This window comes from Struthio camelus, chromosome 23 (genome assembly GCF_040807025.1).
Source record: "Struthio camelus isolate bStrCam1 chromosome 23, bStrCam1.hap1, whole genome shotgun sequence".
Taxonomy (NCBI): domain Eukaryota; kingdom Metazoa; phylum Chordata; class Aves; order Struthioniformes; family Struthionidae; genus Struthio; species Struthio camelus.
In genome coordinates this window covers 2,677,318-2,960,451 of record NC_090964.1, presented here as the reverse complement: position 1 = coordinate 2,960,451, position 283,134 = coordinate 2,677,318, and the positions used below count along the sequence as shown (strand labels likewise).

The 283,134-nt window shown below is 44.4% G+C and overlaps 12 protein-coding genes and 1 non-coding gene across 30 annotated transcripts; 9 read left to right on the top strand and 4 right to left on the bottom strand.

Moving 5' to 3' along the window:
• The first annotated feature begins 20,398 nt into the window (after positions 1–20,398).
• CITED4 (Cbp/p300 interacting transactivator with Glu/Asp rich carboxy-terminal domain 4) lies at positions 20,399–22,667 on the top strand. The gene is made up of 2 exons (XM_068917525.1): positions 20,399–20,486; positions 20,784–22,667. The coding sequence occupies exon 2, from the start codon at positions 20,796–20,798 to the stop codon at positions 21,408–21,410; it is 615 nt and encodes a 204-aa protein (XP_068773626.1). The 5' UTR covers positions 20,399–20,486; positions 20,784–20,795; the 3' UTR covers positions 21,411–22,667.
• A 23,571-nt stretch (positions 22,668–46,238) lies between these two features.
• STX12 (syntaxin 12) lies at positions 46,239–60,721 on the top strand. Its single transcript, XM_068917811.1, has 9 exons — positions 46,239–46,503; positions 50,011–50,080; positions 51,956–52,055; positions 54,019–54,156; positions 55,053–55,096; positions 56,799–56,904; positions 57,371–57,443; positions 57,604–57,686; positions 59,166–60,721. The coding sequence occupies exons 1-9, from the start codon at positions 46,386–46,388 to the stop codon at positions 59,256–59,258; spliced, it is 825 nt and encodes a 274-aa protein (XP_068773912.1). The 5' UTR covers positions 46,239–46,385; the 3' UTR covers positions 59,259–60,721.
• A 1,712-nt stretch (positions 60,722–62,433) lies between these two features.
• Positions 62,434–89,221, top strand: PPP1R8 (protein phosphatase 1 regulatory subunit 8). The gene is made up of 7 exons (XM_068917810.1): positions 62,434–62,693; positions 76,540–76,600; positions 82,340–82,493; positions 83,237–83,457; positions 83,976–84,120; positions 85,249–85,313; positions 86,335–89,221. Exons 1-7 carry the CDS (start codon positions 62,632–62,634, stop codon positions 86,686–86,688), a joined length of 1,062 nt encoding a protein of 353 aa, XP_068773911.1. The 5' UTR covers positions 62,434–62,631; the 3' UTR covers positions 86,689–89,221.
• On the top strand, positions 78,747–78,911 carry LOC138062073 (small Cajal body-specific RNA 1). The gene has a single exon (XR_011136072.1). It is a non-coding gene; the product is annotated as a small Cajal body-specific RNA 1 (non-coding RNA).
• An 11,036-nt stretch (positions 89,222–100,257) lies between the features above and the next one.
• Positions 100,258–107,748, top strand: THEMIS2 (thymocyte selection associated family member 2). 2 transcript variants are annotated; one of them, XM_009687724.2, is made up of 6 exons: positions 100,259–100,451; positions 104,698–104,838; positions 105,156–105,557; positions 106,030–107,048; positions 107,188–107,404; positions 107,505–107,748. In XM_009687724.2, exons 1-6 carry the CDS (start codon positions 100,358–100,360, stop codon positions 107,597–107,599), a joined length of 1,968 nt encoding a protein of 655 aa, XP_009686019.2. In that variant the 5' UTR covers positions 100,259–100,357; the 3' UTR covers positions 107,600–107,748. The 2 variants fall into 2 exon arrangements, with proteins under 2 accessions (XP_009686020.2, XP_009686019.2); XM_009687725.2 differs by lacking the exon at positions 107,188–107,404 and having other exon boundaries at positions 100,258–100,451; positions 107,505–107,689.
• A 5,927-nt stretch (positions 107,749–113,675) lies between these two features.
• Positions 113,676–119,562, bottom strand: RPA2 (replication protein A2). The gene is made up of 9 exons (XM_068917597.1): positions 119,278–119,562; positions 118,956–119,068; positions 118,728–118,829; positions 118,496–118,609; positions 116,961–117,035; positions 116,025–116,138; positions 115,597–115,707; positions 115,068–115,162; positions 113,676–114,305 (listed from the first exon to the last, which is right to left on the bottom strand). Exons 1-9 carry the CDS (start codon positions 119,291–119,293, stop codon positions 114,221–114,223), a joined length of 825 nt encoding a protein of 274 aa, XP_068773698.1. The 5' UTR covers positions 119,294–119,562; the 3' UTR covers positions 113,676–114,220.
• Positions 119,563–119,623: 61 nt separating this feature from the next.
• SMPDL3B (sphingomyelin phosphodiesterase acid like 3B) lies at positions 119,624–129,855 on the top strand. Of its 2 annotated transcripts, XR_011136020.1 has the most exons (9): positions 119,624–119,743; positions 119,858–120,071; positions 121,856–121,953; positions 122,512–122,655; positions 123,256–123,428; positions 123,613–123,793; positions 124,396–124,529; positions 125,713–127,599; positions 127,690–129,855. XR_011136020.1 is itself a non-coding variant. In XM_068917592.1 (8 exons), exons 1-8 carry the CDS (start codon positions 119,692–119,694, stop codon positions 126,082–126,084), a joined length of 1,368 nt encoding a protein of 455 aa, XP_068773693.1. In that variant the 5' UTR covers positions 119,624–119,691; the 3' UTR covers positions 126,085–129,855. The 2 variants fall into 2 exon arrangements, 1 of the variants encoding a protein (XP_068773693.1); XM_068917592.1 differs by having other exon boundaries at positions 125,713–129,855.
• Positions 129,856–131,329: 1,474 nt separating this feature from the next.
• XKR8 (XK related 8) lies at positions 131,330–136,967 on the top strand. Of its 2 annotated transcripts, XM_068917594.1 has the most exons (4): positions 131,343–131,511; positions 131,611–131,694; positions 133,921–134,117; positions 135,057–136,171. In XM_068917594.1, exons 1-4 carry the CDS (start codon positions 131,399–131,401, stop codon positions 135,794–135,796), a joined length of 1,134 nt encoding a protein of 377 aa, XP_068773695.1. In that variant the 5' UTR covers positions 131,343–131,398; the 3' UTR covers positions 135,797–136,171. The 2 variants fall into 2 exon arrangements, with proteins under 2 accessions (XP_068773694.1, XP_068773695.1); XM_068917593.1 differs by having other exon boundaries at positions 131,330–131,694; positions 135,057–136,967.
• Positions 136,968–137,721: 754 nt separating this feature from the next.
• Positions 137,722–207,266, bottom strand: EYA3 (EYA transcriptional coactivator and phosphatase 3). Of its 12 annotated transcripts, XM_068917581.1 has the most exons (19): positions 206,702–206,798; positions 204,775–204,904; positions 183,818–183,913; positions 177,772–177,815; positions 174,971–175,050; positions 171,664–171,730; positions 170,682–170,824; positions 164,614–164,751; positions 160,110–160,192; positions 158,310–158,493; positions 153,710–153,849; positions 152,242–152,325; positions 151,254–151,343; positions 150,024–150,082; positions 147,218–147,378; positions 145,503–145,617; positions 142,594–142,715; positions 142,214–142,314; positions 137,722–141,397 (listed from the first exon to the last, which is right to left on the bottom strand). In XM_068917581.1, exons 2-19 carry the CDS (start codon positions 204,805–204,807, stop codon positions 141,317–141,319), a joined length of 1,821 nt encoding a protein of 606 aa, XP_068773682.1. In that variant the 5' UTR covers positions 204,808–204,904; positions 206,702–206,798; the 3' UTR covers positions 137,722–141,316. The 12 variants fall into 12 exon arrangements, with proteins under 12 accessions (XP_068773682.1, XP_068773687.1, XP_068773684.1 ...); XM_068917586.1 differs by lacking the exons at positions 204,775–204,904; positions 206,702–206,798 and adding an exon at positions 207,248–207,266; XM_068917583.1 differs by lacking the exon at positions 204,775–204,904 and having other exon boundaries at positions 206,702–206,833.
• Positions 207,267–207,561: 295 nt separating this feature from the next.
• Positions 207,562–227,641, bottom strand: PTAFR (platelet activating factor receptor). The gene is made up of 4 exons (XM_009687717.2): positions 227,625–227,641; positions 221,274–221,385; positions 215,657–215,848; positions 207,562–211,302 (listed from the first exon to the last, which is right to left on the bottom strand). The coding sequence occupies exon 4, from the start codon at positions 211,242–211,244 to the stop codon at positions 210,198–210,200; it is 1,047 nt and encodes a 348-aa protein (XP_009686012.1). The 5' UTR covers positions 211,245–211,302; positions 215,657–215,848; positions 221,274–221,385; positions 227,625–227,641; the 3' UTR covers positions 207,562–210,197.
• Positions 227,642–228,523: 882 nt separating this feature from the next.
• On the bottom strand, positions 228,524–241,085 carry DNAJC8 (DnaJ heat shock protein family (Hsp40) member C8). The gene is made up of 9 exons (XM_068917596.1): positions 240,916–241,085; positions 239,515–239,616; positions 237,976–238,032; positions 236,147–236,213; positions 235,432–235,526; positions 234,548–234,619; positions 233,276–233,367; positions 232,198–232,273; positions 228,524–229,317 (listed from the first exon to the last, which is right to left on the bottom strand). Exons 1-9 carry the CDS (start codon positions 240,982–240,984, stop codon positions 229,195–229,197), a joined length of 753 nt encoding a protein of 250 aa, XP_068773697.1. The 5' UTR covers positions 240,985–241,085; the 3' UTR covers positions 228,524–229,194.
• Positions 241,086–241,543: 458 nt separating this feature from the next.
• On the top strand, positions 241,544–242,706 carry ATP5IF1 (ATP synthase inhibitory factor subunit 1). Its single transcript, XM_068917598.1, has 3 exons — positions 241,544–241,853; positions 241,944–242,056; positions 242,410–242,706. Exons 1-3 carry the CDS (start codon positions 241,758–241,760, stop codon positions 242,549–242,551), a joined length of 351 nt encoding a protein of 116 aa, XP_068773699.1. The 5' UTR covers positions 241,544–241,757; the 3' UTR covers positions 242,552–242,706.
• An 8,329-nt stretch (positions 242,707–251,035) lies between these two features.
• On the top strand, positions 251,036–278,402 carry HNRNPR (heterogeneous nuclear ribonucleoprotein R). Of its 4 annotated transcripts, none has more exons than XM_068917578.1 (11): positions 251,038–251,429; positions 258,038–258,203; positions 260,474–260,592; positions 261,019–261,126; positions 261,849–261,962; positions 269,723–269,899; positions 272,532–272,667; positions 273,778–273,983; positions 274,552–274,701; positions 276,791–276,912; positions 277,095–278,402. In XM_068917578.1, exons 1-11 carry the CDS (start codon positions 251,355–251,357, stop codon positions 277,705–277,707), a joined length of 1,986 nt encoding a protein of 661 aa, XP_068773679.1. In that variant the 5' UTR covers positions 251,038–251,354; the 3' UTR covers positions 277,708–278,402. The 4 variants fall into 4 exon arrangements, with proteins under 4 accessions (XP_068773680.1, XP_068773679.1, XP_068773678.1 ...); XM_068917577.1 differs by having other exon boundaries at positions 251,071–251,429; positions 258,035–258,203; XM_068917576.1 differs by having other exon boundaries at positions 251,321–251,429; positions 258,017–258,203.
• Positions 278,403–283,134: the final 4,732 nt, after the last annotated feature.

Below are 283,134 nucleotides of genomic sequence, written 5' to 3'. Positions count from 1 at the left end.
AGCAGAGCAGATAAAGAAAGGAAATTCTGTCTTTCTCTCCTAGGGCAGAAATGATTCCCAGGAAATCAGTAGAACTGACTGACACCTGGGAGTAAGCAACAGTCTGCAGGCAGCTATCTTGACTGTGCTGTTTTAAGACCATTTGCTCACTTATCCCAACTCTCATGACTCCACTGACACCGCTTGCTCCCTCCCTTTCATATAACCAAGCTTGGTGCGGCCAAGAGTGCTGCCTTGACCCAGCCCCCATGGCTTCCAGAGCAGAGCAGAGAGTGACTGTTTTGAGAAATAGCCAGAGATGTGGTCCAGAACTATGCCTGCACATATGCACCCTGTAGAGACCATCCAAGCTTTGCTTCAAGGGATAAACATTCATTCCACGTTTCTCCGTCAGCACTTCCAGGCACTCACAGTTGGGCAGTTTGGTCACAGCAGGCAGAGATCGAGAACAGCCTATCTGCATGAAAGAAGCATGGCCACAGCAGGGTTAGGTGCAGTGCTCACCATCTTCCCACAGACATTTCGGAAGGAGCACAGAGCTGATTTTGGATGTCCAACTCAGGACATTACAGGGCTGCTTCTGAGGCTGTCAGTCCTGTAGAGGTGCTGTTTGTTTGACAGAGAATCCCAAGAGCTCACCCATGCCCACATGTAATCAGATCACACTGAAAGCCCAGCAGGCCATAAGAGCAGGTCCAAGGAGTTTCATTTCTGGAAGGCTACAATCTCCAACCTTGTTTACATGCAGTTTTTGATTGCATTTGAACCCAGAGCTGGTTATAGGCCACATGGCTGGAAAGGAAACACATTCATAAGATCATCAGAGATGAGAGAGAAAAAAAACTCAGTTGTTTTCTTAAGCAGGAAAGGAATCAGGAACAAAAAGCCAATGCAACCTGAGTGTCAGTCAAGTGAATGTGACTATAACGGCCTGATTCTTTCATAACATTCTTCCCCCGGAGGGCAACAGGGAAGTGTGACACAATAACAGCGCTCAGCCCTGCGCTGCAAGGGCACTGCATGCAGCACGATGCACGGAGACCTGCACCCTCCTCTGTGCCAGCAGCAGCTGGATCTTCGCACAACCAACAATACTTCTATCCCTGCCGTACCCCTACAACTCAAGACTGTGTCTCTATAGCCATGTTTCAAAATGCTAGATCCCTGGGAGGATCTAAGTAAACGCTGAGCACTGGGACATCTTGTGTTAAAATACACAGCTTAACAGCTCCTGACACTGGTACCTTAGTGCATAGGGCCACTTAACCATGACAAGGAGTCACGTGCTCAATGATTACATGACTTCAGCAGCCCAGAAATATGGCAGAGGTGGAAAAACCTCTGCAAGGACCAGACACACTTTTATGTGAACCACCCTCAGCTATCTGCACTGGCTGAGGACTTCCTCCTCAGTCATTGTGAATGGTCATTCACAAAGAGTTGCCATTCATCTCACAGCGAGCATCAAGGGCTGCATGTACATCTCTGAAAGCATGACTGCAGGAAGCTGTCATGAGCTGAGAGTTCCAACATTCCAGCAGGGAACACAGAAAAGGTTATTAGTGTGACACTAAGTTCAAAATTGTCATGGATTTTGCTACTTTATCAATGTCATTTCTCAAAGCTGACTTCACAGGGGCTACCAGTAAATACACCATACACCCTCCTTTCAACCTGCTGCTCCTCTCTCCATGCATATATGATATCTGAAAATCCCTGCTTTGGTTTGAGAGCCACAGAAGAGGAAACCCTGGAGCACAAGAAGCAGGTTTCCATGGCCCTAGCTCCTGCTGGCAGTGTGCTGAGATGATCTGCCTTTGCCTGTATCCATTATCTCCCCATCCTCTCTGGGAAAGACCTAAAACTAATGTTGCATCTTGAAGATAACTGCTAATATGGGAATATTCTCTCAGGTCTGTCTCCTGGAGCCCAGCCAAGCTGCCTGTGGTTTGTGGCCTACAATAACAAACGTTACAGCAGAAGATAATATTTGTTTAACTGCTTGTTCTGTCAATACTGTAGCTTGCAAAAGCCTAAAGATTGCACAGTCAGAGTTGATAACATTTTGAAAATCATCTATTCCAAAAGAAGAGACTGTTCTGCTACAAGGTGGGATTCTGCTAGGTTTCACTCCTCTCTAGAGCTGGTCAGGGAGATTTGCTTTCCAGGTGAGATGGTCCTTCTCCCCTATTACACTCCTGTCTCCTGGCCTGCCTGGATGTGAATCTGTGCTTTCTACAAAAGACTCTGTGCCCCAGATCTTTCTGTATAAAAACCCAAAGGTCTAGCTGTGGCCAAACACCTCCTACGAAGGGGCAGCAGCATGAAGTCCTGACAGCAGGAACCATCAAGGTATATGGCTTTGTGAGCATTCAAATACTGATAAGTTTCAGGCTGCATACCTATGATTTATTCTACCCTGGAGGAACATCCTATGGGATGCCTAGTGCTCCATATGACAGCAGGCAGCATGGTGTTTGGTCCTCTCTTGCCCTGAACAGTAGAATTTTCACCCAGTGAGTAGCAAATGGCAGATACTCCACTTTGAAAATTCAGCCCTGTGGTCCTCCCACTGTTGACAGACCCTATGGACTTCTTGGACCACAGAAGCTCCTAGACTCGGCTTGGCATCATCTTGGGAATAGAAGGGACCTCAGGAGAGGATAGGTCTACCCTCCAACCTAAGGCCGTTCAACCACCCTGACGTTCCTCCTGACAGCCTTGTCCTATTTTTAAGCTCTTGCAAGATGAGGAGTCAGCTCCGGGTAGGGAGATCTTCCTTAAGTGTAATGTGAATCCTCCTTCCTTCACCTGAAGCCTCTTGGTCATTTGCTGTGCATGGCAGAGATCTGCCTTCACCTTCACAGCAGTCTTCTGAGTACCTGAAGACTGTTCTGCTTGCCTTGGCTGTCTCTTTTCCAGGATAAACCCTCCAGTGTTTCTAGCTCTTCCAGGGCTCTGCTGGTGCTTGCTCATCTCCCCTGAACACTCTCCAGTTGCTCCACAACTTTCCTGAAGTGCTTCAGGGGCACTTTTTCAGAAAACCATCTCCTAGAACTTCACCGTTCATAGCCACTCCTTAGACCTGCTCCACTGCGCCAAGATCACATTTAGCCAAACTTCACTACTGACATTTATGGGATTTCAGCGCTGCAGCTCTGGCTCAGCTACCCATGTTAGACACAGGTTCATACCCAATCTCCGAGGAGTTGCAATGGGAGTTGCAAGAAGTACCAGTAAGGTGCAGGCCATGCAGCCAGAGGCATGGTGAGGTCTATGAAAACGCTTAGCAGACATCCTTGCGTTTAGTTCAGCTCCTGCTGTCATGCTGATAGTTTCCTCTGGAACGTGATGACCACAGCATGGTGCCAGATGGAATATTAACCCTCAGGATTAGTGTATAGCCTAGGTCCCTGAAAGATCCCAGGTTGCACAAGTAGAGTAAATAAAAAGCAGTGTATTTTTTGGAGCAGCAGGTCTAGCAGGTAGCTGAGATTACGGGCTCTCAAGAAGCAGGTAGGTTCTCTGGTGAGAGAACAGGTAGGTTCTCTCTTGTGAGGAAGAGATAAGCAAACTCAAAGCTCAGCAGAGATGGAGTTGCAGAAATCAAGAAGAGAAGCAGCTCCTGGTATTCAGGATCCTGTCTCTCTGCAGGGTCACTAGCTTCCTCTGCCTCATTCACAGACCAGTCCCACTTTCCTTTCCTCTTCATGGAAACATGGGTTTCTTTCTGAGGTGGCTTGAGTTCGGTGTGAACCAGAAGTGTTGAAGTGTTGAGCTGGGAAAGCTGCTGGTTTCACTGCTTCTCAGAATAGTAGCTTTTTTTTAAGCCTTACTTACAAACTGCTGCTGTTGGGGGTTTTTATGACAAAGATAATGAGTTCAGGAAATCAACAGTGGTTTCTGTTATCTGGAACACAACCACGCAAGAGAGGGAAGACATTGACACACTCCAGGAGCCTATTCATGGAAACTAATATCTCATATTGCTCTGCCCCTTGAGAGTCAGATATTTATAATCCCTCACAGCTCCCCTTCCTGCTCCTTTTGTGTCAACAGCTCCAAAACCTGCTCATATTTTTAACCCTGCAAAAGTAGCTGGTGGGGGTGGGGCACACTTCTTCCCTTCTCCCATTTCCATTTGTAAATCTTTACTCATACATTACACAGATCAAATGCCACAGTTGCAGCAGTCCAGGCTGCCTCCAGTGGACCTTCCCACCCTGTGGGATGCTGTGCCCTGGCCTTGGAGGTATCCATCATCCCGGCAACACCTCATAGTCTCCTTCTCAGTCACAGTCCAGCTCCACACCAAACATCCGCATGCCCAGCATCTCCTGGGCAGCATAGATCCTAACCAGAGCAGATGGAAGGCAATAGGAAGGGCAGAGGTATGGACAGCCTGCAGGGCACCTATCTGCCTCAGTGCTGGCAGACCCTGGGTATCGTGTGTTCAGAACATAAGAGATTGGGCATCTGTGACAGGTCCAGCCAGATAAAGCAGATTGCAAATCTGACAAGGGAGACATCAGCATCAGAATACACCAAGACGTTCCCCACAAGAAGACATACTTTTGCCTAGGGTGCCACACACATGCAACAGTAGTTTCTAAGTATTAAAGAAGGCCAACATTTTCCACAAGAGTTTGAGACCCCCAGAGCTTCTGGCACCCAGCCTGGAGACATGGCATGAGACAACCTGACCTGTAGGCCAGTGTGGCAGACTCACATGAGACTCGTATGCTATTTTTGAAGATGTCAGTTACAGTGCTTTGCAGAGGCACCCCACTACTGTCCCCAAAGCTTCACCTCTGGAGTCGATTGACAGAGCCAGCTCCACACAAGGCAGTCCTGTTCATGCCACTACCTGAATGAAAGCCCACAGCTGCCTCTCAGCCAACAGGTCTTCAGAGATGTTCACACCTTGCAGCGCAGAGCCAATGAAGACAAAGGATCCAAAGATGCCTGGGGCCTTCCGGCCCAGAAGGAGGATGCCACAAAGGGGCTATGATGCCACAAGTTTTGTCCAGGCTGAGCGACTGCACCCAGAATGACTTTACAGGCCTTTAAAAGGCTGCCACTGTGGACAACACCTGCAAAGGTCTAGGCTAACAGTCCTGCTGGGACAGACAACCCATATAAGCTAGACAGCAGTGTAGACACACAGACATCATCACCAGCTGATGGCTCACATCTTTCCCTGTTTTTCAGGAAGTTATGAGTGCATACAGTTGCCTCTTGGACTCCTCCATGAGCTATGCCTGACAGATGGTGCTGACTTAGGGACACCCCTGGATGAGTGAGCTGGTGTTTACATGTCCTCCACTCTCTTGTAGTGCCTTGTCAGTCGATCAGGCCTTGATCCGAAGACTGTGGAACAACTTGGGTCTAATACAGTGCTCTGGCCAAAGTCCCTCAAGGCATGCTCAGAGTTCAGCCACAGACATTACTACTTCCTAGGCAGAGCATCTTGAGGCAACCGCCCTAGGGAAAGGAGCTGAGTGTATGTTTATTGCCAGCTCAGTCCAGCTGCAAGAGCAGCAAGCACATTCACCTACCATAAAGGATACTCATGCAGGTATCCTTATGAGGATCCCCTCACTTGTGCTGCCTTCACTTTCCCCCAGCATTGTATGGCCCAGCTGTCTCATCATTGCCCCCTACACACCCCAATCTCAGGGACCAAGTGCTACACAGACTAGTCCAAAACACAGGCAATACCTACCACATTCCTGAGCAGTGACACCAGGTCACCCTGTCAAAGACTTTAAAACATTCCAAAATGGTCAAAAAATGGAGACAATGAAATGCAAACCAAGATCTAGATAAAGTCATGAAACACAGATCTCTCATGCTATCTGCCATGAAAGGTAATCATTCCAGGAACGATTTCAGAGCTTGTGCTCTGTGTCGCCTATTCCATATACCTTGAGAAAACTGCATTGTTTGTATAACTTTGAGAAAAGAGATTTTAAATGGGAATTTTGCAGAAATCTGTACAACGGATCAGCTTTTCACGTGGGAAGATGAACAACAGATCGATACCCCTGTGAGCTACTGTGGAGACCTCACACTTGTCCTGAACCCTGCCAGACCTCTCAAGTCCAAGCCTACCTGACAATCTCCAGTTGAAAATGCCCAAGGCTCTTCTTCCCTGGGGAGGCTGCATTGCACTGGCTGTAGTTTGGCTCCTGCTTGTTTGTTCTCTTCCTGGTCCTAGCAACCCGGTGCTCCTGTTTGCTCAGCGCTCAGGGAGCTCAGTCCCCAGGGTCCCAGTGCTGGGCCTTTTGAAGCTTTGCCTTGGGACTCTTGTGGCCAAAGTAAAGCTGGCAGTCGACTGTGGTGCAACCAGGATAGGGGCCTGATAGTGGTCCAAATTGTCCTCCAAGGTGTAGGGTGCATTTCATAAGATACAATGGTCCAAATTAATGGCACACTTCCACAGCAAGGAGGAGATCCTGCTTCCCATCTCAACTTCCTTCCTCCCTGCTTAGCGAGTGCCAGCTCCAGCACTCAGCACACACTTGTGAGCTACTTTAACTCCATAAAGCAGCAGATATCTAACCCAGTGAGAAGATAATTCAGCTACCTGTGAAAACACAGTTGTGGAACACAACCCCATGGCTTGTTTTCTCAGGACAGCACTAGCACAACCAGCTAACCTTAAGTGATGAGAATGCCTCCAGAGTGCTGCTGGAAAGCACAGCACCGTTACATCACAGTGTCCTGTGCTGGGACACAGGTAGAGTTGCGGTGGCCCAGATCTCACCTAAGGCCTCCATCTCTGTCCAAGGAGAGAAGGGCCTGTAAGTTCATGCAGAGCTGGTACCCAGCCTCACACAGGCATCTTCCTTTCAGACCTTGTCAAGGCCAAAACTGGCTGCCCTTGGATGTTGATATCAGGAAAATATATCTTTAAAGGTTGTCAGAGTGTGACGGATCCCATATTGTGTCTCCATTGAGTAGCATCAGAGACACCATGGTGACAGGAGAACCTCAGGCCACAGCTACTTCTTTATAAAGGTACACCAGGATCTTCCCTTGAGACAATCCCACACACTCCATACACAACTTCTGTATGTAGGCCTCAGCAGAAGGGAGAGACAGAGCAACTGGAGAAGGGAGGGGAAGGAGGGATTCTTTCTATCTTCCAGACCCCTTTGCAAGCTCACCCCTGCCCCAGCCAGATGCTGCCTCGGGTGCTGCTGCAACTCCTGAGTGAAAAGACACATGTGACTCTTGGGGTTCTCCCAACTTCCAGTGGGATACCATCTTGTTGCCAAATAGGTCTTCCAAATAGGAGAGTTACCTTAAAGTCTGGGTCTTATTTTCCTTTTCTTAATGCTATTTCATGATTCCTAGTTCTGCATCCTGCATCAAGCCAGGGACCTCTTTACCCTTCTTTGGATTAACTACCAACTCTTCCCACACTTCCTGAATCCTACCCCTTACCCACAAGTACTAACTATCCCAACAGCACATCCCCTTGGGCCTGGGACTGAAAGAACACAAAGCAGAGGGAAGAACTGAAAGCTCTTTTCAAAAGCACACAGCACGGCTAGTGGCAAACAGGAGGTAACTTTCTCTCTCTGCCTGGTGCTCTGCTACTTTCACCAGCTTGTCCCTTACACAACAGATGCCTTTAGCAAGCAGTGTCCCTAAAAAAGGGCAATCACATTTTAATCCCAACAATGGCAGCAGCAACATGAGCTGTTTTCCTAACACCACATGTGCCAATAGCTCCCATGAATTTCAGCAGGTACTAGTCAGAAACTTCCATTTTAGGGTGATGCATCTTTTCAGGAAGTTCCCAGTAAATAGATAACTCACTTAAGCATCCACTCTATTTGCTTCGTGTTAAAAGAAAATTCATGTTCACATGAAAACTGGACTTCCTCTGGCCACAAGCCCCCTCTCTTTTGCTGACCTCTGGTCATCTGGCACATATCCACTATAACAGGCCAGCAGTGCTGCTTGGGTCTACTGACATTGCCACCCTGATGATGTGAAAAGATTGCTAAAATCCAGGCAGGTAACAGCAGAATGGCTGCTCAGTGAGATATGCACAGCTATGCATCTTTCACCCCAAATACCAACAGATGTTTTCTTCTTTATTTTTGAGATCAGAAAGAGCTATCTCTACTTCTAAGTTTTTACCATGTTAAAAAGAACAGGTGTTGCAATGTTTCTTTATTTCTTCAAAAACAAAACCCAAACCATTCGTTTCATTCTCAATTAAACAAAAAAATACTTATCAATGAAAAGGAAAACCCCGCTTTAGCTAGGAGATTTTTTCCTGCTGAAGCTTGGCCTAGATAGAAATGTCTTGCCCAGCTCCAGGAAGGAGCTGTTGCAGGTTAAGGAAATAGCAAGGGCCACCCTGACATCTTCCCCCCTAGAAGTGGTTATTCGGGCTTTACTGAGGGCCCTCACAGCAGCCTGTTGTCATATATTCCCCTTCTTGATATCACCAGCCGTTTTAGCAGTTTCTCAGCCCTGATACAGCAGTGACTCTTCTGCAGAGTGCTGTCCCGTCCTATCCCAATCCAGTGCCAGTTCAGAGAGTGCCATTAGCCCACAGGCCAAGGTAGGGTTCAGCAGAGCCTCCTGGTTCATTCCCTGACGTATGAGGGGGCTCAGCTTGAGGACAAAACCTCAGAGGCTTTTCCACAGAACCCAGAGGAGACCCTAGTCTTACACAGGTTCAGTCCACAGCTGCTGTTCACTTACAGCCCCACAGGTGAGAGAAGCCTCCCTCCATGCGCAAAGCTGCAGCCTCATGCTATGCAGCCCAGAAGACTTACCTGCCCATAATGGCTGTAAGCTCTACCATGGCTTTGGATGAAGTTGGTCAGAAACAGGTCCCCACGCAGTACCAGGGGCTGTTTCCCAATGGCAAGGCCTCAGAGGAGAAGGACCTGCTGGAGGCAGCCACAGGATCAGTGTAATTGCTTATGCTATTAGGCATGGCAGAACAAAAATCCAGATACGTAAATGTGGGGTGCATTCAGCACAAGACACCTTCCACACTCTGTCACTGTGCCCATTAGTTGACAGCAACACAATTTGTTTTCAGGAATACTGAACTGATGGATAACAAAAATAGGAACCTGACAAACAGGTCCCAGTGACCTCAATTCCAAGTGGCTCTCAGAAGATACAACTTTCAGTTACCCTGAGTCACTCACCCTGTTCTTCTCCCAGCCATGCAAACAGGAGCAGTCAGGCACCCAGCCCAGCCACGAGCTCACATCTTTCCAGGGCTTCTCCCTGCTCTCACTGTGGTTCATTAGAGATCTCATCATTTCCCATTCTCAATGCTCAGATCAGCTAGAAAGCAAAAAAAACTTCCACATCTTATCCTACTTAGGGACATGAGAGGGGCAGAAATAAGATGGGAGTGGTACTGTCATGGCCACGAGGGTCTGGAAATACCAGGAAGAGCATCATAACTACATCAATACAAGGGGTAACAACTACTGCCATTTGAAAAGGAGGTTGCATAACATGAAGGAAAGAGAAGACAGATAAACAGCTACTTCTGAAGATAATGAAAGAAACACCCCTCCAAGGACTCACCAACATGGCCCTGACTAAGCCACACCTCTAAACACAAGACAGTTCCATGAGAGAACTTCAGTAGACTAGAGAAACCACCTCGAGCTAATCTGCCCTAAGAGGGCAGCAATGCAGGCTCCAAGAGAAAAGAATAAATAATCTAAAACTCTCCAGCTCCATGCTCCAGAGAACAGTCACCAGCCATACCTTCCAGAAGTGAGGGGCAATCTGTCATTCAGGTGGGAAACCCCCACTGCTGTCCAACCCCACTACTTCTGCTGCCAGTTCCTGGTGGGATAGTCCTGGAAGTAACTGATAGAGGGAGAGGACATCACACCAGGACCCAAGAAGAGGCAGCCTTGAAAGATGGGGCCTGACTTAGTAGGCTCATTGCCACAGAAACCACAGCACTGCTTTGCACATCTCCAGTTCTGCTTCAAATCCAGCCTGAGGGAAAACACAGTGACCACGACATACAGAGAGACCACACAGGCGGAAAGATATGCACAGACAGAAACTAGGGCAAAGCAGCTTCTTAAGCTGGAAAAGGCCGAGGGGTTCCTGGCATGAGAAAAAATTGTTCTTTTGGCCTATCTTGTGCAGGGAAAGGGACATGCTATTTCCAAGCTAGAGTACCTAGCATCCTGAGAAAGTGCTTGTGTCTTCACCTCACAGCTCCCTGAGTTTTCCCAGGTGAATGCTATCTGCAAGGGAGTGGGGGTAGGGAGCGGGGATGGGATGCACTCTGTGCAGGATGGGAGTGGGGCTGTGCCAGCCTCTGACCTTCCAGCATAGCAGCCCACTGGCAAAGCAAAACTAAAGCACAGAGCCCATCTAACACCAAGGCACTCTTTGTCTTCTCTCTCCAAAGCAAAGAGCAGCGCTGAGCATTCATAAGAAATTTAAAAGAATGGGTTTACTAAGGCTGCTCCCCTTGAAGCCGGTTTCTCCCCACAGAGTGGGAGACCTGGACTCAGCTCCTGTCCTGTTAGGCAGGCTGGATTTGAGCTAGAGTCTCTTACCCCATAGATGCCTTGTCAGGAGTATGGAAGAGGGACAGAAGGTAGTAGCTGCCTCTGTGACTCTTGTAGTAGCTGCTCCGTGCAGCCTGAATGTCAAAACATTTATTCTCTAGAAGGAAAGAGGGTGGCTGGTGCTGGTCCTCACCTGGGAGAGGGCACCTGGCTTCCAGTGCAGCCTGAGCTCCCTAGAGATCTGAAGTGAGGAAGCAGAGGGATGGTAGTAGCTGTGCCCTCAACGGTGTGGGGCTGTGCTCCACCCTTATGGGTGGAGCATGAGGTCAGATCAAATTCTTACCAGTTGAGAACAAGACAACAGAACAGCTCATTCTCAAGCTGTTGAACAAGGGAGGACCCTCCCTAGGATGCATACATGTGAGCCTGGCCATTGCTGATGAGCACATTCACTGGGGACTGCAGATCCTTTGGGATATCCTTGGGCATCCTTCTATCTCAGCATTCTCATCACATCTTGCACTGAGCTGGACTTTGCTGGCATTTAAGTTTATGTTGTGCTGCAAGAAGGTGCCCACAGCGTGGCGGCAGCTGCTTCATGCTCCCCCAGGAGTGAACACAAGTCCATAGCAGCATGTAGAGGGATGGTGTGTTTTCACCAGGGAATACTGCCAGCCTTTCCAGCAGGGGACCCCCTCTGCCTTCAGGATCTATGCCCCCTCTCCCCAAGCATGGGAACCACTGCTCAGTCTGCCCTGAACAGGTCTGGTGTGGGCAGTGCCTGGAGGACTGTCAGTTACAGGATGGTTGGCCATTTGTGGACCACAGACACCAGCCAGTAAGGAAAAACTGAGAAATTCGAGGTTGGAAAGGAAAGATAGAAATGGGAGGTGACAGCAAAGCACTAAAGAGGTCTCTGCAAGGTTTGTGGATCAACCCATGACCAGCAGAAAGACAGGGTCTGTGAAACAAGGCTACTTTCTGCAGGCAAAGTCTCAGCCCAGGGCCACCCTTGGCTTCATTGTTCGCAGTGAGTGGAGGAGGCTGTGCTGGAGAGGGGTTACAGCACAGGCAGGAGATGAGTGGGGTTCCCTGCAGCTGAGGCACTGAGCTATCGGCACGTGCCATCTCCACGCTACGTCAGAGGCTGTGCTGACAAACTGGTCCGGCAGGCTGCCTGCTCCTGCCAGGCTTGCAAGTGGCACTGAGAGCTCTTCAGGCTGGGTCCAGGCTGCGTGTCTGCGGCTGGGCAGTGCTCAGGCTGCCAGCCTTTTCCAAGCCAGCATTGATTTTCCAAGCTCGTGCTGATTTTCTACTCGTGAGGCAGATCCCAGAGGGCTCAAAGGGTGGTAGGCAGGATGCACAAGCAGAGTGGGGGCAGGCACCAGGGTGGGCTGGGGTGCAGGTATGACACCAGAAGCTGTTCTCAGGGTGGCTCTGCCTTAGGACTGGCTGGGCTCAGTCATCAGCAGCCTTTAGGCCATTCAAGAGTAATGTGGGGCCAACACCTGCTGTAGAATGGGTCTAAATCCAAACTGAGACACAAGTGCAGGGGAGAGCAGCCGCTGGGCCAAGCTGTTTCCCAGGAGCGCCCATTAGAGCACGGGGCGCTGAGCAAGGCCAGGCCTGGGGGCATCAGTGAGAAGAGGCCAGATCCTGCTGCCCCCCACCTGCTCCTGTGTGGCTCTCCCTGCCAACAGCCCATCACCATCTCCACAGCCAGCAGTTTTCAGGGAAGAGGAAACACACTGGCCAGGGCCGCACAGCATTGGCTATCCCTGCTACAAAGGGCAGAAATTCCCAAAGAGCAGCACAGGAGCTGTCAGCGACAGCTGCAAAGCAGTAGGCCACAGCAACATCCACGGAGTACATTCCTGCGAGAGGCTTGCCTCACTGCCACTTTCCCTGAGACTGAAAACAAGCTGCTGGCACAGAGCAGGGAGCAGAGCAGGAAGTGGCCAGTGCAAGGGGTGCACTGCAGGCCCAGAAGAAAGCAAACAAGAGAAAGCAATTGAGGAAGGTTATGTCTCATTCGTGTGTGTCTCAGCCAAAGTCCAAAGCAGGAGGTGCTTGCAAAGGACACTGGAAAAATTCCAGTGATGTTATCTGCCCCCACAGAGCAAGATTAGCCAAGAGGAAAAAAATAAGAAGTTGTTTACAAGCTAGGCAAGCCAACACAGTGGTTAGAGCACTCTGGTGCTGGGGTCAGCTGCTGGCCTGGTCTACACCCGCCACTTCAGAAGAGGCACTAAATTCCACCATGCCCTGCTCTCGTCTCAGTCACCCTTGCATCGTTCAGCAGCACTCACTGGCAAGACACCCTGTCGAAGGGTGCACAGTCCTGCACTGCTCTCAGTGCAGGCAGGAAAAAGTGTGTCCTGGACTATGTGTGCAGCGAGCGCACACATGACCCACCTGCATGCTCAGCAGCACAGAGAAACCAGCTGTTTTCAGCAGAGCTGACTGAAGGCACAGCCTTCCCCACCCTTGGCATCTTTGCTCCCAAATCCCACCAGGATTAAAGGCGAACCCCATTTTCCCCAGAGTTGGACACCTGTTGCAGACCAGTCACATTTACTCGCAGCTAAGCAGTCCCCACATCCAGCTAGGCTATCAGAGAGCAACCTGCTCTTTTCCCCACTTCCCTGGGACATTTGCACTGCTAGTCTCTGGCTTACACCTCCTGCATTTTATGAAGTGTTCCAACTAAATGCAGATGAGGAGTCACAGGATAACCCAGCACCTGGATTCAACTCTCTTGGAGGACTCTTGTACCATGGAGAAACTGGGGAGAGCAGATTCTGGTGTGACCTGGTTTCTGTTCAATGTACCATGTTCCTGCTGTGTGTTTGCTTAGCCACCAGACAGGGAGGCACTATTAATGCAACATGTTCTGGAGAGGAGCCACACAGTGCTCTCTCTTGGGCTCTCCACTTTTCTTCCATCTTTTTTGGCTGTTTTTCCTTTTATCTTAAGGAAACATCTTTTCTTCTGGACGCTTATGGCTGCTCTTTATGAAACATTCATATCATGGCTTTCCTTTACCTCTGGCTGGGAAGTGCTTCCTCAGAGGAGCTCCGTGCTCGTACTAGCCTTTTTATGGCTCACAAGTGCAAATACACCTATACCACAGAGGGAAGGAACAAAGCAGTGACTCTGCCTGCCAGGCTGAGTCCTCCCCTGCAAACTGCATGCGGGATGGAAGCACCATTCACCCAACCCCGGGCAGGTAGCATCTGGGGCACCTTCCTTGGAGAAGCTGATGTCTCCTGCTGCAAAGCCCTAGGGGACTGGGATCAGCCATGCTCCGCTGCTGTGGCAGGTCCCAGAGCAGGGTATGCCCAGCGCATTCTTGGACCCTTGGCCCTGCTGACAGCACAGATGCAGGTGGGAGAGAGGGAGCAATGTCCCTCTTTTGTTTTTATTAAAGCTAATTTGTCCTGATTTTGTTTTAATTGAAATGAAAGTGCTTTTAAGAGACTGTCAAGCACTTTCAGGGTGGACACAGCCATGCTTTGGGGTGCAGAGTTTGCCTAGCCGCGTGTGGTCTCAGATTCCTGATGTCCTTCCCAGGGAAGGGTGCTCATCTCCTCTCTGATCAACATCAAACCCATCTGGACAAGAAATAGGTTCGGTAACAACCATCTAAGATAAGCTGCTGTTGGCTCGTATTCCCTCCCACGCTTTGTCACAGACTCGTGTGAGACACAGAGTTGCACTATGTGTCAAGGAGCTTAATATTTAATTTAACTTCTAAAGCTTGGCTTGTTGACATAGTTATTTAAAGCCAAATTGGAGACGCTCCATCAGAATTTGCTCCTGGTTCAGTTTCATAGCGTCATTGTCTCTGCTGGACTTTGCAGCCTTCGGGTAGGGTTTTTCAAACCACTGTGATTGTCCTTAAACAAAAAAATTACAGCACATTGCATCACTTTCTCACCTTCTGATTGCTAATAAATTAATCTGCTTGAAAGCATTACATGTGCAGAAGAGATTCACTAGGATCCTTTCAAGATATATTATAGAGAATTCTAACAACTAACAGTAAATATTTGATTAAATTTGATATCCCAGCATAGTCAAGCATTAGGTAGAAAAGCTTTTAACAGCTCAGCAGTACAGGGAGAAGTGCAGCACATGTTCCCCCAGACAGGTCTTCTGCCTGATATAGAAACACGAGGAAGGAATCAGACCATGGGCAATCCTTCCATCAGCAATGGAAAAATGGTTACCTAAGACCTGACACCGCAGGAATGGGCAACATGGGCTGCAGACTGCTTCAAGTCCAGCAGATTTGTTCAGCCATCGTTAATGTCCACTTTTTTCCTTCAAAAAGACACCAGTGAAGAGCTGACTATGGGTTGGTGAGTTGTTCTAGCAGCTGCAAACCACCCCCATTGCCTTCTTTCTCAGGGACCTCTTCTTGCTCTCTGTTTTTCAAGCATCCAAAATTTAAGTGCCATCTTTGTATTGTGGGGTGCGTAGAGTCAGAGCACGCACAGAAGGTTCATGGAGAAAAGGCACATGGGAGCAGGCTGCTGCCATCTAAATATTTATTCCCCACTTCTAGCCCGCTCCTGAGAGTCATTCAGCAGGACCAAGCTCTGGGAAGGGTCCCAGAGGGGCTCCCAGCACAGGGAGTGGGACTGGGCACATACCACATGGCCAGAAGCAGCTCCACTGCTCCCCAGAGGCACTGGAGATCCTGTACAGCTGTTAACTGCACGGGAGTGGCCACAAACACCCAGAGGTGCTGGGGGGAGCAGGCTGAGTCACCCTCCAGAGACGCTGCAGTTTGATTAAGTTAGAGGGCAGAGCACTAGGATGCAACTAGCATGCACTAGCACACCATGTTTGCAGTGTAGTTCACAGCTGCGCTACAGGAGCATGGCACATGTTACAATTGGCTTAACAGTTGATCCTTCTGCACACTCAGGCGCCCTTGACATTTTCTGCACCTTGTGAGACTCGATATATGCTTTAATGATTCAAATTTGGTCTTGTCCAACTCAGGATCTTCCCAAATGCCGCAGTCAAATAGGCATGCTTCACGCTGCCGTGCACCTGGGAGCTGCTGCAAGCTGACAGCATGCAAGGGGAGAGCAGCTCGCCAGGTGCCTGGCATCTATCATCCTTTAGGGAAAATGATACTTCAGGAATTATTTGTGATTCAGATGAGAGCACTAGGTGTTTAAGCTGATGCGGTGATTTAAACACACCGCTGCCATGCATCAGGCCACAGTCACAGACCCAGTTACGGCAACATGATACAGTTGTACCTCAATCTAAATTTAGGTCACACCTCTGCAGACTTCCAGCTTTCCACTACGCATTCCTGCTCTCTGCTTTTGTCCTTTAGTGAGTTGGGGAGTGCAAAGGGGCTTCTTTTGGACATTTGTTCCTCAAAGGAAAGCTTCTCCTTTAAGGGCTGATATTTCACATGGCTTTAACTTCTGTCTGCACACCCCAGTTGCTTTGAATCTTGCAGCAGCTCTACTGGGCTAAGCATGAAGTTAGATGGGCATCTAGGAGTCTTTGAATCGAAGGGTTTCTCAGATCTCCCCCTACACCCAAATACATAGCTCGCATGGCTGCTGAAATTGTTCTGCAGTCCCCATGCAAAGGTACATCACAGCCCACAACAGTGGGTGCATTGTAAACTGAAATGTATAGTAGGAACCACTTGGTCAGAGGAAATTCCCCAAAATATCCTCCACCAGTCTCCATCCATCACTATCTCCTATGGTCTACCAAGCTCTTTATAAATATGGTCAGTTCTTTTCCAAAATTAAGGCTTTTAAACTGTTGCAAAAAAGACTTCTTGGACTGTAGATCAACTACTGATGTTAGCAAGAATCAGTTCTGACATATGCAAAATGTTGCAAGATAAAAGTATTCTCATCTCTGCTTACAAAAAGCTCCCATCTATGCCACCTCTTGTCCCTGAGAGGCCTTGGGAACATGCAGAATTACCACAGTAATGCCACTGGTGCTGTGCAGTCAACGGATGATGATCAGGGATAAAATGCAGGAAGGGAACATCTTACATAACACAAACATAGGTAACACAGGTTAGCTGTAAATCAGGCTGCAAGCATCCGCCTAACAGGGAAAAGAAAGGTTTGTTGTGTGCTGGCAACCAGATCCCTAAGCTGATGCCCACCCACAAGGGTGTGTTGATCTGTGACGGAGACACACAGGTGGTGCTACCATATCCCCACTCATGTGAAGCCAAACTGGTGTCTCTGGAGCAACAATCTGATTAATTCCCAGCCTGTATAATCCACCCTTGATAACACAGTGCTGGTGATACCAATACAGCCAGACTAGGGAAGTCCCGTGTCAGGAAGCTATGGATAACACACACTCCTGGAGGTGGCTTATGTGGTGACTTAAGTCAGGGATGACCAGCTGACAACCCCAGGGCTGGATCTGATACACAGGCAGTTTATCCGTTCCCCAGAAAGGCCAGTCTATCCGTGGGGTGATTAGGGATGGCAGTGGACAGGGAGATAGAGGAAAGGCTTTGCAAACTTGGGGTTAGATCAAGCCATACAAAGTGCCTTGTGAATACAACTGCAGTGGTCTGGTTCCTTAATACTTGAGGTCTCAGCATGACAAGGAATCACTGCTTGGTCTGGGCCCGAGAGGCTGGCAAGAGAGATGCTACCAGGACTAGTCAACCCGTTCACAGCCCTGCTCCCCAGCTTCTGCATGAGCATTATGAAATGCAGAAAACAAGTCTTTGTTGGTCCCTGATAAATAAAATGTTACTAGTCAAGAATGGGAAGTCCTCCAGACACAGCTAAGATCATGGTAGAGAGCATAGCAAACACTGAGGATGTGCTTCTGTAGACACATATCACCGCTGCAATGCCTCCCATTCCCCCCACACCCTTCCTTTTCTGCAGGTAGTCCGTTCCTCTCAACGTCCCACGTTACGGTGGTAAAACACCTGGGGGACAACATAACAAGCCGGATCAGAGAACTGATCATGGTGAACAGAACTTCCTTTCTGGTCAAATTATTTTCAAATGGAATGAGTTCCTGATCTGGCTCATCCTTCCCAAAAGAGAAGGGAGATAAGCAGGAATAGAGACGGAGAGGACATTCACACTTTAGAGCCAGAGGTTCAGCAAGTGTGCTTTTTCACCTACCAATATGTTTCTGAAATGAATGGGCCATTTCCCACCCTTGGGGTCTCCTGTAATACAAGTGGATGTGGAGAGCCCCCCTCCCACCTCTGTTGCATTGTGCAGGAATTCCTGTCACTAACCAGGCCTGGCGCTCCACACAGCACCTCTCATCTGAGAGAGAGATTTTTACACCTGGATGCATCCGTAAAGATGAGGGCAGTCACTCCCCTCGTATTGGTTCCTCACTTGGGTGTGCATCTGCATGTAAACTCTCAGACAGGCAGGCATATGTATGTGAGCATGTGTTTATTAGCAGTAAAAAATGCATTTGTCAAAATCTCCAGAGTTAAAAAACAATCATTACGTAATTACTTTAAACAATTAACCAACTGATTCATCAGTTAGAGGCTCACCAACACCTGAAACCCATCCCAGCCACTTAACAAGGCAGAAGGTGGCACAAACAAAAGCAGCTCCCAACATGTCCTGGAAGTTAATATTGCTGTGCTCTGTCCCAGTTCAGAGAAGACACTTTCCATTCCCAGCTGCTTGCGTCTAGGAGCTGGTGGCTTCTAGATGTTATCTGCTCTGAGCTTCTGGTTTACGGTGTTTTGACAGAGAGATACTCCATATAAATAACCCTGCAGGACAGTGCTGTGTAGTGGTTATGCATTCACACAGGATGCTTGTGCTGCCTAACTGCAATCCCTTCGTGATAGTGTTTACTTACACCTCATTTCTCAGGTAATACAGTTAGCAACAAACAACTTCTCTGGCAACCTTTAAAACACTTTGTTGGAATTCCTTCTTCAGCTCAGCAGGGTCGGTGAGCATAATTAATATGCAGAACACATAAATGCTACCTAGCTCCGTGCAGCAGCCTGTTCCAAGACTCCAGAAAAGATCTGTCTGTTATTATCAAGGCTGTGATCTGTAACACTGTAGTTAAAGGCTGCATAGGAAAGCACACAAACAAAGGTGGAGTGAAGTTGAGGAAGCGAGTTTAACTTTGCCATCACCTATCTTCCAAGTGGGTAACCATGCAACACTAATATCTTTAAAAAAGAAATCCCTACGCTTCTTCAAAACAAAAAACAAAGGGGGAAAATTACCATTGTGCTCTTGAATGCTATTGGAAAGTACCCTGTCCTATAGTGAGTACCAGCATTTGTTATAGTCTAGGCCTACAGTAAAATAGTTCTGCTAGCATGGCTCAGTGGGTGAGCATTTGGGTTGCACTGTGACCCACTGAGCCAAAACTGCCCTCACAGGAGAGTGATATTGCTGCAAACAGAATTATACCAGCAGACTTTTGGCTATAACACTCACCTTGCTGCCAGCTGTTTCAGACCATGTCAGTGCATCCCTGCTAGGAGGACACCACTGGTAGAATAACCAGCACATCTAGCTGATGCCAGTAAGTAACTAACCTCAGTTGCTTCAGCTGGTAAGGTTTTACTGTGTGGTAGGTAGCATCCTATTGCTGACCACGCAGGCAGAATTGCCATCAGGCAGTGGCCCTTCTCATGATGGTAGACGCCAAGGTACATGCTCACAGGGGCCAGCAGGCAGCAGCCCTGGCAGCAATCAGCAAACATCCACGTGTACATCCTTCAATGTGAATAGGAAATTCTACACAGTTGCTCCCTGCGCCCCAGCAAGCCCTTCTTGAGGACCCGCAGCCCAGCAGTGTGGCCAGGTAGAAAGGCTTTGCCAGAGTGACACTGCGGAGAGGAACACACTGGAGGCGTGACTCTCTACAGAATGCTGTTGTCATGCCGTTTACATTTACATCCTGAGCAGGGTCCCTGCTCAGGAGGCAGAGGAGGGCCATGTTAAATGTAAATGAGCCTTCCGCCACTAGACCTACAACAACTCAAAATTAATGCAAGTGAAGGCAGTGCCATTCCCAGCATGCACAGGCTGAGAGCAAAAATGACTTGTCTGAGGTCCCCCAGTCACCTCAGAAGCAATCCTTACCACAAGGCCCATGAGCAGCGTATTGAACAGGGACTGCCCAAGCTTTCTATACCTGAATGTCCCTGGAGGAAATGAGTACTACACTGAGGGGTCTGTGGCCTCTAATCCCCAGCCCAGCACACCACCAGCTTTGCCTTACTCCCAAACGTCTTCTCAGCCCCTCTGTGCCCCCAACAACAATGCTCTGCAAAAGCAGGATTACGCGTGCATGGATTCAGTGGAGGGTGATGCCAGGCAGCATGGCTGGACCTTGGCATCCTGTCCAGGAGCAGGGCTTGCTCTGGGGGGCTCCTGGAAGGGGTATTTGCAAGCAACTGGGGGCTGCTGTGCTTGGGGCTCTGGAGCCCACCCATCTCTTTTCTCCCCAGCCTGCTAGAGGGGTTAGCATCCTCGATCCAAGGGGAGACCACCCAATCCCAATGCCCGGTCAATAATCCTTAGCCCACTGTAGTGCCCTAAGTGCTGGCGGCAACTGCCCCCCTCACACCCCGAAATCGCGCCATGTGGTGACAACGAGGGATGTCGCGATTAAGAGCCCCAACAGCAGCCGTGCCGTGCCGTGCCGTGCCGTGCCGTGCCGTGCCGGCAGCGGGCCCGCCGACCGGGGAAGCGGGGCAGTCCATTGTGCCGCCCGCCCGCCCCGTCGGGGGCCGGGCCACGCCAGTGGGGCCGGGCCGTGCTCCAATGGGGGCCGGGGGGCCGGGCTGGGCGGCCCGCCCCTGCCTGCGCTGCTATAAGGCTCGGGAGCGCGACACGCTGCACACGGCGAGCGGAGTGGGAAGTAGCCAGCGCGGCGCTGCAGGTGCGCGGACCCGCTGCCCGCCGGAGCCCCGAAGCGGTGCGTACCCACGCGGGCAGAGCCCGGCTCCCCGCCGCGGCCCGGGCGGGGCGCGCTGGGGTGCCGCGGGCCGCGCCGCGCCGAGCTTTGTCCGCAAGGGGCGGGCGGGCGGGCGGCAGCTGGCCGAGAGACGCGGCTGCTCGCCTGCCCGGGGAGGGTGCAGTGCGGTGCCTTTCCCCCGGGGCGAGCTGCGGGGGGGCTCCGGGATCCCCAGAAGAAGCTGGCTCGGGACGGAGCGGGAAAGCAGTGCTGCCTCCGGGAGCCTTGCCTTGCCCTGAGCCGTGTGTCGCCTTGCAGGGGCCTGGAGCCATGGCCGAGCACATGATGATGTCCATGAGCCACAGTGGCACCGGGCTGCAGAGCTACCGCATGGGGGTGAGTGCGCTGCAGGGACCCCCGCAGCATGGGCAGCATGTGCTGAGGACACTGCCTACCGCCAGCCAGATGATGCCCTATGGAGGGGCTGGTATGGATGGTGCAATGAGGCCAAGACCCAACCTCAGCGGACAGATGGGCCACCACCAGATGCAGAATGCGATGATGTTCAATGGCCCAAGTCAGCAGCAGCAGTACATGGGGCCGGTGGGCACGCAGCAGCTCATGGCTAGCATGCACCTACAAAAACTCAATACCCAGTACCAGGGCCACCCGCTGGGTATGAGCAATGGGCCCATGGGAGCTGGTGCCCAGCAATACAGAGTGGGGCCGAGCCAGCACCCAGGGATGCAGCATATGCCCTCACCAGCGCTGACCTTGAATGTTATGGACACTGATCTCATAGATGAGGAAGTCTTGACATCCCTTGTTCTGGAACTGGGGTTGGACCGGATTCAGGAGCTGCCTGAGCTCTTCTTGGGACAGAATGAGTTTGACTTCATTTCAGACTTTGTTAGCAAACAGCAGCCCAGTGCCATCAGTTGTTGAGGTGCTTTGGGCTCCTCCTTGTGTCTCAGTGGTTTTGAGTTTGTTTTAACTTCCTTCTCCATCTGCCATCCTCCTCCCTTCCCCTGCCTTGTCCTGTCCTGGATTCCTGACCTCCTCAAAGACAATCATCGGACACTGGCTTGCACTGGATTGCTTTTCTCTTCTGGGTGTTTTTTTTATTGGGGGTTTCCTGGGGAGGGGGTGTGTACCCCAAACAGTGCAGATCAAGAGCTCTCCCTGTAGAGCTGCCTTTAAATGACATTAACAGGACTTCTGGCTTAAGTAGAAAAAGATGGACTTATGACTTTCCATGACCAGGGTTTGGGTACAGGAGGTGATGATGGGCAGTCATCAGCCCTGCCAGTAGCTGGATTTGCTCAAGGCTTCTGTGTTGCCAGCAAAGTTAAAAGATTCCCTGAGAGAGGATTGTCTCCCCGGTGCATGGTTTGAACCAGTTTTCCCCCTTGCAAACATGGGTGGGGTTAGATATTTGTTGGGACTCTTTACTGTAACAGTAAATAGGTCTTCAGTCTTGTCTGTTCAGCTTGGAAAGGGGGTACTTCCCCTCCAGCTGGCTATTTTCTAACTCGCTGAGCAAAATGAAGTATGCCTTGGGGAAGGGTGTACATAGGTGCCTAAATGTTCGTCTCTGTAGAATTTTGAATTTCCAGCCTGCACGGCTAATCAACTGTAAAATTTACTAAGTATGTGAGACTGATTCAGGCACAAGGCTTAAAGCTGCAGTCTAGCTCCACTTTTTTCCACCTCTGAAACCAAATAAAGACCGTGTAACTGTATATTTGAGATCTAATCTTATTTATTTTTTTCCTATGATTATTTATTTGCAAGGGCTCCTTTTGTTATTTGGCTTTGGGACTGCTGGGAATGATGCATGGAGAGTACTGCAGCTTTAAGATACTGGCTTTAAAAAAGAAAGCCTCGGATAGTTTTCAAGCTGCTCTGCAGATGGTCACTTCAACCCGAGATCTTTATGCTGAATACGTAAGAGTGTAAATCCAACACCCTTCTGAATGTGATAAAGATGACTCGATTCCTAATTCCTCTACTCAGAAAAGGTTAAACGTAAAAGCTAGTGGGGTTTTGTTTCCTCTGCTGTCTCTTGTTTCCAGGCACTGTGGAAAGCTCCTGTTAACTTCTAGTTGCTGCTGCCCCCTGCTGCTGACAGCTCCTGGCAGCTGTCACTCAACAACCAAGTAAGAATGTACAGATAAATTTTCGAATAAAAGCTGAAACATACCCTGTGTGCATGTGTTTAGTGCTCATATCCGGCACAGATGCAGTGCGGTGGTAAGCACTGGGAAGAAGTGGATTCATTCCTGTCAGTGGGCTGTGGATCCAGTCACTAGTGTTCTCCTTCTCTCATTAGATTGTAAAGGCTGTGCTTGTAGTTTAATGCTTGGACTAAATCAATCCTCAGAGTAGGACTGGAAGGATGAGATACTCCCCTGTACCGAGGGCAAGTTCCTAACTCTGACAGCGCTGCCCTATTGTGGAGCGGCTGGCTGCTCTTGCTTGCAAGCTGCACAGCCCTGTTGCTAGCTGGCTTGAGACTCTCAAATGAGTCGATGGTGACTTCTTACACTTCTTCCAGGCCAAGTGCAGCTCTCCTAGTTGAGTTGCAGCTCTGCTAGGAGTGCTCCATTGCAGTCTTCTATACCTCAAATGTGCCAGAAATTGAGTCAGCCTCTGTTTGGGATCTCCTACTCTTTTGGAGCTTAGATTCCCCCCTCCCCATCGAAGGGTTCCCAACACTGAAATCCTGTACAGTTCGGGAATACTCTAATGTGTCCCATCTCCAGCTCTGCAACAGTCGGACGGTGGATGCTGCTGCTGAACTGTTTGAATGACTTTGACTGTGCTTTGGATTGCCTGTTGGTGTCCCCTGGCCTTGTTCCATGCACAGCTTGATAGCAAGTACTAAAGGCCTGCCCCATCCTTGCAGAAAGCTTTCTAATGGTTATGCTTGTGCCCTCTGGAGAGATGATCAAAAAATAAATGGCTTCCTCTTGCAGGACTTGTGTTGCCTGTTAGTGGGAGAGTCCTGCTGAGGCTGTTGGCTGTTTAGTGATGGGTTGTTTGAGAAGTGGAAGAGCATTGCTTGCTCTCTGCCTTTGAGCAGAATAGTAGAGAGCTTGGTAAGAATCTAGGAGTCGGCAGCTGGATTTATTCGTCAGAGTAAAACTAGCTGAACACCAAAATAATGGTGCATCCTGGGCTATCAGTTATGCTTGTGGGGAAAGCGGAGTGTATGATGCACAACCATGGCCTACAGTGTCCCTGCTACCAGTGGGGAATCCTGTGTCCGGCCCAACTTTAGCAGTTTGAAGTAGTTTCCCTGAAGCAGGAACACATTTCTCGGTAAGAAGCACTTTGCATTTGCTGCAAACTGGGCAGAAGAATGTGTCTACACATCCTCTTAGATGTGTCCATACAACCTCTTGGCGGGCTGTGAGGTGTGCTAGGAAAAGTACTTTTGGTTTAAGTCGGAGTAGGGTGGCTGAATCTACCAGAGTTAGACTGACAGGAGGGTCCCAGTCAGGGCTGTTTTGAGAATGTGTCTTAACAGTCTCAATTAAGATTATTACAATGTCAACTTTCCCACAAGTTTAAACTTAAGAGCAGAAATGAACTCCTAAGGTATATTACCTCTGCATTTTCCAGAATATACTGTAAACTGTGGTCAGCCTGTGTGACTTCCTAGATAAGCCACGCCAGAAGCTCTTATCAATTGTGCTAGGGCCCTGTTGCTTCTGGCTAGGTTAGACTGGCTGAGTCCTGGTCTTCATCACCATTCTAACAGCTTCTTGGCTTAGACTCTGTTTGGGCTACCCATCTTTGTGCCTCCTCCTTTGTATGCCTTGCGTTAGACACACAGAACCTGTCCCTGCAGCACAAGCTATGGTATGGGTAGTTTGGACTGCTCTAGTTCTCCCTCTCCCCTCTGCTTTGCAGTGAAATCTGCTCGTCCAGGTTCCCTGGCAAGGTAGCTGGCACTGCTTGGTCAGCAGAAGTGTAAGGTGGCACAACAGGGAGGCTCAGGTGCCAAAATCTGCAAATTAGTTTCTTGAAATCATCCAAGACCACCAAAACCACAACGTTGCTGAACTCTGCTTTTTGCATCTAATTGACACTGACTTCTTCATCCAGCAGCAGGCAGGAGGCTAACAGCATGGTGCTCCAAAGTAGCTGGTGTCTGTATGGGGCTGGCATCATAGTACCACAAATGATTGCAGAATGACGGTGCCAATCAGTTTGGTGGCTTTGAGGACAAAAGCATTCTCCATGCAAGGGTGTGTTCTTCAAGCCTAGTGTGAACTCATCACGTGGAGAGTTTGTTTACAGACAACTGCTTTTATTGTGGGGCTGCTAGAAAGCATCTCTCCTCTGACATAACAGGAGTCTGTTTCCTTTGTTGGGAAAGATGGAAGATTCATCCACTCTGCTGCCTAGTCCAGATGGGATGGTTGGGACGCAACCGTCCTGTCCCCTAACACAGGCTGGACCTTCCCTTATAATCCAAATAGATTTGTAATTTTAATTGTGAAAAATGGGTCTTGAGGCAGCCTCTGAAAGCATGTGACTGAGGAAAGTAGGGAAAGGCAGGGTGTTCTCCACGTCCCTGTCTCTGATCATACGTGTTCTCAAGGCGATGAAGTTTGTTGATAATGTTTGGTGTTTCAGAGTAGCAAAGATGAAAAGCAAGTGCAAAAAGCTGGTGAAGGACCTGCTAATAGTAAGTCACTGGTCAATAAGATGATCAGTGACTGGTAGATGTGAAATGAAACATGCAGGTTTAGTCTTTCTTGATTTCATACACACTATGGTGGGCTCTAAATTAGCAGCTACCGCTCAGGAAAGATCTTAGAGTAATAATGGATGTTCTTAAGAAAATATCTCCGCTTGCTATTCAGCAGGAGCCAGAAAACCAAAAGGTAGGTTAGAAATTATTAGGAGAGGAATAGAAAACAGAATCAAACTCTGAGAACCCCACAGTATGAATCCACAGTTCAGTTTCATCCTCTGTACCTCCAATAGTAGTGAACTATCAAAAATTCTGGTCTATTCTTTTGAAACAGGATAATGAAAAACTAGAGAACCTATAGAGAATAATTGAGGCAGATAAACATTTCTCAAAAGAAGCCACAAAACAGACTAGGACTCTTCAGTCAGGAAGAGGGAATATTGAGTAGCAAAGGTTTATAAAAAAGTGAGAGGGGAAGATGAATAGGGAGCAGTTTTCCCCAGGGCCAATGGAAGAATTCCATCAATCTCTGTAAGCGTAGGTAGCAGGGACCAGTCTCGAACCTATGCGAATGGAGGTAATTCTTCATACAATATGTAGCTCAAATAGTGAAACTCTTGATAATGATTCCTCTTGGGGCTCATATAAACTCTTCTGTATGCTCAAAAAGTCAATTTACTGTTACAAATTGTTAAGAGTGGAGAACATAGCAGAGACCATTGTAATATGCTAGTGTATGAGTGCATGGTTCACCTGCAACTTGGACACTGTGTGCTGTTCTTGTCCTGCATTCTCCTTGACTCAGAATGGACAGGGTGGAACTGGAAAAGGTTCAAAGAAGAATAAAAAGGATGATCAAAGGTCCGGGGCAGCCTATGTATGAGACACAACTAACTAGAGCTCTTCAGTCAGAAAGAAGCTGAGAAGGGATACGATTGTTCACAGTTTTTCACATACAAGAAATAAGGCATCGAAGGAAACCATCAAGTTGCAGGTTCAAAGCATATTAAAGGAGGTGGGTTTTCCTGCACTGGATAGTTGAGCTGTGGGACTCCCCTCTGCAGGATATTATGGATGATCAAGGTTACTGTGGGTTCAAAGCAAGGGCAGATGACTCCTGGAAGAGAAATCCGTGAAGGTCTTATGTCTGCTTTGGAGGTCCCAGAACAACAGATGGTTAAGGTCTGGAAAACTGGCCAAGGAAATAGCGTGCATGCTTGCCTTGTGACTGTATTCTTCCACAGGCATCCACTGGGGGCAGTGTCAGAGTTAGGATGTGAAACGAGATGGTCTTTTGGCCTGACCCAGTACAGCTCTCTGCTGTGTTCTCATGAAGCAGGACGTGACAGGTGCTAGAAATATATGGCTTCAAATAGCAGATAAAGTCATGGAGGAAAAAATCCATCAAAATATAAAGACCCTACTTCTGGCTCAGGAAGTTTTTGAGCCACAGATCACTCAATGTTGGAGGGTGAACCTGGGAAGTATCACTGTGTATCTGCCAGTCTCTCTTCTGCAGTAGGCACTGCTGTCAGCCACAAGCTGAGGAGGCACTGTGCACCCCAAGAACCTGTGGTCTGATTCAGCCCATCTGTGTGTTCACCATTCTCACTGGCCATAACTGGAACTTTCAACATGGGCCAAAATAACAGTGCCAAGAAGAGACAAAGTCCCATTGGCAGCCAAAGGGATTTGGGAACATCAAGTGAAAACAACAGGGGAAGATCAAGCCAAAAGTCCATCTGCTCTCCAGAAGTGGGCAGTTAGGGAGGAAATTAGGGAGAAATCAAGTGATAGTACTTGGTCCTTCTCATGATGTCCCTTCCCAGCTTCCAGAAAGCCATTGTCTGAGGAGTTGCTGAGCCACAGGTTATATCTTTACAGTGTCAAATACCCAGCTATTGACTACTCACCCTAAATCTACAATCACTTTTTTATTCATTGGTATGTTTTAGTTCAGTAATATCTAGAGCTAATGCAATTCACAGCATAGTTATGAAGATGTGAGCAAGCATTTGAAGATTATGAAGATGTGAGCAAGCTCTTTGTTTTAAACCTGCCACTCACTCACTTGGTTGGGTGTCCCCTAATTCCCAATCATTCCTTCATCGTTTTCTCCACATCAGCAATGGTTTTATAGCTTCTGCCATGTTTTTCCTGAGTCTCTCCTCATAAGAGAATCACTCTGATGTAGATTGTAATTATCATTTTGTTTCTGTCTTGTCTCTAGTTTTATGGGATGGGGGAGGGATCAGCACTCACGGATTTCTCCAATGCTATAATTAGCTCTGGTTGTTATATTTTTCATTCATTCATCACAGAAGCACAGAAAGATTTAGACTGGAAGGGACCTTCAGAGGTCGCTTAGTACAGTCTCCTGGGCAGAGTGCTCAGGGCCTTGTCCAGTCAAGTTTCAAAAAATCTACAGTGATGTGATTCCTCTAAACCCCTGCACAGCTGTCATTTCTTTCCTAATTTCTCACATTCCAGTTGCTTGCAGGCTGGCACAGGCACTGACCTGATGTTTTCAGAGATCTGTAGGCAGGGACTCCAGATACCTCTTGCAAGAGATAATACCTCATTCGTGACCATCTTTGCATGTGCTGGTAGTGTTCTCTCTCCCATGTGCACTATTAGCCTGGGAGCCAGTGGGTGGCCATCTCTGTGTCTAAAAGGCAAGTGCAACCATTGCCCAAATAACTATATTCCTAAAAACTGGTGCACCCCAGCACCATCCCTTGATTGTCCCACCAGCTCAGACACTTTCCAGAGGCATCTTGATACAGAGTGATTTTCCTTTACACTACAACTGACAACTTCTACAGACTGACACCATACTGTCATGAGATGTCCCTCCCTCGCCACTGCTCATGAAGCTGTACAATACCGTGTCCTCCCTGAGCCTCCCACCAATGATCCTTCTTTCCTGAGCCCCTCCACCTGGGCCAGGTTGGCTTCAGGGGACAGTCCTCTCCATGTGAGGTCCCAGACTGCTTCCATCATATCGTATGTACTCTTGGGGCAAGCAATCATACATGTGACATTCAAGGTGACACCCTCCTGAGCTCTGGGCTGGATTTCATTTTAGTTTTAGGGCTCTGCTTCTTCCTATTTTTGAAGCCCTTTCTCTTTGGGTTTGCATTTGCCTCGGAAGTTTAAAGTGAAAAGTCCCATCTGCTTCTCTTCTCCATTTTGCCAGGGCTTCTTACCTGGGGGAGCTCACAGTTTCTGCATCCCACTCCTCTCAAGCCTTTAGAAAAACGTGGTTGAGTTTCCTTGATCATTAAATAGCAAGAGTAGTTTGCTTTCTGCTTCTCAGCTGCACATTTCTGTGGGCAGTTTGTTCCCACTGAAGACAGCCAGGATGAGAATACAGTTTGCTCTTGAGACATCTTGACCTTGTCCGTGAGTCCTCTGGACTACCAAAAGGGTGAGGACGAAGAAAGAGGATTCTGCAATTTACTTTATCTTCAAATTCTAAAACACTTTTACTAAGAAATACCCAGTGAAATAACTTTTATATTACTGACTGTAGGAGAGAACTGTCTCAGATGTGTTTTTCTCCTCCCGCCATACTCTAAATGCTCCTAATCAAACACTCATGTCTCATAAAAATAAAACTACGGCTGTACCTGATATTATTCTGTGCAGCTCCTAAAAAAAAACCACAGCACTTGCCTCAAAAGCCAAGCTGGGTGCTAAGGTAACCCCTCACACAAACAATGGCACCACACCTAGAGTAGCATTTAATACATTGCTCTGCACACTGACTCCTATCTTGTCTCATAGGTAAGTCCCTCCTCATGTCTCAGCTCTCCTCCTAGGGTGCAGTCTGATGGACAGAGGCAGAGAGAGGCGTCACCTGTGGGGCTGGTGCTTCCCAAGGAATCCTGTGCTATCCTTTCCCCTTGCAGCAAGCCTCAGAGACCCAGCGTGCCCAACCACCGCTGTAATTGAAGTTACCTATGCTAGATTATAAAGGATTGATTTGGTGTACTAACAGCCTTCGATGCTGTGGCCACTGAGACACGGCTCTGCACACCTAAACGCTCCACTGGCTTTTACATGTTGAACAAATCACGTCTCAGCAGTGAAGCAGCATCAGTCTTTGAAGGGTGGGTTTCCTGGGACTCATAGACAGAAAACATCTATTCCACTGTAAACTAGTGGTTGGCTTTGAAAATGCCCCATTGCAAAGCAGGCTGTGCCAGCCAGGGGCTGGATCCTATGACACCCACTGTGGTGGCAGCCCCATCACCTCCAACTTCATCATTTACTGTTTGGACAGTACTGCGGTGCTTGGTTAGCGTCCATTAGCGTGGGCTCCCTGAAAATAGCATCACTTAACTGCACTAATCAAGGAAAAAGACCGAGTAGGATGAAAGCAGCCAATGGCAATCAGATGAGTCAGAGCCTCAGGACTGCTGCAATAGGGCAGAATTGCTTTGGTTTAGCGTAGGATTGCAGCCTATCCCTGAGGAAACTAGTGGGGCATCTGATGTACAAGGGTAAATCTGTTGCTCTTCTGCCCAAAGCAGAAACCAGGGTTAAGCCTGTTTATGTGAATGCTGGAAGCATCTGTGTTGTTCCCGCCTCTGGATCTTCAGGTCACAAATAGCTGCTCAGTGAGGACATCTCTGGAAAGCAGGGTGTTACCTGCCTGATAGAAGAGTCAATGTGTTCCTCCAAGACATGGATCAAAAACAGTTCCCAAGTCTCTTAGCAGCTCCAGAAGTCCTCTTTGGGCATGTCCTACATTAGCCATGTAGTCCATGCACCTCTGAACATTAGGTATTTCCTGCTTGATGCTGAGGTTAGAATGGAGGATAACAAGGCTCTGCTTCCAAATCCCCCACATGCTCCATCTCTGATGCAGAAGCTCCCAGTGAGGAGCCATGAGGAGATCTCTGTCCTACTCCCAGTGCTGCTAAATTAGTGTGAGAGGAGATTAGTCACAGGCACTTTGGACCACTTGTCAGAAACCCATGGCAGTTTAAACATACTGAATCTGTCCTGATTTTCCCCTTGCAAATTAATCAGGATCAGCTCAGAAGTCCCACAGCCTTGTCTGTAACCAAACTTGCTGAGCAGCAGTTTTGTAACAGGGTGAGGTTCCAGTCCAGCTCACACTGAGCCCCAGAAAGAGGAACGAAGAAAGCTCTTTAAAGATGGCCCAACTCAGCGGCCTGCAGCACATTCCCATCTCCAGCCATGGACATTGCTACTAACAAATCATTTGCTGCAGTAACTCCTTTTCCATCTTACATTGCAATATCCAGTTTCTTTCCAGGGCACACCTGGACCAGGTAGGATATTTCAACTGTGGATAGAGCTTGCTTTCTGACCCCGATTAATATTTTCCAATATGTGCAATAAGTCTGTGTACGAGGCTTATACAGCAAACCCAGTGCAGCATCAAATTTCCAAACATTAGGAATTTCAAACAGTATTTTCCATCCTAAATTTTCCAGTTCATTTTCTTACTCGCTCAATAAGAGAATAGAGATGAAACCACATGGCTAACATACCAACATAAACAAGTGACTAAAGTACCTATGAATGAGTAGATCCAGATCCAGAGTCCTCTGCTAAGGACTGGAAACTGGAAAATTTCCTACAATCAAACCATGAAATATTACATTTTTTCTGTGGAGAGTAAGAAACTAACTAGTTTCCACATGTGCATTTGAGAATGATCTAGATTCCTCCACTAGCATGTGAGACAGTTACCTGCTTAGACTAAGGGAGTTTTGTAGATACCACACAGCTGGGGCACTGGAAATCCCAAAGAAACCCTTTGGCTGTAGGGTGCTAGAGTGTGGCAATCGCACACTCTGCTGGTTTGCATAGTGGATAAAACACCCCAGATAAGAGGGATATGGTAATGCAGATGCTTTAATTCAGGTACAGGAGGGATGGAGCCCTGGCCAGCCAAGGCCAGGCTTCTTGACAAAGGAGCCTCCTGCATTTGTATGAGAGACTTTTCCACATATCAAGGGACAAACCAGGTCCTGCTGTGAACTTCACCAAAATGAAGCAAAATATGATACAACTCTGAGAGAAAGGGTAATCCTAGGTCTAAGTCTGAAACTGCTGGCAGGCAACTTCAGAAGATGCCTAGAGAAGCAAGAGTTCTTCACCTAGGCATGGGCTACTGCAACCCTGGAGGAAAGCTCTGTGAACAGCTGCCAGCACGCAGTGCTGCCAGTGCATGTGAAAAACACCATAGAGCTGCTGGCCGTGGAATGACTGCTTTGGTCAAATGACTCTTTTTTTACAAACTTAGGGAGATTTCTCAGAGTACTATTTTCGTTTCCCTCTTTGTTGATAGCTGTGGGAAGGAGACCTGCAGTCTCAGCCCTATCCCACATTTGCTGAAGCACAGTAGTCCTCCAGTGCTGCTTGTACACACCACTGTTATCAGAACGAAACAGACCAGATCTTCAGATGGGAGTAATCAGGGCTTTCCCATTACTAAATGCTAAGGAGTTGTAGAGGAAATGTTTGGAGCAGCCTGGAACGTTGGGTACCAATCTCGAGTTTCTTAGGAACTGAGGCACTTGTGCTCCCGGGATGTATATTTAGACAAATCATTTTGCACATCTCAGAGAAGGGAAGATAGCAGCACCCTGGCTTCTAACAGCCGGCTTCACCAGCTGTGGCCAAAACTCCCTGGTGTGTATTTAGAGGCTAGAGAAGACAGGAGGGGAAGGACAGTTCATTCACAGCTGGTTTCATGGAAAATGCCAGGAGTTAAGGGATGTTTTTCAGCTTTGCAAACACTCCCAAGAGCTCCATCTGGGAAAGGACTTAAACTAGGTCTCTCTAGCCATTGGCAGAGCAATGGAATGGGAGAGCTGTAGCTGGAGTGAAGGGTGCTACAGGCTTCTTCCACAACAGCAAAATCTTCTGAAGGGAAATGACACAGTCAGGCAGGATGTTTTTGCACACCTTTTTGCTTATTTGGAATGAAAAATCATATCCGCTTCCTGCACTAGATGGCAATGGCCAGTGTTACCACCCAGCACTGCCATGGCACTGTACAGTGGTGGGAAAGCCAGAGTTGGGCACAAGTCCCAGAGCTTTGATCGGGCAGCTAGCACACATAGGAGTATCCTCCTTCAGCCTCAGCTACACTCATCCGGTGGCCGCCTGGGGCTGATGATGTTCTTCTCTTCCTTTTCCGTACCTCATCCATCAATGGAACTGTCATGGGTTGAGAGGATTCCCTCTACTCAAAGATGTCTCAGCACTTAGATATACCACAGTCAAAAGCAGCCTCCTCCCTTCCTTTCCTCCTCCTGGCTGCCTCTGCAAGTGGCCATGCCTGGATTTAAACTGCAACATCCAGCAACAGGGCAAAGAGCCAGGCAACAGTATTGTCCTGGGAAAATAGCGTGAGAAATAGGTTACCATTTACCTCTTCATGATTAACGATGCACTAAATTAAATTTGGAGTAGCAACAGGGAAGATTGGGCCCTTTGCAGAACACGGGCCCTCCAGGTAGGAACTGATACTCTCTAAATGGCAGTATCCCTGGGTGACATAGGGAAGAGCTGACCTATCTCTCTGATGCAACATAGAAAGTATACCCATGCCACGCAGTACCTGGGGCAAAGTGGAGTGCCCTCTATCTGCCCCATCTCCATCAGTGTTCGTGCAGAGAAGAAATGCTGTAGATGGGTAGAAAGCTCACTTACAGTCTGCCAGAGCTCACCTGTATGTCCCTTTGGATCCACAGAAGCCAGCCCAGGGCTGAGTGTCAGGCACGCAGATGAGGCTCTGAAAGCACCAGTCTATTCTCAGGTCTCTGGACCACAGGGAAGGACACCGCACTCAGAAGAGCAACACAAGGTGGCTGTGCATCACTTTCCAAAGCTGAGTAAGCAGGCTGGGGCCTCTCAGGGGTGCCACTCTGCAATACTCATGGGAAATAGTCCTAACCTTACTGAACTCAAGTCCCTAATGAAGCAGGTATTCCCAGGAGCTTCCACATATGCCTGAATGAATGGGGATTAGGGAAAGTGGTTTTTTGCCACATCCCTGTAATATTCCAGAGGCAAAGGACTAAGCCCATGATAAAAGCTTTGCAAGTGACTGCTTTTGCAAGTATCTGACTCCAGCCTGTATCCTGGTTCGGCCTTTGCCCTGAAGGAGGGGGAAAGAAGCGGGAGAGGGGATCGGCTCCTCAAGTCTTTAATAACGTGGGGATTAGAAAACGCATTAGGCTACTCAGTGGTCTTCCTCTCAGCGTTTTTCCTATGCTGAGGGTCTCTTCTGCGTCACGTAGCTGTAAATGGTACATTACAACACTGAAGATGTGTCTCATGATTTTCAGATGCTGGTTACATACAGTCTGCCGTTGGGTTGCTTCATAATTGCTACACCAAGGTATGGACCAAGTCCTGCTTTTCCTGTTTCAACTGTAAATGCAAAAGACGGTTGCAGGGTGTTAAAGCGAGTTGAGAAAAGTCTTGACAAGTCAGCCAAATCATGTTGTCAGTTGTGTGCATGCAGTTCAGAAGCACTGGGACCTTTCAGTGTGCAAAAGGCAGTGTTGCACACTGCAGCCTCCAAATGGAAGATTATTTCTCTTTCAGATTTGCCAGAAATATCTCTGAGTTCACATTTCCAGGGAATTTTGCAAGTTGAGCCTGGTACACAAGCCCATGGCCAGCTTGTGACCAGAGAAATACTGAGGTGGTGAAGAGACCTCAACAGTTTCCTGATCTGCTTTCTTTTTTCTGATCTCCTTCAGTTTTCTGATCTTCTTTGTGTTTTTTCTAAGGTCTCCTGTTTAATCCTAGCAATGTGTGCCTGTCCTCACCACTCCAGCTGTATTTGGTGTGTCTGTCTCTCTGATGTCTGTCTCTTAGCTTGGTTGGAGAGCTATGTACACTCTGCCCCATCCTTCCCCGACTGCCCTGCAAACCTTTTCTTTTCTCTGGCAGGACCAAGAGAAGCATTAAAAGGGGTCAGAGGGTTTTATTTCATACTTTTATTCCGGGCTAAACCCCTGTGTATTGTTTCACTTGGCATACTGTTCCTCCAGGTCTGGTTACTAAGAGGTATACCATAAGCCACAAACACCATCACTACCAATGGGAAAATCTGGCTAATGCTGTGATGCTGTACTGTGAGCAGTGCCAAGAGCAAACCTCCTCAGGGGGCACAACTAAGATAGGAAGGGTTTTAAGAATTGACCCTATCTCAGCTTCTCTGGAGGTTCTGATGGGATTCCAAAGAGGTTCCTAGTGTCCCCAGAGGAAGAGGAGCCAAAGAGATGTCCCAAAGAGCTGGGGAAGAGCCACTGGTCCTGCTGTAGCAGGACAGCAGGGGATAGGCAGCGTGCTGCCCAGCATACCTACATGCTGAACTTAGGTAAAATCCTAAGAAAGGCAGTTCGTGTAGAGCATATTTGAAGGTGCCTATTTCTCTCCTTTGATGGGAAAGGAAAACCAGTTAAGGAGGGCTAGCTTGGAGGCTATGTTTTAGACATCTCAGAGCAAATAAATCCCACCTCAGATGTGTCCATGCGAAAAATGCTGCACACTGTTCAGCAGCTTGGAGAGACGCTGCTAAAACTGCTGCTGACTTGTGTCTGTACACCCCAAGAATTGCGCCCTTCCAACAAGCATAACTGTGCTTCATGCACTAAAGGCATGACTGCCACAAATGACTCATCTCTCCTAAAAAAGCCTTTGCAACAATCTAGTGCTGGGAACAGTACCTACTGCAAAACAGACATGTATAGGGCTGAATTAGACATTCACTGGAGTCTAGTAACTCCAAAGAGTTATTAAAAGCTGTCGGTACTGTAGCATGCCCCCAGCAGATGGTCAGCAGGATCCGCTTTATTCTCTTCTGGCCAAAGGATCTGTGGGTGAATTCAAGGCAACGAAAGGAAAGCTGTAAGCATCCCTGCCCCCTCACAAGACAAGACTCGGCAGCAGCAGGCTGTTTATAAATAGCCAGTTTCAGGAAAAGGCACTTTCCGTTCTAGTGTCAGTACATTGTAAAGAATAAACAGCTTTCGATGCTGAAAAAAGCCCTCCTTTTCTTTTCAGTATGCAAAACCCTGCATCTGCCTCAGCGTGCTCAGTATGATCATGCATTCAGAGCCTAGCAGCTGGCAGGAGTCCCCTCCAGCTTCACAGGGAGCCAGGCAGGGGACCCTGCTTCATGTCCCGCACAAAAGCATTTGCTGCAGTTTTTACAAGGCCACCAAGCAGAAAGGAGACTTGTTAAAACAGGATGTTCAACCAGTTCCTTCATTTTTGCTCCGCTGACTTAAGTTACATGAGATCTTTGAAGAGCAATGAGGGGATCTGAGTACACCGAGTGAACTGGAATAGTGTTCATGGAGCAAATATATGGCCTTTCATTAACGGACCTCACAGCACTTTTATAGATGGGAGTCTCAAGTTGGCCCACAGGCTGAAATACATACTGTGCCACTTGAAAAGCAGACAGATGAAGTCTCTTTCGTAATGATGTTCAACCAGCAACAACAGAGCTAGGAGCAAAGGGAGGGATCCTGCAGTTATTGCTCTAAGCCCATGCAGCTCAGACCCAGGAGCACCACAAGGGAACTTCTTTAAGTACCCACTTTAAGTCAAAGTAGCTTACAGAGTTCTTTATTAACGCTGCAGTTTCTGAACTCTTGGCACCTTCTGCCGAGCACCCCTCTGCTTTCGCTTTTCTCTTCAGCCCTGAGCACAGGGGGCTACTTCAATGCCTGATGGAGTGGGGCTGGGAGTTGGGCAGGAGGGTTTTTCCATCCACACAGCCAGGTGGCCTGGCTCTAGCTCACATCTCACAGCACTGCCATCACAGAAAGGAAGCAAAGCTCCATAGACTGCCGGGTCTGCTTCCATACCAAAGCCTTGAACTCCACTCTTTGTGGTAGCCTGCATAAAGGAGAGGAGAATGGGGACACGCTGCAATAAGCCTTTTCTCCCCTTTGCAGCATCCCTGGGCCTGAATGAGGAGGGATACTTGGGGAATGTGGCTGGTGCTGGGTGCTGACACTGTGCAGGTGTGGAGGAGGCAGGAGATACCACCGTGAAAGCATCACGGGCACAGGTACCTCTAACCAGCCCGTGATACTCTGCCCTGGCCAGACAGCCCCAGCAAAGGCAGAAAGGGCCCCCAGGGCCCAGATCCCTGGGTGCCCAGTGCCACCCAGAAACTTCCATAGGGTGCTGCTGCCCTCCCGTGGCTCTGGATGAGTATCACAGCCCAGTCCAGCTGCAGCACTGGAGGAACAAGGTGTTGGGTGCAGGTTCTGGGTTTGAAGCCTTTCGAGTCATTTCTGGGAAGCTGGTGTCAATCCATTCCACCTTGGGGCCACATTGTTTGCTCCGAAGACAGAGGCATACAAGGACTTGGTGTAACGGTGGTGACATCTTTACTGTTTCCACCCACTGAAACTGGAGTGGGGAGTAATCCTCCAGAGACATTAGACTCTGGAAATCCTCGTTGTCCCTGGACCAGGACATACTGTAAACACCACTGATGTTATGGAGATCCCTTCAAAGCTATTTCAGTTAACAACTTCTGCAAAATTCCATTTCTGCTATGCCCCATGAGATCCCCATATCCCATCTGCATCCCTCCATTGAAGCAGAGCTGATGCTGCTCCTCCTATCAGCTCTGCTTCCGCACCAGCACTTCATATGTTGAGGACTCCCACCTCAAACTGCTCAGCAGACCAAGAGGCTGTAAGTGCCTTCACATTAATTTTGTGCCCTGAGATCCTGGAAAGCTGGACTTGCTAGAAGGTGTCAGGATAGCACAGCCACTACAGCCGTGAAGGACTGGACTCGTGCCCTTATTACCAGAGAATGACAGCCTGTTATTAAGCCTCAATCTGAAACTTAGGGGACACATATCTCCTTTCTGGTTCCTGCCACAGATTTCCTGTGCAAGCTTGGGCAAGTCATTTAGTCTCTCCCCTATTCCAGTTTTCTGCCTGCTTAATGATGCTGAGCCTATGTTTCGCAAAAGCCTTGCAGAAATTGTCCTTGTGAGCTGATAATGCAGGTATGAAGTATACAATAACCCAGGCTGCTGCACTGAGGAGCACTCTTAACAGAAAAATCTCTTCCATGGCCAAAGGCTGGAAGAAGCTCTTGCACATAGCTCTCTAGCCCCCTGAAATTCTGCATCACCTGGCAACACCATTTCCTACCTACTACATCCCCAGGATAGATGCATAGAAACTGTCAGATTGCAGCAAGTCTAAGGTCCACTGAATTCACTGTGCTGTTTCTTTGAGCAACCACAACCAGCTGGTCCAGCTGCAAGCAGAAAAGATTTGCCATGAGAGACATCTTCAGAGAATCTGAGCTCTAACATGTGAAGCATAGTGGCCCTCTGAAAGTTACTGAAAGCTTCTCTGAATTTGCTTGTCACTCTTATTGTCATCCTATCCCTCTTTTGCTAAGTATTGCTCTCAGTAATTTCCTGTAGCAGTGAGTTCCACAGGCAAATTATGCAAAAACACTGTTTCCTTTTAGCAGTTTTGAATTTCCATCAGATGTTACCTTGGTCTTGGTATGAAACAAAGTATTGCTGCTGCTGTACAACCCATGGCTGACTAAGTTTTCTCAGGCTATTGAATCCCGGGTAGTCTCCCTGTGAAGCCCACTGTCCCACGTGCTCACCAACCCTAGGAATGATGTTGTGCAGATACAGCTGCACTGCTTTGGGACTGCATGTTTTCCTGCCCCCTTGAGCATTCCTCACTTTCTTGTCTGAAGGGAGTGATATAAGGTTTTCCAATAGCAGGAACTTTACTGACTTTGCCAGTAAATTCTGATTTGTCAGAAAAGATTTTGTCCTGTGCTGGCTCGAAACTTTCACATCATTATCTTACATACGCTCTTAGTATGCCAGCTATAGCTACCTAGGTATTGTCCCTGGTTTATCATTACCAGATAAAATCTACAGTCATATTTTTAACATATTTAGGACATTCACCCTTCAGCGCACTGGAACACAGCCTGTTTCTGATGATATTGCTTGGCCGTTGGGAAATAAAATATTAAATGTATTATCACAGTACAGTTATGGTTGGAAGGGACCTCTGGAGATCATCAACCCCCCCTGTTCAAGCAGGGTCACTTAGAGCACATTGCCCAGGATTGTGTCCAGATAGCTTTTGAATATTTCCAAGGATGGAGACTCAGCAACCTCTCTGGGCAACCTGTCCCAGAGCTCAGTCACCCCCACAGTAAAAAAGTTTTCCCTTATGGTCAGATGGAACTTCCTGTGTTTCAGTTTCTGCCCGTTGCTTCTTGTCCTGTCGCTGGGCACCACAGAGAAGAGTTGGGCCCCATCCTCTTGACACCCTCCCTTCAGATACTTGTACACGTTGATGAGATCGCCTCTCAGTCTTCTCTTCTGCAGGCTGAACAGGCCCAGCTCCCTCAGCCTTTTCTCGCATGAGAGATGCTCCAGTCCCTTAACCATCTTAGTAGCCCTTTGCTGAACTTCCTCCAGGAGCTCCTTGTCTCTTGTCCTGGGGAGCCCAGAACTGGACACAGGACTCCAGGTGGGGCCTGGAGAGGGCAAGAATCACTTCCCTTGACCTGCTGGCAATGCTCTTCCTAATGCAGGCCAGGATACCATTGGCCTTCTTGGCCACAAGGGCACATTGGTGGTTTATGTTCAATCTGTTGTCCACCAGGACTCCCAGGTCCTTCTCCACAGAGCTGCTTTCCAGGGGGTTGGCCCCCGGCCTGTCCTGATGCCTGGGGTTACTCCTCCCCAGGTGCAGGACCCTGCACTTGCCTTTGTTGAACTCCATGAGGTTCCTCTCCGCCCATTTCACCAGCCTGTCCAGGTCCCTCCGAATGGAGCACAGCCCTTCAGTGTATCAGCCATTCCTCCCAGGTTTGTATCATCAGCAAACTTGCCAAGGGGGTACCCTGGGACCCATCTTCCAGGTCATGGATGAATAAGTTGAACAGGATTGGACCCAGTCTTAACCCCTGGGGAACACCGCTAGCTACAAGCCTCCAGCTAGACTTTGGGCCACTGATCACAACCCTCTGAGCGCTGCCCTTCAGCCACTTGTCAGTCCACCTCACTGTCTGCTCCTCTAGCCCCTGCTTCCTCAGCTTGCCTATAAGGATGTGATGGGAGGCAGTGTCGAAAGCCTTACTGGAGTCAAAAGTAGACAGCATCCATTGCTCTCCCCTCATCTACTCAGCCACTCATTCTATCACTGAAGGCTCTCAGGTTGGTTAAGCGTGACTTCCCCTTGGTGAGTCCATGCTGACTACTCCTGATCACCTTCTTATCCTTGATATGCTTGGAAATGGCATCCAGGGTGAGCTGCTCCATCACCTTTCCAGGGATCGAGGTAAGACCGACAGGCCTGTAGTTCCCTGGATCCTCCTTATTGCCCTCTCTGAAGACTGGAGTGACGTTAGCTTTCTTCCCGTCCTCAGGCACCTCTCCTGATCGCCGTGACCTTTCCAAGATGATGGAGAGTGGCCTTGCAATGACATCAGCCAGCTCCGTCAGCACTCATGGGTCCATCCCATCAGGGCCCATGGACTTGTGTATGTCGTTTGCTTAAGTGATCCCTAACCGAATCCTCCTCCACCAAGGGAAAATTCTTCCTTTCTCCAGACTTTCTCCCTGGTCTCCAGGGCCTGGGATTCCTGAGGGCTGATCTTACCAGTAAAGACTGAGACTTCACATCTCCAGCCTTTCCTTGTTTGTTGTAAGTACAAGGTCCAGCAGAGCATCTCTCCTCATTGGCTCCTCTATCACCTGTATCAAGAAGTTGTCAACAATGCTCTCCATGTGCCTTGCTGTGTTTTCCCTCTAGCAGATACTGGGGTGCTTAAAGTCTCCCATGAGGTAGACCGGGGTGCTTAAAGTCTTGCAAATTACCAGCAAGCAAGAGGTTTCTCCTGGTAAGTGGGAGCATGTTGAAGGATTTTCATGCACCCTCATCACCCTCTCAGATTGCTCAGCTTTGAAGAATCTTCTCAGACTCTGATGCTCCTTTCCTCAGAGCAGCTAACACTGCACTTTGGCCGTGCACAGCTGCTCTCACATCTTTTGGAAAGGCTCATTAGAGCCTTCACCTTCCATATTAACACTACCATGGCCCTTCCTGAAATAAATCAGAGCTAACCATCTTCATGTTCATTTCTGTCTGATGTGGAGATTGGTTATTGTTATAACGACAGGAGGAAAGAGTGGAAATACACTGGTCTCACGAAGCCCTATCGTGAGGCTGGTGGAGAGGAAGTGAGGCCTGACTGAGTTTATGGGATGCTGTCTGGTACAAATATAGCAGGATAGCTATGCTGACAACTCCATCTACTTTTCATTTTGTTCACACAGCCTACAGTTCAGCTCCTTCCCAGAATTCAGTCCAGAGAGCTTTAATTAGTTCACTTAGTGAGAAAAAATGTGATATGAAATATGATAATTTGCTTCAGTGACCTATGGACAGTGGGAACCCTCTGGCCACAGGAGTACTTGAACACCATCCCACCAGACCTTAAACTCCTATACACCCTACTATATCCTCACGCTGCATTTTGATACACCCACAACACAGTTTTATTGTATACTATAAAAATATTTTGTGAGACAGGTCTCCACTTAGCCACACCTCCACCACTTTTGGAAGATAATGGAGAAGGTGAAAGAGGGGATGCCTGGGGTTAGAGCATTTTTAGAGACTTTCTAAGGATTTTGAAGCAGCTTTGAAAATGAACACAGTCTGTCAGGTCTCTGTTATAGCTTGGCATATGCACCCCTCTATGCACCAGACAGTGGTCAGCCATGCTATCACTAGTGTCCTGTCCTCTGCATCCCACCAGTGACCACCACTGGAGTGTGGGATCCTTGGGACTATCCAGCATCACTCCTCTCCCCATTACAGCTACCTCCAGCACTGTCAGGAGGATCTTCCAACACAGAGCATTTCGGCTTTGATGTTTTGTCTGAGACACAGCAAAAACATAGGTTATGCTTAGGTGCCATAGCCAAGCGGGAGTGCATGCATAAGGGCATGCACAAGTGCATGATGCTTAAAGAGGTTTCCAAGGCTTCCCAAACCCACCCACTTTTTCTTGCCCCTCAGGTTCCACACACAAAGGGAAGAGCAGGCTCTTCAAACAGCAGGCCACCATGAGCTGTTCATTGCCATCCTGATACCAGCCAGAGAGCACTTCTACCTGGCAACGAACTGCTTCCCACTACTTCCCACTACCGGCCAAGAGCAGTAAGTAGCAATTATTTTTAAGTACTTCCAGAGCAGAACTGATCCTGACAGGCAACTGTACATAGCTTGAATACAGAAATGGTCCCCATCACCTCCTTACCAGAAAAACATTGCTGTATTCACTAGGAACGCCACTTTGCAGTTATGCTGTAGACGCAGAAACAAAAGCAGCAGGCTGGACTGCAGTTTGTTGGGCTTCCAGGAATCACCTTGATTGTGATGACCCCCTATACCCTCTTCATAATTTCCCTTCTCTGTATCTTCTCTGTGTGCAATATTCCCTTTCGCTAACAGGCCTGTAGGGCATCCAAACAGATAGACATAATATATATCCACATTGTGTTTCCCTCTTCAAGGATCATTCCAAATTTAATTATGTGTTGTCAAGTTGGTTGAAAGATCTTTGAAGGGGATAAGAATCAGTCATGAACAGGTGTTACAGTTATTTTATTCCACAGTTGGATTTACCCAATGAAGAGGAAAGATCCTAGATTCATGGCAGCAGCATGCAAGCTGATGTCTTTTGTTATGGTAACAGAGTATAGATTGCTAGGTCTGAATCCAGTATCTCTTTCCTTGCATATGTATGCTCTTTCTGCCATCCATCCTACTGTTTCCCACAGCAGTTTGTTGGGAGAGGATTGGTTCTTCAGCCTCCGGGGGAAGGTACCAATGAAAAGGGACTAATCTTCCTTGGAGAGCTGGACATTTATTTAGAGACATCTAGAAACTAGGATGGGTTCACGCTGGTGGGTCTGTAGGTAAAATGGCAATGCAGGTGAATTCCTTGAAAAGCAGCAATGAGCAGGGTTGGAAGACAGGTGCATTGTTCTCTTTTTGTCTTTTCCACAAACTTTCTTAGACCCAAGAGATTACCTTTGTAGTCTGTGAGCCATTCCTCTTCTTTCTATTGATTCTGTCTTCTGTGCACTTTGCTTCTCTATAGATAGCCCTATTTCATTAAAGTAGTGTGCAGAAAAAGATGTTTGCAATTCTTCAAACACTAAAGAATTGCCCAGTCTAAGCCTGCTTAAAACTGCTGTTGTATCACCATTTTTTTTATAATCAAGTCTTACTTTTGCCACAGGGAAGGACAGAATTTGGGCTAGAAGGTCCTGGTACGCAACAAGAGTAGCTAGCTCTTGCAATTTAGTTACACCAGCTGGTGATGAAAGATCACTGTATATGGAGTGGGAAATAGTTGGTAGGTTGAAGGTTGAGCTGTGCTCCCTTTCTCTCCTATGGGACGGTCAATGGTGTGCAGTGAAATCTCACAACCCAGAGATTCCCTTCCTTTGGTATTAACATTTTTATCAATTTTTCCCCCAAAAAACAACTCCCAGGGCACAAAAACACCTACAGAAGATGCTGATGCTTTTCAGCCAGACAATGTGAAGCGTAAATCATTAGGCTAGATATTTACACAATAAAGCATGTCTGTCTTCAAGTGACTGGCTGTTTGTCTGCCACCTCTTCAGATCTGACACTGACAAAACAGAATAGAGAAAGAAAAAGGTCTCTTGTCCTGCCAGATGAAAAGTGTCATTATTCCTCAAAGGAAGGAAGGGAGTGTGGGACTTTATCAGCAACATACGCACCACACTTAAATGGAAGCCCTTTCAGAAGGACAGCCCATCCAAGAGAACATACTGTACATCTCAACTGCAGTCAAACAATTCCAGTGTCATTACATATCTTTGGGAACTATGACTCCGATATAACCAAGACAAAGATCTGGATTTTCATGGTAACCTCCTGTCAAGAGATAAAGACAATTCTTTTAAAGTGCTTCTTCTTCTCTTTAAAGTGTATTTTCATCTCCTGTCAACGATCTGCTAATTTAGTGTATATAAAAAGATCTCTTTCGATCTGAATTACTTGCTGCTGCAATCCAGCAGCTCTAAATGTTTGTCTTCCTATTTTACAATTTCTTTAGAGTATACATTTTTAGGGATGACAGTTTCTCTCCTAAAATATTTCTGAAGCTGAAAAACAATTTCCAGTTTGTTTGTTTGTTCCTTTACAAAGGAGGTAAAAGAGGTGCTTCACTAAAATTCATAGGAGCTGGAATTCATTACATACTATCTTAAATTAGCTTCTGTCACAGTATTGATCAGCCTGGGAAATTTCTGTGCTATACTCAGTGCCCTTTCCAATGCCTGCCTTCTTTTACCTATTTTCATTCCTTCTTTTATTTGTCTTCACTGAAAATATGACATGACTCGTTGAATGTGAGCATGTGTTTTAACAACTGAGGACCTGCAAGTATTTGCCTACATGTTCCACTTTAAGCAAATGAGCTGTCCAAACTGCTCGTGTGCTTAAAGTTAAATAAATACCTATTGCGTACACAGTTTTTCATCCAAAGTCCTGCTCTATATTTAATATCATTTTTATCTGTTAGGAACATCCTTCTGTAATTAGGAATACGTTATCATATTCTCATCAAGCATTTCTCAAAAGAAATACACCATTACTTTGAATGATTTTCAATGTTTCATACCCTAACCTCTTTGTTTTACAGGGCATGACCTCAGATTTTCTGAGCAAACAAGTTTATTCAAAAATGGTGCGTACTTTAAAATTACATAGCTTCTGCAGTATGTGGTAGAAACACATGCAGACTATACTCTTGATTTGAAAGCTAGCATTGCCTTACTATCTGAACAAAAACAGGTAAGTTGAAAAATTTTGTTAAAATATGAATTTTTAATAATTTGAAAATAAATATTTTTTCAAAATTAAAACAGGTTTTCTATTTTTACACATCTAATTGTTTTCTTACTACTTTATATTCAGGAATTGCTGAAGTGATTTTTTAAATCTCTGAATACACATTCAAAATACTATTGCTTTCTATATTACAATATTTCATATTTATAGCACTCATAGAACAGAAATGAACACACCAACAGCCTCACTAACGAATGCACACTGAAACCCCAAATCAATAAGGTAACGGTAACCAAAATCATTTTGCAATACTGAACTTGACCAAATCAAAAAATTGAAATGCTTCGGCAAGGTCATATGTCCATCTCTCCCATTTGCATTTGCAATATGAAATCAGTGAGATTCACTCTTCAGTCACTGATGTGATTTTACCTAAGATGGGAGCCTTAAGTATGGACTAGCCTGTGTGCGAAAGGTTCAAAGTAACTTTGTTAATTTATGGGAAGGCATTATTAGCACTGCAGTAATTTTATTCTGAAGAGACTATATTTTCAGGTAACAGGATTACATATACATGCATTGTTAAAACCACTTTAGTGTCTTTAGGACAACAAATGTTTTAGCTTGTTGGCTGTAATAGTTTTGTAAAGTTCAGATAGGATTTCCTCCAGGGGTGGCATTAAAAGGCACCTATAAATTAGTTAATTATACGTTCTAATCTAAAATTAAAACAGAAAAAGATCAAATTCAGCTTGATTAAAATTTATGATCTGAAACAAACAAATGATATAACTGATGATTTAATTTAAATTGCCCGGCTGTCTTGAAAAAGGAATTTCCCCAGGAGTCAGCATAAAAATGAATATGTCATGTTTTCAGGCACAATTTAAAATTATATACAAGGAAAGAGTGAGTATTCATAATTGCCCTTGGCAGTACTACAGTAATGCAAAGATAAAAGTCAAAGTTTAATCCTAAACTGTTATGTATGCTCTACTTTTAAACTATTATAATTCTCACACTGATTTATGGGCTAAATATAAATTCTGTCCAGGCCTTTTACAAAGTGTAAAGCATTCATTGCCTTTCAGAGATGGTAGAGCCATATTCATCTTATCTAGCTATAATGAGACCCTAAAAAGGTAGCTAGCTACCTGTGGTTTTGCATTACATTCATCTAAACATAGATTATGACCAATGCAGGGAGTTTTGGCCTTCCCTGTGCCCATGGTCCATCTTTCCCTTGTGTACGTACCAGCCTTAGTTTGGATGATACTGGTTGATATAACAAAAAATGGCTGACCTAAAACTGGCTGATCTAACAAAAATGACGAGTTCTTGATTCAGCTCATCCAAAATACTACCATGGGCCCAGACAGGGACGCAATCTCGTGAGGAGGGCATAACCTTCCCTCAAATCTAGCCCATGCTTTCTGATACTGCTTGGTAGTAAAACCCATGCACTTAGATCCATAGCTTCATTTCAATGTCCTCCCATGTAACCAGGGGCCACAGTGCCAAAAACAGCTGTGACATTCTCCTCAGCGTCCTCCTGTGCAGCTGCAGTACCACCAGACCCTCTGCTGTGCTCCTCAGCACGCTCCTGCGCAGCTCCGGTGCCACCAGGCCCCACGCCGGGCTCCTCCTCAGTGTCCTCCCGTGCAGCTCTGGTGCCACCAGGCCCCACGCCGGGCTCCTCCTCACTCCCATGACACTACTCCATTCCTCCATTCCCGTGACACTACTGCTGCCCTGGGTGATCAGTTCAGCTCTCTGAGCCCGCAGAAACCTGCCTGCCCGCAGGCACTGGGCACCAGACAGAGTCGCGGCCCGCCCGGGAAGAGCCAGCGCCCCATCCCAGGCAGCTGGGGTGAGCTCCCGGCCGCAGGGCGCTGGCAGGGCCGTGCCCAGCGACGGTCCCCCCACCCTCTCCTGCCGGGGAGCGGGGCCCAGGCCCGAGGCAGCCGGGAGCCCAGTCCACGGAGGCCGCGAGCGCCAGCCGTGACCGCGGGACGAAGGTCCCCAGCGGCCGCTGTCTCCGGCGCAGGCTGACGGGGCCCTGAAGGCCGCCGGGCCGCGCCGGGCCGGCGGGCGCCGCGTTACCATGGCACCCGGCGAGCTCGCGCCCCCCGCGAGCGCGCGCGCGCACGCGCCGGCAGCCGCGCGGCGCCCATATGCGGCCGGGCCTGTCAGCTGTGCCCGGCGGTTGCGCATGCGCAGAGGCCGGAGCGGTGTTCGCAGCTGAATTGGCCGTGCCGCCGCGCTCCCTTCAGCCTGGCCATGTCGTACGGCCCGCTGGACCTCTACCGGCCCGCGGCGCCGCCGGGCCCGCTGCCGCGGGACTTCGGCAGCATCATCCAGACATGCAGCGCCAACGTGCAGCGCATCGCGCAGTACAGTGAGTGCGGCCGGGCCCGGGTGGGGCGGGGAGGCCCGGCCCGGCCCGGCCCGGCCGCGCCCCTGTGACGGGACTCCGAGGGCCCCGGGAGCAGAGAGGGCGCCCGGGGCCCGGGGCGGGCGGCTGCTCGGTGGTGGTGACCGGGCGGGAGGCAGCCCCTGCGCCGGCGGGGCCCGCCCCTGGCTAGGCCGGTGCTGGGAGGGCGCTCTGGCAGGGCCGTGCCCCGGTGGGACAGAGGAAAGCGCTGTCTGTCCCAAATCTTGCGCTTCTGAAAGCGAACGCCCTTCCCGAGTATGGCAGCGAAGCAGACTGCCTGATCCCCGAGTTAGGCGGGAAGCGTTATCCCCCAGGGAGCAGCCTGCGCCTAGGATGCAGGCGCACACAACAGCTAGCAGCAGAACGACCTCATCCGTGAATTTTAATTAGTAGCTTGCTTATATTGTTTGTTACCACCGCACGTGCAAATGCATGCCAGCATCGCATTTGGTGCAGTGTCTGTGAAATTCCTATCGAGTTGTGTTACTCTCCAGCGGAACTTGCATCCCATGTTGCTTGCCAGAACGAGGCTTCTGATTCACTTTTATCTGCCTTTGCATGTGGTTTTGCTAAGTGAAAACAGGGAGCCAAAGACAACCGCTTCGTTGTTCAGAGAATCTGTAAGAGGTTTCTTGTTGCAGGAATTTCTGAAGGCTGATAATTTAACAATTCTTCTTAAACTCGTTGGCAGAGTTCTGCAGAGAAGCAACAGTTGTTAGACAGAATGTTGTTAAGTAAATGACACTGCAGTTCTTTTGGTCATCTGACAGTCATTAAAAAAAAAGTTATGAATGATCATAAGCTAATCATTGAAATCCTAGGACTGATCACTGAAATAGTACTTACTGAATGAGTTGTTTCCAAAGGAGTCTTTGATCTAATGCCAGTCTTAGAAAAGGCGTTCTATAACCTAATCTAGATGCAAGTTTTTTAGGGGCAAGGCCAGTTAAACATATTGGTTCCCCTGAAACTTGGTAACTTCTCTAACGTGATTATACTAGGCTATTAGTATTCCTGAAACTGCCCTGCATTAGCTCAAAGTTGTTTTCACTTCCTTTGGTATAGCTGTGGCCACCAGTTAAATCGCTCTTAAATTCTCCAAATGATATTTTGTTTATTTTCTTTTTTCTTTCTCTCAGATCTCCCTTTGAGAGCCTTCCTCTCACATTAGCTCAGTTCCTCTTTCTCATAGGACAAGCCTCCACTGTATCATGACCAGTAGCCATCCTATCTCAGTGTGCTGCCTCTCTCAAGGATTAACAGGCTTTATCAAGATGAGCAGAAGCACACAGAACGTCTAACTTAATGTTAGAGTAATCAATTTTATTCCATGTTTTATAAAACCACTCCACTGAAGCCCAGGAGGAAAAGAGAAACTGATGCCTTAAACTTTTCCTCAGCTGTCATTTCATTCGTTGGGGGGGGGGGGGGGGAAACAAGCAAACAGTGGATATGGCAGACTTTCGTTCTCTCCTCTTGGGAAACTCCATAGAGTTACCATGTTGTGCGAACTGTATTTAAAAACAAAAACAAAAAAAAACCAGAAAAACAGCTAGTGGCCTGAGCTACCAAAACTATTGCTTGCAAGACTATTATGGTAGCTCAGCATCTAGGTCAGAGATTTAAATGTTATAAGTAATCTGTAAGTGTACAGCAGTCTCTGTAGAAGTATTTACAGTGCAAAATGAAAGGGTTGGGAAACTGAAAGCTACTGACTGACAGGGCTATTTTTCTGACTCTCCAGCTGATGTGAATGGCCCCTATCCAGAGAATCATAAAGGAAAAAATTCCCAGTCTCTTTCTTTAGCCTCCTGGTCTCTTGCTGTCCTTTTGTGTAGATTCTGTGCATTGTCGTTGGCTGAAATAAGTAAGCGCAGCAAACTACTAAACCTGTCTTGTACCAGGACTAGAATAGAGATTCTTGCACTAATTCCATTTCCACTCCAGAAGATGCTCAAAACAAAACAAAACAATCCCTCCACCATCACCCCGCTACACACACCTGCAAAAAGCAAGGCACGGAATGTCTAGACACTGCAGAGTACAGTCAGTGTGCTAATTTAACTTGACTGTGGACTTTTCTGGTCTTCCAGTAGATGATAATTTGTGATATAAGTGTAGTCTTGCTCACTAGAATACACACATTCAGCTCGGTGTATAGGAAGCTGTTACACAACTCACTGTGTGAGCTGATAGGATTCTAGAAAACCAGTATGTTCTCTGCATGCAGAAGTCAGAATCCTTGCCTGTTTATTAATTAAATCGTATTGCAGCTTTAGCTGAGCTTTCACTGTTGTAAGTTATTGGGCATGACTTTAAAAGAAGTGGCCAGTCTAGAAGTCTGATGTTTCCTTTGTAACATGTTTCATCAACTGAAATGGCCTGCTCCAGGCTGAAAGCAGAAATTACACCAGCAGGATGTAATTGAATTGGAAGTAGCTCTTGGTAACGTCCGGTATTGGGTATTTCAACTTAATGTGGTTCTACAGGCAGCTGAATCGAGTTTATCCTTTTTGGCCTTGCCTGTCTCACCACTTGGAAGCCTAGGATATGATTTCATAATCAGTTTAAACAGTCAGACATTCTACTGCTGTCAGAAGTGGTGCCCCCAGTATCTCTTTAGCAATACTAACAATTGTGCAGCTGTAGAATAAAACAGATCAGCTGACCAAAAATAATATTGGGGGGTGTGAGGAAAGATAAAAAGAGGTAGATACTTTTCAGGTGGATTAACAGTTTGATGCAACTGCGCGATCATAGTGCCTACACAAGGGAAACTGTGGAAATACACAGGGGATGTAGGAGGAGGAGGGCTAGAATCTCTCTTCTGGCTACAGCGTGATTTCAACTTGATGCAAGCTAACTATGAAGCATCACCATTAGTATCTGCTGTTCTCAAAAGATTAAATTTGTCCCAGTATTCCAATAAGTCTTGGCTATTGTGAGTAGCTAAACTCAAATTATTTTTTAGACTGACAGCAACCCTCAACTTTTTCTTAATTTTTTTTTTCTTTTTAAGAAAGCAGTAATTTAAGTAACTCTAGAATATGTGACAGTAACAACACAGCTTAGTAATAGTAAGGTTATTCTGCAGCACTGGTAGTCCAAATTACACAAATTGCAAGGTTTATTGAAATAAGCCACTATGTTTGTTGGTGTAATAAGATTGAGGAAGAGGAATACAAAAGCTTTAGCCACGCAGACTTGTTTTCAGGATATGTATGCCTCAAACCTTCTGTCTTTTTCTCATTTGAAACACTTACTCTAGTAAGCTATATCAAGTCTAAATGGGGATGTTTAAAATGCATACTTTGCTCTAAATGCAAAGTCTAAGTGTTGTCATGTAAGCCTGAGTTAAGCAAAACGTTGAGAGAAATCCTTCTTTGTGGGGAGCTAGAAGAATGTCTTCAGGAAGGAAGAACATACTGGAACTTGTCCTACTCTCTTACTTTGTGATCTCTTTATCTTCAGCTGCTCAGATAAAGAATTTGATGAGCCAGCTGGGAACCAAGCAGGATTCCAGCAAGCTGCAGGAAAACTTGTAAGTATTAACTCAGCTAACACTTGTGTAGGTTCTTTATTTCTCCGTCTAAATTGGATTACTTGCTTTGGGGACATGCTTTACTGGATAAGTTTAGTTTAGTCCTACAAAACAAAATGACTAGATGGGTAAAGTAGTTTACTAGAGGTGCTGAGGTGTTTTTGCAGAACTGTGGAAAAGCCAGTCAAAGCTGCTTGATAGGAATGATTAGAAATGGTGTAGATTATCTTTTTAAAAAAAAAAAAGGGGGGGGGGGGTTAATGCATGCCTGGTGTACTATTCTTATCTGTACTCTGAAAACCAGTCTTATTTTAGTAGCTTCACTTGTGATTTGGAAGGAATGAGTGCCATACTATGTACTTGGCCTTGACACAGGAGGAAAAAGGGAAAACAGCAGGGAGGACCTATATCTCATGAAAAAGTAGCTTGTAGTACAGAAGGATTTGGGTATTAGAAAGACTAGCAATTTTGTATGGCAGCCAAATTGCCAAGTGTAACCTCAGGCAAGAATATGCTCTTGGGACACAATGTAGAAGAAATTTGAACTGCACAGTCCAAGCTGACCCTTAGACTAGACAGGGAGTCTGTATGTCTGTGCCTCTTGTATATACTTGAAAAGCATAAATAGCAAAGAATGAGAGAAATAATTTCTGGAAAACTAAAAGGAAACTTGTCAGTCAGTCATGCAACATCCCCATGTTTTTTTTTTTTATAATAGTGATTTTTTTTTTTGGATGAGCTCATAACTTACATCTATAGGATGTGATCAGAACCCATTGGGAGAGAAAGGAATTAGCTTGCCAGAGCTGTTTGATTGACTTGACCTGGATTTAATTGGTAGATTAAAGAAAAAGTCACTGGCAGCCAAATGAATGTGTTTCCAGTTAATTTCATTACAGAGACATGGCCCCTTCTTTAAGGGGAGAGTGGTTGCACTCAATAAATTGTCAGATGCTATAGAAATTAATACGAAAATGCGTGGGTGGCTTATTCAGCTCTCATATTACGGGTGAACTTATACAGCAAGGTAACCTGAATACTTAGATTTGCGTATCTATTGGGCTGAATGGATGGCTTTCATTCAAGCATCTTGCACCCCATTAAACACCAAAAATCTTGATTCTTGCTTTAGTATTTTGTTGCAGGAAGATTTTGTGTCTTCCTGGTTTACACTGTTAGTTTTTCTGTTATGTTATTAGGGTTTTTTAAAGTTCTTTGCGATCTCTGAGATCTCCATATTTTTATCAAGCGTAAATTTGACCAATGCAGTTAGAGGTTGTCAAGTGAGCGATCAGATACCAACTGGTAACATAAACAATTTGCCCTAGAAAGTGATTATGTTCACTGAATGAAGTTATCATTGCCTCCTTTTAATTTCTCTCTTATGCTATAGAAGAGAAATATCTTTTAACTACTACATTATACCGGTTAGCAGGGAGTATAGAAATACTTTGGATTCCTTTTTAAGGTAGGATAGTGTCAAATTGATGGTAAAAGTACATCTCCGTTCCGTTTTTCCCTATTCATCTTTAGTACGGAGAGGTGATCCCTGCTGTGTAATAGCGTTTCAGGTGTTTGTTCAGGAAGGGTCCTTAGATTTTTATCAACTGAAGAATTTGACTTCAACAATGTCTAGGAATTTCTTAAACTCCTACATAGTGCCTTAAGGCATGGATGACATTTCTGGCATAAAACTGACTCTTATGTGCGTCTAGGGTTTTTTCTTTTTTCTTTTTTTCCCAACATTGGAGAATGAAAAACCTGGAAGGTGTGTGATTTCAGAACCCCTAATTGGTCATTATTGTGAGAACTGAATTGCTCAGAGACTGCTTTGGGAGAGAACCTTGTGTAACTCTTTCTGAACCCTTATTTTAGACAACAGCTACAGCATTCTGCCAACCGACTTGCTAAAGAGACCAATGAATATCTAAAGGAACTGGGGTCTCTGCCACTTCCTCTATCCGCTTCTGAACAGGTATGTGCACAGAATTCATCTGGAGGTTTTTTTAAAGTCACTCGTTTTATGGATGTAGCTTAGAGCACAGCCTCATAAAGCTTGAATATTGGCACAGCTGAAGGGACAGTAGCCTTTCACGATGGAGTAAAAGCTATTAGAGAAGTGGGAAGACTCATTAAACTGATGACATCCTGACCTCTTCTGTGACACTGGGAAAACGGCTTAACCTTTGCCAGCTGCAAAATGGGTATAAAACTTAACTTGCATATGAATCAGAAGCCCTATATGTTTGAGGAGAGCTAAGTATGCAATTCTGTATTTCCGAGTACGTTTCTGAAAAAATCTTGTTTATGAAGTGTCTAATCATGTAAGGCAATGTTTTAGGATAAGAACATAGAGCAAACTACATGTCAATGTGAAGTGTGATCCTGCCAAATAGCTTCCACTTGCCTGTCATTTATTAGCTGGAGGAAAAAAGCTGACTCGCCTTGCTCATGTTTGAATAAGTGTAGCTGGCGATGATTATGGCTTTACCTCCTGCTGAATAGTCTTTCAGATTCCCCCTTCCTATGGGAAAAGGAAGGGACAGTCCTCTGCTGTTGGAGTTTTCTTGCCTCTGCTTTAAGTCACTGCTGTGTGTTTTTGTGATATTATGTAAATCAATGTTGTTATGGGATGATCTTTGGATATGGGTCAGCAGTTGTTGCTTTAGTCTAATCCTATATTTAAAGGTTTAAATGCTGGCTGTAAGCATGGCCATGTTTTGGCTGTTTGTTCAGCAAGTATTTCTCAGTTAATCTCCCTCTGGTGAGCAAAATGCTGTCATGTGCATATCACTGAATGTGGCAGTGACTTATGAAGCCTGTTGCACAGTCTGTCCAAAATCTGCAGAACTTGCATGAGCATGTTGAAGATCTCATCTGGCAGAGAGGCAGTTGCTTCCACACAACTCTGATTAAAAACTGCAGTATATTATAAGACTGCTATGGCAAGCAGTCTTATAAAATGTGTTTTCGAATAGGTTTTTTTCCCATATATTTCCTTGGAAAGGCTGCTCAATTGATATGAACTTGCTGAAGGATAAAAATGCCGGGTTCCCTCTGTTGTGAGAGGGCTGTTGGGAATCTCTCTAGAGGAAAGCATAGGAATTGGCACTAGAATTAAATGTCTTTGAGGCAAGCTTTTTCAGAACTTGCTGTTTCCATTAACTGGGATGTCAGAATGCTAAAAGGAGACGTTCTAGGCAAGCTAAATCAGTTGATACTGTAAAACGAGGACAACCAGGGACATTACACTGATGCATGTGGAGAACAGGCAAATTGAAATGGATGTCAAGAGTACGAGAGGATGTTCTCCAAACAACTAGTAGCAGGCTTGTGGTGTGGTATGGCTGAGAGAGAGCCCCCAAAGCCAGGGGTAATGGATGTTAGCCCTGGAATTTTGGGACTCTTTACTCTTAAAAGTTGCTGAGTTGCTGTACTGTAGGTTTCCTACGTTCATAAGAAAGTTAAGGGGACTGTCGGAGGAAGGAGAATGGAGTGGAGAGAACAGGTGAAGGATTAATAGGTTGGCTAAACGGGGGAATGGAGGGGAAGGCACCATAGGTATCCAAAAGGTACGTAAGTAAATGTGATAAATTACTTTTATTCAGATGCCATTCCAGTAATAGTTTAGAAGGCCCCCCTACTCCAAACTTAAAACCAAACTGCATCTAGAGAACTTTGTTGCTCAAAGCTATTCTTCAGTGCACAAGGCGTAGAGCATTTGGTATAACTAATGAAAATTTGGTGGGGGTTTTTTTCCCTCCAGTCCCCTAGAATGCTGGAACCAAGAGATCTTCTGAATGTCAGCTGGGTTTTTTGGGGTTTGTTTTGGTTTTTGTTTCTTTGTTTGCTTGCTTTTGAGAGAGAGGGAGTGTCTGGACAATTACATTAACATGAACAGGAATATCTGAACACTTGTTTTTGTTTTAATTCTTTAGCGCCAACAGAGGCTTCAGAAAGAACGTTTAATGAATGACTTCTCTGCAGCCTTAAATAACTTCCAAGCAATACAGAGGCGAGTCTCAGAGAAGGAGAAAGAGACTGTAGCAAGGGCGAGAGCTGGCTCCCGCATCTCTGTAAGTATTTATGGGAATTTTGTAGCGATGTAGTGAATTACAAGTCTTCTCTGAGATCTTTTACTTGCCTACCAACTTTGTAGCTATCTGCTGACCCGTTACTGGGTACAGATGGGGTCGTGGTGCATTAATTTTACTAATCCAGATGCTGTAAGCACTGGACACGTTTCAATGTGCTGCTTGTCAGTGTTAGTAGAGGAGGGAATCCTGGCAGTTGCAAATCTTATGGATGACAGAAGAGAGGTAGTCAAAGTAATAGCTAACAGCAAAGTATTGCAAGCTGTTCTTTGACAGATGTCAGCCCTAGGCTTTACAACTTAGGAGGTCAGTTGGAAGTTTACCGTACCTGAGGCAACATCTGAAGTCTCACACTATCTTTTTTTTATTTATTTTCTTACAGCTCCTGTCCTGTTAGTAATCCTAATGTACATTCAAACATTCTTCCTGTTCTGTTTTGGCCAACCCCTGTGGCTACTAAGAATTCATAATAAAAAGGCTAGTGAAAGCATTTCTCTCCCCTTGCCTTGGGGCTTTGTGTTAAGTACACATTCTTAATTTCCACAAAGGAACACAGTTATTGCTCAGATTACACTCCTAGGAATTATGTCTAGTTAAAGAATCATAAGAACTAAGTGTGCGGTTTGTGGGTTTTCTTGTTTGTTTTTTACACATAGAGAAAGGAAGCACCAAACAATGACAAGTGATCTGAGTAAAGAGACTAGCTCTTCTAGCTCTCACCTGCTTCTGATTTGCAGAGATATGTAAATTAAAGTGACAGTGGCATTCTCAAAGAATTCTCTGCACAGTATGCTCCTATGTCTTCACGATGCTGCTATTGATTTTGCTAGTTGTGCTAGTAGTCTGCAAGACTAATAACACTTTTTTTCTTTTTCTAGGCTGATGAGCGATTCAGAGAAGAACAGCTGGTCTCATTTGATAGGTAACAAGTACTTGCACTCCTGATGTGCACATAATCACACTTACCTACCTATATCTTGCCACAATAATTTTAGTTATATTAATGTAACTCAGGGCAAGGCTTCTTTAGCTGAATGCAAAGCAAAAGATTGGAAATGCAATTATTACAGTACTTGTAATAATATACAATGTAAAAAATGAACTGCACACAGCACTATTTTCCTGGGCATTTCTAACGTTCCCTGACAGACTAACCACAGAACACGCCCAACAAGCCAGCATTACTTTAACGTGTCAGCCAGTGGTGGGGCTTATGCAGTAATTGTGCTGCTGCACAGAAGTTAGGTTGAAAAATAGTACATCAACTATATGATGCGCATAAAGCGAACTCAAGGCACCCCAAAAGTATCTCTGACTACTGTGTCTGCTTCTCCTGTACATACGTCTGAGAAATCTTGGGTGTGAAACATGTCGCCCTATGTGTATATACCCTTTAATTTTCTAAATCAAGAGTCCGAGCCTCCATGTCTCATCCATTCACCCTTTTCCTCCAAATTGAGCTTTATCTGCTCAGCTTCTTGTGGTGCACCCCCCCCACCCCCCTGGAGCCCCATGCCTCCATATACTGAATCAGAAGTGAAAACAGCATGCTGCTGGGTTGTACAGATGCTGTGATGAGTTTGAAGGCCTTGCTTCCCAAAGCAAGGGGAGCCCAGTAGGTACTTACTGATGCAGAGGCTCTTAGCCTCTTTGAAAGGTAGAGGGGCACACAGCAGTTGCTCCTCGTTTGACATTGCTCTTGCGTGCTCCATGTCAGAAACTTTTGCCTCAAATATTTGAAAACTCTACTGTCATCTCAGAGCTGAGTTTCTGGATGTGTCAGCTGTTTCTGACATCTAGCTTATCTTCATTTCTTCTGGCACTTGGAGCCTTTGAAACTTGCTATTTGGTGGTATATACTCAACAGACATATTGTAACCTTATAGTGCTTTCCAGTACACTTCCCTTTGTTAAGAAGAGGATGACATTATCCTTGAAGAATTTCTTAATGCTAAACATGTAGGTAACCTTGTGTTATAGGTACTTTGCTGTCATCTGTGTGTAACTTGTGCAGTGATTTTGAAATTGCTGAGCTCCAAATGCCAGAGAGCAAGAGAGAATCTTTGCATCTGTATTCCTATCTGCTGTTATTTCAGTCTGATAGCTGATAGAAAGCAGCCTGCGAGCACAACACTATCAAGACTTTCACCCGTGATTCCCCCTTTCTTAGGGGAACAGTGAGAGGGAAGAAAGATGTTGGCATGTTTAAAAATTTAAAAAAAAAAAAAAAAAAAGGAGGAAAAAATCCCACAGGAATAGTGAGGTTTCTTTTATAATGCTATACATAATACTCATATCTTAGAGTATCCTGTGCATGGGCTGCTTTCCAGTTTCTTCACTGAGCTGTTAGAATAACCTTGTGCAAGACCTGCTTTTCCTAATCTGTCCTTATTTTTCATTTGTTCTGATTGTAACTGTTGCCACTAATTAGTCTCATCCCTGTACACAGTTGCAATACCAGGAACCCCCAGGAACCTGAGGGGTTGTTGGGGGGGGGGGGGGGGGGGAGTTCCTCCGGTAGGAAATTTTTCAAGTTTAGCTTATTGGCACTTAAGTATAAAAAGGATTTGGAAATATCTACCCTCAGAGAAACAGGCTCTTACTTTCTTCTTTTTTCTTTCTAGTGGTGAAGACTGGAATCAAATGCAGTCTCAGGAAGAAGATGTGGCAATAACTGAACAAGACCTTGAACTTATTAAAGAGAGAGAAACAGCAATCAGGCAATTAGAGGTGAACAGGAGATCCTGCACAGTAAACAGTGCTAGGAGCTAAACTAAAGACATCACAGAGTGCTAGCTAATGGGATGGGCTAAAGAAATCTGAGAGGAAAAAAGTTGCTTGTAGAGAGGCTTGATGCTGAATTCTTTCTCCCCACTCCTTTTGAAGGCTAGGTACATTTTCATTCAGAGTTGATTCATGATCCCTTGGAGATGTAGGAGCAATTCATGTGAAAGTGTTCATCTCAATTCCATGCTGTGCTAATGGCTAGTGTGCTGAAACAAACACTTGAGTAGCAGGAATATTGTAGGCTCCTGTGTTTATGCTACTATCTATGGAGCTGAGGATTGTAACCTCAGTCAGTGAATGATGGTATCTGCTCAATTATTTTGAGCAATGGCTGTAAGAGATGCTAAGGATTAGATTTAGCAAAATTGTAATCGGTGGTTGTTACAACTTGTCAAACTCTTGCCTTCAGGCAGACATTTTGGATGTCAATCAAATATTTAAGGATTTAGCCATGATGATTCATGACCAAGGAGATATGATTGGTAAGTACATATGGATAACAGAAAGTTTGTTTAGCTCAATTACATATTCTGTCTGATTCAATTCTCAAATATTTTGTATAAAAGTGATCATATCACATATCTAATTTATAACACAGAAGCTCTGAATTCTCTTACAATGAGTTCTCTTATTTTTCTGTAGACAGCATAGAGGCAAATGTGGAAAGTGCAGAAGTCCATGTGGAAAGAGCCAGTGAGCAGTTACAGAGAGCTGCCTATTATCAGGTAAATTCTGTATGCTTTGTATTAATGTCAACATACACTTGTGCAACATGGTACAGGCATAACAAGACATATAATGAGGACTGCAGCATGCCAAACAAGTTCTTAAAAACAGCTTATGCAAGCTGGCACTTCCACAAAGCTGTACTCTAAGGAATAAATAAAGCGCTTGAGTGAGAAACACAGCATTGAAATTAGCCCTCTAACGCAGAGGATATGCCGTCATTTTGTTCCTTCACGTAGATGTGCTCAATGAGTTTAAGTGCCTAGCTTTGCCGTTCTCGGAAGGTAGCGAAACAGTTAAACGAGAATAAATTCTCATGATGTACCCATCTTGTAAATATGCTGGTCAAGACAATACTCTACAGAACTTTGTGTAAACACGGATGTGAAAAAAATCCATATACAAACTTGGGCAGTTTCTGCTCACCAGGATTTGCAGGACCTTTCTGACTGCTCAGTTCCCGTTCCTTGGTCTGTCCTAAGTCCCATCAACTCTGTAAGGAGCAGTGACAGCCACTGCAAACTTCTTTGTTTATTATATTTAGCGCTTTCTTGTAGGCTCCTTTCCTGATTGTCCTTGGGGGGTTTAGATTCTATGAAAGAATGGGGGTGCTCTGTCAGTCAGTCAGTTCAGTATAGAGTTTTACTGCTGGTACCTCAGGACAATATACCAGATAGGAAACTGGACTTCCTCAAGCTGTTAAGTGAGGAGATATTGGAAGGCAATAAAACTCCTGTGCTGTTTAGCTGCAGGGAGGGAAAGTAGCCTTTGCCAGCTGCCAGGATATAGTATCATTTTCTCTTTCCACGGGTTCCATTATAAAGTGAATCTTCAAGGTATGATAAAGCCAAGTCTGGCAGATTTTGGACATGTATTGGACATATTCTTCTGGGCAGAGGAGGTTTTATATAACTAACCTCAAATCCTTAGATAAAAGTATTCTGTATATATGGACAGGTTGTAGCTTTCTGTGATGATTAAAAGTGATCAAAACTGTAAAATCCAAGTACCATAACTGTTTATCAAAGCTTTTAAACTGTAGAAATGCAATACAATCTCCATGCCAACTCCAGGTGACCAAGGAGAGATTATATCAGGGAACTAGTTAGCAGTTATTACTTGTCTTAGCTGGAAAATCCAAATAGCTAGAGGTAGTTAGTTTTCCTCTAGCTCTGGTGGCCTACCTTAGGTATGAAAAGCATATGCTAGATGCTGTCAGGTTCTCTTTTTATAGGCAATTTGAGTGAAACTTGTATTTTCCTTGAGAGAAGCGAGACTTGACACATTTTTGACTTAACTGCACCTCTTAGACTATGCTGAAACTGAAAACAGCTAGCTATAAAATCATGCTGTTTAAAGAATGCTTAAGCCGTGTAGTCTGTACACTCCTCTTGAATAAGGATGGGTACAGAGTGCTCTAATCTATCCTCTTGTCCTCTGTTCTTGGTGTCAATGGCTTTTTTTTCTTCTTCCATTAGAAGAAATCCCGTAAGAAGATCTGTATCCTGATTCTTGGTCTTGCTGTGGCTTCTCTAATCCTAGGACTTGTTATCTGGCAGGCAACAAAATGAAATTTTCATGTGGAACCTAATCTCATTGCAGAGAGCAATTCTCATTCCCCCAGAGCGAACAGGCTGACTAGTCTCAGAAATGAATTGACCACCTTGAGAGAGCAGAAGCCGGAACTTCTTCTAGTAATAGATATTAGCAACTAATGTGCAGATAACTAGTATATGGAATTAGTGAACCATGGAGACAGTATTTATCAGTTTATATACAAATTACATTGTTTTATGTAACTAAGATCTTGTGGTTTTTTTCCTTCTGTAATGTATTATTCCCTGTCCCAAATGTATACTGAAGTGTGATCAATAATTGGAGATGTCTTGTTTTTTGGCAAGTGGCACAATTTTAACATTTTGTATGTATAGGTAACTTTGGACTGGAATAAGAATGACATTCAAAGAGGGCACAATACAGATTTGCATTACCTTAATCCAGCAGTTTCTAAAGTCTCCAGTGTCTTCCCCATGGTTTAATTAGTCTCCAGGTGGCCATGGTTCTAAACTCTCTTATAGAGAAAGATGCTACTACAGATTTGGAAGGTAGGAAGTAGGCATGGATGACCACAGTTGGAACCACTAGTGTGCTTAGTAACTGGTCAGTTTAGCCATGAGACTTGTAACTGTTCTATTAATGTTTGAGCACAGTTGGTGGTTTGTGGAGTTTAGGGGGGGGGGAAGGGGCATTGTTTGTTTTCTTCAAATGCAGCATTTGTGAGGACAGAACACCTTTGACTTAGGATAATCTAACGATGCAATTTCCTTAGATAAACTGGCTGGTGGTTTATTATTGGACAAATAAAACTCTTCCAATGCTGACTCTCAAACACTAGAAATACTAAGGTGCACGAAATCCATATTAAGTAGTGGGGGAAAAAGTTTAGCTGTTCACTCCTAATTGCTTTTTAGAAGCTTTTAGGGAGAAAATCATGCAAAGATGAGAAAGTGGGCACCTAAATTTACAAGCTAGCAAGATAGGTGAGTATTACCTGAAATGCTGCTTCTAAAGAAGTACTCTCGAAGCTCGCTTGTAGTGTACCAGTGAATATTACATATTGCTTGTGAACACTTGGTATTTTCCACTGTTTATGAAATAGAAAGTGCAGCACTTGGCTGAGTGAAGTGTTAGGTTTTTAAGACTGTTTGAGGATGTGTGTACAAATGAAAAAGATCTCTAGTTGAATTAATGTCTCGCTAGTAGAGCTAGAGAGAACATAGCAGCCACTCCCCACTCTGATGTAGCTCTGAACTGACATGCACTGAGGGAACAGTAATCTGTCCAAAGCCCATCACAGTGTGGCAAATGCAGCATACTGACCCATTTTTGTATTTAATCCTTATTCCATGTCTCCTGTATAATAAAGTAAATGTGAAAGCTGGGAAGGGAGTGTGTGCTCCCAATTGCACAGTGTTTTGCACTATTGCGCCATCATTCCATCTAATAACTGTCAATAAACACTTTTAAAAGCCTCTGTCATAGTCTTTATTTTCCAATTTGTTTGCAACTGCCTCTCTTTGCAATCAGTGTAGAAGACTTTATATCTGCTTTAGTGGTGTTTCCTCCATTTTAAGTTCAACAGTCCCTGATTTTTCTTAAGCTAACCTAGGTAAAAACATGGAATGACTTCCCTGTGGACATATACAAAACTCCTGTGCAGCAGTCCTGTCCAGTAACTGATCATAGAAAGATGAATCTGGCTTCCTTGAATGTTGATTGGTAAACTTGGACTGTTTGCCTACTGCTGGGACTCAGTCTTTACTGAGTTAAGCTGACTCAAAAGCAAGGGAAATGAGTATGTGTTGTTCTACTCCTCCTGAATGGTGGATCTTGTTGCTTTATGCACTGCCTGCTGCATGGGGAGTTTCTTTTTGATATTACACTTTCATATGAAAATAAAAGCCCTTTTTTCACCATTTTTAAAGAGAGCCTGGGTGCATTATTTTTAGGTTCTGTCCTAACCTAAATCAGTTGCAGCTGCCTGAAACTGAAGTAGACAACACAAGTGCTTCCTTGAGTCAGGACTGCTAGAATTACTTGCTTCCTTTCTCTTCCTTTGCTTTGTTGAACTGAGTCTCTGCAGGAGCCCCACTGCTCTTTTTAACAGTGGTCTTAACGAAGATGCGTGAATGTGAAGGATTGCAAGCAGAAACTCTCATCTCCCTTGCTGCAGCACCATGGCACTATGAGAGAACTTTCCTGCCTCAGGGATTGTTTGCTACCACTGTACTAACTACTGAAAATTTATTGCAGGAAGTTTACCTCTCACAATGAGATCCAGGGATGGAATAAGCTTACTTGCCCCTTTTGTAGTGATAGCTATTCCTGCAGTGCTCAGGGGTGTTTGATCGATTTAGTGACAGCTCTTGGGGGAGCTGGGGATTATTGGTGAAAACTAGTTTTTCCCCTTACGGGCTCAATTATCTATACCAGTAAGAAAGTATATCATCAATATTAGCTACCATCTGATTTGTTTTCTACCTAAAATTTATTCAAAAAGCTGAGAAGGATCCTGAAAAAACCTGTCATCTAGCTAGAATGCTTGTAAAAGGAGTCTTAAAAAACTTGTTGCAGAAGCATTGCATTTAGCTTATTTCTCTGCAATTTTGTATACTTGCTAACATTTTCATTGTTTTTATCCACCTCTTCCTTCTCCAAAAGCAGTTAGAAGGAAGGCCCCATGGTAGAAGTAAAAATGTGTTTTAATAGCTAAGGTTATGTAGCGTTTCTCGGTTTCTTTTTGAGGAATTTAATGACATGGATGTAACTTACAGGGCCTTCTTGGTGCCCTGGGGTGCGGGGAGATGAGGCCCGGAAGGAAGAGGGGCAGGAACACTAAGATCGGCAAGCGTCTGCGCTGTCCAAGGCCTAAGGCGCAGCGCAGCGTGTCTCTGTCAGCTGGGCGGGCAGAGGCCGAGGACCGGGCAGTGCGTCCCGGTCGGCTGCGGTCTAACCCGGCAGAGCCGCCCCGGACCGGCCGCCCCTCGCGTCTTCCTAAGAAACCGCCCTGAGCCACGTTCGGGCGGGTACGAGGCTGCCTCGGGCCGAGGCGCTTCCTCCAGCCTTCCCCGGGGCGTAGGGGCGGCACTGGGCCCCCGCCGGGGCCTGACGCGGCCGCCGAGCCGCCCCGGTGACCGCGGAGAGCGCGGCCCCGCCGGGCGCGCGCGCACCCCCCGGAGCGGGGGAGGGGCGCGAGGCGGGCGGCGAGCTGGAGCCAACCCCCCCCCCCCCCGCCCCGCCGCCGCCGCCGCCGCCCCTGCCCCTGCCCCGCCCCGCCCCGCCTCGCTCTGGCGGAGCCGCGCGGGGCACTCTGGGACTGCTTCTCGCTCGGGTCCGCCTGTTTCCCATCCTGCCCTCGGCCCGCCTGAATGGGGCAGATGCAAGATGGCGGCGAATGCGAACTCGGCCGGAGGCGGCGGCCTCTCGCTCTTCGAGTGCCCTAGCTGGTGAGCGGGCGGGCCGGCGCCGTCGCCCTCCGCCGGGGCCCTCGCCTTTGGGTTCGCCGCGGGCCTTGAGCGGGCTGGCGGTTGCTGCGGCGGAGCGCTGGTGCCCGCCGGGCTGGGCAGGGCCGAGCCGGGCCGGGGGAGTGGCACCGGGCCTGGTGGCGGCCGCTCATGTGAGGGGAGTCTGGGACCGGGCAGGGCCGCGGGGCTACGACGTCTCCCGGGCGCGGGGACAAGGCTGCCTGCCCGGGCCTGGGCTCCCTCAGCCGGGAGCGGCAGTAGCTATCTGCCCCCCCCCCCCGGGGTGCTGGGCCCTGTCAGGGGGCTCTGAGAAGTGCAGCCCTGCGGATGCATCCTTCATCAGCAAGTGCCTGCGGGTTATCTTGGTTCAGTGCCGAAATACAGAGTTGGCTGAAGCTCAGAGTGCTTTCAGGAGATGCTTTGTGTTTTTGCAAGGGCTTAAACAAAGCATATGATACAGGACAGATTAAATTTCCTACTTAAGCTACGTATACCGTACAAAAAAGTCTATCAACTTAAAACTAGCCTGGATTTATATTGCATTGAGTAGGAAGTCAAAGTGATGTGTTGAAGAAGCAATATTAGAAACATGAATAGGGTTGGTTTTAGAATCATAGAAAAGTGCAGGTTGCAAGGAACCTCTGGAGATCATCTGGTCCAACCTTCTGTTGAGAGCAGGGCCTTAGATTAGGCTTTCTAGGATCCTATTTTGTTCTCTTCGGGTTCTTGGATAGGTGGCTAAATAGGCATTTGCTGTGCCATCTTCTTTTTCAACTGATTATTCAGGTTACACGTACTTTAAATTACATGGAAAATGACATAGCACTAGAGCTGAAAATTCAACCACTTTTGTATTAGTTAATTAGTCCTTGCCTGTGTATGTGCATGACTACAGTCTTTATTTGCATAGTCATAATCATCTTTTTTTTACTGTGGGTCCCATACTTTTCTTCAGTGTTTGGATGATAGTGCTCAGTGAATGGATGCTTAGTAAATGTGCTTTTTAACTTTCACTTATTTTATAAGTCCTTGCTTTAATCAGTGAATGTCATTCAACTCTCTCATGGAAGAGAATTTCTCCTGTATTTTACCGTGTTGTCTATGGTAAGCGTATGTAATAACAAACATCTGTATGAGACAAGATGGTGGTCTGTGTAATGATGGTGTGATGGAGTAGGTAAACCTACTAATTGCACAGTGTCAGTACATTCTGGTTGTTCAACCTGGAATTTGACATAGGTCCTTAATTTTTTTTTTCATAGTATTTTTGTAGCACGGTGTTCACAACTTGCACTGTATTCAGTAGTAAATACTAGAGATTTCTGCCTCTGGAAGCCTTAGATTGAATAGCTGAAAAGGTGTAACTTGTTAAATGTTTAGTTCAGGCAGTTGCATGCTATTGCAGAAGAATTCCTAAATAAATGCCATCTGGAGAGAACTGTAGCAGCCATAACTGTGAGGGCCTCTTTAGCTATGTACTTTCTGGCTTCTGCTACAAACAGGGTAGGGTCTTACAGACGGACAGCTTCCTTCACTGTGCTAGCATGAACTGGTTTTGAAGCACAAATCCATTGTGCTGAATGATAGAAAAATGAAGTGGAAGGGGAGTCAGGGGTCTGATTAAAGCCAGAATTTTCACACCCATGAGTAAGGGAACCATATTCAAGTACCATAACTCATCTTCATTGTGACACTTCCAAATTTTTTTGATGATCAGCTTTTTGCAACCTGAATATTCTTTTAGTATAATTTTCTAAAATACTCCTCAGGTAAAACAAAGCTAGTATATGGACTCTCTCCCTCTGTGTTTTCAAGAAACTATTTACTTTCCACTAAACCTCTATTGGACATGTACAAATTGTAGTATTTTAGTTAGTTACTGAGTAAAATACATACCTGATAGAGTTTGGTCTTAGTCAAATTGTTGTGAATAGATGTGGTAAATAATCTCGGTGTAAGGTATTTTTGTTCTTTTTTTGTTTTGTGTGTGTGGGAAAGCTTAACATTTCTATTAAAACAGGTAAGCTGTTACATAAGCCTGAAAAATTAGTATGTAGCAAGGAGCCAATGTGGATAGCTTCCAATAACAGTGTTTGTATTCCGCTAAAAGTATAAGTAACTGCAAATGGAAAACGTTAGGCAGCTGTGGCTCATGGTACTCCACTGTCTCATCCAGTAGGAGGGAGGAGCCCCTCCCCAAAAGGTTGAATTTATTGACCTCTAATTTTGATTTCCTAGTCTGCAAAAAAGTAAAATACCATATTTCTTGTAAAAACTTTACATTCCTTCTGCTGGCACCTACTAAATTACAAATTCAATGTTCACAATTTTAAAGCTTTATTTCTTTTGGAGCAAACCAAAGATCACGTGATTTTTGAGGCTGAATAACGATAGGTCTTTCACCGCAGATTCATGTGCAGAGTTGCTCTATGTGTGAGCTGCAGTTATGATCCTCCAGAGTGAAAATGGTTTGCAGTAGCAGGCTTTGGACCAGTAGTTTTGTTATTTGACGCTCTTGACTATATGAAATCTTCCACTGTCTTTGGGGCCTTCATGTAATTGAGATTCACATGTGTGTTATATTAAATGTAATCTACTGTGTGTGTGTGTTTGACTCAAAGCTTCCTGTTTCTAGTTTGTCGGCTATAGCAACCAGTAAATGAATAGCTGGCTTCAGCAAGGTTTTAAGAACCTGAATGGAGAACAATGAATTTGCTTTAGTATTCAAAGGTCATGGCAGAGAGCGAGTCTGCTCATGGAGTAGGGAATGAGAGAGAAGGCAGAATTTTCAAAGTCATTTTGACAGTTGCTGTAATTAGTTCTTCAAATTTTATTTATGCCAAGGACTTTCTGAATTTTCCCATCTGTGGCATCTCTGGTGCTGCTTTTGAGATGTTGATGATCAGTGTTAGCACTGATATCTGAAGGGATGAGTAAATATCACTAGCAGGTGGTTTGAAATAAAATTTGCCTTTTTGATATTAGATGGTGGAGATGTGCTGCTGGTAAGCAGCAATTAGAAGATAAAGCATCAGTGTAGATGCAGTCTGCATGGATCCTCAATGTCCTGAATGTGCATTGATAAGTTTTCTATGTAGGTAATCGTGCAGATCTTAGCAAGGAGAGTTTTGAGTGACCAAAAGCCATTGAGTTGCAGAGAGTCTTCAGTAGCAGCTTCTTCTGTAGTGAATCCTTTTCAAGTTGATTAACCTGTATTAAAGTCAAAATTGCAGTGTTTACTGGTTTCTTTATTTTTCTGCTTCTATTGGAACTGCACTTGGGGCTACAAATACTATCATGAGAGTAACATATCTGAAAAATGTTAATCAGAAAGAGCCTTTTTTTCCTCTTCAAATTGTTGATCATGCTTTGAGGTCTGTCTCCATTATTATTGTATCTGTTCTTCCCTAACAGATTTCAGTATCTAGTTTTCAGAAAAGCTTTCTTTTCTCAAACTCAAGGTTTCATTGGCTTTAAGTTCTGGCTTTGATTTACTTCTCATGCTGGTGTGGTGTACTTCTTCATAGTCTGTAAAATAATTATTCTTTCTTCTTTCATTTCCAGCGGTGAAAGTGGCTCAATACAGTTGGCAAATAATGACTTTTTTCTTAAATAGTACTTATGCCAGTATTTGCTTTATACCTGTACTGTAATTCCTGTATATGTGTCAGAAGGAACACAGAACATACACTTAAAATTTGAATTAGATGTTGATCATGCTTTCTTTGGTTAAAATTTAGACGTACCATGAGGTTAGGAGAAGTCTTTCGATAACAAATATTTTACCTTTATTATGTCTTTAGCATACCTCCTGAGGTGGTTTTTAATGAGTAGCAGCAATTTACAAGGAGATGCAGATGATCTGGGGAGGTGGTTTTGAGATGAATATCATGTGTTCGAAGGAACACTGCCCCTCTTTCCTTTTGTCCTATTTTAACCTGCCTTTACTCTCTGCAGCCTCTCTTTACAGTCTGTCTTGATGCCTCAGTGGTTCAGTTGTCAAGCTTGTAGTGGAAGGTACATAAATTAATTTTAAAATAATAGGTTTTAACGGGAACAGTGGTGGTTCTTCAGTCTGTTCTGAGCCAAGATCAGGCTGCTTCTGACAACAATTTACACTAATTTCTGGAGAGAATAAGCTCTAGAGTTCTGGAAATTGCACCTTGTCCTTGAAGTTGGGCAAGAGGGTATATACAGTAGTCACACAGGCCAAGATTTTTTAAAGTGGCTAAATTTAGACATCTGAGTCTGCATTTAGAAACCTAAATAATTGGCCTAATTTTAAACTTAACACAATAGAATTAAACTTGTCCTCTCTATGTCCTTACTAGCTAAAACTCAGATTTTCTCTTTAGATTAGATAGGACTTAATTCAATGAGACTGCTGAATTTGAACTGGATGTAGTTGTTGTAACCCTACCAGCATGTAAGCATTGAAAATGAAAGTTACGTGAACATCAGCAAGGAAGGGGGGACCTCCTCATTTGTCTGTACCTGCTTTTTCCTGTTTCTCTATAGTTCTGTAAAGTGTTTGCCATCACCAGCAGAAGTCATCTATACGGATTCCCCACAGAATTGTTGCCATGTAATGCACAGAGCAGTGAACTGGCCTGTAGAACACTAGGTGAAGAAACTGAAGAAACGTTTATCGGTCCCCATTATGGGAGGAAAAAAAATTTTTTTGTGGATGTTTACAAGCTAGTACTTCAAAAATCCAGGCTGGAAGTTGTTTTTGTTCCGTGATGTTCCTCTTAATTATTTTGCTGCTAATCATTCTAAACAGTTGGTGTCATCTAGAAGGCCAACAAATTCCTATGTGTTGCTACTATAAGAAAACCTGCAATTTTCTCTATCCTGCTGCTAGACTATATTTTGAGGAAATTAATTACTGAAGGTGGGGAGGTATATCTGGTAGATCTGTCAAAGGCTGACTTTGTTGGATGAACATGCTTTCTTTAAGAACTGGCTTTTCTGAACACATAGGGAACTATAATTTTAGGAGGAGATGGGGGGCAGGGCTCACGTGAGAACTGTAAGTATTATAAGGAGTTGGCCTCCAGGAGACAGTCGCAGCTAGTTAGAGAAATTGTCAGAAGACAATCCCCCAAAAAGGATTAGCCTCTGGGCTGGTCACGATAGCATTTTGTTGTTTTGTTTTTTTTTTTTTTTATTAATAACCGTGATAAAAACGGCCACAACACTTGTTAGGAACAAAAGTGTAGTCAACCTAAAAAAGTCAGAGTATTAACCCATCCTTTTAGTATAATTTGAAGACTGGAGCAATAAAAATAAGATGAAATATAGAAGTGTAAGATAAATAGTTAGGGACTAATAACATTGATGGGAGAATAGAAATCTGACTTTGAGAGAGGATAGAGCTTTAGTTGTCTAGTGTAACAGAAACAACACTGGCTTTCACTAAGTATTCTTGAAGAGGGACAGTACTGGGAAACGATTTTTTTATTATTTTTTTAACTGATGGGAAAGAACACCATACAATTTAGGGTGGGAATTGGGTTTCCCATTGGGAAATGGGAAATTGGGTTACCCATTGGGAAATGGGTTTCTAGCCACCAGAATAAAACGACTTTGGAACAACTTCCCAGTAGGCGTAAGGGAGGCAAAAAACCTAGTGGGTGTTTACTTGAATGTGGTTCCAGCGATATGACTTGAAATAGCAGCGTATTGTTAATTCTGGAGGTCCTGTCTTTTCTCACTGTGGTTTCTACAGGGAAATTTTACTTCCAGAATACTTATTCTCACTCTGAAAATGTAGAAATATTCTTATCAATTAATCACTGTATTGATCCTCACTATTTAGTGTTCACTTTCCTATTTAATTCAGTTTTTGATGTCATAAAGTCTTTAGTTCTCTCCACTAGAATATTCGTGGCCCTAGTCTTAAGAATTAAATTTTGTTTACGTTTTCTGATTTCACGGTATTCCATGGAGACTTAATTCCCAAATAAGTAGTCAAATGTTTTACAGATTGAACCAGTCGAATCTAGTTCTATATGAAACTATGCATTGTAACAAGAAAACATGCAGAGCGCCAAGGTGAAGTTGAGCAAATGCTTTAATACGAATGGAATGTTTTGTTCAGCTGAAGCAGCTACCACGCTTCTCATCAGAAATCTTCTATGAAATACTTCTAATGCATATTGTAATTTCCTTTATTCAGGACGGATATGTGATGGTCTAGTTTGGACCACGAGGTTTTTTAACCAGTGTTTCTTACAACTGGAAGTTTGGAGAGTGTGATTTCAGTGTTTTTAAGGGTGGAGGAAATCACAACTGCCTCCTTTGAAACTTTGAAGGGCTGATAAAGCATTTTTGAAAGCTGGGATACCCTAAAGATGATACTATCTCCAGACGGAACAAGGTTACTCAGAGTTCTTAGCCAGCTCTTTTTACAACCGTCCTCTTCCACCTGGGAAGAGGCTATTCTGTGTGAGCTAAGATAATTACTAAAAGATCTGGACCTTAATTTTGTCATAGCGTCTGCTTGTTTTGTCAAATTTATTATCAAGTCACCAAAACGGATTCCATTGTTAACCTGTTCTCAGACTCCGTGATGCTCATGTTGAACTTTGAGAAAGGCGTATGACTGGTTTCCCTCGCCGATTTGCAGGATCGGCAACAACTTCTTGTTTGGCTCGCTTCTTATTTTGAGCGGGCTTTTTCTTTATTTCATTTTCTCTCTATAGAAGAACAGCTGTACTAACTGAAGCCAGCAGCCCATTTGATTCTATATCCTATCTTGAGAGTGGTCAGTAACTTTTATATAAGACTTAAGGGGAAGGCATCTTCCCCTTGACTACACTGTAGGCTTTTTGTTGTCAGAAGTTAAGGGATTTTGTGAGCTGAAGATTGTGTCTCGGTGGTCGTGTTTAACGATTAACACCAGACTTAACCTTCAGAAATTTTCTAACTCTCTTTTTTAACAGAGTTTAATTCCACAACATCCTGTGACAGTGTTCTCCACAAATTATGCAAATGTAGGGAAAAAGTACTCTCCTTGTTTTCAAACCTGAGGCCAGTTCATTCTTGTGTTTCAAGACGTAATACAGTAATTTTGGAGCATTCATTAAGAGGACTAAGAAGGTGAATACTTGCCCCTTTTCTTCCCCCAGAGCTCCTTAAGAGAGATTCTTTTTTTTCCCCCCTTGTTCAAAGCCATCCATGCTGCTTTATCATCCTTGTGCGCTCCTCTACGAGATGAGGAAACCAGAACGAATACAGCATTGAAGATGTGAATACATTTTATTTATGCAGTTGCATAAAGATTTCTTCCTTGTGGTGACTTTGCTTTGTCAGCTGTTGATGATTCTTTCTGAAAACATTCATGATAGCTCTAGATCTTTCCTGAGTAAGGAATTTGGAGTTCCTTGTTGTGTTTGTGTGGTTCAGGTGGTCTTACTCTTTTGCATTACATTGAACTCGAGAGTACTGACTTTTACAGACTGTTTTCTCCAGCAGCATTTCAGAATCATGTTACTCTTCTGCAGCTCTGTAGTCTGATTTGACTGTCCTGCATAACTGTTGTCATAAATGATTTTTCTCATTTGTTCATTCACTCCCTTTTTCCAGGCTGCTTATGGATCTCCTAAACAGCATAGAGCCCTTGCACGACTGTGCTCTTTCCTGAATTTTAAGCATTTGCATCCCTTTGTGGATTAGTGTTTTCTTTTCCCCATTGCACCTTAATTTCCTTAACACTGCTCGATGACTTTGTCAGTTTGCTGTACTGATACAATAATCTCCAGTAATTCTGGTAGACTGAAAGATATTACTTGCCTCTTCAAAAACCATATTAATTCCTTCCCTTGAAGTATTATTTTTAAGTGTTAATCAACAATATAGAGCAGCTGTAGAACAAACAGTGAGCGTAGGGTCCCCTGCAGTCTGCAAGAGGAGCAACTGGGCATATGTTGGATGTCTGTAATGTCGTGAGTAGTGAAACTAATAGTAGGCAGATTCATAGTCAACAAAAGGTGATGGTGCTTTACAGAATCACAGAATCGTTTAGGTTGGAAGGGACCTCTGGAGATCATCTAGTCCAACCTCCCTGCCCCAGCAGGGTCACCTAGAGCATATTGCCCAGGATCACATCCAGACGGCTTTTGAATATCTCCAGCGAAGGAGACTCCACCACCCCTCTGGGCAACCTGTTCCAATGCTCTGTCACCCTCACAGTGAAGAAGTTTTTTCTCAGGTTCAGATGGAACTTCCTGTGGTTCAGTTTGTGCCCATTGCCTCTTGTCCTGTTGCTGGGCACCACGGAGAAGAGGCTGGCCTCATCCTCTTGACACTCCCCCTTCAGATACTTGTACACGTTGATGAGATCCCCTCTTAATCTTCTCTTCTCCAGGCTGAACAGGCCCAGCTCTTGCAATCTTTCTTCATAGGAGAGATGCTCCAGCCCTCTAATCATCTTGGTAGCCCTCTGCTGGACTCTCTCCAGTAGTGCCATGTCTCTCTTGGACTGGGGAGCCCAGAACTGGACACAGTACTCCAGGTGGGGCCTCCCCAGGGCTGAGGAGAGGGGCAGGATCACCTCCCTCCACCTGCTGGCAACACTCTGCCTAATGCACCCCAGCATCCCATTGGCCTTCTTGGCCACAAGGGCACACTGCTGGCTCATGTTTAACTTGTTGTTCACCAGCACTCCCAGGTCCTTCTCGGCAGAGCTACTTTCCAGCAGGTCAACCCCCAGCCTGTACTGGTGCATGGGATTATTCCTGCCTAGGTGCAGGACCTTGCACTTGCCTTTGTTGAACTTCATGAGGTTCCTCTCCGCCCACCTCTCCAGCCTCTCCAGGTCCCTCTGAATGGCAGCACAGCCTTCTGGTGTGTTAGCCTCTCCCCCCAGTTTAGTATCATCAGCAAACTTGCTGAGGGTGCACTCTGTCCCTTCCTCCAGGTCATTGATGAATATATTGAACAAGACTGGAGCCAGGACTGACCCCTGGGGGACACCACTAGCCACAGGCCTCCAACTTGACTCTGCGCCATTCACCACAACCCTCTGAGCTCGGCCATCCAGCCAGTTCTCAATCCACCTCACTGTCCACTCATCCAACCCACACTTCCTGAACTTACCTAGGAGGATGTGATGGGAGACAGTGTCAAAAGCCTTGCTGAAGTGAAGGCAGACAACATCCACTGCTCTGCCCTCATCTACCCAGCCAGTCATTCCGTCATAGAAGGCTATCAGATTGCTCAAGCATGATTTCCCCTTGGTGAATCCATGCTGACTACTCCTGATCACCTTCTTGTCCTCCACATGCTTAGTGAGGACCTTCAGGAGGAGCTGTTCCATCACCTTTCCAGGGATGGAGGTGAGGCTGACAGGCCTGTAGTTCCCTGGCTCCTCCTTCTTGCCCTTTTTGAAGACTGGCGTGACATTGGCTTTCTTCCAGTCCTCAGGCACCTCTCCTGATCTCCAGGACCTTTCAAAGATGATGGAGAGTGGCCTAGCGATAACATCCGCCAGCTCCCTCAGCACTCGTGGGTGCATCCCATCGGGGCCCATGGATTTATGGGATTTATGGATTTATTTAACTACATATAGTTAATTTGTGGAATCATCTGTGTAAGATTTTGTGAATGGCATAAGTTTAGGTTGGTTCATAGAGCCATTATGTACGCAGCTGTTTAAAGAAATAGCAGCTATGGCTCAAAAAGTCCTTGAATTGATAACTATTGGTAACTGAGAGAGTATTCCTGCATGAGGCACCCAGTATTAGTTACTGGAGGATGTTTTCATTTTGCGAAAAGTTTCTTACTCTGGGTTTGTCACTCAGGTCTGCACAATACAGTTCCCCAGGAGTGTGAAGCGTAAATAGAGTTCTTTAATGTTCTTCATACAGAAGGAGCTCTTCTCTTGTTTATATAGTGCTCTCTTTTTACAAGAAAGATGAAAAATGCTGTTGACTGCACCATCCTGAACGCTGGATTAGATGACTCTGTTCTGGTCTGACTATTATTCTGTTCCTATCTGTCTGCTAATTCTACTCCTTATTATAGTTTCTACCAATTTCCCAGGACAGAACTTGAATTTACTGTCTGTAGTTTCCACATCACACTTGGAATATACTTGAAGATTAGCGTCACAGTTGATACCTTTATTCCTCTGACAGTGAGAGTAGTTTAAGCAGTAAATTGCTAAACTATTATGTGTAGGAAGCTGTTTGATACTTGATATGCTTTAGATCACTTGGGTAAATACCATGTGGGTTTTGCAGTTTGTTACTTCTGTCTGCCAGCTTGTCCCAGAATCTCTTGTTGAACGTTCTTTTTGAGTTCCTTGTACTCGTTCTCTCTGAAGAAAAACTCTAGTGTAGGATTGTCCTCTCGCCTCTTCTCTGATCCAGAGAACTCATGTAATGATGTTGCTGTGGCCCTATTCTCCTTGCTAGTCAGCCTCATTAAATCTCTGGAAGGCTTCTTTTCCAAGTAAGCCCTTGCAGATACAATAGGCAGTCTAAGCATATTTTCTAACAGAAGCCTATTTTGTCTCAGTTAAATATATTGAACCAGTGGTCATTTACAGTTAGTCCTTTTGCAGGTCTGATTTGAAGGTCACTTGCAGAATGCTGAGATGTAGATACTAGAAGCAGTTGAAGCAGTGGGGACTGTGATAAATGATCTGAAAGGTACAGAACAGCCTCATCTGTCTCTTTCAAAAGCAAGCACTTCTGATGGATCCAAGTTCTGAGGTAAGATCAGTTATCTTGGAGCAGTGCTAAACCAGGTTGTCCGTGTATATTTTAGAGAGAAGAGAGTCTGCTGACATCAAGTAACAACTTTGCCTTTCAGAGTCGTGTAGGAAAAATTGTTTAATGGCTGTTTTAGTACAGCGGTCACTAGGAGGGAGAGGACTTCTTTGTTATGCTGGAAATAAGGGACAAATACTGTCTAATGGCAGTAGTACAAACTTTCTGACAAACTTTGTGCTGGTGGATTTCTGCAAGGGAATGCCCTACAGTATTTTACCTCCTTGATGCATGTCATTAGAGGTCTGATAGACCAGAGCATATGAGGGTTGTTAACACTTCCAGATACAGCCTTTACTTCTGATATTTGGTAACTCTGATCACAGAACTGGAGAATCTTGCTATTTTTTCATTGAGTTTTATAAAAATGTAAATTCAGCAGCCTTAGCTGTGACATTGATTCAGTGTGTTCCAAAGGTTGTTGGTTTTTTTTTTTTTTCCCCTCTACCAGGGATGGTTTCCATGAATTTGTTTTGGCAGTATCCTAATCGGTATTACAGCCTTATTGTGTTCAGTGTTTTGCAGGCATAGATTGATAGGGGAAATTGCTGACTACAGAAGACTTTCAGTCCAAAAGAAGTCAGAGAATGGATAAATTTTTCAAGCACTATCAAGGGTGCTGTCTTGTGTCAAAATAAATTTGAAGGTAAAAGCAGAGTGAAAATAGCAAGAGTTGAATGACGAGCAGAGGGGAATGGAAAGACCAAAGATTATGTATGGCCAAAGATAACCATCAGCCAGGATTGTGTGTACAAGAGGAGGACATGGTTGTGCTGGAACACTCGGGAGGTTTTCCATGACCCAACAGGTGAGGGTGTTGCTAAAGTATTTTTAGGAGTTGCTGACTATGGAGTATGCCGGAAAGTATCACTGAAAAGAAAAGCAGAGGCCAGACTGAGTAAGTAACTGGACCTGCTTGTGGAGTTAATTTGTAAGGATTGGAGAGCTTAAGAAGAGAAAAGGGGTGGGGGGGAAAGGCAGCTTTTGCTTGATCAAAGTAAGGCAGGCTCTGTGAAAATTATCGAAAGAATTTGTGTTGCAGAGTAACTAGTACTTGGTAACTTGCATGGAATGGAGGAAAACAAGTTTGCCAGCGCTCAAGGGCAGAAAGAAAAACACTGAAGTGGTGTGAAGAGTGAGTGTGCAGGTGAGACCTATCTTTTAGTGAAAAATGAGAGCTGAGAGAAGCACAGGAAGAGATGGCGATATTTAGATGTAGCCTGACTATGTAGGTCTAGAGGAATACTTGAGACGAAGTGGTCCTCTTGCTGTATGAGAGTGACGGGAAGAATCAATCCTTGAACAACTTAATCACCTATGTTGTATAACTTCGCTGAGAGCATTTTACTTCCCCCATGCCACCGCAATCCTATTCCTTGGAAACACTCGCCACTTTAGTAGATTGTCATGGAGCCTTGCTGCTTCTGCTTTTGTTGCTACTGTTCATTGGTCCAAAAGAATAAGAATTGGTATCAGCTGTATTCTTCTTATTTGATAGAATTATATTATCCACAGTTTTAGAGAAGGACTTGGTAAGCAAAAATCTAATTAAAGTCTAATCGGCAAGCTCAAGAAGGGCCAGAGAGATATCAGAGCAGGCTAGTATAGTGGATTTAGAGCAAAAATAGAAAATACTTGTGCAATACTTGAGAAAGAAAAGAAGCGTAGGAATAGGAGAGATGTGTTCTTGTAAGAAGTTATTTAGGAGAGCGTGTGTATAACAACCAACTGACTTGGGGAAAGGAAAAAACATCCAAATTGCAAGGCACATCCGAAAAGCGTGAACAGCGACATTTAACCCTCTTGAACAACTTCAATTATAAGTGACCTCTCTTTCTTCCTCAGCCATGCTGAGAATGTCACTGCCCTTTGTGGCTGTTCTTTGCTTGCTCTGTGCAGTAGCAAAACGGTAAATGAGAACGTGATCTCTTCTGTGGTCCTTCTTCAGAAGGACAACAGCATAGCTGAGAACTGGGTCATTGCTGTTGCCTAGAAAGCTAGTCCAGCCACAGAGACAAGCAGCGATGTAATTCTCAGTGAAGGAGTATTAGAAATACAGATTTTGGAGGTCTGAGCAGAAAAAGATGATTTGCTCCCAACAGCCTCGTATCCTTTGTAGTGACAGGCAATGCATTGATATGACAATGAATGTCCTGGTTCTGAACATTGTGAGTATCATAATGTTTGACCCTGATAATCCTCCTGTGTTCTGCTGCATGTTAGTGTTGTTTTTCTGTAAATTGCTTAGCTCCACTTGCCTCTCTTCTCTCTTTCCCCAGGTGAGAATAATGCTATCTGCCTGGCAAAGCTACTTCAGCAGAGTGTGGGTAGGGTTGGAGCAGTAGGGCTAGGAGAATAGAACTACCGTGTGCTTGAGAATCTGGCAAAGGAGAATTTGGTAGCATAGTGATCATTTTGCTCTCTAATTCTGTAGTCTCTTCCGTGAAGTGTTTTAGTTCCCTATGCTGGTGGGAAAGTTTGGTTATAGGGTAAGAGTGGAGGGACGCTAGTCATTGGTCAAAAACTTGAATAATATTACAGAGGTGTTATGGAGCCCCTTTTTGGTATTGGCCGTCACCAGTTCTAGAAGTGAAGAATGATGGACGTTTCTCTCCCTCTGAACAGCGAAGGGTATAGACCTACTATTTGGAAGGTAACATGAGAAAGCAGAGCACTTGAGCAAGGTGACAAGTTTCTTGAAAACAATCCCAGCCTATCCCCTTTTTTAGTTTTTGGGGGCTTCCTGGCCTCACCTTATGTCCTGTTGGGAGCTGCTGTGCTCATTTTGTAAATGAGCTATTTTTCCTTGGAGAAATAAAGCTTGAAATGCTTCAAGTTTCTTGTCAGCTTAACTCTTATTTTAAAAATGTATGTTTTATGTGCAGTCAGAAGGAATCAGCAAGAAAAAGGCAACAATTATGGGGGTTTCGTATTTCCCCAAAATAAATTGCTTACCTTTGTATTGGTTTGGTGTTTTATGGCTCCAGTACTAATACATTTTTTTTTAAATGAATATTTTGATACTAAATTTTCTTCTTTTTATTTTCTAGGGCAGGGAAGCCTCCACCTGGCTTACATCTGGATGTAGTCAAAGGAGACAAACTCATTGAGGTATGAAAACAGATCTTCTGCATGTTCAGTGTATCGTATACATAGGCAGCAGTGGTGAGAAACTTTTGTCGTTGTATTTACCTCGTTTATCCAGAAGCATTTCCTTTCTCCCTGGTGTTAGTTATTTCCAAATCAGTTGGTTTTACTCTGAAACGTGTGGATAAAGTTAACCAGTCTTCCTTTGCCTGTACTCTTAAGTCAGCTTGGTCTGCTGTGTGAAATATGGCATCCTGTATTCTGGACCTACAATGAGTGTTGTGATTAAAACAGATATGATGAATCATTTTTCTTATAGCAGAAGAACTTGTCTCCTCAAGACATTTATTCTTCCTAGGCTAGAAACCAGTCAAATGAAGCTTGAGGTCCATCTTTATATGGAAATAGTACGCAGCTGATGATTTTTACAGACTTTTTGAGTGAGTGATCTTAGTCTCTGTTTGAAGACACAATTGGCAAAGCCAGCCTTGAGCAAGGGTACAAGTTAGTGCCTGGTTCCTTTCAAATTGAGGCCGACCTACCATGCGTTTACCTTATCTTCATAGGACCTCATTAGTTCACACAAGGTGTGGCTGAACTGGCTTGTACCAGTTCCTTGGACTATGTTGTGACTATCCTTCACTCGTTCTTCCTAAGCGCTGTAGCTCTCAAACCCATTGCATTGCCTCTGTCTTCAGAGGACTGTCTTCTGCTTCTCAAGGCAATCCGTTGCATGTTCAAAATCACTCTCAGAGGTCAGAGAGCTGTAGTGTGAATGCTTCTTAGCTCATCTTCTCATCACCGTTCTAGCAGTAGCATGTTTGGTGACGATTGTACTTGGTATTGAGTTTTTCAGTATTTTTTTTTCTGGGCCATGTAATGAGATACAGTGAGCAAAGCCAAATGGCAGTGACTTTAGGTTTTCTGATTTGTAGCAGGTGGTCAAACACAATGCAGCCTTCCTGCCTGGGAGATCATCTTTGAGACCAGCTTTATCTTGTCATATTTGTATTGGATGTCTTGAGAGCGGAGAGAGAATTTGAGAATGGAAGAGAAAGCTTATATGAAGCTCTCTGCTAAATTAATCCACATGTGCTAGGCAAATGGCTATCATGGGAGTCCTGGTCAGCACTGGAAAAAAAAGGCAGCAGAATGCCAATAGGGAGGCTGGCAACACACTGTTGCCTTTGACAATGGACGAACAAATTCAGTGCTGGTAAATTGACAATCAGGGATATCGTCCTGGTGTTGTCAGATTCTGAGAAAGAATTTATTTAGGCTTTGCTGCCTGGAGTTTTTGGCCCGAGTTGTAAGCCTGGGATCTCCAGCTGCCTTGGAAAAGCAGGTGGTACAAACATCCTGATTCCCTCACGTCAACTCTCTTGACAACCTAAAAGATTCTTTTGCCGCTGTAAAAAGCGCTGTTAAGAGGCTTGTCTGCTGTCCAAGCACTCTGAGGCTCAATAGAAGATGTGGTGAGAGGGTCTATTCCCACAGCTTTGGCCTGGCCTTAGTAAGAATTTAGATGTTTATCCCAAACATTCATAAGCCTGGGCTTTAGTGACTAATCTTTGCTTGATACATGCATGCCAGTTCATGATTTGCCCTATTCTTTATTTATGTTGTAGCAAGCCATCGTACAATTGGAACAGTTGCAGAATGACTATGGAGTTCCTATTTTATCTCCTGAATATCTGATGTTGGGGTATTAGTGTCAAGGCATCTGAGCGAGGTGCAGTTTGCCAGTGTATAATATCTGTGTGCTGAATGGTGTGGCAGGTGGTGACCAGCTACACCCAGCCACAGGGGTAGGATGGAAGTATGGTTTGCCAGAATAGTCTGCTAAAGTAAGAACCAGAAGAGCTGGCATGGTTGGGAAGCTATAGCAGATTGCTTCATATACCACGCGTGAGCGTTACGTGGTTGTTTTGTGGCCTTGTACATTGTATATAGGGGCTGACTTAAGTACTCCAGACACTGGTGGTTATATGAGAAAATGTGTTTTGTGTACGCAGGAGAGTTGTGCAATAAATTAACAAAGCACTTGAGTATGATCCATCTATGTCCCTCTTTGGTTAGTGGCACATGGTAAATATTTTCTCAGTTTTATGTCTTTTATGGTAGATAGCAGTAACCAAGTAAGAACATTCTTAAATCTTTGTGGATTACTGAGCACTTGATACTAACCGAGCCATCTGTGTCCCAGGTCTTGTACAGAGATCTGAGGTACACTTTGTGATTGCTGGGTCTGAGAAGTGCAACATCAAACAAGCCATGCAGTGTTTAAGCTCAGTGTATAAAGGATAACACTGGGTTATAACTCAGAGGCACAGAACTTTTCAAAACATTCTATTGAAATAAAGTCAATAAAATGATTTTATATTGCTGATTTGTTGCAGCACTTCCAATTTATGAATTCATTTGTATCTCTGCAAGATCTCTTGAAATACTGTCAAGTCAGAATAGTATTGTTTTACATTTAAAGAGTGCAAATGATAACATGCAAGAAATTTCTTTTGGATTAAGCTGTTGACAAGAGCGCGAAACTGCTGGACCAACTTTTATGGTGCTTGAGACCATGAGATAACTACTTTGTGGATCTAAACACTGAAATGTGGAATAATGAATCAGCTTCTGAAGATCCAGTTGTTTGTATCAGGATTCTGTTTACACAGGAGTTTTTTCAATACCTTAGGGTAAAAGGAAAAGTTGCTGCAAGCTGCAGCACGTTCTTTCATATTTTTCCCACAAAGTAGAATTGCAGAATTTAATGGCACAAAGGTACTGAACGGAGGACTCGAGTGCTGAGCTGAATGAGTAAGGTACTATGTAGGATTGGTAATAAATCCATTGCTATGAAGCCGAAACCTCCAGAAATCCTAATTAACTTTCTCATAAGAAAGATGTATTATAGCAAGCAGTATAGTATTCATAGATAAGCAGATGGATTAAACTACTCAAATCTTAAGGAAAAATATGTATGGTAAGAGAGAGTAATGGAATGATAGCTGTCTATTAAGACTTGCAGAGGAAAGCACAGCAGAAGTATGCTATCCTTAAGCATTTACAAGGAGCAGAGATCTGATTACAAGTAGAATATTTAAAAACGAGTAAAGTGAAATAATACTTTTAAAAAAGTAAGGAACCAAGCATTTGTTTAAACTCTTTATCAATGGTTAATACTTTCTGCTTAGTTCTAAAGGGAGAGCCTTGTGAAAACCAGTATTTGAAGAGCCAGGAAGTGATAATAAAGTAGCCAGGTGACAGCAGAATCCATGAAGCTTTGTTTCAGTATATTGATTTCTTGTTTTATTTTTTCCATCTAAACTGAGGCTTCAAGGTATGCTGTTCCCTAACAGGTACAAGTAGATTCAAAGGAGAGAACTGCGTATTTTAAATGGCCCAGTCACAGGGAAATCATCATTCACTTTCATTTTGCATTTGAAGCTTATTTGTCACCGGATGATCTATTTGAAGGTGAACCTCTAACAGCGATGTGATGTCTGTACTCTCAAATGGGATGTGGGCTCAAAAAGATGATTTTTTCTACAGTTAAAGCGCAAATGTTGGCACTCTTGTGGATTTTCTGTCAACCTGTATATCACTGAGGGTACTTAGTGATGTGGTTGTCCTCTATCTAGCAGTTTGTTTTCACAAAGCTTTTTGGAAATTAATATCTTGAAATTGGCCAATTGGTTGAAAAGTTATTTAGTTTAGTAGGGAGGATTAGGGGCCTGATGGATGCACAAACAGCTTGATCATCTAAATCTTGTTATTTTAGGAAAGCAGGACAAAATATAAACATATGTAAATCAGTAAATTTCACAGAGTATTTACTCTCAAGAAATCATGTTTGGAAGTGTATGCCTTGAGTTAGTTTTGTGAATAAGATGTTTCTTAGAAGCAGAAATTAAGTGATTGTGATATATACCAGTATGGAGTTGACTGAGTTATTCATCTTTTAATTGTGATCTAAAAGAATAAATATATGAAATGCATTAAAAGTTTGTTAGTACGAGATTATAAGAACTTGCAGTGTGAAGGCTGGAAAATGCTACAAAGCTAAATGTTCAGCAAAACAATGCAGAGTTCAAGTTCCAGAATGTAGGAGAACGCATCTGGGAAAAATTAATCTGAAAAACTCAAAGAAGTGAAATCTGAAAGCAGCAACGCTAAAAAGCTTAAAGTTGATAATGGGTGGGCAGGTAATTAGACATGAATTTGCAAAGTGCTTTGTAGAAAATTAGGTCAGCGTGAATGTCATGCCTGTAGACAAGGCAGAGGAATAGAAATACTATGTCATGTTCCGTGCTTTGTCTCCTATTTTCCATATGACTTAGTATTGTCACAGAATAAATGCCTGTCTAGGTGTTGATTGTTTCAGTCTTTCTGATAGCTCCTAAAAAATAAGAATCTTCCCATAACTAGTTTGAAATATCAGCTGTTTCTAGCGGAGCTTGCAGCTCATGCAGCTGACAAAAAAAGTGATTCAGACGATTGCTGCTGCCAGAAAGAAGGGTCCATCCTCATCCCACAGTCCTAGCGCATGTAACTCACTGCTTCCTTAGAGGCAGTGTGATACACGTCTGACTGAAAGCAAACTGATTCAGTTCACTAAATCAGTAGAAAACTAACACAGCAAAAAAGTGCTTTGCAAGTTGAAAACTTTGATTAGATGTGTGGCAGTGTGAAGGAGGGGAAGACTGTGTAGCTGGGAGTGGAAGCAGGGAGAGGGGAGAAGTCCTAATGCTCTAGCAGGCAAAGTGTTAAGTTTAGCAAATGCTTTCCTGAACTAAGATTTTCTTTTCAGGTGGAAAAATACATCATCGTAATTCATTTTATCAGGCTGTTTAACATTGTGTGGGTTTTAGGAAATGTTTCCATAGAGCAGAGGAAATCATCTGTTAACAGATCTCTACTGCGTTGCGAGCTTTTGACGTGTGCAGCTGGAAGCAAGAAAACACAAATTAATTTAAGGTCTTGGGGTGCAGTGCAGAAGATGGCTGTATTGCTTAGGTACTTTAGCATTTAGAAGCAAGGAGTTCCTTTTATCGACAATGTCTGTTAATAGAAATTTGCTGTATGTACCTTAGGACTTTGTGAGCACGTTCCTTCGCTTGTCAGGGGTGTTTTACATGCCTGATTTTACTGTATGCAAAATGTTATTTAAAGAAGAGATTAGAACTAGGGTGAATAAAAAAGCAAAGCCTTAAATTAGTGGTTTCCTGAATAGGCCAATATGGATTCATGTTGCAGTATGTGTAATAAAGATGTAAATCCAAACTGAATAAAGATCTGGAAAAATCTCCTGTAGGTCTGTTTCTATAGAGAAATATTTATTTTTGATATTTAATGTTGGAGAAGAGATTCTTAGCATAGATTCCTGGCCTTGATGAGGTCCAAGATGATCTGCCTCAAGGCACATATAAAAATCATTGTCAGGAGATGTTGGGGAGAATCTTTCCTAGGAGAGACACTCATGCTTCAAAGAGTTATTGTCCTTCCCAGGCTGTCTTGTATTGACTGTATAAGGGTGTAAATGTGACTCTTCCATATTCAGCTCCTCTGATTTTTACAAAGGCAACATCTGAGTCTCTTTATTGAATGGTATCGGATAGAACTGAAATATTGATCAGCTCTTGATGCTTTGATTGTTTTGCTTCTTTGATTTTGCTCTGTTTATTTGTGTTCTTGAGTGTGTGTTTTCCAGAAAGACCCAAAAGATTATAGGAATCTAATATGCTTTTCTGATATTCTACTCAGAAACTCATCATTGATGAGAAGAAGTATTACCTTTTTGGGAGAAATCCTGATCTGTGTGATTTTACCATTGACCACCAGTCCTGCTCGCGGGTCCATGCTGCCTTGGTGTACCACAAACATCTCAAGAGGGTTTTCCTCATAGATCTGAACAGCAGTAAGTAGCATGATATTTAATCAGGGTGGGATATGGAGTGGCTTCAGTCCAAACTGAATTCAAGAAACTCCAGAAAAGTGCTTGTGTTTGAAATTTGAACTTAAATTAACTCCATTCTGGAAGAGAGCTTTTTAATAAATAGATGTATTATGTTTTACTGCTTAAACACTTCTGAATCTGAGACGTATTTTTCCAGTTTTTTTGTTTGCATTGTGTGGACAGATGGCAATAATCAGAATTAGCATCCTAATGAAAGAATGGCAAGTATTAGGAGCAAAGGAGAACTTGCTTCACTCAGCTTACATCTGTTTCACTTGCTTTAAAGCAACGTTATTCTAGGCTCTTAAGAGACTGAGAGAGAAAAGGAAGGTGACTTGGCCTTCCTGTTGCAGCTGTAATGAAGAAGCTCTCCATTCTGCAAGGCAGTTTCCTGAGATCTAAACCCAGAAGTTCTGGGTTTTTTTCCACTGAGGGAATGATTCCAGACACGGTACAGTGGGAGCTGCAAAAAGTCAGAAACGGAATGGTCTTTGTTGTTTCTTTTCATGACTTGTGGGCCATCTTAGTTTTTGGGGTGGTAGTTAAAGTGTCCATAGATAGCTTTGCACCGCTGAATACACTAACTCAGTGATTTGCATCTCAGAGCACCCATATACAGGTCCTGAAGTTCTCAACGCTTGAGCTCAAAAACTGTGAGCCCAGGCTGAGGGCTAACAGACTGTTTTCTCTTCTAACGTTCTTAGCACATGGCACGTTCTTGGGTCATATCCGTTTGGAACCTCACAAACCCCAACAAATACCCATTGACTCCACGGTTTCATTTGGAGCTTCTACACGGGCATATACTCTGCGAGAGAAGCCTCAGACACTGCCATCAGCAGTTAAAGGAGATGAGAAAATGGGTGGTGAAGATGAAGAGCTCAAGGGCTTGCTGGGCCTGCCAGAGGAGGAAACAGAACTTGATGTGAGCACCATGACACATTGTACTTAGATGGCATATCCATCTAAATGAATAGCATTCCCTGCTTGTTTGCTTAGGTCCAGATTCTTAATTTCTTTGCCTTGAGGACAGCCCAAGGTGTCTCCTGCTGGCAGATGTTCACAGACCATCTCATTCTGCCAAGATAGACCTGTCTTCATGCAGCTTTCTAGTACTAATGCTTTAATGACTCTACCGTTTCAATGGTCTTCTCACAAAGGCTTGTAGACAGCCCTCAATCCAAGTAACTTCACCCCAGGTCAGTGGTGATTTCCCAGGCTCTTCTCCATTGTCAAATAGCAGTGAACGCAGGCTTGTGTCCTACGGTTAGTTAGTGAAGAGTGGGAAAGCAGGGTGCGTGGCATTGAAGCACCCTTTTTTCCTAGGGGTCTAACGTTGAAGCTAAACGGTGTGCTGTAGTTTTGACTGCACAATCGCATGATTAAAACACAAACTTCATAGGCTAGTTGCTTAGACTATTTCATCTCTGAACTTATCTTTAGAACCTGACAGAGTTTAATACAGCCCACAACAAAAGAATTTCCACACTAACCATAGAGGAAGGAAACTTGGATATTCAGAGGCCAAAAAGAAAACGGAAGAACTCCAGAGTGACGTTCAGTGATGATGATGAAATCATTAATCCGGGTGAGTGTCTATAGCTTGCTTTATTCTCTAGTTGATGCCTTTAGAACCACATTACCAGTATTCACATAGGGATCCCTCGTGGCTCTGTATAGAGAAGGAGAGAGAATTTGGCAGTGACTGTTTGGGGTCTGCTGTGTTGGAGAAGCTGCCATCTCTCTCAAGTCTCTGACCTCTGTTTCCTCTGTTCTACCTATAAAACTTGTGCATGATTTCTTCAGTACAGGAGCATCACACTCTGCTTCATTGCTCACAGTTTCATCAGACTGAAAGATCTCATGGGTCCAAAAGGCTGAAAGCTTTTAAATTCTCACCTTCTTTGGAATCTAAATGAGAACTGAACTTCTTTATTTTTTTTTAATGTATCCCTTAATGCTTTCCCTACCTGTTGCCTCATGGGCTCGATATTTGTATCTCCAGCTCAGTTTTTTTCCCCGCTTGCTTGCGTATCTGAAACAAGTGATTCTAATTCAAAATGACACTTCTGAAGATGTATCCAGTTCCTCATTAATCATTTTCCTTCTTTAGCTGTTTTATATTGACAATGTTCCTATTAATAAGTGCAGCTTATTAATAAATATGCATCTTTGCATACCCTCTGGAGGTAAAGTTTTCATTTAGCAGTGATACCACCCAGAATAACCATTTTGCTCCATAAGGTTATGCCATTTAGCTGTGGGAACATCCTCATGCAAATGCAGTTATCTGCATTGCAAAAAAGATAATTACTCAGACTTTCACAGATTGTACATGGAATTCTGCTGACTCCTTCAAGGACCCATAAGGTCCCTGCAGGGCTAACTGTTTGAGCATGTGCAGTGCCTTGTCAGATTCAGCTTTCAGCCCAAAACTCCACTCTGAGCGATGCAAGCTAGCAGTTCATCTGTGGTTCCCTCTGTCCCCTGTGGTGCTCCCAAGCCTTTCTCTGCAGAATAACTGATGAGCCCACCTTGAGATAACCACTAGGTGTCCCCATCCATACACTTAGTTCCTTTTGTGTTCACTGAGTGCTACTACAAGGCTAGCTTTGAGAAGAGAAGGACCAATTCTTCATACAAGTTCCTTTACCTGACAAATATGCCATCTTTTTCTGTATTCTTACTGAAAGCTTCACTGTGCTTTCTTTTACAGAGGATGTGGACCCTTCTGTTGGGCGTTTCAGGAACATGGTACAGACAGCAGTAGTCCCTGTTAAGGTACAGAGTAACTCCCAACTCTCAAATCAAGAAATTACATTGATAAACTCACTGTATGGATTATAGTCTTAAACAGAGTTCTGTGATGGAAAGAGGTGTTAAGCAAACATTGTGTTCACTTTTTGCAATTAACTTTTTTAGTAAATTTGAAATTTTCCCTTCAAGTCCAGCTTTTTCCTTCTTTAGGATCTAATGGGAATCCCTCCCCTCCCCTCCCCCCCCCCCAAAAAAAAAAAAACCCTACTTTCCAAAAATTCAGTGATATACTTCTTGGCATCAGTTGTGGGAAGTACAGAAAACATGTAGTCAGAATGAGAAGTTATTTATCTAAACACAGTAAGTGCTAAAGATTTCATAAGGTTGTCTACTAGAACTAGCAGTGTTTAAACTTTACCTCAAAATAGGTGTACTGCCAGTGTTATATCTAGTTTGAATACTCTGGGAGAAGGGAAGATCTGAAGAACTTCGGAGTGGCTAAGGAGCATTGTAATAATGCCACTGATTGCTAGTATAGATTAAATAATGTATGTGGAAAAGAATAATTCTACATAAAACCTTTAATTGCATGCCTGCTGCAGAAGATTCAAATTAGGAGTGAGACAAAATCACCCAAGTGATCTAGAAGTTGCGCTCTGTTTCTCACTCTGTGGGGAAGGAGGGATTTTATTATTTTCTGAGGACATATTTGGTCTTGTGTTCAGGACAAGCTCAAGTCTGGCAAGCAAGTTCAGGAGGCAAAGGGGAGCTCAAAGCTGATCTAAATTAAACCTGAGCTAATATCTCAATTCCTGTCACCCCTTCCTGCATTGTTAACAGTTATTAAGTGGATTTCAAGGAACCCCAAAAGAAACCTTCTGGGACAAAGGTGTGGGAAATGGTTAATCTACCCCTGTTTGTGATTACTTTGTATGTGGCCAGTCTAGGTGCCTTTTCAGGGAAAATGGCATTGGGATCCAGTTTAAGTGGCTGGCTTTCTTGTTTCACGTATTCTGAATAATTCTTTAAATACTTCCATCTACAGAAAAAACGCCTAGAGAATCCAGGCTCACTGACCACAGATGATTCTGCATCACGGCGTATGCAAAACTTTCCCTACAGTGGAGGATTGTACGGTGGTTTGCCTCCAACTCACAATGAGGCAGGTTCCCAATCGCATGGCGTCCATGGGACAGCACTCATTGGAGGTCTGCCGATGCCCTACCCTAATCTTGCCCCAGATGTGGACTTGACTCCTGTTGTACCCTCAACAGTTAACATGAACCCTGCTCCAAACCCTGCTGTCTTTAATCCTGAAGCTGTGAATGAACCCAAGAAGAAGAAATATGCAAAGGAGGCGTGGCCAGGAAAGAAGCCGACCCCTTCCTTACTGATCTGAGTAGGGTTTTGTTGAGGGAGGGTGGGAGTTACGAACTTCAGAAACTGTTTATGTGCAGTATCGTCTTTTTAAAATTTCAGTGTCCTAACCACATGTAATATCAAGATTGGAGAAGTGAAATATCCTTTAAAGACCTGTCTTCAAATGTTTTTATATGTACGTTTAAGAAAATACAGCTCCTATCTCCTTTTGAACCAAAATACCTGGCAGCCTTTTCTTAGCCGTTACTGTCCCCAAAGGTCTTTACTCTGAGCTTTGATCCATAAGTTTAAGGGGGCAGAGTCACACAGTTACCATTAATGGCATGACCCAGCAAGTATATGTATCTAGGTATAGTGCTTACTATGAGTAATGTCATTCCTGTTGGGCTTGCTCATAGCAGTTCAGCTGTATCGGAAGTAAACGTTTGTTGGGTCAAGCCTTTCAGAAATCACATTGGTGTGAGTTCTAAAACTTGCAAAATATAGGTCAGTTTTAATTTTATTTTACCTTTACAAAATCCACCATTCTGGTGAATTCTCTCTCTTTTTTCTTTCCTTTTTTTTTTTTTTTATTTAGATGCAGCTTGTTTTAATTACCACCTAAAACACTACAGCATCCCACTGGTTCATGAAAGCCTGGAGTTGAAAGGACAAGAAATAGATGGGGTTCCTGGGCTGTGGTCCAGTATTGTCCAGTGAAGTGCTGTGTGGATGGATACATGAATGCATACGTGGATGAATCTGAGCTTGCGTTGCTGCTAATGGCAGCGTGCAAGCATAATGAGCCTAGAAGCCCTTGACTGGTTGATTGCTACCATCCGCGCTGTACAAGTAATAAACAACAAAGCAGTGATAATTCTTTCCGCTGTGACAACTTAAGGTGGAGTTAACACAGAGGAGAACACTTTCTTTTAAACTTGATGGCCCTTTTAATTCAAATAACTTCATTTTTGTTTGCAAATGGAACCTGTGAGAATAGAGTACGTATGAGATACAACAGGGCACAAGTAAAAATGAGCAGCCATCCTCAAAGGTAGAGGACTTGCATGTTTAACAGTTAAAACCACAATATACGCTATTTTCTTTTTGGCTGCTAGAAACAGCAAGTGAGAAATGAGAGCTGCTTTAAGCTAGAATATGAATTCTCAGAAGAGAATCTGCTCACCTTAAATAAAACAGTCCCCATGCTGACTTCTAAACATTACATTTTTTGACTACTTCATCACTTTTTTTCCATTTAATAAAATGATTTTGATTTGAGCAGTTGCTCCAGCCCTTCAAATTCTCATTTTTACATTTCAAAATCTGATGCAAATGTGTTCAGATGCAGTGTCTAGTCTTTACATAAGGTAAGGCCAGAGCTCTATTTTCTTAGTTTTATTCTGGATTTTTTACATTGTATAATGCAGTTCAGCTGTGTAGTCACATTCCTTTGGGGGATTCCTCCATAATATGTGCACTAAAATGACAGAGGTATCCCCAGCTGTTCATTAATGTGCACAGTATTGTAGCTACCTGGCAAATTAGTGTTGTGAAAGCCTGAAGGTGGTTGGAGCAATGCTGTTTTCTAATGCATCTAGTCTGCCATATGCACTAGAACTGTTTTGGATGAATGCTCCAAAATCAGTGTGACTTCTGCATCTGCAGAGTGATTGCTTCTATCATGTTACTGAGGAGAAAAATGAGCTAGTAGCTACCCCATCCACAGGAGTGATGCCTTGAGGGACTGGTAGGCTCCTTCCTCCCCCTTCATATCTACCTGAAAGTACTATGTGGATGAATGTAGTAACTTCTCCATGACATAGTTGTGCAGCTCTGTTTAAGTTGCTATTGAAAATGATTCAGTCCCCAGGCATTCTTGTTCCAGACACTCCATACTGACTCTTTAAATCTTTCTTCCTTGATTTTTAGGTTTTCTTCTTTCCAGGATGTAAATTTTTCTTTTTCCTGCCAGTCTGTTTTATGAAGGCATCTTTTTAGGGTAAGACTAGTTAGGGCAAGTAAAAGTTGAACAGGAGTTTTATTTTTCCTTCCCTCTTTGTCTCTCTCTCTCTCTTTCTCTCTCTCTCTCTCTCTCTCTCTCTCTCCCCCCCCTCCCCCTCCCCCTCCCCTTCCTCTTCTCCTTCTCTCTCTCTCTCTCTCTCTCTCTCTCTCTTCCCCCTCCCTCTCTCTCCCTCTCTCCCTCCTTCTCCCTCTCCTTCTCCTTCTTTGTCTTGCTCACTCTCTCCCTCTCCTTCTTTCTGTCTTGCGCTTCCCTCTTTTTTTTTTTTTTAAGTGGCTCTTTGCAAGTTCTTTCTTGGAAAGGGAAGCTTTATTGCTCTTTGTTTTTAAAGCTCTTCTCCTCCCTGGGTTTGTACAAGCTCTCATTATTTCAGAGCTTAGAGGCCTTAGCTGGCCAGTACAGGAGAGGACAGTATAACATCCAGGGGCTTTGTACAGAAGTTTGTACACTTGTGTAATATGTAATAGGCCTTTTCACTCTTTCTGTTGAGCTTTTTACCTGTAACCTTTATTATGTTGTAAATTAAATGCAGATTTTGCCAGTTTGGAGAGTTAATGTGTTTGTTCCTAGTCTATGCTCCTTCTGCAGTTGAGATCATACATTTTAGAGGCTAGTTGAAGATTTCTGCTATGGCAAAGTGCAGTTATCACTGCAGGTCTCATTAGCAGCTGGCTCAGGCTGTACCTCTTGAAGCTGCTCCTGTTCCTTTGCTGGTGATCTGCTGCTTTGCTGCCCAGTGCTGCTTGTTAACAGTGTGGTTTACACAGCAGTTGCCTTTTGTTTTCTGAGTGCAGGTTGATCTAGTTTTGGCAGAATCCTCTATTTAGAAAAGCTGCATTTCAGAGCCCAGGTTTGCTCTTCCCATCCCCCAGCTTGCTGCCTCTGTCCTGTAGACTGACCTTGGGCAGCCTAAAAGCACCCTCCTTTCTCACGCCATGTTTCTGCAACTTGTCCTAGGTTTACTGGGGAAAGCTGTTCTAAAGAACAGTAAACTAGGACCTGGTTAAAGATAACTGTGGTGCCTACAATGTGGAGTTGTGGGAGGTTCACAAGCTTTGCTGAACCTAATACTATTTTAGGTTATAGATTGGTTGGTCTTCTCAATCCAGCAATGTCACTTTAAGCAGCTGGGTCAGTTACATCTTTGTTATTGCATGTCAGCAGAAGGCTGAGGCCTCACAATTTATGTGAAAGCTGCTGATCTGACACAAGCAGAAATAGCTGGGATAAAAAAAATAGTTAAATAGTTAGCTTTAGGGTCTGACACTTTAAATGCCAGTGTGGTCATCAGTTAATTTCTTGTTGGAGTATTAAAAAGGAGGCAACTTGCACGATAATCTAAGGCACACCCTGCGATGTACAGTGCAAAGACAGGAACTAAAAGATGGAGAAGAATTTGCAGCTGGATAAATGATTGGCCTAAAAAATAATGGCCTTGTTTTCCAGAAACACCTATCCTTTGCAACCTTGGCCAGATTGACATTGTAAAAAGATTGTTCTCTTCTCTCTTCTGGTTTTGGAATATGAGAATTCAGCCTCCAGCAGGCATCTCAAGAGCTAGTAATGAGCTTGCAGAAGTTGTTCTATTCCTGGTATGTTTTGCAATAAGATACCTGTGTCTTGGACCCTGTGAGGAAGTCCCTGAAAGGATGACTATTCTTGCAGAGGAGATGATGGCTCACTGGGACCTCTTAGGAAAGTAGGAATAGCTTCCAGCGCAGCACAAGTGAGTGAGTGTTTCAGCTTCAGTGTGTGTTTATGCAACTTTTCCAAGCGCTTCAAAGTGAGTGTAATGCGGAAAGACTGCAGTAGAGGGGCAGGCTGGAAAACGTGGCTCAGGAAAAGTCAAAAGAACTAGAGCTGTGTAATATTTATTACACAGCTCTCTGGTCTCTTCTTTGGTCAGATGTTGTTTGAGAGGTTTGTTTCAAACGTATTTAATACAGAGTAATTTGTGGGTCCTCTGAACTCAAAACTCTAATTATTAATCTTAAACTAGCAGTAGCAGCCAAAGGAGAAAAAGCTTATGCTTTCATTTCTGCTCAACGCCAGGAGCAGCTCCTCATTCTCAGCAGCTATATGGTGCCACAAGGACCAACCTGCCTGCTGCTGAGGACAGGAATGCTAGTGCAAGGTGGATGAAGTAGGATTGTGTCCAGTTCAGGACAGACCACTATGTGCTTCAGGTCATATCTTCTAAATTAGCCTTTCCTGAAAGTCCCTTAACCACTAAGCAATAAAAGCTACCTCACGTACTGACATCAGGTTAGTGTGTGAGACCATGTCTAACCATGATGCTCTCCAGCCTCCTTGGAGGTCCTGCCTGTCCCAGAAAAGCAGTAGCTTTCCAGCAGCAGTGATGGTTTCTTTAGTGTTGTCTTTTGCTTCCTGTGAATCCCTCAAAACTGTTCTTCAGAGAAGCTTTAAGAGGGGAGAAGCTGCTGAAGAGCCTAGATCTGTGCTGTTCACCCTCTTGTACAATGCTGTCTGTCTTGGTCATATATGCTGACATACATCTGTGAAAGGTTCCAGTCACATTTGGGACAGTCTTGTATTACTCTAGAAGCATGAGCTGCAGAACATGGTAGAGGAGGAAGAGGAATCCTTAAGTACAAGACATGCTCTAAATACTGCTCTGGTCATTCTGACCTGCCTGCCACAGTCAAGGTTGTTTACTGTTATCTTGCAAAGGCACCCAAGTGGGAAGCTGGTAGTATGTGCGCTGGTCTTTGAGGAACTGGCCATTAGCACTAGATTAACCTAGCAACCCTGATCATCACTGGCCACGAGGGCTTTTCTGACTTCTTTCTGCACTGTGATGGGTCAAGTTCCTGCCTGAGGTCCCTCTCCTGCTTCTAGATCATGTCCAAGAGGAGTGGCCCTCCTCTACTTGATTCTAAATGAAATGGCAGCAGCATTTCTGCTTGTAGGCAAGCAATGATGTTTACCTCTGTATGACCCCAGAGCAAGTCCTCTTTGAAAGGAGATGCAGCTGATTCCCTCTGATCATCCAGTGTCTTTGTGAATGCATGAAGAGCTGGCAGGAACTCATTCTCTATTAGTTTTCTATGTAAGGCTTAGCTGAATGCTCATGTAGTCTGATAGCAATTTCAGGGCTCATTTGAGATAAGAAAAATGGAAATGGCCTTTTTAACTAGTAGTTCCACTGCCTGCTTCAGCTCAGATGCTCAAGTAGCTCTGATACTTCTTGTTTGTTTACTGGTCAGAGAAGGTTTGCTCTTCACTGCAGCAAGTGTTACAAACCGGTGAGGTGAGAATGCTTTTAGCTGAGACCAGTGCTGCTTGGATCCCAGCAGCTAAGGAATCCCTTGATTTCATTCTCCCCTCTGTGCTGGCCTGTCTGAGGCCCTGCATGTGGGATCTCAGTTCCTGCTTCTGTTTGAGCAGCTCTGACCTCTTTAGCCAGGCATATTGTAACGTCAGGCCCCCTAGATATAGCCATACAACAGCAAAGCTTAGGATTTGAGGGCTGCTATAAATCTGTGAAAACTCCAGCTGTCTGTTTGATGTGCTGCAAGGCCAGGCAGTTCTTTAGGCAATTCTTAGGTTGCCCCAATTGAGTTTGGACACCAGAAGAGCAGGCAGAATACTTTGCTCACTCAAGCTGCTGCGTGGTGTGATGTGAATGCCCCCGTGACCTGCAGCTGACCTGTCAAAGGCTTATTACTGACTTTTCCATGGGAGCTATTTTCTTCCCTCACAGCACTGAGTTCCCCTGCCTGTCTCTATCCAAGTGTCTGCTCCTGTGTCTTCTTGCTCTTTCTCCTTCCAGACAAACTGCATGAAGAGGATGGAGACTAAACCCTATAGGCAGGACCTACAATGAAAAAGGTGCTGAAAGCTAAACATCTTGCCTGTCTGAGCCTGGAGATGCTGTCCAAAGGCCATGGTAATGGCTAAAATGGGCAGAGTACGAAAGTCAGTGCCACGGGCCCAGGTAGGAGGCTTGAAAACTAGAAATAACCAGTGCCAAAAGCTCTGAAAACATGTGGGTTGGAATGGTGCCCTGTGAGGGAGGACAAGAAACTAGGGGTATTTTTTCTCAGTAGCTCTAGGAAACCGGTTACCTGAGCATAGGCGATATGGCCAAACGTAACTGTGTCTCCCTCAAGGGTCTACTGCAGGAACGTGGGGAGGAGCAGGGCACCAAACAGCCTTGCACAGTGGTGGAGGATGTCCAGTGTTCACAAGGCCCTGGCTGTGAAGGTGGAGAGCCTGGCTATCAGCTGTTCCAGTGCTCATCCCAAAGCAGAGCTCAGGGCATGACACAGTTGAAGGATTTGCCCAGGGCCCAGACAGGTCTGCAGTAGCACCCAGAACTATCCTTCCATCGTTTCTACCCAGTGCTGAGTACAACCCCTGGCGAGCAGCAGAGAGGTAGCCTGTGTTGTTTTTGAATCCTTTCAAGAGAAATGCAGGACTTTGGATGTGATTAACCTGTCCTAAGTGGAGAGGACAGGTTTGACATGAATCACAGAATCACAGAATTGTTTAGGTTGGAAGGGACCTCTGGAGATCATCTAGTCCAACCTCCCTGCTCCAGCAGGGTCACCTAGAGCATATTGCCCAGGATCACATCCAGACGGGTTTTGAATAGCTCCAGCGAAGGAGACTCCACTACCTCTCTGGGCAACCTGTTCCAATGCTCTGTCACCCTCACAGTGAAGAAGTTTTTTCTCAGCTTCAGATGGAACTTCCTGTGGTTCAGTTTCTGCCCGTTGCCTCTTGTCCTGTCGCTGGGCACCACGGAGAAGAGGCTGGCCTCATCCTCTCGACACCCCCCCTTCAGATACTTGTACACGTTGATGAGATCCCCTCTCAGTCTTCTCTTCTCCAGGCTCAACAGGCCCAGCTCTTGCAGTCTTTCTTCATAGGAGAGGTGCTCCAGTCCCTAGTGCCATGTCTCTCTTTGACTGGGGAGCCAGTCCAGGCTGGAGTACTCCAGGTGGGGCCTCCCCAGGGCTGAGGAGAGGGGCAGGATCACCTCCCGCCACCTGCTGGCAACACTCTGCCTGATGCACCCCAGGATACCCTTGGCCTTCTTGGCCACAAGGGCACACTGCTGGCTCATGTTTAACTTGTTGTCCACCAGCACTCCCAGGTCCTTCTCGGCAGAGTTACTTTCCAGCAGGTCAACCCCCAGCCTGTACTGGTGCATGGGGTTATTCCTCCCTAGACGCAGGACCCTGCACTTGCCTTTGTTGAACTTCAGGAGGTTCCTCTCCACCCACCTCTCCAGCCTCTCCAGGTCCCTCTGAATGGCAGCACAGCCTTCTGGTGTGTTAGCCTCTCCCCCCAGTTTAGTATCATCAGCAAACTTGCTGAGAGTGCACTCCAGGTCATTGATGAATATGTTGAACAAGACTGGTCCCAGGACTGACCCCTGGGGGACACCACTAGCTACAGGCCTCCCACTAGACTCTGCGCCATTCACCACAACCCTCTGAGCTCTGCCATCCAGCCAGTTCTCAAGCCACCTCACCGTCCACTCATCTAGCCCACACTTCCTGAGTTTACCTAGGAGGATGTGATGGGAGACAGTATCAAAAGCCTTGCTCAAGTCCAGGTAGACAACATCCGCTGCTCTGCCCTCATCTACCCAGACAGTCATTCCGTCATAGAAGGCTATCAGATTGGTCAAGCATGATTTCCCTTTGAACCAACCATACGGTCGATCCTACCCGTCTCCTGCCAGTACAAGCTGCCAAAAAGCTCTGTGCACTGCACTGACCAACTGTGAATGCTCTTGTCAGATGCTGCACATGGGTTCTGCCAGACAGGTCAATGAAAGCTGAAACCATGCATGGGAACATCCCTTCAGTGGCTTTCTCTGTGACAGAAGAAGGCACCAGATTAACCTTCCTCAGCAGTCACGTAGCGTTCTGCATGAACGTTTCACAGGAGCTGTTACTCTGTAGAAAGAGTGGTCCCTTATGCACAGTGCTTGTAGTTTTCCTTTTTCCTTCCTTTGCTTAGTCATCAGTCCAGGGGCACAGAAACGCTTCATGTGACTTAAAGGGATTGTTTGCTGAGTGCTCATCACTTCCTCCTGGGTTGCACTTTTTTTTCTTAACAAACATGCAAATTGGTCGATAACCTTCCTCTTTTAAAAAGGCTACTTTTGTATAGGTTGTCTTTTTAAAGCAACTGCTATTAGCCCTTTTGCCCAGTGGCAGTTGCTAACTGACGGTTTCTCCTCATTTGAAATCACTGTGGCCATCTGTTAGAGTGTTTTTGGGTCTTTCTGTTATCTCTGGACTGTTTCGGCTCAGTTATTCTTATCTAGAAGACACCATTTGCTCTAAGATGTAGGCTTTGCGTTTTCTTGCTGCTGATCAAAATCCTGGTTGACACCATTACTCTTATCTAGTTCAGTGTCTGAATTTCTGCAGACCACTTGCCGCAGGTTTCTTGCATCAGTTTGTTAGTGATGTAAACAACTGGTATTTTCTGTTCTGCTCAAGCAACTGCTAAAAACTAGAGGGAAAAAAAGCAATTGCATTTGGTTTCCTGATAGTGATCTGAAACATGAGGAAGAAAATGGCAACATCCTCTGATGCAAGTCACCTGTTTCCGCTGCTGTTCCTGCTTGCCTTTGTTAGAGCTTCAGCAGTGTAAGCTCATGGGTCCTGGTTCATCCACCGCCGTGTGCTGTGCTCTGCAGTGGTGTGTCAGCACCGGGCTTTCTTAAGTTGGTGGAAGGATCCCTCTGCCTGGAGATCTATATCTGACACTGACCTTGGAAAGCCTAAGGACAGGTATCATGTATTGGGAGAAAGTCTGGCTACAGTACAGTCCACTGTACTGTTGACATTCCCTCTTGGTTGGCCTTTCTGCTGCACTGCTCATCCAGATCTCTGGCCTTGGCAATGATCTGGGAAGAGGAAGTAGTTCCAGCTTCCGCAGATGGACAGATTATCTTTTTGCACTCTTGATTTCTTTTGCTGCACCTCTTGCTGGGTTGTTGCATCTCTGTATATGCTGTCCTACTATCGCAGGAGCCCCCAAAGCAGGAGTTACTTGCAGAGCAGGACCATGTCTAAATTTGAATTCAGAAAGGTGGAGATTGCTGTCTGGAAAGGACCCTCAGTTCAGAGCATGTGTCTAGCCTGAGCCTAGGCGACCCCAACATCAGGATCTGTGTGACTAATATGGAAATTCCTGCTATGGGGAAAGGAGGGTCTTTCTTCCGGCCTCTACAGGGGCATGAGGCAGTGGGATTGCTTGCTGAGGAGAAATGACAGTTTTGTGTGCAAGGGAATAGGCCAGTGTAGATTTGTGTGTGAAATAAAGAAGCAGCACACGTGGCCCTGTGGTTACTGGCCTGTCCCTCCCTTTGCAGGCAGAGCTTGCATAAGAGCACCAGCCTGGCAGCAAGACAGGAGGAAGCAAAAACATTGGGTGTGACTAGTTTCACTTACGTTTATTCAGCCCAAGGCTGAATTTGGGATGTGTTTGGGATGTGTTGGCTGTGTTTGGGATGATGGAGTTTGCTGCTCCTCCTTCCACCTGCTGTATTGCTCCCTACAGACATGCTAAATCTCATGGGTCTGCTACAATTGCTTCCAGGGTGACAGCAGAGCAACAAACTCCTTCACCTCTCCTCTGCATCTGGTTAGAAGAAACCAGTCTCACAGCGTAGTATCAACGGAGTACAGCAGGCACGACTGGCTGCAAAGCAGAGCTGCTCAGCTCGCAGGTCACGCTGGAGCTGGCCCAGCCCCAAGGCCTGTTGTGAGCTGTCTTGAGCATGTCTCTTCCTCTTCTCTTCTTGCTCCTGTTTCCTTGCAGATTCCATCCCTGAAGTATCCCTCGCTCACTTCCTTCCTCATTGGCTGAATCACTGTGGCCAAGGCCTGGCTGTTTGTAGCTGGAGCTCGGCAGCTTGTAGACCTGCTTCTAGAGGCTTCTTTTAGGCAAGAGCTAGCAGGCTTTTGAGTGGACCATGATCCCACCACTGCTGTCCAGTGCTTGAACACCTCAGTGATCCCTCTTAGTTTCTCAAATTTTCAGTGGAGATTTTCACCCCAGGACCTCAGATATCTTGTCACGGCTGCACCCTGCAGCTGGCCTGTTAACACCTGCATTGAGCATTTGTTTCCCTGTATTGCTTGTGTGCCCCCGGAATTGGGGGCAGCTGGAATGGCAGCTCACAACAGCATTTCCCCAAAATGTGTCAAATGTGCAGAACTCTAGAGAGGTGAGTGGCGCTGGCCCTCCTCTGTGCTGGCTGTATTTGTTTGTAAGGTTATCACTTTTGTCACCTGGGAGAAAACCTCAGTCAAGAAACCTCATATAAGCCAGAGCCTAGAGAGCAGACTTTTCTGTTTCCCTTTCTGCCAGGTCTTTGCCCTGTCACAGGCTGCCATTCATGTTCTCGCCTTTTTTCAACTAAGATCAGGCACAATCTTTAGTGTCTTCTCCAACCACAACCAGCTTACTGTGTGCTAAACCAAGGGCTATTAAGAGCAACTGGGAGCATCTGTGGGGTGTGCAATGATCTGAGCACAGAGCAGATGCCTTAGGTATATTGGAGGTGCCCTATACAGATATATAAAATATATGTATATTGCATACACTTTACTAGAGTTCTCACTGTTCAGTTTAGGCCGCTCTGCGTTTCTGGTCCATTTCATTTCCCTCTGTGATCTTCTATTTTTAAACATATTTTTCCTGTGACTGATTTTCCAACTAACTCCTCCTGTCCCCTGTCCCTCCCATTTTCCTCAAACTGGTAGCAGAACACATGCATGGGCAGGATGAATCATGGCTTCAAGAGTTTTAATCATTTCCTACCTGTTCTTGCCCTGAGCAGCAGCTCAGTAAATGCAGCTCGTATGTTCCCTGGTGATATTTTGGCCTCTGACTCGCTGGCTACTACTGCCCATTTCCCCTGAATTGATTTTGGATGTGTTTGGATGCACACATCACTCTGCTAGAGCCAGTGCTACACTGAGCAGGTGGGCTCGTTCCTACACTCCTGCTGCATGTTCCCAGGCACTGCTTGCTTGCAGGCTAGCCTGCTTTCAGTTTATGACCAGCTGTGACCCTTGCTTCTTGCTGCAAAAATGCAACCAGGGCAAATACTTTCCACTGCACACTGAGCTCTTTCTTGCATCTTGGCTTCCTACATTTCCCCTGGGGTTTTCTGCCCATTCCTCCTATTTGCCCAAACTCTCCTCAGTCATCAGCCTTTCCCACAGTCTGCTGGGTCTGTGTCCTTAATACCTAGACCCTCTGGTCCCTCTCATGGATATCAATGAAGATCGCAGAGAAATGAATCCAGATCAGACCTCACGAGCCCCACACTTCATCTGTCCATTTTAATACAGAATCACTGCTATTTTCTCATGTGCAAATCACATTTATACCCTGCACATAAGAGTGTTGTCTGAAAACAGATTTCCTTAGTTTTTAATGAAAATGCCATATAAGCCTGAGCCTGGATAACAAACTTTTCTATTTCCCTGTCTGCCAGGTGTTTGCCCTGTCACAGGCTGCCATTAATGTTCTCAACGTTTTTCAAGTGCTTAGAAATACTTTTATTAGATTGTTTGCTCACATACTTTTCAGGGACTTAAACTGTAATTCCCCATCTTCTAAGGACAGGCTGTGTTGGTCCTTCCCAGCCACTGTGAGCCCCAGCGCTGGGTGAGGCGGAGGCACTGGCTTTGCCATAGCTAGGTCCTTCCATGTTCTGGGCTGAAGCTCCTGAAGTCCAGCTGACATAAAAACTGTTGTGTTTTTCCCCATCGTGTCTCTCGTTGCTGGAGGAGGAGCTCTCAGCTCCTTGCAAACACAGCTGCTATGTTTAGCCACAGGCAAGCTTTTTCAGCAAAGGCTGCTGGGAAGAAGACATTAAATTACTTGACCCTCTTGGTTTTCCATTTGCCCTGGAGAAAAAAAAAAAAAAAGAAAGGAAAACACTCTTTGTTCTGCACAAAACAATTTTTTGGCTTCTGGTGGTAATGGTGGCAAACAGCAGCTTCATTCAATTTTTTCTTCCTGTGAGCACAGGCCAGCACTTCTACCCCTGCGCTTCCATTGCCTGTGCTGTGAGTGGCTTCAATATCCTGTGGACAGCCACAGTTTCATACTCCCTATCTCCCTGTGCAGGACAGCACTGAGCCTTCTTAGTTTCTCAGACTCTGAAGGGAGACTTGCACTGCACATCCCCAGGAGTCCTTTCACCACTAAACATCTGCCTGGTGTATTTGCATTCCCCTTGAGCACAGTTTCCCGTACTGCTTGCCTGTCCAGGAGGTGCTCCCTTCCTTAGGTGCTGGATCCACGAGGAGAGCCAAGGCCGTGGTCCCATGGCCTTTGACTGTAGCGTGGCTCCCAGCAGTGCACTCTATACTGGGTGGCCATCATGGTTTGGGGCAGCTCTTTCCAAATTTTCTGGGGAGGGCTGTGGCCAGGCTGCTCCGTTTTTAACTAGACCAGCACATCAGCTGGGGGCAAGTTGGACTGGAGACCTCCAGACATCCCTGACAGTAGCACTGCTATGACAGCCTGCACACTGAAATTGCCTTGCAAAGGAGGGATCTCTATGCTCAAGCATTGCCTGTCCCTCAGATTGCTTTGTTCTGTACTGAATAATGGGAAATGCACCAATTCCTGTAAAGTGCAGCCAATTTCCCCAGCTAGAGTCAAAACAGAGAGACATCTTCTGTATCATCTGTTTGAAAATATCTTTCTTCAAGTTTCATTTCTACGTGAAGGCCCATCCTGCTCCTGTTCCTAGCCTCAGCTTGACAGTATGATTCATTGGCCAAAGTTAAAGGAAAATTGTTACAAAGATGAAGTAGATCTGAAGCAACAGTTTTCAGAAATGCTCTAAGCACCGCAGCAGCCCACGTGGCCAGTGCGTGGTGCCTGCAGCCACAGACAACATGCTCAACTGCCTTTGCAAAGAATGGGGCCCATCTGTGTGGGAGAGCACGCTGGATACTACAGTCCATCCTGGAGCTGTGGTAATTTAGCTGCTGCCTTGCCCAGGGCTGAGGTTGCCACAGCGAAGTGCAGTCCCAACCTGCTGGTGCTCTTCTCTTCCGCCGCATGCTCAGCACAGCCGGGGCACAATGCCCAGCCCAGCACAGCCTGGGGTGGCATGGGATGTTGCTACAGGGGCAAGTGGGGCCCCCTGTGAGTAAGAGGAATAGAGGTGCCTGTGTGCTTGTAAGGAGCGATGGCACTCTGGACACTGCCCCTTACTAGCTCTCCACAATCCCCCTTGGACCTGGCCTCTACCGTGGGCACTGTTGCTCTGTCTGGCCTCAGTTGCAGATGGGCAAGCTCAGCTTGGCATATGGGGAGACACACAATGGAAGTAGCCTGGGCCAGACAGGGCAGAGCATCGGTCCAGCCAGGAGCGGATGGCAGCAGAGCTGGGATGCCTGTGCCCTCACCTACAGCAGCAAAGCTGGGAGATACTGGACCATGATGGGCAATGGGTGTTAGGGAGAGGGTTGTCCCCAACAGCAGGTCAGTCAGCCTATGCATGCTGAAGAACTGCCAGCAGCGTGGGTCTCTGGTTGGGCGAGAACTTAACCGCGGCTAAAAGCAGAAGTGAAAGGCACACAGAAGTGAAAACTGAGACCAGAGCAGCTTCCCACGAGCTCCAGTCTCAGCAGAGCACCCTAAAGGGCTAAGCAGTACTACCATGGAGCCCCTATCCTTCCAGGAATACATCTGCTCCCTGAAACCCACTGTACTGCCTCGCATCCTCAGGATTTGCTCCGGGGTCTACTTCCAAGGTGAGTGCTGGGTCCCTGCTGCCTCTGAGCCATGCCTGAAGGCTGTGCCACCTCCTGGCTCCCCCTGCATCACTGCAGGCTCCCTTGTCCCACCTCAAAGCTGGAAGTCCCATCAGGGCTCCCAGGAGCACCTGGACCCCTGCCACCAGGTGCCCATGACCAGGGAGAGGCACAGATCTTTGCGCAATTGCTGCATAAGCAGCCACTGTCAAGGAACTGGTGGATGAAGTACAGCTGCTTGCTAAAGACCTTCTTTCCTATGGCCAGCAGCCAGCCAAGTACCCCATACATGCAATTGTAGGGCTGCTAGAAAAGTGGTGTGTTTTGTTTTTTTTTTTTTGGGGGGGGGGGGCACACCAAAACTCATCCAAATTGGTCTTCCATCCCATGCACAGCTCTCATCCCAAAGGCGGCCGGCAGTGACTCACATGCTGGCCATGGATCTGGCAGGGACAGAGCCACTCAGCCAGTTGCCAGAGGATGGTGGGATGGGGTGGCTCCTGGGCCCCATGAGCTGAGCGTGGCAAGAGCACTGACAGCAGCCTCACAATCTGGTCTGCAGCTCGCTGCTTCTTCCTGGGGCATATCACTGGGCAGATTTTTGGGTCGAGGTGAAGTCTGACCAAGGCAGGTTCCTCAACTGGCAGCAAAGCTAGGGTGGAAATGGAGCTAGCATGAAACATATGTAGGAGTTGGGAGCGCACAGCCAGCCCATACCCTGCAAAGCAGCAAATGCTGATAGATATTATGAACAGCAAAGCAATGATTACCCTTAGGACCTGTAGGATTTGTAGCACTTGTTTAGGTTTCATTGACTTTTAAAGAGCAGGCAAAGCAGTTGTGTTGATCAAATTCTTTTCCTGTAGCTCAATTAGAATGGATGTTTAGCTTTCCCAAGGCTTCCCTTGCCCTTGATAACATTTCAAAGTTGCTAAATGAGTAAAAATGCCATTGGTCAGTCAAACAGCAACAGTTAATCTGTTTAGCAATTGCTGGTAGTGGTGGTGAGGTAGCTGGTGCTTTCCATAGCCGGGGTGGGGGGGTCTGTCATCATCCCAGTGAGGAGAGACATTTTGGTCTGCAGAAGGTTCTGTAGCAGCTTAATGAATTCAGAGATTTAAGTGCCGAAGGGGCTATTGCTTGTGTGGGATGGTGCGGTGTCATGGTATCATACCCTGAGGAGTGCTTGCGCCAGGAAAGACAGCCCATCCCAGGGCAGAACTGTCCCATCCCCTCCCAGAGTGACCAAGCACTGAATCTTTCCTGATGCTTGGAAAGAGTGCCTGCATTTTGTATTTGAATTTCATCATTTTGGCTTCCAGCCATTGATTCTGTTATACACTTCTGCATTGCTTTTCTTCTCCGTTATGACCCCTACACAGTTTTCAGCACTGAGGCTTTCCAGGATATAGGCTGTACAAGCTTCCTAGTATTATTTATTCCTTAAAAATAAGCATTGGCCAGCAAAAGCCCTCTCAGCCAGCTCTTCCTTTTCTTGGCTGCTGGCAAATGGTGTTTGACCTCATGGATAGATTAGAGTGCATTGGGGATTAATCAGTTTTGCACCTTGCAAATATGCCATCCTGCACAGTGATACTATTTCTTGAACACTTCTTTATTTGCTGCCATTGCTAATCATATTATTTCTGGTTTCTGCCAGCTTTTTTGGTTAGCAAAATTTTGGGGAGTGCCCTCAAAATTTTAAGCAAACCTCCTGTTGTCCTCAGCCCTTTCTTAGGCTGCTTTCCTAGCCAGGAGCACTTCCATGCCCTCAGCATCCTTGATCATGTTCTGTATGGATCGCACCTGTCTCTCTGGTTCCGCCGTGTGTGCTTTACCTGGGCAGTGCAGGACCAGCCAGTGCTCACAGCCATCCCTCGGCTCTGCACGGCTGCTCCAGCACAAGGCCTGGCCTGGGCAGGCAGTATCTCACTGCACGGACCCTTTTCAAGGCTTTTCAAGCATCTCATTGCCATCCAATGAGGCCAACCATGCCGTGTGTGTGGAGTTGCATGGCGGAGGGGTCTCTGCAACTGCCCACACAATCCCGTGCTCTGGGCAACAGAGCCCAGCTGCACGTTTGCTTCCTTTTGCAATAATGTCGTTGATGCCATTATGGTGCCACAGCACATGGGGAAGGGATTAGGTCTTGCAGACTGTGCAGTGCTTTCCCAAACCTCCCAGCTTTCACTTCTCTATTCCTGGTTAATTTTTTCCACACTTACTTACTTTCACTTTGAATTTCCCCCCACTCAGGAGCAAGTGGTCCCAGATGTAACGGAGCCATCCCACATAGTTGTTCCCATCTGCACTGTGCAGACAAGTGATCACTGTCGTGGCAATTCCTGGCACATCATCTGTCCCACTTCTGGTGGGAGGGGGACCCCAAATGGTCTCTAACTGTATAGCCATCGATCGCTGCATCTCTCATGCCCAGCCCTGCCAGTGTTGCCCTATGTGTCAGGACCCTAAACCAGCATATTTGCACCATAGTGTTTTTGTTTTCTCACCTGCATGTGGGGGGTCACCAAAGCTGCCAGCTTGCCTGGTTCGTTCATGTGACTCCCTGTCAGCCCCATCTCTGAGCCTAAGGACCAATTCTGCTTGTCCCCAAACAGCTGCCATCCTTTCCTTCCCCTTCTCCATCAGCCCCATCCCCTCAGCCCGCTTTAGAAATCCTTGGGGGCTGGAGGGTCCCCTTTGTCCCAGCACAGCCATGGTGCTATGCTAGTCACAGGCCACAGTAGGACATCTGACGTGGGAGCCAGCTCCCTCAGGGACATTCAGCCTCTGGGGTGCCAAAAGTGGTGCCCCAGCAGTGATTCCACGCTGCATGGGCAATTTTCTTGGCCCAGCCTTTTCAGACAGATCTTCCACAGAGAGTAGATCCGTCTATCAGCTGAAAAGGCAGTGCCGTTCACAGACAACAGTTTTTACTTGTCCTTTGTACCCAACAGTGTCTGGCTCCCTCCAGAGTCTTTCCTGCCCGCAGGCAGAGCTAAATGGGTGGTTAGAGCCAGAGACATGGCATGCTGGGACACCAGCAAAAAGGTTTAGCTGTGCAGATAGCCGTGTGGATTAAGGCACGTCCACGTGCGTTCACACCAGCAGGAGCCTCGAACATGTGGCTCTTGTTACCTCAGTTCCTAGAAAGGACAAAAATTGTTGCTAGTATCAGGCCACAGTTGGCCCCACAAACACAGGCTGCCTCCCAGCTGCCACGGGGATGTCATTACAACTGGCCAAGGGCTGGTCTGCCCAACACAGCACAGGGCCTGGCCGCTGTGCATGCAACATTTGTTAATGATAGCCAGCCTGCTCAGACCGTTCATGATGTGCATTGGATGGGAGTGTGCGGCACCAGCAGCTAGTCTGATGAAACAGCGCAGGCTAGTTTACTTTTTCACCCAAACAAGAAAAATTCAAAGCTCTGAATCTAAAGCCCATCGTTGTGCAGGTGATTAATAGAGATCAGCAACTGGTTAAAAAGGCTAGTAAAGGCATCGCCTTTGGGGAAATTTCTAACTGTGGCCAGAAGCTGGCCCAAGGGATGCCAGCCAGCCACCCCATACGAGGGAGCTCAGGCTCTCCTTGTGTGGGGTGAGTTGTGCTCCATGGTGCTCAGCCCCACCAGGTTACCAGCCAGTCCCATTCTCGTGCTGCAGCAGCAGCAGCAGCAGCAGCAGAGCTTGTGGCCTTGCGTGGCTTAGGGGCAATCTCTGCCCACTGGTTATTGTGGCATCTGGGTGAGGAAATACATCAGCAGGATAGAAATAACCCCAGTTTCTATCAGCTTGAAAATAGCAGCTGAGGTGGTTTAAGGGACATGAGTTTCTGCACTGTACCCTGGGGCTGTGAGCCAGCAGGTGTCTACCACTTCCCACAGGGTGACAGCTCCCTGGTCCCCTCCCAGCATCCTCCAGCCTGGCCAGAGAGAGAATGTGCTGCTGGGAAGCAGAAGACAAGCTCCAGCACTGCAAATGGAGCTACCTAAATAGTCCTGCAAAGGTACCCCAGTGACATGCAGAGCCCAGCCAGGCTGCCCAGGAAAGAACCGTCCTCCAGCCCTGGACCATTGTGGCTCCATGGCCCTGTTGCAGGGAGTAATTCTCCCCCCCCTCTTCCCCCAAACCCGAAGTTTTTTGGGGACAGCATGCAGGCTGAGCAGGGATTCTCCACAGCATTGCAGGTCTGGCTCTTGCTCAGACCAACAGCAACCACTGAATGGTCCTGTCCTCTCCTGCAGGGTCCGTGTATGAGATCTCAGGCAATGAATGCTGCTTATCAACTGGAGACTTCCTAAAAATCATTGCCATCAAGCTGCAGAATGTCATTTATGAGGATGTGGAGTCGGGGCAAAAAACAGAACTGCCACTGACCTTTAAAGGTGAGTGGGGCTGCCCTGGCACAGCCCACTGCTGCCAGGACCCAGGGCCCTGCGGGCACCCCAACGAGTCCCAGTCCCATGGGCCCTGTGCCCACTGCAAATGGCTGCACACCCCTATCCTCCCTTAACACCCCATCTCCTCTTCCCAGATTCCCACCGCATGCCCGAATTGCTCTGGGATACCACCCCAGCCCTTCTCCTCAACAGGGAAGCTTCTCATGTTGGGTGCTGGGCCCTCCTCCAGCATGTGACATGGATGCTATCATTCCCAGGGAGCCTTTCACAGCATCTGTGAGCTCAGCCTCACCTTCCTGCAGGTCTCTTCCAGCCCAGCCCAGACCCACGGCCGTATGCAAGCCTGGAGGAGCTGATCCAGAGCAACCGGAAGGCCCAGGAGGCTCAGCCCTTGTGCTTCATTTCGACTACTGACCTTGCTGTGGATGGGCAAGTTGTTCCCAAGGCGCAGCCCATCTTCCTGGAGGCACTGCAGGGGAGGAAGGCAGTCGTCCGCATGGCAGGCAGCCATGGGGAGTTGCACTCACTCCGGCTGCCCCTTTCCCTGAGGGGTCGGTTCTTCAAGAGCGGCGGGCAGCGGGGCATCACGCTGCAAGAGGTGCTGGGGCTGCAGGGCAGCTGGCCGCAATGCCTGCTCTGTCCTGCGCTCAGCTCATGCCCCATCCTCTTGATCCCTGTCTACGAAGTGCAAGCCATCATGCACCGTGAGTCCTACCACGGGAACCAGGTGTGCGTGTGCCTGCGTGGGCTGGGGCAGACATGGCACGGCACCACTGCCACCAGCTGCACATCCCTTGCTGCATGGGAGCTGGCATGCACATGTGCTGGGGGCATGTCCATGGGCTTTGGGGCTGGGAGGAGAGGGGATGCTGAAAGCCAGTGCCACAGTAACCCAGGCAAGGTCTAGCCACCCAGGGACGGAGTTAAAAACCCAACTGCAGCTTAGAAAAGCATTGCCCACACCCTCAGCCTTGTGCGGGGGTTCCCAGGGCTTTAATTGGCACACTCGACACACAGGGTCAGCCAAAATAGCAGGAGTCACAGTGATGGACAAGTGTCTGGCACGAGGTGGTACTGGTCCTGCCAGCGACCCCTCAGCTTGACCAGGCCCCCACAACGTGGCACTGACGGGGGAAAGGCTGAGCACAGCCCTCAGTGCATCTCTTCTCCCTGCAGTGCGGAAAGACGTGGTGAAAATCCCCTCCACACTGGAAGTGGATGTGGAAGACGTCACAGAGGAGGCACAGGATGTCCATTTCATCAAGCCGCTGCTGCTTAGCGAGGTGCTGCAGATGGAGGATGCTCTCCCTGTCCGAGCCGAGATCCTAGAGGGGCCCAGCTCCCTAGCCATCTTCGAGAACAACTGGATTCCCCACCTACAGAAAGGCCAGCAGATCCAGATCCATGGCAAGGGCAGTGCCTGGAAAGTCCTTGCCTCGGCTCGCAAGGGCACTCGCCATTTCCTCCTCTCCAGCACATACCAGGGCAGGTTTCGGAGGCGTCCCAGGGAGTTCACCACAGTGTACGAGCTGGCCACCAGCCTGCAGGCTGGCCAGTGCCTGCGTGTGGTGGTCACACAGGACTGCGAGGGCCAAGAGGAGGACGTGCCCTCGCTCAGTGTGGGTGACCGGCTGGAAGTACAGCGCCTGCTCCAGGCCAGCACCAGCACCGTGCTGCTGTGCAACCGGAGCAGCAGCGAGGAAGAGGAGACAGAAGAACTGATACTGCCTTTAAACCTGGGAGGCAGCTTTGTGGAAGAGATATGCGACAGCAAGAAGTACAGTCTCACAGAGATCCTGGAGCAGCTCCCCCTGCCCTGCGACGTCAAAGTAGTGGCCAAGGACCCTTCGCTCACTCGTGATGTCCTCAGCTCCTTCTCTGCCTTGCGGCTGGAAGCACATATCACCGAGCCTTTCTTGGTCAGTAGCTTCTGTGAGGACCCAGACAAGAGCTTCGAGATCCCACCACGGTGGATGGACATGTCACTGTTCTTCATAAAGGAGCCTGTCCACCCACAGGCCCCCTCCACAGACTGGTCACGGGTCGAGGAGCTGAAGAGGCCTTTCTACTACCACTTGCTGAAGCAGCTACCAGGCAGTTCAGCTACCCCTCCACCACGGCCCCCCAAGAGGAAAGAGGTTGTGGCCAAGGCAGGCCTCAGGACAGCCAAAGGAACTGGCCCTGAGAAAGCAAAGGTATGGCACGATCCTGCCCAGGGGGTGGGAGGAGGGGATGATGCTCCAGAGGGAAGATGCTCTCAAACCCCACATCACTACCACCACCATTCCTGAGGCCCTGCCTTCACAGTTGAAAACCCAACTCATTTCTCTGCAGCCACCTTCCGGGCCCAAGTCTCCCTTGCCCCAGAAAGCAAGAAGCCCCTTCATCATGCAGAGCATCCCGAACGAGTACAGCATGCACCTCCACTTGCAGAAAGCATCCCTGTCAAGCAAGGCCCCAAAGGACAAACGTGAGGCCATCACGGTGATGTGCTCCCAGCACAGCTCCTCACCATTTAAACCTCAGCAGAAGTCCTCCCAGCCCACTGCAGGTATTAAGCATGGACTTTAATCTGCCATGCTTCATTGTCACAGTGCATTTACACAGTCTTTCTGTACTACTCACAGTCTTTCTGTACTATTATGTTTTAGGTGTGGAGAACAGCGATTCTGACCACGACTATGAAATAGTTGATGAAGCTCTTCAAAAGACAATTTGTAAAATGCAGACTATCTTTCCTTTCTAAAGCTCCTTTTTCTGGGAGTCTCCAAATATTCTTAGTTCCCAAATTAAACTTTTTATTTGCAGAGGCTAAATACAGCCAAAGGGATCCACAGAGCAGCCTCCAGCTGCCTCTATTGTAACAGATACATCAATCCCACTTTCTCTCTCACGTGAGCAGTCTGTATGCCCACGGGACAGCTATGCAGGCAGAATACATACCCTTGCTGTACCCTAGCTGGCTGTTGTGCTACAGACTGCCCACAGCTGTCCCAGGTGGAATCCTCCATCTGCACCAGACCAACATACAGAGGGGGGAAATCCATCCTAGGGAGTAAGCAGTCATCAAGATGCCATTGAGTCACCAGCCAAGGCCCTTGGATATGTATCTTGCTCTGCTCCACTACATTAACATCATTGAGACACTTTATGCATGTAGCTTGAATAAGATCCTAAATGGCAGATATGCCACGTTTATGCCCATTTCAGACTGAAAACTTCTAGGACTAATACCTTTATTGTATTTGTATGCCATTCATGCTCCCTTTGCTAGGGGCTACCAGAGGCTCTTGAAACACCCACCAATGGCTTTCTCCACATGCCCTTGCGCCCATCAGCTAAGGCACAGCAATCCACCTGACTGCTGCCTTGCATTACCAGGAGCACGCTTTAGACACCAGTAACGCCAACACAGGACAATTTCCAAACCTAGCAGCTTAAAGCTAGAGCACATGCATTTGGGAAGATGCTGAGCAACTGCAGTGGGATTCCTGGGAACTCAGCATCCTTTTAAGTGCCTAACCATGGAGCTCAGGAGACCAGGTTTATAGCTTGGGATTCTGAACACTTCCACACAGACATGGTTTGGCACATGGCATCGGGAGGGGTATTACAAAGTACTTTGCACAACGCAAACAATACCCCATCTAGGGCTCAAACTGGTGATTCACACATTTTTACAATTGTACATTCATTCCACTTTAAAAAAAAAAAAAAAAAAACCACTTTCACAGACAGAAGCTGCATTTTCTCAGTGCTAGCCAAACTCACTTCTCACTCTGGCCTAATTTCTCAACAAGGCTGCAAAAAGGTTGCAGTTTTAAGTTTTAAGCTGGAAAATAAATTTGAAATTTCATTTGAGATAAAATTGTTTTTTCCTACTCCCAGTAAAGAGTAGTTTGAGGTTCAACAGTTCTTTTGTTCACATCATTCGTCACTTGGAATCTGGGCGGAGTTCAAAAAGTTGCAGAGAGGACCTCATTCATTCAAGTCTCAGCCTGGATTTGGGCTGGTGTCTTCTCTTACTCTGATTCTGCCCTGGGATTTACATTCTGTATCAGGGCTCTCTCCTCAAAACACAGCAACGCAGGAAAGATGCTGACTATTGTTGTTGAGGTCATTTCACTGAGTACTCACAAAAAGATGGAGAATCTAGTTTCTTACCTGCAAACAGGTGGTATTCATTAAGAATATAAATACATAATACACATAAATATGTATTTAAGCGTATATAAGAGCACATAAGGAAGAATGTAAGAGCACATACAGAATCACAGAATCACAGAATCGTTTAGGTTGGAAGGGACCTCTGGAGATCATCTAGTCCAACCTCCCTGCTCAAGCAGGGTCACCTAGAGCATATTGCCCAGGATCACATCCAGACGGGTTTTGAATAGCTCCAGCGAAGGAGACTCCACTACCTCTCTGGGCAACCTGTTCCAATGCTCTGTCACCCTCACAGTGAAGAAGTTTTTTCTCAGGTTCAGATGGAACTTCCTGTGGTTCAGTTTCTGCCCATTGCCTCTTGTCCTGTTGCTGGGCACCACGGAGAAGAGGCTGGCCTCATCCTCTTGACACTCCCCCTTCAGATACTTGTACACGTTGATGAGATCCCCTCTCAGTCTTCTCTTCTCCAGGCTCAACAGGCCCAGCTCTTGCAGTCTTTCTTCATAGGAGAGATGCTCCAGCCCTCTAATCATCTTGGTAGCCCTCCGCTGGACTCTCTCCAGGAGTGCCATGTCTCTCTTGGACTGGGGAGCCCAGAACTGGACACAGTACTCCAGGTGAGGCCTCACCAGGGCTGAGGAGAGGGGCAGGATCACCTCCCTCCACCTGCTGGCAACACTCTGCCTGATGCACCCCAGGATACCCTTGGCCTTCTTGGCCACAAGGCCACACTGCTGGCTCATGTTTAACTTGTTGTCCACCAGCACTCCCAGGTCCTTCTCGGCAGAGCTACTTTCCAACAGGTCAACCCCCAGCCTGTACTGGTGCATGGGATTATTCCTGCCTAGGTGCAGGACCTTGCACTTGCCTTTGTTGAACTTCAGGAGGTTCCTCTCCACCCACCTCTCCAGCCTGTCCAGGTCCCGCTGAATGGCAGCACAGCCTTCTGGTGTGTTAGCCTCTCCCCCCAGTTTAGTATCATCAGCAAACTTGCTGAGGGTGCATTCTGTCCCTTCCTCCAGGTCATTGATGAATATATTGAACAAGACTGGAGCCAGCACTGACCCCTGGGGGACACCACTAGCCACAGGCCTCCAACTTGACTCTGCGCCATTCACCACAACCCTCTGAGCTCGGCCATCCAGCCCGTTCTCAAGCCACCTCACCGTCCACTCATCTAGCCCACGCTTCCTGAGCTTCCCTAGGAGGATGTGATGGGAGACAGTGTCCAAAGCCTTGCTCAAGTCCAGGGAGACAACATCCACTGCTCTGCCCTCATCTACCCAGCCAGTCATTCCATCCGAGAAGGCTATCAGATTGCTCAAGCATGATTTCCCCTTGGTGAATCCATGCTGACTACTCCTGATCACCTTCTTGTCCTCCACATGCTTAGTGAGGACCTTCAGGAGGAGCTGTTCCATCACCTTTCCAGGGATGGAGGTGAGGCTGAGAGGCCTGTAGTTCCCTGGCTCCTCCTTCTTGCCCTTGTGGAAGGCTGGCGTGACATTGGCTTTCTTCCAGGCCTCAGGCACCTCTCCTGATCTCCAGGACCTTTCAAAGATGGAGAGTGGCCTAGCGATAACATCCGCTAGCTCCCTCAGCACTCGTGGGTGCATCCCATCGGGGCCCATGGACTTGTGGATGTCAAGTTTGGGCAAAAGATCTCTAACCTGATCCTCCTCCACCAAGGGAGAGTCTTCCTTTCTCCAGCCTTCCTCTCTTGTCTCCAAGGTCTGGAATTCCTCAGGACTGGCCTTAGCAGTGAAGACAGAAGCAAAGAAGGCATTCAGCAACTCTGCCTTCTCTGTATCCTTTGTCACCAGGGCACCCGCCCCATTCAGCAGCGGGCCCACGTTTTCCCTAGTCTTCCTTTTGCTATTGATGTATTTGAAGAAGGCCTTCTTGTTGTCCTTGACATCCCTTGCCAGATTTAATTCCAACTGGGTCTTAGCCTTCCTTGTCGCATCCCTGCACACTCTGACAACGTCCCTGTATTCCTCCCAAGTGGCCTGTCCCCTTTTCCACATTCTGTACACTTCCTTCTTCTGCTGGAGTTTGGCCAGGAGTTCCTTGCTCATCCGTGCAGGTCTCCTGCCCACTTTGCTCGTCTTCTTCCTCAGAGGGATGCACCCATCTTGAGCCTGGAGGAAGTGATGCTTGAATATTAACCAGCTCTTCTGGACCCCTCTTCCTTCTAGGGCCCTACCCCAGGAGATTCCCCTAAGTAGGTCCCTGAAGAGGCCAAAGTTAGCTCTCCTGAAGTCCAGCGTTGCAATCCTACTCATTGCCCTGCTCCCTCCTCGCAGGATCCTGAACTCCACCATCTCATGGTCGCTGCAGCCAAGGCTGCCTCCAACCTTCACATCTCCAACTAGACCTTCTTTGTTCGTTAGTACAAGGTCTAGCATTGCACCTCTCCTCGTTGGCGTCTCCACCACCTGAGTCAAGAAATTATCATCAAGCCTCTGCAGGAACCTCTTTGACTGTTTGTGCCTAGCTGTGCTGTCTTCCCAAGCTGTGCTGTCAGGGTGGTTGAAGTCTCCCATGAGAACCAGGGCCTGTGATCGTGAGGCTACTTCCAGCTGTCTGTAGAAGGCCTCATCGATGACTTCCTCCTGATCAGGTGGCCTGTAGTAGACCCCCACAACAGTGTCACCCATGTTACCCTGCCCTTTAATCCTTACCCATAGGCTCTCAACTTGTTCTTCATCCACCCCGAGGCAGAGCTCCACACATTCTAGTTGCTCCCTCACATAAGAGCAACTCCACCACCTCGCCTTCCTGGCCTGTCTTTCCTAAAAAGCACATAGCCATCCATGACAGCATCCCAGTCATGTGAACTATCCCACCATGTCTCTGTCACTGCAATGAGATCATGGCCCTGCGACCGCAATACGTACGTAAGTACAAAGCTTTGACCAGTGCTAGTGGCCAAGAGGCATTTAAACAACTCCAGGAACATTTTCCCTTGTCCCAGAAAAAAAACTAGTCCTTGAACTATGGCTAGGGAGAAGATGGGCTCCAGACAGGGAGAAGGAACAGGAGAGCAGGAAAATGAGAACAACTGAAAACGTCCAAGTATTTCCTCTCGTCTCCTTTATTAGGACCAAAAGCATCCCCTGAGTTTTGATCCAATTTCAGTAAGATCGCCAAATCAAACTTTTTGCAAAAGAGCCAACAGTTCTTCCCCCTGACAGATCCAAGCCTTATTCCAAATCCTCCCAGCAGCCAGACAAAAGCAGGTACTCTTGGATACTTTAAGAAACAGCAAATGGGTAATTAAGCAAAGAATTAAGCCTCCTCCCCAGCTGATAACATTTTACTCTCCAGACACATAATCATTCTGTACAGTCCCACAACTACTCTCCATTTTACTTATTTTAGCTTCCAAAAATGATCAGAGTTTTGCTTCCTAAACTGCACACCTCCTGCAAAATGGCAATTATAGTACTTTCGATTTCTAGATTCACTAGTTTCCATAGCACGAAAGTTTATCCGTTACACATCTATAGTACAATTTAGCCCCAGAAATACATCACTGGATACAGCTGTACTGCTATCTGAACCTGAACAGGATATACTGGTTTTGCTACAGCATAAATAACAAACAAATGCACTAGATAGCAAAGTCAGTCCCACATACATGCAGACTGGGAATTGCTTTTTCAAAGTCAGGTCACTTCATTAGTCTCAGATAACACCAAAACCTACACTGAAATCTGATTTGCAGCTCATGTGAAACCCAAGCTTGCCTAGCTCGTAAGAATGCAGAACGAGTGCCTAAACACACATGCAGTTTTTCCAGCAGGCCACCTGTCCTGCAGGACACAGAATAGGCAATTCTCAAATGATGGATCAGTGCAGTACAGAAAACCAGGCTCCCATCTAGTGGGCACCGAGTGCATTTCAGTTTCTCAGCGCTCAGCTTGAGAGATCCCAGGCCCTGCTTTTCAGCAACGCTAAACATGTTTGCCACAGAAACCATGGTTCCTCTGGGGAAGGCTGCTACATTCCTGAAGGGGTCGTTGTGACAAATACTCCTGGATATTTATGAGCTTCTCAAACGCTACCATTAATGAATGTAAATCAACTCCCATGAGGTAGTTTTCAGCACTGCATTTGATAAGACATGAAACACATAGCAACTAAGAGGGCAGAGATATTCTGAAGCAGCTGCCCTCAAAAAGTGCCACTTCCCTGAATGAGGCAGCATCATGCAAAGAAAGAGGAAATGCAAATTCGTTATCATACGTGCATCACCAATTTTACTACTGTTTTTTTCCTAACTTGCAGTGTTTTTATTATCTTTTTTTAAATAGCTTTAAAACACAAATCTTGTTCCACAGGATATGATACTTTTTAGCTTGAGCTGAAGCGTTTATATTAAGAAAAATTATTCTGGCTGTTTTTGGAACCCAGTGATGCAACTTGTAACTCCCTTCAGTAGTAGAATTCTTTAATTGCTTAGTGTCCAGAGAGTCACCTTAGTTTAACCTTTTAATTTATTTCAAAATCTAAAGAAAAAAAAGACAGTTAAAAACAAATAAATTAGGTGAAAGCACATGCTGTGTTTTCACCCATATGGCTAAGTTTTATCAATGTAGATGGTTTTCCTGCTTTAGAAAAGAACAAAAGCCTGTAGAGCCACAAACACATGCAAGACTACCCAAGTTAAAATTTTATTGGAAATATTCAAAAGCTTCAGTAACAAGATCCTCTTGTAGTACAAATATAGGTTTAAATACACAGACTAAACTAATCAAAAAATCTAGTCTTGGTTACTGCAGCATTGGCTACCCACTTTGTGAATGAAATGGAATGAAAGCTGAGTTAGGAGAAACTACTCCAGAAAAAAAAAGACGACCTGCCCATGACAAGATCAGAAAGACGTTCTCCTTTCTAATCCAGGCACTCTACTAGGAAACATAAAACACAAAGTGAAGGCTCCAAAGCTTTGAAGAGTTCCGTTTTTCCCATATCTATTTATGCTTTCAACCACCTGTCTGCTGCACAGTAACTGAGTCAACAGAATTCTGTACATCTTGCTTTTCCTTGAATTTGACAAAGCAGGCAGTCAGAATAACTGCAACTTTCAAGGGCTAGAAAGAGCAAAGATCACCTTCCACGTTGCAAAGATTGGCAGGGTAACTTGAAGCACAGACAAGCTTTTGTTTAGAATCAAATCCAGGTGGAAATAGCTTCACTCAGCATCTGTAGACTTATAGTGATCATCATCCACAGTGGAGTAGATATGTCCCTCACTGCTAAGGAATTCAACTGCTTGCCTTGGAAGAAGAAAAAAAAGCAGTCATAACTACTTCATGTCCATGCCTACCCTTCTGGGATTTTCTGTCTACAGGCCCCATTCTTACTGTTTCTCTCTGGCATCTGCCAAGGGAAGCTTTCATGGCTCTATCCTGTGATCATTTTAAGTGCTGCTCCACTGCTCAGCAGGAACAGAAAGAAAGTTTCTCCAAAGGCAAGGTAAAATGACCCAAAGGCTCTCAGCCTTTCCCTTCCATGCAGGGAAAGGCCACCACTGTCTATTATTTTCCAGATAAAAGCAGTGCCTACAACTCTCTGCTTCAAAGAGGACAGAACACAGAAAGATAGTGGAATTTTCTGTCTTTTCTAGCTCTCCAGGAAGGGAAGTTACATGAGACAAAGAAAAAAAAAAAAGTCTATTCCCAAATTTTGTCCAATATGCAAAGAGAACAAGATAGTCCTCAAACTCATGCACAGAACAGCACATACTACTGAGGTGCTGTAATACTCCCAGGTACGTGTAACTTTGTTTTGAAAATGAGTGATGCGTTTTATCACCACTTCATCTGACAATGGTTCAGTCTAACCTGTTCCACCGAAAGACTTTAAAAGCTCAGGCTCACTACCACCTCCTACTGGAAATGTCTGAAATTACTAGAGTGGTTTAACAAGTAAACATCTTGCCCACTATTTCCCTCCCTCCCTTTATCAGACTCTACAAAGGACAGCCTGAATTACCGGTATATCTGGATATACCAAGATATCTGTTTCTATATACTTACTTGATTGTTGCCATACTGATATTGTGGAGCTGAAATTTTAGCTCTTGAAGACTCATACCTTCTGCAACAGGGCAGTTCTTAATCAAGTTCAGCACCTGGAAGAACAAGAATCTAGGGATAGCATTCGCAGTTTATTCATGAGTACAGCAGACTATGCTCTATTTTCCAATGTTACTTCTCCTCCTCTCCTTCTCTCCCCTATGTTCACAGTACCATGAGTACCTCTACATCTTCATTCCATTAGTTTGCAAAATGTTAGCTGCAGTTACTGCGAAGACTTAAACTCCTTTTACAGGGACAGCAAAATCCCAGTTACGACTTTCTGGTCTTCAGTAGGTCTAGCACCACACAACCACCATTAGTAGACAACTAAACTTCTCTATCGTCAATGGACAGCTACAGAAAGCTCCAGGAAGAGCTATCGGTCTTCAGAGAATGCCTGAACTTTCATTTCTTTGTCCTATATCGCATCCTAGCGGTGACCACTGTGACTGCTGTGTTCCAGAAGTAGCTTGTTGTTTGCACCTACCTGACTCTGATGCGCTGTAAGTCCGTTCACTGGCAGGCTGCCACCTCCTCTGTAGCTCCCCACATCACCTATCCCAGCAGAGGAAAGGGACTGAGGCATTCTTGATGCTGACTAAAAGAGTAAAAGGGCTACGGTTACATGGACTGCCCTCAAGCCTGAGGGATGAAAGACTGAATGTTATTTCAGATATGCAGTAATTAAAAATAGATTCCCAAAGAAACAATTGGAAATTGACTGTAGCACAATTTCCCTCCAAGGAAGCCGAGATTCCTGTCATACCTTCACTGTAGCCCTCCAGCAATTTAAAGCTCTTCAGCGTCACAACTTAAATACACTTTCCCCAGTGAAAGAAGAGGTCCATCTCTTTGGAAAATAACCAACAGCCCCCCCCATTCAGTGTGTAAGGGTTAAGATCTCCACGTACATACCATAAGATTTTTTCTGAGGATCATATGTGCATTGACAATTTCTAGTATGTGTGTGGTGAATTCATTCATATTTTCCAGAGGCATGATCTTAAAAGCCACCAAGCTCTTCTTATTCTTTCAAAGAAGCAAAAAGAAAAAAAATTAAATCACAGCCAACAGCCACACGCCCAATCCAATCATTATTTCTAGGAACAAGGATAGTAGTGGGTAGGGGGGTTGTCTGCTGTCACTGTAACTAGTGCCCAGGTCTTTGGACTACTTTTCATATGCAGCTCTGAAATACAGTATAGATAAGTAACTTCTCACAAGATGGGATAAGAATTTAGAATGATGGCTCCTGGCTTTTGACCCTATGAAAAGCCATGTTCTGATGCTTTTAAGAGTTGTGCTAAAAAACTACCTTTCTCAATAATGAAGTAATGAATTTGAAGGAGATTAATTCACAAAGACAAAGGGACAACCCTTAAAACAAAAATATATATATTTATATATATATATATATATATATATATATATATATATATATGTGTGATTTTCTAACTGGCTAGTAACTAACTGCACTTTGCTTTAATGCACACATCACTATTTAAACAGTGACTATTATGATGTAACTGTATGACATTATTACCCTTTATAAAGTGTCCCCTAGTGACCAGAATAAAATCTAAGCTCTACAGTACAAACATTCAAGAATGTGGTGGCCAGTACTGTTCAGCAGAAAACAATGTACGGATGAACAATGAAATTTTAAATGGATCTTCTGTCCTTTGCACTTAGGAACAGCATTGCCAAAAACATTCAAGGAAAGGCTGACTAAAGATCATGATTAACTGCATATTCTACAAAGACCCTAACACTTTACAAGATCAGTAATCCTTCAAGCCACTGCTCCAACCTCATTACTTGAGGAGTCATACATAAATAACATGATTTTACCTGGAAAGACCGAAGATGACCAGCTACTTTTACGTAAGTTCCTGGAGGTACTACAACATTCTCACCACCTGCCTCCTAACAGAAAGGAAAAGGGGAAAAAACAAGGTTTTCCTGATTCACATTTCCATTTATCCACTATCACAATAAGTGATTTGAGAAAAGAGGCTTATCTCAAGCAAACACAAAAGCCATACATTCCTACATCCAATACGAACAGTTAGTGTAAGTGAAAAATGGAAAAACTAAGTGAAAGGGGAAAAAAAATTCTTCTTGTTTGAATACACTGCATATCTGAGAGCAGCTGAAGCCACTTGTATTACAGCGCTCCGATGTCTTTGTCCGCTTCTGGGGGATCTTCAAAAAGCAACAAGAGGGAAAAAGCCCTGAAGTAGTAAAAAGGAAGTGTTCAGCTATAAAACTTGGGTTACGGTTATGGAAACAGTCACAGAATCCTCTTCTAATTTATGATAAACTTGTCGTTAAGCCGACTGAACATTTGCTTAATTACTCTTTCAAAGTTGTTCGTCTGAACTCAGCTGTTTGCCTTCAAATATGTTTTAATAACAGGGTCCAGCTTTAAAAGCTTGTTATATCAGCATGAGAATCCAGTGGAAAACTACCATCACTTCAGGAGTCATGCATCAGCAATGATGATACTCACCGGTATTATCAGTCACTGAGCCATATACAAAAATCTCTGTTCAGATACTTTCTGTCCTTGTGTTTCTACACAAAGGTATTGAGGACTCATCTCTCACAGAATCACAGAATTGTTTAGGTTGGAAGGGAAATTGGTTGGAAGGGACCTCTGGAGATCATCTAGTCCAACCTCCCTGCCCCAGCAGGGTCACCTAGAGCATATTGCCCAGGATCACATCCAGACGGGTTTTGAATAGCTCCAGCGAAGGAGACTCCACTACCTCTCTGGGCAACCTGTTCCAATGCTCTGTCACCCTCACAGTGAAGAAGTTTTTCCTCAGGTTCAGATGGAACTTCCTGTGGTTCAGTTTCTGCCCATTGCCTCTTGTAAATGCCTCTCAATTCATTTATGAAGCAACGTTCAAGCTTCAGCCTTTAAATACCTCAAAAATTGTTCAGCATGCTTCAATGTAGAAGCGTAGAATTATAAAGCAGGAGGAGACTCATATACAACACTGGTGACCTCTGCTACTGCAACATTTTCCTCAGCTTTTCGAGTTACATTATTCCCAAAACATTTTCCAAACCAGTCACGTTATTTTTTCAAGAAAACGTTAAGTTCATAACAAAGAGAGGGGTAATAAACACAAACATAACACACACAGAGAATTTGATGGGGTGTTTATCACAAAGAATTACTGAAAATGACTAAGAAAACCTAAATTTTGAGTTTTTCTTCCACGCAACAAGGACCAAGCTAAAGTTAGATTCTTGTTCTTCCATTCTTTGCTTACAACTTAAATCTTTTCCATCTTTTCCATCTTTCCTACCCAACTGGTGTTACAAGAATCATCCAAAAGCTCATTCTCTCCGCTGTACTCCCCACTGGTGCTTACGTCAGTATCAACCCACTGTCTGACATCCATCGGGGCCGCTGTCATATCGTCTACTTTGTAGAGAATGTTTGTCGGTGCTTTCTCCGCATGCCGGATTATCCCCATGATAGTGACCTGCATTGGAAGAAGGAAAACGTTACAGTGGGGGACTGGCACGGGAAAGCTGTTGCCACTCGCAACGCTCCCACTCGGGGTTTGGCAGCTCTGCCCAGTGGCCACCCTGGGCGCTTACTTGAGATATCTCCACGTCGCGGATCCTGAAGGTTTCATCGACCTGCTCAGCAGCCAGCAGTTGTGACACAGTACAGGGCACGATGTTCTGGGAGCGGGCTCTCTGCAAGGGGATGCCGAGGGGCCGTCAGCTCCGCGGGCCGAGCGCCTGGCCCTCGCCCCGCAGGGGGCGGGCGGAGCGCCGCGGCCCAGCGCCCCGGGGCCCGGCGAGGCCCCGCTCCAGGCCTACCTGCTTCTTCTCAGCCTGGGTGCCTGCGGGGGAGCCAAAGCCTCCCGGGGACTGCATGTAGCCGCCTGCGGGCCCCGGGCCTCCCACGTTGCTGTAGCCGGTGTCGAAGGTACCTGAGGAGAGGGAGGGAGAGACCCTGAGGCGGCGGCAGAGACGCGCTACCCGCCGCCGCCGCCGCCGCCACCGGGCGCAGCAGCCCCGGCTCCTCCCTCGCCGGCAGCACAGCCCGCCGCGCGCTGGCCCTGGGCACCGGCTCCTGCGCGGCGGCTGCGCGGCAGCTCCCCGGCAGCCCCGGGCCGCCCCCACCGCCCCGGGCCCGCACCCTGTCCGCTCCACATTGCGGCGGCGCCAGGCCTAACGGCAGGCGCGAGACGGACCCGCGTAGTCCCCCCGCGCGCCGCCGGCAGCTGCCCAATCCGCGGGCCCGATAATCCGGCCGGTCAGCCAATCGCAATCGCCTTTCTTCTGGCTCCTTCCAGTGGGGGGAAGCGGCGGGGAGGCTGACAGCGCCATTTTGAGTGCTGGCGCAGCCCGACCGCCGCCGAGGTGAGCAGGGCCCGGGGCGGGGCGGGGCCGAGCGGCCCGGCGGGGAGGAAAGGGGAGGGGCAGGGAGGGGCGGGGCCGCGCGGCGCAGCGGGGCGGGGAGGGAAGGGGAGGGGCGGGGCCGCGCGGCGGGGCGGGGCGGGGCGGGGCCGCGGCCGCGGCCGGAGCAGGGGTAGGAGCGAACCTGGCCAACATGAAGCGTTTCGCGCTCCTGCTGCTCTGCCCGCTCTGCGCGGCCCTCGCAGGTAACAGGGGGCGGTGGCGGGCGGCTGGCGGCTGTCGGGCGCTCGCTCGCTCGCTCGCTCGCTCGCTCGCCCGCCCGCCCCGCTAAGTCGCGGCGTCTCTCCCGGCGGCGGCAGGGCGCTTCTGGCACATCACAGACCTGCACTGGGACCCCGGCTACGACGCGGCGGCGGAGCCCTCGCAGGTGTGCCCCTCGGGCGGCTCCCGGGCCGTGCCGGCCGCCGGGCCCTGGGGCAGCTACCTCTGCGACTCCCCTTGGCGCCTGCTCAACTCCTCCATCTTCGCCATGAGGGGCATCCTGCGCCAGCCCGACTTCATCCTTTGGACCGGGTGAGGAGCCAGGCCGGGCGCGGAGGGGGCGGCCGCGGCCCCGCCACCGGCTGAGCTCGGAACTTGGCCCCGGGCAGGCAGCGGCCGCCCCGCCCGGCGGAGGAGGCTGCGCGGGGCTCGGCGGAGCGTGTCCTCTGCCGCCCCCTCAAGGGTCGGGCCGCTTCACCGGCCCGTCCCTCAGAAAAAAGCGGGTATAGGATAGGCTTTGAAGCTGTACTTCAGCTTTACGTGTAAAAATGAGGAAATCCCAGCTCTTCTAGGCTCGTGTTTTCCATCATTTTGCTGAAGCTCTAGGAGGTGAATACCCATGTTTGCATTTTTAGGAATCTTCTTGTGACAAGGGGGGGGGGAAGCCCAAATAATCCAAAAATTGGTAGTACTGGTTCTGTGTTTACTCACGCTTTCAGTTTATGACATGATCCTGCGTGCTTTGGGCATTGCCAGTGTTTGGCTGAGAGCTGTTATTAGAGAATGGGGAGCCAGAGGACTTGGAGGTGAAGAGTTCACGGTAGATTCAGGGTTCTTAAGGTAACCATTTTGGAGAGGTGAGATTTGGATACGCCTTAAAGTACAAAATGGAGTCTGCTAGTGGAGCTGTACGGAGCTGAGGGCACAGCGAGGCTGTTAGGAGTGGGAGGCCATGCTTTGAACGAGCCCCAGCAATGAGGGATTCTCTGAAAAACTCCAGGTAAGATGAGGGAAGGTGTTAGAATTCACCATCCTTTCTTCTTCTCCAATTGTTGCCAGCCTAGTCTCACTTCACACAAATTTTGAATACCTGAAAATGCTTGGGGGAATGGAACGTATTCATTTTGTTGGTGTACAAAGTCCTGCCTTGTTAGAGGCACCACGAGAAGGGCTTGCAGCATTTCTTCAAACTACACAGAGGAACCTGGAAGACTTACCTCAAAAAGGAGCTAATTTTCTTTACAACTATGAAGAGCCTCCCCAAATGGAGCTTTTTTTGTAGTATGGTGTCCAGAAGTGGCCACCTTACAGGAGGCCCTAATAGCACTTGCAAACAGTGAAAGACTTGTTTGGCATGATTTCTGTAAGTTCATACATCCCTCTGTAATGTTTCCTGCTTCTTCTAACAGCACAGTGTTCGCTATGAGCTTTTGTAACTCCCAATCCTGATCTGCAGCGCTGTTGACTAACCCACTGTTTCCACTTTATATATTTGTGCAGATGATCATTCCTACTTAGAAATAGTTGTTGGTCTTTAAAACTTCTGTCTTGTTTTACATTTTCTCAAACTATTTATCCTCGTTCTTCAAAATCTTCCTGTATTTTAGTCTTATCTTTCAATGGGCTTATAATCCTTACCAGCTGATATTGTCTACATATGCTAAAAGCATATTAGTGAAAACATTGAAATGTGTATCTGCTAGGTTTTTAGAGGTAGATCTCAATGGTCATTGGCTTACTGGAGGCATCCGTTTGTACTCAAGAGAGCAGCAGGATAACAACTCTTCCATTGAAAATAAAACAAAGAGTTTTGTTTTACCACTGCTGACCAAATTTACTACCAGACTGTGAAACGCTGTTCCTCACAAGATCGCCAGTCATCTGTAGCATCTGTTAAATACACTGAGGTAGAATAAGGCTCAATTTCTTATGCTTGTGTATAGGTTTTTCAAGGTAGACTAAAGCAGAGCAGGTTTTTACTGTGAGCAGTTCCTTGAAACTCTCTTAGTGCCCTTGCCAGTCAACGTAGTGCTGATTCGTGCCCCATAATGTTTTTTTGTTTGTTATTTTTTTGTTTGTTCATTTGTTTTCTCCAGAGATGATACTCCTCATGTCCCCAATGAGCAGCTTGGAGAAAAACAGGTTCTGCACATAATTGAAAATCTGACTTCTCTGATAAAACAGATATTTCCAGGTAGGATCTGAGAGAATGAATAGGGGAGAGGAGTACAAAGTCTCATGGGAAGAACTTACCATTCTGGAGAAATGATATAATTAAGAAGGGGAAAGGCACTGAAATGCTGTGGGCATTAGGACTACTTTGTCTTCTTCCTAGTTGCTGTACAGGCTGTTTGATTGAGGCATGTCTAACACACCCTTGCTATTTCAGATTAATTCACTCAGAAGAGTGGAAAAGAAACATTTCTATAACTACTCATTAAGAAAAACGAAGCTACAAAATTTATTCTCGCTTAGTGGGAGAAGAAGTATTACTGACAAGGAAATCTCACTGACTCCATCTGTAAAAACATAGCAGTCTTGCTCTGGGGTGGCTTCCCTGAGGACACATGGTCTTGCAGTATTGTATCCCCAGTCCGTGCAACCACAGGAGTTTAGTGTGGATGATAACCTTTTATGAAGCTCTCCAGCCATGCTATTCTTTTTGAGTCTGTAAGCTCTCTAGAGAGCTTTGGTGCTGAAGAACTCTGGAGCAAGCTTGGATTCCTCTGTGCTTCCTTTTCTCTTTCTCTAGAAACTAAAGTCTACGCTGTGATGGGCAATCATGACTTCCACCCCAAGAATCAGTTTCCAGGGGAGGAGCACAGGATCTACAACCAAACAGCTGAACTGTGGCGCTCCTGGCTGAACGATACTTCCATTCCTCTGTTCAGAGCAGGTGTGGCACCACTAGCCCGTGTCAGCAGTGTCCTGGGAAGATAGGGTGGTTGGGAAAGTCACCATGAACGTGCTGTCTCTGCTTTTATTCCCCAAGCCGCAGTGCTTGTAGAGGAAGGGTCCAATTTAAGATTGATTCCTAGCACTGAGTTTTCCTGCATGTGGGAAAAGGACTTTCTTTATGCTTTAGTCTCTCCGTGCTTTCCTAGAGTTTTAGGAAAGTGTCCCTGCAGAGGATGGTGAGCTTCAGTGAAAATAAAAAAGATCTTTCAAGAAAGCCACAACAGTAGCTATCTATAGCTTCCCAGCTCCTGGACTGTCCTGCACATACTCTTAAAACCCAGGGTCTCTCTTCACCTTGAGTGGCATATGCGGGACAAGAAGACACAGGGAAGAGTCACACCAAATCCATATCCTGGATTGGTCAGAGCTGCTGGTTACTCTGGAACCAGTCAGAGCTGCTGGCACCTTGTCTAGATAGTGACTCTGCTGTGACTATTGCCAAGGAGAGCTGAGAGAGGTAAAAGCCCGGGGATTTGGGGACACAATTGGCTGTGTGGCCAGAATTCCAGCTCTTTCTCCTGCTGGTTGCATTTTACAGCTGCTTTCTACAGTGAGAAGCTGCCCAGCCCAAATACAAGTGGGCGAATGATTGTCCTCAATACCAATCTGTACTATGACCAGAATAACCAGACGGCTGGTGAGGAAGATCCTGGAGGGCAGTTCCGGTGGTTGGAAGAAACATTGACCAACGCCTCAAAAGCAGAAGAAATGGTATTTAAAAAAAAAAAAAAAAAGCCCACACAACAACAAAAGCCCCCATGCCTTTGTAGAGGGCTTCTCCCAGCCTGGAAGGTCCTTTCACTCCTGATCTCTCTTGTGTGCCAAGGACCAGCAAGCCAGTGCTCTCTTTGGGAAGCATGGGATCTACATTCAGCGCAGCTCTTTGCTCTTGTAGGTTTACATTGCTGGGCACATCCCTCCTGGCTTCTTCGAGAAGAAAAGAAGCAAGCCCTGGTTCCGGAGTAACTTTAATGAACGATACCTGAAAATAGTGCAGAGGCACCACAGAGTGATTGCTGCCCAGTTTTTTGGACACCACCACACTGACAGCTTTCGGATGTTTTACAGTGATACAGGTATCAAATCTGGCTACCCAAGTATTTGCATGATAGCTCTGTTCAGTCCCCAAAAAATCATTGTTGAAGAGGGTTTTCGGTGACTGCAGCCAACAAGTCAGAAAAGGCTCATTTACGTCTTGCTTTCTAAAACGTCTTGTAAAATGCTTTGGTCAACAAGACACAACAGTGGATGGGATTCCCCACCCAGACCTGTAGCTCCAGCTGTCCTTCCTGCTTCCCCTCTCATTTGTTGTTTCCTCTCACAGTGCCTTGCTGCTCGTCCTGCTCCATACTGATGGTTTCTGGACCTTAGCTGAGACCTAAGGGAGCAACTGTAGGTCTTCACAATGGCTCTTTGGGTCTCGTTCACTGAGGGTGGTTCTCTTGCTCACCCTCACTGTAGAGTCTTCCACTCATGCCAAGCTGCAGAAGGCCTGCTTTTAGCTGGAAATGTCACGTATTCAATCTCAGTGTGTTGAATAGCATCAGATCTTTCTGCGTGCATTATTGTAACTGGATCTGGTGAGCAATGGGTGCAAGGTGCTCAGTGGTCAGGATGCTCGTTGTCTGCTCCAAGCCAGACCTCTCTGACTCATGGTTTCTTTTGTCTTTCTATTAAGGTTCTCCAATCAATGTCATGTTCTTAGCCCCTGGAGTGACTCCTTGGAAAACAACGTTACCTGGAGTGGCCAATGGAGCCAACAACCCTGGGATCCGGGTGATTGATTACGATCCAGACACCCTTCAAGTAAAGGTAGGGGACACCATCATGCTTTGTACTGCAGTCTCAGTTGGGTGCTTTAATTCTCCCACCTCTTTTTAACAAGCAGGACTACAGGGAGCCAAGAGGCTATGTAGCAGAGGATGTAAAACAAGGTATTTCAGTCTTGTGGCTAGCACAAAGTTTTAAAGAGTGTCAGTGAGTAAGGGCAATGACACTACATTCGACTGGCTCAGGCCTCCTGCTGGGATGAGTCCCATGGCAATGCAAGAGAGTTCAGACTTGTTTGTTCTTCATATCTTCAATTAATCTCCTTTTACGCTTGCTTTACAGCCCAGGTAACGTGGATTCCAGAACTGTCTTTGGGGACTAACAGGCTTGCTGAACACCCTTCAAAAACTCTAGCTGTCTAGAAAATTATTTGGGTCCCACCTATGTTCTGAATTAATTCATTTTGTAATAGGATCAGAAGTTAGTTGAATTGTAGGGAAGACGAAGACTTCCATTTCCTTTGTCTTTCATTTGCAAAAAGGTGGAGGATGGTGTTCTTGTACCTTTCTTTGCAAGGGATAAAGCACCTCTGCAGATACTGTATTTGCATGTTTGCAGCATAAGAAATGCATGCTTGTCTGTCCTAAAATATACTGCGCAAAGCTAGAGAGCTAGTGAAGCAAGGCAGAGAGAAAAAGAGCAAACAGAAAAAAAACAGAAAAGGTTTGCAAACAGAAGGTTTTTTAGAACTTTTTTGTTTAACTTTGTTCACGTTTGAGTAAATAACTGCTCAACCCTGTAACACTTCTCCAGCTGCTCCTCCTGCCAGAGGACAATGTTGATAATGAATACCAGAGTGAATTTTTTTGGAGCAGATCAGGCTCAAAATTTCTGATGTTTCAAAATACAAGCAGAGGAAAAGCAGAGAAAAGTCAACCTTTCAACACTTATACAATAGTAAAATGGGCTAAAATTGCTTTTATAGTGAGTGCTGAATGCTCTCACTTGAGGCATCTTTCCTCAGGTTCACATCTTGGTAGGAAGCATCTGTTGGGAGGCAGCTTACCTCCCACCAGGTGTGCTGCCTGCTGCTGAAAGCTCTTCGTTGTGCTACACACCAGCATCTAGGAGAATGGGCTGATCAGATCTCAGTCAACTGCTTCACTCAAGGGCTGATCCTTTCCTCATTTTTTTTTTTCCTTGTTATATTTTTTTCTCCCTGCAGGATATGGTGACTTACTATTTAAATCTAACTCATGCTAATACGATGTTCCCAATGTGGGAGAAAGAGTATAGGCTGACGGAAGCTTTCCAAGTCCCTGATGGCTCTGCCCGGTCCATGCACACAGTGCTGGAGAGGATATCAAAGGATACGCAGTATCTGCAGCAGTATTATGAGTTCAACTCTGTCAAATATGACCTTGCCCTGTGTGAGGAGGCCTGCCGCATTGACCATGTTTGTGCCATCAGGGAAGTTGATTTTGTACGATACAATGAGTGTATTAAAGCCAGCAGCTCTGCCTCCACCATCACCAGTGTTTTTCTTTTGCTGTTCTGCTTGCTGTTAGCATTCCTCAGTCCCCAGCAAGCACTCTAATGACTGAGAGAGAACAGAAGTGAACGAAGAGAGGACATGCTTCACAGCACATTTGAATCAGCAATTGTGAATACTATTTTCTGGCATTGAGAACTTACTCGGAAACCAAGACAAAATTAGTGGCTCTTAGTAAAAGCTTTACAGTGCTGATTTAAACACTGCTAGTAAAGCTTGATGTATTGGGAAAGGCCAGTGATTGCCATGAAGCTTTTTCATGCCAGACTGACCTATATCAGGGAGTTTCCCTTCCTTCAACTGTGAGTTCTGAGATGGTCTTACAGTTGAGCAGATCAAGGCCAGGCTTCTGCCTAGATTTTAACTTGACCTCCTAATGTATGAGAGCTGTGAGTTACCATACGTTCTCAGGCAGTCTGCCTCCAGATATATTTCTCACAGAATGGCCAAGGTTGGAAGGGACCTCTGGAGATCATTTAGTCCAATCCCCCTGCTCCAGCAGGCACATTGCCCAGGATCACATCCAGGCGGGTTTTGAATATCTCCGGGGAAGGAGTCTCCACAACCTCTCTGGGCAACCTGTCCCAGTGCTCTGTCACCCTCACAGTGAAGAAGCTTTTCCTCAGGTTCAGATGGAACTTCCTGCGGTTAAGTTTGTGCCCGTTGCCTCTTGTCCTGTCGCTGGGCACCACGGAGAAGAGGCTGGCCCCATCCTCTCAACACCTCCCCTTCAGATATTTGTACACGTTGATGAGATCGCCTCTATCTTCTCTTCTGCAGGCTGAACAGGCCCTGCGCTCTCAGCCTTTCTTCAGAGGACAGATGCTCCAGTTCCCTCATCCTCTTTGTAGGCCTCCGCTGGACTCTCTCCAGTAGTACCATGTCTCCCTCGGACTGGGGAGCCCAGAACTGGACACAGTACTCCAGGTGGGGCCTCCCCAGGGCTGAGGAGAGGGGCAGGATCACCTCCCGCCACCTGCTGGCAACACCCTGCCTGATGCACCCCAGGATACCCTTGGCCTTCTTGGCCACAAGGCCACACTGCTGGCTCATGTTTAACTTGTTGTCCACCAGCACTCCCAGGTCCTTCTCGGCAGAGCTGCTTCCCAGCAGGTCAACCCCCAGCCTGTACTGGTGCATGGGGTTACTCCTCCCCAGGGGCAGGACCCTGCACTTGCCTATGTTGAACTTCAGGAGGTTCCTCTCCTCCCAGCTCTCCAGCCTGTCCAGGTCCCTCTGAATGGCAGCACAGCCTTCTGGTGTGTCAGCCACTCCCCCCAGTTTAGTATCATCAGCAAACTTGCTGAGAATGCGCACTGTCCCTTCCTCCAGGTCATCGATGAATATGTTGAACAAGACTGGAGCCAGGACTGACCCCTGGGGGACACCGCTAGCCACAGGCCTCCCACTAGACTCCACGCCACTGACCACAACCCTTTGAGCTGTGCCATCCAGCCAGTTCTCAAGCCACCTCACCGTCCACTCATCTAGCCCCCACTTCCTGAGCTTCCCTAGGAGGATGTGATGGGAGACAGTATCAAAAGCCTTGCTGAAGTCCAGGTAGACAACAACAGGCTGACGGGCCTGTAGTTTCCTGGGTCCTCCTTCTTGCCCTTTTTGAAGACTAGCGTGACGCTGGCTTTCTTCCAGGCCCCAGGCACCTCTCCTGTTCTCCCGGACCTTTCCAAGATGATGGAGAGTGACCTAGCAATAACATCTGACAGCTCCCTCAGCTCTCGTGGGTGCATCCCGTCAAGGCCCATGGATTTGTGGATGTCAAGTTTGGACAAATGTTCTCTAACCCGATCCTCCTCAACTAAGTCTTTGTTTCTCCAGACTTTCTTTCTTGTCTCCAGGGTCTGGAATTCCTGAGGGCTGGCCTTAGCAGTAAAGGCTGAAGCAAAGACGACATTCAGCAACACTGCCTTCTCTGTATCCTTCATCACCTCCTGTCCTGGTGACACCAGGGTGTCACATTAGCATATATTCTAATATATCATTCTAATATATATCATGTTAGCATATATTTCTTTTTTTAAAAGACCGCACAGCTGGAGACCTGGAAGGATTCACTTTGGTGACCTTGTATGGCGCCTTGCCTTTAACTTATGAGAAAAACCAGGTAGAATTAGTTCTTTCTCTGACAGTGTATGGACTTCTACAAGTTTGGGCCCTCATTTTCTCCTGTCAGTGCCTAAAATGAAGCTCCATGGCAAGAAGCCTGATTTTCAAGTGTTGGGTGCAAACAGCTCTTCCCCAAGCATGTTTTTTGCTCTTTTAACTTGCATCCATTTATTTTCATCCTTTATCTGGGGCATTGCAAGCTGACTTTGACTGCTTTGAAGAAGTTAACAATTTGATGATTTGCCAGCCTTGGGCTCTTCCCAGCTTCCCTCTGAACCATGAGGGAACTGATACAAAGTGATGTTATTGGATCCTTTTAGGTACAGGTAGATGAGACATAGAAGAAATGTTTGCCTTGTCCATGAATGGCAGCCCCAGGATCCCAGAGATCTGATTGTGGGCCAAGGAAAACACAAGCTTACAAGGTGATTGGGGAGTCATGCTCAGAACGTGTAGCCTAAGCACACCAATGTGTTAGTGTCGTCCCAGACTGCTTATGCAAGTCATCTGCATGCTGTCAGCAGACTGTTTTGCCGGAATGGTATAGACAGCTGAAGTGTGGAAAGGGCTGTGGAAGTGAGGATAAAGCCAGTCATCTGTGAACTGAATAGCAGAGGTTTGACATGCAGACATGATCTTGGGCTACCAGAGAAGCACTAGTGCAACAGAGGTGTGTTGTGTCTGAAAAGAAACAAGAATGTAAGAGGAATCATCCTTGCCTCTAATGCTATTCAGCACATAGAAGATAAAGTCTGTTGTGTGACTGTGGACAACCAGCTGCTGCTCTGCACCTCAGTTTGGAAACTTCAGGCTTCAAGATCCAACCTTCACATTTAGAACATGAAGCAGCCAGCTCACATCTCAGACCTGGTCTTCACAACTAAAGCTTGGTTTTGGCTGGCTGTGAACAGCAGTCTTCCATAGGAGATACTTTCTGTGCTACCTTTCCTCCCTGGTGTTGTATAGTGGGGCACATGCTTCTGGGACATTATGCAGCTGTCTGGTACTCCGGGCATAAAAACCTACAGTATATAAATCCTTTTTCTGTTCCAGGGAGATGAGTTGCTGGGAGCTGATTTATAGCTTCTCTATTGAAGCTTAATGGCTGGAGCGAAACTGAGATGGATGGAGTGAGGTAGCAGCCCGATGACAGCGTGTAGTGCTGTAGTGTATGGTCTGTTGGAGGTAAATTGAATGCTAGACCCACAAATTGGCTGACTGAGAACACAAGTTATCAGTGCAGAGCCTGGAGGGAGATGGACTAAGGGTGCTGGTGCTGGAAGGTGGCTGTGGTTCTAAGTTTTGCAGTACCCCTGAAATCTTTTTGTTGGTTGCATCAGGATTACAAAATTGGCAGCTCCCAAACCAACATCTCTGGAGGTTTCTTACTTCTGCTCATCCCCTATTTGTTTTAAAGCAATCCCCTGAAGCGCACATGGATGAGTGTTATAGGAAGACATTCAAGTTAAATCTGCAGCATTAGAAGGTTGCAGAATTGACTGTTTTTGCTGTGTGGGTGGGGACGGGTTTCCCTGCAGTTCTGCAGGCCAAGCATTGATTGCACTTGAAAATGGTTTCCGTTGAGAAATACACTGTAAATCAGCCAATGTGTATGGGTTAAAGGAAGTGAATGATTACAAAGTTCACAAAAAAATGCTAGTCAGCATTGATAATAAATCTTTCCTGACCATATACGTGGCAGTGTCTTTTCATCACCCCCACCTCCACACTGGGTTGGGAACAACTTCATGGTCCCAGAGGCTTTGAGGGGACTGTTGTTCTTGTTCTTTTGCTCAGATCTCTAGTTCCAGCAGGAGGCTGTGAAAAGGGAATCCTGAGCTGTCTCAGAGGGACATGGTTCAGCTTCTCAACCTTCTTCTTCAGCTCTACCTCATCAGCACTTCTTCCTGAGTGCTGGAGTCGCTGTGTGCTCCTGCACGTGGATGCCTAACCCAGGGCTGTTATTTTTCACTGGTAGGGGAGTCAGAGTCACACAAGCAAAAGTGAAATACTTGTGTGTGCTGTCTGTGGCTCTCAGAGTGCTCTGGGGCTACAGCTAGGAGCAGAAACATAAAATATCATGCTGAAGGTTGTGGATCAAGCACTGGCAGGGGCCTGTTTTCTTTTTTCAGGACAAGCTGGTCCCTGGAGAATGATAAAAGTGCCTCTCACCTATTACATGTAGTGCTGCGTGCATGGTCTCTGGTGAGGTAGAATGAGAGAGTTGCTCTGGGAAAATAGGATGAAGAGCTGGAATGATTCCAACTGGTGGATTGATTTTAGTTTGGAGAAGATTACTGAGAAACAGATACTCTTAAGAGGTGTATGTTTAAGCTCTGTGTTTTGGATAATGGGCCCTTTCCTTTAGAAGGCCCCTGGAGCACAGCATAAGGGTTGGGGAGGAGCTGTCTGGGGAAGCAGCTGACTCACTGGGCAGAAGGGGGTGCCACAGGGCGGGTGGGAGCGCGCAGGGTGCTGCACAGAGGAGGAGGGCCTGAGGAGGGGGTGCATGCCCTGCAGGGGCAGGTGGCGACCGGTCAGGGGTGCAGGGTGCTGTGCAGCCAGGCAAAGCCTGGCAAAGGGAGCAGGGGCTGGCAGGCAGCCCGAGGGGCGCCGAGCGCTGGGCAGCCGGCTGGGCCTGAGCGTGCTGTAGCGCTGGGCCGGGACCGGTGCGCAGGCCGGCCTGGGCGGGGAGGGCTTTGAACGGCCCAGCGGGGACCGGGGAGAAGCGGGGTGCGGGGTGCTGTAGCGCTGGGCCGGGCCGGGCGGGCAGGCGGTGCCGGGGCCGGAGGCGGTGCCTGCGGTACGGGGCGCTCTACGGCCGGGCCGGGCCCGGGGGCGGGGCTAGCGGTGCATGGCCGGGCCGGGCCGGGCCAAAGCCGGCAGTCAGGACGGGCGCTGTGCGGCCGGGCCGGGCTGGGCGGGGCCGGGGGCGGGGCTAGAGCCGGGCCCGGGGGCGGGGCTGTAGGCGGGGCCGGAATCGGGGGCGGGGCTAGCGGTGGACGGCGGGGCGGGGCCGAGGCCCGGCGCCAGGACGGGCGCTGTGCGGCCGGCCCGGATGGGGGCCGGGCCCGGAGGCGGGGCCGGGACCGGGGGCGGGGCCGGAGGCGGGGCCGGGGCGGGGCGGGGCGGGGCGGGCCGAGGCCGGGAGCGGCCGGCGGGGCGGCTGCTGCGGAGGCGCCGCCCGGGAAGTTTGCGGGGTCGGGGCTGGGCCCGGACCGGCGGAGCCCGGAGCATGGAGGGGCGGGGTGGCCCGCCGCGGTACCGGTTCCTGGAGCTGCTGCTGGCGGCGGCGGGCGCGGCGGGGGCGGTGCTGGACCTGGGCGCCGACGTGTGGCTGGCGGTGGGGTACGCGCGGGCCGGGCACTACGGCTGGGCCGCGCTGGTGCTGGCGCTGCTCGTGGCCGCCTCGCTGGCCACGCACGCCTGCAGCTGGCTCTGGTACAGCACCGACCCGCCGGGGCTGGGGCCGGGGCTGCCCCGCCGCTCGCTCGCCCTCCTCCACCTCCTCCAGCTCGGCTGCGGCTACAGGTAGGGCCCGGGCTGCGCCCCGTCCCCCTCGGGCCCCCCCCCCCCCCGGCCGGGCTGCGCCCCGTCCCCCTCGGGCCCCCCCCCCCCCCGGCCGGGCTGCGCCCCGTCCCCCTCGGGCCCCCCCCCCCCCCGGCCGGGCTGCGCCCCGTCCCCCTCGGGCCCCCCCCCCCCCCGGCCGGGCTGCGCCCCGTCCCCCTCGGGCCCCCCCCCCCCCCCCGGCCGGGCTGTTTCCCAGCCTTGAGCCCCCCAGCCCTGCTGGGCTGCTCCCCATGCCATCTCGCCTCCCCACACGCCCTTGTCCCCGTGTTCCCTTGTCCCCGTGTTCCCTTGTCCCCGTGTTCCCTTGTCCCCGTGTTCCCTTGTCCCCGTGGTTGCTCAGCGCAGTGACCCACAGCGAGGGTATGGTCTGGCGCTCCTCTCCAGGGAAGGAGGGTTGTCGCCTCCGGGCTGGCTCCGACCCTAAGGAGTAGCCTGCTTTCCCGGAGCGCTTTGGGGGCAGCCTGTGCAGCGGCCACTCACCGTCCGTGCTTTTTCTGTCACTCCTGAGTGTTTCTCTCTGGTCGCTCCCTGCTCTGGCAGCAGCTCCCTTCCCTCCGAGCTGGCTTGGGCTCAGTTTCTGCCAAGTGGCTCAGTCTCTCCAGGGTCAGCTTGGTGGCCCCCAGGCAGTAAAGGACACCTGCATTCTGTCCTCTCTCCAGCTTGAGTTTCTCACGTTCATCCCTGTCCGGTCACAGCTTGGCAAAGCAGTGGCCATCCCACCTGGAATATTTGCAGCCCTCTGGATCTCTGCCTTTTGTAGAAGCCAGGGGAGCTCCATGGGCTCCTGTGGTTGCTGCTGCTTTTCCTCCTCCCTGGGAGAGACTGTGGACTATCCTGAAACCCAGTTCTCCAGCTGAGGGTGAAGGAGCCCACTTGTGCCTGCATCCCAGCCCTTTGTCCTTCTCCCTCCCAGAGGCTGTGATTTGGCATGGCTAAAGCTCTAATTCAGTTTCCACAGAAAAGATGAAAGGAAAACTTCACAGCAGGGGGCTGGAAAGGTGGTTCCTGCTCCTGACTCTTTCTCTTTTGGTTGGTGCTGTTATAGCTGCTGCTGGGAAACTTTCTGTTTCCTGTGAAAATCCCTAGAAACAGCCATATGAAACAGAAGTTGCAGCTAACTACAGAGCTGCAGCTTAAATGTCAAAACTTTGGTCAAAGTTGGCGAGTATCCCAAAAGGAGGCATCACAGGATGGGGATGGCAATGCTCCCCTCTGCGGTGCCACGCTGTTGTAGCAGCCACGATGCACATGCTAAGGACGTAACGTCATGGCCTCTGCAAGGGGACCTGTAGGATCCTGCTGTGATTTCCTTGTTTCCCCTTCCCTCCCAGCAGGGCAGACAGCAACAGTGAAGGGAAATGTGGAGAGTAGATGATTCCTCATTTTTTCACACCAAAAACAGTGCCTCTTTCTGTCTCTTCTCCCAGCAAATGAAGATAATCAGCTTCCAGAACGTAGACTGAGCGTAGACCTTGTTTCATTCTCGCCTCTTTTGGTCGTTTCTGGGACGCAGGTTAACTATGTCATGCCTTACCCTTCTGCATAAAGGGAAGAGGTGTTGCTTGCACTTCGAGCTCTGCTTAGCTTCACCTCTGGATTTCACTCAGCGTTGCGCATTACACGAAAGCTGCAGTGTTTGGCTTGAAAATAGGGTGGGGGAATAGTTTTAAAATAAATCTAAAACTGTTTAAATCAAGGAGGGAGGAAATCAATCCCTGTATTTTTTTTTTCATTGTACAAGTGAACTCCTTTTACTAAAATGCAATCTCAAGCAAAATGAGGCTTGACAAGCAAGAGGAGTGCTGTGAGTTTGTCAGACGTGGATGCAGGGAAGGCTTTGTACATTAAGGGCCTAGAAATTATTTGTGTAGGAGAAAGACCCTTGCACGAGACCCTTCTGGAAGGGGCCAGCACTCTGCGCTGAACTGCAGGTATAAGCTGTGTTGCCAGAGTTGCTTGAGACCAAATTGAAATGAGAGGTAGGTCCAAGTTGCTGACTGTCGGCCCTTCTGCTCACTGGTGTGCCAGTGTTGGCACTCTGGAACAGATGCCATTTGAGAGCAGCCCAGTTGTGCAGTGCCATGTCCTGCCACAACCACATGCAACAACTGGTAAGACTATTGCTATTGCTGCTGCTTATCTCCTGACCTGGAGTAGCTCCTCACTAGGGGCCGTGTCTCCATGCAGATGTCTCTGCGCTCTGAAAATGGGCTGGAGAGTGTGCTGGGCAAAGGCCACATCGGAGCAGGAGCAAAGCCACATGGCCTTCCTTTCCCATGACATCAGCATGTTGCGTCTGTTTGAGACTTTCTTGGAGAACGCCCCACAGCTCACCCTGCTCCTCTATGTCATCCTGCGGGCAAACAAGGCAGAGCCTTCCCAAGGTAAGTGATTGGGGACCAAGGGAAGGGAATTTCAGGGGTGCAAGCTTAGGGTTAAAGCAGGCTAGAACAGGAGAGACCTCGCTGGGTGGCTGTGGGCTGCCTTAACCCCTTAGGATGCTGTTCTTCTGCCCTTGCTTGAGGTTCTCAAGCATCATTCTTCTCCTTATCGTGCTTTTCCTTGATGTGATGCACAGGAGGGTGGACCCTTGTCCTGCTCTGGCATGCCCTTGTGGACTGTGCTGGACCCAGGAGGGAAGTAGAAGCTGGGGGACCTCCGTGGTCATTCTCTTACCTTTCCCAGGGGAAACTGTGCCTGGAGAGAGAACCCCCACTGTACCTTCTTTATTGAGTGGTCCTGTACCTGCTTGACCAAGGCCCAAAGGTCAGGAGAGAAGTTGGGATCCTGTGCTGGGAAGTGGGGCACTCTGTTGACTGGGAGATGCTGTTGTGGACACGTGGAGAGTGGAGCAGAGCCTGCTGAGGAAGGGAAGTGCTTTGGTGCCCATCCAGGGATGGGAAAGAGCCTTCTAAGCAAGTGTCACTGCCTAAAGAAAGGCAGTGCTCAGAGCTCAGCAGCATGTTGGCTCAGTACTGATTTCCTGCCCATATGGGATGAGGGTTTCACTGGCCAGGGTAGTGGTCTCTGCAGTGCCACTCAGTTACATTGCCTCCTCCTCATCTCCTGGTCCAGCTAAGATTGGTAAGGGGAGACATCTTCTAGGAACAGAGCAGCATCGTCCTCCTCTATAAGAAGAGCAGGAAACCAGGGACAGAATAGGAGACAGAGATGCTGATGCTCTGACCCTCTGAAGCAGCAGCTTTCCTGGCTGGTGGACAGCTCTTTTTAGCTATGTCTGGCAGGGGAGGTATTTGGAGCAAGGTTAGCACAAAGGGTGTGAGCCCTTGCTCAATCTATCTGCTCTATTGCTGTATTTGCAGGAGTGGGGATCTGCACTGCCGTCCTGTGTGTGACCTGGTCCCTGCTGGACTATCACCAGTCCCTGCGCTCCTTTTTGCAGGACAAGTACGAGTTGAGCCTGTGTTCATCCTTCATCTACTTCCTGTGGAACCTTTTCCTCATCTGCCCCCGCATCCTTGCGGTTGCCCTCTTTGCCTTGCTCTGGCCATATGGTGTTGTCATTCACTTCCCACTTGTGTGGCTGGCCATGTTCTTCTGGGTGAACATGCAGGGCACAGACTTCATGGAGTCACCTGGCCCTGAGCAGCTCTACAGAGCCATGGTGGCCGTGATCCTCTATTTCAGCTGGTTCAACGTAGCAAAGGGGAGAACGCTGTACCGCAGTATCATCTATCACAGCTTTATCCTGGTGGACAGCATTCTGCTGGCTGTGTCCTGGCTCTGGTGCCTTTCCCCCTCCGATGAGTACTTGTACCTCATCCCAGTGGTTTCTGCTGCCCTGCCCTGCTATGTTTTGGGGCTTGTGTTGAGACTCATCTACTACAAGTGGCTGCATCCCAATGTGCGGGTCCAGCAGCAGAGTGGGTATGACGAAGTGGATGTCAGTGGAAGGACCGATGGACTGGAGTTTCGTGCTGCCTCAGCACCAGCTGTTGTGAACAGGCGAATGCAGTGGCTGGCCCAGACCCAGTTTGCAATCTCTTTGCAGGGAGAGCAGAGCTTGCTGAATGGAACTGCTGCTGCTGACACTGCTGTCTGAATCTAGGTACTTCAGGTGCACAGGGAAGAGCTGTGTTTCACTGAAGTTGTTTAATGTGCTGGGGAGGTGTGTTTGCAAGTCCTGGCCCCCAAGTTGTCTGCTTAGTGCCTTGGGCTGCTGTGTTTGAGCAGCTCAGTGCCATGTATTCTGACATAGTGGTGGGAGGTTGGAGGGGGCCAGGTAAAAAGCTTGGATGACTTGCAGATGCCCAGTGTGTCCCACCACCCACAGCACGGTTCTTGCTGCTGTGCAGCATGGAAGATCCAGTTGTTAATGACGGACTCAGCATATTGTGAAGCACAATCATGTCACCCTCTCCCATTATTTATTAATAGGCTCCCCCCCCCCCCCAAAAAAAAAAGCAACTCTGTCCTTTATTTCCATGCTTCTTTTGGTGTCTGTTGCTGAGCTTGCTTGGTTCCTCATGGCCTCCCCCCCCCCCCACTCCCAACCTCATGGATCGGGGTGCTGGTACTGGAGAGCTTGTTTGTTCCTTAGCAGCAGCTATGGGGCCCCGGGGGGGAGGGGGGGCATTCAGTTTGTAGAGCTGCTTCTACTGTTTTGCTATGAAGGGCAAAGAGTGCCTGGCATAAATGTGGCTCAGCGTTATGCTGAGGGAAGGGCTAGGGAAGGGCTAGGAAAGGCAGGCACTCTGCCACACGGCCTTTGAGCCTCATCTGGCAGAGCCGATGAGTTGGAGCAGGGCTACTGCCACAGCGCCCCTCATGGCGCTGGAGGCACATGCAACGTCAGGGCCCAAGAGCAGAGTGCTCTGGCCCTCCTGGCAATGCTTTGCCTTTTTGACACATGTAGAAACATTTTCAAATGTTGATTCTCTGCAGACAGGAAAAAAAAAAAAAAAAAAAGGCTCTGGAGCAACAGCCCTCCCCCTGCCGCCGGCCCCCCCCCCCAATATGCCATACCAGGCCAGGTACCCCAGGGCTGTGCTGCTGACACCTTGACCAGTCTGGTCCATGGCCTGTTGCTCAACTGTTTAACCACACATAGCCTTTAATGTGAGAAGTGTTGGTCTGAGACGGTTCTGCTGTGTGGCTGTTCACTCACCTTCTGCTCAGGGTTTGTCTCTGATGTCCAGCTTGTGCTGAGGCCTGCTGCGAGCAGCACCATTAGGCGAAAGTGAGAGCAACATGTTCCTGATACTCACGGGTCCAAAAAAAAAAAAAAAAAAAAAGGACTAAGATCTGCTATCTTTGCCAGTTTACAAGTAAATGCTCATTAACATCTAAGACAAAAGGCTTTGAAAGGAAGCTAGTTCTTGCGCATTAACTCAAATGACCACAAGGGAGGGTACAGGCCAAAATTCTGAGCTGGACAGTACAAATATATCAGCTCACCTGAACAGCCCATTGTCCTGTAAATTTGAGAGAGCCAAATGAACCATGACACAATTGTCATGGGCATTACACTAAGAGTGCTGGGGCAGACATCACTGCCTGGGCAGGTTGGGCTTAGGCATGAAAGAAACAGGACCCCCCCAACCCGGGTGAGGTTCTCTGGAGCAAAGTCTGGCTGGTCCCTGAAGGCCTCATGTCTGTCACAGGGAAACACAGTGCCTTGCAGGCAGTCCACACTCAGCTTGGTGCTGGCAAAGGACACCAACATCCACAGCCCTGTAACTGCTTTGGGATGAATGCTGTTTGTCAGCCCTGGGCAAAAGAAAAAGCCAGGGTTTGCATCTGACTTGCTGCCCACACCCTGGTTGCCACTGCCCAATCAAAAACGTTACTGCCACCAACGTCTCCTCGAGGACTCCTGAGGGGAGCAGAAGGCCACTTGCTGCTGCCAGCGTCAATGCTGTGCTGGGACCAAGGGCACCAGCACGGTCACCCTGGATCCAGCTGAGGGCCTGGGACCTCACCCAGGACAGAAACTGACTGCAGCGTTGTCAGAGAACAGACAGGAGATTATAGAAAATAAAGACTTTATTTTTTTCCAGTTCATAGGACAGTTCCCATTACACAGAACACGAACAGTTGAAGGATCCACAGCCAGTAATGCCCTCCTGTTCACTCCTCTCCTGCTGCGGACGGTGACATTTTTACACTGCTGTGGGCTCAGGTGGGGCCTTCTGCTTTCTGTGATGCTCCAGTCCAAAAGCCAACACAGCCATTTCCACCAGGGCTCTTGGAGGCAGCAAATATTACTGGATCACATCTTAAAACTTAAGCTCAAGGTGAGGGCAGAGGCTGCCTGTTCAGCACCCAGGCAGGCTCAGAGTGAGCACCATAGGCCAGGGAAGGCCTTGGTCTGTTATTTGGCTATTCAGATCTGCCATCAGTTCAGCTACAGCCAGATCGGAAACAATGGGAGAGCAAAGAGACAAAGAAGCAAATCAATCCTTGCCTAAAGATGCTGTTCCTGACACCTCAGAGACAGGGAAATTCTTAGTCAGCCAGCAGAGGAAAAAATAAAATAGTCAGGTTAACCTTTATTTAACATAAACACAGAAATGTACCATCAACCTCCTCTTAGAAAAGTATTTTATATACATTCAAGGAGACATCGTATAAATATCAGTATGAAATGTCACTGGCTGCAATAGTTTCACTCAGCTAAAATTTTGCTGACATTTTAAAATTTCCTTAAAACATTTTGAAGTGAACAAACATAAAGCAAAGCCTGCTGGCTGCCAGGCTGCTTGGTACTTCAGTTCCAGCACTTGCTGTGAGCACCTGGGCAAAACACATCCCACCTCCAGTGTAGGCCAGCGAGGCTCTCCCCTGCAAGCTACTTCGGACAGTTAATGAAGCAAAGGAGACACTTGCCCAAGCCAGACAGTGAGAGGTTAAGGCACAGGTTTCAATCCCAAAGTTAAGCTTGCTAGAGTATAAGACATTTGCTCTGAAGAGGCTGTTGCAGAGGCTGAAACATTGCACAAGAACACTTACAGGAGCCTCTGGATGGGCTGGGGACCCTCAGCAAGATGTTTGGGAACCAGCACAGACTCTTCTGCAACTTCAAAGAAAGAAGTCCTGATCTTCTGATAACATATGAGACCCACAGAACTGATGTGGTTGCACACGGCCCACCTCCTCCCAGACTGTCTCTGGGACTGACATGGTAACTAGCCTTTACGGGGACCTCAAATGAACTAGACTATGGTCCAGGAGTAAGGAAGCTGTGGCCCTGTAGCATCTCTCGTCCTCTGCTCTGCATGGGGCCCACCCTGCTGTGAAACATCCTTCCAGCACACACCTGCACAGACTCCCCCCAGCACCCTGGGGACACCCATACCTGATCTCTCCACCCTGTACATGAGATATATGGGAGAACATGCACTTCATCTGCCTAGCATGCTCCAGCTTGTGCTTTTGCTCAAATTGTACTGCTGTTCACTCGAGCACATCCCGAGATTGCTCCAGGGGCTACTGCTGGGCCAGAAGGCTGCGAGTGGAGCTACAGCTATCAGTGAAAGCACAAGAAATCCCCCTGAATGAGCTGTTCAGTAACACTGGCCACAGAAATTGGTTCCTCCAGTTTCTAACAGGAGGAGATGTTAGGCTGCCCACAGACAGCAGCTTCTACATACAGGGCATGCTCCTGAAGCTGAGATTTCCTGGGAAAATGTGCAGATACAGAGTCTCTGCCTGAAATAAGAGCACAAGGCCAACACCCAGCAAGGAGCTGGATGAAAAAGCAGACTGCTCTCAGGACTCCTGTAAGCATCTTTGAGAAACTATTTTTGTTTCTCTCCCCCCAAACCAAAACTGAAGCTATGAACATTCAGTACAAAGCCCTCTGTGTCCTGCCAATTAGCTCTGGGGATCCAAACCACCTGCTATAAGCGCCATCTCACTGGTAGCGATGGGAGCCAGGACAGGCACAGACATTCAAGTAACAACACTCACTCCTTCATGCCAGAGCATGTGCTCCGATGGTCCAAGCTCTAGTGCCAGAGCTGCCAGCAAATCCCCAAGCACTGATAGGAATTAACAGTAATTAACAGTATAAAATGAGGCAAATACATCACATGCTTCTGCAGGCATAGCCTAACTGGGTCAGTGTCCTCCTCAGAGCAAAATGCCAGGCCTTTCAGACCAGTCCCCCATGGGTCCCAGATGGGTGACCCCAGGCCAGAGACTAGAAGTCTGGAATGGTTTGGGTGCAGCTGTGCTTGGCTCAGCACAAAAAGCAGAAGCACATGGTGGGAATCAGAAGACGTCTGTCCTCTGCACAAAAACCTCAGACACCTGCTAATTTGATGCTATTAGGGCACAGGGAGCAGGCAGATACCACTGAACCAAGCCTGCTCTGGCACCAAAACCAGTCTGACTCAAGCTCCCCATGCCAGTCCCAAGTCTCCAGCTGGCTATTTCTGGCTAGTGGTACTGCAGTTCACTAACTCCAGCATATTTTTTTTTTCTGAGATGGTAGCAGAAAAATCAGTGTAACCATCAGTCCTATGGCCAGTGTGCTCCAGGCTGCCAAGTCACAGTGTCCTAGAAAATTAAGTCCCTCTTAACAAGGGTTTTATTTCAATTGTTTCTAACTATGTAGTTAGGCTAATGCAAAGAAGAATACAAGAAAAATCAAACCTGATTCTACTTAAAGGAACTCACTCGCACAAATGGAACCAGGAAAGCCGAGGTGAAGGTTAATTACCATACTCTTCTTTATAACATTCATGAGGCTTTAGTTCTCTCTTGAATTATTCCAGGGCCAACATCTGAGCACTGTCTGCAATAGTGCTCTACTGTATGTAATATTCACAAGTAGTTTCCTTCTCCCTTGCAGGGAAAATCTGTGCAATCTACAGTGTAGATAATGGATAGGCGGAATTCAGTGATCTGCTTGTAAATAGAGCTTGGGGCCATGTGCAGTGTGCACACATTGACTAGAAACCAATGGGATAACTAGGAACACCAGTACTTTCCTCTACAAGGAACTACTTATTATTCCAGAAACATTCCCTTCTCTATTTTCCAGTAATCCCGTGTTGCAGAAACAATGCAAGGAAATTGTAATAAATTAACTGCTTTGAACACCCAGGGAAGGAGAGAGGACACATTTCACAGCAACAGAGGTATTTTTGACATTTTCATTAATATTTCCCATGGAAAAAAACATAGCTCTTTTTGGCTTTGTGAAACAAAGTAGGTTCAGCTCTGCCATCAGTATTTTTCTATAAAAATAAGGTTTTGTATTTACTTGGGTTCTATAACTAAGTTGATTAGAAAGGAGAAGGCTCTTACAAACATTTCCGCTACTGTATTACCTCTCTAGAGACTACCTGCTAGAAGAATTCAGCTGGCTTCCATAAGTCTCTTCTTCAGATAAGCTCTAGCAACGAGTCCAGTGCTTCTTTATACAACACCTTTGTACTTGATAGGGCCTGTGCTCCTGAGGAAGTGACCTGATATCACTTTCTAGTGTACAATTGGCATTAGCTATGTTTTCTTCATCAAGCTGAAAAGTGAGTCCCCAAACGTATGAGATTTCTGCCTCCTCAGTGACAGAGAGGGCTTGTAGGAGCTGCAGTTATGCCTTTGCTCCAGCCTCTTACAGGAAGTCTAATTCAAGGGCTTGGTGAAGGGACACAAGGTCTGCATGATTTGTGATCCTCCAGAAAGGCATGTTGTGCTGTAACAAAAAGATGACAAAGTCAGTTTTATCAGAGAGATTTTACAGCTAAGTAGTCAAGATACATCTGTAGAGCTAAGCAATACAGCCTTTGAGACAGCACTATCTGAGCATACCACGTTCAGAATTTATCCCAGCCATATGCATGTTGATACCAGAAGTCCGTCTCATGTGCACATCTGTTTATGACAGGCACCATCACTGGCTGTCAGCTGCTCTGCACATTTGGGATGGCATTCTCAGTGCCTGGCTGTGAGCTGCTGCTGCACAGACGAAAGCCTTTGCAGGGCTCCCAGGAAATCTGTGTAGATGACTACACTGCCACATGATAGGGTGAAGCCTGCAGAGACACTGTCCTGGCAGCAGTCTGTGCACTACACTGCCTTCAATTAGCATGACTGGAAACCTGTTCAGGTCTGTTCAAATTGTTTGCTCCTGGCTCGTAATTCAGACAAATGGTAGGTATTGTCTACCGATCTGACTGCTGGCAATCGAGTCCTGGCTCATTCAGTGCTTCAGAGAAACGGAATTATATTGAATGATAGCCTCATTCCATGATAACATCAAGACACTGTTTTACAGGGACAGTGCCACACTAGCAGACGACAAATAGACATCAACTGCAAACCTAAACAAGAGCAAAATAGAAACATACAACCATCAAGAGCCAGATAATTCCCCATCTTAATGCAGTGAAAGATCTCTTCTGCATCAAAGGCAAAATCCCCACTAGCTGCTCCTGGCCGGAAGATAGAGCCCTAGAAAGAAAGCCCCTTGCATCAACCCACATCCCAGTCTGTAGATTCAGACACCCACCTGCTTAGCTGCAACCTCTTCATCACGCCCATCTCCAATTACCACATAGGTGACCTTCTTTCCAAATCGTGACACGATCCTTTCAAAACAGCTCTCTTTACCTGCCAAAAGACAATTCCATTATAATCTCCCTTAGGCAGAGCGTAACAGAGGGCTGAACAGGTCCCTTCTTCCCAGTACAAGAACACATTATGGTCTTATTGGGAACGGGAGGACACCCATTTTGGCTTGTGATGCCAGCACTACTACAATTAACGTGGCCAGCTAGATCAAAGCAACCATAAGGGGCAGCTCATCTGTGAAATCCTGTTTCCTACGTAAAAATCCCAGCTAACCGACAAGAGACACCTCAGTACTAGATACTCAGCACAACCCCTTACCTATTTTTGTAGCACTATAAATATTTTCAATGGGGAACACTTCACCCAATCCATAGAGGAGAACTTTGGCAAGAGCTGGCACCAGCTGGGTGGTTGTGATCAGGATGTTCACACAGTTTTTTCTAAAAGAAAAGAAAAGAAGAGAGTCACACTTCTAAAAAGAGCTTCCACGTCCAGTGGTGCAAAGAACTGCTCTGGGGCAGCTGCTCGGCTTTCCAAAACACCATGCACTTTGCTTCCCTGCTTTCCAGAACCTTTTCAGGCCAAGATTTTGATATAATTTTTTTCTTTGACAACTGCTCAGAGGAAGCAAAAACTACAAAACCCTTTCCTTTGACTCTGTCATCCCTTTACATATGGATGTATGCGCACACAAGAACATAATAACCATCTCTTCTGCCATGCCAGTTGTACTTTGTACCTTTTAGAGGAACCTGAGCCTTTTCTATCGCTATGACCTTCTCTTTTTAGTTGTTTAGATGAATTTATACTAGTCACTGACCTAATAACACCATAGCAGGTGTCCATACAGCAAACCCAACAAAGGCCCCTCTTCTTCAGGGTCTGGGAGAACTGTAGGGAATGACTCATTTGGACTTTGGATAACTGCTTTTGGGGAGAAAACACTATTTCAGACAACATAAAACTCAGCAAACCCTGTTTAAGGTGACAGTAATTTACATCAGCAGAAAAAGATCAGCCTCTTTCAACATAGTGAGGGCTATTCTGAGATCTTCAAGAACAGAAAGTTCTTTGAATTCATTCAAAAATACATCACTGTAATGTAAGAGAAGATGATAAGCCCCTAACGAGTGCAATGTCAGAGAAGAAGCAACAGTGTTCAGTTCCCTACAGTACCCAATGGCCTGGGGTTTCTGGCTGCTGGAGTCTGAAAGGTGGTGGGAGTCAGTTGAACGTCACAACCTCAAAGTAGCTGGGGCTAGGGTGGCTCCATACTGAGTTTCTCAGCTTCGGCAACTCGCCCTGAAGGCTTTGCCAATTTCTTGCCAAGAAGCTCTTGGGCTTGTCTTCCTGACAGAAGAATAAGAAGTTCAAATACCAAATGATGACTTAAGCAAACTGGACATACACAAGTCCATGGGCCCTGATGGGATGGACCCATGAGTGCTGACGGAGCTGGCTGATGTCATTGCAAGGCCACTCTCCATCATCTTGGAAAGGTCACGGCGATCAGGAGAGGTGCCTGAGGACGGGAAGAAAGCTAACGTCACTCCAGTCTTCAGAGAGGGCAATAAGGAGGATCCAGGGAACTACAGGCCTGTCGGTCTTACCTCGATCCCTGGAAAGGTGATGGAGCAGCTCACCCTGGATGCCATTTCCAAGCATATCAAGGATAAGAAGGTGATCAGGAGTAGTCAGCATGGACTCACCAAGGGGAAGTCACGCTTAACCAACCTGAGAGCCTTCAGTGATAGAATGAGTGGCTGAGTAGATGAGGGGAGAGCAATGGATGCTGTCTACTTTTGACTCCAGTAAGGCTTTCGACACTGCCTCCCATCACATCCTTATAGGCAAGCTGAGGAAGCAGGGGCTAGAGGAGCAGACAGTGAGGTGGACTGACAAGTGGCTGAAGGGCAGCGCTCAGAGGGTTGTGATCAGTGGCCCAAAGTCTAGCTGGAGGCCTGTAGCTAGCGGTGTTCCCCAGGGGTTAAGACTGGGTCCAATCCCGTTCAACTTATTCATCCATGACCTGGAAGATGGGTCCCAGGGTGCACCCTCAGTGAGTTTGTTGATGATCCAAAACCGGGAGGAGTGGCTGATACACCAAAGGGCTGTGTTGCCGTTCAGAAGGACCTCAACAGGCTGGAGAGCTGGGTGGAGAGGAACCTCACAAAGGCAAACGCAGAGCCCTGCACCTAGGGAAGAATTAGCCCCAGGCACCAGTACAGGCTGGGGGCTGACCTGCTGGAAAGTAGCTCTGCAGAGAAGGACCTGGGAGTGCTGGTGGACAAGTTGAACATGGGCCACCAATGTGCCCTTGTGGCCAAGAAGGCCAAGGGTAACTTGGTTTGCATCAGGAAGAGCGTTGTCAGCAGGTCGAGGAAGGTGATCCTTGCCCTCTCCTCAGCCCTGGTGAGGCCCCACCTCGAGTCCTGTGTCCAGTTCTGGGCTCCTCAGGACAAGAGAGACAAGGGGCTACTGGAGCAAGTCCAGCGGAGGGCTTCTAAGATGATGAAGGGTCTAGAGCATCTCTCATGTGAAGAAAGGCTGAGAGAGCTGCAACCGTTCAGCCTAGAGAAGAGACGACTGAGGGGAGGATCTCATCAATGCATATAAACATCCGAAGGGAGCGTGTAAAGAGGATGGAGCCAGACTCTTTTCAGTGGTGCCCAGCGACAGGACGAGAAGCACTGGGTACAAACTGAACCACAGGAAGTTCCATCTGAAACTGAGGAAAAACTTCTTCACTGTGAGGTTGACAGAGCACTGGGACAGGTTGCCCAGAGGGGCTGTGGAGTCTCCATCCTTGGAGATATTCAAAAGCTATCTGGATACAATCCTGTGCAATGTGCTCTAGGTGACCCTGCTTGAGCAGGGGGGTTTGGACTAGCTGATCTCCAGAGGTCCCTTCCAACCTCGGCCATTCCGTGATTCTGTGATTCAGTTCTGGAAATTCCAGCAGAACAGCAATTTTCCTGCAGAAGTGCAATTTTGCAAGTGTAGTCGTATTAAACGGACCTTCCTATTGACAGATGTTGCAGTAGCAAAATCCCAAAGCGATCCCAAAGAGTGGAGTTCCTGCACCCATTCACTTTGTTTCCCATTACCTGTGACAAGCAATACCTGTGATATTTTACAGGAACATTGCTGCAACGTAGCACTATACGCAAATTTAAGTGAGAAGAATGGCTGCGAAAGCAACACACTCACGTTTTCAGTTTCCATACCTGGACTGTATAAGTAGCAGGGACTTTAACGCAGTTTCTAGCCAGGAATCTGTTAGCACTTCTATATCAGTCCTTAGTCGTTGCAGAGCTTCTCTCTTCTGCGGGCTAAGAAGGCCTGCAATGGAGGCAACATGAGTTTTCTCAGTTAAGTTAGTAAATCTAATACAGAGATGGCGATAGCTCAATCTAACAGCTGCCAGCATTCTGCAATAAGTAACACTGTACTGAAGTCAGATGACACCTGAGACTGTCGCAAGACAATGGGAGGAATCAACTTCCAGTCATACAGATGAGCCTAGACACCAATCTGTGATTCTGCCTGTGGAGAATGGGGCAGAATATTTTTCTCTATTTCAAAACCATTTCTTAGGATACACCCAATGAACTGCATTTCTTTTGTACAAAACACTCATGATCATAGACGTTATCAGAGGATGCAGACAACAGAGGAACTACCATTCCGACTTTCTGCTCAGCACCTGCCTGAGGACTTTTCCCATTTTAATGCCTTTTAGATACCATTGTCTGAAAGCATCCAATTCCAAACTAGAAGCAGCCAGAACTTAAAAAACAGCAGAGACTACACACCCAAACCTGCTCCCATTATTAAATACAACTCAACAATAAATGAGCATCTTGAGTCTGAACTGTTTCCACCCAATTTCCAGCCATGCAAAAAGAACCCCCCCCTCCTCACTCCTGCCCCAGCTCTCCTCACTATACCCCTGAAGTATAGTAGCCCTCTGAAAATGCGGCTACATGAGGGATTAATTCTGGGCTGTGCTGCCAGCTGATTTACTATGTGGCCTTATAGAGCTCCTGAAAAACTCTGCATCCAGGTTTGCCATATGTAAAAGCGTGGAGTAACAATGCTGATCCCTACCAGAATTGAGGTAATTGTGGCATTCTGAAATACAGGCTAATGTTAAAAGATTTTTAAGGCTGAAAGTGGCAATTTTGATCACCCTGCATGTAAGAAAATATAACCAAGAAAATGTTATATCCAACTTGTTTTGCATAGGCTAAAGGGTACTCAAACGCACAACGTACCAGGCTAAGTCATCCAGTCAGGTGACTGTTCCAGCTGTTCCCCATTCCTAGGGCCCTCAATGCCAAGACTTGGACTAAACAGCACCATCATTTATATTTGATATCTGTGGGATAAGGCTGTGGTCTGCAGCATTATTACTGCTCTGGCATTGGAAGGGAGGCAAAATCTGAAGAAGGATTCAAGTGACTTTGCAAACAGACTTTATAGAAGTCACACCAAATTGCGAGCACACCAGCCAGAAGAGTGGATACTATTTCTTGGCAATGGCACATCAAAATATAGATTTTGTGAAGACACAGGTGAAAAGGCTTGCCAAGTCCTTCTAGGAAGAGCAATATATAGCCATTTAGGTTCATTTTAAGAAGAGTGGTACGTAGTCTTTCATACAAAAGTAGCATCAAATCATTCTCTTAAATATAGGACTGACCCATTGCCTCTGTCTACATGATAACTTGTAGACCGCACTGGACTGCCATTCAGTTTTGTAAGAAGTACTGCTTGCATATTTCTTGTAACATCCCTTGGAAATTGTATGTGCCCACTGAATTCAGAAATAGAAGAACCAGTTGATTAAATTCCTCTTATATTCCATGGAGACTTGGTCTTTTTTAGCATTAGGAGAATGCCATTTAGCGGTCAGATATCAGTGTATGTGAACACTCACCTCCAACGTTACTTTTATATTTGTCATAGATCTCTCGTACCCTGCGGTAGCGGAATGCCAGTTTTCTCATCCAGTCCACTCCACCCTGGACGCCAACTGAGGAGCTGTGATTTGCATTACTTCCTGAGCCGCTGAAGCCATCCGTGGAGAAATTGTAGTTGCTGTTTCAGAAAACCAGATCTGTTACATGTGCAACAGCAGCAGGATCACTACAGTGTTTCTGGCTGGCTTGCAGACTTCAGCTCTGACAGCAGCTAGAAAAACCCTAGGGAGAGGAACTCTGCACAACTAACATTATACCACTGACAGTGGAGACTGACTTCTCTGAAAAATGTACTCTAATAGCCAACTCCACTTGCTGCTGACTCTAAACAGCAGTTCAGAATCTCTTAACATGCATTGGCATGTATTGATTCAACTCCTCTTTCACACCTTCCACTACACAGCCTTCCTTTGCTCTTTGACTACTCACTTCTCCACAATATAGAACATTGTTCTACTAACCTCTCTCTCATCCCTACCATGATAAATGCCAGTATTACATTTCAAACGTAGTATCTGCTTCTTTGGAGAGCGCAGCTGCAGCTCCACAAGCAGATAAGCTGATTTACCAGCTCATGACTGCAGCAAGCTCCATCACGTTCCCTTTGCCCAATATTTCCCCCCACCCATAGACAGGCGATTCTTAGCTGAAATGGCTCATGGAAAGGTCTAACTAAGGCAGCAGAAAACTATCCTCCAGCCCCGCGACAGGGTACACAATCAGCTCACACAGGGTCAATCAAAACCTGAGCTGATTCCAGATAGGCAGCAGTAATGCACAGCTGGGTCCTGACAAGGGTGGGGGAGCCCATTTAGCAAGAGTGAGCTCTTCAGTTGGCTTATCCTGTCTTCTAGGACAGTCCCAAACATAACTCTACATCTCCCTTTGTAACGAAAGCCTTCCCCAATTCATGTACAAGGTCATATCTTTTCACATCTCTGCTTCCTGAAAGAGATACTTCATATTTTTATCATTTATTTTTGAACATCAGATTTACTTTTAACCTTTTGGCCCTCAATTTACTTTTGTTACACTGCAATGTTTTGGTAAAGTTCTGTAAAAGTGAAAAATAAAATCATCTAGGATTGGGGTTATGCTCAGATTCTGCATCTGAGAATGGTGATCTGTTTTTCCTCAAGGATTGGGTAGGCATTCCATGCTCAGTGTGCACTCAGTTCTGGGCTCCCCAGTACACCCCAGTACAAGAGAGACATGGCACTCCTGGAGAGAGTCCAGCGGAGGGCTACCAAGATGATTAGAGGGCTGGAGCACCTCTCCTATGAAGAAAGACTGCAAGAGCTGGGCCTGTTGAGCCTGGAGAAGAGAAGACTGACAGGGGATCTCATCAATGTGTACAAGTATCTGAAGGGGGAGTGTCAAGAGGATGAGGCCAGTCTCTTCTCCGTGGTGCCCAGCAACAGGACAAGAGGCAACGGGCAGAAACTGAACCACAGGAAGTTCCATCTGAACCTGAGAAAAAACTTCTTCACTGTGAGGGTGACAGAGCATTGGAACAGGTTGCCCAGAGAGGTGGTGGAGTCTCCTTCGCTGGAGATATTCAAAAGCCGTCTGGATGTGATCCTGGGCAATATGCTCTAGGTGACCCTGCTGGGGCAGGGAGGTTGGACTAGCTGATCTCCAGAGGTCCCTTCCAACCTAAACGATTCTGTGATTCTGTGAAATGCTACTATAAACACTGTCACTGTCATCCTATAGATCTTTTGGTGAAACTTCATACTTTGACTGCATCAAGTAAACACTATCATGGGCCTTGCCTACCTCTTGGTGCCCCAAATATTCCAAACCTTGTTTTTGTCAACAATGACATTTAAAGAATTCAATAGCATAAACACCTGAGGGACATCACCAAACAGCTGTCACCCTCCTTTTAAAGCAAAGCCATTCTCATTTTGTCTTAATACTGTCTCAAAGACAAACACAAAGCTGGGATGAAAAGTTCACCTTCTTTAAAGTGAAGCTTGAAAACCACAGGAAGAAAATATGTGGCAATAAGCTCTATACAGACTTGCACAAGCGATTTCTTTGGGCTAGTGCATGACAGCTCACCTACAAACATAGGAGCACAGTTAGTGTAAAGTGGCCACTTCTCACTTGTCACCTACTTTTGAGGCCGCTACATTTCCACAAACTTTCAGATGACCCACCCCCTTCCCTGGTCAGGGTGGCGGAGGCAATTGCTTAGGCACAAGTAGCTGAAGAACTAAACTAGCTGGCACAACATGTAATAACGTTTGTGCCTCTTGTTTCCAGGCACGGTGTCCCGAGAAAGCTGATCTCATGTGCCCCTAGCTGATGTCAGTGTGGGTAAATTAAAACCTCTAATGGATCTCTAATGGCCTATCCATGTGTTTGAATTAACCTATCTTGCAGGCAAATCTTATGCCCACTAAAAAATTCTGCACAATACCTGCAAGACGGCAGGGGGCAGATTGTAGGGAGGCTTTCAGAGGTCAAGATCAACAAAGTTTGAGGTGTTGGTCCATCCATGTCATGTCACTGAGCACACAGGTAATGTTTGCTAGTGGACAGTATAATTCACATTATAATCCCAGAAGTTTTAAATCTTTCATAGGTTTTGACAGAAAAACTATTCAGCAAGCCAACTTTGATTGCCAAGTTTTATCCCCTGCACAATGCTAACGCTCATTCCTTAACCACATTCTACTTTAGTTTGTTTTGCAAGTCCCCCCCAAAAAGCAGATTATATCAGCTTTACATTTGATGCATTCCTCAGTACACCACCTTAAATCTTGGCCATTGTCATCAGATGCCACATCATCTATGTGTACCTGGTCACACTCCTGTTTAAGACAAAAAAAAAAATGAAAGAAAGAAAAAGAAAGCCACAGTTGTAATCCAGAAACATAGTGAAATTTTACAGCTTATAAAAGAGTGTGATATTTAAAAAAAAAAAAAAAAAGGGGGGGGGGGAAAGCAGTCTGTACTGGTGCCTGGGGCTAATTCTTCCCTAGGTGCAGGGCTCTGCGTTTGCCTTTGTGAGGTTCCTCTCCACCCAGCTCTCCAGCCTGTTGAGGTCCTTCTGAACGGCAACACAGCCCTTTGGTGTATCAGCCACTCCTCCCGGTTTTGGATCATCAACAAACTCACTGAGGGTGCACCCTGGGACCCATCTTCCAGGTCATGGATGAATAAGTTGAACAGGATTGGACCCAGTCTTAACCCCTGGGGAACACCGCTAGCTACAGGCCTCCAGCTAGACTTTGGGCCACTGATCACAACCCTCTGAGCGCTGCCCTTCAGCCCCTACTTCCTCAGCTTGCCTATAAGGATGTGATGGGAGGCAGTGTCGAAAGCCTTACTGGAGTCAAAAGTAGACAGCATCCATTGCTCTCCCCTCATCTACTCAGCCACTCATTCTATCACTGAAGGCTCTCAGGTTGGTTAAGCGTGACTTCCCCTTGGTGAGTCCATGCTGACTACTCCTGATCACCTTAGTGTGTACAATGTGCTTTTTGATCGAAGTGCATCCTTCAGAGTTGTTACACAGTCAACATAACCTACTGATACACTGTCTGAGTGTCAGAAATTGGATTCTGATACCTGGCTTTGCCAAAGCCCTCTGAATTGACATACTCAAGGTCATCCTCTTCCCCATGTCTCAGGTCTCCTTTTCAAAGTAGGGTCAGTGAAAGCAAAGTGCTTTCCAGCCCAGAATGAAACTACAATGTAGCCACTCAGGTTATTCCAACAGGTACAAGAAGAAACCTGTAAGAGAGCTAAGAGAGTTCATGACCCTAGAAGTCTCCAGGACACTAACATTATGCCTCACACTTTGGATAACAAAGAACGTATCTGGAGAACGATCTGGCTGTGCTTAGAACCTCTTCAATTTTGGGAGATACTGTTAAGTTTCAGCATTAAGTGGCTGTGAAGCCATCTGCCCTCATAATGTAGTGTAATTCTAAGTAGGCAACGTGGATGTTTTGCCTTTCAAAAACATTTGCCACATACCTCCAAGTCATTGAAAAACAAGTGAGTATCAGCTACTTCAAAAATCATCTCCTCCATTGACAGACCTGAGCCAATCACTAGAGTTGGATCCTGTCGGGGGCGGGGGGGAGGGAGGGAGGGAGAGGGAGGGAGAGGGAGGGAGAGGGAGGGAGAGGGAGGGAGAGGGAGGGAGAGGGAGGGAGAGGGAGGGAGAGGGAGGGAGAGGGAGGGAGAGGGAGGGAGAGGGAGGGAGAGGGAGGGAGAGGGAGGGAGAGGGAGGGAGAGGGAGGGAGAGGGAGGGAGAGGGAGGGAGAGGGAGGGAGAGGGAGGGAGAGGGAGGGAGAGGGAGGGAGAGGGAGGGAGAGGGAGGGAGAGGGAGGGAGAGGGAGGGAGAGGGAGGGAGAGGGAGGGAGAAAATGTAAGCTTACTTTGGTTACAGGCTAAAAGTAAATTGTGAGAAACTTTTGATCAGTTAAGTTGCACAGGGCTTTCATTGCATATGGTATAATTCCACCTGCTATCATTCAATGGTGCAAACTACAATCTTCCTAAAGTTTTAAGCAACTGAAGCAAAAAAAAAAAAATAAAATCCACATTCTGGTAATACATTGACCCAAAACGTAACAAAACACTTCAGTATTGCACGGCAGGGACTGATTCACTTTCAGGAGCAACCCAAACAAAATGTTTGTGTATATCTCAATATATTTAAGAGAAGAAAATAATACTTCTTTTCACTGTATGCTACGACCTCATTAATTCCCAAAGATGATAAAGACAGTTTGAAATTTTAAGCCTTGCATTGTTAGGATGGAAGTGTTTGCGATATTCATATCCTAGTTCTGTATAAACCCAAATTTAGTGGTTCTTCCCTCCCTAGATGGGCAACAAGTTAAAAACACCACCATACACATTTAATCCAAAATATCATTTTCTATTCCTTTTGCTAAGATTGTTTACTTCTGCATGACAGATAGAGTTTTTTCTTCCACAGAAAAGACAATATTACCTTGCCATATTTCTGAGCATACGACCCTGTGAGAAGTGAATGGAAGATTATGATGGTCTCATCCAAGTCCCACAGAAACACTCGCTGAGTAGAGAATAAAAGCAGGTTAGAGTTGAGATATTCCAATTACTACAATAAAGGAGCCAGTTTTGGGGTTCATTTTGTGGTTAGTTGCAGCATGCTTCTGACAGATATGAACAACAGTATTCATCCCATAGGTTAAATATGTTATTAATTAAACTATTTCTGTGTAACATTGGAGTTTATATACTGCTACAGTGTAACTATACACTTGGAGTAAGACTCTCTTGATCAAACCTTCTCAAAAGCTTCTCTTGCTTTTCCAATTATAAAAGCAAAAGCCCAGAGTGTTAATGAACTTCAGATTCCTGGCAGGGTAAAAAATTTTACTATCTGCATGAGAGAGGAATCCAGTGTATCTGCTTGTGAATGCTTTGATCTAGGAAGCATCAGCTAAATGACCCCAATGTATATCAGAGATTCCTTTTTTAAGATAAATTAGGGGGACTGGCTGTTGTGACAAATAGCAGAGTTTCAATACAGAAGGACTTTGATAACTTTGAAAAATGGGCCAAAAAATCTACAAGAAATTCAGGAAGTGCAAAGTTCTACATGTGGAGTAGAATAACCCCTTGTATCAGTCCAGCCTGGAAGCTGGAGGTTGTATTAGGCACCAGGTGCTATACCAATCAAACAGTGCACTCTCATGGTGAATAAGGTGAACTGCATGCTGAAATATATTAGGAGAAGCACGGCCAGCTGATGATGGAAGAAAGTCCCACCCTACTTGTCACTGGGAAGGCCACTCATGGAATACTGGGCCCAGCATTGGATCCCCATTTCAAGAGGTATGTGAGGAAACTGAAAAGGGCCCAGCAAAGGGCTACCAAGATGGTCAGCATCCTGGGGTCTAGTGGAGAGGCTGAAGGAGCTGGGACAGTTTATCTCGGCAAAGAGGAGATTATGGGTGATCTAATAGCACCCCACAACTACTTGAAGGGCAACCACAGAGATGATGGAGCCAAATTCTTATCAGTAGTGACAGATAATATAATAAGGGGGAAGTTTGCAGCTTGGGAGATTCAGGTTAGGGAAAGAAAATCTTCTTCCCCAGATGAGCGTGGTAGCCCTGCAACAGCTCACTAGAGAGGTGGAAGGTCTCCAAGCCTGGAGGTTCTCAAGACTCAGCTAGACAAAGCCATGCAGAAGGCTGGACTAGAGACCTCCAGACATCTCTTTCACTGACGCTGCTGTGATTTTAAGCAGCACTTAAGTGATGCTTTTTAAGGACCACTGAAGAACTCATTCGGGCTGGCTCTTGGATAACATAGTCAGGGGAGTTTCCCAAATTTTTCTCTTCCGTTTTCCATAGGAAAGAAAGAGGGGAGGACTTGTACTGCCACACTATTCTGAAACGCTACCTGTAGAAAATCAGACTACCACTTACCTCCAGTTCACTGTCCTGTGAGGAGGAGGTGTCTGCTTTCCTCTTACCCCTGTTTTTCCCAGGGACGTTTTTTCTTGTCTGCTCATCTAACTCTTTACTTGCTGTTGCTCTTGACAATGAGGGACTTGTGGATGCATCTCCTAGAAGAAAGAAGTCGCACAGTTCTCATCCCCTCACGTCTCAAAACAAACATTGGCCACAAACCTCCTTTGCAAAAGATAAGATGTGACCTTGCTTCATTGAAGCAATAGACATTGAACCTTTACTAGAACATAAAACATGATTTATTTGCCCCATCATTTCAAAACAGATCCATCTCCTCAGTTAAGTCCCTGCCAGTTCAGAGCTACTTACTGCATCCTGCCTGTGGTACAAGGCCAAAGACAGAGCTCCCTGCAACCACCTAAGGCCTGTAAACCCTCAGACATCTCACTACCCTGAAGCTGCTTTATTTTTCAATTTTTTTTCTTAATATTTCCTGAGAGAGAATCAAAAACCATCAGTCTGGAATCAGAGAACAAAAGAAATATTTAATAATGTCTTTCCTTCCCAGATTTCCCAGGCTAGTCAAACACCTTTTCCGAGTCCAGCAACCCTCTATAACACGTGCTATTTCCAACTCAGCGTATACTATTTACTCCTGTTTCACAGCAAAACGGCTTTTGATTATCATTTAAACAACAGTAAGTGAGTGAAGTTATCTGGAGTGTATTAACCACACACAAATTATAGCATGGTGACTTCACACTACAGCTACATTGCCCTAGCCAAAAGATCAGGAGGAATGACAGGAATGTACTTAGCGCAGGAGATGAAGTCTTGGCTAAGCACCATGGCCATTACTGGGATAAGCACACATTATATAGCCTATTGGCAAGAACACCCTTCACAGGGAAGGAGCAAAGCACCACCATACAAAATCAATGCTTTGAGGTGCAGGGTACTATGACCACCATGGTAGATACCCTCGAATCCTTTATTAACACTTCGGGGATAAGATTTAACATTCCAGGCATCTCCCTGACTAGTTCAGAAATGGGACCAGAACTGTCTCAGGAAGGCAGAGAGGTGCAGGGTCAGCCACGTCTTTGTCCGGGGTTACCCTCTGGGCCATTCTAGGAAGGAAGAGGGAACAGAAAGGTGACCCAGACCAGTTTCTGAACCTGGACCAAGACAGTTCAGCAGAGTCTGAATTTAGTCTGGCTCTTGAACTCAAGACTTTGCAATTCTTATAAGAATTCATGTAGAACTGGAGTATCCCTGGTTAAAGGCTGGACCATGCACTGGCCAGTACCTCAAAATAATGGATAAATTGCTTAGAGCCTTTAGAACCAAGTAAGAAAAAATACTGAGGGATAGATCTGCTGTTATACACACCAATTAGAGGGCAACTGCTTCCTTAAAGAGGGAAAGCTCCTGAGAACCACCTACAACATCACAGTGTGCTGTCAGTCACCACCCATCTGTAGCATCCTATAATGTAAACACGTGTGATGCTTTGAACTTCACTGAATTCAGGACCATCAATTTGTATGTTTTGCTTCACCATTCTACTTGAATGAAAGGGGATGACTATCTCTGAAGGCTGTATGAGAAGGAGAGCGTAGCAAGGAGGCCACAATCTACATCACTGCTCACATCTCAAAGATGCTGCTGGGACATGACACACAAGGGTAAGAGTCAGAAAGGCCAGATGACATTCATTACCAAATTGCTGGCCTCTGTTGAAGGTCTTGCTTAAAGGTGACATTTGATGACACAGCAAAGTCTCTGATCCACAGAAATGGAAGACCACATGGTGGCTCTACTCTTAGGAGCCAACAGAAACAAATCAAATGAGTTCAGGTTTGTCTGAGAATCTTCCAACGCATACAAGCTCTCACACATTCACATGTTAAAACATTTAAGTTCTCAAATGGCAAATCATCAGAGGCTTGCATTTCAGACTCCACGTGTGTCAACATTCAGTAAGTGCAGCCACGTTTAAAATTGAAATGCAAACAACAGGCGTAGAGGGTATTCCAGATATTCTGGATGCAACCTGAAGACAGACATACATGTTAAATGGAATGCAATTCAGGACCACAATTTCCATAGGCCATGATTCTTTAGCACTATAACCCTCAGGGGCTGCTATGACAGCTGGGTAGTCAGTCAGCCTCCACTGGAGGCAGGCAGAGGAATAAGCCAGTTTTCCAAGACCATTAAGATAGCTGAGTCCACAAGTTTAGCCACCCACTGTTGTCATAACAGAGAAGACAGCCTGCTGTGAGAACAAAAAAATTCAACATTCCTGATGAGGAGTTGACATTGCCGTCAGCCTTCCATGTGGGATACACTACAACAGTTTACCAAAACACACTTAAATGGATCATTTCCTGGTAGAAAGTCCCTTTTTGGCATCCAGCAGTAGAGCGCATCTAAGAGGTGGCGGTTGCTCCCTGCCCCTGGAAATGGGTATCTTGGTTGCCAAGTCAAGGTGGATAGGCAAGATCTGGACAACACCTCCTACCCCAAGGGAATGGAGGGCTCAGGCCCCTCGGGGGGTGGGGGGGGAGGGGAGCACTACAGGCATGTGCCATAGCTCTTTTAGGAACCTGGGGAGAAGGAATTGTTTCCAGGTTCTACTAGCCAGGAAGGAAAAGCCCAGTCAGTAAGAGCTAGTGTACCGGCCAGTACTTCCGACCAGTCAGCACTCTCAGCACAGCGTCAGAAAAACCCTCTGGTGCCAGCATCTGTATTCTTTCTTTGGAGGGGAAAAAAAAGGCCTAGGGCTTACAGAAGTGCCAGTTCTTGATGCAGAAGAGCTCCAGTGCTAGGAATATGGCCTAGTGAGGTCAGACTGTAATTATTACTGTGGGTAAAAACAGGCATCTGCAGGCACCTTGTTCCGAGATGGAGACCAGCAGCTTTCCCAAAAGGCAATTTTGCACGTGGAGCTCTCCTCTGGGCAGAGAGGGCTGAATGCACTCAAAATCTGACATTCACCTACAATATGGACTTTGCCAAGGCAACACCCGATATTTGGAGCACAGGACAGATAACAAGGATCTGCCTCTAACAAGCAGTGTGCAGACAGAATCCAGCTTTCAGAGACGAGCCTTGAAAATAATAAAGACCGATGATGTTCAAAGGAAGCTGCTCAGCACAGACTGGATGGGCACAGAACCCAGAAAATAGAAAATGCTGTAGGAGTTAAAGGAATTAAGAAAATAAAGACACTGGGACAAGCCAAGAAGGCAGCAATATTCACATACAACTGTTCATGACCAAGGAATCCAGCTACGGGGTCACTCTGTTTTCTCTGGGCAGCCAAAAGAAACCAAGGACTTATAGCATACACCGAATACTCATGCACCAGCCACAAGGGAATAGGTGAGCTAAGACATAGAAAAGACTGTTCGCTGAGAACCTCGTTCACAGCACAAAAGGATATATAGAAATCACTTCCAAGAAACCCAGTTCATTGTTGATGATCTTATCATAGCCACTACTGTTCTTTAAAACTCCTGAAACAACAGAATTGAAAACTTCCAAAAAGCATCAGAAGTTGGGGGGTGGGGGAGGGGTAGGTGTTAAACAACAAACTTAAATAACCAAGCCTGCATTTTTTTTCCCCAGACTACCAGGTTGCAACACACAGCAGAGATTTCACTTTATAATCAATCTCATAACTCCTTGCATAAGAGGCTGGAGAAAGCAGTAAGTCTTTGCTCTTGTCCCTATTAAGGGAAGAAAATTGTATTTTTGGTGAGGAAATGCTAGTCAACGCTGCTGCAAGTTGATGCATGCTATGACATTAGCAGAAAAGGCCAGCCAAAGATACAACTTCTCTAGAATAGTCAATTAAATCCTTTAAATCTATTTTCTGCATCTCTTCTGTTACCAGCTAAAATCTTCTGTCCCTGACAAGTGTAGGGTTACTTAATGCTGCCTATATGCAGATCTGCTCACAGGCAGAGCACAGTAAAACAGCTTTCATTTAGAAAAAGGGTTTACATGATGAAGCAGATGGAAGAGAGGAGAAAAAGAATGTGCTCCTGAGCATATCAGAGGCCAGCTCGTTTGTGGTGGTGGCCAAACTACAGCTTTAAAAGATACACAAGCCATTCCAGGGGGGCTCCCATAGCTGGAATTGGCAGCTGTGTTGTAGCTGCCAAGGAATCTGAATACTTGGCTGTGGGAAGGAAGGAGCAAGCAGGAGCTGTTGAGGCTGGATAAAACAGGGATGCCCAGGGGCCCAAACGAGCACACAACCCTGACCCATCATGTGGGGCAAAAGTTACTGGGTCGCTGCTGTTGTCTCCACTTTGAGCCACCTGGTACACCACCTCCCTAGGGCATTCGGAGCATATAGTATGTGTCTCCTAAACCACACCAGTATAAGACTTCCAACACATAAATTTGGCTGCCCTAACATAATACACCTTGCGCATCAGGGAGACAACTGGGACAATGGAAAGCAAGCGTCCCATCCAGGCCAGCAGGCAAAGGTGTTCTAATCACACTTCCAAACAAAGTTTTCCCCATGTCTGCACACTGTACCGTACGTACATCGTAGGTACATTTGCAACCAGCCAGTTAAAGATGAAATCATTACCAGAGGAATGTCTCTGCACCGTCCGCGTAGGCACCATGGCATTTGGTTTTTCAGTTGGATACGTAGTTGTTGCTAATGCAGTACTGTCCGCGTTGCTGTCTGCTGGTGTTACAACTCCAAAGCCAGAACTCGGATAACATGGCTGGTACTGACTTTGGCCAAGGATTGTGTATGTAGGATACTCCTGTTAGGAAAAAAGATCAGTTACAATAGGACACTTCTTTCAGAAAACATTTTATATTAAGATGACTCTTATACCATATACGTTTGTCAAAGAGAAACGTCAGCAAAAGCATACTAACTTTATGCTACTTCCTTCTGCACATGCAAGAAATTCCCAGAAGTGGAAGATACTTGAGGTTACACAGACACCTAAAGCAACTATTTACACGGCTTCAACTGGAAGATGCCATAGCAAAATGAGTATTGCTGTCCCAATGGCCTCCCCAGAAAGCAGGTTCTGCCTACAGTATGTCAGGAATCACTAGGCTTTTCCTCTACATCTAGTTCCTTCAAAAATGAATTCCTAATTTGATTCCAATATGTTGATATGAAAGTAAGAGGAAAGTATTGAGTGGACCCAAGGCATCAGCCCACGCTTAGTCTGCTATTGCCATCTTCAGAAACGTACGGCTTTGTCTTGTGTTTTAGATATACTGATATACTGACAGGGCAGGGGCACTCTGAGTGGCTCAGAGTACAATCTAGGCCATGAGAGCTACAGGATAAACAGCCTCTACTCATGTCATAACTTTAGAAAGCAACTATTTTGCATGCTGTGATCAAAGTTTTCCATCTATGAAGACTGTTTACTCATGTAGAAGATTAATGAGATCAGTCAGGGCACCTGCTATTCAAGCTATGCTTGAAGGTCTTCGTATCTGCTACTGACCGTAAAGAAAATAGACACGTTGAAGTGTCACATTACTCTCTTCTGACACACTATGAACCTTTGATTTCTTCAAGGAGCATCCTGGATTTGTGAACAAGCACCAAGTATCTCTGCACTAGCATCCAGGAAAGCTTCTTTCTTTACAACTCTAAGTAAGCTTTTTGTTCCTGAAAGAGCCTTAAAAAGTAGCAGCATAGATACACAGGGATTTTGCTGCATCCATTACATTTTCTACAGCTCCGCAGATCCTCTTTCTGCAAAGCTACAACATCGAAGCATTCCTTTTCAATTCTATATATGCAGAATGGCAGTTAACCCCTGACTGGAGTGAGAACAAAGGGCCCTGGATTATCCATAACAGATCATGGAGCAAGGAGGAAAAGGACCTGTTGGCTAACCACAGGGCTTTTTGGTTTTGTTTTATTCTAAAAACCATCAGAAAGCATCTCCCACTTCTTTTTTTCCTTTTTTTCCCTTTTTTTTTTTGTATACAACCTGTTCTCCTTTTCTTGCTGATGGAGAACAAAGACATTCCAAAGATGTCCACCTAAAATCCTCCCTGTAAATATGATTCTAATAACGGTTCCATTGTTTCCTCTCTAGGGTCTCACGCAGAGATCTCAATGTTTTAAGATTCACCACACTCAATCCACAGAAAACAAAATAGCAACAAGGAGCTGAAGTGAGTTTGGTGTGAAGACCAAAGAGAAAAGCAGTATGGTCAAAGAGAAAAGCAAGAGTAATTTTGCTGACTTTGAGTTACATACCAAACCCTATAAATCTAGTACCCATTGTGCTCCATTTAAAGTGGTGCAAATATTTCGTCTTCTCTTGTTAGTTTTGAATAATGTGTTAAGCAAAGGTGAATTAGATGCTGTATATAAATATAATCAAGAAGGAAGTTTTACCTGTGAGATGCTGGCTACTGCTGACGTGGAAATATTGACAACAGTTGAGGATGTAGAGACTGGACTGGCATTGGTAGTTGATGCTGTAAAATTAAGAATTACTAGGTTACACATTTCAAGAAAAGTACAAGAGGAAGACCAATCCAAGCTGTGAAATTAGTACTACTTGGGCTTATGCGCAAACATTTCTGCTCCCAGCAGCACTCTGCTTATGGCAGCCAAAAGAGAGTTGGGGTATATTTTGAAACCAGTAAACAGTTTCCACTGGGCTTACAAGGAAGGAGAGCTGGCACACAGTGATCTTTAAAAACATTATTTTAAAGTGTTTCATAAATCTAGATATAGTTTTTAAAAAGGAAATATTTTCCCTTCATACCTGATAAGCAGTGGGAGTTTAATTAAAATGGTTTATTTTTATTAAAAGTTTTGAGAAGACAACAATCACAGTCTGATGCTTATTTATAAAAGATGAAAATGAATCAGAGTAAATCAATAAATGAGTTTGTCTAGGTCAGTTCTGATAAAAAAAAAAGTTTATCTCCATTTACATTGGACTTAGCATATTTAGCCTAATTAGGTCCAAAAATTTAAGGAAATACTAAAAACATTTCAAACAAAATAGAAAAAGGGTATTTCCTGCTGGAGAAAGTAAATATAATCTCTCCAAATCCCTATGAAACTACGCTTGCTTTGGGGATGAGAATTTCTGAAATAATTATTGGACAAATTATTAAAGAGACATATCTGTCATTAAGAATTTAAAAACGTTTAATATTCTTTATGTTATTGCATTCAGTTCTTCCAAAGCACAGGAGAAGCATCTAGAACACCTTCTGGGAACAGAAGTCATGTAGCAGATTTTGTGGTTTTACAGCAACAGGTTTGTTCCATTAAACATTACCCCACACTGGCTTTCGGGACCCTCAAGGATTAGTGAAAGCAAGTAACGAGGCAAGCACGAACAAAATCAACATGTACTAAACCAGGTGCCATCATAAAGTAACTTACTTTGCTAAACCTTCGCCCACACACTATTAAAAAGAAGAATCACTCTTCAATGCTTAGGAAAAGACTTGCAGAAGTCAATAGCATCACCTATTTTACCTTCACTCAGAGAAAAGCCCTTATTTGCTGCAAGTAACACCCATGCAGAGTTTACCCCAAGACTGAAGAACTCAAGCTTCTGAAGGCTTCAGTCTTTTTCCAACCCAGGCAAGCTGCAAAAGCAAACATTACCCACCAGGAACTCTTAGTCGATATATGTTGTGTTATGGCAATCAAAGATGCTACCTTGTGAACAGCTCCTGGGAAGAGAAACTGATCCAAAACATGCCTCACAAAACAAAACCAAAACAAACCTTAAAAGAGGTGTACAGATACAGACTATTTCTGAGAGGTGGGAAATGTGAAAGGTGGCCTCTCTGCAGATGCAGAAATGAAGGCAACTAATTAACTCCTGGGAATTCCCTCATAAGTAGAAACAGCTTGAGGAATGTCCAAAATCAGATGGGAGGGAGTATTGGGGGAGAACATTTAGAAGAAGGAAGACAGGCTGCAGTGAACAGCAATAATGGCAATGAAGATACCTGAGTGTCTGTAGTAGCTATCCAGCTACTCTAAAGCAACAGCTTTTAAGAGAGTAAGATACCCATCACAGATCCACTGCAAACAACTTCTAAAGAATAGAGGTTAGTTTCTAAATAAAACTCCCTCCAACTGTACGCATTAGAGAAACAATTAAGGCGTCTGTTACCTGAAGAAAATGCCACTTCCTAGGTTACTTCAAAGGATAGCTATCCAAAAAAACTTTTTGCTAACACAAAAGGAATCTGCAGCAAAGCAGGAGGATATGAACTCTCTAGAAGCCAGAACAGATCTATTACTTCTTTCAAGATTATTATGAAGAGTGAATGGAGAACGATTCTCACCTACTGTGCTCAGAGGAGGCTGGTTCCACCGAGATGAATCACAGAGGCTAAGAAATCATAGAAAGGAAAGCCCTCCAAGTGCTGGGGCTCTGGTAAAAACACGGACCCTTCCCATCTGAACTTCATTATTTATCTTAATTCCAGGCTTATTCCAACATTTCTTTCTAAATTATCTCTTATCTCTACAATGTTACACACCAGACCTTCACAAACATTTCACGCTACACAGATTCAGCAATTCTTTCTGCACCTAGGGTGAGGCTCTTTACTTACAAACGGGCCAAAGAAGCCAGAAAAACGTTTGGCATGTCAGATCCTAGTGCTTCACATCACCCTCTGATACATACCACTGCAGGTGTTACTCATGTGAGTATAAAAGGCAGAATTCTACGTCACTAAGTGCATCTGACCATTTACTGGGGTTCAAGTTACTTCAGCATAGCGTTAGTCTGTAGACTATAACATACAGAACACGCACTGAAATACATCTCAGGTGGACCAGTAATATCATATATAGTTTTGCACCACTGAATAAGCCCCCGCCTATTTTGTTTTGAGAGAACAGATAGATTTTCAAGACATTACTAACAAAACAACTGCCTTTGCCCATCCTTCCTCCACGCTCTCCACTACCTTCCCATGAAACAGTCCAAGAACTGACTTGATCCTTCAGTGGGCAGTTTTTTAATTTGACCAGAAATTAACCTAGGAAAACCCAAAATTTGCAAAATGTTTTACAGAAAAGCAATAACATGTATACAATTCAGATGACTCTTCACCTACAAAGAGCAGCCTGAAGGGGAACTCTCCTCAAATCACATGAGACTCCAGAGTCATATTCTTACACTAGTGCAAGTCAAATGTTTCAAAATCCAAAAACGTTTCAAAATCCAAAAGCCTGACCATGGCTCTCTGTTACCTCATTTGCTCCCAGCGACAGTGTATGCTCGCCAAGGTAAATCGGCTGACAATTGTGTCAGGGGTCACATGAGGTAGAACTGTTTCTGATATCTCCCCTTTCATGATTAAGGCTAGTGCTTTAAAGCGCTAAGATTTATTTTGTCAATGCGAGTACCTGGAGAATAGCTATATTTAAAAGAAGGTGGTATTTCCAGAGTTGTATTTCTAATATTAAAGTTAGGAATATGAAAAATAAGTTAAGGATAAACAGTATACTAGGCCATTTACCATCACAATGAAGCGCAAGCTGAGCAAGTATCTCCTGTAATGATATAACCATGTGGCTTTCACATGAATGAAAGATATGCTAAAACTCAGTTATTGCTTAAAATTATTCCTCTTCAGTTGGCATTCATTAGACCACATCTGGATACAGCATCCAGTTTTCTGCCTCAAGCACAAGAAAAACATCGATAAACTTGAGCAAGTCTGGCCAAAGAGCCACCAAAATGATCAAGAAGCTGGAGCGCATGCCCCACGGAGGAGTAGGGAGCTGAGTCAGCCCAGAGAAGAGACAGCTCTGGGGCAGGGTGGGGGAAACTAATAGCTTTCCATTGCATATATGGAGGCTATCAAGAAGACTGAGCCAGGCTCTTCTTGCATATGTGCACAAGGAGGAGAGAAACGGTCCTAACTTGAAACAGGACAAGTTCTGATTTGACAAAGAGAAAAGTTTTCACCATGAAGATAATCAAGAACTGCAGGTTGCACTCTCTGTCTTTGGAGGTTTTGGAGATCCACCTGGATAAAGCATTACTGAGCAACCTGGTCTGAATTCATTGTCAACTCTTTGAGCAGGAGGTTGAACTAAAGATCTCCCAAAGACCCTGAATTATTCTATAAAAATATCACACCAGAAATAGTTTTAAGCATTCCTGAAATGCTTCTTAAAAACTATAGATAAAAAGACAGATTTTCACAATGCATCACCCAAAAATCCAGCCTCAGAAACTTATAGATTTGCATGTGTTTGCCATAGGCAACAATATATCATTACACAACTGCCTGGTATATTTACTCCTAAAAAATTGCTTTGGAATGTGGTGAAATTCAGCACACAGCCTCTTAGATGTGGCACTTCTGGTAGTGGGAATATTTGTAGGCTAGTTCTATATTTAGAAATTCACTTTGCAGCAGATCTACCAAGCTGGCAGCCTCACATAACAAGACAAGCAATATATCCTGGTGTGTACTTTGTGTGTGTGTGGGTACACACATGCATATTATAAAAGACCCATCCTACCTGCAGAAGCAAGCAAAAAAAACCAATCTCATTGTATTTCCTGACATCATGCTAACGACCACTAACAAAGAGCTTGAGCTGCAAGAGCATTCCCAGTAAAGGCATGCAAGAATACAACATTAAGTCATCTCTCCCCACCCCCCTTGCTTCACCCTGTTAAGTCCATCAGCATGGCACCAACAAGCCAGCCTGGTGCAGACAGAGGTATGTGTAGCAAATACAAAACCAAACAAACACACAGGCACACACAGAAAAGAGACAAAGCATAAAGAAGCATGCACAAACTAAGGACAAACGTGCAAGCCTCTCTATTTGTGGAATCTGGACTCAATTAGGTGGAGAGAGATGCAGATAAAAAACCATGCCAAGTTACCTTCAATGGGGTAAGAATAATGTGCTGGGCTGGGTTGGCTTGTGGTTAACCCTGTAGTGCAGGTAAGAACACTGTGCTGACTTGTAGATGGAGTCTGAATTAAACCACTTTCAGGTTTCATACCTGGCCACAGTGCACCTGAATCAGATAAATTGGACCAGTTATAAACAAATATGCTGGGACCAAACAGCATGCTGCTTCCTCAGATTAAGATTTTTGCTTGTCACAAAAACAAACAACAAATCACACATCATTTAATTTTTGCAATATTAAGTACTGATTGTCAGGCTGCACATAGATTAGAGCTGCTGACAAAGCTAGCTGAAAAAGAGAAAATTAAAAACACCACCAAGACCAAATTTCCAAAGCTTTCAGTTAAAGATCCCTTAGTGTAACAGTAAGATCCACTGCCACATTGGTATAAAGGAACTGCTAATCCCTCTGATGCTTGGGCTGAATCACACAGCATTGCAAATAACCTCAACTATTATATAGTGAGGTTGGAGTTGGTATCTATTAAAGTCAAGATCAGCCCTTTCATTGCATTCATTGGGCTTGGGTTGAATACTTAGAAACAAGTTAAAGGTCAGTTATTTTCATAGACTGACAACAGGGGAAAGGGAGCTAAAAGGAAACAAAGAAAAAAAAATCTAAGTAAAGTTTCCTCCAGATCTTCTGTCATTCAAATCATTTCAGAAAGCATTTCTAACAACCCTAGGCAAAGCACGCAGACAGCAATGGGACTTCAACTCAAATATACAAGTCACACAAGCAGCGTGGTTTCAGCTCATATGTTGTCTTAACATCTAGTCTGCTACACAATTACATTGGTAAAAAACAGCATCTGACTAAAGTAACTAATCTAAACTGTTGTTCTTCAGATCTCTTCAGGCCTCTGTTTAACTGCTTCTGAGCCCACTCCAGTTTTCTAACGCTTGCAGTTATAAGTCCTGGGGATCCAACTAGAAGCTGAAAGTCAATTTTCAATGACTGGAGATGCTTCAACTTTCTCTGCATTCCCACCTTCCCGGACCAAGATCTGTTTATAGGAAGCAGGCAAAACGTGCCTTGGAGTAAGATGCTATCCTTAAGAGGTGGTAGAGGAGGAAAAGTACTTTTACTCTTTCAATACCAGACTGACAGTGTAGAAGCAGCCTCTGATGACCACCTCTTTATAGGATTTTTGACTCAAAATTATCAACTTAGAGTTTGAAAGCCAACTAGTAGTTAAAGCTGCTGCAATCCCTATTGCAAAAAGCCTAACCATTGAGACTAGCTCAGGTTTAATCGGCAGTCAATGTTAAAGGCACTTCTCCCCGGCCTGCTGTCAGAAAGTAGGAATGAGTTGAGAGGAGCTACTTCAAAACAAGCAGGAGTGTGCAAAGTGAAGGGGTGAAGAACATTGTGAGCTCAATGCATAGCTAAGGGTCAACAAAATAGCCAGACCGCTCTCCATCTTAAACCTATCCAACTCGAGGAGGAAAAAAAAGCAATACCAAGGCTAAAAAAGACAACTGCAGCCTTTCACCCACTATAGGGAGAACAGTCAGGGAGTCTCGCTTACCTAGATGCCAAGGAAGATGCTACAACCAGACAAGAACAGCAATTCCAAGAGCTCCCTCCATGCTGCAGCTTTGTCAGAATTAAGTACTGCAATGGCCATTTGAGAATGGGCACGTAACTTAATCAAAATATCACCTGTTAGTCAAACCAAGTCATCTATCTGTATAACCACTCCAGGGCTTTGAATCTTCAGCTTTAAAGTTAGGTCTTTGTTACCGTTTCAAATCTCTAAGACCATCCTAATTAGGAAACAAATGGGAAAGACTGATTTACGAAAAACTATAGATACACCACAGAAACTCCAGAATAAAACACATAGGAAACATGTCCTCTAAGGAGAGCTGAAGGAAGTGTATTTGTTTAGTCCTGAAAGGGAAGCGCCATAATCTTCAAATATGTAAATACTTTCTAATTAGAGAGAACAGTGACCAACATTTCCTTAAGATGTGAGGAAGACGGGCAAGTAGCAGACAGCAACAGCAACAAAATCAGATGACCACAAAATACATGCAAGTACCTAATCACTGTGATGGTGAAACACAAACCACCACTGAACGTTGCAGAGCAATAATCATAGGATTTTTTTAACACCAAGTCAGACAAACATGTCAGGGGTGTTAGTAGGGTTGGCTGGATGCGTGCAGGAGCTGACTTAGGTCATATGCCAAGGCCTCTTTCAGCCCAAGCTTTTCGTAACTGTCTCTTGATATGTGTGTTCTACTTTCTATAGAGCAAGTTTCACTTTTGCCCTAGTGGCACATCCTTCCCTATGGTTCTGCAAGACTATTTCTAAACTAGCAGAGTCTCAAAGATGACACAGAGAAAGGAGAGTGAATGACTGTGAAACCCCTCCACATTCAAAGGCAGCACCACAGCACAGAGACACAGGAATGTCAAAGGACAGATGTAGGCACACAGAAAGGCCCCACACAGGATAGACTATTTCTTCCTCGAGTTAATATAAACCATCCCATCCACAGTGCCTCTAACCACCATCTTACAATCACATGCATAATTTTGTATGTCATTACTTTTTTTTTTTTTTAATGTTACTTTAGTAAATCTCTCCAGACCACAAGTACATCCTGTGCATAATTATGCATTAAATAAGCACCAAAACGTATTATGGCACAAGGACAAGTGACAAACAGGTAAGAATATAGGACACCTCTTTTCTGAAAGCAGTCCCCTGAACTGGGTGGTCTTGAGAGCATGGCCGTGTTTGTCAGCTTGCTTGAATTTCATACATAAAATACATCTGCTTTGGTCCAGTTAGACAGTCGGTAATGCCTTCTTTTCTGATGTAGAAACAAATACACGGCGGAAAGTCGTCCAAATACTGGGAATAGGCCTTTTGAGATTCTGCGAAAAGAATCTGGCCAAGTTCTCACCCACTCAATAGAGATTTTGTGACTAGAAACATAATTTGTAGAATATTTGATTTGCACCATACATGTTCAGTCTTCAACCTTCCAACTATCAATCAGACAATGCAAGAGCCATCTTCTCCATAAGATCAAAAGGTATTACTCCAGTATGATTTCCATACGGAAAATGTAACTTTTAATATTTTCCAAGTACTTCAGTTGAGACTAAGAATACAGGTATTTAATGGTAGATCATGAAATCCATATCAAGATGTTTCAGTAACAGATCATATTTCAGAAGATGCTCAACAGACAAAAGTTCCTAATGAAGTCAACAGGAAATGCTGATCTCTTCTGCCTAGGTCTTCAGAAGGTTACTCTGAATGTAACAATAGAAATTAAGAATTAGCTAAACATCCCCAAATTCTGGAAACTTTGGGAAAAAAAGTGAATCAAAAACACAACAGTCTCTAAATTTTTAGAGCCTAAGTCTAAAGCACCTTCTAAAACATCACAGCCTAACACTTTAACGTAGCATTCCACATATTTATACAATCTTTTAAAAAAACACCATAGCAAAATACCATAGCAAAGAACAGACATGGCAGCCTGACAGCACTGTTCACAACAAAACTATCAATAAACACCAAATAAATGAAGTAAACGAAATTCTGAGCCACTTTTCAGAATATAGGAAAAAACAGCGCAGCAAGGCAATGAAAGCGAAGTGCAGACGCCCATGGAAAGAGATGTTCTAATGACCATAACTTGGGGTCAGACATGGTTTGTAGATAAGAGTAAAGTCTTTTGTTAGACCAGCTAGCATAGTTAGAAAATCACACACGTTTTTGGATACGCATGCTTCTCCACGCTTCTCCAAGGGTCTGAGGCACCACCATGACAACACCCAACACTAAAATGGCGCCGAAAAAGACAAGAAGGAGAGCGTTCAGAAAGGCAGTGGACAAACTGCACCTGGCAACTAAAGACTTAGATATGGACACAGCATTAAACTTCTCAGCACTGATTCAGCTCTCCAGGGAACCCTTCTCTCAGAGGAATAAAGGAGGAGTTCAGAAAGCAAAGCTGATGGAGACTTTTGGTTCTCCAAAATACCTAAACATGGAATCAACTAGGTTCTCATGCACTAGAAATCCCGAGGTCACCATCATGGCAGAGCGGTTTTTTGTTTGTTTGTTTCTTAATCTCTGAAATGGTAGTCACGTAGAATGGTAGTCATGTAGAAATGCAGAAGTAGCAAATACCTATAGCCATCCAAACTCCCCTGTTTTCCTGAAGGGCCTTGAGTTGTTAATAAAATACCCCAATGCTTACACCCTGCAAAGCTTTATACTTTGCAATATATTTTCCACTTCATAGTATTCAAGCAATTAGTGTTAGAACAGTGTTTCTCAGCATTAATGTCAGAGATTTGGGAAATACTGTCCGATTAACATCCTGTGTCCCAGCTACTGCAAACCCATCACTTTGTTCCTAAGGAACGCTCAACCACAAGAAAATTGGTTTCCACTAATCCCTGGGGCACGTGTGTATATATGTATATATAAGATACGCAAGTATATTCTATATGTTCACCTTTCTCATAAAGAATAACAATTTGTGCCAAATCACTTCAAACAGAATTAGGAATGTAACTTGCATCTAATAAAACTGAGCCAAGTTGCATCAGCTTTTCTGCGTCATCTTTCAGAGATACCATGACAAGTCAATGTTTTGTAATGCACATAAAAGTTACTCTGTCAGTGGTTAACAAGAACCATAAATGTTGCTGTTTTTATTCAAAGACATTAGCTCTTTAATTAAGGAAAGAGTGGCGCTTTTACATTCGGAGGTCCTAAGACTTTACCAGTACAAATAAATCTGCAAGAGGCTCTGTTAATTTAGCTGTTCAGTGTTACTACAGTGTTCATGTTTGTCCAGAGACAAACATTTAAACACATCACGGCTATCTCACAGCTGCGTAACTCACTAACAACACATGATGCGTTCCACTGTGTTATCTGCATGGAAGGACAACATGCTCTCCCCCCTTCTAGAGTTAGATGCCGTGGGGAGAAACGGCCTCCATCACCACACGTTTTTGAGAGGTGGCAACATTTTTTTACATATATATGTGTGTGTGTGTGTGTGTGTGTGTGTGTGCGCGCGTGCGTGTATTCTCACATGTGAAACCAAGCAGGGTAAGTTCAGAAACAAAAAGAGAAGTTAAAACGGTAATTTTTGATAATTGGTCACATAATTTCATACATTAAAGGATAGTGAATCATAACCTTTTTTACCAACACCTGAAACTTCAATACAGGGAGTGCAAGGAAAGACCAAACAGCTCCCTTCGCTAGCTGAAGTGTTCCTGTCTGCGCTACTCATCCTCAACTCCCTTTTACTCCATGGAGAAAGATGGCAACTATCTTCTCCTAAAACAGGACAATATCCCTGGAAGTGTGTCTTTCTCTTCATCCACTATAAAAGAAGCACAGGGTGAATAGTTCAAACCTTGACATTTAACTTTAGATGCTAAATTAGGACAGGACTCCAATCATTTGCAAAAACTAGAACGGCTAATAGAAGATTCAAGTACTAGAGCAACTTAAGCAAACTTTTTGGTGAGTTAACCTTGGAAACATTTTAGCATGAGGTTGACATTTGGTAAAACATGAGATGATGGAGTCTTATTCCTGATCAACAAAAGGGAAAGGAAAAAATATCTTCAGCAGAGATGCTGGAGTATGGGGCTTTGCGTGATTTACCTTATAGGGAAACAGCACAACACAGCTACACGATAACTGAAGAAAAATATGATCCCAAACTAAGAAACACCTGGCAAGCTTCATGGAGAGACACCCACATTACTGGCCAGCAGAGCAGCTTTGTAAAAAATAGCATTTTATAATATGACACTCCATCTAGAGATGACACATACTAAACCAGAGCTACTGCCACTTAAACACACCATTCCCTCATTTCAAACTGATCTACAATTTAAGTCAGGCACATGCTCTCCTGTAAGCTCTTTTTTCCAACACATCCGAAAAGCTTGCTTAACATTTGCTTTTTAATGATACCTGAGATGATAACTGCAGGCACTAAGACGTCTTTGAACAAAAAGTTCCTTCTTACCGAAAGGAGGTAGTCCGAAGGTTTGGGTGGTTTGAGGATAGATGGCATAGGGCTGAGACTGCTGTAGTGCTTGGTACTGAGTCTGACCGGGATAAGGGCTCATTGTTTCCGACACAGGTACAGAAAGGATATGTGCATATGGCCTTATAAAAAAAGGAACAAACGAAAAAAAGAACTATTCACATTATGCAGTTTTCATCCTCCAAGCCAGAAGATACACAAAGAGATCGCTTGAGAAAGACGGAACTACTTGAACTGACATGTGCTCTTAAGGTAATTACCCGCTTGTGTTTCCCAATCTGACAGGCTCTCGATTTTTAGATATGCTGACTGTTTCTCTCAATGAAACCAGGGGAAAACAGCAGATGCTTGGGATTTTAATCCATGAGGACAGAACACTACTACTTATTTCAGGACTGGAGAGGTAGGAAAAAAGGGAGAGTAAGAACTCCCTGTTTCAATAGGCACGAGCAGTTAGTTTGACTGACTCATCATGCCTCACATCACCAAATCTTCAAGCTAATACAGTAATGTAGTTCAAACGTCAAAACCACTGGAACAAATGGAGGGACTATTCAGAAGCAAACATGTGGGACGAAGGCCTACTATACTGTGCAATGGGAAGAACTATTAAGATCTCTAAACATGGTGAAGACCAGAGGATCCTATATTCCCCTTATATTCATTTCTGTCCAGTTTGTTTATTCTCCAAATATTATGGGCTTTATTCTACAACACTCTCTTGTGTTGTTAGCAATAGCTACGGGTTCATGCCTCCTTGTGATCATAATATAATTCCCAGGGAAGCCAAAGGGTTGCTTCTATTAGCTTTAATGTGTCACAGTGTCCACAGCACTAAGTTACTGTTGCCTAGCAGATATTAAAGTGTGATTTACAGCATTACAGAAATACATAAACATGCAAAAAGAATACTTCAGAGAGAAGCTGAGTTACATAATTTAGTAGCAATTGTTCAACTTACTTTGCAGAATACATTTGTGAGGTATAATCATTTGATGACCTTGGAATATAATCAGTGCATGTCATAACTGAAAAAAAGTAGTTTGTATAATTATACACAAGAAGATTTCAAAAAACAATAATTACAAATGAATAGCAGCAAGCACAGTTCATTTCAACCAAGACATAGTATTTGCAAAGATTTTTTTTTTTTTTAAGTGCCTTGGATATCTGATTTAAAGAAAAATTCTCAGAAAATGCACCGTTAAAATGGCATAAAAATGCTTTTCTTCCTAATTTGGCAGATAAACGCTTCAGTCAATACTATCTCTCACTTTGTAATAGTGAGCTTTCTCTTTCCCAGTTTGTACCATCAACTTCTGCAACTATCCTTATACAGTGCTGATTTTAGCCCTGCCCAAGACCATGAATATGCTCAAGGTTTTCATGTGCACCCAAACTTAACATTTCATTTTTGTACCATGGAGCAGAGTCCAGACCAGAATGCGTGTTTTGATAGGGTTTCTACCTGCCTTTCCCCAGGTCTGGGCACAGAACAGACCTGGCACAGCATAGGTGATCACTCTTTCTGATTACACCAGAGTCCTCAGACTCATTTTCCCATGCAAACAGATAATCAGCTTGACTCCTGCTAAAGGAAGAGTAACAGCAGAGAACATGCCTTTTCTATGTACTCTGTACCCAGAGACAATCTCTGTACCCAAACTGTACCCTGACAATCTCTCTTTCCTTTAAGGGTCCCAACGGGAAAGGAGCTTGTTCATTTTACTGGGGTGAGAAGGAGGTGGTCAGGCCCAAGCCTCGTACCCTTAGCCACACTGCCTTCCAGGAAGAACCCATTACACGTTATCTTGAGTCACACTGGCTCTAAACAACACTCCAGTCTTACCTAACCTATCATCTACAAAGGGCCCCCTTCTCTGTTGTTTGCGTAGTAAAAGAGCATTCCCCTGCTCCCAGCTCAGCAGACTTAATCCTACACATCAAGTGACAAAAGGCTGAACTGCAGTACGCAATGTTCAGAGTTTGAACATGGATGACTTCTGAAAAAATTTGACAGCTGCATGTAGTAGGATGCTTCCATTTTTCCGTTTCAATAAATCCATAGCAATTGCATCCTAAAACTGGTAACAGAGAGTCACTAAAGCTGCAAAGCCAAGAAGGAAACGTTCAAATTCACCTCACTTAACATTGTCTATAGTTTTTCTATACCCTACATGAGTTTTTAATTACAGCATTCTAGGTTGCGAATAGAGAGAGAGGTTTGAACTATCATATAAAGAGTTGATAAGTCTTAACTCAAGAGTCAGGAACAGGAAAAAAAAAAAAGTGGATTCAGAGGAGCTGACCTGATAGACACAGTTGTCTATCAAAACCAGGAAAGTAAGGACGTACAGGACCCCCACACAGAAACCGGCAATGTAGAGCCCCTTTGGCACACGTCACTCCATAGTGCAGTATTGTGCAGTGATCTCTAAGTTAGATAACATTTGTGACTGAAAGTCTGCATAGTGCATGGATTTATCAGTTGAGATCTACAAGCACTACATACAAACTCTTAGCAAACATGGCTGTGCTGCTCATGGACCCAGCTCATCCTTCTGAAGGCAGCCTGGCTGTGTCTGCACACTGGAAGTACACCCAGCACAGATTCTGACCCTGCCTGGCAGTGAATCCAGGCTAACAGCATAGCGTTTCTCCACGCATCGCTCCAGGGGCCCGGCTCCCCAGTTATACACCCTACAATAGACTGCACTTCCCCATCTCCCTTCTGGAGTGAGTCAACTAATCACCCGCAAGAAGAAACCTGGACGTGGGTAGCAGCATAGTTTGCCTTGGGATCGGCTCCAGATACCAGTGACGTGCTCCACCAAGCCTGGCTTTCACTATTCGGAACAGTCTTGTTATTGCTAACCTCCTTGTCATGTAATCCAAGCACTGGTTCAGAAACACAAACCATCAGCCACGTGCCCTGAACCTCCTGAAAGCTCAGTGAATTGCCTCCCCCTGGTGCTTAATGTTAACCCACCTCGTGAGCCCGAGGATGTAACAGGAAACACAAACTGGGAACACTCGGACCTAAAGGCTTACACTGAGCCTCTGTTATTCTAAAAACCCTACTGAGGGCTTCACAAGCAAGTTTTGCAGCACTGTAATATTAATTGTATATTTAATGTATATGTTTATTAAAGAAAGTTTATATGTGAAAGTGTATGTTTATTTAAAGAATAACATTGCTATGTTAAGATGTAAACCTACTTCCTGCAACTATTTTTCTTAGTCTTTGCTTTAGCTAACTATATCCTTTTTCCTATTATTTTTCCTTCTAAACATAACGTTTTTTTCTATTCCCCCCCAAAATCATGAGTTGTCCACTCATTCATTCTCCTTTTTTCTTAAGCATGTCAAGCAGAGAAAACAAAATACTGATTCATTCAAACAGTAATTTAGCAATGACATTTCTAGAATTCTTCTTTTAGGAAAAGCATAAAAAGAATTAGGCAATGGTGTACAAAACATGCAATATTACAGCATGCAATTTCTGTAAATTGCAAATGGCTTATCCATTCAGGAAGCAGATTTGGCAGACCAAAATTTCTGGTAATTCCTGCAAGACCACAACAAATGGAAAACATCTAACATGTAACTTTCCATTGCTAACTGATTGCATTTTTAGTATTTTAATCAATCATGCTGAACTTATTTATAATTGTAAATAACTAAGTTGGCAGAAGTATTCTGCACAGGAATGCAATTTCCATAATAACAATCTCCAGCCCCTCTTTTCCAGAGCATTCCACCTCTCACATACTAGTCGTTCTTTTTCTTTTCTGCTTCAGTTTCCCCTCCTTTTACTTTATAACAAATTTCTGCAGCGATTTGATATAGTTCAGAGTCTGACATTAAGCATATGGTATACTATTACAAAAGACCCAGCCAGTTGTGTAGAGATAATAATTTATGAAAATAGGAGAACTCTATATTATGCATTATTACTGATCAACTCAGTCCCTCCCCAGAAGCAAAATAAAGTACAAGGCAGATAAGACATAGCAGTACACAGCAGTAAGCTGGGGCCAGTAATACAAACAAGGTAGGTGACAGAAAAAGATACTTGCCTACCATCAGCCTATCCCAAGCCAGGCATTAATGCATTGCAGCAAATCTTCATCTTAAAGGCGAAAGCTAGGACAGGCTAAGGGCTACGAGTAGGAGACAAAGTTTGTGCTTGATAACGCAAAGTAACAAGACCAGTGGAAAAAAACAGAAAAGAGAGCCGGAGCAGTAGAGTGCAGGAGGATACTTACTCTCACTTGACATGGGAAGGTTTGGACCAAGGCTTGAAGATTCAGGTTTCTGATCACTGACCTCTGCGTTGCTCACATGACTGACCGGGTAAACAAAGGCTAATCGTTAGCATTACAAACCTTTCCATTAACATCTTTGCACATCTTAACCCCTAGTTTCGGCTTTCCTAACAGAGGCATACTGACTGTTAACAGAAACTAGCTCTGTACCCTTTGATATTTCATACAGAGAGAGAATCCAAGAGAGATTTGCAGGTCTGTTTAAACATTAAACTCTCATCATCTTCAGCATGTTAACTTGCCAACTGGTCTCTCAAAATAAGGCTGGATTTTCACAGCCCGCTGGGCAGAGCTAGGGGCTTGTCATTGCTGCCTGCAGCAGAAAGTATGAACTTCCTTCCCCCTGCCCAGGCACTGCATCCTGGTCCCTGGCGCCAGACCAGACACCCATCAGGCTCTTCCACCAGAGTTTAACTTGCTAATTTAGCACAGAAACCATGCGGTTATTTTTGCTGTGTGAATTAATATAATCAGCTTATGGCAGGTTTCAGCAAGCAACACATTTGGTGGAAAGGATGGGCTATGAGCAGGCACTCCTCCTCTCAGCAGCAATAAGCTATTATATTGGTGCTTTTCACCTTGTAAAATTGTGCCCTGGGTGCCTATGCTTTATTCTGATGGTCTCAACAACCTCCCCACTGGAATAGGAAAAGCTGTGTCACAGGACTATCTATACTAAAATTAGAGCCAACAAGGTAATCATAAAAAGAAAAAGCAATTTCATTAAGAAATTATCCTTAACACTATATAGATGGTCAAAGAAAACATTGTCATGTAACTGAAATAGACTATTTTTGAATTTGTAGAGCACTATGAACCTGCATTTGAGTCCAAAACTGACACCCAGTTCAATGATGCTGAACAAATTCAGCAGTGAAACAGCCTCCCAACTAGCTTTCAATGCTAGCAGCTGAACAAACTTCCATAATAAATTCTGAGTTTTGCACAAAAATATCACATAGCTGTAAAGACCAGGGTATCTATCTACTATCATTCTTGAGAAAAAAAAATCCTGTGATTATCTAGCACAGACAGTCAATCTGTGGCTGTTAAATCACATGTCGTTTGCAAACAGCTCAAGCACTGTACAGGTGCTTGTTGCGTTTACTTCCTGTGAAAACTTCATAGATAAAATAACATTCCTGATCATACTATACCAGCCCATGTTTCTTTTTTCTTTCTCACTGTTACGTGTCAACACATCCACTTGTGCTCTTGGGACACGTTCACATGCTCTTATTTGCAATCATTTACAACTTTGCAGTTCTCACTGACTGAAAGAAAAACGCTCACTTGCATTGTGGCTGCCTTATACCACTGCAAATCTTCTGTGGACTAGCCTTAAAAGCAGAGTACATGCTCTTCACAGTGGCTTTAAGACCCTTTTATGCTGCTGGATACTTAATGTTTCCAAGAGTAACATCCTCACTGACTATAGCTGCTCCATCTCTCACTTCCATGACTCAACTGAAAGAAATACAGCCAGAGTCTTTTACTGACATCAGCTGAAAAATCATACTGCTATGGAGAAACAGGTCTAATAAATCATTTAAATATTTCAAAGGTCAAACTTAAAATCATACATAAAGTTTCATCAAAATACAGAAACAACATCTGAACAGAACTACAATTAGATTAGAAATGCAATTTTATCCCCCACCCCCCATTCTATTTTTAAACACCATACAAGGATGTTTATACCTCCACAGGCTGAATCTCGAGGCTCCTGGAGTCTACAGAAAAGCTCTGGTTGCACAGAAGTAGGGTAACACACCGAAGAAGCAGCTACACTATTCACTTCTACATGACCACACCTGCCTGTGGTACCCTCAGCTCCTTTACAGTCAATAAACTTAGGATATGGTTCATTTCACCGATATGATTACCCCAAGCTTCCTTTCTTAGCTAGTGTAAGGTGAGATTAATTTGCTCAGATTTCTAGCTTATAGACATCTAATGAATTTCACACAGAGTGTTTCCTGTTAAACTATTCCCTTCAATTTTTCTTCAAATAATCCATGTACCAATATCCTCCTTCACGGATCCAGTATATCATGTCTAATAGTGCATGAATGGCACACGCAGTATTTCCCCTCACTCACATTGGGAAGTCAGAAGCTCTAACAAGAAATCTTTCTTCAGAAGTATATGAGCTTTTTTTTTTTTTTTTTTTTTTTTTTAAAAAAAAGACGTTCTCGAGAGCAGAATAAACCCTAATATGGCCATTCTCTCTATATGTAATAATAGTGATTAATTAGTGATTAATTCCTAAATATGACATATATTAGAAAGCCTCCAATAAGCAAAAATTGTACAACAATTTACCAATTTTAAACAAAAGATACTATCAAGTTTAGAACTTTCAATATCTCAAAACAGTTATTCACAGAATTTTGTTGAGAATCACGGCTCAGATACTTGCGCTACTAGAATTTTCTAAGCCTCACTGGAATAAAGGCATGTTACACATGACGGAGCTCTTTCACCAGATTCTGTGAAAAACATGACGCTTGATGATGCAATTAAAATCCTCTGTAGCCACTTTTATAAAAGCTTAATATCAAAATGACCAATTAACATTTTTATTTGGAATTTAATCTCTAAATTATACCAAATACAAAAGTTTGCCCCATTTCTGAGAAAAATATAATGATATGTAAGCTTCTAAAAAATGGAAGCTTGCAATCAAAACAGGACACTAACAATTGTTCCACATTAAAATCAAATTCAGAATTACACACCTTAGGCTTTGTTCTCTGGATTCTTGCATCTTGGCTTTTTTCACCTGCAAAGACAAAAATGTTCAGAGCCACAACTGAAGACAACTGTCCTTGATATAATCTATGTACACAAATGTCAGCCTTCCATTAGCAGATCACCGCTGGTTACTATAGAGTTCGCATTAGTGTTTTAAATACAGCAGGCCTTGCATTGGACTCCAGAGTTAAACAGTGTAGCCACAGGTTCTACAGCTCAAAATAAACCTCTCTTAATTGGAAAAGAAGCTGCTAAAGCTGAATGTGTTAGCAAAACTGCCACGGTTTTTAAATAAGTAAGAGGGATGGAGCTGGGATATACAGCTCCATAAGTTTGATGAGAACTGTTCTACGGAAATCGAATAAAAGAGCCATGGATTTTAAGAAAATCCTGTTCTGCATGGAACAAGCACAATTGCTATAAACTTGGGTCCTTCAATCTTTCTCTACTTAAATATTCTAAAGATAGGAACTTGAATATTTTTCTGTTCACATTGATATAAATTAGGAGCTGTGATTTTAATTTATGAATAAAATCAATATAGCATTTACTCTATCTTTACGGTTGGCCAGCTGGTCCAGTCCTTGCAGAGAGTGTTACTGTAGAAAGCACTGGCCTGAACACAAACTCAGTTTCTTGCATCCAGGCTACAAATAGGACTTTGAAATCCTGGGCAGGAGGAAAGGGTTAGTTACTGTACCCTTATAGACTTTTGAGCACTGTGAGTTCCTGTGATACATTGTTTTTTCCACCCTCCCACCCAACTTTCAGCAGAAAATTTCCAAATTTCCAGAGCACGTTTAGAAGCCAACTATGCTGCTTCTGTACCTTCTGTACCAGTCTCACCATTTATCCCAATTCCTATAGGGCATTTAAGACAGTAAGGTTTAGCATACCTCTTATGTGAATAGGGTCTGGGAACACCAGGGGAATGTGTTGAGGGATCATGCACCAAAACATTTCAAAGATTACAACCCACTGATTTGGGTACAGTAGTCAGAGAAAGACTGCTGTGAAATCTGAAAGCTCTTGGTAGAAATCTCAAAAAGGCCTACAACCCATTAATAAAGTTCGTCTCTGAGAATAATTTAAAGAAAGAAAGAAAAAAAAAAACCAGGAATACATAATATGAGCACACGAGGTCAAAACGCGCTCAAAGCATTTTTTAATAGAAGTTAATAAAAAGCACACGAACTCCTGCTAGGAAGTGGGAAAAAGGAGGCAGAGGTGGAGAAAAAGATAGAGACTTGAGGCAGCAGCAAGGGGAAAGGAGTAAGCAAACAATACGTAGAGAAAGGAGAAAGCTGAAAGGACAACCTTCTCTCTCTTAATAGAGAGATCAAGATTTTGGAACTCAGTCCACAATTTTTTTCCTTTTTAGCCTTACCAGCAGCTGTTTGCACAGCAGAATACTATATGCTGCATTAGACTGTATCTACGCATACAAAAAAGGTAAAGACGACACAGGACTAGAGCAATATAAAGTCTTAGATACCATATAACCTTCAAATCTTGTCATGCGTCACTTTTCAAACTACTGATCAGGGATCTCAGCCTCTAATATTCCATCAGATGCCTAAGGCTGTCAAACCATCCACAGAGCTCATAAGGAAGGGAGATGGCATTATTTTCAAGTTCTCAGATCCCCTGCATCCCCCATGTAGTTCCACTTCCTTAAAATACATAGGAGAAAAAGTGACTCACATACCAGAAAAAAAAAAAAAAAATTAAACAGCTTCAAACCCTAGCTACTCTGAGGTGACAGAATCAAAATTAACCAGATTGAATTTTAGTTTCCACAAACAGCACAGGAACCGGTGGAACACTGCTATTTCAAGTCAGATATTCCCTAACCTTTGGCCTCTTCAATTTGACAGTTTTTTCAATAAGGAAGATAGGAAGAGAAATCATCTCACTTTAAAAAAAAAAAAAAAAAAAGGCAAGGTTGCACAAGGAGACATCAGTTTTATTGAAATTTTCATCAAGTCCAGAATGAAAAATCCAAAGGGAAGCATAGCTGTCCCTAAAACACCACTTGATAGTCAGGACTTTAACTTGAATCATCGCTTTCACTACTTTGGATCCAGGACTTGAACTTCTGTCTCGATGAATAGCTACACCACAAGACTATTGTGCCTTCTTGTACTTCTCTAATGGGGAGGTCTTCCACCCTCTGACAGAAACATGGCCACAGACCACTACCCAATTGTAAATGAGTTTTACTTTAACCCAATAGCTAATTTCATACACATACAAGTAAATATCTGGAGAAGGTTTCATAAACTCCTTAAAGCAGCCAAGAGCATGGCTGTGGGATTGCGAGTTGCAATCCTACACAGAACGAATCGAGCTAAACAGGGTTTTTGAATTTCCATCTATGACGTCTCCGCCTCAGTCTTGGATTGGTCTCCCCATCTCTGCAAGTTTTCATAAGAAACATTTCCATTACGTCTCAATGCTGATAACATTTATGAAATCTTAAAATTTTGGTTGGATGCAAAAACTATATCCTACCCATCACCAATTCCTGCAACTTTTGCTATAAATTTAAGTTGGTGAGGGAAAATTTTTGAAAATAGTATTTCATGGACTTTGAAAGCATTAGCTCTCTCTCTCCCGATAGGTCATAATGCATATTTAATGCAGCAACAGCACATAGTAACAATAACTTAAAGATTGAATCAATACTCTGAGATGTTAAGGATTCAAGAAGAGAGTTTTGTCAAGAAGCACTATACTCCTAGGTGAGCACTGTACCCCAAACCTTACATGGGTCCCCTATCCATCCTCTCCTGCATAAGCCTTAGAAAATGCTTTCAAACACCTCCTTTCAGCACATACTCCTCTGAAAACCTTCTTGAGAGAGTTTAGATCCCCTGTCAAGGCTCTCAGGTGACAGGAACACAGTTTGAAGGCTCTTTTTGTGCAGGAGAAATGAATTTACTGCCTTTTAAAAAAGAAAGAGAAAGAAAGAAAATAATATAAAAAAAGATGTGGTACACCTCAGTGATCCAAATTTCAGCCTTAACAATATCAGGCATTATTTCATCACACTGTTCTGCTGCACTACAGTGAAGAGTGTTTTTAGTAAGGTACATCTCTGCTCAGTCTTCTTATTTCACTATCCGTTTGGGGTTTATTTTGATTAAAAAATCAAATTAAGTGGCACCTTCCATCTGATCCCTGCTCCCCAATCACAATTTTCTAAAACTGAAAGTGCCTCTGCCTAAATGATTCTTCATGCTGGAAAACTCCTGTCTCTGCCCCAGACTTAGCCTACCAATTTTCAAATGCAGTTGCATTTAAAGAATCAGAGGCAAAGTGGAAACAAACTTTGCTTTGAAACGTCAAGGTAACAATTGCTCTATGACAGAATCCAATTCTCAGACTGATCTTCATAGACTAATTCCTCAGCCAGAGCAATAATATGAAAAAAATCAAAACCCAACCAAACCAAACCACACACACAACTAACCAACAAACACAGTAACTTGTTAGAACAAACACTGCTAAACCAATCTGAGACTGTGGCAATGCTATTGTGAACAGAGGATCGTATACACATTACGAATGGAGAATTTTGCCATCCTTTGCCAATTTCATTAAAAAAAAAAAATCTAAACCCATGGCTGTCATCCTCTACTCTTTTGGCAGCATTGCATCATTCTGGAGCCCTTTCCAACTTGGTCCTCTCCCCACCATTGCCTCCGGCTTGCCATTGCTGTCCAATATGAGAGGCCATTCCAGAGAGCAAAATAGTGGACGCTTGTAACGAGTTACCAGTTTTGCCCAAGAATAACATTTTGTAAATAAAATGAGTATCGACAATTGGTAATGAAATTTATTTCAAGATATCTGAGTTACAACTTTGTAATGCAAGTTTACTATCCCTGACTAAAAACAAAAAAGATTTGCGTCATTTTTTGGCATTCAGGATTAAACAAACTACTATAAACCAATTATGTGTGTTCACCTTGTATTTAACAAGTAAGAGAATACTACAAAGGATTCCTTTTAAAACTAATCCTCAATAATAATACAATTTTTTTTTTGTTGTGACAAAGGTCACTCAATCACTTTCCACCATTTTTCCTCAAACCTCCCTTTCTTTTCTACTTTCCCATATCTGCTTCTATTTTCTAACACCATGTTGCACATACAGGCTTTTCCATTGTAATTCACACCTGAAAAGAGAAGAAACAGTCAAAAAATGGGGACAAAAGATATGCCTATTTAAAGTTTCGGGTTACAACATGCTGGGTAAGAAAGAAATCTAACATTCATTTAGAAAAGACATATTGTGTAAATTTGGACCACACCAACATAAGAAAGTGACCTGGAATTTTTTTTTGCCTTTTTTCAAGTAAAATAGATTTAACTCAGAGCCTGAGGACTTCTCTAACACGTTCACTCCTGGATTCAGTTATCAACAGTTTCCAATAAACGTTATTTTTTCAAAGTAACATACTAATCCTGTTGTCATGATCAAGACAACCAAAATCATTTCGGGAAGAAAAACAAGTTTGTACAACGCAGAACTACTAAGCAGAAGTGATTTTGCAAAGCTGATTTAAGTTCTCTTTTTTTATTAGCAAAATGAACTTGTTCCAAGAACGGTCTGACTCCAAAAAACATCAAAAATGATCATTCCTGTCATTTTCTCCTGCAAAAATGTACAAGTATATTCAAAATACCACATCACTTAACAGCCATAATCAATATAGTCTCATATTTGGCCTCAGAATCACTTCACATCTCAGATTCTGAAGAGCAATTAGCAAGAAAATCTTTAGTGGAAAACTACAGAATAACATGCTTATAGAGGTTGTTTTCACCTACCAAAAATGAATTGTGCCCTGTCTTGTGTCCTGAAGAATAAAGGTTTAGAAAAATAGTTTTCATTATATAAGGATGTAATAACAAATTTTTCCTTTTAATCCCACAAATGTCTGCAGTTCAAATTCTGTTTTTGCTGATTAGTCTCTCAGATGTATGTGAGTCTACATGCACAAGACATAACTTGCATGTTGTGTAAAGTAATATTTATTTTCAATAATTTTAGATTTATCTTTACATTTCATTCAGCTTTGTTCATGAGTCATAAATGAAGTTTATATATAATATCTTGTCTAATAATATTGCTTAATTACTTAACTAAGAACACATTACTGTCACATTAAAACAGCCTCAAAATCTTTTCAATGTGAACACTACCAAATTTCCCTCAGCATGCTACTCTTCATATGCATTTGAAAACGTCTCCAACATTAAAATAAGCTTCGTTCTTAGAGTAACTTGGCAATTTGTTATGTTTGCCTTAGGTTTAATTTGGAATATAACATTGATACAAACTTCATGTTTGAGCCGTTTTGCTTAAATACTACAACCTTATATATGTTTTAACTTCATATCACAATGTGTTAATAGTTATTCTTCCCAAAACTTATGTTATTTTATACTTAAAGTTAACTATAATTATTAGCTTATTAACCTGTAATACACATTGTATTTCAAATATCTAATATCTTTGGACAGCAATTTCTAACTTAAAATGTTCTTCCCTACACGAATGCACTGTTAAACTCAGGAATTTACAAGTTGTTTTCCAGTGGTGGAAATGATGGTATGCTTGAGATCACACAGCCTTTTCAAGATACTGAGCACAAGAAGTAGTGAAGATTACATATGTTAAAATAACCGTTTTCCTGATTCTGTCCTTAAAATAGTGAGTTTTAATTTCTCTAGAAAACGCTTGAAGTGGTTTTCTGAGCAAAATAAATAATTATTAGGCATAATTTTCAATAGAAACATTTGAGAGTTTAAACATACCTACCTACTCCTTTTATTACTATTGATTTACTCTAATCATACAGATAAATGTACAATACATTTTACTAAGAGCAAAACAATTTTCTACCACTAGATAAATAAGGCTCATTTTCCATTATTAATGAAATGACTGTAAGTGGAATTTGTGAGGTCACCAATTTATCCGATATGTTCATTTTTAGTATTTTTAAATGTACTTACTGGTTGTTCGGGTAAGTCTTGTGGCTCTTCCATGGGTATTACTATTTTAATGCTTAAATGATTCGAATGCGTGTGTTCCTCAGCAGTCTTCAAAGCCTGTCAAAAAAAGGTGTTCACAGCTTTATGTACTTTTTGGGAGGCTTATCATTTAGGCTATCGGGGGACATTAATTGTTATATATTCCACCCACGAGCTTTCTTAACTCGTGTTGCCCTCTGTCAAGTAAGAGACAAAATTCATATATGGAAAGATTTCATAAACAAGGGATTTAGCTTTAAGCTTCCAGATATAAACAGACTTTTTTACGCATGTGGTACATTTCTACATCATTTACTTGTACCCTACTAGCTACAGAAGCTAATGTATCAATCAAACATGTGCACTATGATTTTAAAGATACTTTAAATGATCAAGTCGGGTCTACTAGGTCAGTAAACAGAGTGATTCAGTCTAACCTGTTTTAATTTAGATCATTTATATAACAAAAAAGAAATCAGGACAAGACTGCACACCTAAATGTATTTACAAGCAGTACAGTTCATTGCCAAATCCACAAAGCTAGCTTATTATTTCAATTGTACCTTTCAGAATGAAAAATGTGATGAACGTTTGCTTCTGAAATAAAAAAAATCTAGGTAAATAACCGAGCAGCATATATACTATATTAAAGAGCTGCTAGACCCCAGCAAAATCACACAAGAACGAAGTTTTAGCAGAAGATTACTTTCATAACCTTATTAATTTTTGTAACTCAGCAGATAAAGACGTGTCCTCTGGGACTTCCACCTCTGCCTGACTAAAATTTATTAAAAATGCGTCCTATTCATTTGACTGCTCTTCTCCTGCCCTCTCCTTTCAGGGCCAGACTATTGAAACAAAATCCAACCCTTCAAACATGCTCCATCTCAGTCATACCAGAAGTAAGGTATTTCCTCTCCCATCCCAACAGAACTGTCTCTTATACATGCATAGACATGCCTTATTGCACACAAGGCAGAATCATAAGTGGATGACACCAATTAAAAGAAATGCTGAAAAATAGTTAATGGTTTGGAAGAAAGTAAATACAGAAACGACACATATACTGAGCTAGAACCTCCTCCTGCCTCCATGGCCATGAAAATTTTGCTGCAAGCCTCTACAGAAATGTGAAAGATCATTTATTCAGCTCCTGTTTTGTCTAGTCCTTTCTGTTTTCACGTCCCACCTAGAACATTCGAGCACTTCCACAGTATCAAATTGTCCCCAGGAAAAGTGGCAAAACCAGTTAACCAATATGACCTTACAGTATCCTGAAAACAAGTGCTACTTCCCCTCCTCTGCCTTCTGCCAGACCTACTTAAACTCTTAGCCCTTATAGCTAACCTGCTCCCAAAACAGAGAAGTTGCTGTAAAATACCAAACTCCACACACAGGAAAGCTTTGGAGGCTGGAATAATTTCCTATTAGCCAGGAAAACGCAAAAGATTTGTTTTCTCTTATCAGAGAGGATAGAGGTTCTGTAAAGAGCATGATCTTATGCATGAGGGTAACATTTTCTTCAGGGTTTGAGTATTTTCCAAGGTTATCACCCCTAATCAAAGGCTACTTCCCATTACTACCTTAACCGTACATCAACAGAATTTACAATCCACCTCCTGCGTAACTCAATTTCTTTCGAAATGAACCTACGGACATCAAACACAAGAAAGTATACGCAGCAGGAACCTCCAGCATTCCAGTTTTTTCTCCCAGTTTTAATCATAGTTTTATTTTAAACATAAAAGCTTATTTCCTTTTTACTTTGTTTTATAGGAATCCAGAAATATCAAGCCTGAAGAGAAACTGTGCCATTCAAAGACTATGAATAGGAAGGTCTGAAGAAGGATCTGAAGTTGATCCCAGTGAGTCTTGTCCTTTGCGCCTGTATTTTAAACCTTTTCAGACAATGCTTTAGAAAATTCCAAAACTAAACTCCGTTCAGCAGTAAAGTCCCATTCCACGTATTATTTTAAAGCTGCAAGTAGTTCTTTAATTTTGTTTGTGAGAAGTCACTAATTAGAAAAACAGAAAGCCTGCAAGAGTTGACATCCAACCATGTTAGTTTATAAGTTAAATTCCACTTGCCATCAAAACCCTCTTTTGCAAACGAGTAGGGCATCCTGAAGCACCCAGAAGCAAAACTCAGACTTTTTAATGAACCAGAGTAGAACAGAAGTAACTTCTCGCCTAGATGGCAAGTGAAAAATCTTGACCTCTAGAAGCTTCACACTTCCTTCTGGGGAATACTCTGTACCTTCAAAAATAGCAGGTTTGGCAGAAGACTTCTTGCAAGGATACAATACTGCTTTCTACATCACAAACAACTGAAGCTAACAAACTGCTGCTGCTTCTGATGGAGGAGTTCCTGCCCCTCTTTGACCTCCAGCCACCCGCTCTTGCTCCCTTGACACCCTTTCCTTTGCATCAGCCAAAGCATGTGGCTGAGCACTACTAGTCTGGATCTGGGACCTGATCTTGTTCTAAGATGGGAGGAAGCCACCAAAACCCAACATTTCTGCTAAGTTACTTTAACTGCCATCAGCTTCATTATCACACAGCCCCATGCTTAAGAGAGCCAACCGAATGGTGAATGGGCAGGAACAAGAAAGGGGGAGAGCAGGATATCCTTCTTCAGTGACAGCCCAGTGACAGTAACATGAGGGCTACGCAAACAGTTTGTTTAATGCATTTACTATCTTATTCATTTCTTACTTTGGTAAAACAGAGAACAAAAAAAACCCCAGTAACATACCTGTGGCTTGCCTGCCTTTCAATCCATTATTATCCAACCCATCACCAAATTTCTCTGCAAAACAGCTACAGGACTTTGCTAGCATCCCGGCACAAAAGTCGCTTGCTGCCATGAGCTCCTATGAGGAAGGACAGGAACATCTCTAGCCCTGTTTCCACGAACAGCTGGGGCAGGGAAGCTCTCACTAACTCAGCGAGCACCCACCGAACCTAGTTAAAAGGAGAAGTGTGCCCACACCTCTCAGCAGGTTCAGCTGCAGCTCTCCAGCTGCAGGGAAAGGGCTGAGGGAAGCAGCAGACAGCTTCGGCACAGAAGCCCAGGTGAGGAGGATTCAGGGCACAGCTGTTCTGGCTGTGCTGGTTTCCCTCACAGCAGCTCTCCCATACGTCTAATCCCACCCCCCCCACACCCCACAGCAACAACACACATACGCTTGAGCAGATGTCACACTGCCACGGCAGGACACTGCCCTCTGGCCTTCTCCCATGCCTGAGCACTTCCACGTACCATAAGCCACCACCTTGGCTCTAAGGGAAGGAAAGCGCCAACTGCAAATCCGGCCCCCTGTAGCTGCTGAGCTTGAACTACCTCAGTATACTATCCTCCTCAACAAACAGCTCTCCTCGAACAAAGCTGATTTTTAAAAACTGAAGAGAAACAACAGTGAGCTTTCGGGCGACATCTCAGTTCTCAAAATTACATTTTTAACTTGGGTACAAATGAAGGCAAAGAGCTTAATCACATGACTTCTATTACAAAACATTCTAAACCCACAAGCAACCACATCAAAAGAGATACAAAAATCACATCTTAGATATCCTCACGTCCATATACTGTCCAAATTATCGCCCTGTTTATATCCATGAATCCAGCAATGCAAATCCCGTGTGGGAGAACAGCGGCTGCCTCCAGTCCTGCCCCCTCTTCCCATGCAAAACTACAGCGTCTTAAAGGTTGCTAACTTTAAAAGAGAAGAATTCAGTGGTTAAGAGCCTTAGCGGTGGCTGGGGTTTTGGTTCTGTTTGGTCTTTTTTTCTGTCTTTTTTTTTTTTTTTTTGTGAAGAAAATGGAAACTGTCTGACGGTCAGAATACTTCAATGGGCCACCAGGCTTATGAATGGGAAAAACCTGTACAAAACATAACTAAATGTGAAACAAGCCATCGAATGAGTTGCTGCAAGGAAAAAAACGCTTCAAAAAGATGAAAGATTAGAGCTTTAATCTCCTAAAAACTAGGAAAATACCACACTACTTTTTCCCTTTATGGGATGACTTCCATTATTTTCCTGTGGAATTGTCCTCAGGAAGTGATTTCATTAAATTAGCAATTTTATTCATCTACGAAATAATTTATTTGGTAATATCAAAAAATCTGAATAAAATAACATCATTATTTTAAATTTAATCTAGATTTGTTTTGAATAAGCATCCTAGTTTAAGTCCAACTTGCTCAAAATACCAGCAACGTAAACTACCAGGAAGGACAGATGTTTTACATGTCTTTTTATTTTGCTTGCTCAATTTATTGAAAAACATTATTCCAAATTTCAAAACAAGAGGCCCCATAGCAGAAGAATAGACTACAGGATCTCATGTGTCAGTTGTCTGCTTTTCCGTTCTGCACAACATCGCTATGACAGTATTTCCTGTATTAAAAACCACAGCAAGTTATAGACAGTTTCTAGCACTAAACCTTGTTTTTAAAATCCTAAAATGTGGAGTCTAACTCAATCAGACTCTTTAAAACTATTCACTATGGATATAATTCCCTAAAGCTACCCGCTCTTAGCATCCGGGTAGACTGCTATTTACTTTCATTCTGTTCTTTTCAAGTCCATCTGCTTTGGCTTTGGATATAAAATTTCGGCTGATGAACGATTCCTCTCTCAAGCTGCGAATAACTGAAATCAAGGATACCATGATAAATACAACAAGCAGTAATTATACTGATTAGAAAAAAAAAAAAAAGCTGTTTGCATATGGTCTTATATTATTTTAAAATAGCTACTGCTCCCCTTAAAACAACCTTAAGTTAGCTTAACAAAATTAAAGCTATTAAACAGAAAGTTAAAATGTTTTGTTACAGTATGCATAAAAATGTGATCTATGCAGCTATTGCAATTTCCTTATTTCCTTGAGGGCCATCAGTTTACCATGAAAAGCCAGAAATATAAGAAGCAAGCAACAGAAAAGACTCTAAGCGCCTTTTGTTTTCTAGTAGATACTTCATGGTAATTTGTCCCATTCTGCTACGCTACACACACACAAATAGCGCAACCAGAGCTTCTAAGCGATCTAAACCATCATCCAATTATGGCAGGATTTTTCCTTGCAATATACTTTTATCCTGTGCCACTCACCACGTGACACACAACCTCTTTCAGAGAAGAGCAGAACTTGGTAGAACTAGGCAGAAGAGCAGGATGTGGTAAACCTCACCCTCACTTTTTAAGTTCAGCTAAAAGCACTCAAATGCAAAAAGTGAAGAGGGAGAAGAGACCAATATTGACATTATGCACTGCACCGCTACCAGGTGCTTTTTATTCTGGAGGTTTGTGACTTAAGTTATAGTGATTTTGTATTTTCCTGTTTGCAATGATTCAAAGCCATTCTTGTTGTGCAGTGATATACCATCACAACAGTCACAGTATGTCATGGAAATGCCTCTGTGGGTACTCTAAAAGGTGCAACATAAAGCTGCAGTTGTTTAAAATTAGGTCCAATCACTCTTCTCAAGCTTCTGTTGCAAAGTCTGAAGATAAGGGGGAAAAAATTACACAGATTTAAGAGAGAATTGTTGATAGTCTGCAACAACCAATTTGTCTGAGTTCACACAATGAACTCAAAGGACTTCATATGTCCACTCTTTAGCGTTATTATTTTTCCCTTTATTTTTACATTAACCGCTGAAAATTTATATTCAGCAGTGGTGTTTCAACATCATGGCACAAAATCTTGGCAAATTATTTAGGCAAAATAAAAACTCCTTCCCTCAGAGAGTTAAAAACGTGCTATTAAATGGTTAAATTATACATACGGGGTCAACCACAGGATTACTTCTATCAAACACATACCAAAAGAGGACTTTGCTAAGTGTGCTCCAGTACCCTGTCACTGTTCTGGGGAATGCAGAAGCAGAATCATGTAAACACATGCAAAAAGAAACTCAGGATTTTCTGCTTTTGTACTTCCACTTGTTCACTAACCTGAATCTTCAGGCAAAATATGCTAACAGCTATTTCCAATGCAGGGAGTGATCTGTGATCTGTGCCCAGTTCTGGGCTCCCCAGTACAAGAGAGACATGACACTCCTGGAGAGAGTCCAGCGGAGGGCTACCAAGATGATTAGAGGGCTGGAGCATCTCTCCTATGAAGAAAGACTGCAAGAGCTGGGCCTGTTCAGCCTGGAGAAGAGAAGATTGAGAGGCGATCTCATCAACGTGTACAAGTATCTGAAGGGGGAGTGTCAAGAGGATGAGGCCAGCCTCTTCTCCGTGGTGCCCAGCAACAGGACAAGAGGCAACGGGCACAAACTGAATCACAGGAAGTTCCATCTGAACCTGAGAAAAAACTTCTTCACTGTGAGGGTGACAGAGCACTGGGACAGGTTGCCCAGAGAGGTAGTGGAGTCTCCTTCGCTGGAGCTATTCAAAAGCCGTCTGGATGTGATCCTGGGCAATATGCTCTAGGTGACCCTGCTGGGGCAGGGAGGTTGGACTAGCTGATCTCCAGAGGTCCCTTCCAACCTAAACGATTCTGTGATTCTGCGATTCTGTGATTTGGCAAGACCAAGCATTCTTCTGAAGTTTTGGAGACTCCCATTTTGTTTTTAAATAGCTTGATTAAAAATTACAGGAAATAACAGCAGCAGCCTGGTTCCTAATCTAGTCTGTATAATAAAATGACCCCCTTGTGCAGCTGTCAGGAATTGAGCAATTCTGCGTACTAAGCTTCAATTTTTCCTTTCTTTAGGCAAAAACAAATAGTAAAAACACTTTAGAAAGTTGTGCCAGCATAACAATGCTATTTGCATTGTTATTAAATTAAGTGGGTAAATAGAAGGCTAGGCCTATAAAATGTTTATCTGCTAAATCTGAATAAAAGCTCAAAAAACTTTAAAGATACCTTAAAAGAAAAAGGATTTGCAGTTTCCAGTATGCTCATGCAACTCCAGTGGCATACAAAGAAAGACAGGGAAAAGCAGAAGAGGAGGGGTCCATTTAGCTTTCCTTCTCCACTAAGGAACAAAACACTCGATACGAGTAATTTGCTTTCACAGGTAGACCTGCAAGTAATACAGATGGTGATCTACTTCTTATGATGTTCAAGAGTTAATTTATAAATATTATCTTGAGATTGCACATTCAGTATCTGACCGCCTTCAGCAGACTGGTTCATTTATTTTAAATATACAATAATTATGTTCATTACTTTACTGTCTGAAGCAAATGAAGTAAAAGGATCCAACTTTTTAACTGCAAAATGGGATACTGTTTCCAACACCATCAGCAGTCAGCTCCTCAGTCAAGAGTCGTGCCTTCCACAGCAATTTTTAAAAATTGTCTCTAGGTAAAATCCATCTTTTAAGACCACCATATAATATCTCAAGCTTTGTTTTGTTCAGTCCATCCCCTTTGTAAGCATAATTCCTTAATATTTTCCTTTTTTCCTTAACAGCAGGTAGCAGTCATTTAAAAAAAAAAAGAAATTAAATATATCTAATGAATGAAAGCTGTGCTACACATCAGCCTGCTGATTCCATATCTTCAGCAATCCAGTAGATCTCACAGCAAAGATTTATCCTCTGCTATTCTTTGTTTTTTCCTCTTGCTCTCCATACACACCCACACACAGATACACACACGTAACGCACATACGCTTCCAGAATATTGTGAAGAATACCAGAGAATAAATCTTTGCCGCGACATATGCTGGATTGTTTACTGCGCTCCATCCCTGTGCTCTCTTTCCTTTTCTTAACCCGGGAAGAATCAGAACACAAACGCTGTAACAGTTTAGGGAGAAAGGCAGATTATTTGCCCTGTCTTTGAAGGTACAAGGGGCCGTGACAAGCACACAAGAACAACTTCAAGAAAACCGAAGGTTCTTAGTTTGAATAAAATTTCTGAATCTTAAAATGAAAAATAAAAGCATGCAGTACTTATAAACCAAGAAATTAGTGAAATTAAATGTGGTATGCAAATATACTTTTAGCTTTTAATACCTATTATACCTTTTAATACCTATTGTTACCTTTTAATACCTTTTATACTTTTAATACCTATTTCATTAATTGGCATTTCCATGTTACTTTTAATTCTTTGAAGCATTGTCACGATTACAGCTGTCTGCAGCTCACTTGGCTTGCACAATGACGACATGCACATAGCTTGATTTCCCAGCTCTTGTGCAATTCTGTTAAGTTTGATTTCTCAACATAGCAGGGAAATTTTTAACGGGGAAAAAGCTGTTTTCACAAAAGGAAAATGTGGAAGTAATAACTTCGCCTCAGAGAAAAACAACTCCCACTGAGCCCAGAAACAACGTGACAATTTCTTCCTGATAGATCTAGCATGTACATAGCTCATGTAGCACAAGATCATGAAAGGGCTATTAACCTTTTACTTATAAAACAAAGTACAGTAATTTATATAAGCCTAACAAAAGTAGAAAAGTCAATTTCCTCCTCTTTTCGTGAGAATTAAACCTGCATTGTGACTTAACAGATTTTTCTCTACAAATACAAACCAGAAAATACCTGATACCTTGCGGCTTGCATACACTTTTTGAATTTCAGACAAACAAATGGACTGCAAAACTCTAGAGCTGCAGCTTTGGAGAGAAAATTATGTTTGTCTTAAGAGCTTTTTCCAAACAAATTTTCAAACAATAGAGCATATTGCCTTTAATTTTTAGGAGTCATTTCCTACATATTATACGAGACTAGTAAATTTCCTGATCACCTACACAAAAGACCACAAATTTTAATCCACCTCTATCGGTAAGATGACAAACCTGCATCACATTGATCACAAAAAAGGAATTATTTACATTATGCAGCTCCAAATTTTATTTTCAGTAAGAGATTTGTGAACACACACTGAGAAACCACATAGCTACCACCACAGGTTACCAGGAAATTAATCTGTCAGTAGTTCTACTAGAGAGAAACTGCTTCAGTACTCAACTTACACCACAATCGCATCAAAAAGGTTGTAACCATGGCAAATTTAGTTATTTCTCTTATTATTTTGCATTAGAGGCAGCCAGGGCATTTATCACTGTGCAATCAGTTCTGAGGACATCTGTAGCTATTTGTGTCTTAGCAACAACAGTTGCTAGAGTAACCTGCTCAAAAAAAAAAAAAAAAAAGAAGAAAGTGCTGGACATTTGAGATTTTTGACTGGGGAAAAAAACAGTTTAAATGTTGGGTGTTCAATGCTCAGCTGCTCAAAAACAGCCATAGCTTCTAATTAAGTACAGTTCTTAAACCACTTGTTTAACACAGCATCCAGCCCTGCTGGTAAAGGCAGACGGGAACACAGAAACACCCTGTGGGGGGCCATCCAGCCCAGGGCTCTGTCTCCCACAGCAGCAAGAGCAGATGCTACCTGTAGGGTGCATGTAAGCCTGGCCACTTGCCACGATCCACTCCACGTGTACACCCCCAGCAACCAGGATCGTTGGGTACGGGACAGCAGAGGGGACATCTCTGCCTCATTCTCTGGCATCCATTTATGGACCTGTTGTCCATGGATTTGTCCAGTCCCTCTCCAAATATGCTGCTATCAGCTGCTCCCACAGCCTCCTGGGACAGCCAGTTCCAGCAGCTCACGACATGCTGCATAAAGAACTTCTCATCTGTTTTAAACTCATCTCCAACTAGTTTCCGAGTCTCTTCAGTTCTAGTACAACAGGATTTGGTGAGCAGCTCTACCTTCAGCATATCCACTGCCTTCAGACTTTTGTAAACCTTGATTACATCCCCTCAACAAAGTAGGAAGTCCCAGACTAAGTCCCAGCCTTTTTAGCTTCTCTTCATAAGGCAGTTGCTCCAACCCTTAAGAGCACTACAGTTGTCTTTCTCCGTTTTCTCTTGAGATGCGGAAACCAGAACTGCATGTAGTACATGAGATGTGAGCACAACCAATTTTACAGAGCAGCAAAATGATGCCCGTCTCTTGTTTTCAATACCCTTCCTAACAACAGCTAGCATTTTGTTGGCTTTTTTTTTTTTTTTTGGCTGTCATTGTACACTGAGCTAATCATTCCAATGAACTGTCCATGTCCCCAGAATTTCTTTCCTGAGTTGTAACTGCCTGTTCCGAGTTCAGCCTCACGTAGAAATGGTTTAGATTACTTTTTCGTACATGAAACATCTTAAATTTATCTACAGATCCTGTGAGATCCTTCTGGAGTTCCTTGTCCTTGGTGTAGCTTTTTATGACTCAAAAGAACTTAGTAATATAGATAGAACTTGGAGATTTGACTATTCATTCATTTCACACAATCACTGGTGAAGATGCTGAATAAAACCAGTCTTAAGGGCACTACACGGCTGACTCTACTGCAGCCTTAGAAGTGACCACTAAGTGAGTCCTTTGCTCTCTGAGCTTGCTAACTTACTTAGAGGGCTTTTAAGTAGGTTCAACAGGGAAGATGAAAGATACCCAAAATGGGGGAAAGCATATACAAGACAGGGCAACAGGAGAGGCTCTCATAATTCCCCTGAGAAAGTGGGGCAATATGGAAAGTCTACCTGGACTTCAGCAAGGCTTTTGACACTGTCTCCCATCACATCCTCCTAGGGAAGCTCAGGAAGTGCGGGCTAGATGAGCAGACAGTGAGGTGGCTTGAGAACTGGCTGGATGGCAGAGCTCAAAGGGTTGTGGTGAATGGCGCAGAGTCAAGTTGGAGGCCTGTAGCTAGCGGTGTCCCCCAGGGGTCAGTCCTGGCTCCAGTCTTGTTCAACATATTCATCAATGACCTGGAGGAAGGGACAGAGTACACCCCCCCAGCAAGTTTGCTGATGACACAAAACTGGGAGGAGTGGCTGACACACCAGAAGGCTGTGCTGCCATTCAGCGGGACCTGGAGAGGCTGGAGAGCTGGGTGGAGAGGAACCTCCTGAAGTTCAACATAGGCAAGCGCAGGGTCCTGCCCCTGGGGAGGAGTAACCCCAGGCACCAGTACAGGCTGGGGGTTGACCTGCTGGGAAGCAGCTCTGCAGAGAAGGACCTGGGAGTCCTGGGGGGCAACAAGTTCAGCATGAGGCAGCAATGTGCCCTTGTGGCCAAGAAGGCCAAGGGTATCCTGGGGTGCATCAGGCAGAGTGTTGCCAGCAGGTGGAGGGAGGTGATCCTGCCCCTCTCCTCAGCCCTGGGGAGGCCCCACCTGGAGTACGGTGTCCAACTCTGGGCTCCCCAGTACAGGAGAGACATGGTACTACTGGAGAGAGTCCAGCGGAGGGCTACAAAGAGGACGAGGGGACTGGAGCATCTCTCCTGTAAGGAAAGGCTGCGAGAGCTGGGCCTGTTCAGCCTGGAGAAGAGAAGATTGAGAGGCGATCTCATCAATGTGTACAAGTATCTGAAGGGAGGGTGTCGAGAGGATGGGGCCAGTCTCTTCTCCGTGGTGCCCAGCGACAGGACAAGAGGCAACGGGCACAAACTGAACCACAGCAAGTTCCATCTGAACCTGAGGAAAAGCTTCTTGGCTGTGAGGGTGACAGAGCACTGGGACAGGTTGCCCAGAGAGGCAGTGGAGTCTCCTTCGCTGGAGCTATTCAAAACCCATCTGGACGCGATCCTGGGCAGCGTGCTCTAGAGGACCCTGCTTGAGCAGGGGGGTTGGACTAGCTGATCTCCACAAGTCCCTTCCAACCTTGGCCATTCTGTCATTCTGTGAAAGCTGACATGTCTGTAAACCAACATACACAGCCTAGGAAACACACAGGAAAAAACAGAAGTCCATGCAGTTGTAGAACTACAACCTCACTGGAAATACAGAGATGTAATGGCACACCTCACATGACTCAAGTGCTGTGACGGAAGCATACAGGCTCATGAGGAAAGATGGGAAGGGAAGATGGCAGGCGGGGGGAGGGGCGAGTTATGCCCCTTTAACCACCCTGCTACCTTCTGGGAGGGAAATGTGGTGGGTCATACGAAATTTAGGAGAATTTTGAGCACAAAGACAATTTTTTTTATATAGTTGCTAAGTGAGCTGACCTGAGAAGGTGCTCTGCTGGATCTGCTACTCACTAATAAAGGACAAACTGGTGAGGGATGTGATGATCAGTAGCAGTCTTGACTCTGGTAAGAGTTCAAGATCCTGGGAATAGCAAGAGAGACAAGTAACAGAATAAATAGCTGTACTTCTGCTTGTTTGAGAGACTGACAGGCAAGACACCACAGGAGGGTCTGAAGAGCAAAGGAGCCTAGGAGAGATGGCCGATCTTCAACAACAACTTCCTCCAAGCACAAGAAGACAGTCTATGCCAACGTGCAGCAAAATGAGCAGATGTGGGAGGAGTCCAGTTTGGCTGAACTTCTGACTCAGCTCCAAAAGGAAATGCATGGCGGGTGCAAATAGACACCAGACATACGGGAGGAGCTCAGGAGAATCAAACAGGCATGCAGACATAGAATTAGGAAATCTGGCTGGGGTCAAAATCAGCAAGGGATGCAAAGGACAACAAGAGGGACTTCTGTAGACATACTGGCAGTAAAAGGAAGATGAAGAAAACTGCTGACCTGCTGCTGAGCAGGACAGGTGATCTATTGAGGAAGAACACAGGAAAATCTGAGGTATTCAATGCCTTCTTTACTTCAGGCTTTACTGGCAGGTTCTGCTCTCAGGCCTCCCACGTGACAGAGCTTGGAGGAAGAAAGTACTACCTGTCAGACCCCTAAACAAATTTTCTCCCCTCCTGGGGGTTTGGTTGCCTGGGCTTAGGATCAAGACAGTACAGTTGGAGACCTTGGGAAAAGCTGTTCTAGAAAGCTCTGCTTGGAGGCTAGTAAAGGCCAGCACTCCCTCCCTTGGGAACTACTTTTAAGCTGAGGCTCTTGCCTTTGGCCCCCATCTGAGCTACAACACAGCTGCATTGCAGGTCACGCCTGTGACAAGCCATGTATCCTGTTGACCCTGACCAATGGACTGACTTTCTGGGTAGACCTTGGAACTGACTCGTTCTTATGGACTTGCCTAGAAATCACTGGACTACGTCTGACCACAGTTACTGTCTCCAGACCTGACCCTGACTTGACTTCCCAGCCCGACCTCAGATCTGCCTCACTACAGATTTCGCTGGCAATTTGGACTCTCAGCTGAACCTAGCTACCTAGCATCACTGCACCTACCCTACTCTCTTGGCTTGGGTGGGACTGTGCCCTTGTCAGTGAGGCCACTGCTGCTATCTGCCTTGCTATCACAGTCAGCCCCCCTTTCCTTAGGGACTAGCCTGCTCCACTGCTCTCTGACGCTACCAATGGTATAGAGACATGAAGTTAGGATCTACCTTAAGCAAATTGGACATATACAAGTCCATAGCACCAAATGGGATGGTGAATGAGCTGGCAAATGCCAATGCAAGGCTGCTCTTTATCGTCTTTGAAAGGTTATGGCAATCAAGGAAGATCCCTGATGACTGGAAAAAGGTAAACGTCTCTGTCAAAACAGGTAGGAAGGGAAATACAGGCCAAACTTGACTCAGTTCCTGGGAACAGTGTGGAGCAAATCCACATGGAAACCATTTCCAGGCATATGAAGGACAAAAAAAGTGACTGGGAACAGCCAGCATGGATTCACCAAAGGCAAACGGTGTCTCACGAACCTGACTGCCTTCTCTGATGAAATCTATGGATGAAAAGAGATTTGTAAATGTTCTGTACCCTGATTTTAATAAGGCTTCCAAAGCAGCATCTTTGCAGAAAAACTTGGCAGGTATGAATTAGATGGACAGACTACAAAGCAGATGAAAAACAGGCTGGACTGGCTAAAGGGATAGTGGTTACAGGTTTACAAACTCACTAGCGGCTGGTTATAAATAGCAACCTACAGGAGTTGGTACTGGAGGCTATATTAAGATCTTCACCAAGGACCTGAGTGATGGTTCAAAATACACCTTCACCAAGTTTGTGGGTAACGCCCAACTAGGGGATGCAGTCAGAACGCCTGAAGAGCAGAACTGCTACCTCAGATGGACTGTGACAGGCTGGAAGAACGTACTGGCAGGAACCTCATCAAGTTCAACATAGACAAGCACTACCTGCTGCCCCTGGGATGGAAAAAAACCTCATGCAGCAGGACAGGCTGGGAACCAACTAGGTCACTGCTCTGCAGGAAAGAAATTGGAGGTCCTAGTGGACAAGAAGTTGAACATGAGTGAGCTGTGAGCCTTTACAGCAATAGAGGCTAGTCTCAAACTGGGCTACATTACTGTGAATGTAGCCAGCAGGCTGAGGGAGGCGATTACTTCCCTTTATCTGGCTCCTGTAAGACCACATCTGGAGTACTCTGTCTGGCTTTGGGTTCCCCAGTGCAGGAGAGAACCACAGACAACAGAGAGTGCAGTGAGGGGCTGTAAAGATGACAGGGGGCACACATAACGTACAAGGAGATGCTGAGGAAACTGGGCTTGTTTAGTCTGGAGAACAGATGCTGAAGGGGTAGGAATCTAATTGGCATCTTCTACTGCTAAAGGAAGATCACAGAAAAGATGCAGCCAGACTCATCTCAGGTGCCTAGAGAAAGGACAAGAGCTAACAGTCACAAATCGCAACATGGAAAACTCCAGCTGCACATAAGAAAAATTTCTTCACCGTGAGAGTGGTCAAGCAGGGACCTAGAGAGGTGGTGAAATGCCCATTCTTGGACATTTTCAAAATCCCACTGGATAAGATCCTGAACAACATACTGCAGCCTTCAAGTTAGCCCTCCTCTGAGCAGGAGATTGAAGCAGGTCACCTCCTTTCCAGTCTAAATCTTTCTGTCATTCTATCCTTTCACCAACTCCCCATGGATAAAGAACTTTTATTTCAAGCCTGTGGAAACTTTGCTTCTTTAACTGAACCTTTGCAAAGTTTTTTTGAAAATCGATTATACCCATTGTCTCCCTCTAGCCATACGCTTGTAGAACTCCAGTAGATTAACAAGGTGGCATTTTACAGAAGCCTTGCAGGCCGCTTCCCAACACATCATGCTTTCCTGTGAACAGTTTTTTTTTTTCTTCGAAATGCCTTATTATCTTACTGCTGGTGGAACTCAGTCACCAGTACGTTGTTCTCACCCTCTGGAGCCCCCTTTGTAGATGAGAATTATAGTGAAAGACTATTAGTTCTCTGGCACAACAGCTGTTTGTAAGCTGGTCCAGGGAACTTATTAACATTTAACTAACCCACCAGGTCCCATTCTTCTTGTATATTTACTTAAACCTGATCTAGTTCCTCTGACCCTTCTGATCTAGCTCCATCTGACCGTGACCGCACCCACACTGGCCTGCTGTTTCCATCCACCAAGTTACATCTAATTGTGGTTACTGTGATTACTATTACGGTTGTCCCACTAATAGCTCAAAGTAGGTCCTATGCTCTACCAAATTCAAAAAAGCAGCTGTTCTTGTAGGTTTAAACTTGGTTGATCTAGGAAACAGTCATCTGTGTTTAAAAAGCGTTCCCTCTACCTCTCTTCCTGATAAAACATTGAATTGGTCTCTGCTGAGGTAGCTGAAATCTCCCACCCTTACTGTCTTAAAATTGCAGCTTCTCTGGTCTCACTTAACAGTTCCTGATCTTGATCATCATCCTGATCTGGGATTTGGCAGTTCATCCTACCAGTGTGTTTAACATACAAGATTTCCACTCATCCAGACCTGATATTACTTCTCTTTTCCTGTTACCCTTTATGCAGTTCTTCACGTGCAGTGCCTCTCTCCCACCTATCCTATTCCACCATTTCTGTAAAGCTGGTACCCTGACAGTACTGCATCCCATTGATAGTCTCCTTCTGCCATGTCTCAGAGATCGATTGCTACAGCCTGGTTATCATCTGATGCCAATCACAGTAGTTCCTCATAACTACTATCAAAAAACCATCCCTAATCTCATTTAATCGATATAATGTCTACCACTAATTAATACTGTTGTGTCAAGAATCACCTAGAACAAGAAAGAACACAGCTGGAATTCAACAACCCCCAAACTTACAATTAGTAACAATCAAACAAATGCAGACCCAGATGGTAAAAGATTCTCTTGTATCTTCTTGCTAGAGCTCACTGGAAAAATCCTTTTCTCTCTCTGCTCTTGGCAGCTCAGTCAAGCTACAAGCAACAGCACGCATCTCACAAATGGAAGCATCGTATCTTTTGCTAGGTATAATTTTGGCAAAGACACCTCTGATGACTTTTTTCCAGATCCTTCCTGAAAGGTCCTACTTCTCCCCATACCCTCCTTCTATCCTGCTAGTTCACTTGATTCTTCTTCAGTATAAATCATAATACATGGCTGCTACCAGTGACCAACTCACACGTTAACCTAAGAATCTCTGACCTGATCCTAAGTATGGATTGCTTTATTTTGTTATAAAAAGAGAGAAAACAGGCTATGATTCCTTTTTTGTGAGTGCATGTAGCTCACCTGTTTTCCGGACTAAGAAAAATCAGTAAAAAAAAGTTACATTTAAAGACACAAAAATAGTTTTCTATGCAGGCCTCAAAAGATATGGCAACATCCTGCAGCCAGGACAACAAAATTTTTACAGTAAAAACTAGGCTCGTATTTCCTTTCTTTTCCCTGTTGCCCTTCCATCCATTCCCATTTTCTTTTTCTCTTTCATATCATTATTTATTTTAATTCTTTAACTGTCAGTCTAGTCATTTCACAAAATGTTATATTTACCACATGCAAAGTATTTTCAGTTCAAGAGCATGAGAAATGGCTCATTCCCATCACCAGTTCTCTTCTCCAGAAGACAAAAATAGATTTCTAGACAATTTTATTCTGGCCACATAAGCTTTGGTCTTTTGATCTGTCTTACTTCAAACTCTTCTCTTACTATAGAGAAAGATGACCTTTAGCTCTTGCATCTTTTCAAGTCTTTGTTTAAACGGAGAAAATATCTGCATTCAGCAACCCCAGCATGGATTACTCACTACCTTCAAGCAAAGGTAGTGCTATTAGTGAATCTCTGGGTTCACACACAAGAAGCAAAACAAACAGAATCCATTTCCAAATCCACATTTGACTCATGCTACACACACAGAAAAATCATTGGAAGGCCCTGAAGGAGCAAGACGACACTTACCATGAAGTTATGGCAAAGGCAGAACAGTGCAAAAGCTCTGAACTTTCTCAAACAAAGCTTGTTATGTTAATATAGGTCTTGATCTACAGAAGTCTCAGTCACACTGTCTATTTTACCTGTTACAAAGACCAACAAGACAGTCCGGGTTTGATAGACAACCATCAAGCTTTGAGGTTTTCTTTTTTTAAACTGAATGCACTTCCTGAGTTACAGCTTTTAAATGGAGGAAAAAAAATAAAAAAGAGGTGTAACAAAGAAGAGCATGAGAGTTTAGGGCTCATAAAAGCATGGTTTCAAGAAGAGACTCAAACCTTGTCTACACCTTTCCATAGTGGTTTTTTCTTTGTGTGCATGTGTATTTCTCTGCTCAAGATTAAAAAAAAGAACAAATTAATACACTGGTTCAGGCATCATGTAAAACAGGTCCTCTAATCTTTCAATTTGTGTAAATGTTGCTTGATTTCAAGAGGAAGTAAACAAGATCATGAAAATATTTTCATTGCCAAGAAATATATTTCATTCAGACCTTGTCATTGGGAATTTATTTCTAACTGGACAACAAACAAGCTCTAGAAAAAAAATAGTTATTGCCTGTTCTGCATTTTCTGATGCTTGCAGATTAAATTCTGAAACATACTATGGATTTGAACAGATAAATGATTAGGTCATTGATTTATTAAGATATACGTAACTGGCTGAGTTGTGACAAGTGATAATACTGTGTATTTTAATTTTAGCTGACACCAGTTGCAAAGTGAACCACTTTATTCAAACTACTGCAAAGGTAATCAAAGACTGTTTTAACCTTACACTCAGTTGAGCTACGATCAGTTTTATTTGACGATGGGGATAGGCAAGGAGCGCAGGCACAATTAATTTTTGCAGCTTACGTGAGGAGCGACTTCTTGTCAAGTCCTGGTAGCTCAGTCACTTGTGACTGTGCGCCCATCCCCAGAGAAGCCAAGAGCTCAGGCGAGTGACTAACATTATGACTAAGGTATCAGCAGAAACGAGCAGAACGATATACAATCTCAGGATTGTGGTTTTTTTCCCTCTTCTATGAGTAGCACGTGTTGCTCATTCTGGCACACTTCACAAATAAGTCTGCCTACTGGGAAAGATATCTTGTCTTAACTCCTAGTAGCCACAATGAAATCTCAGCGACTTGTACAGCCGACAGGAAAGTGAATTTTGACCAAACACAAGTAGATTTATTCAAAAGGCCTTAGAAGATAAGATAAGATCCTGCAGAGTATTTTAGTCCAAGCACTTTTCTCACCTTGTCTCACCAAGTAATTAGCATTTTTTTGGTTATCACATTTACAAGGTAACCTTTGAGAAATAACAGTCCACAACATTTTCTACTGCCTTTTAGCTCCAAAAAGTGTTAATATCAAGAAATTCCTCAAAGGGCTGTCTTTCTTGACATAGGCCTATTCCAGCCAGCAGAGTCTGCCAAAAATTTTCTCTTGACATAGTCCACTTTTTACTTTCGTCATTGAAAAACAAGCTGCCTGACACATGCTGGGTTCTGAAACATTCAGCCTTTAAGAACTAGCATTTTCAGTAATCCCCAATTATACATGTCCTTTATAACAGCATGCACCAAAAAGTCAGTTAATTTAGAGATTACAGTAACTTAACAAACAACTTGGTAGTGTTTTTCTTCAGCATAAATGTAAACTCTATAGGTCCTGGAGAGCTACTGAAAAGATTTAATAATTCAGAGACGATCAAGCAACTATCGCCATCTTATTTCAAAATGTAAAGAGCAATGACTTCACTGATTTATGGGGACTTTCTGCTTTCCCTGTATCAGGCAAGTATTTTATAATGATTATTTTTTAAGCCAAGAAAATGAATTTTCCTCATATCTAAAAAGGGCATCCTAACAGCATGCTTGGCATGACAGATCAACTACTGGACAGAAAAAAAATGAGACAATACAAAGAAGAATAAAACGCTTTGTGTCTTTTTTCATAATTCTCCACAGTATCAGCAAAACTTAAAAAGAAAAAAAAAAAGTATTCCCTATTAACTTCTAGTTTCCTTCTATCTTCAAGAAAGGCCAGCTCCCCTCCCTATACCCAAGAACTTCAGGATGGACAGGAAACATGGATTTAAAACATATGGAGCAATCAAGGCAAGGACTCCTGAAATTTCAAGAGCTCTTATAATTATATTGAGCAGAAGATCAGACATACTACAAATGAGACCAGACTTCTACATAAAACGTCAAAGTCTTGAGCTAACAGGATTATTCTTTGTAACAATATTTTCCAAATAGGTACATGGGAACAACTATGCCTTTATCAGGAAAGCAGCGTGGGGAAATTCTGTTACTGAACCAGTGCTAAGCCTACTTCAGAACACTTCCATAATGTTCTGAAAATAGTTCTGTCACTTTCTTCTTTTCTACTCTGCAAAAAGTAATTAATTATCCATTTTTCTAGGTGATAGCTAGTCCTGAATGTGTATTTTTCTCCCCTGCTCATCTTAAATCAATCATATTTAGTTAGCAAGGAATTTCTTAAGCTCTCTCAAATAGAATAAAACAAAGATATTATTGTCAGACTATTTTGTAAAATCTTCAAAATGGAATTACATGTAATGGTATGATATTCATAGAAATATGAATCACTACCCAGGGATTAAAGCTACACTTTATGCTACGTTCCAATTGTTGGCTCTCAGAGAAGCAAGACTGTCAACATTGGAGCACAAACAGCACAGTCTTCAAAACTCAGAAGGAAGCTCTAGGAATGTCAGAGTAGCTCTCTAAACAGGACACAAGTTCATAACTTTAGGAAGGGAGATTCACCTTCTACAGAACTGAAGAACTATTTAGTCATCTCTGAAATTAGATTAGCCAATATCTTTAATCCCAATGATTTATCTAAGAGATGGAAAAAGATCCCAATCAGCTTCCTCACAAGACTAGGTTATTTTTCTAAATAGACAGCTTGTATTCTAGTAATATGGCCTAGACAAGGGACTGTTTGGTAACAACCCGGAAAAGGCAAGACAGCAGTGACCTGTGTGGTGTAGCTCAAGATGACACCATACATCGAAAAGCCTGCTATGATGCTGTGTTTTCTCCCTGCAGCACTATCCGAACCGTCAGATTTGAGCAACACATAAGGAGGAAATCTGACTGCTTGCTACCAGAAGCGCTACCTTCACCCAAGTTCTAGATGCTGCTGCAAGAAGGAAGAAAGGGTTTGCAGTTACTTCCTCAGGTGCTGAAGCGGTAGAACAGCATCCTATGACCAGTCCTTTAAACGCTGCTAGATAGGGGCCAGCAGGGAAAATACTTCTGAGGAATTGCTTGTTTTGCTGCCCTTTAAAAAATTAAAGGAAGAAAAACACAGAAAAAGGAAACAGAGAATAAATTAGTGATAAGACTAAGCCTTTCTTAACCTAGTTTTTAGGACTCACCAGTGGGTGAGCTCACGCTCTACGTGACAAAACAAAACATTCATGAGCTGCTGCAAAGGAGAATATTGCCTGGAAGTGGGCTGTGTCTGGACAGTGCTGGGTAAAAGCGCATACGCAAAATTACCAGTTAAATCCTGTCATGATTCCATTGAAGCCCTCAGAGTTTCCTATAGATCTCCACCCTGGCAGCTCCTCTTTCAGAGTTTTCCAAACCCAGTAATTGGGTCTGCAGATTATCAAGAACCTAAATATAGGCTATTGCTAAGCCTATCAATACAAGTTGGAACAAACATTCCATTTCTGCAAGAAAAACAGGAGCACAGACTTCCACAGAAGGAAAAAAAAATTCCTATTTCTGACAGTCAAGAATACATGCACTGAGTTACTCATGTCTACGATGAGCTGCTGTCAACCCTTAATCATGCATAACATGACTTACACAGGAGAACAAACTCCTTGCTAGGTTTTCCATTTAATGAAAACATTTCAGTATGTTTTACGCAGTCTTCATGTTTTTCCGTTGATCCTGAGACAAACCCAGTTCAGCACAAAGGCAGGAACACTATCTCCTATTTGAAAAAGACTTTGTTTAGAGTAATAGGGTAAGCATCTGGTTACATTTAGCCATATATAATTATCTTTCAGTATGTGAAAGCTAGGAAACAGTACATTAATTTGTTTTAGAGGTTCTCTTATCACATTGACATAAAACTTGGAAATCCTTTTAATAAAGCATTATGCTGACATACTGCATTCAAAACTCATTCAACATCTGTACATTTAAAGGTGAAAGTCTTGAGAAGTTACAAAACCTTCAGAAGTTGATAGAGTCACAAATTGTTAAGGAATTATTACAGCTGTAACACATAAGTGTAATGTGCAAGTGACAGTTTTGCAGTCCAGTTTGCCACATTGACCAACAATACACAGATACATTCTCACTTCTAAGCATTTAAAAGGTAACTAAGATTAAGGGCTAGCAGTTGACAAGTCATTAGAATTACTACACAACTTATCTAAAAAAGAAGCAAAACAGTGAGGTGAATTAAAAAAAAATAAACTTAATAGATACATTTTGATGGGTCAAATCTGGAAAACTACTATCTTTTTGCATCTATAAAAACAGCAAATTATGAAAAAAGAGTGACTCAAGGTATATGAATTACCATGATTCCAAAGAGAAGCCTATCTTATTCAGTATCTTGAATTTAAAATAGTCTGCAACAGTCAGAAATGCAAGAAAACAAACAACTGAGGCAGATAAAAATCTTATCTCAATTGTAAGTATGGTTGACTTTCAATTACCAGACTACAGATTAAATGTATCATGAGAGCAGAAGCAGAGCTAGCTGCATGCAAAGAGTAAGGTACAGTAACTTATTTGCATGGTGCTGCATCTGAATTAACACAGCTACGCTGCATCAAGGACTAGCTCTAGTCTGGAAAGAATTTAGCCACATCAGGCAGTGCAGAGACCAAACAAATAAGGCACACTGTGCTTGAGCTGGCTCCGTGTAAAGCTCCAGCATCCCTGCGCAGCATTCCTGCAGTCAGGAACGTCCAGTGGAGTTGATCTGAGCCCAACAGGGTTTACGAAGCCCAACTGAGCCCCATGCTTTGGCTATGTCTGCACAAGCTTGAGTGCAAGTTCCTAAACCCATTCAAAACACTAAAGAGTGCCTATATGCTTGACTCATTGCAAAGCCAACAGTTTGGGCAAAGCTGCCCTGAGCTGGAACTTCTTAACACTGCTGGCCCTGTCTCCAACCCACCAGCCCGAGGCACATCCCAAATCATCCACAGCAAGTTCTTTCTGCCTATAACCTTTCACAAGCCAGTCCTCATTACCCGCGTTAATGGAGCTGATTAGCGCCTTCCTGGAGCCTTCACCTGTCTCCAACCAACGCCCCCCGCAGTTTGTGGCACCCATGACTGCTGACAACGTCCCGGACCGACTCGGGTCCTGCCGCGTTCTGGAGGGCGGCACAACCCCGCAGCAGTAAGCTTTGGGTCTGCTGCACCTCCACCTGCTACCAGCCCGCTCTGCTGTAACGCCCCTGAACCTCTCCTCGCTCCTACGCGGTGGAAGAGGGGCAGGCGCACACAGCTGTCTCCACGCACTGTCCAGCTCGCCTCTGGCTGCGCCCCGACGGCCAACGAGCACGGGCTCGCTCGGGCCCCGGAAGCCCCGGGCCAGCCGCCCGAGGGGACGGGACGGGACGGCGCGGCCCAGCGCCGGGGCGAGCGCGCACGCCGCGGGGGTGCGCGCCGCCCTCACCACGACGGTGCCCGGTAAGGAGCGCGGGCGGGCGGGCGGGCAGCCCGGGACACGGCCGGGCTGCGGGCCGCCCTCCGCGGGCTCTTACCGAGAGGCGACTCCGGAGCCGGGGCCGGGAGCGAGTCCCGCGGGGGACATGGCAGCGGCGGCGCCGAGCAGCTCCTCGCCCCCAGCCAGCGGCAACGCGACCCGGAAGCAGAGCTCGCTCGGCGACGGAAGTGACGGCATCACCGCGAGGCGGCGGCGGCGCCGCGGGGGCGGGCGCGGGGCGGCGGCGGCGGGTGTCCCGCAGGCCTGGCTCGCCCGGGGCCCCTATCGGCGCTGCCCCGCCGGCCGCTCCGCGCCTCCCCCTTACACAGACCCGCCTCCGGCGGCGAGCGGGGCCGGGGCCGGGGGCCGGCCCGCGGCGGGATCGGGCCGCCCTCCCGGCTTCGCCGTTAAGTTCAGCCCCCGGGAGCTGGAGTGGTGTAGAACTAGGCGATTTAGGTAAACTTCACTGCAGGTGCCAAACACTGCGTGGCTGCGAGTGAATGAGGTCGAAATGGCCGCTGTTCACTGACCAGGAGTCATGAGATGCTCTGTCTGTCCCCTGCTGTCCCTTTCCCGCCCCTCCCTTTTCTCTGTTTTGTCTTACTATTGAATGTGTTGTAATAAAACTTATTTGAGGTGCTTGTGTCTTCTTTCAGCCTGAACGTCAAGACCGTGTGATAAGGTGTTTGTCTTTTATGGCAAATTTCCCAGTCTGCAGGTCAGAGAGTTTGGTTTTTGTTCATCTGGCTGGTTTGTGGAGCACTCAAGTGTTTCATAAGTTGTTTCCTGTGAGAAATTTTTTCTTTCTCCTTCCCCTTGAGTGGGTCAAAACTTGCTTGAGCCTTTAATTTTGCCTGCCCCTGCTGTTTTACTTGGTAATTAAAAACAAGCAAACAAAAAAAACCCAACAAACCAAGATCAAAAGGAAGTGAAATATACCATCAAACAAGCTTTGTCATCATTTCACTTAACTGTAAATTAAAAAAAAGATGAGAAGACGAGTGAGCATAAAGGGCAAAACATTTGGGAGCAAAGTTTATTTAAAACAACTTTTGAGGATCTGTCTTACTGCAAAGTAAAGCAGTTTAATACTGCTTCCTCTGTAAAACTGGAAGAGTCATTCCAGGAACAGAAGTAGAAGCTCAGGGTTGTTTTTTAAAAATATGTTGTTGCTAACTTAATTACTTCAATATATCCTCCTGAAGTATCCTCAGGGGCTTTTCCTCCGTTTACTCTTTCCTTTAGATGCAAGAAGTTCACGTTTGTTCTCTGAGTCCACACTGTTGTGAAGTAAAGCACTGCTTTTTGTGAAGTAAAGCACGTTATTTACCCACAATGAATAGCCTGAACTGTAAGCTCTGTTGCAAGCTTTACAGGAATAAGCAGAAGAAAACCATCAAATCTCCACATAAAATAATCCCTTTCCATTTCCTCTAAGAGCGGCCAGACTCCAACCATAAAGTGCTGTGAAGCCAGAGAGCTCTGCTGTTGCCCCGGATGGTGAGGGGAAAAGAGAACAATTCCACCCTGCCTGCCAGCTGCAAGAGCTGCTCTGCTTGCAAAAGCAAATTCCTCCAGCAAGTGGGCTCCAGGCTTTTAAGTTATAGAAATCACCAACTTTGCTGTGCACTGTGGTTCAGATGCCTGCAGATTCAGGACAGAACTTTGAGCATGACTGTGCAGTGCCTGTTCCACATAGTCAGGGAAATCTCTCTCTGCTAGGAGATTCCTTCAGATGGGCTTTATGGGTGGCCATTACAGGAGCAGAGTTCAGGACAAGGAGGCAAATGCATTCTCATTATGATCAAACTCTTTCTTCTGCCTGGCACTGGGCCTGGAGTGCTTGGCTGACCCTGGCACATGGCATTAGAAAAAGAAATGCCTTAATTCTTTTGCCTCTTCACACACCCAAGCATAAAAGGATCTTCAGGGGATACAGCTGAAGGACCTCCGTCTCCACTGAACATTGGCAAAGTCTGATACTAATATTGATCCTGTCTTTGGAAAGCTTATCTTCCAAATTCTCTGCTGGCTGGTGTAGGAAGGCTGCTGTTCATGCACATAAATAATGAGTGTCACCATAGCAGCTGTGCTTTTCCTGTCATCAATCAGACTCTCATATGTAGTTTGAGGAACCAAAAATCATTGTAAAAACAAGAAAGTTCCCTTCTCTGCCCTATTTCCTCTGCTGCATTGAGCAATTGGGTCAGAAAAGGAACCTCAAGTGTCTCATGATTTGTACAAAAGTCAGCACCCCTGGAAAACCACTTTGCCCTGGGCCCCTACTGACTGCAACCAGCCCTGAGCGAGGAGTCCCAACTCTTATTTGAATGCGTGAATTACACATCTGCATCTTGTACTGTATCACTGTGACAGCACTGATTTAGAACGTGGCCAGGACTGGCCCACAAGCTAATACTTCATTTGTGGTAGGATATCAAGAACTAGTCAGCTTAATTTCTTCATAGCAGAAATAAAATGGCTGGGGGAAGGAGATTGTATAGATGCTTTTTATAACCTGAATTTAAATAAGTAAGAGGAAAGATACTGAAGCATTTTAAACTTATTTCTGCTTAATGCCCATGTGGACAACAGTCCCATTATGTGGAGACTGCAAAGTGAGATTGAATCTACATGGACACAGGCAGTCAGCCAAAATTTTCTGAATTTTCTGAGCTGAATTTCTGAGAGCAGGACGTCACTTGTCTGCCCTTTCTGCCATCATTCAGGAAGTCAGGGCAGACAATAGTCCCCTTCAGACATAATGCTTATTTGGAGATAGGGGCTGTGGCAGAACTTCTCCAGGCACTGCCAATTTCTCTTCTTTTTCTTGCCTCCTAATCCACTTACTTGGCTGATTCAAGAGCTGAGATCCAAGGCAAAATTTCATAATAGCTGTTTCCAGGTATCTGTCAAGTATGGAGCCCAGCAGGGCACACAAACAGATAAGGAGTCAGAGATGCCATCAGGATGGCACCATGAGGAACTCCTTGGACTAGGTACCTTCTAGCCATTCGAACAATTATTCAGCTCAGACTCTCCTCACAGAACCATACAAGCTGCTCAGAAAAGTAACTTGATGTTAGCAGGTTGGTCTGTTCTCCCAGATCTTTTAGCAGCTGGGTCTGTTTTCCCAGGTCTTTTAGGAGTCTCTTACAGCTCTGAGATTGGATTCCTCATGGGAGCTGGGCCGGCAAAGGACCAGAGACAGTCCTACCTAGGCTTACACAATGGATATTTTCAGTGCGTTCAGCTTCTAGCCATTCACTGGGAGAAGACAATGGCAGATTTCTTTCACAAAAGCAGATTGTCTGAGCTGTTCTCCGTGCTCATGAAACACCAGCCAAGAGAGAAGGTACTTTTGTGCCAGCCCATTACAGGTTCCAGGTCTGCCAATTGCATCTGATAGAAGCAATGAGTGTTCATTCGTCTGTCTAATGGAAAAAAGGAAACGTAAGATCTTGGTCCTCTGTTGCATTCCTCTCTGCATCCTCTTGAGAAAGACAGGTGACTGATTCATATATCTCAGTCTCTGCAATCAGAACAGGACTGCACTAGATCCTGATGGCATCCTCCTGGTGAATGGCGTCAATCATTGTGTCCGTGGTTTGCCTGGAGCACTTGCGACTACCTTTCATGCTTTTGAGGTTTTCTGAAAGGTGCTTCTGGAACTTTTTGGTGAGGAAGCAGTAGATGACTGGGTCCAATACACAGTTCATGCTCAACAGGCACAAAGTCACCTGGTGAGCATCGTTGAGCTGTTGGCGCAACAGACAATTGTCCTTCTGCCACTGTTCCAGAACAGTGAGGGTCCAGGGCAGGTCCACAATGTGATGAGGTACAAAGCTTATGATGAACACAGCCAGCACCGTGCAAACCATCCAGAGCGCCCTTTGCTTGACATGAGCACTCTTCCGCTCCTGCATTGACTTAGAGAAGAGGGTCCTGATAATGACAATGTTCCATCCTAAGATAAATAGGAAAATGATATAGAAAAGGATGCAGATGATCACATGAATAGCGAGAACAGCTGGAACACTGCTATTGGAGTTACCATAGCGCTCAAAGCACCGGGTGAAATTCATTGAGCCAATTTCCTCCTTATTAGTATTATCATCAAAAAGATAATACAAAGAGCTGCCCACTGTTATGATCCAGATAGCTGCTGACAAGTAGATACCCCTTCTCTGGGTGGTGAACTGAGCAGCCTTAATGGGGTTAGTCACAGCTTGGTAACGGTTATATGTAATGACCATCAAGAAGGCAACAGAAGAGTAGGTATTAACGAAGAACAAGCAGCCAGCCACGCTACAGAGGAACCCAGGCATGATCCAGTCTCCATGGTGGTGATAGTAAACAATCCACAGGGGCATTGTAATCAAGAAGAGCAGGTCAGCTACTGTTAAGTTCACCATGAATATCTTGATTTCATTGAGTTTCTTGGTGGGGTAAATACGGCTGAAAATCCAGAGCACATAGCAGTTGGCGACAAAGCCTAGAATGAAAATGATGCTATAGAAAACAGTGAAGAGGGTGTAGCGAAACTCAGAGTCTATGCGGCATGAGGTGCCTTCAGGGCCACCTTTGCCCTCTCCTGACATTGCGCTGCTGAGCTGGTGCTTCTGATGCAGAATTTCCTACTGTAGCTTTTCTTCTTACCTAAAAATGTAAAGGATAAAACCAGATAACAGTTAAGGTGCCACAGCTAAGTCAAAAGCCACCTTTCATTTTCAGCTGTCTGTGACCACAGGAGTTCTCCCCCTTGCCCTGGCTCCAGCCTCAGGCACATGCTCTGTCCCCTTGGTCCTCTCTTCAATCCCATTGCCATGTCATACTAGCCTTTGCATCTTAATCCAGTACTGTTTGCTGCATTGCAAATCTCAGATCTCTAATCTCAAATTACTTTTCTGCATGAAAGTTCTTATAACAGATAAAATCAACTCTCATTCTGCTCCCTCTCAAGCTATATAGACTGAGCTTCTTATTCTTTGGCTATAAGCAAAATAGGTTTTCTGTATCTCTTTTTTTTTCTGTGGTTCTTTCTTAATACTTTCTGATTTGCCTACATTATTTTAAAAACTAGAAATTCCAAGACTGGAACAATATCTGGTACAAATGTCACACTAGGGCCATTTCCAGAATCGCCCTATACTTATCCCTTCCTGACATTTTGCTGCTTATAGTTGTAAAGATGACATTTGGTTTCTCAGTTGTAGGCACCACAGGATCTCACATTCACTTCATAGGCTACCAGAGCTCTCAGTTTTTTTACTGAACGAATGATGTAAAATATAAGTTATTGATCCTATTTTTTTTTAACCATTTCTGCATTGACTCCAAGTGTTAGCAGCAGCAGTTCTGTACTTCCCTCTGTCCCCAGTGAGGCTATTGACAAACACTGACCCTAAAGAGATACCTTCAGGATTGTAATATGACCTGTCCCCACCTCAATTAGTATTTCTTCAGATCTAGCTGACAGTTTCAACACATAAAATTCCTGTATCATCAATGTTGTATAGTATTTTTTCTCATATTCATGTGGTGTTTGGTCTAATCCCTTGTAGACTGTAATCTGATGCTTTTACTATCCAGAGATGTATACACCAGTTCTTGGCTCTAGCACTAACTCCCTGTGCAATGCCTGACAGGACCTCACCTCTCTGTGACACAGTACTGCAGATCTCTTAGTATTTCTCTCCCTCTAAAAGTGATGGGAAGATAACTTGACTAATACAGATAAATGAGTTTGAGAGCAACAGGCAAGAATATTGGGTTACTTGTTCTTGGCAAACTCACTGGTCTTGTAAAATAATCTGAGCCAATAGAGTCTAGTCTTGCTGGTCCCAGGGTCTGTAAACTGCTTTGAAAATGCAGAAAATGGTGGTTTACCTTGGGAGTAAAGTGTACCATTAGTCATGATTGTCCTTGTGGCCAAGAAGGCCAAGGGTATCCTGGGGCGCGTTAGGCAGAGTGTTGCCAGCAGGTCGAGGGAGGTGATCCTGCCCCTCTCCTCAGCCCTGGGGAGGCCCCACCTGGAGTACGGTGTCCAACTCTGGGCTCCCCAGTACAGGAGTAACTTGGCACTCCTGGAGAGAGTCCAGCGGAGGGCTACAAAGAGGACGAGGGGACTGGAGCATCTCTCCTGTAAGGAAAGGCTGCGAGAGCTGGGCCTGTTCAGCCTGGAGAAGACAAGACTGAGAGGGGATCTCATCAGTGTGTACAAGTATCTGAAGGGAGGGTGTCGAGAGGATGGGGCCAGTCTCTTCTCCGTGGTGCCCAGCGACAGGACAAGAGGCAACGGGCACAAACTGAACCACAGCAAGTTCCATCTGAACCTGAGGAAAAGCTTCTTGGCTGTGAGGGTGACAGAGCACTGGGACAGGTTGCCCAGAGAGGCAGTGGAGTCTCCTTCGCTGGAGCTATTCAAAACCCATCTGGACGCGATCCTGGGCAATGTGCTCTAGAGGACCCTGCTGGAGCAGGGGGGTTGGACTAGCTGATCTCCACAAGTCCCTTCCAACCTTGGCCATTCTGTCATTCTGTGATTCTGTAAACATCTCATGCAAGTTAGGATGGGAATGCTAGGTGCTGCACATTGCAAAGTTGCTTGCCTTAGCTCTATCAGCCCCTAGACAACATGCTTTTCCCCTCAAATACTCCTGAAAAGTCACACTCCTGCCTCAGAACTTTCTGGATCTTCCTCAGCAGCAGATGCATGAACACTCGTCTCACTCTCCCAGAGCTGGGTCACTCTTTGTGCCCATGTGCTCTTGGTTCCTCATCGCCCACTTGCAATTTTCCTGTGTAAATGGGGAAGTCAGCTCTAGCTCAGGAAAGCTCTCCCTCTCCTCAGAAGACTTTGCAAACCCCTTGGAACTTCCTCCCAGCTGGTAGCAGAGGAAGGCAGCAGTCACCTTCCTGAGCCTCTGCCTCCTCGCCCCTAACAGTTGCCCTAACAACATCACAACTACAGAAGTCTACAACTTGGCCTTGGTCCTCCACCTGGCTACTGGGTGCCAGACAGCACTGGGGTTTAAAAGTCTATAGACTCAATTCTTCTGGCAAGGTCCATGTAGTATGGAGAGGCCCTGAAGCCCAGGAATTAACAGGTACTGTGGCAAAACTAAGAGCAGTTGACCAGGTGACACATGCATCTCTTTTCTTTCACCTTGACCTCTGCCAAACTTCTGTGGAATCATCAGTCTCTAAAAGGTAGCAGCTGATTCAGGCAGTGATATCTAAGAGGTGAGCATGCCCTAGGCTATGGCACCTGGGGTCTAGCTGCCGAGGTCTGGCATGTCTCTGAGGAAGAATGTCTCCACTCCCTGCTGCCCAGTGGAGAGGCTCCAGAGCAGGTGGCGGCCCGGGCTCTGTTCCCTCCATGTCAACACCCTTATCTATGTATTAAAAGTGGTAATTGTCACAATATGGCCTTAAATAAATGTCTGTGTCCAAGCCTAACTCTACCACTCACTGAGAAACATCTCTGGTAGAGACACATGCCAATTGTAAGGGTTCGCATCCCTCAGCTCAGCAGAGCACTGTAGCAAATACAGATATGTCAGGCAAGGGGTGAAGCCATGCAGGGGCAAGAGAGTCTAGTGAAGAGGCGGGTGTTGGCACACTAGTCAAATGTTAGAATAAGAAGGAAAATGAAGTCCTAATTACCTAAGATCATTAGAGACCTTATAGTTCTTTTAAATCTGCATCCTAAACCCAGTGTTCTGACTAATTGCCAACTTCAGTATTCTGGTGCCTGGGGCTGGAATCTTTGAAATTAAAGATGCTCTATCACTATAGCACCTGATCTGAAGGTACCCAAGGTGGGGAAAACAAGAAGGCAATGCATCTCCCTAGCAGAATTCATGAGGAGAGAAGGAGAGAAATGCCCACATCCAATACATATGCACAGCTGTTATTCACAAAGTCTGTCATGACTGTGCTGCTGCTAAGTCCCTTTAACCCTCCATTTCTGAGGCGGCATGTGGGTACAGCTGCCTCCAAACTTTACCCAGGAGCTCTGGTAAACTTTACTGATAGGCTCTCCAGGCCTGCCAGATTTAGCAGATAGGGCAGGAGGGAAAGTGAACCTGCATGTCCTGCTCCACTGCAAAGCTCTGCACCTGAGGAGGATAGGCTTGAGCTAAGCTAAAGGGCTGGGCTCTGACAAGGAGAGATGGATGCAAGGACATGCTTTACGCTATTAAGTCTGGTATGGAGCAGAAACCTCCAGCAGAGGTACAGAATGTGCAGTGGGAGATGGCAATGCCTTGTACAGCCCCAGCAGGATTTGGCAGAGCTCATGTGTCATGACAGTGTTAGGCTGTGCGGTGCCAATGATAAGGTCCTTCAGGAAACCTTGAGAGAGTTGTTTTTCCCTTCTCACTTGTCAAGCTACAAAATATGGCTAGAAGAGAACATGGCACCATTCCCCTCTAAATTTACTTAATACCCCACTTCCCTCTTCAGCCTGAGGAACTCGAACTCACATCTCCTGTGTACTCATAAGATGTCCTAAGCTCTAGGCTCTGAGGGATGGTATGGGGGATCTCACTCAGTCTCTCCTGCTGAAACAGTTCCCCTTTGTATAAAATATATACATCTCCTCCGTGCCAGCAGAAGGGAGAACAACACGCAGTGGTCAGAGTGCAAGCTAACAGATACGGGTGCCATTTTCTGCTGCAACAGGTTGCACAGCATTACCAAAACTCCTGGCAGCTCTAGCCCAAGCTACTACCTGCTGCCCCAACCAATAATCCCAAGTGGCTTATGTCGTTAACTTTACTGGACACAGAAATGGAGAGGGAAGTAAACGGCTGTGCAGCAGAGCATGGCTGGGGCAATTGCAGACTCTGCTCCCACTTCAGCACTTTGTCCCATGGGCCATGCTCTCTTAGTAAGGACTTACTGGCTCACATCTGCAAGCTGCAAAGATCACACTAACACAAGCTATATCATGAGCAAAAGCATCTTCCAAGAGTAACAGTACCAATAAATTCTATTTTGTGCTTACCACAGTCGAATGGATTCAGGGTAATATGTCCATTTTCAGCTTTAGTAGAGCAGTGATGGATGTCTTACTGAGGGTCCTTGGTCCTCTTCCAGATGTTATTTTTTCTGATCTGGGGCCAAAAGTTCTCCACACAGACGGTTTTCAAGAGCAGAACACCAGAATGGGAGCAACGACACCGTAACTGCAGTGTCACTAAAGAAGAGGAAATGTGTGACATCAGCTCAAAGGAAATGAGAAATAAAATAAGCTGTAGAGGAAAGGCAAGTAACCACAGCAAAGATCTGGAAAGTCCTTAAAGCTGTTTCCTCAAAGTATCTCCACTTGTAATGATCCTGAAAGAGAGAGAAGTTGGAGTTCTTCTCTAAAGATCGAATAGGAATCCACTCCCTGTCCCTACTTAGATCAGGGATTAAGCATTTGAACATCCTTCTTATGAACAGCTGTATGGCAGAAACTGGGAGAGTGATGATTTAATAACTCCAAGAAAAGGAAGCACCAGAAAACTCGTAAATCCCATGGACAAATTCATTCCCTAGCATGGTCTCCTTTGCACTTGTGTTAGGGCTAAACGGAGCTGGGCATATAGCCATGCCAAGTCTCCTTTTATCTCAGGGATCTTCAGCAGACACAGAGACAATGGGCATCCCTGACTCCTTGGGAGGACACGTAACCTCCTCATCAGCTGGGGGAAATGGGGCACCAGCAGAGGAGTAAGGTGCAGAGAGGCAACACTATTCTGCTGAGACACTGACTTCTGGCCTGCTGGGCCTCAGGCAATCCCAGACTCTGGGATGAGGCTGTGTGTGGCTATATGGCACTGTTGAGGCCCCAAGAAGGTGGGCTGTACAGCATCAAGGCACCCAGCGCAGCACCAGAAACCACCCTCTGTCCCCAGACAAGGGCAAGCAAAGGCCTGGTGCTGATCTGAGCTTCATTGCCTGGGCCAGCTCTTGGGATCCCTCCTTCCCTCCATCTCCAGAGGGTGCATACAGTCTCTCTCAGAGCCATTACAGGGATGAGCACCCAGCACGTGCCTCCAGCCTGGGGCGAGGAGAGGCAGGCTGTGCATGGGGGTGCATGGCAGCCATCAGGAGCCCCAGCCAGGCATTCAGCTCACTGCTGTGCAAACCACAATGTCCTGCTGCCCCAGACCTTGCTCAAGTGAGGCACTGAAACATCCAGAGATGCATGGAGACAGCACAGGCTCCATGAGGACAAGAGCGGGAGCCCAGGCTGGAGTCTCTCCCCCTCACATGCTTAGTTCCAGATGGGCTAGAGAGCACCTGTCATGGGCTGATCCACCTTAGTGGCCCCTGTCTGAAATCCCAAACCCTCAGAAATAGCATTCAGGCCAGCAGCTCCCTGATCCACTTCCCTCGTCCCTGCACAGATGACTTCCGGCTGTGAGACTGGGTGCACAGTGCACTTGGAGCATGTAAGAAATCACTCCTGTCCCACGTGGCAGCAGCAGAGGGTGTTGGAGGGACAGAGGAGCCAACTGAGCAAAACCGGATCCAGACACTGACAGAATGTTTGAGCCTTGCAGCAATGACTCTGCACAGACCTGGGAGATCCTGCCTTGCCTGAGCAGGGGTGGGCTACACCCAAGGAGTTGGCTGTACAGAGCAGGCAGATGTGCTACCCTCTCTGGTCCTGGGGTCCAGGGAAGAGCCGGGCTCCCTCTGCACTGGGCCCCATCAGGGTGACCCGAAGGGTGAGATCGGGATCCTGCAGTGACATTACCGATCTGTGCTGGGATGGAGGCTCCAGCAGCCTCCTCTCCTCTGCTGCCCACCTGCCTCCTTCCTTCTCCCTTCCTTACAAGCAGCTGGAGGGATGCACAGGGGAACCTGCTCCTTTGCGAACCTGTCAGAGCTTTCCTAATACTCTAGCCCATGAGACTGATTCTGGGAGCTGAAATTAAACACAAAATAAAAGCACACCAATCAGACTGACTGGCAGCCACTCCACGGCTTTGGAAGGCGAAGCCAGTGAGGATGTCTTGTCAGTGGGGGAGGGGAGGTTAGCAAAGGCTATAGCAACTGCAGAACAAAGTGTGCTGTCCTGCTGCTGCCAAGCTGTTACGGGAAAATGAAGCCCAGGAGGTTTTGGACTGGGGAGGGGTTGCCATCAGAAATCTGCATCCTTCCTCTGCTCAGCCCTGCGTAGGCTCTGACACTGACTCTGGGCACGTTCTCGTCACTGAATTCAGGGTCTGAAGAAGCTCTTTTTTAAAACTCAGAGAACCGAAATATAGTAAAATACCAAATTCACTTTTATGAAAGACACCAGGAGATCTGCAGGGTGGAAGCTCTAATGGTGATATGAAACTCTGCTTTCTGATTTAAACGCTCCCACTGGAGGCAGGAGACCTCTAACTGCCCAGAGCTTGGATCTGACAGAATCAGTGCTGGCGAGTGCCTCCTCATCTCTCTCTAGATTTGCTTCTCTTTCAGCTGTGCCTCAAATGCTCAGATTTGGCCTCAAAATTCACAGAAATGCCCGAAACAACCACTTGGTCATGCAGATTGGCCTTTTGCTTGCCTTGCACTGCTCCAGCTCTTAGCTATTTGGGGAGTTCCCATTTTCAGCTATTGCATTTAAAGCAAGAAAAGTAGACGCAGGCCTAGAATCAGAGCTGCTGGTACTCTTGCTATATAGGAACATGAAGAACAGCTCCCTTCCTCCCTCCTGGATTACTGTGTGCCTGTTTATGCATTGAGAGGGCTCATCAGCCTCCCCCCCCCTTCACCCATACAGCACCCAGATCCAGCACTCCCCAAATGCTGCACCCTTTCCAGCTGCTGCTCGGGGATACAGCTCCCCTGCTTCACTGGGACCACAGCACTGCCTCTTTCTGCGTGCACAACTTTGCATTCAGCATTAAAATGAGTTTTGTTTGCAGTGGCCCAGCTTATTGAGTGGCCTGGGCAGTTTTTGACTGTTATTTACCACTTTCAGTCCTGGGGATGCACATAAAGCCTGGCTGCAGTGACTGCTGGCAAGAAAACACTGAATGCCATGCAAGCCTAACTAAAAAAAAAAAAAATCTTGAATATGCAGTTACCTTTATCAACCAAACTTGCAATACAATCAAAATATAAAATTAAGCTTCTTTTACTATAACTGCTTCCCATATGATCCTGTTAAGTAACATTAATGGTATTTTTGGTCTTTATATCTGGAGCACTAGATCCTGACTAATCTTTGGGGATAATTTGGGGCTAACCAGACGGTAGTCCCTGGGTCATTCCCCACAGCTCTGGCACAGTATCAGGACTTCTCTTTCACACCAAGCTGCCTTGCTCCTGCTTTCAGGGTATGAATAGCATCAGTGCATCATCACCAAGCTCATTTTGTGTGCCTCTAGTATGGCTCCTTGGGCTCATCTCCTTCTGAGACAGAGCCTGTTAGCAGAATACCTGCTGTTGATAATCACATATTAGTTTTGCAAATTTCAGAAACACTTTTAGGTTAGAAAGTATTATCAGCAAATATCCAGCAATCTCTTTCCAAAAGCAAAACCACATTTTATTAGTGGAGGAAAGCTCTCTGTGGAATGCAATCACATAGAGGAGCAGCATTCTAGCAGAGAAACTCTGCGTGCACTCTGCCTCCCTGTTCAATGAAAAGAGCAGTAACACAAACCACATGAAATACCAACACAGGAACTCTGAAAGCACCAAATGCTGCCAGCAGGATCAGAGCCACATGGTGCAACCTACTGGGCAAGTGAACAGGGGAGTGTGATCCCTGCTGGTCCCTGTCACCAATGCTTATTCTCTAGAGTCAGAATGGGTCTAGACTTTGAAAGTACATGATGTTCCTTTGGAAGCAGAGCAGCTGATAAGCCAATGTTAAGCATTGTTGTCTGTGAATTTCCACTACTCATCTCACTCCCTCTGCACAATTTCCTTTTGCCCATTGCATGAAAGAAATACTAAATCAACTCTGTAGGTTCCCCCCGTGAGCGTTTCAGAGGCTGGCACAATGGATCTCCACCTTATTACCAAGTCTGCAGGAATGTGTCCAGGGAGCTGGCATTGCTCAGCGGGGAGATATGTCTACTCAAGCTGCTAAGAATCTATTTTGGGGCAGCGAGCAGTGACATTTCCTGGTAGCCATTGGCAGCTGCAGGAAGGCAGGGCACAGCTTTTGCCACTTACTACGGTCATTGCTGGGATCACTCCGTGTTGCAGGAGATCTTGCTGTTGGGATCCAGGTTTACATATCAGCAGTGAATGAAACAGGGAGCAGGACAGACTCCAGCTGGTTTTGGCACACGAAGTCTGAGATCATACGAATGAAAAGGGAGCTAGGATCTGCTCCTAGGGACTGTGAGTGGCAGTGGCTGTGCGCTGGGCGCCTGTGGGTGCCCCTCTTTGAGGCCTGATTCAGTCATTCCTCTCCAAATGATCAGGCTCTTGTGCTTACCAGCAGTGTCCTGAGGCCAAACACCTCCTGTGGCAATCTCCCCTCCCATCTTCCTTAAAATCAAGGTTATGCTTAAGGGCCCCTTTGAGCAGGAAATCTCCATGTACCAAAGCCTTGAATGCCTGGGGCTCTTCAGCACAACTGCTAGAGCAAGAGCAGTTTAAGCTCAATTTACCGTCCATGGGCCAGGCAGGACCTTGCTTGGGTCCTAACTTTTTTGCAGGGGATTGTCTTAAAATACAGCCCTCAGAAAAAGCACAACTAACAGAGCTGCCCAATGCTGGCCTCCCTGTGCCTGCTACTGCCCTGGACCAAAGCAGATTATCTCCGACCAAAGGCTATTTGCAGCATGCCCTGTGCAGAGCCTGCTGTACCCACTGCTGCCCCAGCCTGTAGGGACAAAGGACTGGAAGAGGGCAGCATAGATGTACCAAACACCTGTGGGACTTAGGGACCTGGGCGAGGCCTCCAAGTGTCACCTCCTCTTCCTTGCTGGCGAAGCTCAGTGGAAAGGCTCCTCACATGGCTCTGCAGCGCCCAAGCAGAGCCAGGGCTGGGGCCATTCCCGAAGCCTGGGGTGGGAAGGCACCTAAACAACAGGCAGCCCCATTCCCTCCACTGCATTCCTGTTCCCATTGCCCCACAGGCAATATCGGTGCTAGCCTGACTTATGCCCTCAAAACACGGGGAAAACCCTGCTTGCTGGGCTGGCTCTTAGCAGGTGGGAGAGTCAATTGGAAGGAGAGAGTGATGGACGGGTGGATGACCCCTCCACTCTCCCTGCTGTTTGCTGGAGAGATTATGGCTGCAGTGATGCTCACCTAGGCATCACTGGGATGGCTCCAAGTGGGAGCAGAGAAACCATGGGAGTACATTTCTGAAGTAATGACCCTGTCACCCATTTCCAAGAAACTTTGCTCATCAGAGCTGTGACTTCCAGGGCTGGAGCTATGTGTATCAGAGGGGAAAAGGCAGAGCAGCAGATGTGGCTTCCCAGACAGCTCAAATAGGGAGAACACAGGTGGCTCCGAAACCCCTGGAGCTATGTGAAATGCCACAGCTCAGAGGTAGGATATGCACAAGCAGTGTGGGTCCCAAAATGCTAAGATGCAGAAGAAGCCTGCAGGGCTCAGGGAGGAGGTAAACGCTGTGAGAGCAGACAGAAGGGAAAGGATCCTCTTACCTCAGGGCCATGGAGCATCTGGCACAGCAGAGCCCAGCCCACTGGGTCCCTCCAAGAAGCCAAGCCACCGGCACTGCTAAGCCCACAGCACACTTGCGTCTAGGAGGAGGATCTGCCGGGAGAAGTGAGAGGAAAGGGGTGGATGGGGAAGGAGAGCGCTACATTCTCAGGGGAATGAGTCACTTCCCTCTTGGCAGTTGTGACACTCATTAGACATGCCCAGGCCGAGCCCTGGAGATTCTGGGACTCAACACTGGTTCTCATAGCCCTCCTGCCTTCCTTGAACAGGCAGGCAACGAGGAAACTGCTGAGAAGGCGCTGTGCTAGTCAAGGGCTCGTCACACTCTGCAATCATTCATTACCTAGCAGGCTTGAGACAGAGTATCCCTGCCCTGCAAGAGCTCTGAGCCAGAGATGCTCCCTGGCCCAGGGCAGGGTTGGGCATGGCAGGGGGAACCATGGCCTCCGGTGAGCCTGTCCTTTGGGCTTCACGTTTCCTTCCAGAGAGTGGGACTGGGAGCCAACACGGGAGCAGGCATTTGTTCAAACGCCCCATAGGAGCTGCAGACTTGCTGCCGCAAGGCTGTACACCAGAGTGCATTGGTGTGCGAGTCCCAGTATGTGGGAACATTGGCCAGAAACATATTCTAGGTTGTGGCAGCTAGCTTCCTTGTCCTATCTGTGATGTACGATGCTATGCTGACTTCATGTTCTTAACTAAGTTAACTTAACGTTCACCCAGTTCTTTGTGATGATTGTGTTGCACCAGCCTGGGATGAAAGAGTCGACAGGACATGTAAGGGACCTATTTGCTATTGGGCTTGCTGCCATATTCCCAAAGCACGCAGTTCTGGCATCGCCCTGCTTAGGTTTCACGTGGGATTTCCCCAGATGGCGCTGGCACCAATGAAATCACAGGCTTAATATCTGTTGGTGAGTTACTCATGTTGTAACAACAGATCACAGATGTTTCTGTTTGTTCTGCTTTTATTCATTGTGGATTATTTAACAAGAAGATGTTGTTTTTTCTTCACTGCTAAGAGCTGACATGGGGTCTGCTGGAAGGAGGCAGAAGGTTTTTGAGAGCAAACAGAGCCCTGAAGGGCCAGATAATCACAACTGGTCGATGCACAAACGCATGTTGAAAGTACATTGGAGCAGGCACACAATCCGTGCAGCTATGTGAAGGAACCAGCTGTTTGCCTGTCCTGTAGTTTTACCCCCCTTCCCCCCCACTCCCTGAAGAAGCCTAACAGACACCCAACTGTAGTGGAGGTATTTACAGGAACTCTTTCTACATTTCCAAACTGAACAGGAAAGCTAGCCTACATCCATTCACAAAGCTGCACCAGTTTAACTGCAGGCCTTTTCTGATAAAGATCAACAGTGCGCTCTCATTGCGAATAAAGCAAACTAGGCTACATTATGAGCAACATGACCAACAGATCGGGGACAGTTAGTATCCTCTCTGTTTGGCACTGTTGATGCTGTACCTGAAGCAGCGTGTCCAACTCAAAAGGGATGTGGAAAACTGGAGAGGGACCAGCAGATAGCTACCACGATGGTCAGGGGCCTGGGGCACATCCTAAGAGGAGAGGCTGAGAAAGCCAGGCTGGGTTAACGTGGAGGCTAAGGGGTGATCTGATAGCAACCTGCAACCGTTGGAAAGGAAGTTGCAAAGATGATGGAAGAAAACTCTTCTCAGTAACAGACAATGCTGTGACAAAGGGCAACAGTCACAAACTGCGTGGTGGGAGGGTCAGGATAGACACCAAGAAAAAGCTTTTCCTTAGAAGGGTGGTGCAGCCCTTGGACTGGTACTCAGCTACAGGGGTCTCCACCCTTAGGACTTGGCTAGATAAAGCTACAGCTGACCTCACCTAGAATTAGCGATAACCCCATTTCAAACAGGAGGTTGAATGAGACACCCACAGAGGTTCTTTCCCCAAACATCTCTATGACTCTCATTCAAACTACAAAAATCCTACTGGCATGCGCCAGAGTAATTTTCCTTTACAGGCACCCTCCATGTCATCATAATTCACTAGTGCAAATTCAGTCCAATCCAGATAAACTGCTGCAAGAGCATCCAAATAGGGCCTGCCCTGTTTTTGAAAAGGAAGGAAGCTAGACCAGACCTAAGAACATGGCTGAAATAAATCACATGAATTATTTTCAGGTTGAATCCTTGTTTACTTAGGTGAGAACATGAGGGTGGCTATGAAGCAGTGGACTTTGCACTTTAGCTTAACGTTAATATTAATGCTTGCATTAACGTTAATACTCTTCCTGGTCTTCCCTGCTGCTGCTGGACAACTGAATAGTCCAGAAAGGGGGATATGAACGAAGCAGGCCGACAGAGGCAAGTATGTGGGAGAACCCATTTTGATTGTACTGAAGAGGCCAAGGCAAGGAGCTCCTGTTAGAAACGAAAGACCTAATTTCCCCAAAGTGCATGTCTATTCTTGTCCTGGAAGTCCGAAGCCCTCTGACTGGTGGGATGGGGAGGCCTGCTGATGGAAGGCTATCAGTGCTCCAGTAACAAGTCAGGTAGCTCAGCTATACCCTAGGTCTAAGGAAGGTGTGAATGCTGCTCACTGTGATGCTGAGATCATGGCGGGAAAGACAAGGCCAGCCTTGTCCTAAACATACTGCCCATTTTGTGTACAACATCCTGCTAGGGCTGTAAGAGCTTCATCTTTCAAGGAGTGAAAGGAGTTAGATACAGAGATAAAACCAGAAGAGCCATCAGCAGCAGGAGGTGCGCTGCCAACAGCTCCAGAAAATGAGATGAGGAGATTTAAAACCCATGCAATGAAACCCAAATGAGATGAGGAGATTTAGGGTGTGTAGCTACACACACACTGTTGGGCCTGAGCATACTGTGGGGATGCACAAGATAAGGGATGACATCCCTTTTCTGCTTGTGGATTGTAACACTTATGCCTCAGTTGCCTCTGAGCAGGGCAGATCTTAAGAGAAAAGGGAAGTTGAGACAGCCCATTTATTCCAGATAACAAAAATGCAATAGCCCAACTCTTTCAGAAGGAAACTTCCCATGCTAAGCCCAACTTCTCACAGTTTCTCTATAATTTCAGTTGTTTGAAGAAAGCAGAGGAAAAAGTAGCAAAAGGAACTCTCATCTGGAAGAAAGGGGAAGAGTCTGGTTCTTGAGCTCTCCCATCTGGGTCCCTCTCTCCAACATTACTCTGACAATACATAAATCCTCCGTATAGTTATGCTCCTAAAATACAAATCCCATACAGCAGAAGAAGCATTTGTTACTGCACAAGGAGATGGGATGGAAAAAAAGGTTTTTTCCATGCATTTACAAAGGCAGACTATCTCTTCTGGGGGGAGAAGGGCTGGAAGAATACTGAACCACAAGGGCAGTCTAAGAAGGGTCACATTTGATCCAAGCCATCTAGTTCAGTACCACACGTCCAACCACAGCCAGCAGAAGATGATTAGCAAAGAAAGCAAGCATACAGCCCTGCATCCTTTATCCTATACAGCCAGCATCTACCAAAGTGTGACAGAGACTTTCTCAGCTAGCAGTTACACTGAAATCTTTAAGTAGCTTGGTGGCATTTAATTCCATGAACATATATACCTGTATTAAAAAATATTAGATACTTTTGGCCTCAATCATATTCTATGTTGAGTTTATAATCCACTTCAGGAAAAGTATTTCTTTGTCTTTTCAACCTATTTCTTGCTGATTTCATCCAATAACCTCTTGTTCTCGGGTTCAGGCATAGAGAAGAAGCAAGTCCACAGCTTTTGATGTCCTGGTTCTCCTTTGTACCATTGCTGGCTGTGACGCACTCTTTTTAAAAGACTATACAGTTAAGGATGTATATAAATGGTCATATATGTAAATTTTAAGGCATGTGCACAACATGGCTTTATAAGGAGGAAGACACCATTTTCCATTTCATTCTATGCCTTTACCCAACAGTATTTCACATTTTATTCACCTCTGTGGCTGAGTGACTAAACCATGGTTCCTGAGCAGGAGTAGCTAGTTTAGAGCTCATCACCGTCTTCACAGAACTAAGATAAATGTTATGTAACACACTGGTTTATGTCTTATCAAGAATGAATTTCATCTCTGTCTTATCACACAGGCTTTCCTATACATCATTTTGGTTTTAACCAAATACTTTTTCCATCTAGTGAAATCTAGTGTATCTGGTGAACATCTGGTGAAATCTAAACCTAGGCCTATCTACACGTTCAGGGAACCCTCCTGTCTCATCCCTAGGCTGTGAAGCAGAGGGGAAGGCCCTGCACCCTGTCCCCTTAAATCCTCAAGGGAGTAGATTCCTGTTGCAGTTTCCCTTTCAACTTCAGGATTAAGTAGGCAAGTAGCTTGCAAAGCTCCTTCCCCATCCCACTACTACTGAATAGGAGACAAAATCTTGCAAATTGCAGATGAAGGGGAAGGTAACCTCCCTGCCTAAGAACCAAAAGCCTCGAGAACATTCTCTGGATTCTTAGAAAGCAGCAGTGAGATGAGCTGGGCTCAGACCACGGAGTATATTCTGTAGAGACTGGCCAAGGAGAACAAGCTATTTCCACAGAAAACTAAAGCCAAGACCCTAAAGAAAGGTGCTTCTCTAGCTACCTGGTACTTTTTCTCTTCCCCAAAGAAAAAATTACCCCACCAACGTATTTGCTTGTCCTGCATATCAAGGCCAAAGTACTTTAGTCTTCAAAGACCACTGACCCAGAAACAGCTCCATGGAAGGAGGGAGTCCTAGAGATCTGAGGTCTTTTAGCCATTACACTCTCTCTACCTCTTGAAGTTAAACAACGCTTCATTCAATCTATCTCACTGCCTGGGAACACACTGCAGGAGGCAAGCAATAGCACAGCCTGCATCAGTTGCAGGCATCCAGGTTATGCATTTACTTACTTCTACCCGTGTGGGGGGGAACAAGGTGATTCAGAACAGTTGCTTTTACAAAGCCAAAATGCAGGGACCAAAACTATCCTCCCAGGTCTCCCTCAATGAAGCAGAAAAATATCTAGTAAAGGGCTAGGTATTTGCAGTTCCTGAAGACTGCTTAGCACATGGGAAGCATCATGGGATTTGACTGAATAGGTAAGATAGGAGGAAAAACTGTGTGTTTAAACATACAAACATATTGTAGGTAGGACAGAAATAAAGGAAGCAGGAACAGCTAAATTCAGAACGAAACAGCATTGTTATAAGCTACGCGTTTTGCTGCCCCAACCAAGTCATACCTCAGGGGAAAAAAATGACTCAAACTGCAGAAGCGCGCATGCCCAACATTAAGTAACTTTAGCCACAAGGCACACTTTTCTAGAGCAAGTGGTGAGCAATGCAGAAATGCCAGAAGCAGCCTCTCCACTGGTGAAATGATCACAAACATACATGTTGCTGAGAAGCAGAATCAGGAACTTAATCCACATCTTAGAAACGTTTCAGGTTCTCACAAGCCTCATCCTGAGCTACCTGAAAAAACTGTACAGAAAAGATCTGAAGGGTCAGTACCTCGGGTGAGCAAAGACATTAAACCATCTGAAAGGAAATGCTATTAGAAAGACCAGTATTTAGATATCAAAAGCAAGGACTCTGGGAGACAATGTCTGGGAGACCTCTCTAATCTAGAAATACTTTGACAAGGAAAACAGAGCCAACCAAGTTAGAGAGACAACACTGTCCTCTGTGTTGGACACTCCAGCCGGATCCTCTACCCACAGAGTCACCCTCATCCTCTGAGCTACCGCCCAGCACTGTTCATTTCTTATGCCTCTTCATCCAGGAAACAGAAGAAACTGCATCCGAGAAACAGCACCACAGAAGTCAACTGTCTTTTTCCCAGAGCAACTGTGGCTATTTCTTGCCTTGACAAGGAAATTTTCTTCCACAAAAGCCTTCACAGTTAATGGAAAAATCACATTCTCCCTACAGAAAGGGATTTCAATTCCTAAACACAGTAGTGCTACATGGTTCATTGTCTCCCAGACCTGCCAGTCCACTTCAGTTAATTGCTATTTATTGTGTAGCTCTTATGTGCTACCTAGACATCACTGAGGTGCTATTTTTTTGAAGCTCTTTTGACACCTGAGGTTCAGCTCAAGCTATCTATCTATCTAGCCGGTTATACCTAGCAGGAGAAATAGTGTGAAGAAACTATCTTCCTATATTTACACAGAAAATAGGAAGACTAGCTCTATTGTCTTAAGAGCTAGTTAATGTATAAAACACCAAAATGCCTTAGCTTTATCAGGGAAGGATATTTCCCTTTATGACTGACCACACAGGTTAGGGGGGTGGGGGAGAAAGGAAGAAAAAACAGAATGGAGAGCACAGGTCACCTTTCGGCATATTCACGTCAGCCCTGGGTCCTGTCAAAAAGCACTACATGCTTGGCAGCTGCTTTTCCTGCAGAAGTCTGTATAGCAACATAACGTCATCATGTCCTGCCCTCCCTAGGGGGCAGAAATAAAAGGCAATTAATCAAAACTTAAGGGTTTAGACATTAGAAGACAGACAACTCTTCAGGAGCAGCCACACCACCCTTTCTAAAGGGAGACCTGGAGAGTGCTCTAGAAACACAAAGAGCATCACAAAGAATTGAGCACATTTGAAGATAAGGGAGGATAAAACAATGAGACCAAGTGAAGGGAGCTGGGTAAAGGCAGTGAGAAGGAAGAAAAGCAGTAACTTTGTAGGGGCAGCTACCTATAGGACCCAAGTATGGGGACTGCCATCATGACAGAAGGGAAGAGTTTGTGGCAAGGTCTCCAGAGTTATCTGCCAGGCACACGTGAATTTGTAGTACATTTCACTTTGAACCTCTTCAAACAGTTGAGAATCTCTTAAAAACTTATATATTTTTTAATCTTTGGGTGTACATTATATATAAAAAACTCATGAGCTTAAGCTCATCCCATAGCTCTGAGGAGTCTCTCCTTCTCACAGGCAGCCAAGTGCTCCCACTCCTCTCTCACTCCCCAAAGGCACAGGAATGAAGTCAGGATTCAACACAGACTCTGGCATCCGGGCACCCACTCAGGCAGCAGTCAGGGAAGAGATGTCCTCTCCCAGCCTATCTGGAAGGCTGTCACTTGAAATTCAAGTCAGAACAGACTTTTGAAATAATAGCAGACCTTTCCCAGGGAAAAACGTTCACCCTGGGCAGTGATAACATCTCAGCGGCCAGCACTCAACTTACACTCTTGCAATTGTATCTTTAAATAATTCTAAGCAAGAATAACTTGGGTAAAAATTTATTTTACATACAGACCATTGCAACTAACTATTAATCAAGAGAAGTTACTTTTTCTTTACAGAAGTGACTAGCTCATCTGAGATTAACAGAACTCTAAGCCTGAGAGCTGGGATTTTAGTTTGGAAATCAGATCTTGGGGGTGGGAGGTTGGGGTGGTGTCTTCCAAGCACCACTGAGTTCAGTGAGGAGCTGCAGACTGTTTAACTACAGGTCAGCTGCACTGCACAGTGCTGGAAGCAGATTCCCAGAGCCAGTTTGGAGCTTTCCAAAGCTGGACCTGCTGAGAAAGACGACGCCTGGAAAGATACTGATACATTTCAGACATTTTGTTCAGCTCTCAAACTAGAAATAAAAGAGGTGAAACAGCACAATCTCTGTGAAGTACAAAACATCGAGTTACAGGGCAGCAGACAAACAGGACAGCAATAATGACAGACCCTCCTAAGCCAACTGTTCTATGCATAGCGGGTTCCCGGCCAAGGTCATATTATGGCCCTAGTTCAAATGGACAGAGTACAAAAAATACTTTGACCAATAATTAATTGTACTGGAAACAAACAGTCTACTAAAAAGCTATTCTTACTCTAGGTGCCAATGAGTCCTTAAAAGCAGGGAGGGGACTGAGGAGCTGCACTTGGGCAGTGCTGCCAGGATCATTCACGCTGCTCCATTTTTACTTTGGGAGGTCTCAGGAAGGTCCTGTTTTTCTTTTCTTTCTTCCCCTTTGTGTTTGCCTGGAAATTTCTCCAACTGTCCACACGACCATCCCGACTTTCCTGGGGACAACAGAGAGGAAGGCGAGGGTTAACAAGGGCAAAAATTAGAGAACAGGCTGTGTGTACCATTTTCAAGAGATCAATAGCAACTTCCCCCTTACGCAGCATGTAGCACCTTGGCAGCTGGGACGTAGACAGTGTGAAGCACCAGAGCAGCGGAGGTACGACTGAGCTTACAAACACCGATATAAGCAGTATGCCGTTTTCTTGTTTCAGAAGCAACCAGCTTGGGATGTGCAGTCCTGATTATAGTCTACTGAATCCTCTGTTCTACCAAGCAAACCAGAAACCTCATCTCCAATGGATGTTCCCAATCTGTCAGCCCAGAACTTGCCATTTCCTTACTCTGTCTCACATCCTTGTGACACCTCTGATTGTGCTGCAGCTTGAAGGCAGGGAGAAAAGAGAGAGAAGCGAAGTGTACTGCTGTCTTCTCTCATGCTTCTTGCCCCAGACCTCATCACAAAGACACAGGAAGAAAAGGTCACAGGTGCACTCTTTTCTCTTCTCGCTCACCTGTTGGGGGTGTAGCAGAAACCCTTCCTGAAAAAACAGGACTCTGCACAGACCCCACCTATCACTCCTACAAGCTGAAGGTTCAGACAGTAGGATAGAACAAGCCCAGGGACAATTCACTTTGAGGCATGTGATCCGTACACTCAAGGCTCACCTGAATACAGCTGTGCCTGCGTGCTGGTGCTGCACAATGGCTCTGACGAAGATAGCTCTCTACCTCACTCACATCCATCCTTCCCCAGGGCAGGATCACACCTTTACTAGGGATGAGGCTACATGGCAACTTCTGTTCTAACCTTCTTGTTTTGGGGTGAGGTGGGTGAAATTGGGTGTTCCAACCTGCTCCTCCTGTGCTAGACCAAGATATGATTCTTCTCTCAAAGCAGCCTATGAATAGCTCCTAGCAACAGCAGAGCACAACTTGAATGATGTAACATATTCCTATGAGCACTTAGAAATGCTGTAGAACACACGCGAGGGAGGAAACCTACGCTTCTTTGGGGTAGAGAGACAAGAGAACTGAACAGAACTAGAATGCAATATGCAGAGAAAGGACTGGAATCAAAAAAAAAAAAAAACAGGAGCAGGGAACCACAGAAGAACAACACACAGGTGCGGCATGAGGTCCTTGAAGGAAGAGAGTTTTTTTGTTTGTACTTGAGATGGATGCAGAACTACTCTGTCTTAGAATTCTTATTCTCACAAGCAAGAATCAGCACTCATACAGGAGCAGCCAAGAATCCATATGCTATTTTGTCTCTAATCATCCTCTCCCTGCCACAGTCACTAGTAACAATAAGCTTCCTATTCTTATGCATTCAGACAATCCATTTTCAACATCAACACCTAGCTTTGATATGGTCTTCTCACATAGATTAAGCAACCACTGACAAGGCTGGAGAAGACACTTGCAAGTGCAGTGGTTCAGCTGTCTAGAAATGGTTGAGGAAACACAAGTACTTCAATAGCCCAGTAGATTCTCTGTTTGGTCCGTCATTATCTGCTTGTGACATTTGCTCACATTTCCTCAGCTCCTAACCTTCACTGCATTCCTACAGCAATGATATGCAACCTTTCCTGCCAGGCTGCCCACAGAACTTCTGCCAGTAGCAAGGCAAGCAGCAAACTCATTTACTCTCTCCTATTACGTGACAATACCCACAGGGCACGCTCAATACAGCAGCATTACACATGTGCAGTAGATTCAGTGTTTTCCAGAACATCCAACTTCCTGCATCCATGTTATATAGCACGTAAACACACATTAACTCCTCCCAGATGACCCTCCAGCAAAATCCTAGCTGACCACTTTCCACAGGAGGGCAGCTCAGCTCACACACTGCTCTCCCAGATGCTCTCCTTCTTAAAGGCCTCTCAAACATGGACTGGGATCAGACTGTGGGTGAAGTGAGCAACGTAGCAGACTCTTTTCATTAGCAGACTCTTTTCATTAGGTCCTCCACAGTCTCATTAACTTCCTTCCTGGAACCCTCCCGTGTAATTTCCTGTGTTGGGACTGCACCTCTACTGTGTAACGAAGAAAGAGTTGCAGGCCAAATCAATTATCTTGGCAGGCTGTAGGTTTGTTTGACGCTTTTGCTCTAGAACAGCAGTGCAAGCACCACAAGCTATTTCTGATATGCCTGAACTTGAATACGGGGTGGAAGAGGCCAGGGGAATCGACACTCATTCAGGTCTTTGATATTCACCTCAGATATAGATTATGTAAGTGTTAGCAATCAGACTGAAAAGTACCAACTCAGTCCACACCAGTGGCTGAATAGTTGCCCAGATTAAATGTTACTGGTCACCAGTGACGGGGCCTGAGCAATTCAAATTTCTGCCTTGTGATAAGAATAAGCTATTTCTGATATGCCTGAACTTGAATACGGGGTGGAAGAGGCCAGGGGAATCGACACTCATTCAGGTCTTTGATATTCACCTCAGATATAGATTATGTAAGTGTTAGCAATCAGACTGAAAAGTACCAACTCAGTCCACACCAGTGGCTGAATAGTTGCCCAGATTAAATGTTACTGGTCACCAGTGACGGGGCCTGAGCAATTCAAATTTCTGCCTTGTGATAAGAATAAACTGCTAACAAAGTTGAAAAACACTACACCTTAATCTACCAGATCCCCTGTTTCTGGAAAGGTGATATCAAAGCCATCCACGGGCTCTTCTCTACATATAAGGACAAAAATAAGGTTTTTGCGGGATCTCTTTACTATATGTCTACTTACAATTATCTTATAGCACCTGCAACGAAGCAGCTTCTCTTTTATCTAGGGGTATTCCCTACAGCATGGCTGAGGATTACTGAGGCCCTTCCTGTGAGCAGCATCCAGCTAAGCTACTGATTACCTCAAAGTTCTTTTGCCATTCTCGCTCTCGTTTAGCTTTCTCTTGTGCCTCAATTTCCTCTTCTCTCTGCCGTTTCCTGGAAGGCAGATCACAAAGAAGTTATGAACCCACAAGCATCTATATTACAGAAACACGTAATGCTCTCAGAACGTCTCAGAAAGCTCTTTTGATTGCTTGGCAGATTAAAGTGCTTATCAGAAGAGATACATACACACTCTATGTAAAACAACTAAGACAACACAACAAATAGGATTTTATTTCAAATCAAGGTGAGCAGTGAGCAGAGAAGGTGGTGCGGCACCACCAACAGTATGCATGTACTAGACGAGTGAGTCAGCTTCTCTTGCGTAGGATGCCTTTGTAATGCTCTCAGCCTCTGAAGTGACAAGTTTCTAAAATTGTTGAGAGCACGCATTTTGAGAGGTTAATACATTTCTCATGCAAGGTAATACACCTACCATGCAAGGTAAGAATGCGCGATAAATTTTTTCCTTCATTTTCATCCGTAATTAAAAGTAGTGCCCTGCAACCATCTCCTAGATTGCCTTCATTGATCACTAGAGAAAAAGCCCTGCTTTACGAAAGTGCAAAAATACATCTACAGTAAACACTCAGGCAGCATGAGATGAAACACTCGGGCAGCTTGTGATGAAAACACCTAACGATAGTTCCGGATCACACACGCCATGGGGTATTTCTACACTTCATTAAAAATCAATTCTCCGTAGGCTAACGACATGCAAAAACGTCACCCTTTCACTGCTTTGGGTGGCCTCCATATAACTGGTATGCTTATGTACTCTATCAGTGTCTTAAATACAGGAGGTCAGGTTTCCTATAGGCATTTCTCAAACACAGAGAAGTGGTGGAATCTACCTCACTGAAAATAGTCAAGACTCAGTTTGACTATTGACTTAATTACCTAAGCCAAGGCTCTGCTTTCAGCAGAAGGTTGGACCAGGTGATCTCCAGAGGTCCCTTCCAACCTAGACTTTTCTATGATTCTGTGATTTCTAATCTTCTGAGGAAACAGGAGGGGTGAAGAGCCTGAACTGCAGAAATAGAATGCTGCTCATACCTTTCATGCATTTCTTTAGCTTCTCTTTCTTTCCTCTTAATTTCCAGTTCAGCAAAGAGCTTCATGGTCTGTTTGTATACAGCCTGTTTGAACTGTAAAACATAAATCTGGTCTTAAAATAACGTACATTAGCACAGTTAGAGAAGTCTGTTTTATGTAAAAATGTAAGAAGCACAGAAAGAATGTAAAGCGTATGTATGCCCACGTAAACCCATATCCTGCCTTGATAGTAACTAGTAGCAGAGGCATAGGAAATGGTATAAAACACTGCTGAATGAATTCTGGGCCCGACATCAACAACTATTTATTATGCTACTAAAGACTCATTCCATTTGGTATTCGTGATGCTGTGCAAAAACAGAACCGTTTGTTTCAAGTTCTCTTATCCCTCTGTTGAGTCTTGCAATGTCATGATATTTGACACAGTACAAAAGAAAAATATTGTTTAAACAGTGACTATTTGTCCAGTAGATCTTTTTGATGTTGCATCAGTCTAGAACTAGGTTTCTAGTGAGAAATCCGAGTATACTTAAAACAAACTTCATTACTGAATAACAGCAAGAGACCGTCTAAAAATCAATGGAAAATAAGACTGTTCAGGGGTTACAATGATGACATCAAGATAAACAAAAAAAATTCACTTTATAGGAAAAAAGGGTGAAGCCATTAAGACTAACAATACCAGTGTTGGAGAATCACCTAACTTCCTGTTAAGGCCTCTAATACCACTTGATTTTTTCAGACTAGGAACCAGAAAAGAAGAGCTGACTTATACCATGCCTTCTTTAGTAAATGGTTTGTTGCAGAACAGAGGGGGAAAAAAAAAAAAACAAAAAAAAACGCAGCCCAGACAAGTCTTATTACAAAATGGCATTAAGAGCACATATTACACATGCTGGTATATGTTCTATACATGCTTTTGCTGGCAGTAAAAATGCCGCAATTCCAGCATTCAATGTATAGTTACAATAAGAAATTCAATCCAAAAAAGACTGTGATGCACAAGTAATAAAGACTTGCTCCATGAAACGAATTTGAATGCTTTGATCTACACAATCTCATAATGAATTTTTTTTACACTAAACTGCTTTCCAAAATACACAGATATTACCCAACACATGATACTTCCACAGTGACTTTTCAGAATTTGTTTTTCAGCAAGTTAAAGGATTTACAACATTTTAGCAAATCTAATGAAAACTTTTTGATTGGTTTCGATTCCTACGTTCGTTCAGCGCAATATCCAGCCTATTTGAACAGCATGCAACTTACAACTTCAGGATCATCTTCTTCTACAATGGGAGGTTTTCCATCCTTCTTCAATTGCTTCTTTTTTTCTTTCACCTAAATATTAAGAACAAAAGTAAGATATCATAATATCCAAGTATTTCTGCATTCCTAGTTCACTGTGCAAGAGCTGCAGATGATAGCAAGATGTTGATTTGGATCACGTTTTATTTTAGATCAAAACCACCTGGCCCTAGGTCCAGCTAAACACATACGAGATCACTGCATTAAGTACAATTCATTCAACACAATCCCTCTGGTTTGGGTTTGTTTTTCCAAAAAATAAAAAAATAAATACACACACACACACACACACACATATACGTTTATATCCAATATGCACCATCCAAACAAACAGGAAGTTTATTGTGCTTTGCAATATTTCCCAGTCTCCCGCTGTCACCACCTATTTTCTTCCACCAACACACATTTGATCTGCATCATTCATTCATAGATTCAATAGAAATAGTTAGGTTAGATCATATGGTCTAACTCAGTTATTGCAAGTACTGAATTTCACTGAATTATCCTGCACTGAGCTCAATAGTAATCGTGGACAAAGCATGTTTGTTCACGCTCCCATTTCACTTTGCTCAGCTCACCTTTTAATTGCCTAAACATACAGCATGTGTACAAATAAAAGCAAATTACAGAATCACAGAATCGTTTAGGTTGGAAGGGACCTCTGGAGATCATCTAGTCCAACCTCCCTGCTCAAGCAGGGTCACCTAGAGCATATTGCCCAGGATCACATCCAGACGGGTTTTGAATATCTCCAGCGAAGGAGACTCCACCACCCCTCTGGGCAAAATTACAAAGGACTCATGACACACTCACCCCACCTCTGGCTGTTCATATGGAATACTTACAGTATGTTCCACATATTCTTTTCCGGCCTGTATCACATCCAAAGCCCTCTTCTTTTGCTCCTGATCTAGTAGCAACTTGTACGCTTTATCTACAGCTAACAAAAAGCATCAACATGAATACCACTGGCAGTCACGCTCACAGGGCATTGCAAGACTGCTACTTGTCACCACCTGAACTTTGTTTCCTAGGGCTTTTTTTTTTTTTTCTTCATATATTTAAGCAAGCAATACCTTGATTAGTCAGATGAGATCTGGAGTAGAGTAATGGCAGAGACTGTCAGTCACCTTTTGGAGTTAGTAGGGTGAAAGGCTCAGTTCTAATAAGTGTTACAAGCTTCAAGGCATGAGGTAGGTTTAAGTTGCATGACTCCTGGCTATAATACAAAGCATAAGCCTAAAACCAACACGTTATTTCTGTCCTATGGCCTTTGAATAAAATCTAATGCATGGATTTAACAGTTTTTCTTGAACAATCTATAAACATTATGGACCAGTTCATCCCCATGAGACTGAACACTGTCATTACTGCCACCTAGTGAAATTCTGCTGCTGAAACACCACCCCACACATCTCCCTCACCTGAAACAATTCTACAGCAATTCTTCTATCCGTCAGTGGGGCCTCCAGCCCTACTAAAGCATTTAAGCAAGCTACAGAAAAATACTAGACCAACTACTATCACACAGCAATCCATAAGGATGCATGAGAGCATTACCTTCAAAGGCCTTCTGGGCTCTATCCGCATCATCTTGATTTTTGTCCGGATGTACCAGTATTGATAACTGCAAGAGAAACAATCTTGATACCAACACCATTCTAAAAGATGAAGAATATTCCAGAGATTTCTGTGAGAGGAAGGAAATGGTCTCAGATAAAAGGAATCTTAAGAGATCACACTCCTTTGTAAATAGGCAAATAAGCTGACAACGCATTTGCCTCAGCAAAGGCTTACAGAGATTTCTAACTGAAAATCAAGTACAACTGCAGCTATAGACAGGCCCTCTGAGAAAAGCTGCAGCAATACAAACACCTAGGGCTGATATGAACCTCTTGGTCACCCAAGCTGCACGTCCTTGGTCTTAAGTAGAAACAAATCTACAAAGATCAGCTCCCACCAATGTTCACCGTTTACTCAAAAACCTCTGAAGAGGGAAGTTATCAAGCGTCCCTAAGGCTGTTCAGAGGTTACACTACTTAACAAGTGGGTAAATTTCTCCTTAGGCTCCTCTACTGAAAGAGGAGAAAACTCCTTCCTGCACTCTATGTCCAGCTAAGACAGGACATTGATCACTACCATCCTCATGGCAACCTTTAGTGGACTAGAGAGCACATGTTCTCCATCATCCCTCTCCACGGGAAAAGAAACTTCTTTCAGACTTTCCCCATACGGCATTCTTTTTGTAGACCTCTTATTTTTGCTGTTGTTGTCTGGACTCTAGTTTTTCTGTTTCTTTCCTACCCTAAGGCTCAAAACTGGACTGGAAGGGCTGGAATTGAAATTGCATCAGTGCTGAGTAACGCAAAATAATTACTCCACACATGTCAATTTCTAGTTCACAGGAAAAGGTCTGTCTTCCACACTGAACAACAGCACGCTGCCAGTTTTTACTCAGTGATTTGCTATAGCCAGTATCTTTTTCTTCTTTCAGCTGTTCCACCTTCTGTATTTAGGCATTTAATTTCTTCAATACACAGTTTCATGTACTTCATTTCATCTTACTGTCTTCAGAATGTAAGCCATCTGCCTGAAGCTAAGGCAGCCCCAATTTATTGGTTTGCAGAAATGAAAAGTCAGCAAAGGACCAAAAGGTTATCCTACCGCTCCCCAAGTATTTCTACAGCCCATATCCCATAACCAACTCACCAGGAACGTTGATCTGTCAGCACAAGACAGCCAGCACAGTTCCCTATCTAAAGCCAGCTCTCGATGTTTACTGCACTAATTGAGGTAGGAGTCTGCAACCCTCTTTACAGTGCATTTCTTTGCTGGATGCACTGACAAAAACTCATTTTTTTCCTGCAGATTACCCCAGAGTTACTACGTTGAAAAGGCTACGGAACAACGCAGAAGAGTCAGCAAGTAGGGCTGCTGCTGCCGCAGGTAACCCAGCAACCAAAAATGATCACTGAAATTCTTAAAGAAACTTCACAGAAAATATACTTCTGGACTACACTCCATATACTTGAGACAAGTATGTTTTTTCAGATCTTAATTTCTGATAAATGTTCACCTTTTCTTTAGGCTAAAACAGTATATTCAACAAACCGATTCTATATAGGCATATCAATTTGTACTAGCCCAGTCATGCACTTTACAGGCAAAGCAGCACACCATGCATGGATCAGAGACACTTCTGAAGCTCTCATACTGCTGACAGAAAGATTGTTCTATGTATTTCTGCTTTAACAAAAAAAAAAAAAAAAGGCTACTTATCTATCCAAATACAGTTTTGCCATCATTTTGCTTGTTCACAAACACAGCTGCCTAAACTTTACTGAGCTTCTAGTCTCCCTCCAAAGGCTTCCAGTACTAAAGCCAAATACCTGCCGGAACCTTTTCTTTATCTCTTCATCTGTGGCTTCAGGATCCATCTGCAGTACCTAAAAGAGACCACAACAACAGAGCAAGTTTGATGATGGGCTCCATGTCTCAAGTTCCTGGCAGCAAGCCCTGAACGCCTGGTTCATTGGCATACAGATACAAAGTCAAAGAGTTCCCCCCATCAGGGAGTTGCTTCAGGATATGAATTTTCACCTTGTGGCACAGAAACGTTTTAAGAGGACATCGTGTTTGGGACATTCTACTTTCAACAATGATACGTTTCTCTTGACTATGCCAGGGACCTTTCCACACTCCAGGTTTGTACAGATAGCTGCCATCCCTAAATAGCCACCTTTGGTCTAAACCTTCAGCCAGTCTTATAGCAATGCTTATTTTGGCAGAAATGGAAGCAGAGCCAGGGGATGGCTTTCAGACATTGTCAGATCACTAATAACTGAGACTTTAGGGCTGGAAACACACTGCTTTGTAAAAATTTATTCATTTTATCATTTTAAGAGAAGACAGGAGAGTTTTACTGCATGTTTTCCATGAATGAACCCACTGGTCTAGGTACTGCTCCGTAGGGATGCGGCAGAGTTTTGGAACTGTTTTGTGAATCAATCTACTGAACCACAAGCACTGAGAAACAACTGAGCTAACTCAATGCAGATGCATGTATATCTGACACTAAGAATCTATAAACAAACACACACACACATACACCTCACAGAAATGGAACTGTACACTTTTAAATGGCTTTCTTAATAATTTACTCTCCAAATCAAGTACTAAGATTCTACACATAACTGAACATGTCACGGTGAATCTGCTGACTGATCCAAAGAGGCTGACCAGCCTTACATTGGACTATGAAAAGCTGAGCATCTAAGGATACAAAAAGGCAGCTGAAGATGATTATATCAGGAAGGAATATCCATATGAAAAGCCAGCTCCAGTGGAACATCAGATTATGTTTATGTACTGCTCTTTCTTAGCCTTTCAAATTAATTAAGACTTTATACTGATTTATACAGACTTATAACGGAAATTGATTGCAACTGCAATGAAACTAATGATTGCTCTCTGGTGTGTAAAGTTAAGAGTCCCTTTCTCACTCAATGCAGTACACATGTTCAGTAGCACGAACATCCAAAATAAAAGGCACAATCAGAAATGCTGAGCCAAGAGCATTAGGAACAGAACCTGACAGGAACGTCACTTGTAGCTGTTAATGTTTTCATTCAAAAAGTACTAAGCATCTCTCAGGATAGATGCTTAGTCCATCAGGACAGCTAAAGTTTTTCAGTGTTGTTGCATGAAGGAAGCTTGCTGAAAGAATATAGCTTGTGCCACAATAAACAGTAAAAAGAGAGTGAGCACATATACTGCATTCTTCTGCATTTTGTAAGCCTTGATCATAGTAATTTACACGTGGAGAATTTTTTCTTTCTGACATTTGGTCTTTTCCCTGAAATAAATACCCACTAAACCTGGAAGTTGGCATACCAAGTCAGAAGGGAGAATAAAATGCTCAGACTAACCTCAAAGGGGTTCAAGTTGAAATAGGAAGATCCAGGTCGGGTCAGCCTGTCAATTTGGTTTTTTGATGTTAAAACGGAGTCTCGTTTTTCAATTTGTTTTACCTGAAAAAAAACAAAAGAAACTTTCATTCACTGACCATCACAGTGTGCTTAGCTGCTTTCCTGTGTGATTATTTCAACAGTCATCATCATCCTGTCCTACAATTTACAAAACATCTTGCTCATCCCAAGCTTGTAGTTATCTACTCAATAACACTGTCTTGCTCAAGCATTAGCAGGGCACATTTTTCATCCTTCTGTAGAGCATGACAGTGTTTTCAACATTACCTTTTAATTATAAAAGCTTAAAAAACACTTTTGTGTGTCTCTCCTATAGCTCGCTCAACAGCTGCGACTTTTTCCCCCTCACCTCACTCCTACACTTTACCAGAGCTGCCATCATGATTCCTTAGGCACCTATTTCACTATTGGTTTTAACCCAACATTGAGAGCAGGCCCTTAAACACATTAACTCACACTGGTCCAAGTACAAATGTAGATTTCATCCTGAGCAAAGGTTATTTGATCCAGTTCAGTTTACTTTTTGTTCTCTATAGAACTAAGCCAAATCGAACTGTGTATTTAAATTCAACGTTCACCTTTATTCAAAGGAATAAACTCCTGTGGGCAGGCTCACTTAAATAAATCCAAGCGGTGCACAAACTAACTAACAGAGGGTGAAAGAAAGGGAAAGGGACTTGATATAGCTTACCAGGATAGCAGCTTATCCATAAAAAAGCTAAGCCACGTAAAATAACAAAGCGTTTTGCTGAGAGATTTAAAAAAAAAAGAAAAACACACACAATTCCCACCAGATTTACTCTTCTTGAGAGGGCACAGCTCAACATTTGACTCCCTCCACCAACCACAACAGAAGCTTTTTATGAAGGAGAAAGAAACACCAGGCATCAGCAGCAGTAATCTCAAAAAAACTCAGTCACCCCAAGGCCTGAAAACAAACGAGCCTAGCACCTGCCCCTTGCCCACGCTCATTAGTCACTCGCTGCCTGCCCCGCTCACTTCTGTCCCCCTGGGCAGCGCCACGCAGAGTACCGAGGGCCCACTCTCCCCGCCGGGAGCCCCAAGCAGCCCCACGGCCGGCGCGCCGCCACCGCTACGGCTCGGGGGCGGGGGGGGGGGGGGGTGCTGCCCCGCCCGGCTCCCGAGGCCGGCGGGCTCCCCCCACGAAGGCCGGGCCTGGCCCCCGCGCAACGGCGGGACAGGCGCCGCTCCGCCTGCCAGGCCGCGGCGCTGACGGGGGCGGGGGCGGCGGCCGCAGGCGGGCGGCGGGCGAGCACCGGCCGGGGGGGGGCGGGGCGGGCCCGGCCGCCCTCTGCCTCCACCTCGCCCCCCCGCCGGTACCTCGCTGTAGAACGTGAGGAACGCCTCCTCGGCGGCGCCCTCCGCCCCGTGCTCCGCCGGAGCCGCCATCGCCAGCACCACGTGACGCCACGCGCGCCCCCCCCCCCACGTGACCACGACGCTGAGGCAGGGCAGGGCGGGAGGCGCCCTCGGCACGTGACCGCCACGGCGCGCCATGGTAACAAGCCCCGCCCATGGGCCTGCTGCCCGCCCCACGGGCCGGCACCTCGCCCGGGCTCCGCAGAGGGGCCTTAACGGCTGCTGGCGCTCCGCGTGGGCCTGCAGGGAAAGCGGCTTCGCCCGACGGACCTCTCCCCATGCGTGGTCACCCCCCACCCAGGCCCAGCCCTTCCCCCCGGGGAGAAGGGCCCGTAGCTTAATCCCGGCCCGGCGGCCGCCCGCGCTGACGTGCTGCGGCGGGGAAGGCTGCGGCCCCTGTGCGGAGTCCCGCGGGCCGGTCCCGGCGCGAAGGTGCGGCAGGCTGTGGAAGCGGCTCCGAACCGTGGCCGCTGTCTCACCGCCACCGCGAAGGGCGTTTGTTTGGCTGCACCGTTAATTCCCCCGCGCCTGGGGAAAACTCCCACTGGGCCGTGAGATGGGGCAAGTACAGCTCGGGCGGAGGAGCCCCCGCGTCCTGCGGGCCAGACCGGCACGGCAGTGCCCGGAAGGACGGGCAGGAGGCCCGGGGACCCCCTCGGCAGCCGCCGCGGCGCTGCCGGGTGCCCGTCGGAGCTGATTGACGCGGCTCCGCCGGGGCGGGGCGGCGCGGCCCGGCTCCTCCCCGCCTCGCGGGGCTTGCTAGTGCGCGTCCGCGGCGCTCGCGCTCCAAGGGCAGCAGGGCCATGGCGGCGGCGGCGGCCGTGCTGCGCGGCGGCCTGCGCGGGGCCTTCCTCGCGCAGCAGCAGCGCGCTTGGAGCTCGGGCTCGGGCGCCGACCAGGTGCGGAGGAGAGAGGGCGGGCGGGCGGGCGGGAGGCAGTCTCTCCCCTCACCGCCGTCTCTCCCTTCACTGCCGTCTCTCCCCTCACAGCTCGGCGAGCTGGGCAAAGGAGCCGGGAAGGGTGGCGGCGGCGGCGGCGCCATCCGCGAGGCCGGCGGAGCCTTCGGGAAGAAGCAGGCGGCCGAGGAGGAGCGATACTTCAGGTGAGCGCGGGCCCGGCCCGCCCCAGGCCTGTCGCGGCACCCTGCGGGCCGCGGCGGCCCCTGGCCCGGCGGCGGCCCGCCCGCGGCCTAGCCCCAGCGGCCCCCCGGGCACGGCCGGACCCGCGGCTCTCTGCCTCCCGGCACGGGGGGCCTCGCGGCCGCGTCCTCCTCTGTCCTGCGCCTTTACCCTCCGTTTCCTCCCTTGCCTGTGACCGTCTCCTTGAAGAGCCAAATTCTTCCCCCAGCGCCTTTTCCTAAACCCTGCACTAAGGGGTTGCAGCGACCCTGAGGGGTGTGGGTGCTGGCGGGACTGAGAGTCATCAAGCCTTTTGTCATGCCCTGCTTTCCCACAGGGAGAAGGAGAGGGAGCAGCTCGCTGCCTTAAGGAAACACCATGAGGAAGAGATTGATCATCACAAGAAAGAGATAGAGCGCCTGCAGAAAGAAATTGAGCGTCATAAGTATAAGATCAAGAAGCTTAAAGATGATGACTAAGCTGTTGCTGTTGTTGAATGTTGTTTGCCATGTACAGCCAATACTGATCGCAGTGTAAAACAGCATTGAAGACTGTATACTTTGGCCAACATAATCCAGATTCATCCTATTATACTACGGCCTGCAAAAAAGACAAATAAACTATTCGGTCTCTCCTTTCTGTTCAGTAGCTGTTTACTCAAAAAAACTCCACTGTCTAGTATTAAGCTGCATTGTTCTTCCGAAATAAGAGCATATTTTTGCGTCGTTAGAATTTGCGTTAATTATTTTCTTTAGATTTCTTTGAAAAAAATTGACCATTCATACTTAGTGCACTAACTTTTGTTGCAATTGAAGCTGCAAGGAAAGTGGAAAATAGTTAAAAATAGTACCTGTATAAAGATTTGTTCAGAAAAATAAAACTCTTTCTCAAGAATACCGCCACACTTTGTGGTGCAGGGAGAAAAAACGTTTCCTACTGAACTAGGAGAATGTCTATAAAAATAAGGTTCTTTCATTGCAGTTAATGTTTAGTACCATAAACTGTGAAGGAAGAATCCTGTCCTAAGTCGCAGTGATTTCACTTGCAGTGAGGCAGGTTTCTGGAGCAAGACAGCTGAGATCCTGACACTTGCACCAGAACGTTCTTTTTCACAAAGACTTCACTTGCCAAATGATGTTTTTCATCTGTCTCCAGTTCTAGATGTTTGTTATCCAAGTCCCTTTCCAAAGAGGGATGGATTAAGATGAGTTTTATGCTGCAACAGTTGTTGGAGATCTTGATTTAAGAAATCCAACAAAAAACGTATGTCACATTACCTCCTGAAATAGTGTGCCCATAAGGTGCTAAGCCCTGAAAAGAGGGGTGTGTGAAATAAGAATGGACAGGTAAGAAAATAGCCTTTTCATACTCACCTTGGCTGCCTTATCTGTCAATATGGTTGAAGAGACTTGATGTTTCTACCGTTTATAAGAAAGCGTTGCGTCCTCTGTTACAATTGGTTACACTGTGAAGTCCTGCAGTGAAGCTTGCTTGTGGAATTATGTGGCTGGAACTGATCTTTCTGAAACAGCAGGAAGCAAATCAGAGGCTTTGATATAAAAAGTGCTTTGACAAGGGCATACCTTAGCTGTTTGACAGGATGGAGTCTCAGATTCTCCTGTGTTAAGGTTTCCTTCCTAATGAAAGTATTCTGCTATGTAGTAGATCTCAGTTATTTCTAACCAAAGAGTTATCTGAAAACTGGCACATCTTCAAACAATTGTACCCCTCATCTGCATTTGCGTGCATCTTTTTTTTTCCTTGAAAACTTAGTGTATGGATAAGGGCCAATCTATTGGGTGCAGTTGCTCACTTTCTAGGTGTGAAATGGCTAATGTTTTTTAATTCCCCATTGAAGGAGCTGAGTGGATGATGTCTGTGTGATGTTGTCTTTAACGCCTATGCAATCTTCGGTGGAGTATATTTCGTTCCGGCATCCCAAGTAGGTGAAATTTGTGTTCTTTGAAGAACTGCCAGCCACTGCTGCTGCTTGCCAAGTCCAGTCCCAGACAGTTCTTTTAGGTGTGGTACATATCTCTACACAGGATCAGTTAGTTTATCTGAATTCATTACCCTGTTACCATTGGAATGTTACTATGTCTTGTAAAGGCCCTATAATGCTCTTTCTTCAAAGAAAAGAAAGCGGATTTCCTAGAAGGGAGAACCCAGACTGTGGCATATCTAGAACCCATCTGAAAACTAGCTGTAGCCATGTCTGAGAAGAGACTTGGCCTGTGCTTTGAGCTACCTTTGAAATGAGTGCCAGCAGGGGTAAGTTCTGACTTGCTACGGCTGTGCAGTCTGTGTTTGAAATGGGTAAAAGCCATTCAGCAATGACTGAGAAAGTTGCAGTAGTGGTGGTAGATAAACAAACTAGTTCAGCTGCAGAGCCTTTGCCAGAGCTCTGATAGAGGGGATCTCCTGGGAAGCTCTGTAGAGTGTTGTGGTTTGGAAAACTATCGTCTTATCTTGCCTACAGGAGAGGTGTTACAAACTCTGAAGATTTCTGAGGTTCAGTCGTGCTGTCCAATATCCTTTTCCACAGCAGGGAGCTTTTCTGGCTACTAGTGCTTGCTGAAAGACATGTCTTCCTTTCTTTATTGTGTTTCAACTTTGCATGAGCTTCTGGAGGAGCCTACTGTGCTATGCTGGTGAATTGCGTTTGGGGCCCTTTACTGTGTCTTTGTTCAAAAACCCATCCTGTCCTCTGGGGAGGAATGTCCTATTAGTTCACTGCCTTGAAATCATCCTTAACTTCCATCAGTTCATGGCAACAAAAGTATTCACAACAGTAAGAACGAACAGTTGTAGATCTTTACAAAAAAACAGCTACAAAAATGAAAGCCAACAATCTATTTTCACACTGGAAGTATGCAAATATATTTGGCAGGAGCAACAGAGTCCTGCCCTCCCTTGTACTAGGGATTCAGCACAATTGTGTGATTGGACTGTGGAGAAGTCAAGTCCCTTTCTGCATAGTTGGACTGGCAGATGATTATAAAGCCATGCCTGCAAACCGTGGATGCTGGAGAAACTGAACTGATTTACTGATGCTGCTGTGTAAACAGAGTATCTCCCTCCTGCTTCCACCTCTTCCCTTCTCTTTCACTGTCTCAAGTGTATCAGACCTGTGGGAGTCATTTAGCCTGTTAACGCAACAGCAGCTTGTCTTTTTGTTGTTTTGAGCTCAATTACCTTTTCTCCACGTTAGCAAGTTGAGTGGCTCATGGAATCCAACAAATGCCAAAATCAGTGCTGAGCAGGTGCCAGAAGTATTGAGCAAGAAGGTATGCATGGGAAGAAGCAGTCTTCTGCTGTCTCTTGAAATTACCTTCACTAAATCAGAAAGGACTCCGTTTTTAACCCACTGACCTGATACAGATTCTGCAGCCATCTTCCTACCAATGACTCCTTAATGCTTTGGCTAGCAACAGTTCAGTTCTTACTTGTGATGGGGTTTTTCTACTGTATTCCACTGACCTCGCTTTTTGGAGACTTCCAGGCAGTCCCAACTCTCTGAAACTAATTTGCTTTAGTGTAATGCAGGTGATACTATGGCCTGAACTTGACTAGCTAGCAACTCCTTGTTTCTGCAAGTAGTAAGTCCTCCTAAACCTATTCCTTCCAAAGCGTGATTCTCTGAGCAACTAAGCAGTCACAAGTGCTAGCTGCTGCTGCTCCCTATGCCCCAGTCCTGGTCACAGCATCCCATACCTTCTCTTGTGTTGATTCTGGTGCTCATTAATACCCTTTATGAAGGGAAATCCCTTCTTCAAATGCAGAAATCTCACTCCCTCTCCCCTGAGGTTAGTCAGGTGAATGAGTTTGTGCAGGGTACGACCAGTAGCAAAGGCAGTTCAAAGTAAGAACTTTGAGTGAAACCTCTGCCTTTTGGCAACAGTGAGTGGTTAAAATTGTCTTGTGTAGTTTCACACGGTGTATCTCTTCCCAGAAAATGTTTTTTCTTCTATTGAACTTTATGCTGTTAGTCTCTGTTCAGCAAGTGATTAAATGGTAAACGTATGTTGCTTGTTACTGACTCTTAAGATACAGTAATAATCAGTCACTCTGAGTATAATGGATTTGGGGTGTTTTACTAAGGTTTTCCTCTTAGGTAGAGTGTAATAAGGCAATAGCACCAGCTTGGAGGCTTGTAACATTTTTCTACAGCTCCTTTGATAGTGCTTGTGATGAAAGCTGTAAGAGGCAGGTAGATGTGAAAGTTGTCCAACTTTGAGTTAGACAGGCCTCATACCAGAAGCATTTCAGCAGCTAGAAGGCAGAGATGATTTAAGAGATGTTTGACTTGATGCACATTTTAACAATGGGGTTTGGCATCCTACAGTGCATTGCAACACTATAGGGCTTCTGACAAATTGTGTGAGCATTGGCATGACTAGGAGCAAGCAGTTCATCGGTGGTTCAGTCATTACTTCCAGAGCCAGCAGTGTTAGAGGAAATTGTAACTGACTTAGCTTCAGCTTAGCATAAGCCTGACTCTTGCTTAGCATAAGTGCCTAAAGTAGATGAAGCCTGCAGGCCTTAAGGCCAAACCGTCCATGAACTCAAGAAGCATTGCTGACAATGTAATCAAAAAAAAAAAAAGCTAATGAGGATATGAAACCAATTAATGAGGAGTCAGAACAGGATGCAGAAGACAAATGGGATGCACCCTCAAGAAGATAAGGGACTGTGGGGAAACAAGGACATGGCACCCAGCGTGGCATATAGGCCAGGACCTGTCAGAAGAAGAATGACACCAATCAGAAGGAAAGACGCACCAACCAGGAGGAGAGAGACCACTGACTCAGTAAAAAAAAAGATTGGAGGAGACCTTCACTGGCAGGCAGGGAAATAAGACTTCAAAGGGTATAATTACCCCAGCACGTCTTTGTTTGAGGTCCCTCTCCGGAGGCATCCAGCTCAAGCTGTTACTATGCTGTACTATCATTTAAATAAATAATTTTGCTGCTATACGTGTGAGAGACTCTGCTCCTTGGAAACCTAGGGTTGAACTGTTTCCACAACAGCAGAAAAGGAGATACCAGCTATGGACCGTGGCTGCTTCAGTGCTTGTAGTTTGTTGCAGACTAAAACATCGCCTCCTGTTTGTATTGGCACTGGGGCTGTATGAATCAACTATCTCTAAGATGGTTATAGGTCTCTGCTGCCCTGTTAAGGGGTGATTTCCTGGTAGCAGTGAATAAAAGCACAAGTAGGGGACTAAACATTTATCATTTGATAGGGGAGGATTGCAAGGAGGATATAGAACCAGGCCTGGAGAAATTCCTGTCTTCCAAGTTAGTGGAGTTCAGAACAGGAGTTCTGGAATCCAGTGTGACAGTGGAGGACAGGGGGCAGTTGTCTTTTAGAAACCATTACTCCCTAATTGTCAACTATTTTGAGGCAACTCGGGTGCTGAGCGCCAGCACTTGGAGCTGATATTTGAGATGTGTTAAGACTGTGAAGATGATGCTATGCACAAGCTTCTTCCCAAGATGCTTAATTTGGGCTGCATCCTGCACAATCTGATGGAAATTGCTAAGACTCCTTGGCTGTGGGGCAGGGGCAAAAGCAACGAGAGAGAGAGAGAGAGAGAGAGAGAGTCTGAAACCTTGCCTCTAAATTGATAGGACCTGCTCAATCTGCTTGCATTGACTTGTATTACCATGAAGGAATGAATTCTAGTAAATAAAATTGCCTCCCTTTGATGTATCCAAGGTCTTCAACAAGCTGTTTTAGTGCAAGGTCCGCAGGTTACCCATTCTGGTTTCTTTGGGCTGTTTTGTCACTCTAGCCCTCCCCACTCCAGAACAGACAGGGGAAGGAGGTATGACAGAGCAAATGCTTATATTTAAAATGTATTATTTCCCTAAAATCAAAGACACTGGCTCTGTGCAAGGCAAAATAAACTTATGTGCAGAAATTAACAGGGTAATACTAGCAGCATGGCATCCCTAGGCAGCCATTTTCCTGAGCATTTCCCTGCTTTAAGGAGTGGAACTTGTTGGGGGCTTCCTCATTGATAAATAAGGACTGTAGAATGTCCGTGAGGCAGCAAGTTTTGTTGCCTGTCTTTCCAGATTGATGCAAGCCAGCTCCCTGCAGCAGAGATTAACCACCTTCTTGGTTCTAAGGTGGTCTTTGTTCTGCCTTGCTTTGGCCCAGGAATAGTTCAGGTCTTGCGTGCATCTGTTTGTTTTCAACCACACAGAGCTGTAAATAGCATAATTCCAGGAATTTCTAGCAATATCTCTTTGAAATTACTCTTTGTTCCAGACCATCTAGGACCTCCTTTCAGGCCCAGCTTGCTGGCTGGCACTGAACTCTACTACCTGCAGGCCATAGCTTGTTCCTGTCTAGAGATGTTCAGTGTTTAGATCTTTTTGGTCGAGGCTATTGTATGGAGCACGAGACCAAAAAGCTGAACAGCTGCCCAAGCACATGCAGATGCTAGCGGGGGTAATAGATATACTGGAGTGATGTACCAGAACCCAGTCCAAAAGCCAAGGGACTAGAGATATCTACAGCCAGCATGAAGCTCTAGTACTTCTATACTAGATGGCAATACAACAGCAGATGCTCTCTTCTCATGTCCAGAAGCCTCTAACAGTCAAGCATCCAGAAGACCCCCCCCCCCCAAAAAAAAAAAAAAAAAAGAAACCACCAAGGAAAGAACCTCCATGGGTGAAAATGGAGAGAAGGACCATCTTCAACTGGGGGAAGAGACTGGTATGATTCATCATAGGTTGATAACCACAAACATACCAGCAGTTGTGGCTTCATGTCAGAATTAGGTCAGATCCATTACAGCAGCATGCATCACATCGTAGATGATTTTCATGCTGTTTTTGCTGTTCATGCTGTCAAACCATGTTTAATTACAAATTCTATCCTATGAACACCAATTTATGGCTGAAATTAATAATCTCCTAGCAGGAAAATAGCATGCTAAAGTCTTGTTCTGGCAAAGACATGGCAGGCTTAACACAATATCAATATGAATTCTGATTATGAAATGAGAACTACCCAAAAACCCCTACCCCACCCCAAAGCCCATAGCCTGCTAATGCTCACAACTACCTGCATACAATTAATTACCCTTGGAAAACACCCATGCAGAAATGATGAAAAAGTGCCAAATTAAAAGCCTTAAAGGCATTTCTGACAATGACTACCTTAGAAATCTTCCTGATTCTTCCTGAATCTACCAAGATTTGGTAGTGCTTAGCAACTGAAATTACTTTACTAAAAGTGTACCTACCTCAATATAAATTTTGCTCTAGTCTCATCATGTTCAGTTGTCAGCTAACAGTAGGTATGTTAGTACTCTGTATTTCACTCCTGGATGCGACATCATAAGATATTTTGAAGAGCTTTGCAGAATGTTTATTAAGCACCACTGAAGTGACAGATGTGCATGTAAACATCCCTCAATTTCTCTCAAATTTTGTGCTGGGAGAACTCCTTAAACCTATTATTCTTGACTCCCAAACAGTCGGATCAACTGCTGCAGTGAACTTGTATGGATGAAGCAATGAATAATGTTCCCTTGCATCTTTATGCCACACTAGACCCTACCTTCAACAAAGAAAAGCTGTCACTGTTGCCAAATTTGGAGATAGAATTCATAGAGCCAGTACAGGTTTCACAAGAGAACAAGCATGTCTGCCATGAGACAGGTTCAACAAGATAGACTGCTTACCTCTGATATCTGTATGAGTTCACTTCTGGCTTCTGGCTCAAAAAAAGCTTCTTTCATTTACAGCAGGTAACATGTACAGTTTTTATCTATGTTCCATTTAAGGGCGATGGAAATATGCACACTTAATACATTGCACAGATACATGCAGTCTTCTGAAGAGTGTCACTTTGTCATTAAACTGTTGGAAGAACCTTCTGAAAGCATGAGAGGCTACTGTTTTTCTTTACTTACCAGACTCAAGAGTGATGGTTCACCTGGCCATCTATGTACATAGATGCTCTGGATTCACTTTCACACAATATTCTGGGACTCACCTTGACCTCAAAGCACAAAACAGTTATTCTCATGTCATGCAACTGTAGGCTGAGGAAATGGAAGTCAGCACAACACTTTGTGGCCTAGGAAAAACAACATCACAGCCAAGAAGCTGACTTCCCACAGAACTGTGTATTTAATGCATCAGGTCTACACCCATCAAATAGACTGATCAAGCAGACAGACCAGGTAAGCAGGCAAGTTACATATAATCACAGATGAATTATCTAGAAACCAGCATACCTCACACAGATATCCTTTCAGGGAAGGCTCTGAACCAGGATTCTTGCTGCTACACACCTTTCCCTCTTTACTCCGGACCTGGAAGCCAAATCTACTAACGGCCTCAGATTAACTTACCAGTAATATCAATGCAGGCTGGCTCTCATCTCCAGTAAAGCTTACCAGTCTTTCCTAGCATGGCCAGTGGCTTCACCCGGCAACAAAAAAAAAACCCTACAACTGACATATAGTGCTGTGCTAAACCTCATGCTATCTTAGCTAGCCAGCAGGACTTTACTGGATAGACCTACATGGCCAAGGAAAAACTACTGGAGCAGCAGGATACGGACAGCAAATTCTTCAAGACAGAAAAGCAGCATTTGCACAGAAAGCATAATTTAACAAGAAGCAGCCTCCAGGAGAGGCAATACTAGGGCCCTGGTCCCTCATGCATGAGGCAGGCCTCAATCAGAGCCGTTGGGCTGAGGCAGCAATCCCTCCCGCAGGCAGGGCCCGGGCCGCGCTGTGAATTCCTCACACGCGGCCCCCGGGACACCCACCGGCCTCAGGGCTAGGATTAACCCCGACGGGCAACGCCTTCAGCCGGTGGCTGTCTGCCCCAGGGCCCCAGTCACCACCCGGGATGAGCCACCTCGGGCAGCACCCAGCCGCAGGCCCTGGCGCGCAGGCGACGCCCGGCCGCCGGGGGCGGGGCCCGGCCGCAGGCGCGCGAGGGCCCAGGGCGGGACGCCCCCCGCGCACCCGTCCCGCTCCCTTTGTTCGCAAGGCTACGGGCGGCGCTGCCCCTTTAAATCCCCCCAGCTCGGTCCCTGCCGGCGCGCCGGGCTGAAAGCGCGGCGCGATTGGCTATAGAGCCTCCCTCTCATTGGCATCTGGGAATAGCTGCGCCACCCGCCTCCCGCTTCTCATAGGCGCTGCCGGCTGCCTGTCTGAAGTGCGAGTCCCTGAGTGGGTGAAGCAGCGGTCCCTGGAAACAGTTCCGGGAAACCCCGCGTGTTGCCGGGGTCGCGTCGCCGTCCATGAGGAGAAGGAGGAGCGCGCGCCATTTGCCGTCGCTGCTTGGGCCCGAGCTGCGCCGCGCAGGCCCCGCTCCGGTTAGTCTCCGGGGGGTGCCGATGGTGTCGGGGGGCCGCCTCGGTCGGGGGAGGAGGAGCGGGCTCGCGGGCAGGCCCTGCGGCGGGGTGGCAGGCGCGGGCTCCGCCTAGGCCCGGCGTTGACGGAGGCGGGCCTGGGGCGCCCGCGCCGCGTAGGCGAAGCGGGACTGCGGCGCCGCTGGTGCCCGGGCACGGTGTCTGCTGCGCAGGCCCCGGCGGAGCGGGCGGGTGGACCGCGCGCGGGAGCGGGTGCTGGGGAGCGGCCGGGGGCGGGCCCTATGGCCTCGGGGGGGGGAGGACGGCCCGGCGGCCCGGCGCGGGCCCTGCATGGGGAGGGCAGCGCGGCCGGAGGCCGCCCTGGCTCCGCCCGGCCTTGCGGATTAGCCTTGCATGTGGCTGGGGAGGAAGCGTGGCGGGAGCTGTTCTTGCGGTACTGCTAACGATGGCTGCCGTGTGTCCCTCTGCGCTGGGAGTTAAGCCCTTTCTCGATCCCCTCTTGGGCAGTGTGGAAAAACAGTATTTTAACAGCTCAGACGCCCTGATAGGCAGCTGTCGTGGTTACTGTCCGATCTGTGCCGCATTATGCGTGTGGGGAATTGGAAAAGACTTTGACAGAAAACGCATCGCTGTTGCCAGCGCTATGAATAACTCTCTGAAATCTTGTAGAGCGCATTTTGATACTGCTGGCTGTAGGGAGGGAGAACTGCACTGCATCTTCTCGCAGCTCTCAGGTTGGCACTTAGTATTTTGTTTGAGACAGTAACACTTGCTAAATGCTCTGAAGGAAGCATTGTTGCAAGGACATTGGTTTTCTTAAGTGTTCTTTACCAAAAGATCTTTACCAAACCTTAAACGAAGCCTTTTTTAAATCCCCCTCCTTTTTTTTTTTTTTTTTTTCACGTGGTTCTAGTTACTGGATCTTAGCGACCTTGTTACCTATTAATTCTTGGACGTGGCTAATCATATACTTGAGCTGTACTGGACTAAGCTTTTCTTTGAGGAAAGTTGCTTGCATTCCGCCCACCCCCCAGTATCTCACTGAAGGATCCTACCAGCATGATATTTTTGGGCTGCAAAGGGAGTTAATGTATATGAAGTTGTTGGGTTTTTTTTTTTTTGTTTAAGATTATACTTTGTATAGCACTGAATTATTTTATGTGTCTTCTAAAAGTAAAGACCATCTAACCAGAGTTTTACAGTGTAATTTCACTATGTAAACTGTAATGTTTGCAAACTAGCAGAGGCTAGATGACATTTTTCTATCTTAGAAACTATATTTTTCCATGAGTGTTTAATATCCTTACCTCTCAGTTTTTTATCTAGATGTGATCCCTATTGGGATAATATTTGAGCCTCCCACTAATACTCAATAGTTTTGTCGAAAGAAGCAATGCTCCCTGCTCTCATAGACAAAGATCTGCAAAACTTTCTAAGGACAAGTTCATCAGAATAATGCTCACTTTTGCTGAAGTGTTGTTTTGAACTAGAATGTTATGGACGTTGTTCTGTACAACCCAGACAATCAGGTGAGCCATAAAAGGCCAGCTCCAGGTAGAAATTAGGGTACGTAGATTTTTATAGCTCAGGTTAGCAAAACGTGGTAGGTACTGAATCAGTCAGTGCTGTATTTTAATGGCACTGATGGCTTTTGTGCACATTGCTAACCTGTTGTGGTAGAGTCATCTCTTGATGGAGGGACTGCTTATACTTGCATAGGTAATGAAGCGTAGTTTCTGTGGGGACTGTGCTAGTCTTTTGGTTAGGATAATGATGGAGGTTCTCAGGTTTTTTTTTTTTTTTTTTTTTTCATTCCATGGCATTATGGAATGGGAAAGACAAAACTGTGCTGGAGGGGTGAGGGTGCTAACTACTCATCGTTGTAAAGGTAGTCTGTCAATGAGATGCTGGTAAGAAAACTTTGCTAATGTGTAAAGGCCATTACTTCTAAAGATGTGATAACTTCAAAACAAGTCTTCTTATATGACATACTAAAATGTTCATTAGTATGATATAATTAAACTACTAAAATACGCTTTCCGTGATTGAATAAGCTATAGTTGAAACGAAATGGCTATAATCCTCGCACAAAGAAATGTTAAGGGATATGCTAGTCACTTTTGTGAACAAGTGAGGTTTTAATAAACTCCCAGTTGAGTTTCCTAATCTAAGATCCTTTCTTCCCCTTGCTCATAAATTTCTTCGTGTTTTGACAGAAACCTTAAGTGCAAGACTGATGATATTTTTCTGGGGACTAAATTTGTTTTCTTGAGGTTCATTTAAAAAAAAAAAATCAGACTCAGTCTAACATCCCCCCCCTCCCCCAATTCTATTTTTAATGTAGTCTAATTATTGTTTTTTCTCTTTAGACCCTGCAGGCTATGTATTCAATAGGAGGATTAGTAACATAAGCAACTTGAAATGGCTTTGGTGCAGAGTTTTTATGTATGACTTATGCTTCCTGTCCACCTTTGCTAAACAAGTACAGTTTAGTTCCTTTGCAAAATCAAAGTTAAACAGTAGAAGGCTGAGAACCGTATTGTTGGATAATCACTGCAAAGTTGGTTATAGTAGTTTAAAATATTATTGTCCTTCTGCCAGAAGTTTCCATTTCTGCTCATTTAAGCTGTTACTGAACATGTTTTGAATTAACTAGACTGAATTTATAATTAATTGGATGGAAGTATGCTCAGCTAGTCTGAGGGTGGCAGCCTCTAGAGGGATGGTATAAAAAATAGGAGATAATAACACTATGGCGGTTTCATCAATGATTATCTGTTAAGGGCTGAGATCAAGTTTCTGTTTTAATATGCCAAATGCTATCATGGTCAGGTGTATATTAATTCATTTTTTCTTGGTGGAAAAATACTATTTGAACCATTTGAGTTGTTTAAGCATGGGGGAGGGGGAATTGTTTCTGGATAATTTAGAAGCACCTGTACTTCTTAACCTGCAACCTGTCATATGATTAGCTCTTAAAAGAGGGACTAGTCACTAGGCAAATTAGTCTTTTGGGAGGTAGGATGAGCAGCAATACCTTTTGCTTGGAATTTGAAGGCTAAAAATATGTTTGAATATGATCGAGTATTCATGGCCTTTAAAACACATTGCTGGCAATCTAAAGTTGCCCCCTGTATGTACTTACTGCTGCTCATTTGGTAAGCACAATTTTATGCACATACTTTTAAGTTCATCCACTTGTGCATGTTTTTAAAAAACAAACGTGTATCCCAAACTAATATACGTGATCCTTTCCTGTTATCCACACTTAAAATCTTTGCAGTTCAACCAGTCTTCCTATTCTCTAGATGTTTGAGTTACTTGATATACATGAAAGGGTCTTCAGTGCAATATTTGTATGCATATCAATTTTGCCTGCATGTGTGTGCTTTTTTCCTGTGGTCTGTCATAAGCAGAGCCACGCGGACATACTGCACATGTAAACAGAGATATGTCTCACTTCTTTTTATTCTTTAATAAGCTTTTAGTATTTCCTTTAGCAAGGAGCAAAAATATTAATCAAATCTTTGTATATATTTTCCTTACTGATAAAATTCAGTTAAAAATTACTTTTTTTTCCCTGCTACCTACATCTGGCTCACATTATCTAGAGGAAGAGTTAAATTATCTTTCTGCTATAACTTTTTAGTTATATTAGAACTAATATTATTTAGTTAAAAATGATTAGTGCATCACCTGTGAACTCAGAGTGCAGATTTCAGTATTGTAAGAGATGTAATTTTACTTGGTGGTGATGATTCAGGAAGAAAAAAGCCACTCTAATCTTGGATTTCAGGCCAAGCTTGCAAAGCCAGCGGAGAATCTGTTGCTATAACTGTGAAAAGGAGCATGCTCCTTCTGGGTGCTGTTAGGACCCAAGTATTCTTTACAGCTATGTCACTTTCAGAATATTCCAGAGTAAATTCTTTAAGAAAGTTTTTTTTTTTTTTTTTTAGTTAAGTTTGTGTTACAGGAAATAGATAAAGTTTATGCCCCTCTTAACTTTGTGGGATGGTGAACATGCACTGCATTTGACTTAACCAATTAGTATCCTCCTAAAGACTTTAAGCCAAAATAACCCATACATCTAGTAATTTAAAATACTGATAGTTTAATTTCCATTGTCTGCATACCATGTAGTAAAATACTTACTTAAGAAAGCATTTGATCAGTTGCAGTGGTATGTAATAATGTCTGGTATGTAATAATTGGATATTTATGGCATTACATGTAGCCCCCACCCCCGTACTAATGTATGTTTGCAGTGAAGGTAATGAATCTTCATGCTGTTGGGCTGCAAATTTTGCCTGTCATAAGTTTGAATTCTTGAACTGCAGATGAGGTTTTTCTACCTAGAAACAGTAGCTGTCAACCTTGTGTTCAGTTATAAGCAAGGCAGCACATATTTAGCAAGGCTAAACTTGTAGAAATGTTGACACTTGAAAACTAATCTGGTTTCACAAAAAGCACAAACATGTTCAGGGAGCATCAGCATAAGCCGTTGTAGCTTAAAAAGTGCTTAACTGTTTCAAATAACTTTTTTCTATATTAACATGTTTTAGTCTCATGGTTCTTGTTTTTTTTTTCCTGTACAGAGAAGATGTATATGCAATTGATTTTATAAGAGGCAGTGAACAAGTGAAAACCAAAAATATCAGTATCATTTGTACATCATTTTGTGTATATTCTATGCATTTTTAAGAAGAGGGATTTAGAATGGTATCGTACCTTTTCATTTCAGTTTAACTTTCAGTTAAACTAAACTTCCCTGCCCCACGCTGTTTCAAGTTTGAGATCTTGCAGAGGCTCTCTAGCAAGTAGACATCTAGCTGATTTTGTTTTCCATGATTTTTCTATCCATACCTATAGAAACTTTATATTGATTTGGTGTTTTGAGAGTTCAGTTAACGCTTCTAATGGTAGGTAAGCATGATTGTAGTCTTCAGGTAGCATTTTTCCTATGCAATTAGGATATAGTCACAGTTGCTTTTAAGTAATTGCTTTTCAGTTTCTAACTAAACTGAATTGGTTGGAAAGCAATTTCTTCTGGTCAAGAAATGGAATGTGTGTGTATGTGTTTATGCACATGTATACACACACACACATATACACATGTAAATATATACATATATATATAGATATATCTCCGCGCACATGCGGAGGACTTTATATCATTTCCTTGCCAATTGCACATCGGAGAGTGACATCTGATAGAGAAACAACATTAGGTGCTGTAATGGCATTCTAAAGTCACCCTTCAAGTCAATACAGTTTTAGAAAAATCCACTACTTCTCTGTCTGAAGAAAAAAAATTTTTTTTTTTTTCCCTTCCATCCTAAAGCTTGCAGATCTTCACCCAAACAGTTCATAAGCTTTATTTCAGAAGGGATGGGTATCCAAAGTGACTATTTTAGGTGTGGTTATTTTTGGAGGCTTGTTCTGCAGTAGAACTATTTAGCATAGTAAATAGCTTGAGGCCTCAACGTTTTAAAAAAATTGTTCTTGAATCATCTTCATATCTGTATTCTAGTACTTGCTGCGTTGCTCCTACCATGCTGCATATGTCTTTCTGGTTATCATTTCACTGCTGATCATTTACTTCTTCCCTGTCTTTTGAAGCCTGAGGCTCATTTCATTTCTGAACTTAACAACTGATCATCCTAATGTTTTCTGCTGGGTAGTTGAATTGCCTCTTGTCAGCCTTTTTATTTGAAAGTACTAAATATCTGTTGGCTGGCTATTTGAGATATTGAAACTGTTTTTAATCAATTGGGCAAAGCCTACTGGAATTGTCTGAGAAGATAGTTGTGCATTTTTCAGTGCACAGATTTACAATCAGTTTATTAATTCATACATCAAGTCTTTTTACATATATGAGAACTCAAAATGCTGCGGTCATGGCTTCCTTTTAAACCAGTAAATTATAGATTTTAAAAAGTAGCTGTGATTTGTAGAGCTTCTATTTGACTAAATCTGAAAGCATGGGAACTTCTCAGTTGCAGATTGAAATTATAATGTGCTTCAGAGTGCAATTTTTACTCTTCTTATCTTTATTGAGTCCTGACAGTGTTGTGAGAAAGTGTTTGGCTAGTCTTATATAACATGTTGGGTTTGAAGGAAGACGTGGCAACAAGCCAAGAAAGTGAAAATTAGCAAACAAGTATTGACATTTTGATATGTTAAGCTACCCTGCAGGGTTATATGTTCACTAAATTATACATCGTTGTTTTAAAATTGGAGGAATGGGAGATGAAAATAGCACTAGCTCTTCTAATTCTTTAAAGGATGTTATATCGTATCCCAGTACATTCCAGCTGCTATGGTAACCAGTGAACTTACTGACAATCAGCAGATAAAGTTTAGACATTGCTATGTACATGAAGTACATTTAAAAAAAAAAATGTGAATTCTTCCATGTACATTTTCCACAGTACTAAGGGTTGTACTTTCCTTTGAAATTTAGATCAGCTGCATCCAGAAAGTATTAAATAAAACTTTGATACAGGTCATTTGCAGCATGTATACAAATTAGTTTAGATAAATCATGCATTGTCCTACAAACTAGTTATTTCTGGCTTATTGTAATATAGCTCCTGAATTTTTTCCAGCAGCATAATAAAATGGCTAATCAGGTGAATGGTAATGCGGTACAATTAAAAGAAGAGGAAGAACCAATGGATACTTCCAGTGTAACTCACACAGAACACTACAAGACACTGATAGAGGCAGGCCTCCCACAGAAGGTGGCAGAGAGACTTGATGAAATATTTCAGACAGGTATAATATGCATTTCTTGTTTCTGACTGGTTATGAAAGTGAGGGCATACCATTTTCAAATTTTTATAGATTAAGGTTTAAAAATTCATTGTTTTTGATCTGTGTAGCTCTGAATGTTTTGCTACTTTGACTTCCCTAAAGGCAAATTGGGTTTGACACTGACTAATTACTTGACACATCCTTAGTGTTGTATGTGATATCTTAGTTGCTTTAGGGCACAGAGCACTAGTTTGTTAGACCTTGTCAAATACAGATGTGTGTTTGAGCATACTAAACTGTACATTTTTTTTCTTCAGTCCAAATCATCGTTTTGCTTTTACTTTTCTACTGTCAACTCCTCACAGTGGTTCTTAATACTGGAAGGCTGGATAGGTGACTTAGTGAAGGAAGCAACTAGCTTGTCTTGCCTGGGACTACATTTGAATTGAGTCTGCCTGTGGATTTTGTGTTCTCTCTAGTTCTGAGTGGACAGTTGAATCCATGATGGTTATTACACTGAAATGTTCAGTTTGACACAGACTGCTTTTTGAAAAAGTTGAGGACTAAGCTATCTAGCAACTTGAGTAATACCTTGCTGGTAGCAAGTGGTCTCTGCAAGTGCTAGAGAGAAGGCTTCTTTATAGAAAAAGGTTTTTCTATTTTGTTTTTGCCCTTATTATTTTGTCCTATAAACAGAAACTTTCTTTTCCTCTTTAGAGTGTGTTCTGTGAACAGATATACAAGATGCAGTAGAACTGCTTCATGTGTTTTCTTGAATGCCTTGGTGGCAAGATGACAGTTTTTGTTGAAAAGAGTCAAAATTCCACTGACGAAGTGAAGGCAGTTCAAAAACAATACCTTATCCATCTTCAGTATGATATTCTGGCTCACATGGATGATGTCTTTTGGAAGTCATTCACAGTGAGCTTCATCAAGCTTTTGCCAGCTTTTATTGGCTGTAGATACACCCTTTTGAACTGTGATCATGACGATGTGCACTCGATGGTTTGAGAGTAGGTATAATATGCCTGGGCAGAGGAACTTGTGGGGCTCTAGCTGTGTTGCAGTTAGGTTGTGTTGTGAGGAGTTCTCAAAGGAGTTAAAGCTTTTCAGCCCAGAACCTGACTACCTAGTATAATTCCATTGCATGAGCAACTTCTGAAAACATTTATTCGCATTTCCTTAATACCAACTGAAGAAATTTGCATTGTGCAGGGGTTTGTCAGTGAAACAAACTACTTCTGCCACTAGAGCTAAATTTGGGGTTGAACTTTGGGTGTTTTAATCTGCTGAGGTCTTACCTGAAGGATACAGGTGCCTTCCAATATGCAGGATCACTTCTGAAATGTAGTCCTTGGGCTTGGCACTACTGTGCGTTTTTGAATTCAAATACCAGTTAAGTAATCTATGTATTCTGGAGATAGAGTTGTTGCAAAGTGTGTGGAGTTCTTGATTATCTGTCCCTAAATTTCACTGTATGGTTTAGAAAGTACAAATCTTAACGTCTATAGTTGTGACACTCCACAGCATATGTAAGTGCATTACAAAAGAAAAGAAAGACCCTATAAAGGTTCTTAAACTGAGAAAAGTGCTTCAGAACTGGTCCAATGTTTCTTGGGGGAGACTGCACCTGTAAAATTAACATTGGCCTGTTTGGGTACATAGCAGGGCTCGAAATAATACCTTTTTGAATTCTGGCTTTTGAACTGCATGGACAACAAAATGAGTTTAAAAAAAAGACATCTAAGACGTTCACTAATTTTGCTTTTTGAAGTTGGAGGAAAGAGTGAATGAACCATTCTACTTTCTAATATTTTGTGGGATAGTGCTTTGTAAGAGTTTGTTCCTCAGTCAGGTGGCTCCTTTTTCACATAGGATACATGTAATGTTCACATACTAGCTTACTTTAGAACAGCTCTCTTCAGGAGAAGGAAGCGTGAAATTGAAATTCATAAACCTACTAGAAGTGAGCCAGAGTTCGTTATTTCAAACCCTGATGTGTAATACTGCTTTTTTGTGCAGCAGATTGGATTCCCAAACATTCGAAAACTGTTACACTGGGGTATAATCTTACACTTCAGTTAGTGCTTAGGTATATACATTTTAATTTAACTTTTTCATTGTACTCATGTTCTTTCATATGCTTGTGTAGGAATATGTAATTGATATTTAATGTATAATTCTTTATTGATATGAAACGTAACTTTTTTGACTTTAAAAGCAAACTGCATAGTGCTTAGTTTGTATGAAATTCAATAGAAATCTGTAACTTCTTTATCTTTAACTTTTAGGGTTGGTAGCTTATGTCGATCTTGATGAAAGAGCAATTGATGCTCTTAGGGAATTTAATGAAGAAGGAGCCCTCTCTGTATTACAGCAGTTTAAAGAAAGTGACCTGTCGCATGTACAGGTAAGGTGAGAGCTCCAGGAGTATGAGCACATAAGTATAATTAGTGTTCTGACACTACTCACAGGAGAGTTACTACTTACAAATTCATTCATGTTCCTGTATTCTAATACTTCAAACCCAAATAACAAGCCTGTTAAAAATTGCCTTAAACGTGTACGTATTTGAGTGCAAAGCAAAAACTCTCAGATGGTAAAATGAGCGTGCCATTGAGAAAATAAGGTAAAAATATTACTTGGAACCTGATAGTCTTTTCAGTCTTACGCATTTGTTCAATTAATTCCTTTAGAAATTTTCTAAATAATTATTTTGGCATTTTACTTATTGTGTTAGCTTGATACAGTGATCTCGCAGTATGGAGTATTAAGATTCAGTCACCCAGGGCTTTTCATACAGACAATTGAATTACTTTATAAATTGTATCTACAGAACAAAAGTGCATTTTTATGTGGAGTTATGAAGACCTACAGGCAAAGAGAGAAACAAGGAAGCAAAGTACAGGAGTCAACGAAGGGACCAGATGAAGCAAAGATCAAGGTAACATTTAAAAAAAAAAAAAAAAAAAGTATTATTCTATACCAGAGAATTAATATATTGCCTCTACACAGACTGAAGTAATTTTGAATGTCCTTAAAAACCATCAGTATTACCAGAATAAGTATGTTCATGCTTATGCCTTAAAGAAATTTATGCAAGATAGAAATTCAAAAGAGAGAGTGTCTGCTTGTTTGAAATACAGATCTACCTAATTATACAGTTACCAAAATACATAAACCTAATGTTGTATGATGACTGTGAAAACAGAGGTCTGCCCGAGAAGATTAATTTGTCTTTTAAATTAAAGTTCATATGAGCTTATAAAATTAGTATGAGACTAATCAGACATTTCAACAAGATTGAGTCTCTATTAGTCAATGTCTTAAGAAACAATTAGGATTTTTCAGTTTCTGGTGTTCTGGAGTGTTGAAGGTGCTATGTACAACGTTAAAGAGTAAAACAGCAAATAAGGAAAAAGAAAAATGGGTTGTTTCCAGTCACCTCTGTCAGTATGAAATTGATTTTGCTGTTTGTGTGTGTTTTTTTTTAAAACCCCAAATATCTTTTTTTTTTTTTTTTTTTTTGATCCGTATGTACTTTGTTCTCAAATGCGGCAAAGAACAAATGAGGAAGTGTTTTTCTTAGAACATTTTATTTTATTCCTCATGTTTTTTAATATCCTCTACCTCTTCCCCCCTAACTAATGTGACAATCTTTTTCAGGCTTTGCTAGAGAGGACTGGTTACACTTTGGATGTAACCACAGGACAGAGGAAATATGGGGGCCCTCCTCCAGATACTGTATATTCTGGTGTTCAGCCTGGTATTGGAACAGAGGTCAGTATACGTAGACTAACCTGATGGTTATTTTGAATTTTTGTGTGAAGTGCTATATTAGAAGTACCGGAAAGTAAACTATATTACAACTGAAAGTTTAAAGCATTGTGGAGGAAAGTGTGCGTTTATGTTTTTGTCTTAACGAGTCTTTCTTAATCCTGACTAGTCTGTGGAAAACAGGGTAATGGACTGGTGGAAAAAGCAGGTAGAGTATACTGGAGAAGGCTAAACAAAGTTTCCTAAAATATAAATTAGATCACTAAGTTGTCAGACTTCATGGTCCAACTTAACGTACCTATATTAGTCATTTTTATTAAGTTATTAGCTGTATGTTTAAAAGCATAACTAAAAAGTATTTGGCTGTTATTCATAATGTAAATAAAATTTGAGGGACAGCAGCAATGATGTTTTATGCAATGTGCTGAATGTGAAAAAGACTCTTCAGTATTATATATGAGTATACTCATATACAAAGTTTTGAGGAGGACCATTTACATTAGTAATCATTAGCAAATGGTTTATTTGCATTTGCTTCAGTCTATACAGAAACATCTGTGAAGCTTGCTTGGGCTGATCCTGAAGCTATCACACTTTACAGATGCCCCTAGTATAACAGTGTCCATGTACTAAAATGAGAAACAAGCTACATGGACTCTTTTTTAGAGCTTTGCTTTTCTGTATTCTTAAAAGGTGGTTTAGAAGTCATTAACCAATTTTGTGTTTTGTGCCAGTGTGATCATGTGCTTGTAAAAAACGTTACTTAAATGCACTATATCTGGTGACTGAAAATATTGAATTGATGACAGTAGGTAATTTTCTTTTGTCTGTGATGATTAGCATCTTCAGGAAGTCACAGGGAAGAGTGTGAAGTTGGGAAGGCTATTATACTATTAACAGTATGTTTTTTGTACTCGTGAGTCTCACAAAGTTTACTGGAATGGGTAACTTGTGGAAACTCCCCTAAGATAAGGACGTCAACATTAGAGTCTAGCAAAAATGAACTGGCCATTTACAGAAATCAGACCTCTACCAAATGAACTTAATCCTAGCATTTTGCAGGATTATTTCAAGCCTGATTAGTTTAGGAATACTGCTTGATTCGACTGGCTGAGCTGCTGAACACCTTGCCTAAACTGCTGTATGCTTTATTATATTTAGGCTTAGCTCTTGCTGTTGAATTCTGAGGCATAGTACTCAACCTCTTAAGTCTGATCTTATGATTTGGCAGACTAGGAAGACATGTTCAAACACATGGAAGTTATTGTGTGGCAGTTCTTCCCAGCATGAGATATTTCTTCTAAGCATATGACAACCTCTTCTGTCTTATCCTCAACCCTTCCATTCTTTTCATGTTTTTCTCCACAATATTAGAAAAGACGCAAGATAGAGCCTTTTGGATTGTGGCAGTAAATATCTTGTCTGAAACTTATTTTGAACAGTGCTACAGTGCTCTCAGCTTGCAGCAGCTCAGATATGTCAACGCCAAAAATGTCACTGATGTCTGTAATGGCAAACCTCTTCTTAAGGGTACCCAGATACTGTTACTGATTTTGATAAAATGTATATTAGGTAAACTTTTTTTAATTATACAGATATACGGGGTCTTTCTACTGTAAATATTTATATATTAAATACATTTTCCAGCTCATGAATGCTAATTTTCTTGTAGGCTTTTTTGCTGTTTTCTTTTCTGTGTTTAGCTAATAGAAAAGTGTTAGCTAACAAGGATTTAGCTAAAGAAAAGTATTGCAAGCATCTGCTAACCTGAAACGCACAGATTTACTTCTCTGGACTGTGGTTTACTGGGGAGCTGCGCTGATGCAATTTTTCTCTTGCCTGACTCGCTTCTTTCTAGCGTTAGCACGCACGCTTGCTACTCTTCTGCAGACAGAATGCATCTGCCGAACAGGCAGGAAACGTCATTGTTCATTTATTTGCTGGCTGGGTTTTCTACTGTTTTAGTAAGGTTTAAAGCTTTATCGGCTGACAGAGGGCTCTGAACCTAAAAGTTGGTATAAGATAAGCAACAGGAGACTGCCTGAACGGTGGGGATCGTGACCTGCTACATTAGTATTGCTTCTTATGAAACTGCATTTGAAGTATGGGCTTGGGAAGGGTTTCTCCACTACTAATTGACGTGCCCTGATTTTGAAGCTAGGAAGTGGAAGAAATAAAGGGCGTTGTCAGATGGAGATGAACGCATCTGAGTATGATGCAGCTGTCCTATGATTTCATGGACCAACCTATTTGACCATGAGTCTCCAGCATCTAAGTGTAATTCGTTACCTGGTAACTCTGCTTCTGACTCACCTTCAAGATCTGCTTCAGTATTCTGTGGAGGAAAACTAACCTTCATGGATGTTCAGCACGTCAAACATTCACCTTTTAAAATCGTCACACTGAATGTTTTGATGAAAGGATTATGTGGGAGAAGCAGTCTAATGTATATATGCAAGTGGGTGGGCCTTAAGAGCAGCTAGATCTTTTGGGGCTGTGATTCTGTAACTCAGAAGGACAAAGTAGTTAAAGCTGTGTGGAAGCTTGGAGGCGAACATAATTGAAACAGGATTTGGTATGAACTTACTTAAAGACTTATTGCTACAACATAGAGCATTTTGATTACAGTGAGGTCATAAGTTAGTATTTAGATTTTTATGAAAGTGTTTATTGGATGCGAATGGAAACAATTATGAGGTCTTTTTGTTTTCCTCTCCCTATTCTCTTCTTATATTTGTTTTCTCGTTTGCATCTGAAAATGTTGGTAATTGCTTATCCTCAAGGGACTTGTACAGCGCTGCTTTGTTTTACTTAAAATTTCTGAGGTTTTTTTTCCTCCTTCTGCTACACCAGTTCTTCTTGAAGTTGTGTGTTCCTTTAAGGATAAAGTCTAGTCACTAAACACATTGGGAAATTCAAGGTTGTGAATGAATCTGTTTGCACATCTTACTGACAAACTAAAAGTAAAATTTTTTTTGGTTCCAAAATGCATGAGCTATGTATTTCCTTCCTTACCTACTCTGCAAGACTTCAATTGCTAGCATACTGTTGTGCAGTTTATTCTAAGTGCTTTGAATACCCTTGATCATACTCTTGTGACTGATTTTTGATATCGGAGTTGAATTGATCCTTGAACTGAAATGTAGCAACTGATGACTCGCATAGCTCAAGCTCCTCTTCAGTTTGCTTTCTGCATGCTAGTTGTAGTTTATTTTATTAAAGTATATATGGTAGCAATGCTGTAAAAAGAAACAAATTTTTTAGTGCTCTTAAATTGCAGCTATTTACACAAAACTACTTTAAGTTGTCTTATTGTGGTTCGGAAGTGGCTAAAAACCAGTTGCGAAGGAACATGGGAAGATGTGTAGACAGTAGTAACTTCTAAGTTGCAATTCTAGTAACCTTTGAAATTAAAGTGCAGACAAGAAGAGCGAATATTATGAGTTTGACTGACTTCAGTCACAGCAAGGAAGGGTTACTTAAGTGAACGAAGAACAAAAGGAACTTTAGTAACATTAGAACTTCAATGCAAATAAGACAAATGTTCAGTATTTTAGTTGGATAATGCTGGGTCGTAAATCCAACATTGTATCTGTGGGTTTTGCATGTATCTGTAATAGCTAATGAAGTTGAGGTATGTTTGCTGAACGGGTTAAAATACATATTTTTTTTCAGTCCTGATCTTCAGTCAGCTGTCCAAGGACCTAAATATTTATATCCAAGCCGTAGATATTCTGACCTACATATGGCCTATCTAGACTGACATAGCAAAAAAATTAAGGAAGTGGCTGATGCCATATTTGACTTCCATCCTTCAGCAATAGGTGTAAATGAATATAATTTCATTTAAGGCATGATCTGAAGAACAGGAGATTCATTGATAACTGTTAAATACCAGCCTCTTTTCTCACACAAGTAGAGGCAGTGGAAAAGTGCTTTTCAAAGTTAGCGTGGTACAGTCCTGAGTAAATGACTTAAATCTGTTGTACTAACTGTTGGACTAGTTTTACTGAGGGGTGTCCATGTAAAATATGTCTTGCTCCTGAAGTTTTCAGAGACTTCTAATTCAGTGTTTTTCAGTGGTGTGAAATGAAAACTTGAAATTACTTTTTAATAGATGATTATTTACCTGATATGTGCTACACTGATCACGTATAAGGTTATATATTTATGAAACAGTTTAGGCTATGTAAAATTGAGGATACCATGTCCTTTTCAGAGCTGAAATTTATCGTAAATATATAACGACCATGGACTTTGAATGTCTTTGGCAAAAATACAGAATTACTTTTGGCTCTATGAATGATAAATTGGTATTGCATCTGCTCCTATATGGGTATATGGTTAGAATTTGTGGAAAGTCGGAGAATGATTGTTAGGTTAACTTGTCAGCTGGAAAATGTTGTGTTATATGCTTAAGATGTTGCAGTAAATAAACTGCTTTTGTCAATAATAAATTGAATGGGAAGACTCAGATGATATTATAATTCTCTAACTTGGGAACCAGTTTTTCAATAAACTTGGCGGGAGTTGAACGAAGCAAAGCTTTTGCTGTATTTAGTGCACAGAGAATATAACTTTTATACTGGAACAATGTGGAGGTTTAGCTAAAGCCCTTGTCCCTTAGTGTCTCTCTTCCACTGAAAGGTTCTTGTACTGTAAGTACCAGAATTTCTGTTCCCTTCCTTATTTTTATGAAGACTGTAGATTCGGATGAATTCAAACAGTCATGTGGCCTACATTAATTTAACACTTAAATTGGGCCGTTAAAAAAGATTGACTGTACATGAAGCGCTATTACAAGGAGATGAAGTTTTGAAGAAGCTCTTATAACACTGTACACTTTTATGAGTTTGGGATGGCAACAGAAATTGTTCAGCAGTTAAAATAATTGAAGGATGCGTCATCTAGAGCGCTGAAGTGGTTTGCATCCCCGAATAATGCCCTGGAAAGTCTGTTGTTCATGAAACAAGATGAAATTCTCCCTAATTGACAGAATTTTCTTATTTAATCTAAAACAGTAATAAGAAAGAAGTGAATTGGGGTACTTTGTACATTTCCTTTAGGAAGCAAAACTTGAAAATGTAAGTCTAATAGTCAGTGATCTCAACAAAGGCACAGAGATGAGACAGTTGCATCCTGCTTAAATCAGATCTATGTTATATCACTAGTAATGCCTGTTTGCAAAATTTTTTCCATGGTACTTTTATTGTAGAACTGTAAAATGAAGTAAGACATCTGATATTTACATTCTTTGATATTTCAGAAACTTTTCTCAAACTTACTGGCATACCTAAGGAAAGTTATTGCGGATATTTCTTTAGACTCTTGCAAGATATCTCTGTGGCATTTGTCATGTCTATTATTGATCGTATAGTATATAAAGTTTACAGGTTCAGAGTAAATTCACTTTAGAATGATCATTATTCCCATGGAGACATTCAGTCCTCCCAGTACAGATGTGAATTTACTCTAGCGTATAGGTCAGATATCAGTGTATTCAAATGAAATCCTGTTGTTCATCCCAGCTCCTGGAGTGTATTACCTGAATTGAAGTGTAATAGCAATCTTACGGCTTTGATGATGGTCTGAAGTTTGTAGAGAGAATGATACTTAATTTAGAGTATACCAAAGAGACAGGAAGGAAACAAGGGAACGGAGAAGCTTAAGGAAGGTAAATCTTTGGTAAATAGCTGGAAAAGTAGAATTTTTTTGTATTTGGGTGGGATTTTTTCTTTTCTTTCTAAGGCAGAGTAGTCATCTGTTTGGCACATCAGCTTCAGTTTCTGTTGAGTGACTGTGAAGTCTGAAGAATTTAGTGCAGACTGTTTACATTTGACTGACTTGAAAACCACTTTCAGTTTGACAGTTCCGTTGACAGTTTCACTGCCTTAATAGCCAGTTGCAGTTCCTGTTTTGTGCACTTCCATGAAGGTACTGGCTTTTGTCTTTGAATTTTGCACATGGGATTTGGAATGAAATGCTTGTGACAATAACGTAATGACAATAGAAACATTTCTTGCAGGGATTTCTTAGCCTTTCTTAAGAAAGGCCTCTTGGCTCTCGCGTTAAATTTCTGTTCGGTATGAGAGATCCATTCCTTTTTCCCCGATAGCAAATAATACTTGGCCAGTTGGTGTTCACAGTGAACTGAGAGCCTAAGCTACATGGAAGAAAAATTCTGGAAACGGAATCTCTGAAAACTGAATCTCAGGAAGGGGTATAATAACAAGCACTATAAAGATTCTAGCTTTCCTTTGGAGGAAAATAACTTGCATTCTATTTTTTTTTTTTTTTTTTTTTTTTTTAATCGAAGTCATGATATTCTCATAGGTTTGTTCATAGCTTATGAGAGTATTCTGTGCATCTTCAGTTTTGGTGTTGTCTGCCAAGTCTTCAGTACAAGATGTGACTATTAGCAAGGCTTTGCCTAGATGGGAAAGGTTGGCTTCTACTAGGTTCCAATACTATGACTAGTATTTGAAGTTAAGAACCGTAAGTCATGTTTAAGTGATAGAGTTAAAACCAAAATGTGTAAAAATAAGAGTGCACTGTGCTTTGCCTTGGTATTGTATTATCCAAACTAATTTTTAAAAAGATGTTTTTAGAAGCTCTATCTAGACTACATTTTTAGAAGAAAAAAATGTTATGTGTGTCTTAAGTCAGCTTGGAGAGAAGCTTGAGTAAAATTGGTAGTACTACAATTGAATTAAAACCCTATGTGAAGTAGCAGTATTTACAGTGGTTAAAATAGTCAAATTAGCAAGTATCGGTAAATATTGGGGAAATTATTAATAGTTTGTCTGTAACTTGGGTGGGTAAAAGTATGTATTTTGCAAGTTTTGATTTAAAAGTTTTAGGAAACTGTATTATCCAAAACCAATAATCTGTAAATTCCTCCCTCTTCTTAAGCTAAAGAGAACTTATTTCCATATTTTTCGGTGCTACCAACCCTTAAAATGATCCATCTTTGGCAGGCATGGTAACAAAATTCCTGCTGTAAGAAAGTTACTTGAAGAGCATTTGATTTAAAATAGAATTTGATCTTGATGGGTTTTTTGCACAGTAGACTTGTATCAGCAGTTCAAAGATATTGAGAATTCGGAGAAGAGCTACAGTGTTTAAACACTTGAAAAAATCTTTTCTAGTGAGACCTCAGCTGAACCGATTAAACTCCTTAACAAAAACTTGAACGAACGTGAATAGTCATCGCTCTACATAAGGAACAAAAATATGAGGACTCCAGATTTTCTCAGACAAATATGATAAGATTCAGTTGGTGTAAGTTGAAATAGAAATCCAGACTAGAAATAATATTACAGTGTATATTAAAAGTGAAAATGACCACTGGGGAAACTTATTAAGGATGTTTGTAGACTTTTCCGTGTCTGTAATTTTCTAATCAAGATTGGAATAGAAAATGATTTAGGAAGACTACAAGATCAAGGAATTGCTTTGGCCTGGGGTAGTGTAGGATATTTGTTCTTAATTGCCAGAATTATAATCAGGTAAGGCCCATTTACCTCTTCAGATGTAGAAATTTGACCTTTTAATTATAAATAACAAAACCACATTTTTCATATGCAAAGTGGGAGGTTTAGAAGACTTGATAGGAGATGCAATAATATTGTCCACAGTTAAGTCTGCAGTGTTTCTCTATGAAGGTTTATGCTGCAATGTACTTGCTTTTCAGGGAGCTTTCAAATATTAAAAGCAAGTTTGCTTTTTTGCAAAATCTTCAGTTAAGTGTCCTCTTCTTTTAGGTTTTTGTTGGCAAGATCCCCCGAGACTTGTATGAAGATGAGTTGGTACCGCTCTTTGAGAAGGCTGGTCCCATTTGGGATCTGCGCCTTATGATGGATCCTCTTTCTGGTCAAAACAGAGGTTATGCTTTCATTACCTTTTGTAGTAAAGATGCAGCACAGGAAGCGGTCAAACTGGTGAGTAACTCTTTTTTTTTAGATAGGACAAGATGATGACAACAGTCAGCATGTTGAAAATCTGTTAGATAAGTGTTTTATTAAAGCATTCGTTGCCGGACACAAAATTTGACTTTCATGAAAATTGTTTCCTGAATTGATTTAGTGTATATAAATAAAGCTCTGCTTCTAGAACTGTAGCCCTCCATCTGTTAGGGTCCCTGGGTGATTAGGATAAAAATTTACTTGATTACAATTTGAAAAGATATTCTTGAAGCTTCACTATGTTTAAGTTGCATCACCTTTGTACTATAAAGAGCTAATTCGAGATGCTTTATCTTCCTTATGCTCCAGTGGAAGAGGTCTCTGAGTAGGTGTCTTGCATCTTTAGGGTTCCCAGTGGCCTTTGGTTCTTTCCAATAGCAGCAGTACAGTTAGCTCAAATGCAAACCTGATTTCATCTGCATCTGGAGCATTTGGCAAGCACATAGAGCAACCCTCAGGAAAGAAAAATGAGAGTTAGCGATCAGATTGGGGCCCTGCTTCATTTACTTAGCCTTACCTTTGAAGGTAGGCTCTAAGAGATGTCAGCCATGGGTAAGTTTTGTGCTTGTTGTTGACAAACTAGTGTATTTTCTGCCAGAAGTTTTAAAATGAATGTGCTAGAGACTGAATACTTAAGGTCTGTCTTTACGAGGTTATTCACCAGCATAGCAGTATAATGTGGCCTTTATATACCCAAGAGTAGGAAATGGAATTAGGTGGATCAGTTTGCATTTCTGAAGGTACTGCATATGGCTGTGAAATACTGCTTGTACTTGAAACCAAAGTAGTTGAAATGCTGGATCCCATTTGCTTCAATGCAATTCAGTTGATCCTGGATAAATTGGGGGGAGGGGGGAGAAACCCCAAACATCTTGTTTTTTTCAGCTGGAATAGATAAGGACATTTAAGAAGCAGTCGTAGCTCAGTGTAAAGGTTTCAGAAGGAGTCGCTGCATCTAAATGTTCCAGTGTACATTTTCCCTCCCTAAATACTTCATGTATTTAGGTATAGTTGCAATTGTTATATTGGGCTTTAGGATTAGGATTTGTATATCCTCACTTAGTGTTGGGTTTTTGTTTTGTTTTTAGGTTTTATTTTTCTTAATACCTGCTTGAATATCTGTTTAAACTCACGTGAAGTATATCTTTGAAATTGATTGCTTTTGGATTTCAGTGTTTGAAGATGAGTGATGGATGCTGAGTTACTTTCACTTCTGAAGGAGAAAAGCTGCTTCTCCCCTCCCAACTTTACTAACATTAATTATCTGGGACAGGCTTGTACAAGATTTTCTACAGGCTAGTAGGGAAAAAGTAATGAGGGCCAGCACATTCAAAATTTTGATGCTAATTCAGCCTTGATAGAAAAGCGAGGTTTATCCAGTACCGAAAATAAGTTGAAATTTCAAGTTTTTTTGCTTCTACACTGTGTGAATGCTGTGCTTCAGATGTACATGTACCGGTGGGAATAGGATTGATTTTGGGGGTAAAATGGCTTTATGAGCTATACTTGGAAAGGTAGATTCAGATTAAGTTCATAGCACTAAAGCTCAAAATTTTACTGAGTTACAAAGCACTGTTGTGTGAGGCAAAATTCTGAAATGTTTTTGTCTTCCCTAATGTGGTCTTATTTGATAGCTTGTGGTACTTTAACTTTCTTTAATTCTTCATGAATATGAAGGTTATTCAAGGTATTGCTCTGTCATGTGTATGACTGTCTCAGCTAGGGTAAAAATGGCTGAAAATTTATTCTTAAAAAATTGGTGGATTTTCAGAAACTGGCTGTTGATCAGACTTAAGCCCGTTTGAAAATCCTACCTAAACCAAAGATGATGATGTCTGTCTTGAATTTTAGTAAACTTTTTTTTTTAAAGGTTGAATTCTCTGGTCTGTAAAGATCTGTCAAGGAATGTTGTTATCCATAGAGTAATCTAACTGTGGCTAGAAGTGTGATATGAAGAGATAGGCTAAATGACAGTATTTTAAATATTTTATGGAAAGCTGAAACAATAGAGGTATACCATTTACAGGTATACCAGAAAATCTCTGCCAGGAGAGTAGGAGGGGAAGAAACGAGGAAGCACACCGTACTGTAAATTAGGCTTGTGAGCGTCGCAGAGCAAGCATGCTCTATGTTAAGAAGCTATCAAAGTAAGCCAACTGAAAAAAGTGGAAGTACTCACAGTATCTAGAAGGCTATGTGTTTGTGTTTTAGTAACAGCAGTAGTGAGCAGTGGTCAGTCCAACTACAGGAAGAAGCCATCTTTTGTCTCGAAGTAGCTTTCAAGCGTGAGATGAACAGTATGTGAATCAGTCTATCCCCTACAGTTTGTATCTAGGTCCTGTTCCCTGTACATCAGTCTATTTCTGTAGCTTCCCATTCAACAGAATATTCAAAGTTTTCAGCGGAAGACCTAAACTCGCCAACATTCCTCTTAAGTCAATGCTGACCAAATATCACAGTTCTAATAATTCTTCTGCCACGTGAATTCAATATCAATGTATAAAGATTAGAGAGTCTGAAGGGAATAGCTGACTGTCTGATTTTTTTAGGGTTCTTTTCACCCATATTGTAATGGGTAATGCAAATGACTGGTGGCTTATTTTTGCAGTGTGACAACTATGAAATTCGTCCTGGGAAGCACCTTGGAGTATGCATCTCTGTGGCAAACAACAGGTTATTTGTTGGGTCAATTCCAAAGAACAAGACCAAGGAAAACATATTGGAAGAGTTCAGTAAAGTCACAGGTAAGGAGCATTTTAGGTTTGTTGCACTGATCCCAAAATACCATTTTGGTCTCTCTTTTGTAGTTCTAGCTTTGCAGCAGGTTCTTTCAGATATCATTTAAAACTATTTCAAGTTGGAGTCCAAGTTTATTTTTGGTAGAAATCTTATCTATGAGAAGTATTTTGTGATGGAGCGTAAAGGGACTAGTGTATATTCTGAGTTTGCTTTGTCTTACTGCTTGTGACGTTATTGATGTTGTAGGGTTACAATGTGAGATAGAAACAGCATGAATTAACTTAGAAAAAATGTGGAAGTCCTAGTTCTGTTATCTGTTCGAGGTTAGTGTTTAAGGATCTGTGTTTTTCATTGGATCTACAATAGTTTCTTGTCTGAGAAGTTTTTGAGGATCCTCAAAAGAAAGTATATTGAAGAATGACAGGGAAGCAGCACAAAGAAATCAGCTGAGAGGCAATATTGAATCAGGTTACAGGGAATTTTAATGTTCCCCAGTATATGCAGTGGATAGGAACAGTCAATCAGCTCGTCGCTGGAAGGATGCTTGTGCTTTATATGAGAGGTTAAAATCTTGATCACCTGCTCTTCTTCCTGTAGGAAAGTTTTAATCTATTGCTTCTTTTTTAGGATTGCTATTTATAAGTACTGCAGGGAAGTGATGAAAACAGAAGGTGAATATTCATTTCCTTATCTCTCCTCTTTTTGGAGAGATGTGGAAGAAACTCTCCAGCTTCCCCTGGAGGCATGGGAGATACCATGTAGTAGTGCTGACTGCTTTTCACAAATGTAAAAATGGTAAAAGAATATATAGCAAACTGTCACTGTGTGAACTGTTTGTGTTGATGTCTTGCAGGGCCTAGTTTTGAGGTAAGTCTGTTTTGGAGAATTTTACCTTCTAGGTAACCTGTTTGTAGGTAAATTGGATGTATTTATGTGGATATCCAATTTTGATTTGTTTTCTTCATTTTTTCATGCTACTCTTTCACGCTACTTTCACTTCAGGTGTTAAGTTCAGAGGCTACGTATTAAAATGATTTAACTTGTTTTGGGTAGAGTTCAGGTGTGGTTTTTTTTTTTTTTTCTTTTAAGCTCAATACTAAAGACATGTTTTTCAGAGGGTTTGGTGGATGTCATCCTCTATCATCAACCTGATGATAAAAAGAAGAATCGGGGATTCTGCTTCTTGGAATATGAAGATCACAAGTCAGCAGCGCAAGCTCGACGCCGCCTGATGAGTGGGAAAGTAAAAGTCTGGGGAAATGTTGTGACAGTGGAGTGGGCTGACCCAGTAGAGGAGCCTGATCCAGAAGTCATGGCAAAGGTAATTGGAAACGTCATTGGATGCTGTAAATCAGTTGCCTGTGCAACACATCAGGAACATGGTTGTTCCAACTGGCTATTCCTATTTAGATTAATATATACAGAATTATCCTGCTGGATTGGCACACAAGTCTGTCTCCTTAGCGTTCTGCTTCTGCTGTTAATGAGTAGTAGGTGGATATTTTAGAAGAGCACTTCCCAGAGTAAGAGGACTTGGTGAAGTACAACACAGGGAATGACATTTTGCTCTTTATCCCTGTGTTTTGGGAAAATTCTTTGCTGCTCTAGAAGTCTGTTACAAAAATTTTACTGGGACTTGTAGCATCCCAGAAGCAGAAAATGAATGTTGGATATGCTGCTGATCATGGAGGGGAAGTGTGGAAGGACAGTAGGTGTAGAAATTTCATGCAGATAACTACAAGGCTGTCTTGTCTGGAAGCAGGCACAGAATTTACAGGATTAGCTAAAAATCGTTAATGCATAGAAGACAGTAATATCTTTTTAGTTAATGTTCATTTCCTTTGATGCGTGATTTTGGGTTCGCAACTTTCATACTCGTTTTTCAATAGGTGAAAGTTTTATTCGTAAGAAACTTGGCCACCACTGTGACAGAAGAAATTCTGGAGAAATCCTTTTCTGAGTTTGGAAAGCTGGAAAGAGTAAAAAAGTTGAAGGACTATGCTTTTGTTCATTTTGAGGACAGAGGGGCAGCAGTGAAGGTAAGCTGATTATTCTTTTTTTTTTTTTTTCCCTCCCCTTAGCGGAATCAGATGTGAGCAGTTTATTTTCTACGAATGTTTTTAAGAATTTCTTTGCAATATATAACGTGGTGAGACAATCTGTAGAGCACATTTAATAAGGTCCCATTGCAAGAATTTTAATTGTAAGGATTTTGTTCCTGTGATTTCAGTAGCTAGGAGGATGTGAAACTTTCAAAGGACAAAACTGTAGCAAACAAATAGACTGGAAAAGATATCTAGACCAATGCAGGAGAGTCTAGAGAAGAGAGGAAAAAAATCAACCTAGACAGTTTTTTTTCTGAGGAAACACTGGCAGAAGGTATTAGTTGTCTCTCAAAGACCCCTCTTTAAAGGCTTTTGTGTAGTTTTTAGGGTGACAAATTCGTGAATAGAAATTGCAAGGTAGTTGAAGTAATTTGTGAAAGGGAGAGGAATGATGCTAGCATCTCCTTCAATGCATTTTTTTTCCCTACCTTTAACCGTACATGCTCCCTAGAGCATTTCACTTAAACTGGTTCTTAAACATTAAAGATGGTTATTTTGAGCTTCAAAGCAGTTCTAAATAATCTTTTTCTCTGTATCTAAGAGCAGTTAAGAAAGTCATTAGTCTCTGCTGTTTGTATTTCAGGGGCTTAAGTTTTACAGAAATCACTTTCTCTTGTTTTTAAATACCTACATAGATTTTTGTGGAGGTGGGAGGGAGGTGTTATGTACCTTGAAGTCTTTTCAGAATGCTTTATGAATATGGCTTTAGCATGAATGTCACTCATAGTTATGAAGTTGGGAAGCCAGTTTGGATAGTCTTGGACCCTGTCCAAGAGAGGGTAAGGAAGCCTGAATTCCCAGAAAGGGTAAGTCAGTGACATTTATTTCCTGACATGTTTTAATGCAGTATGTCTTAAAAACGCATTAGCCTCTGTCCCTCAAACTTCCCAGAAAATCTTTATTCTAAGTTCTCTGTTGCATTTGAGCAACTGAACACTGCTAGCGGCTGACATTCTTCTATGAAGAGTCGGACCAAAATCAGTACTAGAGCGTCTCTAATAATATTCTTCTTCCCTGAAACAAGCTGGAATGTTACCACATCTCCCCCTCTGTTTTATGGCCGCTAAATTGGTTTACAGATTGTTGTAATTTACAAATTCCTGTGAATAGGTGTTTGGTTTATTTAACTAAAGCATTATTAAGATATTAATGCATGGAAGACAGAATTGGCTCATTGATTCCAGAGTATGCTTATTTTCATACCTCCTTTGGAATAAATTAGCCATAATCTTTACTATTTTGGGGAGGCATATAGCTGTAGAGACCTGTGAAGTCTTTGTTAATGCATATACTGGTACCCAGAAATACTACATGCAAAGTAGATAACCCAAGATAGAGCTGGAGGTGGAGTCCTGATTGCACTTTGTGCGTATGCCACCTGTATTAAGTTCTATTTGAGTATGCATTTGATAGCTACAAATTTCACATGGACACTACTTTTCTGGAAGATTGTTGCCTTACTTGATGAGATCACCAGGTTTCAGTAGTCTTTTCCTCAGCAGGTGGCCTAAAATCTCCCTGTCCCTCCCCCTTCCCCTCCCCCCGCCCAAAAAAAAAATCATTCAGAGTCAACTGAGTGTAAAATACTTGATGTCCTTGGAGACATTCACATAGCGTGTTTGACTGGTTAGGAAGTCCAAATATATTACTATTACTCTTCTTGTGCGTGCTTTCTAACTGGCTTACGAGTAAGCTGTTTTTGTGTCAGTGAGTAGTGAGAACTTCCGCTGATGTTTTCTTTGAAATGTTTTTAGATAAGTATCTTAATCCAATTATTTTACTTTATGATACAAAGAAAAATATTTTATATAAAAAAGTCCTGCTTCAGTGTAGCTGATGGATAAAGAGGGACTTGAATAGAATTTGATGTATCCTAGATGTATTTGATGTATCTAGAGGACAGAAATCAAGCATAGAAAGCAGTTTATTCTGCAGCAGCCCAGCTGCTTTCTTTCAGAAAGTCGTACTTTCCTGTTGAATGGAAGTGATTTTTTTAGATGTTTCTCTTCTAATTTTTGTACAGGCTATGAATGAAATGAATGGAAAAGAGATAGAAGGGGAAGAAATTGAAATAGTGTTAGCAAAACCGCCTGATAAGAAAAGGAAGGAACGTCAGGCTGCCAGACAAGCCTCCAGAAGCACTGCGTGAGTGTTCATTTTTGCACTGCTGTGATACTGAACGGACTTCTGCTGCAAAATATGAGCTAGTTAAAAGAATGAGTCACTTTTCTCCATACTGTATACTGTTAATTAATATGGGAAAAAACTGTAGTTTATTTTGGGAGACTTCTGAAGATAAATTAATGCATGTTTCTTTTCCTTAACAGGTATGAAGACTATTATTACTACCCTCCGCCTCGCATGCCACCTCCTATTAGAGGCCGAGGCCGTGGAGGGAGAGGTGGATATGGCTATCCCCCAGATTACTATGGCTATGAAGATTATTATGATGATTATTATGGTTATGACTATCATGACTACCGTGGTGGCTATGAAGATCCCTATTACGGCTATGATGATGGCTATGCTATAAGAGGAAGAGGAGGAGGAGGAAGGGGTGGGAGAGGCGCTCCTCCACCTCCTAGGGGGCGGGGAGCACCACCACCAAGAGGTAGAGCTGGCTATTCACAGAGGGGGGCACCCATGGGACCGCCAAGAGGAGCCAGGGGTGGGAGAGGGGGTCCTGCACAGCAGCAGAGAGGACGTGGTGCTCGTGGAGCCAGGGGCAACCGTGGGGGCAACGTAGGAGGCAAGAGAAAGGCAGATGGGTACAACCAACCTGATTCCAAGCGCCGTCAGACCAACAACCAGCAGAACTGGGGCTCCCAACCCATCGCTCAGCAGCCGCTCCAGCAAGGTGGTGACTATGCCGGTAACTATGGTTACAATAATGACAACCAGGAATTTTATCAGGATACTTATGGGCAACAGTGGAAGTAGACAAGTGAGGAGGGATTGAGAATATTGGCAACATAGAATTGGCTATAGCTCTACATCCTTCAAAACAAAATTGGCTTAATGTTTCATCCTTCAGTAGCGATTGGCTGCCATTTGTATTGGGCTGAAGAATCACTCTATTGTGTATATACTCGAGTCTCTTAGTTTTCTTTTTCATAAACGCACTTGGACATTACTGGGCTTGCAGAATTCCTGAACTCCATATGGGGTTTCAATGCTTTTATCATTTTAGGCTTCATTTTAGCAGTTTAAAAGCAGGAATGGCACACTGTTCAATCATGATTTTGCAGAACCTCTGGTTTTGGACAGGTTTTTTGTTTTTTGTTTTTGTTTTTTTTTTGGATTTGGGATAGACTACATAGGAGTATGCTGTACATAAAAGTAAAAGCTAGTGCTTTGTCTTAGTAGTTTTAAGAAATTACAACAAATTAAGTTTTCTTGTATTGAAAATAACATGATTGTATGTTTTGCATTCCTAGAAGTAGGTTAACTGTGTTTTTAAATTGTTATAACTTCACACCTTTTTGAAAATCTGCCCTACAAAATTTGTTTGGCTTAAAAACGTCAAAGCCGTGGCAATTTGTTCCTTGATGTGATTGTATTTCCAATTTCTTGTTCATGTAAGATTTCAATAAAACTCAAAAAACTATTCAAAACATTACCTATTTCAAATTCAATTGTGTCCTAAAACATTATTTCATTGGTAATTCTTGCGAAAAACATTGGTTTTCAAAACATAACTGCCTATGTGAGTGATCAAATTCATGCAAAATTTCTTGTGCTTTCCAGCATGTAGCACTGTGGACATCAGACTGAAAAGTAGGAGAAATTGCAAATAGCCCAAAGGGCACTCTTTGTTTAATTGGTGTTTAATAACTTAACAGCATCTAATTTTGAAGCTTTTTTTTTTGTTTTTAAATAGTGTTGAAATGTACCCAAACATTCATGGAGATTTAGTTTTAATATAATACGTTAATGTAATGTGGAGAAGGAAGCAGAGCCTACAATGGTGTTAATTTTATTCCTTTTTATTATGTACTGTGGAGTCCGTCTAGAGGCTGTTCTATTAGGGTCCAGCCCTATTGCATTATTCAGTGTACAAACATAGGGAAATGGTTTTAATCTTAAGCATTGTAGTCTAATTTGATACAATTTTTGTCTAGGGATGAGAATTATAAATTAGGTGCTGTGGCACAGTAGACTAAACTTTTGCTAAGATAACACAACCATTCCCTCCATTTCCTGCTTAATTCTGTCACTGTTGTTTTGATTTGATGTTCTGCCATGATGAACAATTTGCCTTAGAATTCTCATGCCTTGTAATAAAGGCTGTTTTAAAACAACAACAACAACTTAATTTTGGGGAAATTACTAGCTACATTATTATTGGGGTATTATGTGCTGCTTTTATTGACCCTTGTCTTCGACAATCCTAGATGTCAATTTTAACTGGCAAGTCATGACAATACTCTTCTGTTGCATCTGAGCCACGCTCTACCCCAGTGAAGAACATTTACTTCTCAAGAAAGAGGGGGAAAAAAAGGATTAAAACTTCCTGTAAAGAAAATTATTGCCAGACCTCTAAACATCCAAATTAACACATCTCTCCCTCAAATATGTTGCTCATAGTTAATTACAGCATTTTAAACACAGACTATTGGGGAAGTTAAACTTCAGTGGTCATACTCCTCCCTTTGTCTTCTATTCCTGTCTGGTGTCTGATAAAATACAGTTTTTATTTAAAAAAAAAAAAAAAAAAAAAAAGGTTAACAGTTAGCCTTCCCACATTTTATTATTGTGGGTCTGGTATATAATTGCATGGTTTGAGTTTTGACCTGAATTGAAGTGAGGATGTATATCTGGTTCTCAAAAATGGATTTGCCCTTGTGTCAGACTCTCTTTTAAAATTAACGTCATTGGCCATAAAATAGCTTAAAGTGCTTTTCAAAATTAGAATTTCAGTACGTTGAAGGGTTTTTGGTTTTGTGTTTTTTTTTTTCCCCTCTTAATTTCATAAAGTTAATGGGCCAAATCCTGTCCTCTCTGCTCCCTACTGGAGCAGTGAAGTCAGAGGGTTACTGCCTGGGTACATATTTCAGGCTTTTGTTTGTAGTAAGAATCTGGCTTGTAATTCTGTTTTAATGCAAAGGATTGCTGTTCTACCAGTATGACTTCATAGTACTTATGTCTTAATGAAAAATTACCATACGTATCTTGTGGCATTGAACAAAAACCCTGTAGTCCCAATAAGTATTTGCATTTCAGTAATCATTGTGAAGGGGATCTGGTATAGGGGAGGCTTAATTGGAATCAAATTTAAATTACTGTGCATCCTGAAAGGAAGATAGTATTACTGCACATTTCAAGTGTTAGCCCAGGAGAGATGAAGTGCTAATGCATGTTTATGGGGGATGGGGGGGAAAAGCTAATACTTCAATTCTAATGTTTACAAGCAAATAAGGAGCAAAAATGTTAAAACTGTCTTCCTCAGGAATTTTAGAGCTGCATCTTGTATTTATTTCTGCCAAAATCTCCCGTTATCTTAATATTTTTATTGAATACGAAAAGTGAGCTATACTTTTCCACAATTGACAATGAAATTTAGTTAAAGTTTTATTTACAAGATATATCAAGTTCTTTGACTTATGTGATTTGTGGATAGTCAAATTCACCATTTAAATTTGCAAAAATGTTTTATTAAAGATAACGTGTGCTGCTGCAACTTAGTCGAGTAGTGGTATACACTGAACTTGAAGAATTTTACCAAAATTATTAAAAAAAAAAAAAAAATTCAACAAAGATGCTGTAGCACAGTGGAAAAAAACTAGCATGCCTGATTACAGATACTCAAGGAAAGAATATTGCACTATATTCTCAGCACAATTTTGATATATAATCAAAGCATAAAATAAATTTAAACTTCACTCTTGTGCATCTGTTCTGATCTTTTCTTCAGTAAAACTTAGCAAAAATCCTTTCATAGAATAAAGCATATTGAAAATGGGTTTCAACTTGCAAACTAATATTAAAAACTTTTGAGTGTCCTGCTGGCGTTGGAGGAGGAGCCATGAAATGGGATTTTAATAATCATTTGATCACTCATTTATAGCAGTTGCTTAAATGTCTGTATTGATAAAGTGTTGGACTAAAAAATAAAAAAAATAGGTTGACAGATTTCTAGCAATTCAAAAACTTTTGAACAAAACATTTTTAAAGCTGCTATGTTATTATAGACTTGGTTTCCTATTAACAACAATATCAGTTTACAAAACTCAGATATTAATTTTACTAATTCATTAAACGTAGTCTGCGTTTTTTAAAGTATTAAAGGTTTAATTTTTCCTAGCAATTGTTTGTTTTCAGGACTCAACTTCTATAGTCTAATTAATAGAAAGAAGGACAACTGCATTGCTTAAGCATTTTCAGAATAAACTCTGAAGTCTAAGTAGAAGATCACCACATAATTTTGGTGGCTGTATAAAAAGCTGACTGTTTTTTGTCCACTGCATTTGGACACAAAGCCCATTTCTGTATTTTGAACTACACAGAGAGGAGAGAAAAAACAACAGCAACAGAAAAACACTCTTACTATAAGGCTGGCAGTAAAATAAATGTGAAGTGTTGGCCCCAGAGTCTTAGATTTCGTAGTAGAGGATGTTTTTGGCACCCAGTCCTGTAGACCTAATGCAGATAAATTTATTTCAGTGGGACTTCAATGGTCAGCCAAAAATGATGAGCTTGGCCCATGTGTAGAACAATAAGGACGAAGTCCTACAAATCTATCTTTGTTCACGCTTGACTTGAGTGAGAGTACTTGTGTGATTAAGGCTTACTTGGATAATGAAGGCTTGCCAGGTTGAGTTCTGTTATTTGTGTGAACTATTTGTAAGTGGCTTAGAGCCTTATAGAAAGAGTGTGTCAACATGTTTCCTGTTTTTCCAAAAATTAGAGCTTCTGTTAACTTAGAATTTGAATGAAGCTGTTTTGAGATGTCATCTATTGGCTTGGAACATCTTTTGAAATCCAGCGTGATGAAGTTTAGCGTATTTTTAGTTGATAAAAATCTGTGGAGTAGAAAATGATTTACTTTAGGGGAATCTTAAGCTTTTGATGTCACTCAAACAAAATGGTCGAGGTGTATCTGCAGTATTTGGTTATTGATCGAGAACTCTTGAAATTTTAGAACAGAAGAATCCCTCTGAAGAAATGTTTTAACAACTTGGAGGTTACCAGAAGCTCTGAAAGACAATTCAGAATATATTGCATCACGTTTTCTGATGTTGTCCAGAAATCTGCAAGTGTCAATTTTGTATTTTAACTCCTTCCTTTTACCTGACTATCAGGGAAGCGTGGTTGAGGCTGACCTGACATGTCATGATGTCGACTTGCTAGGTGGGGTTCGCAAGGGACATTTACCTTGGAGTGATCGGTAAGAGAACTTTCTTTCTAATTTTCCTCGATAAGATCAAAGGGCTTTGGGTGGGGAGGAGGGAGGAGGTAAACTCCACAGACCTGATCACTGGAATCTTGTTGAAAATCTACCATTACCATGGAGAGATTCCAAGAACTGAAGGTAACGATAGAATTTAAATCTGACAGGTCCATGTTCAAGAGGAGCATGGCATAGGTTTTTACAACTGAAAACAATTAGAAAATAAAGATGATTCGCTGATAACAGAATATTTGCACTTCAAAAGAAAAACGGATGCTATTTCAGGAATGTTGGAAGTGTAAAAGGTTTTGAATGCTTAAATTTTTCCCCTACAATGAAATCCATTTTTTTAACACTGTGAAAAAGCTAAGACTGTACAGCACGCTTTGAAAAAGTTTAAGAATGCTGATAAGAAATGTGCCCGAGTAAATCTCTGTAAAAATAATAAAATAATAAAATTTTATCTTAAGAATAATGAAAAACCAGAATAAAAGGGGTTTGGATCATTTATCTACTGAACGTGGTAATGCTTACAAGGCATTTACTGCAAAAGAGTTGCATTTAAACCAAGGGGCCATTGTTGTGTTTGGTCCCATTATAAAACCACTAGAGTTTGTTGATCGTGTTTTTGTGGAGAGTGTGATATGTTAATAAAAGCCAAAGAACAGATTTTGTAACTATTGCATACCAAACTTAAAATACTTGAATATGTTAAATAGAAGGAATCCTTCGTGGCACCTGCTCATCTTACGCATTTCCTCAGCCAGCAGCGTCAGGACGTTTTTTTTCCTGACTGTATGTTTATACAGAAATTTAAAAGGTGCAGAGAAGTGGAAACAATTTACTAGGCTATAGAAGCATTCCAAGTTCAGTCATTCTTTATCTTGGAATTCTAATAATGTGCCAGTGCTAACAATGACACAAACTACAGAAGAAATATTAGTGGCAAGTAGAGGTATTTGTAAGCACTTCAGGTT

Excerpts from the sequence above, each read along its gene's own strand:
- XKR8 (XM_068917593.1), top strand. The coding sequence starts at position 131,399 with ATGGAGGGGCGGGGTGGCCCGCCGCGGTACCGGTTCCTGGAGCTGCTG. Across the intron at positions 131,695-133,920 it reads CAGCTCGGCTGCGGCTACAG|ATGTCTCTGCGCTCTGAAAA; the intron begins GTAGGGCCCGGG and ends GTCTCCATGCAG. Across the intron at positions 134,118-135,056 it reads CAAGGCAGAGCCTTCCCAAG|GAGTGGGGATCTGCACTGCC; the intron begins GTAAGTGATTGG and ends CTGTATTTGCAG.
- THEMIS2 (XM_009687724.2), top strand. The coding sequence starts at position 100,358 with ATGGAGCCCCTATCCTTCCAGGAATACATCTGCTCCCTGAAACCCACT. Across the intron at positions 104,839-105,155 it reads ACTGCCACTGACCTTTAAAG|GTCTCTTCCAGCCCAGCCCA; the intron begins GTGAGTGGGGCT and ends ACCTTCCTGCAG. Across the intron at positions 105,558-106,029 it reads AGTGCAAGCCATCATGCACC|TGCGGAAAGACGTGGTGAAA; the intron begins GTGAGTCCTACC and ends TTCTCCCTGCAG.
- CITED4 (XM_068917525.1), top strand. The coding sequence starts at position 20,796 with ATGGCCGAGCACATGATGATGTCCATGAGCCACAGTGGCACCGGGCTG.
- DNAJC8 (XM_068917596.1), bottom strand. The coding sequence starts at position 240,984 with ATGGCGGCTCCGGCGGAGCACGGGGCGGAGGGCGCCGCCGAGGAGGCG. Across the intron at positions 239,617-240,915 it reads TCCTCACGTTCTACAGCGAG|GTAAAACAAATTGAAAAACG; the intron begins GTACCGGCGGGG and ends GTTTTTTTTCAG. Across the intron at positions 236,214-237,975 it reads TAAAGAAAAGGTTCCGGCAG|TTATCAATACTGGTACATCC; the intron begins GTATTTGGCTTT and ends TTTCTCTTGCAG.
- RPA2 (XM_068917597.1), bottom strand. Across the intron at positions 116,139-116,960 it reads GTCATCTTCGGTCTTTCCAG|AATAAGAAGAGCTTGGTGGC; the intron begins GTAAAATCATGT and ends CTTCTTTGAAAG. Across the intron at positions 115,163-115,596 it reads TTACAGCGCATCAGAGTCAG|GTGCTGAACTTGATTAAGAA; the intron begins GTAGGTGCAAAC and ends TTGTTCTTCCAG.
- SMPDL3B (XM_068917592.1), top strand. The coding sequence starts at position 119,692 with ATGAAGCGTTTCGCGCTCCTGCTGCTCTGCCCGCTCTGCGCGGCCCTC. Across the intron at positions 121,954-122,511 it reads GATAAAACAGATATTTCCAG|AAACTAAAGTCTACGCTGTG; the intron begins GTAGGATCTGAG and ends CTCTTTCTCTAG. Across the intron at positions 122,656-123,255 it reads CATTCCTCTGTTCAGAGCAG|CTGCTTTCTACAGTGAGAAG; the intron begins GTGTGGCACCAC and ends TGCATTTTACAG.
- HNRNPR (XM_068917576.1), top strand. The coding sequence starts at position 251,355 with ATGAGGAGAAGGAGGAGCGCGCGCCATTTGCCGTCGCTGCTTGGGCCC. Across the intron at positions 261,127-261,848 it reads CAGATGAAGCAAAGATCAAG|GCTTTGCTAGAGAGGACTGG; the intron begins GTAACATTTAAA and ends AATCTTTTTCAG. Across the intron at positions 274,702-276,790 it reads ACAGAGGGGCAGCAGTGAAG|GCTATGAATGAAATGAATGG; the intron begins GTAAGCTGATTA and ends ATTTTTGTACAG.
- ATP5IF1 (XM_068917598.1), top strand. The coding sequence starts at position 241,758 with ATGGCGGCGGCGGCGGCCGTGCTGCGCGGCGGCCTGCGCGGGGCCTTC. Across the intron at positions 241,854-241,943 it reads CGGGCTCGGGCGCCGACCAG|CTCGGCGAGCTGGGCAAAGG; the intron begins GTGCGGAGGAGA and ends CTCCCCTCACAG. Across the intron at positions 242,057-242,409 it reads GAGGAGGAGCGATACTTCAG|GGAGAAGGAGAGGGAGCAGC; the intron begins GTGAGCGCGGGC and ends GCTTTCCCACAG.
- EYA3 (XM_068917580.1), bottom strand. The coding sequence starts at position 189,952 with ATGCTCCAGCCCTCTAATCATCTTGGTAGCCCTCCGCTGGACTCTCTC. Across the intron at positions 164,752-170,681 it reads CTTCGGACTACCTCCTTTCG|GTGCACTGTGGCCAGGTATG; the intron begins GTAAGAAGGAAC and ends TATCTGATTCAG. Across the intron at positions 158,494-160,109 it reads CAGTAGCCAGCATCTCACAG|GAGTATCCTACATACACAAT; the intron begins GTAAAACTTCCT and ends TTTTCCTAACAG.
- STX12 (XM_068917811.1), top strand. The coding sequence starts at position 46,386 with ATGTCGTACGGCCCGCTGGACCTCTACCGGCCCGCGGCGCCGCCGGGC. Across the intron at positions 55,097-56,798 it reads CAGCTGGTCTCATTTGATAG|TGGTGAAGACTGGAATCAAA; the intron begins GTAACAAGTACT and ends TTTTCTTTCTAG. Across the intron at positions 57,444-57,603 it reads TGACCAAGGAGATATGATTG|ACAGCATAGAGGCAAATGTG; the intron begins GTAAGTACATAT and ends ATTTTTCTGTAG.
- PPP1R8 (XM_068917810.1), top strand. The coding sequence starts at position 62,632 with ATGGCGGCGAATGCGAACTCGGCCGGAGGCGGCGGCCTCTCGCTCTTC. Across the intron at positions 82,494-83,236 it reads CCTCATAGATCTGAACAGCA|CACATGGCACGTTCTTGGGT; the intron begins GTAAGTAGCATG and ends TAACGTTCTTAG. Across the intron at positions 85,314-86,334 it reads CAGCAGTAGTCCCTGTTAAG|AAAAAACGCCTAGAGAATCC; the intron begins GTACAGAGTAAC and ends TTCCATCTACAG.
- PTAFR (XM_009687717.2), bottom strand. The coding sequence starts at position 211,244 with ATGTCAGGAGAGGGCAAAGGTGGCCCTGAAGGCACCTCATGCCGCATA.